Source organism: Thunnus maccoyii, chromosome 20, assembly GCF_910596095.1.
Source record: "Thunnus maccoyii chromosome 20, fThuMac1.1, whole genome shotgun sequence".
Lineage (NCBI taxonomy): Eukaryota > Metazoa > Chordata > Actinopteri > Scombriformes > Scombridae > Thunnus > Thunnus maccoyii.
In genome coordinates this window covers 3,631,699-3,920,056 of record NC_056552.1, presented here as the reverse complement: position 1 = coordinate 3,920,056, position 288,358 = coordinate 3,631,699, and the positions used below count along the sequence as shown (strand labels likewise).

The window sequence follows — 288,358 nt, the reverse complement described above, 5'->3', positions numbered from 1 at the left end:
ACGTTGTACTTTCTGCTGCATACAGAAACACAAATAGAAAAGGTCAACGAACTAGAGGACGGTCATTTCTTTTTATCAACCATATTCTCTTTGCTGTGGATAATCCACAGACCTCATTGTTATCGGAAACAGATGTTGGTGTTTCAGTTTTCGTCATTATTTGATGCTTTGAAGCACCAAAAGCAACAAAAGTACATTCAGATGTCCGGATATTTGAAAAACAACTGGGTCAGAAGGTTGTGTTAGGTTGATTTTTGTGAGATATCTTTTGATCTTTTTAAGATTGTATTATATAGTTTTGTCTTTGTTTTCGTGTGTGTGTGTGTGTGACGTAAATCTGTTTACACATGGTGAGGACTTGCCTCCCTTTTGGGGACAAAACGCAAGTCCCTGTGATGTAAATCATTAAATTTTAGGATAAAGACTTTTAGGTTAAGGTAAGGTTAGGGTAAGTTTCTGGCTAGAGTAAATTAATATACTGTAAGTCAATAAAATGTCCTCTGAGGTCCTCTGTGTGTGTGTGTTCATACTATTTGTATTGTATATTCATGCATGCATATTTGCATAGTTTTTGTATATTTTTGCAAACACTATGTGGCCAAAAGTCTGTGATGTTTTCATGGTTTGGACTAGACTCCTTTAGTTCCAATGAAGGGACATTTTAAAGCTGCACCCTCGTGCACAAAGCCAGCTCCATAAAAAAATGGTTTCCCAGTTTGGTGTGGGAGAATTTGACTGGCCTGCACAGAGTCCTGACACCTTTGGGATGAACTGGGAGGTTTTACTCTATATAAAGATGGATGTAGCGAGGTGTAACATCACCGGTTGGTTTGCTCTGGAGATGGTTTGAAGCCCAGAGTTGCCGCTTATGGTTGGCGCCATCTTTTGTGTTCGGAGACGTTTGGAACCCAAATTGTGAGCCAAATTATCCAATCAGAGCAAATCCCTCCTGCTGGAAAGCCTGAAACCAGAAGAGTGGAGGCTGTTCTAGCAGCAGATTAATGGTTTTGAAATAACAGGTTCAACAATCACATATTAGTGTAACGTTGGGCTACACACATATTATTTGGACCCTGAAATATAATTATTTTGTTTTCTTCAACTGTGAAATTTACTCTTGAAAACTTGATATTCATTTAAATCCCTTTCTTGACCAGATTTGTCTCATGCTGACACATATCTAGTAGATCTTTTCCTATTCGCTGCTTGAAACAGGACTTTTCTCCCTCCATGTACACAGGTGAAGCTGTTTTTTTCTGATTTAGTCGGGCTTCTTTCATGCTCTGTTTCTTCCTGAGGAAAGATACAGTTCTTAGAGACGCACAGTGGAGTTGGTTGAGGGAATGAAGTTGCCATCTGGAACTTTATATTAAGATTTTATCAAATAGAATAGAAAATATCTGCATGGTTACACACCACAGTCAGAGTACACACTGATGACAGCATACCTGTGTGGGTTTCTGACCTCCTCGCTTATAAGATGAAGTGAACTGTGTTTGTGTCAGGACACTTTTATTGAGCGTTTGTTTTGTTGGGACACACCTCGCTGAAATGTCTCTGATCCCATTGATCCGCAGGGTCAATATTCTCTTCTGCGGTGCTGACCAATAACTCAGTGTGACTGCTACACTCCACTGGAGGATAGCAGATTAAAAACCAAAAATCTTTCCTTTCCTGTCAGCCTCACCACTCTTAAAAAAAAAAAAACTTTGGCATGAAGAAAAGTGTAATTAATCCCATTAAAATGCCTGAACTGGGTGTTGAAGGACTCGCCTAACGAGGCTAGGAGCCTAATTGAAATTGACTTCATAAAGACCTATTCAGCTGAGGCGTCACATTTAACAGACATACATTAGCGTGGCGGATTAGCACACCAGAGTTTTGCAGACAACCTCCTAACGATGTGTGAACACTATAGCTAGTGTGTGTAACGCTGCTGCGCTGTACTGTGTGTTTAAAAAAAAGTGTTGAATCATGCTCACATTTTTAAACCTGCCGAACACAAAGCGGAAAAAAGAAAGAAACGGTATGTAGCATGACTGAGGAGGAACACCGAGCTGCAAAGTTTTTACATGTTTTATCACTGCCACTCTGTTTGTCCTCTGCTCTCCGTGTGTGCTTTTGCTTTTGTTAATATTATTTAGCAGTTGTCTTTACATCAAACATTTTTTATTCCAAGATGAGATTTCCTTTCATACAAACCTACTTACTGCTACAAAATAAATGAAGCTTAGCATAAATTCAAACTCTTCTCTCTCCGCTCCTCCTGCTTTCACGTCAGCTGTTAGTTGCTTCACTTCTAATTGACAAACCTCCACGATCCCTAAACAGCCAATCACAGCCTAGCTGTCAAACTTTAAAACTGTCGCTGTCAGCTGTCATTCCAGGCAATAATCACGTCCACCTCCACCCCATTTACCTCCTCAGCCGCGACACTGGAGCTTGCTCCTCACCTCTCCATCCCGGATCATCATTCGTCTGCCCAACCTCACGTTCCAGCAAGGCCCCGAGTCTCCAGGAGCCGATACCACGCCACCTCGATCCACGCCTCCCCATCACCGCCACCAGTGTCTAGACTCCTACTCATGGATTCATCGCTTCCTCCATATTAGGCCACATCACAATGGAGTCTAATCGCCAAAGACTTTTACATTCATTATCATGCTGTTCAATAAACACCATTCACTACATAAAACTGAGTCTCTCCTGATTGAATTGGAGACTGTTGAGAATTGGTGTATGAAAGTAAACTATAAGTAATAAGTCATCGGAAGGTATGACACCAGTGTTTTTGCAAGTTTAGGAAGTTAAACTTGATCAGGTAGAAATCTCAAAACTTTGACAAATAAAACTAGAATTATAAGGAAGACTTGAAACTTGCTTGGTAATTTAGGTGAACTGGTCCTTTAACTACAAATCATGTTCATTTACATCACTGCTCGACCACATTTACGTGCTGCTTTTTGGAGTTTTGGAGTTTTTTTTTTAAATCACAGTTTGTACACATTTGTGTGGTTATCATATCTTAAATATTATTCTGATGTCATAAGTTTTTGTTTGTAATAAAATGGGACAATCCCAGTGAAAATGGGTGTAGTCATTCATTTTGTGTCCCTGTACATTTTGGGTTTTTGCTAACATGCAGAGAGCTGCTGGTTCCCATTTATTTCTGTACAGTATGAAACTCTTGAAACGTGCTTGACTTCATCCATCATAGTGAACATCTTGTCAGCATTAATTCTAGTCTCTTATAATATTGTATGTTAATATTGAATGAAATGACTGCACAACATTACTGCTAAATGGTAGACAACAAAATTATGCTTTTTTTTGGGATAAATGATGCATTTCCTGTTGAAACAGGATGTTGGGGCATCATTTAGAAATGTAAACCAATGAGATATCAGATAAAGGGAGGGAGGCCGTTTGATTTGAAGGGAGTGGCAGAGGGGCGGGGTTTCATGCTCACACCAATCAGTGCAGGATGAGGTCACCAATAAAGATTCACAGGTTGTTTTTTTTCCAGGAAGTGAGTTAAGTGAACATTTCATGATGTCTTTAAAAAAACACACAGATGTGATGTTCATTTGTGATGGATCACATCATCTCAGGAGTGTTTCTACGTGATTTTTGATGTTGTACAGAAATGAATGGAAACCAGTGGCTGCCTGGACGGTGAGTAAATACATTTAAAAGTCACAAAGATTACAGAAAAATTGCACTACTGCAAAATAATTAGCAGGAAAAAAGAGATTTATATGAGCTGAAACATGCTAAATTACAAATGCTTTGAAGATTAAATCACACTCAGATTTTTCAAGTGGATTCTGGTGCGCATGTCAACACCTGATCCAGGTTTCTGAATATTCTCTGTTGGCAGAGAAATGAGCAGCTGAGATGCTGAAGACACAACTGCACACAGATGATCAGAAACCTGGAAACTGTTAGAATCATGTATAACCAAGATTCTCATGTTTCATGTAAATGTCATATCCAGAATATAATCAAAACCAAGATAAGACTCAAATCCAGGATACAAACACACTCAATGTATCTAAAGTCCAGATGAAACAGCATTTTGAGGGTATCTAACTTCTGTATCGTAACGTATTTCTGAGTGAAACAGGATAGAAAGGCAGGAAATAACAGAAAGAATTTGATTTGAACGTTGAATGAATCTCGGTTGAAGTTGAAGATTGATTAACGGGTGAATGTCATAATATTATTGGTTGACTGTTTGGTTCGAGCCTACGTAAGCACATGTCATATTTTGTTTTACAGGAAGAAAACATGATTGGATTTTGATATGAGAATACAAAGAAATTGATGTTTTTGTATTTTTTTCAGCATATATTGTTAAATAGGTGCACAATATGAACGCAGATGTGATCCAAACTGATTTAAAAAGGCTTTTTTCATTTAATCTCGACTTTAAATAAAACATAAATTAAATAATAATCACTTTATAGTCTTTGTTCCATGCAAAAAAAAAAAAATTCCAACGTTTATCTGAAGATAATACGAGGCTTAATCAAATGAAGTGAGTATTTTCCAGAGTTACAGTCATTTTAGTATAAAATTGAGCTACAGTGGAGGGTCGGCAACACAATGAGGGAATTTTGTACTAAAAAGCAAGAATAGTTTTGCACCTCACCTTTGTTTAAAGACGTGAAAAAACGTGAACTTATCCTTAAAGGTTTTTGCTCGCAAACTTACAGAATAAAAACTGCTTTGGTTACGTTTTTAAAGAATGTTTTAATGTCTTTGTCGGATGGAGAAACAAGCCGTGGGGCAGCCAGCGGGGAGTCTTAGCATGTAAACAAGTAAAAATGATTTTTGCAAATATAATTCAACAAAATTAACAATCTGCCGTTTCCAGAAGCAACATAAGGAGGCTGTTGTCGTCAGAGTCGCTGTGACAGACTGGTATTAAACAACTGGGACGTTATCTGTTTCCCTGCAGTCAGAGCACACTCCACAGCTCCTCTTTATCCCCCGCAGAGTTTCTTACTGTATGTCTGTGACTTAATCACTGTCTTTTCCCCGTGGACTCCGTTTCTGCCTGCAGGACTCAGAGGTAACTCCAACAGCCGTACAGATGCACACAAACAAACATTTAGACTTCCTAAATACTCTCCCCGTCTGTCCTCTAATTATTTTCTCATGCAGGAGGATTTTTGAATGAACAGTCCCAACCAGCTCTTTTCTCTCTTTTCCTCTGCAGACATATTATTGCTGAGTCTTGGCAACCAGCTTTTACCAAGTATTTCATCTTATTGTTTGATCGTGTCAGTGACTCTGATTTTTGCACCATTCGGGCCAATTTTTATATTCATGTCCTCTCTTCAGAGCAAGACTATTTTTAATTATTTGTACTCTTTGATTGGACGCTGATGAGATTCATTACTGGAAATGATCAGGGGGAAACTTGTAACTCTTTACTCTCTAATTATTTTTTCTTGTTTTTTTTAATATCATTATAAATTATAAATGGTTCTAAAGGTGAGTCAGAGAACTTGCTTTGACAAATGGAAATTCTTAAAAAAAATCTTGTTTGTAAAACATTCAGTACAAAAATTGTTTTCTTTTCTTTCTTCAGCCTTCAAGACAAGGATGCTGAGAACCATATAGCATTATAATTATCCAGAGAGTCAATATTAAAGGGGATATATTATGCTTCGTAGTATTTCCTGTTATTCATATACTGTTATAATGTTGGATATCTTTGCTAAACAAGTTCCAAAACTTTTAGAAATGCTCCCTGCAAGTCAAAAGTCAGGGCTTCAACCTGCTCTGAACGCTTCGTTTGCAGTGTTATATTTCTACCTTGCTGATGAGCTGACGCTGGTTTGTCGTGCCTACCCACAAACAGGCCATCCGTTCCATAGTCTTTATCGCTAAGGTTGTCACTAGGGTTTTTCCATGTGTTGTTCGCGTTGCCCGCTCGCATATTGCGGATCGGATTTCAGCTCAAACATGTACAGACGTTTTTAAGAAGTTTATCTTTCAAGTAAAGAACGAGAAAAGGAGTGAAATCCTACTATTGTTTGTTTACGTAGCTGCTGAAAGTTGGCTGAGACACAGCTTCTCGGAGGTGACCAATCAGAACCGAGTGGGCTTATCAGGAGGGCGGGGCCTTAAAGAGACAGGAGCTAAAACGGCCTGTTTCAGAAAGAGGCTGAACTGAGGAGCTGCATAAAGAGCCAGCATAAGATAAATCAGGAGTGTTGAACTGTGAATCATGCAAAGATATTTCAGTAGAGCCATAAATTAAGAATATAGACTTGTAAATATCCGTGATATGTCGCCTTTAATGTAGATTTGAAGTGCAGTCTATAGGCTACATTTATAGACTATATATAATTTTTCAGCAACAGCAAAGACTTGAACTTCTCCCAAATGTCAGCTTCTCAGGAAGTATTAAATGCAGCATTGTTTCTTAGATGGACCACAATGCAGTTTTAAAGTGATCCGACAAGATTCTGACAGGTTTTCACAAAGCCAAGGAATCGTAAAACGCTCCCAGTCGACAGAATAAAAGCCTGTTTCTAAGTGACATTAAGCTGTAGGAGTTACAAGCTCGGTGGAGTGGATCCAGGCTGAGCCGCCGGTTTCTTTACAAGCTCCACAGTGAAAGCGGAGAGGAGCCACATAAGCATATGCAGCTGCCCGGGTGCAGAGTGAACGGGGCTCCGGAGGGAGCTCTTAAAAAAAAAAAGCTGAGCCTGAAGCCTTCTCCGGGCCCCCCTGCTCTCCTCCCTCCTCTTCCCCTGGAGACAGCTCTGAATTGCGGGGTGAGGATGGAGATGGACAGAGTGCCCGTCGGTTAAAATACCACTGCTGTAATTCCATTTCTGCTTTCTTCTGCAGGCTACGTTCAGCATACATGATGCTCCTCTGTAGGGAAGCAGGTGTTATTAGATTTTCAGCTGATAAGAACATGAAACTACTGTGATATATTGTAGTTAAACTAAAGCTTGTCACATTTGATGTAAGATGTGAAGTGACTGGAAAGCTCAGTCGCCTCTGCTGGCTTCTCACCCCAGAAATCCATCTTATCCTCTGCTTTCTGTTTCCAGGGAAACAGCAGACATGCAACGCAATGTATCAGAGAGTCGAAGATGACATGATGAGACAGTGAAACAAGAGGAGGAGGAGGAGGAGGAGGCAGAGGAGTGGAAAAATTTAGGAGGAATATTCCTGTCAGATGAAATCAAATAGTCCAAAAATAGAAACCCGTACGTAAAACATAAACTGTGCTCTTATTCATCAAACTGCGGCTCCATTAGAGAGTAAATGGGTCTGAAGTGGAATCAAATACAGAGCTGACAAGTCGTACATCAACCCTCTCATCGGATTTCTCTGGATTCACTGTCTCTATAGACAGTGGTGGAAGCAACTAAGTACATTTACTTAAGTACAATTTTGAGGCACTTCACTACATTTATTAGACGGCTACTTTGCAGATTCATATTAATAATACAAAATATGAGCAAAATTATTACGTGTTATTACAGTTTAAGATAAAACATTATTGATCTCCACAGAGAAAAATTCACAAAATCACCCCCACTATACCAGCTGCAACATTAAAGTGACGTTCACATTAATGCATCCATAATGAAAACTCAATTCAATTTATATGCATCTGAAATGGATCAATCTGTATGAGTACTTTTACTTTTTTTTTTAATCAGGAATCTATCGTCTCTATTCTCACTGGATAAGAGGTGATAGATTCATAGGAACCCTGTGAAGCCCTCATAGGTCTCGATAGAGTCTACAGTCACTCATCATGTTGAAAATGTTTTATTTTTCTGTGATTGCAGACACCTCAACCTGAGGCTGAAGCTGAGGCTGAAGAGCAGGGCGGATGCGATTGGGACCAGAACTCATGACGAGCTCACCGCACTGGACTCGAAGCTCTGATGAAGGAATGGAGGTACTTTAGGTTTTGTGACGTCAGGAAGCAGCTCAGAAAAGAACAGTTAGATATCTAAAAAGGAACAAGATAATTGGTTTAGCCCAACAAACACTCAGACACAGATCTGGTCAAGACTGGTTCCGTATCTGGACCTCCAGCCAAAACCATCCCAGACAAAATTTAAACGTCTTAATAAAACCACTTCTGAGTGTCAGTGAGAGTCCATGATAATCTCATGAATTGATGTCTTTACACAACCACTTCTAAACTTCAGTTCAGATCAACATTCAGACGTATTTTGAAGATTACCGCACTGTGGAAAGTAACAAAGTACATTTACTAAAGTACTGTACTTAAGTGCAATTTGGAGGTACTTGTACTTTACTTGGGCATTTCCATTTCATGCTACTTCTATTCTGATGAGATCAAATGTACTTTTTATGTTACCACATTTGGTTGTTACTTTCTGGATCAAGATTTTCATACATAAATAAACAGTTCAGAAATATGATGCTGAACTGCAGAACAGCATAAGGAGTACTTAACATTGTCTTTGCCTAAATCATCCACAGTGCAAACAGTGAAATGCTGCTTACACATGAATGCTTCAGTAATTATTCAGGGCGGCTGCGGCTCAGGAGGCAGAGCAGCTCGTCCACTAATTGGAGGTTTGATCCTCGGCTCCTCCAGTCCACATGTTGAAGTGTCCTTGGGCAAGATATTGAACCCCAAGTTGCTCATTGGTGTGTGAATGATTAGATCCTCCTGATGAGCAGGTTGGCACTTTGCACAGCAACCTCTGCCAACAGTGCATGAATGTGTGTGTGAATGAGTGAATGGGCCTTTTAATGTAGAAGTGCTTTGAGAGGTCGGAAGACTAGAAAGACGCTATATAAGTGCAGTCCATTTATAAATCCATGTTTGCCTGCCTCATGAGTGCAATTTTCATAACTGTTTTCTGATAATGGGACTTTTCATGAAAAGCAAAAGTATGTTTTACATTCAGGTATTGATGCTTCTGCTTAAAGTCCTTCACTCAAAAATGTGTTTCTCTTCTTGTTACTTCAGCTGGATGTTGTTCTCTTCACTGATCTCCTGAAGGAGGAAAGTTTCTCTGAGCTCACCTTAAATCTAAGTTTAACACGCGGACCTATGAGTGTGATTTGTGACATCAGAACCATTTTGGAGCCAGTCATGGTCAAAGATGCAAGCAGTTTAAACAAGTATGATGTACAAACTTGAAGCCTCCAGTGCACAAACACTGAGGAGTGAAGTACATATTCAGAGATTCTTGATTTTTTTAGTGAAGGAGAAAGAGGAGATGTCATTTAAAGGTACATTTTTATGGAAAAACCAGACCAGGCACAAATGATTATTCAAATCTGAGTGTTTTTATGTCGTCAAACATGTCTGGAGGGGATCTTTAAATTAAAAAAAGCTGTATTCAGTGGGAAATAATGACAGCCTCACTATCAGTTGTGTTGTTGAGAACACTTCTAAATGCTGTTTATTGGTTATTAGTTAGAAAACACCTTCAGTCAGCTGGTTTAGTGGGCAAACAGGAATGAAAATACATAAATAAAAGAGAGAATTTTTGATTGCGCTTTTGCAAATATACTTTTGCTGTATGTTTCCTTGTCAGCCTCCATAAGATGCCAGAGCGACATGTTCACACAGAGTGCAGAAAATCACTGAGACTATATAATGTGTATTAATTATAAATGATACATATACTGTAACTATTCATCCATGCAACAAACAGCCTGCACGTTCTGCACTATAAGAATCTGACAAAAAAAGGATGGATTTGTGCTTCTGTGGTCAGTTTGTGACATTTCTGTGACTCTTTATGGATGAAGAATTACAATCATAGTGAGATACACAAGAAAAGTTGACTTCCTCTTCTGCCAGGAATCCAATCTGATGGGGGAGAGAGGATGAGGAGAGGGAAGCAGGAGAAGAGGAGGAGGAGGAGGGGAGGGGATTGGGAGAGGATGAATGTTGTCGGGTGGGGGAAGGGGCCTCATCCAACATGTATGAACAGTAGGATTAGAGCGGGGCGAGCCAAGTCCCGCTGTGTGCCTTTCCCCGCCGTTACATCACAGCCTGTTTATGGATTTTTAAGAGATTTTTTTTTAAAATATGTCTTCTTATCTAACTGAGGGAGTTGAAGCAGAAGAAGAGTCAGCTGCACAAATAGTAAACATCATGACAGAAACTGTGCACTTTGCAGGTGATGATGCACAAGCTTTAAAATAAAAAGAAAAAACCCAACAAAAAACAGAATAATTGTCTTGTTAACCGCAGAAAATCGATTCTTCTCCTCATGTTTTCAGCCCTACCAAGCTCTGTGTTGAATATTTCAGTCAGCTGAACATGTTCAAGCAGCTCAGTAGCCTATCCACAGCCTCTAAACCCCCCCTCCCTCCCCCTTGCAGACAAGAGCGCACAAAAAAAGCTCCATAAATTCTATTTGGGCGCATTACCGAGCAAGATGGCGCTCTTACTGTCAGCACCTCGGACAGCTCCCAGCGGCTCTGACAGAAAACTGAGCGATTGATTTTGTGTGTGTGTTTTTATTTTTTTATTTTTTATTTATTTGCAGAGGTGTCACGTGTCTAATCGGTCGGTCACAGCTTTTTTTTGTGGATGATGTGACTGCGTCCAGGTGTCGCACGGAGCTGTGCGCTGTTCGGTGCAACCAGAAAAGGGGGGGGGGGGGGGGAATAATTTGTGGATCAACTTGACTGCTATTAAACCGGACTTTGTCGCCTCCCTTCTCGTCACCCTTCTCCACTGCAGTCAATCTTAAACTAGGAGGAAAATATAAAAAGATAACAACCGGCCTCGGCCTGCGGTGACTTTATATCGGAGGAGGAGTGCGCGTCTCTCTGTCAGCATCTGTCTTAATCACGCCGGTGTGAGGAGGAATGGATGGGCGCGTTGGGAAATCACCAGGGGCCGGTTCGGAAAGGAGAAATGAAGCTGTGTGCAAGAAATAGTGTTGCCTAGTTCGTTGAAACCTCCGAGCAGTTTCTCTCTTTCGGTTCTCACAACGCCGGTTAATGAAGATGTTGGTGCTCCTGATGGTGATGTCTTCAGCCGTTTTCAGCCCCGGCTCTGCCTTCAGCTCCCATTTCAGCTCAGGTGAGCCGACATTCCGCTGCAACCATCACTGAATAATGCGCTGTTGTTGGATGTCCCGACACCAGTTGTCTCAATAAACGCCGACACATTTTTATTCTATATATTCATAATTATAATGGCCGACCGGTATACATGGTTACACCATATAGAAGTGATGTAATCTGCGAGCTCTGCGTGTCCTTGCGCGTGTGTGTGTGTGCGTGTGTATGTGTGTGTGTGGAGATCTGGGATCAAACAGGAGGAAGAGAGAAATAATGGCGCAAGTGTAGCTATAATTTGCCAATTTTTAAAGTTCAAAGACATACAGCTCCAGTAATCGTTTTCCCCTCACCCTCTTACTGCTGCTCAGGTCAGAGGGTCAGCTGAGCAGTTTAAAGGTGCAGCACGTATAAAAAGTGAAAGGCAGGAGGGAGGTTTAAAAGTGAATGAAGAATTGTGGGAGTAGAGGAGCAGAGGCTTCCTCTAATTGGAGCAGCAGGAGGATGTAGCTGGATTTATCCAATTAGTGCTGGAAAAAAAGAAGAGGATTATGAGAGACAATGAGCGGAAGAGGCAGACTGCTTCATTGTTTCTCACATCATGGTGAAAAAAAAAATAGAAAACGCTGGAATCTTCATGTAAAAAAACCCAGTATTATTATGCAGCATAAGCATCTACTGGCCTGTCATTCAGGTGGTTTCTATGGCAACCAAAAGGTGCAGCAGTATGTGGCTTTTTTCCCCCATCTCTTTCTTCCAGCAGTGGATAGAAAAAAAAAAAGGATTTTTCTCAAACAGTGCCAAAGCGTTTTCAAGAGTTGTAAAGACATCGCAGCGAGGATACTGGCTTGCTTTTTTTGGGAATAGATTGTTTCTGAGATTGCCATGCAGTGCACAGTGTGCCATAAAACACAAGCCAAATGTACATGATGCTCTTGTCTTCCACTCGATATCCTCCAAATACGCTCGCTAGGTTTCTGCTGCCTTTCCTGCAACGACTACCTTGGTTTCATAATGCCCTCCTGCCCTTTTCAAATCAAATTAATTGAATTGCATAAATCCTCTTCTCCATCCCAGCATTTTAGTCTCTGCAGCAGTTGGTTTATACCAGATGAAACCAAATGAGGAAACAAAGCTTACCATGATTCTCCTTTTGCTCCAGGAGACACAGATACAGTTTTTCTGTCTTTTCTGTTCCTGTTAGAAATGTTTAAACCAAACCACAGATTTATTTTAAATAGACAATGTTTGGATCCCAGTTGGATCTTTTAGAGGTAAAAATCCTTCTTGTTTTGAATGTTTGAATTCATGTGTAGTTTGGAGTGAGTGTGTAGGTGTTACATAGTTTTTGGTGCTGGTGTAAGTTGTCATGGAGCTGACCGAGGTGCTGAAATCACACTGTTAGGTGCTCTTGTGTGGAGTCAATGTGGAACGAACAGGATGACGGGGATCATTTTGATGGAAAATTCTGGTATTTTTCAACCCGTCATAATTGTATCCACTCCGACTGTGGTTCATGCTAACTTTTCTCTCACCGTCTTTGTTGTAGAGATTCTGGAAAAAATGACTCTGCTCACACAAAGTATATTGGGGCAAATATTACGAGCCTCTTAAAGCTTTCCAAACAAACTTCAACATTTGCATAAATAATTTCAAATGTTACTCAGTCTGAATGAACATAAACACAGAAAATAGTCCCCCAGATTAGCTATTGTTGCTAACTACATGTGGATCTTCCAAGGATGCTAATCTGCTGCTATTATTGCAGCTCTCAATACTACTATACTGGGTCTGTAGACATGTGTGTACTGTCCTAGTATGTCTTATTTATATAAGTGTTTTGCACACTGAGGCAGGAGAAACACAACTTAGTTCTGCTTTGCACCCCTCATTGTGGGGTCTTGAATGATGATAAAGCTCAGTTGTCTACCTTCTCAGTACTTTTAAAAGCAGCACTTATTCAGTATAATGTGGATTTGGCATAAAACATAAGCCTTTTCTGTGCAATTGAAATATTTCAACTGAAGTAAGTCGCACATATTTTTCCAGATAATGTGGCTCTTTCTAGTTCGACATCAAACTGTGTTGATCACAAAGCTTTTATATACTAGAACCAGCATTAAAACAGTGCATATAAGACATTGTGAGACCCTGGTAACAGACTGCTGAAGTTTTACTACAACAGGAATCAAACAATCACGGTGATCACCTCTGATAGTCTGACGCAGGCGGAGAGTTTCAGCCTCACTGTTGCTGGGATTTCTGATGCAGGATATCTGCAGCAGTGCCCCTGAGCAAGGTTTACGAGCCTGTCGCTTCCATCTTGCTCTGTTGCAGGCCTGATTAATGGAGTGAATGATGGAGAGTGACACCAGTCACTTGTTTAGATCTCCTCTGTGCTGCTGCTCCGTCCCCTAAGTCAAAAAACACCAGACTTTGAAACCTTTAAACCTTTAAACCACAAATTGTTTTCCCCTTTCTTCCCCTTAAAGTAATAATAATAAGAAAGTTTATTTGTATAGTACCTCACAATACCAACGTGCTTTACACAAACCAATCAATCAAAACAAAGATACATGAATAAAAGACATGGCAGAAAATCATAAAACATGCATAAAATGAATTTAAAAGATGTCAGTCACAAGAAATATAACAACAACCAGTAAGTTCTTGTGTGATGTCCTCAGGTGAACACAGGTTGGTAAGTAGAGAGTAATCTGGAGTCTGGCCATGAAGAGCTTTAAAAGTAATCAATAAACTCTTCAGATCAATCCTAAAACAAATAAGTAGCCGGTGTAGTGATGCTCCTGGCCCTGGTTAAAGTCAAGCAGCTGCATTTTGAATTAGTTGAAGCCTGTTGAGTGTTTTCTGGTTTTACACCTGTTAAAAGATCATCACAGTAGTGCAGCCACGAGGAAATGAGGGCGTGTATGACGTGTTCCGCATCGAATCTCAGTGATATTTCTCAGATGGTACAAACCGAAGTGGACAAGCTTGTTAATGTGATAATCAAAGTAGTTTTAAAAGTGGAAAAAAATCCTCTTATTCCTGTCTGACACCATCTTAAATATCATCTTGTTCCAGCTCTTCATTGAAGCTTTATTATGTTTAAACTGACTGAAATCTTCAAACCCAAACATCGTGTTTTCATGGCTGCGCTGCTCCATGTTCAAATGGAAATATTCTAGATGTTTTGTGCATCATTTTACACACATTTCCCCCCAAATTCAGCCTGACATATTTGGTATTTATGGATATGATCTCCACTTCTATAAGGAGAGTTTAAATTATATTTGGCTGCACAGCATGACTGTAGCTACTGATGGCACAGTGGCGTTTAAGGGGTTAAATGCAAGATGAAACCGTCTAAACAGAGTGATCAATAGACGTGCAGTCATGGGTGATCAGGTGGCTTTCTAGGATTTTCTTCAGTTTTATGGTACATTTCTGGGGATTCATATTTTCTATGAATTGCTTTTGTTTTATATATTTCCACATGTATATTTTTTATTGCGTATTATATGTATTTTTTTTTATAAAAGCCAATATAGAGACATATTTAGAGACTGTCAGAATAAACATATTTAAAATAAATTAGTTATCAGTGCTTCAGTGTTCTGCCTGCACAGAGCTACATCTTCAAGGTTTCATTTGGCCATATTTTGTTTGCCGGAGCGTCTTTTCCACAGATATGTTGTGTTGTTTACGACTCTGATCTGTTTTAATCGGTTTATTGACGATCTTAATGAAGTTGTGATGATGTGAGGACAAGAAAATGGAGGCAGAGAAGTAGCCTGACGGAGCTGAGAACTGCGAAAGAGAAAAAGATTAGAAGCAACAAGGAGAAAGAGAGAGAGAGAGACAGACAGACAGAGGGAGAGGCGGGGATGACATCACAGCCCAGTAAAGGCAGGGCTTGGTGTCAGTGGTGATGATGGTGGTGGTGGAGGGGGTGATTTTACTGGCAGTGCTGGCTGGTTTCCCAGGCCCCAGGTTATCCATTTCACATTTCTCAGTGGGCTCCTTGCTGCGCATACAGTGGCACATTCTAATTATATGGACACAAAACAGACAAGGAAACAGGACGTGGTGTGTCTGAAAAAAACCCAGTGGACCTGCCCTCTCTTTGGGCTATTGCTAAACCACCAGGTCCAGGTGCTGGAGGACACAGGCAGGGAGCTGGAGGAGCAGGTAAACCCAGGGGGAGAGGGGTGGCTGCCTTGGAGGGATGTAAGTAAAGAGCAGATATACGTAGCTGTAGAGTTGTCTGTGGGTCTTTGCCCTTCATAGAGAGAGAAACTAGGTTACAGTCAAAGCACGGAGATGGAATTTGATAGAGGAAGTGATAAAACAGTGTATTTTATTCGTACAGTGCACTCAGAGTTGCTTTACATAGATAAATGAATTGGCAAAAAAGACACAAAGAGAATAAAAGACAAAAACGACTTTAAGAAGGTGAGTTTTGAGAGCTTTTTATTTTAAATTGAGGAGGGTCGCAGAGTGTTAAATGTCAGTGGAGAGAAAGCTCCAGAGGGTGGGGTAGCGAGGGAGAAGGCTCTGTCACCTCGGGTATGGTGTTTGGTCCTTTTTTTTGGGGGGGGGGGTTAAATCAGCTGAGCGGAGGTTTCGTGCAGCGGTGTGATGAAGCTAATCTGCAAATAAAGAGATTGCATCATTCGTGATACAACAGATTTGTGATGTTTTGACTGAAAGGGAAGCTCACAGAATAAATTATGTACCGTTGGCAGGCTGCACAAGCTTCGGCTATAAATTGGATTCATGCCATTTACAGCAATTGAACAACCTCTAAAAGCTTTCTCCTCTGATCTACACCTCAAACCTTCCTGTTAGGGACAACTCCCCGACACTCGCACTGATCTGAGAAGATGAAAGGACTGTTGTGGTCTTAAGTTGTGAGTATTTGCCAGCATGAGATGTTTTGGTTTTTTTTTTCTCTTTTGGTTTCCTCTCTGCAGTGATTTTCTGTTTCTGTAGAGCGACTTGTTCAGAACATAATCATTCCCATTTTGAAAGGCCCCGAGTGTCTTAAGTGAGGCTGCTGCAGATATGCCTCTGATTGCTAATAGTGTCTGCACTCTGAGAGAGCTTCTTTGTGTGTGTGTGTGTGTGTGTGTGTGTGTGTGTGTGTGTGTATGTGTGTGCGTGTGTGTAAGAAGCCTGAAGAATAATTGCCTCTGATTGCATAAAAAACTATTTTATTTGAAGGAAACAAACAGACTCCTACTCCTGCGTCTTCACCAAGTAATTCCCAGCTGTTGTGATTCAGGTGGATTTCTGTCGCCTTAAGATGAATGAATAAGAACATAAACATCCCCACATCCTTGCATCAGAATATTAGATGCACACACACACAAACACACACTCAACTGTGACACGTCAATGGCTCGATGCAACACAGACATTATCAACGAATTGACAAACTTGTACAAGAGAGCCGTTCTGCTTTGCTGAACTTTTGAACACCATTTAAACCTGATCTGCAATCAATTCTTCTTGTTTAGAAGATAATTTTATAAAGCAGGAAATATCCAAAGAGCCTTGAAAAAAAGATAGATATACTCATGTGTTTCAAGTAGAGAGAGACAGTATCTGTGTGGCTGCACTGATTATTTTAATTATCGCCTAATCTGGTAATTACTTTTTCAGCTTTTCCAATAATTGCTGAGTGAAAAAAAGATCAAAAGTTCCCAGAAGCCGACGTGATTTCTTCCAACGCCTTGTTTTGTCTGACCAGCAGACCAGAAACCAAAGATATCCAATTAAGAATAATATCAAACAGAGAAAATCCTCACATTTGAAAAGCTGGAAGGGGAATATGTTTGGCATTAATTGATCATAAAAATAGTTTTTTCTGCTCATTGACTAATTGGTTAATCAACTAGTAGTTTCAACACTAAGCAGAAACATCACAGACCGTGTGCCTAATTTAGCGTCTTTTCCCCTCAAGTATTAATGTAAATATGAATCCGTTAGTTTAAAGCAAGACTACGTAACATCTGCTCAGCAGCTGCAACAGCAGCCTCTGCTGCCACAAGTGGTAATTACAGGACACTGATAGATGTTTGTGCTTTCAGATATTAGATATTATTGTACTGTTTCCTGATTGCTTTCAGCCATATTGGAGCTGTGTTAAGTTACTGCTGATGAAAACATTTCGGTGAGTAGCGTGCAGATGCGTCTTCAGCTAATAAGCAACAGCTGAGTTGCCTGATGAGCCCATTTGGTGAATAACAATCACTTGTTATCTCACCAATGTGTAACTGTGTCCTTATCAACAGAACTAAGATACATACTAGCAGCCACGGACAGTATTTTCTGCGGTGTGAGAAGATGATGTGGATTGTAACACAAGTCAGTCAGTATAATGCTAGATGTTAGTGACTATATTTTAGCTCATAGCTGCTGTGGGTTCAAATGTTGACGATCATGGATATAAGATCAGCCAGAAGCACAGTGAGTCACAGCAGTAAGTGTTGAAGTCTGTTCCCCTTCAAATAGTGTTCCCTCACGTTACAATAGTGCCGTACCCTCACTGCAGGGTAAAACAAGTTGTTTACTACCTGTTGGAGATGTGCTATATGCCGAAAATGCACTAAGAGCCTGTCGTCTGCATCTCTTCATCAAACATCATCATTACTGTGTCTGTTTTTGCTTGTGCTGTTCCTCTCTAGCTCCAAATATCTGCAAAGCTTGTTGTGTCGACTTGTTTTTATTGAAGAATAGCGTCGCTAATGAAGCTCCGCTAACTTAAGTTGTAAACATGTTTGTTAGTGTGTATTTTAGTGTTGTATATGATGTGGATATCGGTTTCAGAGTTTGTTTTAAATGGAAATGTAAGTTTATTTGTTTTATGTGTTGTTATATTTTGGTTTGTCTTAGTTTTTAACATCTTGGGAACAAGTTGGAAATATGTTTCCTCAACTTCTTATCCCTCATGTGATGTTATCAATGTGTTTTGTAGATCCCTGACTTTTTACTTTTGGATCTTTAGGTTAAGATCAGGTTTAAAAACTGTAGGGCTGCAACTTACAGTTACTTTCATTATCGATTAACCTGTCAATTATTTTCTCAAATAATCGATTAGTCATTTGGTCTATAAAATGTCCAAAAATGGTGAAAAATGCAGATAACTGTTTCCCAAATCCTATGACACCCATACAGTCCATAAGCCATTGATATTAGTTTACTATCATCGAGGACTAAAGAAACCAGAACATATTCACATTTGAGAAGCTGGAATCAGAGAATTTGGATATTTTTTCTTAAAAAATGACTCAAAATGATTGATATAATCAAAAATAGTTGGCAATTAATTTTCTGTCAGTTGACTTATCGATTAATCATAGCAGTTTTTAATTTGTAATAAATTCAGTTGTCTACCTTCTCAATACTTTTAAAAGCAGCACTTATTCAGTATAATGTGGATTTGGCATAAAACATAAGCCTTTTTCTGTGTAATTAAAATGTTTCAACTGAAGTAAGTCGCACATATTTTTCCAGATAATGTGGCTCTTTTTAGTTCTAGCGACATCAAACTGTGTTGATCACAAAGCTTTTATATACTAGAACCAGCATTAAAACAGTGCATATACGACTGTGTGAGACCCTGGTAACAGACTGCTGAAGTTTTACTACAGCTTTTACTACAACAGGAATCAAACCGCGGTGTTTTATCTCCTAATCCTCCCATTGATCACCTCTAATAGTCTGACGCAGGCGGAGTTTCAACCTCGCTGCTGCTGAGATTTCTCACGCAGGATATCTGCAGCAGTGCCCCTGAGCAAGGTTTATGAGCCTGCCACTTCCATCTTGCTTTGTTGCAGGCCTGACTAATGGGATGGATGATGGAGAGTGACACCAGTCACCTGTTTAGATCTCCTCTGTGCTGCTGGGCCTGGATCGCTGTCTCTGCAGCTCCTGATGAGGCTCACAAAATTTCCCAGTGAAAGTCATGTTTGATCAGAGAGATTGTTAGGTTGTTGACAGAATACATGGCAGGACTAATGGGTGTTTTGTCCTCTGAGCCGGCTGAAATAGAAGTATGTAGAATAGGAGAGATTGTGAGTGCTTTTCCGTGATAGAGTTTCAGCACCACGGACAGCTCTCACAGTGAAAACAAACTGCAGGGAGCTAAAGAAGAAAACAGAGGACATGTTAGAGATTAAAGCTAGTATGAAACTTTACATAATTTGTGTAAATAATGCATCTTGGTTATTTCAACCCCATTTATTTAACATTCATAAGCAACATTTAAAGAATTAATTCAGAAACATGGCTGGAGTCCTTATTTCCAAACAGCAAATCAAATCTTTGCATAAAGCGATAATGTTTCATTCTATCATAGTCAGAGCAGATGGCCACACTGAGCCTGATTGCATCCTGCTACACAACACAAGAGCTACAGACTCTGAACAACAACAACCATTAGCTTTCCTGCTTAAGTTTCCTTCTTATCTAACTTACAAACATGAACACACGTCTTTTCCTGCAGCTTAGCTTGTTGAACGAGTCACCAAAAGAACATTCACTGGGAAAAAGCGCATCACTAATGTCAGTTGGCAGGCTAGATAGCTAATTAGCTGCTCAGCTGCAGCACATTAAGCAGCATGTAAACATATCTGCAGATATCACCCATTAGACAGCCTGCCAGCTGCTGTCAATCAAACACAGACACCGACACGCCCTCCAGCCGGCTGAGACAAAAAGGAGTATTTATGATATTTCCCCAAAACACAAAAACACTATTAACAATAAATCTTTATATTCATGTTGACATTATATTTGACTAGCAAAGAGGGATGATTGAAGTGTACGTTAATATATTTGGTAACACCTATAACAAACATCTATAACTGATGTATAAAAAGTAAATGAATGCTTGATAACACAGTTTAACATTATGAAAAATCATATATAATGTTTTCAGTAGGTTTAAACACATGATAAAAATTGTTGCAAGCATAAAAATCCAAAAATGGATTATTGATAAACTTGTTAACCTACCAAAGATGTATTGATAGATATGTTTACAACTATTCATTAACTGTTTAAATTAATATTAACAATTGCACAACCATATAGAAGTGTATTTTAACACCATTTATTTGCGATATGTTGCAAAAGTGTATCTTTTTTTTTCTCCCATTGAGAAAAATGTCCTCAAAAATGTCCTTCCTGAGCTCTGTAGAAACCACTTGAATAAACCATATTGTTTTTAATTGGGTTTCTCATTTGCATTTTCAGAATATGTACTATACTGTAATATTTGACAATATTTACTGCCATCATGATATAACATTACATAGTGAGGACTTTATCTGTATTGCCGCCTTCCACAGTTGTAATAGTCTTGTGTAATCTCCGACACGAGAGCAGGAAGTGAGATCCCAGATATTTATTAATCACATCCGTCCTTCTCTCTTTCCTCCGGTGCTGTTCTTGAAAAGAAGAAAAAAATACAGACTGACCAGCTGACCATCTCTTCAGTGCTTTCAGTTCTAATGGCTGCTTCACACGTGACACTAATACTTTTTTATAAGATAAAATAGCAAGCTTTGAAAAAAAAAACGATTTGCTCTGCGGGTGAAATCATGCAAGCTATTATTTATTTTATTACTTTGCTTGTCCATGTAATTATGAGTGCACTAAGGGAATAATTTCATTTCCTGGCTCCTATTTTAGCCTCTTGGCATTAAGGACAAATTGATTTGCTGTGGAGTGAAACACAGTTAGAGGCATCCAGTTATCATCTTTACACTGTTTAGTCTGTTTACACAACAAGGCTGATAAACTAGACTGGAGGAGAGTCAACAGATGACTGGAAGTTCTGCACTGATGGGCTGATTCAGTCGATACAGAGTGCTGTTGATGCATTTTGCTCCTGTTTTTGTCTCCGTTCGGTTATTTATCATGAACCTTTTTTTCTGTCACTCTTCTCTCCTGTGTGTCCTCAGCTGTACTTTTTTTTATTGTTTCTCTCTTTCTAAACCTCTCTCTCTCTCTGTATCACTATCTCTATATCTATTCATCTCCATTTTCTCTACGAACTGTCCTATTGGAGGCCCTGCCAGTCCCTTCAGCATCGCAGCAGGCTGTTAAGCCGGTGATTTAGAGGGATTCGTGGCGGGCTGCGTTCCCCTGGCTGAGAAATGGATTGATTGGTTCAGACTCCAATTTTTTCCTGATGCAGATAGAGAGAGAGAGAGAAGAGAAAGAAGACTAAAAAGGGATTGTGTTGACAGAGGAATGAGAAGGAGAGGGACGGAGGAAATCAGCATGATAGTGAAAGAACTGGACATAGGTAGACAGAAGGCCTCACAGATCAGCTGATCTACATGAGCACCATCCACACATCCATTCACATTTGGTTTCATAACGTTGACAGATATCAGCAGAGTTATTTCTTGCCTTTGTTCACTCTGCAAGTACATAATGTAGAGCACGCTTCATTAAAAATTAAGTCAAAGTTTCTTCAACTGGAAACATAATCTTAAAGGGGAACTCGCCCTTCTATTTTACACATTAAAGTGTGTTTCCAGGTGTTGGGGAGTACAACTGCCTATGTGAAAAAGTATATTAAAGCCTTTTGTGTTTGCAGGGGGAGCTGCTGTGTGAAATCTGATAAATTACCTGAAGTAACGTCACTTGAGTCAGTGTCGGTCGGGGCTGATGTTTGAAAATGAAAACATCTGGGGGTGTGGCGTTAGAAAACAGTGGGACCTCTGTAGCTCCTCATCTCTGCTGGAGGCTAGCAGCTCCAGGCTACATTAGCTGCTACTAGCATAACACATCTGAATCTCCGACTGAACTTTTTGTGGTCTGGTTGCATTGTGGGTAATGTATTCGCCAGGTGTTGACAAGGAAGCAGAATGTGTGGAATAAAAAAGACGATATCTCTGGTTCTGCTGCACCGATTTTGATCCTTTTTTAAAAAAAAAACAAAAAACTGTCCATTGTGAGTTTGACCATGTTATCTGAATACTAAATTAGTGGAGCATTCTTTTAATAATACTGTGAATTCTATTTTCTGAATTTACTGAACATACATGTATTTCAATCTTGCAAAAGACCAAATATGAAGAAATTAGAAAAGCTTGTAAATTTCTTGGTAACGTAATGATCTACTTAAAATTATGTCAAGAGGTTGAGATATGTAGCACCACAAGCTAGCGAAGCATTCCCACACATGCTCAGTGGTGTCTGCCTTACACAGAACTACTCTCCAGAGACTGAAAATGTGATCACTGTTTTTAGTCTTTGGAGCCGTTTCTTAACAAACTAACACACTCATAATGAAGGAACATGTGACTCACTGACGTGTTTTTAATAGTTTTTGGACGACGACAGAGGTCTACGGCACAGAGGAATAAGATATATCACTCTTGCAAACACATATAATACTTGTTAGTAGATCAGTTCGTTGTTGGTTCGTCTCTGCACGTGAGATTTGTCGACAAAAAGAAATATATATAAAATCGCCAGACATATCCTTTAATTTCATCGACCTGCTTGGTGAATGAGGTGCTTTTTATGATGCACTATGAGTCAAAATAATACAAATCTGATTTTCAAAAGCTTTCCTGTAGTTGTATAAATCTTCTGGCCGTCAATCATTTGTGCTGAACTATCAAACCACAGACCTCACATCTGATTAGTCTAAACCACCGAGCGAGACAAGAGATGCATGTGATGTTCTTGCAGCAGATGACAACATGAAGTAATTGTTTATGTGCTTTTTGTTAAAGAGATCCACTTTGAAACATGTTAGTTCTGCCGGGTGGTTGACCTTTAAGGTCAGTGCCACTGACCACCCACACAGCTGATACGCCAGCAGATGCGTCAGAAGCGATAACGCCAAAGATACCCTCACACGGACCGTTGCCGTGGCAACACATCTCACCGAATCAGTGTTGTCATTGATTACAGGTTAATTCAGCTTTTCAGAGCTATTTGACTGATCAAGGTCTGAGCGGAGAGGGTGAAACAAGTCTCTCTCTCTCTCTTAAACAGGCTGCACGTGAGCAGACAGACGCGGCACGTGAAGTCTCTGCAGCTGGAGGAGTTTGTTTCTTCATGTTATGATGGGAACTGACAGTGAGGAGATACCCTTGAGTGTGTGTGTGTGTGTGTGTGTGTGTCATCTCCTTACGCATTCACCACAGAGTTTATAAATGACAGTGTAGTGTATCGCTACATGTTGGTATGAGATGCAGTGAGCAAGAAAAGGGAAAGAGCATCTATGTTTGTAGTTGTAGTTTGTGTACATATGTGTGTGTGTGTGTGTGTGTGTGTGTGTGTGTGTGGGTGGATTTGTGAGTGTTTGCACGTTGTGTGTGACAGCATTTGCTCCAGTTTCTGGTTTTGGCCGTTTCTTCCCGTCTCATCTCAGTCACAGATGAGCTCATCCAATATTCAGAACATCAGTCACCTCGGCTTGGATCAGTGATGCCTGTTCGCAGCCAGTCGAGTCCGGAGCTGGACGGTTACAATCCCCCAGATACACACACACACACACACACACACACACACACACACATACACACACACACACACACACACACTCTGTTTTGACAAGACATGTAAATACCACGCCCGAGCATATAGCGTGGGAAAATAATACATAAAGGGAAAAAAGAAGAGGTTATGATCTGTGTTTGAATTGCACGTGTACATCACATGTGAAATCTCTTTTATGTATGAAAATAAATTCTTAAAGCATATAACAACAGTTCAAGTGACTATTTTAATGAAATACAGTGCATTTTGTCAACTTTAATGCACAGTACCGGTATCCAGTTGTCCAGTGTGCACAAATCTGTAACTGCAAGTAGAAACCAGTAGAGATGATGTCCTTAATTGGAATCAAGATGAAATATTCATTAAGTCATTAAGAGTAATTACAATGAGAGAGGCAAGGACGTGATATTTGCAGGGGATTTGTCTCCAGCAGTGAAGGCAAATTAAATGTCGTCTTAATATATAGTAAAGGGGACTCGGTTACCGCCGTTAGTACCACGTATAGCCTTTGTGTGATTTGCATTCTAGTTATTCATTTATCTGTGCAGCCGGAAGGGAAGTCGCAGCAGCAGCAGCATGAAATCAATTTAGGTTGGATTCTTCTTTTTCTTATTCTTTTGGGTTTTTGAATCCATCTAAAAAAAAGGCAGTTTTCAGTGCTGTTTATGTTTTGGTTTTTGTTAAACCTGCATTCATTTGTTTTGCCACTTGGGTTTTGGTTAGCACAACAAGCCGGAAGACACAACTATGATGTGTTTCTTATCTTATGAAGCTGTTATTGCAGATGTATTTGAAAAGAGTCGCCTATATCCACCAGACATGGTGCAAAATCAGTGTTCATTCGGAGTCGTCTTTTTGGCCAACTGGCAAATGTTAAGTCCAATATTCACTCTTATTTTAGCTCCGTTTTGGTCTCCACCAGCTCCTGAGAAAAAATCCTGTCTCTTTAGCAAATGGATGTTGTACATTGTTCAATAGCTTGTCACTGACTATAACCAGGGATGTTACACGTCATGGTTGACGTTGTAACTTCTAAGCCATGAGGGAGCCTTAGCTAGCAGCTAACTCTGTCTGTCTGCCGTTTGGGGCTGGGAAGTAGCGTTCAGTGGGTTTTTATCAGAAAACAGCTGCCTGCTTCTGCTTGAAACCAGGTTGATGAGAGCGGCGTAGGAGCCATTTTCAGTTATATGTTTGTTATTTATGTTTACACCTTGGACTACCAGGCTGAGCTTCCTCGGTTTGGGATAATTAAAGGTTGGGCTTAAGGAGATTGAGGTTAATTAGCTTCAAGTGTTGCTGATTTGTGAGAGAGGCGTACAGTTTTCTTGTGCCGCACTGTGCCTCAGTCTTTGTTTTTACCCAATTATTTTGTGTTTGCACTTTAATAATTCATTTAAAAGGCTACAGTGGACAATACTGGATGATCAGCAAGTGGTGAGCTGAAATAATCTGTATAACAATGAAATATGAACTTTAAGCACGTTTCACCACGAAATCTAACAGTAGCAGCCCCTCAGTGGCTTTTTAAGTACAGAAAATAATATTCAACCCCTTGTTAACATAAAAACAAAGATAAGTGCAGCTTTAATGTTACAGAGAGTTGTACCAGTGTTCACCAGGAGGTAGTTGTATATTATATATATGTGGGCAGAAATCAGACTCGGTACCAGTAAGCACTGGGCCAGTTTAAGCACTAGTTATGATACGAACTGTAAATGTAAAAAAGATAATTATGAACAACATAAAAAGAATTCATAACATATTCTGTGTCTTTGAGCACTCTGTTCATTGTGTATACATCCAGTCTGTGTTTAAATATACATTCATGTCAGAAGCTCCATATAAATTATATATGTTGCTCGTATTATACACACATATTCACTAGAACAGCTTTATTATTTGCCTCAGCATGAATCCAGATGGTCACAGTTGCATAAAGCTACATTTTTACATGTTTCGTCATATAAATACATATTCCAGCTCTGAGCAGGTTGGTGCTACATTTATAGGTGCCATTTCCTGCTAAAAAACACTCTCAGATACATAATGTTCCCGGCGGTAAAGCTGTTTTACATGCAGCCTCACACTGAAATGAGGCAGCCTGATACACTAAAAGTGTCTCCATGGTAACCGTGCTGCGAAACCGGTGCACAACCGGGGGGGCACTTTAGAGAAGGACTGCTCCCTATGATCATGCATAATCACAGCGGACACATATCAGGAACCTGGCCAGCGTCTCTCATTAATACTTGAAAAGACGCTGCGCTCTGTGAAGAGATGCTCCGCAGTCTCTGTGCTCTTCATACGCCGGATTTTTAAAATGTGAATGCATTTGATTTTGTTAAAAGCTGCTTTTATGTTGTGCAAATGTCCAGGGTGAAACAGGACAAATGCCACCGCGTTTTAAACAGTTCCGATGGGTCGAAATCTGTAAAAGTCAGTCTCCCGTCGACTACGTTAATGATTATCATTATAGCTAAACTTTGAGATTCAAATGAAGTGACTTTATTCAGTAATGCAGTTGTTTACTTTCCTCAAAGAGTCATTACCCAGACAGGAAACGCTTTGTTTACAAGTTATGTTTGTGACATTTTGGTGCATGGCCTTCGAGTAGTATGAAATCTCTTCTTCTTTGGTGTTTAACATCCTTTTACACACAGCATTTGGAAACCATGTGTGTTATTCTTTTTTCTCCCATAATATTCTTTTTATTCTACAATGTTTATGTTTTTACTTTAATATCAAATAATTGAGGCCAATTGTTTTTGCTTTTTAAGTGCAGCAGATCAGTTCAAGCTGATTTTCAACTGAATTTTATGTCCTCGTGCACCTAAAAGCTTTTTTGTTTCCTGCTGCAAGAAAAAAAATAAAAGATCACCACAGTTTACAGTCAATTACATCCCGTTATGGCAAAAAAACAGAGCTCAGAATATACTTTGAGTGATACAAAATGAAAAGAAAACTTTAAATTTTCACTTTTGAAAGAAGAAATAAAACAATCCTCCTCTTACAAATGAAAACTTGAATTCAACTTGACCAGTAGCTTACAGTGGCTAATGTTAGCAAAGCTTATGTTGCATTATAACAGACATTACTGAGTCAGTTTGCTGCCTTTATGACTCTTCTCTCCTTGCGCTGTTGTTACATTGTGCTTTAGCATGATTCAGATAAACATTTCAATGGTTTTATCAAAAGAAGTAAAACAAGAAGAATCATATTATCAAGTTTGTAGCTTTGTGTTTGTCCCATTTCACTCTCAGTCAGGTCACCTGATGATGTCTAGAGAATAGGAATATCCTATGTGGGGTTTTCTATGTGTTTTGTGAAGCGCATTGCATCTTTTAGTATGAAATGTGATATATACATATATATATATATAGAGAGAGAGAGATTATTTATTATTAATATGAAGAAAAACAATTGTGAATGTGAAGAACTTTATACTGCAATTGCCACTTGTTCAGAAAATGTTACATAATCTTGCTTTAAACCTGCAATAACTGATTGTTCACCAGCTAGTCTACAGCTAACTGTGTCTGTTTGCCGTTCGGTGCTGAGCAGGTAGTGTACAGTGGCTTTTTAGAGCTTATTCTCTAAAAACAGCTGCCTGCTGTGGCTGAAAACGACACTATGAGAGCCGCTGAGAGTGAACCAGAATAGTAAAGTTGCAGCCGGACAGATAAACAATGAGCTGAAACTCACTATAAAGCTCCGTAAAGAGCTGCAGAGTCACTGATAATTCTCTGTAGGCTTTAACAATCAAGTTCATTAAAATAAAATAATGAACCCCTATATATAATTACATAGGTACACATGGCACAGTATAATTATTATTATTACACATTATTTCAGCAGCAACCTTTAAGCTACATCTTATATACCACAATTTCCTTCCTATAATGTCATTTTTTGCCTGAGTATGTTCAGTGTGTGTTTGTTATCTTTGTGTCTTGCGTGTGTCATAATGAGCTGCACTTGCTTTCTCCTGTTAGGTGTGTGTGTGTGTGTGTGTGTGTGTGTGTGTGTGTGTGTGTGTGTGTGTGTGTGTGTGTGTGTGTGTGTGTGTGTTATGTAATAGCCCCTGCATGGCATCTGTGATGTGATGTCACATCTGAGCGTGTGCTATCACCGCCAGCAGAGACGGAGGGCATGAAGAAGAGATTCTTTCTGCTCCAGCGGCCTCTCAAGATTCATCCACACACACACATAGACAGACAGACACACAGAGAGAGAAGTAGAAGGAGAAAGAAGCGAATAAAAGAATCTGTGTGCTGAAAAAGTAAACAGGGTGCAGTTCTTTGAAAAGTAGAAGAAAGCTCTCTGAGGAGCAGAACAAGAAGAAAAGAGGAAGTCAAATTAAGGACAGAGATGGAGGAATAGAAGAACACTGAAACCACAGCGTGTGATGTGTGATAGTTTGTGTTTTCTGTGCTCCATTAAGTCTCACCGACCGAGATGATTCATCCCGATAAGAACCACAAACAGCAGGGCGCGTTCATGCTCTGCTCTCATGCTCTATCAGGTGAACCATGTAATGCTCCCGCGTGTTTTTCCAGCTTTTCCCCGTGTGCCTTTGCACAATTTGTCAGACGTTTTCTCTTCACTCTAACAGTACCTGCGCGTGCATCCACAGTGGCTCCACATCTACATAAAGGCATGTTTTGTTTCACGCTTCACCGGTCACGTTTTAGCTCGGCTACATGTGAGCCGCACGCTCCAGAGACCCATAATCCCCTGCTTCTGTGCTGCTGCACTCTGCACTATGAGGACTTGATAAATGCAAGGCGTTCACTACGTATCACACTAAATAATTATCACGTTAACATCTTGACAAATTCTCTGTTCATTGAAGCTGCACATCGAATGTTTATTTAAAGGCAGAAGGAATCTTAAGTGTGGCTTTGTCTGGTTGCTCCGACACTGACGAATATTAAGATAAATGTGATGCAAAATGGAAAAAAAACTTAATAGGTTTCATTTATATTCATTACATGAAATAATACTGTAATACTTTAACCAAACACACAGTCTGGATTAAGTTTAGTCATGTATTACAAGCGAAACTATTGGTTTTAATACATTATTCACGTATATTGGCCTCTCTGCCAGCAACATAAAGCCTGTTTATATAAACCCACAACTGAGTAGATTCTTGTTTAGTTTATTGAGTTTCTTTTCTTAGTTACTCTGTGCAGCTTGTAGCTTTTGTTGATTCTTTACAGAAAGTAAATCCTGAGTTGTTACCAAGGACCCAGTATAGAACAAGTCTGAACACAATACTGTCTGCTAGAAATTATGTTCATATACAACTATGGCTGGAGATATATTTGATTTTTAAACAACCGGCCGCGTTGTGAACGTAATTGTTCACATACTTGCTTATGTACTTTGTGTGTTACTGGAGGATTCCACTAGAGGGCACACCAGAGAGCTAAGGATGTAAAAAGAACTTCCGGGTTTGCATGATGTCAAAATCTGCCAAAAAACACAAAGAAGAAGAAGAAGAAGCATGATGTACAAAATAGACATGGCGACACCAAACAGCAACCTCTGGGGCTGTAAAATGAAGCCAATGCAGAAGTGCCAAAAACTGCAGTTCCTTGAACGGCCACTTGAGGCTCCAAAAGCGAGTCAATCCCCATAGACCCCGATGTTAAAATGTCCAGCTTTACAGCAGAAATAAACGTGTTTACAGCCTGGTACAAAAAATGTTTTTTGTCTCTATAGCTAATTTCTCCTTTCCTGACAACGGTACGGGGGATGAATTTTTTTATAAGTCACTCGTTTAAATTTTATTAAGCCATAAAGTTATGCATAATGAAGGACATGGCTGCTTTGAGTGACAGGTCCGCCAGCCGCTAGGTGGCTTGTTTCAGCCATTCGGCCCGCCTCTTTGCCCATTTCTGATTGGCTGGGAGTTAGGCAGAGTCATGCACCGCCAAGATGGCGACGGCCGGAGCGGCTCACTTTGAGCTTCAAAAACACTCTTCAGAAACCAACGGGTGACGTCACGGTAACTACGTCCATATTTTTATACAGTCTATGGCCGACACTCAAGGAGGTTACGACTTTGTTAATCCAAGTATATTTTCGTCATTGTGCAGGTAATTGCAGTCTTAGTCTATTAACTTGTCTTCAAAACTTTCCGCCACTGTTGTCGCTGCTTTCATGCCTATTGACTTCTGACCCTGTCACATCCCTACACATCCCTACACTGCCCCCTACTGGAATCAGCGATCAATATTCAGGGAAATCTGTAGCACCAATTTCCCACCTCAAGACCTTGTAACATTTCCCTGAAAATGCCGGTACTGCTGTGTTGTGAATGAAAGCAGTAACATTGCAGGGACAAGCATGTAAAGGGTCACGTCTTACTGACTGGTGGAGCGAGCAAACCAATCACAAGACTCCGCTGTCAACGTATTTGAATCCGTGACTTGTTTTTTCGCAGGTGATTTGATAACTATCAAGTGATACAAGTACATTTGTTTGCAAACAAGCTCCAACTGGACGCATCTGGAGACGTCCTCCGCTGCGTACACGTACATCCAACCTTGCCCCAGCTTCTTCTTCTTCTTCTTCTCTTGAGTTTTATGGCGGTTGGCATCCATAAGTGTTACATTACCGCCATCTGCTGGACTGTCCCTCACCCCATCTATTCCAGCATCACCATAGCATGTCTGAAAAGGTGCAAGACGGAAATGTTCCTGAATGTAGCTGCATGTGTGAACAGTGAAAATCACTAGTGGTGCCTGAAAGATTATCCCAGTAATTTACTGGGATCTCTGTGTGAAAGAGGCTTTACACAAACAGAGGATCACAGATGATAGATCAATTCTTACAGAACTGAGAATGCACAGTCCATCTGAAATCCGCTGTTTGGATATTTACATCCACTGTGGCGTCCAGCTGAATGTGTGTGTGACCACATAGTGAGCAACATGTGTGTGTGTGTGATCCACTAAAGGTCATATAGCAGAGAACCAGTGGTGCAGCTGCCTCCCTCCCACTGACCTCCCATCAAAACAAAACATGAATCTTTTATTTGTCTTCATCTTTTCTGCTCTTCTCTTTCCATCTTAATACAACATCAGTGTCCCCGGGGATGATGAGGATTTGCTGTGTATGCGTGGGTTCCTCTGACTGAAAACAGCTACAGCTCAGTGCCTTTACTCTATATGGGAATAAACAACAGTTATGTTGTCCTCTGCGGGTTTTGCTTTGTCATAGAGAGGAGAAACAGGCCAACCGCTGTGAGGACTTAACTTTGAGTAAACAGAACTGTGGAGACAAGGGGGAGATTATGTTGCTGTGGCGGCTGATAACATGACACACTGATGTGAATATGAATGTAAACGTGCTCCAGATATGATGCTCTGCTGTCGCTGTGTTTGATATACATAAACTAATGGTGCATTAAGTCACATCAGTTTGGTAGGATAGTGTTTTACTTTGATTGAGGAGACACATAAAGATGTAAAGTGTATCTTGACAACACACTAATGCACTGTAAGTAACGGGGGACACAATCCACAGTCCTCCTTGTGTGCAAAAACATATTTAAAAGTTTCCGAGCTGTGTGCTGAATAAAGCAGACGAGGCTGAGGTGTTTCTGGACGGTGTGTTATCTGGGGAGGGAATAGAGAGCGGAGCCTCAGGTGGAAGCGGTCTGCAGCGGGGAAACAGACAGCCGAGGCAACACTCAGCATACTTAAGTGTTGCTCTGCAACAACAGGGCAGGACACAAAAAATAAATAAATAAATAAAAACACACTCCCGACAGCAGAAGTGCCAACGCAGGTGATCCAGAGAGCTATTCTCTTATTTGAACAAGGTTGCTGAACAGAGATTACTGTATATGGCTGCTCAAGGGAGATGTGTTTTATGGTTAGTAGCTCTGAATTACAGCTTCCTGTGTAATTAGGTTCCAGTACGTGGGCTGCCTGCATATGACGAAGGAAGGTAGACCCAACTCCCACATGAGATGAATAGCTAATCCTCGGTGTGTGATGCTTCGTAACTCCACCGGAGGATCTCACACTGTGTCTGAGGGCCGCAGGATGAATGACACTGAAGAGTTTCAGGAAGGGGAATGAAAGGTTTCAGATTTCAACACAGGAAGTTGTGATGTTTTTGAATGAATATACAGATAAGGCGAGGCGAGGTGACACCGGCGGGGTGTTTGTTCAGGGTGACATATTAGGAGCTGTTACATAATTCCACATTCACATCACATCTGCTATAAATACAAGCGGCAGAGTCAGAGACAAATAACTTCATTGTTGCAAGATCAGTATTGAATCGGTCTGATCAAAATGACTAGTTGGAAAAAAAACAGTAAAAACTGTTAAAACTGTGAAATACAATGTATTGTGAAAGAGTAAAGAGACCTTTCACGTTTTTGTGTTGACTGTAAAACTGCAAAAAAGCCATTTTCTGATTATTCTGTGACGTCCTTGTTGCTGTAAAATATGCAGTTTGCAGTGAGAATAGAGACCCTTTGGGCTTTCCGTAGAAAACCTGAACTGTAATCAACAAACCAGTGTAAAAATGGCCATAAAGCCATCATAAGCAACAGTTCAATATAAGTAAAATCCAGTATTATAGGTGCTCTGTGGAGCAAACAAAGGTTATGGTTATATTTAGTTTAGTTACTTACCAAAACTCATTGTGTGTATCCTGGGAAGGTCTGAAGAAACGTGCCCAATCCATTTCCCTCCTCATAAAACATTTGCAAAGCTTGAAAAAGTTTGAATCCTGCATTATTTACTAGCTTGCAGTCTTTGTCTTCTCTGGCTTTGCTGGCGCATTCCTGCATTTGTTGGCGCATTAACGGCGCCTGCAGATTAGTGGAATAGTGTGAAATCGTTGGCAGGAACGTGTATCACCTGAGTGCATATCCATCCTCGTGCATGAGACAAACTAAGCATGGAGACATTCATAAAAGAAACTGCTGAACGTTGCAAAAGGTGTTCAAGCTGCAATATATTCACTTCTGTTCTGGTTACTATTGATGGAAGAAAATGGCGCCTTTTCCTTTTCTTCTTTCCAAGGACTCACAACACCGTAAAATGCTCTGGTTTAAAGTCCAAATTGACTCTTCATCAGGTACAGAGGTAGCCAGTTTATGCTTGAAACATTGTACTTTTTCTAAATCTAATAAAGAAAAACTGTGTTGTGTTGTGAGCACTTGGAAAGCAGAAATCGTCCACATTTTCTTTTCTTATTTTGTTCTTTTTCTGTAACTTTTATCTGTGGATAAATAGTGAATCAAAAATCTTGCTGCTCATTCACCGTTCATCAGGTGGTAGATTTCCCACTATAGGGAAGCTGTTCTGCCATTTCCATCCAGTTGTGCACTCGCTAACAAACCTGTAATCACCTGTACGCTGGTTTGTCTGGCTATGCTTGTTTTCTCTCTTGCTAAAGAGATCTTGATCTCAGTGAGATTACCTGATTAAATAATGGTTATATATAATAGCAGCATTGACAACACATTTTAAAATTTGTGTTCATGTTAGATTTCTTTCTTTCTGCTATCAAACCCCAATGAGTGACGTAATTTGGCCACTCAGTCGCAGGAATAATTAAAACTAGAAATGTTTGTGTATGACTAAACTGCAGCAGCACGTATGTTCTGCAGGAAACGTAATGCTGCCCAAATTATGTTGAGGAAATGTGGTTAATCAGCACATTTGGCAAGTTGCAAAAATGTTGATGCTAAACGTACGAGTACAAGGTTTCTTTGCCAAAATATCCACTCGTGCTACTGACTCCAGCATCTTTTTGTGGTTATATCAAGGCGCTGGCAGCACTTGGTTAAGGTTAGGGAAAGATCATGGTCTTAGTTTAATACAGAAAAAGGTCTGTAATGACTTGAAGCATGAGACACAACATGTTAATTCACATTTAAATCACTATTCTTAACCAACAATTTAGTATTATATAAATTTCTAGGAGGCAGCGTTGGAATAATAGACCTCCCAATTATGCAGAAATGTACGCTGCATCACCTACAGCTGTTTGCAGAACTATTCACTTCTGATTATTCTTTTTTTCTCTACAAGTGTTGTTTTCCTTTCTCTCCTGTTGTAAGACTGGTGGTTTTATTTAGTCGAGTGTATGTGTGTGTGGACGCTCACTCTCCTCTCCGATGTCAGGGGCAAGTTGTTCTTTGTCTTGGCACAGAGGCTGTGAGCATTAGGAGGGTATTTGAATTAGTCTGAGTGGGATATGGGGAAAGCAGTCACCATGGAAACCAGATGAGTTTTTTTTTTTTTATTCTGGCAGCTTGTTCCTGAGTCAGAACCCCCCCAGCAGCCGTTTGGTAACATTTGGTTGCGTTTACATTCAGATTGCTGATGACGTCCATGCAGCTCTATTGTTGTCTTATCTGTCGGTCTCATCAGCATTCATTTATGAAGAAGTGACCAGAAGGATGATCGCTGCATCATTTCTTGTGCACCAGCAGATGTATGGCAGATTGGTTTTTCTTTTTGCCCCCCCCCCCTCACACAGATTGTTCATGACCAGATCATCAACTTCACGCAGTTCACATGTGTTTGGCCCATATGGGCTTGTTTAACCATCTCTAACCCTCCATCCCTCCGTCTGTTTTCCTCCCATCACCATCATCTTCTACCTCTCCTCTCTTGTTGTTCTTTTCTTTTTTTAAACTTATGAGTCTTCTTGTTGTCATCCTCTCCCCCCATCTCTCTCTCTCAGTGCCTGATAGAAGCACAGTGTCAGCAGTAGTGTTGCAGGGCAGCGGAGGACAGATGGGGGGGGAGCAATGATTTATTTTACCAGTGCCAGCATTTTTTTTTTTTTTTTGATATGGTGGCCTTTCTCTGTTGGCTGTGAGGGGAGAAGCTTTGTCTCTGTCGCTGGTACAGACACGCTCACGCATATCTTACTGTGAGAGGCTTCTATTGATTGTATCCCGTCCTTAACTCCTGACCCTAATCCTAACCCTCTGCAGCCGAGTCTCTGGTCATTTGCTTCCTTTCACTTTGCATTCAATAGGCTAAAGAAACAAAAAAATCAATGGAATGTGCATGGAATAAGTAACTGTAAGGGATAAAACCCCTTAAAGGGGACATATGCTTTTTTTGATTTTCTGTCATTTAATGTTATAATAATGTTATGATGTCGGATGTTAAACTTGGTCAAAGTTCCAAAACTTGAGGTGAACATATGTAAAAATTCTGCCTTTGAGACAAAAGTCAGGGCTTCAATCTGTTCTGAACACTTTGTTTGCAGAGTTACCTCTACTTCCTCTTTGTGATGACGTCAGATTGTTTACACACGTCCATAGACGGACGTCCGCTCTGTAGTCTTTGTTGCTCAGGTTGTTCATGCTGTCCACTCGCATGTTTCAGATCTGATTATGGCTCCAACGTGTGCAGATGTATTTGAGAAATTGAAGTAAAGAGTAAGTAAAGAACAAGAAAAAGAAGTGAAATCCAACAAGTACTTTTTGTTTACGTAGTCTCCAGAGCTGGAGGAAGCTTTCTGAAGCTGACCAATCAGAACAGAGTGGGCTCATCAGGAGGCGGGCCTTAAAGAGACAGGAGCTAAAACGTCCTGTTTCAGACAGAGGCTGAACTGAGGGGCTGCATAAAGGACCAGTATAAGATAAATAAGGAGTTTTTAACTGTAAACCATGCAAAGATATTCCAGTAGAGCCCCAGAATAAAAATATAGACCTGAAATGTGTATGTTGTGTCCACTTTAAGGCTCATTACCCAGACCAAAGTGAAGCCCTAAATGCTCATTCTCTTAAATTTGCTTTCATAATGATGATAAATGACAATAAAGGGCTTTATGACTTAATTTAAGGCCTATTTAAATAGCCCATCCCCTAATACTTCAGATTAAGGGAAATCTCAAATCAAAACTTTATTTTGTACTGGTTACAGATGATTCACAAGCTGATAATGGGACAGTAAAAATGTTAACAGGAGAATAATTTGAGACTAATGCACACGAGAGGCGTAATTTCAGGTATTTATGTGACTGTGAGTTATGGGATGATTAAGGCATTTTAGTCTCTTTCTTTAGTTTCTTTTCTTTGGCATATGTTTATCACTGAAATAACAGATTTTACCAAATATTCATGTAATGTTTTATCTCAAATGCAGCTCTTATTCTGATTTATCATGCCTCATGGTCGAAGCTCTGCAGCTACGCCTGCTGAAAGAAGAGAACGTTTACAATATAATTTTTTTTTCAAATTTAAAAGACAAATTACCCAAATATCTATGAATATATATATATATTCATATATTGTAATGTTTTCAATGTTTAAACAAGATTTTATGCATAAATGAACAAAAACAGCATCTGTTAGATGTATTGAGTACCATTTAAAATGTCAGAATCTACACTTGTGGCAGGTTTTGTCCATTTGTCTCTATACCTGTAAGTTACGATCAATATAAAGCATTTTAACTGTGACCCACAAACCCATTTTGGATGCAGAAAACTGTCCAAATAACCTCCTATTCCAAAGATGAAGCTACTTCCCACAGAGACAGAAAAACAAGATCAGATAAGGGCATCCGTCAGCACTTTACACGGGCTGTTATTTTGTCAGTGGATGTCTGTGAGTCGCAGCCATCACTCACCTGACTGTTCACGCTCTTGACACCTGACTACCAGCATTAGCTTGAAGCCTGAGACCTGAAATCATTACATCTGGTCCTGATGCAGCACACAGGAGAGATCTTGAAATTCACAGCCGTGCAGTGAATGTATTTGGCTGTGATTACAAGTGTATTTTCACAGGGATTAACATGGTTCATAAAGATTTACAGTCTGAGAAAGGCTGCAAACAAATTACTGACAGTCCACAAGGTGGAATTATTGTAATAATATTCAGAAATAGATTAGTAAGGAGCATAAAATAGATATAAATACATATACAATGAGGCATTTATTTACAACCACGCATGATGTACGTAACAGTATGAGTGTGCTCAGTTTGATGTTTGTGCCGGTGCCCTTTACAAGATGCTATAGGTCACATTTGCATCAAACACAGAATGCCCTTTATATCACGACTCTCTGGTTACCATGTTCTTATCTTGAACATTGGTATGTGTGTGTGTGTGTGTATGAAGGAGAATATTCAGGAGGGGACGGCTACTTAAATACTGGACTGTTGAATTTCAAATAGACGCAAGCGGCGACTACCTTCCTGCAACCTGCTTCTTTCAAGAAACACTAAGTCAGTCACTTTTTTCCAACAAGTCATTATAGTTTCAACCTCTAAATTCACTCTAAGTGCTGGTGGTCATTTTGGAAATAATTGCTCCGTGAATAAGATTTGAAGACTTTTAGTAGCTTTGATGTCTGCCGTGTGGGTGTTGATTGACAGCGGTGATTGACAGCCGGTTCACCTGCTGATCTCCCCGGCTCCGGGACTCACATTGAGTCTGACTATTGTCGCAATATTTCAGTAAGTTTAATGACTTGATTAGTTACTGTTGGCCTTGCAGGACAGCATTTTGTAATGTTTTTTTAATCTTTAATTGGTATCACAGTGTGAGACGTTTGTTCTGTCCAGTTTCCAGCTCTTTCACCTTTCACCTCTCCTCTGAGCTTTGATACCTGTATCGTCCCGTACATAAGATGACCCTAATTATAAGATGATCCTCCCTTTTTCATCAGCTGTTTTTTTTAAAAAAAAAAAGGCTTTGAAGACTTTGAAGATAAAAGACACTTTTATCCCGTTGAGACAGTTTCCCTGAGTTACTGTTAATCCAAAGAGAAGAGAGATCTCATCCTTGAAGCCTTTCTATTGTAAAAAAAAAGTGAAATACTTCACTAAAGCAGAATGTAAATCCCACATTTGTACGGCCTCTCTGTCAGACACATAATCACTCTCTCTTCTGTCAGCCTCTTGGAAGCGGTCAAAAGCAGCCTGTTTGAACTCGCTATCATCTGGAACAGCAGTAATTCTTGGCTGCTTGACAGACGATTCGGATCTCTTTCTGCAGCAAAGACGTCAGAAGTTTCTTTAGATTCGTTTTCACCAGTCAAGAATTTATTTCCTCATGGGCAGAAGCCTTCAGAAACTCCTGCAGGTTGAACCGAGTTAACGAAACACTTTCATTGCAGACTGACTGACTGCAACCCATAATGCAACAAACCCTGTAGGAGCCGGCGTTACAGCAGTACTTTCAAGGATATCTTGTGAACTCATAATTGTCTCGTCCTTGAATGTAAGACAACCTCCGCTTTTTAAAATGTAATATCCAGAATAGAATATTAGAGCCAATACGGTAATTTAGCCGTAGCAAGGACAGTAACCAGGGCTGATGATGGGTGAAGGTTGTCCCTTGGATACACTTCCTGCCGATCCCCCTGAGTTGGATGTGAGCAGCAGGCACAGGAACGGAGCCAGGGCAGTGACTCGGCTCGGACAGGAAAATGTGTCCCTTCTGGATCAGCTGCATCAAAAAAACTGGGCATCGCTTGCCCTGTAATTGTCTGTTTTTAATAGAGGAGGTTGAACATTAGTGACACACTGATCACTGATGGCTGGATTTGGTCTGTAATCACTATCCATGAAGCGGGTATACATACAAGCCAACATGGACATCAAAAAACATTTATTTGTTGTTTTTTGCAGCTGCGGAGTTAATGCTACAATGCAGCGCCACATCCAGGCTGATATCCAGGATATAATGTTAAAGTTTGGTCTCCGCTCAGTCTGTCAGCTCTAATCTAAATATACAACATACCAACCACACTTTTGTCTGACAGACACACCATTGCAGTGACTCATACCTGAGCTGTCAGACAGCTCAGTCACTTATTGTTTGCTCTGCCTTAAAGAAAACTACAGACTTGGCTCAGACTCACAAACTCTCAGTGACTGCAGGGAGATGATGGTCACATGACTGAGAGAGCTGGCTGAGCTAGCACCGCCACTAGCCAGCTACTCCTTTGGGTTTCAGGTCTGTGTGTCAGTAAGTCTCATACCAAAGTGGATCACAGCAGGAATTAGTTTCTTTGACTTTACATTGGTTCTTATTATCACTACTTTTTAATTGCAGCTGCTGCCAGTGCATGTGGATCAGTCTAATTATCCTTTTTCAGAGCATTTTGGACCATCCACAGGTTCCTTTCGGTTTGGGGCTCCTTTTTTTTTAATGTCTGTTTTGGATCAGTTTTTGGACCCATGAAGATCTCTAGTTGCAGCCTGGTCGCCAGAATAAAACGTTGGCAGTTTATGTTTCTGCAAACCACAGAAACGTTGAATGTCTACGTTTCAAAACGTGAAATACGTAGCATATTAACATTTCAACAAAACGTATATCAACATTTCTACAAAACGTAGCATATTAACAACTAACCCTAACCCCTAACCATAACCCTAACCCCTAACCAAAACCCTAACCCCTAACCATAACCCTAACCCTAACCCCTAACCAAAACCCTAACCATAACCCTAACCCCTAACCGAAAACCCTAACCCCTAACCGTAACCATAACCCCTAACCATAACCCTAACCCCAGCCCTAACCCTAACCCCTAACCATAACTCTAACCCCTAACCATAACCCTAACCCCTACCATAACCCTAATCACTAACCATAACCCTAACCATAACCCTAACCCATAACCAAAACCCTAACCCTAACCATAACCCCTAACCATAACCCTAACCCCTAACCATAACCCTAACCCCAGCTCTAACCCTAACCCCTAACCCTAACCCCTAACCATAACCCTAACCCCTAACCCTAACCCCAACCCTATTTTGATTTTATTTTAACCCAAACCATGATCTTTCTCTAACCCTTACCAAGTGGTCTTTGTGCCTAAACCTAACCAGACCTTAACCACTGCGTTGTCACACCATAAAACGTCATTATTCAACAGGTAGAAATGTTAATATGCTACATTTGTAGAAATGTTGATGTGATACGTAGTTCATGTGTTGAAACGTATATATATTCAACGTTTCTGTGGTTTGCAGAAATGTTCAATGCCGACGTTTTCTTCTGCCGATTTGGTTTGTAGTTACATCGTAGTGGTTCCTTATGGTTCAACATTTTGGGAAATACACTTAGGCTATTTGATTTCTTGCTGAGAGTTAGATGAGAAGATCTTTCTCATGTCTTTACACTGGGGGAGGTAGGGGGAAACAATGAGCCTGGCTTTGTCCAAAGTTTTAAATATCTGCCTACCAACAACCTCTAAATTTTGCTAATTCACACATTAAATCGAGTTTGTTTAACTTGGACAAAAACAGAAATGTAAAAAGGGAAAGTTGTGTTTTTAGGGGGGAGTTAAATGCAGAAGCAATTTCTTGGCCCGGACACAGTAACTTCTTGGAGATGTTCCAACTAATTAACATCAGGAAACTTTTCCTGAAAGCTCTGATATATCTGACAATGATAACAAACATGGACGCCCCATATCAGCCAAACCCAAATTTAATGGATCTAATGTCATTTTGATGTCAATGTGAAGTATTTTCAACCCTCAAATGACCAGCTCAGTTATTTTACAACCTTTCCCATCCAGCTCTAGCTTCATATTTAGCTTACAGACTTGACAGCAGTATCAATCTTTCCATCTAACTCTTGGCAAGAAAGCGGATAAGCATTTTTCTTAAAGTGTCAAATTATTTCTTTAATTTGCCTCTCTTGAGTGCAGCTACAGTATATCAGCTAGTCCTGCGAGGCAATTTGTATTCTAACAGCACGAGTTCACAGGCTTCGCACGCTGCTGAGAGTTTGAGTATGAAAATGTGTAAATCAGGATGAAGCTGGAACTCATTAAGCTGCAGAAATATCCGGAGTGATTTCTCAGTCAGCTCTGTCTCTGTAAAGGCAGAACAAACACATGAGGTTGTTAGATAGACTTGCACGCTTGCAGTTTCTGCTTCTGTCTGCTCTCGGTTAGACTCAGAGCTGCTGCTCTTCTTCAGCTCTGAGTGCTGAGCAGATTCTCCTGGAGGGGGGGAGGGGGGTGTGTGTGGGGGGAGGGGGGGGGGGGGGGGACGCTGTAAGATTACACAGCTCTTCAGTCTCCTTCTCCTTTCTCGGTTCCTTTTCTTCTCTCCTGTCGACTCGTCTCCTCCGAGCTCGCTCCCCTTTTCATCATTTAGTCATCAGGATGTGCTTCAGCTCGCTGCCTCAGGAGGCTAAAAATGGCTACCACCTCTGAGTAGCTGAGAGCTGTATGGTACTCAAACTGCTGCCATCACGTTGTAAAGGAGAGAAAAAATACAGCAGCTCAGAAAATGTCAGTCCACCTTCCTGTCTTCCTCAGTGTGTACTGTGTTGTTGAGTGTAGTTAATGAAGCTCTCAGGAGGGATGTGTCCTCGTGAACTGAACAACCTTTAGAGGAGACATTTATCTCTTTGGATCTGGGCTCATTATGTCCAACAAGAGGAAAGAATCCTCTATTTTTCATTTAGATTAGCAGTCAATGGAATCGACTTTACACAGCCGAGGAAGAAAACACTACAGCTGGGTGTTTTTTGTGTGTTTGTGGGGGTGTTCAATACAGTCGCTCCCCTGAGGACAAAGCACATACAGTATGAAAGCAAAAGCACAAACACACTAAAGAAAATGTGCTCCAAATACAAAAATACTGCAAAGTGTGACACACATAGAGAAGTGAAAAGATTCAGAGAAATGCAACTCACTCTCACTTTCATTGTCGTTTCCAAATTGCATGTTATTATTGATATTAACTGATAATATCATTGTATTAAATGTCAGTATGTTGTGTGTAGGCTCTGCAGCTCCTCTCGGCTTTACAGAGCTTTATAGCGAGTTTCAGCTCATCGTTTATCTGTCCAGCTGCAACTTTTACTGTTTTGATTCACTCTCGGCTCTTGCATATCAGGGAGTGGTGGAGCATTTAGCGGCTAAAGAGCCAGATACTTCCCTCAGGAGTGAATCTTGGACTTACATTCACCAGGTGGACAGAAACACGACTCCAAATGAATGATAATGTTTCTCCGTAACCGCTGGATGTGGAAATAACGACTAATATCATCTTTCGTAGTTGCTGTGGTGCTTGTTCTGTTTTGTTGACCATTTTAAGGGTCAATTCAGTTATAAATCACTTTTTTTGTCACTTTGTCATTTTTTGGCTGAATAGAAACACACTTTTTGAAACTACTAAGAATTAAACTGTCTTCCCAAGAAAAACAGCAGGATCGGTCATTAACGTGAGCAACACAAATTAACGTTCAAGCTATTATGAGAACAGCAGAGGAGGAAATCAGATGATTTTATAATAGAGAATAAAGTCTGTGTATAGAGGAGCTCAGGGTGCATGGATGGGTCAATAAAACACTGAACTTCGACGTGCAAGATCGTTAACAGTGTTGGTCAACACTGTTGTTTTTAAAAAAAAAAAAAACATGACCACGATCATCCCCTAACCTTCACTACATGGTTATTATTGTAACCATGACGACTAATGTCTCCCATCTTTAACAAAGTGCTTATTTTAACCATGATATTTTGCTAACTAAGTTGTTTTTGTGCTTAAACCTATAATCAAACCACCTTATCCGACCAATCACCACATAAAACTTCTCAACGAAGGTGTGAAACAGCTGCGAGAGGCACGAACAGATGATGTTATCCCTCCGATAGCGGCGTCAGATCAGACGTGTTTTGTTGATTAATTTGGAAGACTGGCAACAAACAACAGCAACAAATTCTAAAACGCAATGTTTGTGCTTTTTGTATGTGTTTTGTCTTCATGGCCACCGTAGTTTGACCTCATATCAGCTGGACAACAATAATAATAATAATCTTTATTGTCCACAAATGTGGAGATTTGACTTCGGCCTTCACAGGTTGGTTAAAACACATTATAGTAAATAACACATACAATAATAAGTAACACAGCATGCACAGTACAAACAACAATAACAGTCCAGTTGTTTCTGCTCTTTCCCAGTAATTTTACTGGTTTGTTTTTTGTTCTCAGCTCCCAGGTGTCCACAGCGTGTACACATATTAAAAGTTAAAACACCTTCAACAAGAATTCTGTAATCAGCCTCTAAAATGTTCTCGCTCATTTCGAAAGAATCCAATTTTTCCTGATTAGATTCGAGCGCTTGCATTGCTTTTGTGAAAAAATGTATTCTGTGTTGGCTGAAAAAAAGGTTCCTAAATATTTTAAACTCCTCTACTACTTCAACAAGACGGAGTATTAACTGCTAAATAACATGTTGGACATTTGCTGACTGGTGAAATCAGCTTCATCGTCTCCTGCTTACCGACTGCTGTACTAAGCTTTCTTTTTCTGCACCTGCCTACACGACCTCTCCGGGTTTCTTCACTGGAGAAACGGTTCAGACATAAGATTAGATATTAATTCTGTCTTTCTCATTAAAAAACAAGCTCCTCAGTGGACGTTCCTACTCTGTCTGTGAGCTCATCGGTTCATGTTGAAATTGTTAATCTGTCAAAAATGACTCACAAATAGTTTCTTTTAAAAAAAAAAAAAAAAAAGGCGAAAGCAATCTCCTAAAAAAGCTGAGCACTGCAGATTTTAGAAAGCTTTTCCCAAACAGGAAGATAATAGTGCATCTGTTGGTGACTATTTTCACCATTCTATGTCGTCTTTGGTCTTTTCCTCAGATTTATTGACAATTAGCGAAATAAAGAATATCTCCAGTCTTTAATACTTAGAAATTTTAATAGTTTGATCAGTTACTCAAAGGTTTGTGGTTATTGTGTTGGTGTATTAGTGTATTAGCTGCGCTGGAGCTGGGCAATATATCGATATTATATCGATAACATGATATGAGACTTACCTTAGATTATGGACATCGTAATCTGGTGATATGGCAGAAGTGTCGTCTTTTCCTGGTTTTAGAGGCTGTATAACAGTAAAGTGATGTCATTTTCTGAACTTATCCACAGTACAGATGATTATTTATCAAAAATCTCATTGTGTAAATATGTTGCGGAAGCATCAATAGTCATCCCTATAATATCATCGCAATATCAATATTGAGTTATTTGAAAATATTGCGATATTTGATTTTGTCCGTATCGCCCTGAGCTCGACTCCACGTGGACCGAAGTGTGTTCCTCAGATATTAACGCGGAGCTGCTTCCCGCTCTCCCACTTTGTTGGGGAAAACTGGGATTTGTCAGCCAGGGAGTTTTAAATAAACCTCAAAAAAGAGGCAGAATATTTCTCCTGCTCTCTGTTATTACCCCCGGACAAATAAAGACTAATTAAATCCGAATCATCTTAGTGTTTCAAAGCACTAAATGGTTATTGACTGATTTAGCAAGCTGGCTTTTTCCAGCTCTCCCTGCCTGTCTGCGTGATGTGGCATCATATTTGCTCTGTTTTACGGACTATTTGAGTGGAAAAATTCAGACTCTGTGTTCCAAAAAGCTGCGGGAGGCCGACTAATCCAGCATTTAACTGTTAAAGTTGCATGATTTTTGACGAATTCTGTTCTCTTCCTACATTCTGCCAGCCGGCCTCCTAAACAACAGCGTTCCCTCTCTGTCCAATTATACTAAGAGCCCCGATACTCACTGAAAGTCGCACCAGCTTTCAGAGGATCAGCACGAACTGGCAGCAGAAATGACTCTCTGAGCTCTGTTTATTATGTCTGTGTGTGTGTATGTGTGTGTGTGTGTGTGTGTGTGTGTGTGTGTGTGTGTGTGTGTGTCGTCGGAGCTGGGTGGCACCGTTTTTGGCAGGAATCAGCGTGAGAGATTTACAGCTGAAGGCAATCCTGCACGGCTGTCCGTCCAATCTGTTTCCATGGTAACCGTTGCATTTTGGGAAGCCATTGCAGAAGTGTGAAAAATAAATCATCCATCGCTTTAAAAAAAAAAAAAGAAAAAAAAAAAAGAAAACCCTCCAAAATTGGGAACAAGGTATTATTTGTGAGATTGGGCAGCGTGTGAGGCGCCACACACATGGAACCATCAGAGTTTGAAAATTGGCTTCACTGGTGCAGAATGAGGCTCAGAGCGGCGGGATGAGAGAGAGAGAGAGATAGAGCCTGAAGGAAATAACGTCTCTGCTGGGCTTTCAGAAGTGGAGTTGAAGCGTGTTAAATATTGTAAATAAACATATGTTAATGTCGTGTATCGTAATTATATTTACATCTCGATTGAATTAAATCACTAAATGTGTTGTTTTGCAGATTAATCGAACAGATAAAACAATGCGTTTAGGACACATTTAGTATTTATCATCTATCTCAGCATGTGATGCCAAAATGCTCTTTAGAGTGTCTAGTGTAATTAATTACTCATGTTTTCAGTCCTGGGTTACATCAGTTAAAAGTGTTTAATGTGGGCATCACAGAGACTGCCTTCCTCTCTCCATGTTTCCTGTCTGTCTCTACTGTTAACTACTGAAAAAAGGCAAAACACTGGAGAAATAATCCCTCATGTACATCTCCAGGTCTATATTTATATTCTGGGGCTCTACTGGAATATCTTTGCATGATTTATGGTTTAAAACTCTTTATTTATTTTGTACTGGTCCTTTACGCAGCCCCTCAGTTCAGCCGTTTTAGCTCCTGTCTCTTTAAGGCCCCCTGAATCAGATCTGAAACATGAGAGAGGACACGGCGCTAATAACCTCAGCGACAGTTAAAGTCAAGGAAACAGATGGCCGTTAGTGGGCATTTGTGAACAATATGATGTCATCACGAGGAGGAAGAAGAGGTAACATTGCAAACGGAGCGTTCAGAGCAGATTGAAGCCCTGACTTTTGACTTGCAGGGAGCATTTTTATCCGTGTTCAGATCAAGTTTTGGATCTTTGACCATGTTTAACATAAACATTTTACATTATAACAGTATATAAATGACAGAAAATCACATGGAGCATGTTTGTTCCCTTTTAAAAAACAATTTTGCTGCAGGTTACCAGTCTGAAGGTGTTGACTGGTTGTTTATTTGTCCAAATGTCTAGATGTCTAATGACGTTAATATCTGAAATGTCACCAATCAAAGCTACTGATGGTACATTATGCTCTGTGGACTTCACAAAAGTCTGCCTGGAAGATATCAGAGCTCAACTGTAAACACAAACTCACAAACTTCAATAATTATGTCATTTTGAAAATAACAAAATTAGAGTAAAACAGCACAACAGTAGCTCTCCCCATGTGAACAGTTAACAACCGATAATGGAAATATCGAGCACAATGTAAATAAATTAACAAAAGCATAACAAGTTGACATAAACACAAGTTTTGAAAGGAAAAGAATCACATCAAATCATCATAAATATGCACAATGATATGCATATACTGTATATATGTTGTATATATTGACACATCAGACTGAGGTTTTACACAAGTTTTATCTTCCACCTCTCTGGAACCTCATTATTTAAAAAAATCCCCTTATTTATTTGCAAATCACTTCCACAGTGTACACAGTGAACTGTATATATTGATGCATTTTTTCATGAAAAAGACAATTAGTGCAAAAAAAACATCTTTGGTGCTTCTGTTGCTGGATGAGGGTGATAAATGAACATTTGCATGTTTCAGTCTGGTTTTCTGTGCAGAGGTGTGATGTGGTTCAAACCCTAAAGGACTATAACGTGTATAACAGCATTTCATTTTGAGCAAAAACATGATGCCAAGCTGTAAATCAAACAGTGTCTCTGAACGGAAGATCTCCTGAGAAAACAGTCATGAACTATTCTGTAAGTTACAGCAGAATAAATCACATTCACGCTTTTATTGTTGTAATCTAATCGCTCTCTTATGTCACACATGCTTTGATCCACGTCAGGTGAATCTGTCGTTGTAACACCCGCTTGTGTCCTGCAGATGGCGCGCCGCTGAGTGGGCTGTCCTGGTCGTCCTCCCTGGCTGTGGTGGCCATCTCCTTCTCTGGTCTCTTCACCTTCGTCTTCCTCATGCTGGCCTGCCTCTGCTGCAAGAAGGGCAAAACCGGCTTCAAGGTGAGACTCTCCTCCCATCATTCCTCATCCACTTGCACATGAATAAAATATGAGGACAAAAGTGACACACCTCAGCACCCTCATGCACACACACACACACACACACTCATTGTATCATATCAAGTTTTTATGGAGTCTTGCACACTCTCTCTCTCACTCTCTCTGCCCGCCAGCGTTACTGCAAATGGCCCCAAACAGAGAACATTGCATGCAGCCTCTCATCAGACTTCCATTATATTCATGACACAAGCTCTCCAGCCATTTAAACTCAGAAAATGTTGATGGTAAGTAAACAGAAAAAGCAAGACAAAGGTGATGGAGGCTGTGTTTGTGGAGCGGCGGGAAGCCTGCAGCTTTTCAATAGCATCTTGTGTCAGTGCTGCAAGACCCGATTTCTGAGCGGCACCATGAAATGGGTCACAGCGTCGGAGAAAATAGGACAAGAGTGTGAGCAGCATACTGTGTGTGTGTGTGTGTGTGTGTGTGTGTGTGTGTGTGTGTGAATATTAGAGGAACGATGGGATTGTACAGCATAAATGTCTTGTGTGTGTCAGCTGTGTGTTTCTGCAGATTCGCCTACATGTTTCAGCTTATTTAAGGTGATGTTAAGACTTTTAAACCTGCATTGGAAACAAGATGTGGACACAAAACTGACATATCATCACCTTTTAAGTTGATATGTTGAACTTGTTAGCAAACAGTTGCTAATTTCCACATCCAGCAAGTAACGGAGCAACATTATCATTCATTTGGAGTCGTGTTTCTGTCTAATATTCGCTCTCTTTTAGCTGTTTTTGCTCTCTACCACCTCAGTATACTAACTTACTACAGTATAAAAACCCTCAACCTGACGTTACCAGCAACAGCTGTCACATCTTGTGAAACCCAGAAACATTTACATTCCTGTCCTCTGCAGTCGGAATAAATGTACGTGTCAACCATCTGCTTGTGCATGTTTATGTTCATCCTCTTCCCACAAGGGCTCGACAAAACATCCCTCCTCAGCACCACTCAGAGTCAAAAAGCACAGAGTACCTTTTAAAGGCTCATTTTTCAACTATGTCTTATACACAACAGTAGAGAGCTTTTCGTCGCTGTAATCGTTCCCCTTCAAATATGCTTTCAATGTAAGTTTATACGCTTGTTCGCTGTCTTATGTAAAATGAAATAACTCCCGTTGTCCCGAGTAGAAATTTTAATCAGCAGCCTGAAAATTAACTCTCCTGCAGCCTCCTCAGGGCTAAGCTAGAAAGAGGCGAGCTAGAAATTCCCCAGTCAGATAACCGAAGACCCACAAAATACTTCTCTGCTCCTCGTTCTCTAAAATAAACTTACACTTGAAGGGTGCAATATAGGAGCAAAGATGTGAGATGTAATATTGATATATAAAACTGTGTGGAGAGCCGCGTGATTAAACCTGTCGGATGACTTTTCTCACAGAGTCGGGGACATGTACCATTGTTTTAATAATGAAGGGTTTCATCTTCATCTTCTCTCTCTTCACCCGCAGCTTCTCTTTCCTTTTTTTCCCACTTCCTCTTTGTCGTTCTGAATGTGTCTTCAGAGCCGCTCTGATTACAGGAATATCTGCAGCCGTATTACATAACATCCTGTTCTCTCTCTCTCTCTCTCTCTCTCTCTCTCTCTCTCTCTCTTTCTGTGTGTTTATATGTTTGCATCTCGAGTTGTTGTCGACATTAGTTTAGTGTATGTACATGTATGATATCCTCATGTCTGCTTTGTGTCTTTGGCTGGTTGGACCACCCAGCTCGGACCTGGGCCGGAGTGGGAAAGGAGGGTGAGGGGTGGAGGGTTAAGGGGGCGGGGGGGAGAGGGGGGGGGCTTGGGGAGGCATGAGGGCGTGAGGAAGGGCATACCCATGAGCCCACAGTGCATCCGGCCTCAGGGCCCCATCTGGAATTAGACACAGCCTCTCCCAGAGCAGGAAGAGGGAATTTCAGGGAAAATAATGAAAAAAAAAAAAAAAAACTTCAAGAGGAGACGAGAGAGAAAAAGCTCTCTGTGTTTTACAAACAGTGACAGAAAGATGAGGTACTTCCTCCGACAGACCTCACCGCCACTTGATATGACTAACTGAGACTGATGAAGCCTCATATAAACTTCACATCGACTTTTAAACGACCGTGTGGACACACTGTGGGTTTTTGGCCTCCATCACTTCCATTGAAAACACATTTGAAGGATCTTTTAACAGCCAGTATGAACACAGCGAGGAAAAACTTCTTTCACCGCTCATACGGACACCTGACTGCTGGTTTAAGACACACTTGAAAAAAATTGTGAACCTGTCCTTTAAGTTCAGCTTTTGGCACGTATGATGAGGTTAAAGGTCGGCGTCGGAGGTCAGCGTATGTGTGGATGCGGGTGTGTGTGTTCCTGGTTCGGTCGGGGAAGGGGGGGGGGGGGACTGCCCTGCAGATGTTCTTTGGCTTTTGGGAGAGAGAGAGCGAAAGAGAGAGGAAGAGAGCAAATGATGTCACGAGTATAGTATGTGAACCCCCCTCCACCCCCCACCCCACCACCTCCTCACCACCACCACCACCACCACCTCCTCTTCCTCCCCTCCTCCCACTTGTATTTTTCTCCCTCACATATTTGTGGGGGCTCAGCTTCTCTCTCCTCTCCTCCTCTCCCTCATGAGACGACCACAGGTTTCAGCCTTCGCCTGTGAACCCGTGAGATAGGGTTCACCCCCCCCCTTCCCCCACCAACCCCACCCCCCCACCTCATTTTCTCTCCCTCCATCACTCCATCCCCAGCAGTCCCTGGAAACAGTCAGTGGTCAGCTCCTCTTCCTCCTCTTCCTCCTCTCTGGACTCTCTCTGCAGAATGATGAAGCCTTTTTCTGCAGCCGCTCCTCCTGGCGCCGCCGGCCTCCTGCTGCCCTGCACCCATCACACCGATGGGAGCCCCTGCAATGGGGCCACTGAGTGCATGTGTGTGTGTGTGTGTGTGTGTGTGTGATGGCAAGAAATTGATTGAAATGCTTTTACACATTTTGAAGGCGTTTTCTGAGTCCAGGGCGTCTGACATGTCGTCCTCACCTGTGGAGGAAAGGTAAGTGAGTGGGAGATGCTGCGGGGTCACTGGCTGCTGATGTTTTGGGGTGTTTTAAACTCTGCATGTGTTAGTTGCATAGATTAAGTGTTTTAGATTGGTCTTATTTGTTTTATTTAACTTATTTAGGCAGCTATTGGGTTGTGTTTGGGAGTCTTAAGTTGTCTTTTAGATGTTATTTTTATGATCGTATCGGAGATTTTATTCATGATTTATAGCTGCAGTGTTTCACTCTGATATTGAGACGTATTTTTATGTTATTTGTTTAATATTACTCATCGAAGTTGCTGTCCAACTTGGCCAATGCACTCTTGAAAAAGAGTTAATCTGTTTTCCTGGTTAATTTAAAAAATAATTAAAAAAAAAAAAAAAAGATGGAAAGGGGACCATGAGTATTAAATCATTGGATTTAAAAAGATGCCACTCAGCCACACCATCACTTTTTAATCACTTGTTAATGTTAAAGTCATACTTTTTAACAGAGAAGCAAAGTGTTTTTTTCTGTTGAGCATGAGTTAAATAGCGCTGTAACTGGAGCTGCGATGATTACTCGATTAATCGGCAGCTGTTTAAATAATCGTTTTTCAAGTGAAAATGCCAAACATTTGCAGGTTTAACACTCTCAGATTTGAGAATATGTTCTTTTTCTTGGTCTTGCATGATTGCAAATGTAATATTTGGGGGTTTTGGACTGTTGGTTGGACAAAATGAGACACATGAGGATGTTGCCTCAGAGTCCAGGATGTTGCGATGGTTGTTTTTCACAATTGTCTGATGCTTTATTGACTAAATGATTAAACGTGAAAGAAACTGAAAGATGAATTAATAATAAAAAATAATCGTTAGTTGCAGCTTTATCTGGAGCTATCAGACAATTCGTTGTCCTAAAATTTTATGTTTTAAGCAAAAATACTGAAGATTTTCTGGTTCCAGCTTCTCAAATGTGAAGTTTCTTACTTTTATATCATTGTTCATTCAATAACTTTGTGCATTTCTTCAATTTGTCAACATTTTTTTTATTACTTGCAGCCTTAATTCTGATACACATTACTGCAGGATGTATGGAAAGAGAGATCTCTGTGAACGCTAGTGTGTGTGTGTGTGTGTGTGTGTGTGTGTGACAGCGTGTGTGTGTGTGTGTGTGTGTCAAGAGTGAAACCACATGTTGAATGGGAGGGCGCGCAGGGCCGTGTGAAGATTTGGATCTGCGGATGAGGGAGAGTGTGCAACATACTGAAGTGTGCATGTGTGTGTGTGTGTGTGTGTACATGCAAACATTCTTAGAGGACAGGATGAAGCGAAAGATGGAGGTGTTTATGTGTGTGTGTATGTGTGTGTGTGTGTGCCTGTGCGTGTGTGTGTGTGTGTTTGAGTGGGTGTTGCAGAGGGCTGCAGCAGGTCACATTTTTCCAGTGTTGAGACCCTGCTGCTCTCCAGCTCCCAACCAAGAGACTTTCATTCTGACATCCGGTCTGTGGATGCGGCCAACTCCCCTCCCATCCCTCCTCCCCTTCCTCCTCCCCCCCCCCTCCTCCTCGTCCTCCTCCTCTTCATCCTGCGATGTGTCTCTGTGTGTTCGGCAGACAGAGGGAATCTTTCAGGGGCTCATCGCTGCTTATCCAGTGCAGGCTTTAAAGTGCTGTAACACGCTAACATGGAGAACTCATAAAAAATGGAAAAAACCCACGAGAGCCTGCAGTTCGCTTCAAAGGAGATCTTCAAGAACTAGAATGATCTAAAGTCAGTTCTGTAACTGTTAGTGGCTTATTTCTCTCAGAACTTTTAGAATGCTGTGATAATAATTAGTGTTAGTCTATAGAGTGGGACAGAAAAATGATGAATTAATGATGCATCTTTGTTTTTCATAACACATTTATTATTTGGTCTGCACATCTCACAGTCCTTGTTTTGAGTATAGAGTGATTATTTTAAATATAGCTAAATAAGAATGATATTAATGGTACCTATAATAATGAATAAAGACATTTTATTATATATATATTATCACAAAATCTCTTTTTTATGCAAAATTATAGAATATTTTTCAGTTTGTGAAAGATGCTCCATCTAATGTTTAGATCCATTACCAAAAAAACATTCATAGAAAAGAAAGAAAAAAAAAACATGAATAGTTTTATTTTTATTTCTGTGTCTAAACATCTGGCCCATCGCATGGGATTATAAGACGCCGCTATTTAACAAAAGATGCATCTTTTAGTCGTACATATACAAAGCTAATATGGAAGCATGTGCAAAAAGAAAAGAAACAAACAAACAAAAAGAAAAAAATCCCAAATTTTCATACAGTATATGAACAGTCAACCGAGTCTTTGTGCGTCATCCATCAATCAATATCTGTTTCTATCTTATTAAACGAAACATTACGCTGTTCCCAATAAAAACAACAGTAGAAAACAAAATGTAACTAATTTTCTAAATTAACGTACCGTCCAGTTTCAACAGTAAATGGTAAAAATACCAGAAATCAGCCTCAAATATAGAGATCATATTCATCTTTTATCATCCTGAATATACGCAGTTTCATCCAAATATCTCTGAACAAACAAATAACAAGCTTGCCAAACCCAAAGCTGCAGAACAATGAGGCACACATCTTTTGATCAGGAGCCAATCGTTTGTTTATACCAGATAAATATCTGTCTTGTCGACCTTCTTTCTTCCACATATCAAGTAACTGATCCCATAACTGAGCTACACATGGTTTCCATCCAATGTCGCCCACCTTGGTACATATCTGTGCATGAATACATACAAACACATATGAGTAAATAGAGCAAACTTAATTTCCATCTTTTTAACGTTTCTGCATTAGTTTGTTGAATTTTCTGTATCATTTTTCTCCATTTTGGCAGCTTTTTTTTTTGCTGCTTGTTCTCAGTCAGTTACTCATCAGTTAATACTCTTAACAGACACTTCCACGAAGTAAAACATTGCGGTTTATTAGAAGACCTCTGTTGCAACAGACTCGAGTGTGTTCAGGCTATCAAGATCTCTTCTGCAAACACTAATCTCTCTCTCTCTCAGCCACTCAAGAGTTATGAAGACTTATCGATCACTCCGCTGCCATTTGGGGGGCATGTGAAGCTGAGAGCTGAGTCAGATGTTAGCTTATACAACTGCAGTGAATCAAATCCAAATATTGTTTTGCTCCATTTTGATATATAGAAAAGATTTCTAAATATTTTTCAAAGAACGTTGAGTCACTCGCTCAAACTCTTCTTTCCCGTCTGTTCTCTCTGTGTGTTTCCAGAAAGCATCTCAGCGTTGAAAATCATCTAGCTTAATTGCAAACTTCAGGGTTAAGATACATGTAATCTCAGAGCTAATGATCTCTGAAGATACCAGACTGGCTTTGTTTACACTAAACAGTCTCACAAACAGCTCAGAGAAACACTGAGCCGAGCCAGGACAGCTTGCTTCAGTTTATGTTAGCTCTGCGTCAGTGGGCGAGCCAACATATCATCAATTTTGGATTGTGTTTTTCTCTCTCTTTCTTCATGGACTGTTGATGCAGTCGAATATTGCTAATTGTATCAGAGGGGATGTGTACGTGTCATATGATCTGCAATAAAGACAGATTTCGACGTGCTTTCGGGGATTGTTTCCATTTTTGCATCTTCTTGTCCTTGCAAAACAAGAAGCTGTTTAAGTTTATTGACGACACTCTAATATATTTTAAAATACAACATATCAGACTTTGTCGTAGAACTTGAGCTGCGACGATCAATCGATTAGTCGATCGACAAAACATTAATCAGCATTCTCATTCCAGCTTCTCATATATGAATATTTTCAGGTTTATTTGATAATATGGTGATAGTAAACTAAATATCTTCGGGTTACGGACAAAACAAGACATGTGAGGACGTCACGTTGGGCTTTGGGCATTTTCTGACACTTTGTAGACCAAACAACTAATCGATTGATCAAGAAAATAATCAACAGATTAATTGAGGATGAAAATAATCATCAGCTGCAGCCCTGGATAGAACGATAAAGTCCTGGACTTATTTCCATCCTTGTCCCTGGTGTTTCCACAGACCATAAACCAAAGCTGTTTACTAGTTTCCAACCAGCTGTCAGTCGAATTGTCCAGTAAAATCTGCCTCATCTTTCACGTCTTCATGTATTTGTGTATTTGTGCGTTTCAGGAATTCAAGAATGTGGACGGGGAGGAGTACCATGCAAACATGTCCACCTTGGCCTCGCCAACCTCCCAGGGAAGCCCGGACGTCTACATCCTGCCGCTCACCGAGGTGTCCCTGCCGGTCGCCAAGCAACCTGCCCGATCAGGTGAGTCGAAGTCCTCCTCAGTTCAGTTTAGTTTAACCTCTTAAACGGAGACGTATCATGCACATTTCTATATTTATATTCTGGGGCTCGACTGGAATATCTTTGCATGTTTTACAGTTAAAAACTCCTTATTTATCTTCTACTGGTCCTTTATGCAGCCCCTCAGTTCAGCCTCTGTCTGAAACAGGCCGTTTTAGCTCCTGTCTCTTTAAGGCCCCACCTCCCTTCTGATTGGCCAGCTGCAGGAGGCTTCCTCCTACGTAAAAAAACAGCAGTAGTAGCATTACACTTCTTTTTCTCCTTCTTTACTCAAAATGTCAACTCTTTCAATACATCCGTACATGCTCAAACCCAATATCTGACGTTGTAACTGTATAAAATTAACAGAAAATCACAAAAAGCATGTTATGTCCCCTTTAAACTGCTGGTTCCACCAGTGGCTCCATCTCTACAAACTCATAATATGCAGCCAAGCACAAGTAAAAAAAAAAAAGAAGGCTGTTTTGGGTAAATATTAACATAATGATTCACACGTCGACAAATAAACATTTTCATATTTGCAAGTTGCAGCCCTTAAGTGCAGTCTTGAGTTTCAGAGAGGCACACGAGGACATTTGAAGTGAAAATTGAGCATTCAAGAGGTTAAACGTGCTCCTTCCACTTCCATTTGCTGTTTTGCCACTCAGTAAATCATTCAAATCCCTGCGCTACATTTAGAGAGATCTATTCTTTTTTTCCCTGCTGTCAAAAGAGATTAAACATGAGATGATGTCCAAGATAAAAATGGGTGACCAAGGAATATCTAATCATGATATCACTTTTGAAGGTTGTGTCAGTACTTTGTAATCTATGTAATTTATGTCTTAAAACCTTCGCCGCAAAACTGATGCAAACCTTACGAGAGCTTTGTAAAAGTGCCAGAGCCTTACACATGCTGAGAACGTTTTTTGGGGGGATGTGAGAGTAATGTCAGAGCAGAACGGAGCCGTGTATCTGGAATTTGTCAGAGCTTTGTCCCCGGAGTGAGCACCGCCCAGACACTGGCCTCGGTCAGCTGGGCCTCCTCCTATCTCACAATCCCTCACTGCAGGTCATTACAGAGTGAACTGTGTGCTCTTTAGCTTTCACTCTCGCCCACAAACATCTGCCTGTTGCATAATAATGTCCAGGCGGCCAGCCTACACTGCTGCTTGTTGGTATGTGAGGCATGCGAGAGCACAAAACCCCAGTGAGAATATTCTCCTTTATTTCTCTCTCTCTCTCTCTCTCTCCATCTGCTTCTATGTGACAATGGCGCTTGTTGTGTGTTAATGGGCTGATGCAGCCTGATAAACTTATGACACTGCAGTGTGGTGACACTTAACGGATCATGTCATTTACCTCGAGGATCAGGCTGCATCACAGCTCAGAGGTAAATGTTTGTTATGTACAGTCTGACCCCACTTTGGCAGAGGTGGGATGTAAACAAAGCACTTTCCATTTTCTGCTACTTTGTACTTTCTACTCCGCCACATTTACGTGACAGCTTTAGTTACTCCGATTAAAAATTTTACTGTTAAAGATTAAACCACCAGTACTCAACCTTTTGGTCTTGTGAGCTCTTCGCTGTGTAGTTGTAACTCGTGTTTCAGATGTTTATTAGTTTTTAACAGTTTCACCAGAGAAACATTTCCCCTTCTAGACGTCTCATATGGTTTCATTCAAGTAACTGTTCAAGGCCAGAAAACAGTAAAAACTCCAGTATTTCCCAAACAAGCAAAGTTTAATTTCCCATTGATTATCTCGCGACCCCTCAGATTTATCTGCTGACCCTTTGCAGGGGCCCGACCCCTAGGTTGGGAACCACTGGACTAAACTAGCTAAGTGTATATAAAGTAGTTGAAACTAGCTCCACCTCCAGCAGCTACAACAGTAACATGCTGCTCTAACACTGATGCTTCACTATTAATAATCTACTTTATTAAACATATTTAAGTCACTGCGTCAGATTTATTACAAAACTAGTACTTTTTCTTTTAATACTTTAAGTAAATTTACCTGGTAATACTTCTGTACTTTTACTTAAGTAAGTATAAGTGTATAAAGGAGCAAAAGATATAAAGGAAAACCTCGCCCAAATCACAAAAAACATATTTTCTAACTTGCTTCAAGTCATGTTTCGCCATGCAGGTCATTCTGGTTTCTATCTGCTGAGGTTTGAAGATGACACACACCTCAATACAACAGAGGTGGAATGAATTTTGTTTGTGATGCTCAATGCATTAAAAAAAAAATGGCACTTGAAAAACTCAACTTGGTAGGAAACAACATCCCAGACTTCTCTGGATAGTTCACACACCTCTCAGTGGACAGTTAAGAAAATAGTTTTGGGGTGGAGAAGTTTCAAAGGCACATATGTCACATAAAATAGAAATGTATCCGCACCGTTCAATAACACCAAGAAACCATTTTCTCACTATTTTCTTCGATTTGGGTGAACTGAGACTTTAACAGATGCTTTTGTCTTCGGCGATTAATAGAAACCACATGGTATTACAGCAGCGGCAGAGGTCAGGGATTCATTACTGCACCTTCAGGACAGCCTCACCCAGTGACATCACCAGGAGAGGTATAATTAAGTTTTTAATGAGAAACGGAGTGACAGAGAGGGATCCACCTTACTGTGCTGTTTCTCTAACCTTCTCAGTTTTATTATCTTTCTTAGCTGCTATTTGTTGTCTTTTCATCCGCAGTTTGTCTTTTGCTGCTAGTTCGAGTTACTTTCTTTCTTTATTAGCACGATATTGAAGTAGAAAATGAAATATAACAAGTCAGATTTCAAAAAAAAAAAAAAAGTAACAAATTAAACCGCAAGGACGTGAATGTGCAGGCAGAGCCAAGAAGCTTATCGTGAGGCTTTCCTCACATTCCTCAACATTCATCCGCTCTTCTCTGGAAACCAGAATCTACAAAATAGAAACACATCTGGGGAGAAGTTTATAAAATTACTGGTAATTGAATTTAGATTGAGTTTATTCATTTGCACAAGTTACGATCAAACAAATACTGCAACAAGAAAAAAAAACAACATGCAGGGAGAGAAAAAAAAGGCTGTTAGGCTTATTGATTACCTAAATAATATACAGACATGAATGTACAAGAAAAACAAAATCAGACTATTAAGAAAAGCAACAAAAAAACTGATAAGATTATAAAACCCAATTTTAAATCTGCTCTAAAGGATTTTAAAGATGAAGGAATTTTAACCCACTGAGAAAAGTCATTCCATAATAGTATTTCCTGTATCTGACTGAAACTTTACCTCCAGTTGTCACGTGTTTGGGAAGAATTCCAGGTTTTAGGCCCCTATTAGAAGTTCTAAACCGGGTGTTCGAAGTTCCTGAAAATGGAGGCAAGTTTGCAAGTTTATTTGTATAGCAGCACTTTACAGAAATACAGTTCAAAGTGCTTTACAGCGCGATGAAATATTAAAAGCAAAAAGCTAAACATACAACAGCAGAATGAAGGAAAGTATAGAATAACAGAGGAGAAGAGCACTAAAACAGCACAGAGGCAAGAAAAAAATAACAAGATAAAAATATTTTTTTGAGAAACCGAATAAAAAAAGGTCTTGAGGTTGATTTTTAAGCACAACACAGTGTAGCCGCGTATACTAAAACTCCCTGAGAGCTGACGTGGAGCTAAAGTACTTTAGCAGCTATGAGAAAATGTGGTTTCTTTCAGCCAATATTCCCATCTCCTCTGTCATCCTGCCGTGCTCCTGAGGCTGTTGGAGGACTGTGTGGATAGGTGGGGCTCCTGATGAGACACCAGTACTGTAAGAGCTTGGCTCAGTCCGCCGTCCGGGTCCCCAGGATCCGCCCTGATGCAGCTGTTCTTGTGCTGCAGGCTGCACGGCTAATGGCGCTCACACCCTCTCAGAGGAGACATATGAATAGCTACACACATAAAAACAAGTCCAACTTTTATGTCCGTGCAAGAATATTATAGATTCTTCCCAGTTATGAGCACATATTCCATGCATCCTTCCATCACACGTTTTAAATCTGCCTCTCAAAATCACTCACACACATCGACCTCTAAGTCCAACCACTTATGATTGAGTTACATAAGAACGGGCAAACGTCAAAAAATAATTTGAATGATTGTTGAAGGGCAGCACCTCAGCAGAGACCAGGATGCACTGGACTGGAAGAGGATAATGGGAATTCCATTTGGCTCTGAGTGATTTAGCCGCTGTGCATCTCGCTAAAGACTTCCTGGCTAGCGATTAAGCTAGACGCATTCTTGGGAGAGATGCTCAGCAGCAGCAGCAGCAAACAGCTTAGCGAAGCCCAGACAGGGCTGTTAAATGGAAAGAGAGTTAGTGTATTGGCTCTGAAGAGATCCGAGAGCTTACCGAGGTAGTCGGGATATTTTCAGTTTGACACACTCAAAGGAAATAAAGAAAACAGAAAGCAGTAAGTGATCGTATTCTTCTAGAAAGGCTGCACTTATTACAAATTTATTATTTTAATGACAGAAAATTTCACGCTGACAGACAATAATGATACAAGTAATAATTATGAGAAAATAGTGAAAATGCCAAATATTGCAATGTTAAGAAAATCCTTAACAAATCCTCCCCAGATCCATACAAATAACCTATCAATAACCCTGACCCATGAACTTTCCATCAGTTTGGACATCCTGCTAAGACACAAACAGACGAAACAACAACAAAAACAGGACCAAAACATAATCTCTTTTTATTTAAAGGGGACATAACATGAACATTTCCAGGTCTATATTTATATTCTGGGGCTCTACTGGAATATCTTTGCATGATTTCCAGTTAAAAACTCCTTATTTTATCTTCTACTGGTCCTTTATGCAGCCCCTCAGTTCAGCCTCTGTCTGAAACAGGCCGTTTTGGCTCCTGTCTCTTTAAGGCCCCTCTCCGTTCAGCTGCAGGAAGCTTCCTCGTACGTAAACAAACAGCAGTAGTAGGATTTCACTTATTTTTCTCCTTCTTTATTCAAAACGTCAACTTCTTAAACACATTCATACATGTTCGAACCAGAATCCAATACGAAATATGCGAGTGGACAACGTGAACAACACATGGAAAAACCTTGGCAACAACCTTAGCAACCGTTAACGGGCATGTGTAAACAATCTGATGTCATCACGAGGAGGAAGTAGAGGTAACTTTGCAAATGGCACACACAGAGCAGGTTGAGGCCCTGATTTTTGACTTACAGGGAGCATTTTTACACACATTTACCTCAAGTTTTGGACCTTTGACAATGAACATTTGACATCATAACAGTATAAATATTACGGAAAATCACAAAAAGTCATGTTATGTCCCCTTTAAAGAGTAAAATCACTTGAGTACACTTTGTAAGACACCAGTCCTAAGGAAAACACAGGTTTTACAATCAGGATTTAATTAGTGAACTGTAGGCGAGTGAAAAAAGATGGTTTCTAGTTTTATATACAAATGCTCTGCCGCCAATGGACTGCTTGTTAATCTTGGGGATGGTTAGGTAGCCTGCATCCTGTGATCCTGTGATGTAGGACATTACAAGTCCACTAGGAGTTTTGTAGGTGATGAAGAGCAGCTTGTAGTTCAAGAACTGTATTGCACGTATTGTCTTCTTCTCATTGTTCCATCTGCTTTATGAATATGCGAGGTAGTTGGATAAAACATGATGGCATAGGTGGGACCCATTGCTTGCCGCTGCTATCGCCAAAACCCAGTTCATTCCTATGTCATGGAACTGGTGGATAATAGCCCCAGTGTGTGCGTGCTAACTGGTCCTAACTGGTGCCATGCTGCCCTGATCAGCCCGGACAATGGCGGTGATTCTGCTTTGCGCCGGAGAGAGCGTGAGTGGGTGTAAGGAATGACCAGTCTGGGGAAGGCAACAGGGGTGTCCAATATGGCCTCCACACAGTGACTGAACTGTGTGGCAGCATGGGGGGGGGACGGGGGACGCAGCACCACAAAGATCTGTCTTGTCTGCCTGTACGCCCAGAATCAAAGAGTCATCATGGGAGACAGAGAGAAAGAAAGGGATAGATAGTAAGGGGTGAGAGTTGGAGGGCGAGAGAGGGGAGGGGTGGGGGGAGATTACTGCTGTCAGTCCTGTTTCATTCGGGACTGAGCTGGGACTGGACGGTCGGGCGTGTTCGGCAGGCAGGAAGGACTTGGGGTCATCGGTGGACGTTGATAGCGATGCATCGGGGAGTCGGAGGACATTCAGACAGATCGGTGCCAGAGGCGGCTCAATATAGAACATATAAGACTTCAGAGCGGTGTTGGTTTTTTGTGCTTGTGGTGGATCATGGGCAACATCCACTGGCATGTTTGGATATCTCATTTCAGAGAGAGTTGATAGCAATCGATCGGACGGAAGATGGATTCTACAGGGGCCACTTAAGAACCTAGATGTGGTGCGTTCTCTCATGTTACTGTTACCAGTTATATCTAAAGGGTTGTACTGTTTTGTTTTCATTTTCTAATAGTGAAGTCTGTGATTCATCTCCATATGCATTAGGGTATAATATGTCTTATTTTGGCATTTTTATGATTATTTGATGACACAATTGGTCCCAACACAATACTGGAAATGAGTAAAATACACAAGTTTAGCCAACTTTAAATTTCTAGTAATTCTCATAACTCACTTTATTGCCTTAAAGTGATTCGGTGAATGAAATACTTTGACAAAGACACATAGTTAGCATGTTAGCATAAATTAAAGCCTGCTTTCTAAGAGGTGGATTATAAACCTTCAGAAAATTTTTTGTAGTTTGATGAAATGTTGCAGTACACATGTTGTGTGACCTGAGAACAAGAAACATTCATAACTACACAATAAACAAGGAATTGATTAAAAAAAAAACAGATAAAAGAATCATAAAAACATCAGGTAATAAAGCTTTAAAATCTCCAAGAGTTTATTCCATTTAAAAGGTGCATCGTACCTGAAACTAGTTCTGCAGATATATGAGATGTCGTGTTATTCATGTTCCCTTGTGTCATGGTTGTTTCGTCCGATATTGATGAAAACAACGCTAACAATGACAAAAGTTAGCGTCCGCTTCAGTGCCTGTGTTCCAGCCTTTTCTCCGGTACACAAATGGCTCCTAACTTTACAAAAAAAGCAGGGAGGACTGTTGAAACTGATCCTGTATGCATGAACAGGTTCTTCAGTGCTAGTTTAGCATATTTTTAAGACAGCAAAGAAACTTTTGTATTTTAAAGTTTAAGTAGTTTAAAGGACCATGGTAGTGTAAAGCGGCTTTAATCTATATTTTTTTATAATAACAATGTCTGAGCTGTCAGCGTGCGACTCTGCAGCTCTTCTCGGCTTTACGGAGCTTCATAGTGAGTTTCAGCTTGTTGTTTATCTGTCCAGCTGCAACTTTACAGTCTCATAGCGTCGTTTTAAGCCGCAGCAGGCAGCTGTTTATAAAGAAAAAAAAAACTACCTGCTCGGCACCAAACAGACACAGTTAGCTGGAGACTAGCTGGTGAACATAGTGGAGCATTTAGCAGCTAAAGAGCCAGATATTTCCCTCAGGAGTTGGTAGAGAGCAAAAACAGAACTAAAAGAGAGTGAATATTGGACTTACATTCACCAGATGGACAGAAACACGACTCCAGATGAATCATAATGTTGCTCCGTAACTGCTGGATGTGGAAATAAGCAACTGCTTGCTAACAAGTTCAACATATCACCTTAAAATGTGATTATATGTAAATGTGTGTTCACAACATATATATCCACTATTTTCAAATGCATGCTATAAAGTTGTAGCTTTTAGGTATATTTTAGTATTGTTTCAGATTTCCCTGGAGAATAATTAGCAATTAGCAAAACTCTTAAACTTTTTTGAGTTGTGTAATCGATTGTAATTATTTTTGTCATTTTCACATTATTGTTGTATGATTCTGTAATTTATCATATCATAATGATTAAACAACTCAAGCCAGTTTCAAGAGTCTGCTGTTAAATGTTCATACAGCCTAATATTTATTTAATGGAAACCAGTGGCTGCCTGCAGCGGTGGAATAAATACACAACTGTACATTTAAATTTGTTAAAATCCACTTGCATGATTTGCAAAATACGGTTTGCTTTTAATATAATGTAATGCGATTTTTGCCACTGCTTTTGTAGAAGGATTACTCATCACTGAAACACCTTTTTTCCTCTCTTCTCTTCCTCCAGTCCAACTCCTCAAGTCCACAGACCTCGGCCGCCACACTCTTCTCTACCTGAAAGAGATCGGGAATGGCTGGTTCGGGAAGGTAAGCTCACATCTGACACCTCCGTCCTCAGAACTACCCGATGGCGGCTGGAGGCCTCACATCACGGCTATTAGTCTTTTTCTCTGTGATCCTGGAATGGAGTCGGGTTAAAAATGTCCGACACGCCGTGTTACCTGTAATGTCTGAGTGTGTAATGTCATGCCTTTGATGTCGACTTGTCCCCGTAGTGATAGACTCTTAGCTCTTGAGAACAAATCCGTATGCTGGTGAAATTCTCACAGTAATGGCCGTCCTGCTTCAGGCTGAACCGTGTGGCACGGTATCGTGTTTTTACAACCAGATAACAAGTTGTTTTCATTCTCTCCCCCCCTCCTTCTGTTTCTCCTCCTTTTCCGACTCATACTCATGAATACACATCCGTCTCTTCCACCCTTGTGTACCTTGACTGGGTATGTCCATCTGTGTGTATGTGTGTGTGTTTGTGTTTATCTGCTTTTTTCTGTCTCTTTGCTAAACTCCCGCATGACTGCTTCATGTCGTTTTGTCTGTTCTGTCTTTGTGTAACCGTCACTCCCACTCCATGCTTGTTTCTGTGTAAATGTCCTTCTCTCTGTCCTCTCTGTTTGTCTGTCTGTCTTCCTTGTGCATATTCGTCTCTATCTTCACTGTTTCAGGTTCTGCTGGGGGAGGTGAATGCCGGTCTGAATACCACCCAAGTGGTGGTCAAGGAACTTAAAGCCAGTGCCAGCGTGCAGGACCAGATGCACTTCCTGGAGGAAGCACAACCTTTCCGGTACATGTTTACCTCCGTTACCTGCTGTTGGATCTATTTGTTGTATTTCTGTCTGTCAGAGGCGATGAAGTAACTGTACATTTATTGAAGTACATGATGCTGTACTTGAGTATCTCCATTTGGGAGACTTTCTACTTTTCAGAGGGAAATATTTTACTTTTTACTGCTCAACATTTATCTGATGGCTGGAGTTACTGCTTGCTTTGCATTTTCAGATTTACAGCACATTTAAAACTTGTATAAACTGTAAAAACATCACCTCTTTAGTTAGGTTTAGTTTATTTGCACAGGCAGGAAATACCAAGATATATAATACATATATCATAGGAATTGTACTGGTGAGATTAAAAACCCATGGGCTTATGAAGGTATCTCAACAAAGAAAATTAAAGAAAAAAAAGAGGAAAAATAAACAACTTTTAATAAAAGACAAAAGTAGAACACAAAATAATACCAATCAAATAAAAAAACAGGTGACTTGTGCATTATAACTGAGTAAAAAGATGATGTAAATTACATATGTGTGTAATATTTGTAACAGCTGTAACATGCTAATACACACTCAGGAAGGTTTGTAGATGTGAGGTAGTCTGCTTCAATCCTTAAGCCTGAATTTAAATATATATTATATATACTTGTTTCATAACTTAGCTCCTCTGAATCTGATGGAATAATGACTTTGTAACATTTGACTTTGTAAACTCTGAAATATTGACTGAAGTTATTCGGCGTCCTCAAAGACAGACGGCTGTGTTTGCCTTCTTTTTTCTGGCTGATAGATACACTTATAAGTAAAAATACACGTTTGATATATATTAATGTTATAAATGGAGCGAATGTTCATTTTACAGAACGGCACAGAAACTATAATCATGTAACTATAAAACAGCTCAATGACACAAATGTGTTTTTAGAACATTTTTTCACCATTTTTCATCGTTTCAGTATCTCCGATTTTGGGAAAATTCATTTTCACAAACTTCAGAGATCTTTCTACAAAATGAGTATTTTTCACTTAAGCACATTTTACTGCTACTACAGGTTTAGTTTTACTTATTTAATTTTACTTAATTTGAATTTTCTGTAGAACTTTTTTTTTTCTCAAATCAGTCGTCATGTCCTTTGATTGTCAAGTCAAGTTAAAATCTATTTATATAATCCAATATGTAAAACAATCTGTACAACATACAACATCCTCGATCCTTAGACCTTTAACTTGACTAAGAATTAAATTAGTTAAAAATAAATTTAAAAAAATGGAACAAACCTGAGGAAGAGCAACAGTGGAAGGATCCCTCTTCCAGGACGGACTGGACCAAGATAGTATTAACTAGACTTAATGGAAAAAACAGGATGACTAAATCATAGATAAATTGATGACTCATATGAAGAATACACTGGGAGGATGCAGAGCAACTTCCAGACGTCACCAAACAGAGATATCTTTCAATACGCTTTAGTCATGCGAGGCATAAATTAAACAATTCTTGAAGGAATTACGATTAACACACATGGGTGTGGATGTTATTAAATTATCTTTATCGTCAAAAATGTGTCAAATCTCACTTTCTACCTCGCTGCGTTGTGCTGTGATCTCATGCTCGTCCTCCTCCTCCTCCTCTTCCTCCGCTCTCCAGGGCCCTCCAGCACCCTGCTCTGCTGCAGTGTTTGGCCCAGTGCACTGAGGTCACTCCCTACCTGATGGTGATGGAGTTTTGCCCTCTGGTGAGTATCCGAACCCCCCCACCCCCCCTCCACAGTCTGGTGTAGAGAGAAAGGCTTACAATATGTGTAAAAGAGATTAATATAGATTTAAAAAGTTAATACACAGATCCAAAGTGCCAACAGGGGCTAAAATGTTCTTTTAATAGATAAATCTGAGAGAGACAAGCGTTCATTCAGCCATTCATTTAAAGATTTTAATATTTTAAAAATATCCCCTTGGAGTAAGTGTGCCTTCGCCGCTAAGTACATAAAATATATTAAAACCATCTATAATATGAGATATGTAGTTTCTGAAAGTGTCTGTCAAGTCTTTTGACCTTTGCTTTTCATTCAAAGTCCATAACTCATTCAAATGGATTAAATGGATTGAAAAAAAAAAAAAAAGTTGTAATATCTAGTTCATGGGATTTTTTTTTTCTTGTAATTACTTTTGGCAATGAAAACATTCTTGGCAGCTGCTGTTAAAATTTGGCTCTGGCAGCTCACACTTACCAATAAATCATGTTAGATTTGTACTTTACTCACAACTGCAGCATTAAATCCACAGGACTGATTAGTTTGTTAGATTTAACACCGATATTTGCTGTGATATCAAAGCAATAAGAACTAAGAACTGGGTCTTTGCCACTTCACGTCTATCAGTTTTGAATCCACTCTACTGAGAAAGTAATAACAGGTTGTTGAGTGGTGGTTCAGTTCTATTTTATTTCAGATTTTCTTTGTTTAAAGATCAACACAACTTTAGACGTATGAATGTATAGAAGTCAAAAAAAAGCTTAACATTACATCTACTCTATGTAAGTTGCATACTGGACCGCGATTGGCTCCAAACTAGTTGTGATGTCACAAATCGTGCAAGAGAAACTGTCCCACCTTCAGCAGATGAATGTGAAAACAAACTATTGCACATACATTATTCTGCACAGAGAAGCTCAAAGAACACATCACAGAAAAACACATTTTTAAGCAGAAGGGGAGGCTGTAACTCATGACAGACAATGCTCAGATGTACAGAACTCTCAAATGTTTTAGACACTAAAAGTAAAGTGAGGATGCTGCCATTAATTGTTTTTATTTATCAGTTAACTTCATACAAAGTCGATTCAACAGAAGAAACCGAAATGAAATGAGCAGCTTTGCCTTTAAAACAGCAGCAGTTCTCCTCAGTAAACCTGCAGACAGTGTTTCAGGTACTCGGCAGGTCGGTTGTTCCTGCGTCTTGCAGAAGTCGCCACAGTTCTTCTTCAGTGGATTTAGGCGTCTCAGCTGCTTCTGTCTCTTCATGTGATCCCAGATGTTGAGATCAGAGCTCTGTGGGAGCCAAACCATCTGTTGCAGGACTCCTTGTTCTTCTTGTTGCTGAAGTTCTTTACGACTTTGGCTTTATGTTTCGGGGTTGTTGTCATGCTGCTGAATGAATTTGGGAGGATCAGACGCCTCCCTGACTGTGTTGCATCATGGATAAGATTCAAAACATCTTATCCATGTGCCCTAAAACTTTTGCGCAATACTGCACCTGTTGTAGTTTGTGGGATGAAGCTCATTATTTAGTGTGAGCAGTCTAAACAATGTGCAGATTGAATGCTGTAAATCGAAAGAGCACAAATAACAAACCAGATTTACATGACTGAACAAGAAAAGGGCGACTCGTAGTCTATTTATTACAAAGACAAGACTGCCCTCCAGTGGTCAGAGGTTGTAACACACAGACTAAACTCCGTCCTCTCTCTCTCTCTCTCTGTGTGCTGCGTTCAGGGGGATGTGAAGAGTTACCTCCGAAGCTGCAGGACCGCAGAGACCGTGACCCCGGAGCCGCTCATCCTACAACGGATGGCCTGTGACATCGCCTCAGGACTGCTGCACTTGCACAAACACAACTTCACACACAGGTACTCGGCAACTTCTTCATGTGGTTAAATGTCAGACGTTGCACCGCTTTTCTTGCTTCCCGGTTGCTTCCTGGAACAATATCCTGGTGCTGCCTGAGTGCTCCTTACCGACTCCAGCATCAGTGATTTTGTTGCAGGCGGTGACTCTTCATCTCCAGAACTCCAGAAACTCCACAATAAAGGTTAATAATTTCATTTTGTAGCCGAGCAGAGTAATGTGTTTATTTTGTTATGTGCTTCAAGAAATATCATCCTCTTGCAATGTTCTGGTCCTATTTAGTTTGTTTATAAATAATGAAGAGATGTAACAGCTGTTTACTCCCTCCTCCTCCTCCTCCTCCTCCTCCTCCTCCTCCTCTCTGTCACCAGTGATCTGGCTTTGAGGAACTGCCTGTTGACCGCCGATGTCTCAGTGAAGATTGGAGATTATGGCCTGTCTCACGCTAAATACAAGGTAGAAAAATATGCACGCAGTAAAATATGCAAACACAGACAGCATTATTTTGTCTGCAAATCATTTAATTTGTTCCGGGAATTTGGCCAAATAGGAAAAGAATGAGATGAAGATGCTTGTTGAGTGAGTGAGTGAGTGACTCTGTAAATCCCTGAGGTGTTTTGCATCTGCTAATAGATCCGATATTTACTCCACCCAAGTGAGTTTCTTTACAGATTTTAGAGATTTAATTCATCAGAGCTCGTGTTTCAATTTAACAAAGGAAGATGATTAAAAACCCAGAAAACACAAGCAACACTTAATGAGTCAGAATTCAATGTTATTGTAATTACATTTTTTATTAAATTTTTCAATATATTAAAAAAAAAACATAATGAAACACAAGAACACATATTACAAACACAATCAGTGAAGATTAAATAACAGAAGAAAACAAAACATAATTAATCCGCGCAAATAGAATTAGCTGCAAGTACAGTAATAATAAATAAAACACTTAATGGCAGAGACAAAAATTAAAAAAATAGGGGGCACAATGTATCAGTAAATATCACTTGAATGCAACTTAAATGAGGTAACACTACAGTATTTCATTTTTTAAGTGGAAATATTTGCCTCTTGTTCGGTTTCTTCCTTTATATACAACAAAAATGTTTTTTCTGTGCAGCTGAGTCAATAATTAAAATAAAAATACATTTAAGTGTTGTGATTTTCTCCTGTCCTTGCTGTTTGCCTGTTAACATTTCACCCGTCCCTCCTACCAGGACGATTACTTCGTGACGTTAGATCAGATGTACGTGCCGCTGCGTTGGATCGCTCCGGAGCTGGTGGATGAGGTGCATGGAAACCTGCTGGTGGCTGACCAGACCCAACAGAGCAACATCTGGTAGGATGAAAACCCACAAACACACACACACACAAAGATGCATGTTTGGTTACCTATTCTTTGAAACAAAAATCTAATAGAGATCTCATAATGTACAGCATCAAATATATATAAACTACTATTGTTATTATTATTACTTTATGTCACTGTTCATAGATTAGGATATAAGATGATGCCGAGCAAATATTGATTGTTTTTGCCATTTTTTGCTCAGACAAGAAGATATTGTGCCTTTTGTTATACTACATCTCCTTCAGAAATACAACAAATTGAAAAAAACATGACAGAAAATGTTCAGATATACTTGAGGATCAGGCTGATTAGTTAGTTGGATCAATCCAAATGCTGGAAGACGAGGAGACGACTGCAGTCCAAAAACAACAAATTGAGGGATTTTATTTGGAAAATCTGCTTTTGTTTACATTGCATTTTCTTAAAATAGGACTGGAGTTGCAAAAAGCATTTTCTCATCTTCAAAAGAAACATTAATCTTGCACGACTGTACTATAACATGATAATTTGTCCTTATTTTGTGCATATGAGAAAGGTCATGACCAAAAGGAGGACACTTGGCCATAGTTGGCTCTCTGGGAAAGACACACAGACAGAAATGTATCAACCAGAAGTTTGCTTGTAAATGGAAAAATATGGAAGAGATTTTGGGTTTTGTGTCTCTCATCGGGGAACTGTCTTTGACTTGACATCCTTTAATTTCTTCAAGTTACCTCAAAAATTACAAGAGCAGAGGGAAGGCCCAGAAAAAACCTTACACTAAATCTGTCAAGACTTTAATAAGTGAGAAAAATGGCCAAAACCCAACACAGGTCCAACACCAACAAGACCAAGTAGAGTTTAAGACAATAGAGAACCTGTCTATACAGCTGTAAAGCCCTGACGGTGAATGAAAACATGAAGGAAGCAAAAAAACGAAATTATTTACAGTATGTGGTCACAGTGGGAATGACATATGCTTGTTCTGATTAATGTTTTATGTTTCATCTTCACAATGTCCATGTTTTCCTCTGTCTCAGGTCCCTGGGTGTTACTATCTGGGAGCTGTTTGAGCTGGGTAACCAACCCTACAGACACTACTCTGACAGACAAGTGCTGACCTACGCTGTGAGGGAGCAGCAGCTGCGACTCCCCAAACCGCTGCTCAAAGTGCCCCTGGCTGAGCGCTGGTGAGACACACACACACACATAGAAACACATTTAGAAACATCTTTAACATATATAACAGTCCCTGAGGAGGAGGAGGAGGAGGAGGAGGACACACAGAGCGAAACATAATTTCAAACAGAACACAAATAAATCTGTTCCAAGGACAAGTGGATTCTCATTTCTTCTGCAGATTTTTAATTACAATGCAGATCCTGCCAGTTTTGCTTCCCTAGTTTAGTTTTCAGTTCTCTTATTTTTAGTCCCGTTGTTACAATTCATTCATTAATTTGTTATTTGACAAAGATGGGGCACGTTGCATGTACTGCACCACAAATATGTAAAAGCTAATTTTCATTTTTTGGTCCTAGACAGAGACCAAAAGATGATGATGTGCTGTTCAATACAATCTGAGAGAAAACAATAGCAAACAGTAACAGTGAATTAAACAATGATAACACCATGCAAATTATTTTTTTGTTCCTTGAATTAAACATGATAACATTTCAGTAATACAAACAGGAAAATCCAATTCTGACAATGCTGTCTCCTAAAAATTATGTTTATATACAACTAAATTGTTTTCCCAATTATGTTGCATTGGCAAATGTAATCGCTGCCTGGATTATGTTCACAAGAAACTTTTTTTTTTTGATGAATGAAGCTAAATTTATATATCACTCTGAAGTCAGTAGGAGAAGGTTGGGGTGGATGGTGGGTGTACTAGATGCAGGACTCTGACACCAGAGACCAGGGTTCATAGCACGAATCCTGTGTGTTTAAGTTTAGGCAACAAAAGCACTTTGGTGAAGGTTAGTGAAAGATGGTGGTTTCACTTAAATGTTAATAAACATTGTGCTTCATGTCACTGCAGACTCTTTTCTGTATTAAACCAAGACCATGATCTTTCCCTAACCTTAACCAAGTGCTGCCAGTACCTAAACATAACCATACAAAGTTTAATGATGTAGTTACCACAAGATGAGATGTTTTGGTGGAAAAATGATAGAACTACATTGTCTCTGAACATTTCATTCATATGTTCAGTATCAACATTTTTGCAATTTGCCATTTATTAACAACATTTTTTTCATTATGCTGAGACAAAATGTATTTCAGTCAGCATTACTTTTCTAGCAAAATATATTAGCTGTTGCAATTTAGTCATATATGAACACAGTTTCTAGGAGACTGAGTTGAATCTGAACACCTCCACCTCCAGAATCCTAACAGACAAACAACAAATAAGTGATCAGCATGTATGATGTATGATGCATTTGTCAGACTTTGTAACAACTTGTATGTTTTTCTCATATCTTGTATATATGACTGTCTCTTATGCTTGGGCTCCTCAGGTATGAGGTGATGCAGTTCTGCTGGCTACAGCCTGATCAGAGACCCAACGCAGAGGAAGTCCACTTGCTGCTCAGCTACCTGTGTGCCAAGGGAGCCAGCGAGGCCGAGGAGGACTTTGAGAGGCGATGGAACTCCATGCGTCCCAATATCGGACACAGCAGCCTCCGTGGTGCCTCTGTGATGTCACGAGACCACCCTTCATTGACCTCCTCCTCCTCTTTCCCTCTCCTTGAGCAGTTTTCAGCTGGCGATGGCTACCACTCGGAGTCTGGAGATGACATACTAACAGTCACAGAGACCAGCCACGGCCTGAACTTTGAATACAAGTGGGAGCAAGCCAGGGCAGAGCAGTCGTATAGAGCCCCAGACTCCTCTAGTTCTCTGGGTCATCATTGTCAGGAGGCATTTTACCCACCAGGAGGCATTGTGGGAGGCTGCCCCATGGAGAGCCTCAGCCATGGAGTTTCTCCTCCTTACTACCAACCAAAACATCTACATGCTCCAGGTGTACTCCCCGTCCTCAGTGCCCATAGCCCCTCAGTAAGCAGTGAATACTACATCCGCATTGAAGAGCCAGTAGACTGTAACATTGATCCGGACTACACCATGTGCTCCTACAGCCCAGACTACCAGGGCAGCAGTGGGAGCTTCCTTACTGGGAGTGCCGACTCGGGTGAGTGCATGGCCTGCCCATCACAGGCTAAGAATATGGGTCCCTATTGGTCAGCAGACATCCATAAGTCAGATGTGTATGACTCAAATGAATCAAGTCCAGCTATCTCTCTAACAATGGAGCCCCTTTTAGGGCAAGTATCGGACAGCAGTCCCATACGACCCTGGGAGTCTAGTCACTATGTGTCCTATAAAGACCGAGACGGGGGCTACTACTATGAGCACTCACCGCCTTTGGGAATAGATCACTATCTGATTGGAGGTGAGCTTTCCAGTGAGCATCATCATCAGGAAAGCTGGGGGTCAAGAAGCCTTCGCCAGGCTTTGGGTGAGTTGGAGAACCCGCTGGGTATATCCCCCTCCTTAATCAGTCCGCCTCAACATGCCTACAGAGACGCATACCTAGACACAAGTCAGACCTCCATCATCGGAAAGAATGTGACAGGGGGCTACTATGACATGATGGGCTCCCTGAGGAAGACCATGCCCAGCCACACCAGGCACAACAGCCACTCTGTAAGTATCAACATGGAGACAGAGGGGGCGCTCTTCATCGGGCACAGAGACAGTGATTCAGAGGAGGAAGAAGAAGAGGACATATTTATTGAGAGACACACCTGCAACACTTGGCCTTCAAAACATCGCCACAGCGGCATAAGTCACCACAGACGGGCGAGCCACAGCTGCAGACAGGACGCTTACGTAGATTTCCACTACACAATGCCAACTACGGACATTGAAGACTCCTGGCCGGAGGAGCACAGCCTGGCCTTCCACACTCTGCCTAAACCCATTGACTATCTTGAGCCCCACCAGGCCAAAGACAACAGTGCCTGCCTTAATCTGAGTAAACACCATGCAATGGTGCCCTCAGACAACTGCAATGCCTACATTTACCTGTGCCATGAGGGCGAGACTCAGGTGCCAGCATCTGGAGAGTGTTGCCATTCGCACTTTGTTGATCCACTCACTGGCTTGCTAGTCAGAAACAACAGCTATAGTCACAGCTACAGTCACAGCAACTACATCAGAGATAAGGTCATTGACATCCCAAGCAATGAAGAGATGATCAATCTATCACCGGCTCCAGGTGGTCCCATTGTACCCAAACCCGCTGTGATAAAGACTGAGGACAGTGGAGAACAGTATGTTGACCTCACAACTGATGACACTCTATTCAAAGAGAAGAGGGAGAATGTAATCAAGGAAAATCTAATCATGCAAAAACCGCCAGAGCCTAAAATAGAGGAGGTGACCCTGACAATGACAAAAGCCACTCCGCCTCCTGATGACAACATGCATGTGATGGTGGCCCTCACAGATCCACAGTCAGAGTTGAGTCACACCGGCGATAGTGGTGTTGACCGAGGCGGCTCCAGCGTGAGCCTCGCTGACATCCTCGACTGCAGTGACGAGGAGGAGGACGATGAAATCACAGACGATATCACTGATGTTACCTCAGGCATCTTTGCTGACGAGTCCAGTGAGCTGAACGCTTCTCCTGCCTTCAAGTCGCTAAAGAAGCAGGTAGGAACCCCTGATTCCATGGATTCAATGGATCTACCATCTGCAGCCGGGTCCTGTGAAGGCTTCAGCCCTGCGTCTTCACACCCTTCCAGCTCACCTAAAGCTATGGACAGTGGCTATGACACAGAAAATAATGAGAGTCCTGAGTTTGTCCCCAAAGAGCCTCATGAACCCCGTGACCAACCTCTAGGAAAGCCTACCCTTGATACGAGCCTGGAGGAGGATGGGGTGGTGGAGGAGCATGAGGTCGAAGCCCAAGAGATGCCCACAAAGGATGAGCCATCATTGGATGAGGATTTGACTTTAGCGTCCTCACAGTCATGTGACAGCATCCTTTTACCGCTGAGTGATAAGACCCCATACAGAGATTCTGCCTACTTTTCTGACTACGAGAACGAAAGGCAGTCCAAGGATGAAGGGGAGGAACTGCCAGAGAAAGTAAGAGATGAAGAAAATGTTGAAAAGGAACAGCACATGGGAGAAAAGAAGGGTGAGAAAAGAAAGAATGAAGAGGAGGACGAACTTCAGGACGCTGTTGTGAGCAAAGACATAAAACTTGAAATGAAGCACACATTGACTCGAGGAGCAGAATCATCTTCAGAGCAATGTGACCAGGATGAGGGACTGGAGCTACGTCTGGAGCCCTCTGACACCACCTCGATAGCAGAAGGCGGATTGGACGAATGGCCATCTCAGGAGGAGAGCTCTTCTCTGGGAGACTGGGCAGCAGAAGTGGTAGGAGCCATGGAAGAGGCTCTTGGTGCCCTGAACGAAGAATGTAACTCCAACATCAGTGTAGAGGGGGAGGAAGCAGAGGACATCAAAGACTCTGTTCAAGCTTTAGAAACAGAAGAGCCAGCGATCAAGACAATTCAAAACAAGCCATCAGGGATATCTGGAGAAATCCTGCACACCTTACCCAAAGACGAGGTGGCCTTGCAGCACACGGCAAACACCAGACGGTTTTCTTCTTCTTCTCCTCCACCTCCATCCACCCCTCCCCCTCCGCTCCCTCCAACGGAGGGCCGAGGGTCTCCGGCTGATGGAGAAGAGGCCGACGAGGAGTACGGTGACACTGACGACAGCGATGAGTCGGATGAGGATCTGAGAACCTACAGTGTGCAGGAGCCGAGTGGAGGGGAGGAGAGTGAGGACGAGTGCCACCCGGTGCCCATTGTGGTGAGCGACAACAGCGACGCCCACAAACTGCGAAGCCTCCTCAAGATGCCGACCCTGCTTACGGCGGAGAACCTAGACGAGGAGCTTGAATGCAAGAAGAAGACGGTGTCGTTTTTTGATGACGTCACCGTCTATCTGTTCGATCAGGTGAGTGTCATAGAGGATATATTTAAATGTTTTCTTTCACTTATTTACTATTTAAACCTGCATTAATATATGTTTTCTAAATGGCATTTCAAGGTAGCATAATTTAGCTTAGTGTAATGTGAAAGGGGCAGCTCTTCAGAGTTTTTTTAGCCTCTTTTAATTCACTGTTTTGGTTTTATGGTACATTTATTTTATGGGACACGCTCCTTAAACCCCTGTAGGCAACTATTTATAACCCACTCAACACTGCTCACCCAATAACAAACATAGTTTTAGCATCTAGCAGCTAAAAATCCAGATATTTTCTAGTTAGTGGCGACCAAAACAGAGCCAGAGGGAGAGTGAATACTGGACTTACATTAATCAAGTGGACAGAAACATGACTCAAACTTAAAGGATAGGTTCACAAATTATCAAGTCTGTCTTAAAACAGTAGTCAGGTCCCTATATGAACATTAACACGTTTTTTCTTGCTGTAATCATTCCTCCTGTTCATACTGACCATTAGAAAATTCCTTCATAATGAACTTTTAATGTAATTGATGCTTTAAAGCTAATATGATGCTTCAGCTGTCCATATTACTCAAATCAATTCAATATCTTTCAACGTTACAGTCTTTTTAGTGCGAAATTACCTCTTTTTGTTACTATACTTCCACTTCAGCTGAGCAGGAAAAACACTGTCTGTCGAGACACAGAGAGGTAATTCTGTACTAACAAGACTGTAACTGCGGAAGCACTTTATTTGACTAATTTGAAGCTTCATATTATCTTCACATAAACTTTTTGATACATTTTTCCTCAAAACGAGGACTGTGGATTATGTCCCGCATCATTTACTATAAAAGCCTATTTGGAGAGGATCTTTTAATGGTCAAGAGGAATGATTACAGCGAGCAAAACATGTGTTCAGTTGGGCTCTGGACTGTTGTTTTACAACAGTCTTGAAAAAATGTGAACTTATCCTTTAATGCTTTATTTTGCTCTGACTGCTGGATTTGTATCTAGGCAACTGTTTGCTAATATGTTAGCGATAACAACCTTAAAAGCCACTGATACAGTCGTGGCTGTGTATCTGTGCTTATTTAGATGTTTTTCTTACATCTAAAATACTTCTTTACCTGACTCACCTGCCTACAGCTGACATCAAGTCTATCTAACAACTGCTATATACTTTTCTTCCTCTAAATTTCACTGCATACAGGAAAGCCCGACTAAAGAGCTGGCTGAACATGGCTTCTCTTTAGGAGCAGAGGGTCAGAAATCACGGAGCAAATCCCAAGAAAGGGTGAATGCCTCAGATGACTCCTCAGATGGGAACATCTCAGAGGAGAGTAAGTACGAGAGCATTATTTTTTTAGTTTAAATATAGTGCAAATCTAATTAAAGAAGAAGTGAATCGTCCGCTTGTCTCAGCATCAAGAAAAACTTTGTGAGCAAATAAGAATTAATTACTGTCTTCTCTCAGGCGCTGGGTATGAGTGGGAGGACGACTTCCCCTTGCTACCGTTACCGACATCCTCAGCGGCATCAGACTCCCCTCCTCCCCGCTCCGTCACCAAAGCCCCGGACCCTAAACCAGCCGTGCAGTACTCCCGCTTCACCGTCTCCCCCTCCAACGTGTCCCGCTTCTCCATCACTCACATCTCTGACTCTGATATGGACTCAGCAGGAGGTGGGTTACTCAGTCATACTCACAACAGACCTAATTAGTTTTTTGATTAGGATGAGATTTACTCAGTTTACACACAGATATTTTTAAATATTTTTATATTTTCCCGTTCTGAGATGCAGATCAAATATCAGATTTTCTCACAGCTGTTCAGATTTGACGATAGTTTTGACTGAAAGCTGCTAAAACTGGGAAACTGGGAGAATTTTTCCACAGTAACTGAAGAACCAGCTTATAGCTTTTATTGTCTGAATATCAAGTTACCATACCAACAAAAGATTTATGATTATTTGTACAAGATACTGAGCTGGTTTTATACATAAATGCAGGACATGCAGGCCTAATAAAAATCTCTGAAACATCTTAAATGTGTATTAACTCGTTCTTGCACCTGAAATCCGGGGCAAAGTAAATTAAGTAAAACTTAAGTAAAGATTAAATGTGTTAGTCCTCATTAATGAGTGTATTTGCTAACAGCACTGACCTGAGAGAGAATGTTTTCATCAAAATTATTGTAATCACTGATGCTTATTGTTCATGTTTGAAATTAAACTTGCCTCCTTTGAGGTTTAATTTAAGTATTGACTTTTTAAAATCAACTCTCATGTACATCCAGAGCTATTGCAAATCATTTATGACCGTGTTTCAGTTAATACGGTATTAAAAGGTTACTTTAGTCTTGCATTAGAATTAATCTCTATCTGGGAAACTGGCCCATTAAAGATGCAGTTGTTGGCTTCAACATAATTACCACAGACTGAATTACAATAAAATGTCCCACACTAATGAGATTTCGTACAAATCTGCCAACATTTTGGGAGGAAGAGGAAGACGCCTAACAGCCTGTACTTGTGTACATTAATCCCTTCTGCCTCGTTCTGTCTCTCTTGCAGGAAGCAGCGAGGACGGGGACAAAGAGTAACGAGCCGTCGGGATCTACTGCCTCTCTCTGTGATGACGACTCGGCCCGCTAGCATGACTTCTGATTCATTTTTTTTAACGTCAGGTTTTAGAAACACAAGACAGTGCCTCTTAATGCCTGTGGACACTTTACCACAACGTAGGACTGACCTAAGCTGTTTAGAAAAGAGTATGGTTAATATATAAAAAACTTACAGAATATTAATATATATGTACTGTATGATGTAAAGAATTTATTGAAAGCAGGGGTGTGTTGAATTCTGCGTATTTTTCGGATCAAAGAGACAAACTGGAAGGACAGACGTTTGGAAAAGCATCACGTTCGCCACCTCTTTCACTTTTCCTTTATGACGAGGAGTATTTATGAACCACCTGGGCTCACAAACGGGACAGTCAAACCCGCAAACTGAGTAAAGCTGAGTTAAAAGACACATTGACTTACTGGTTTTTCAACAAAGGATCAGCACTTTGAACAAGACTGTACAGCACCACAGATTTCGTACTTTTTGGGGAAACCGGTTTACTTGTCTTAATGAGTATCGATGAGAATCCTCGAGGTATCACAAGTAATATAATGTTAATATTTGGGTTCATTCAGAGACACTGAAGCGTTGCAGAAGGACGCAAAGGGAATTTTAATGGCTCCTGTCTGGTTACAGTATGTTTTTTTTTTGTGGAAACAGCTGATCGAACCTGGACAACCTGATAATTTTATGACAATTTTTTTTTTTGTTTTGTATCAGGACCACTACTGTACTGTTTTACATAAATATGTGGCTCGTTCTCTCTACCAAACTGAGTGCCAGCACCGCCATCACTACTGAACCCTTCTGTGTTGTAAACATCAGGCACAACAAATCGTCACTATTAGTGACAAGAAGTGAGAAAGATTTCACTCTTAATTAAAAGTTTGACAGGTTTTTCAAATATAGCAATGCATGGTTTCAAGTAACTAGAAAACATTATCTATAAGAATTTACTATTTAGACACAAAAGCGGACAGTTTTTTTGTTTTCTGTTCTGGAGTAGAGACACACACAAGGTCACAGAAATCCTCTTTCATGTTATTGATCCAAAAGCAATTGTCAGCAAGACGAGATATTCAGTATTTGGACTGCAACAGAAAAACACTAATTCTCTAAAACTAACGTAGGCCAATAAGGGGTGGGCGATATGATGAAATCTTCAATTATACACAGTTTATGAAAAAGAGATATGCGTCATGATGTAGTACAATCTCTGAGGCTTGCATTGAGAAACAGCTAATAAACAAAACAGGTCTGTTTTTGGTTAATCCGGCAAGTTAAATATCTGACAAATCAAGATGTTTCATCACATTGATGCAAAATCTTGTAAGTCCAATATTCACAGAAAGCAGCGGTATTTGCAACAATATTCAAATTGGCCAAGTATAACCACAGATATTACAGGAATAGATACTGCACCTTGGTAGAAACATCTTACTACAACTCTACAGGCTTAATGTATCAACAAACACTTGCACAACAGCTGCACAGAGGTTAGCCTGAACAAAAGTGCTTTTGCAAATGTAAATTAGCACATTATACATCCGATATTTCTCAGCTTCTATTCATTTCTATTTGAATCTGTTGGTGAAAGAAATGAGAATGAAACTGTCGCTGTTACTGTCACCTGCTGTACATTGGCTGCACTGAGCTCGTCTGGAGCGGTTTTTGTACTCTGATTTCGGGTATTAGAAGCTGAACTTCTCAGATTCAAAAAGAAAGTTTGTTCTGGTTCGTTATAATTTGGTTTATTTATATATAAAACAGAATAAGAGGATGAGATTTTATGGCGCTTAAAAGCTTGGTGGAAGTATTTAGAGCTGCATTGCTTTTAGGTGGGACAGTTCAGTTCAGTGTTATTTGTCTGATCAGCTGGTTGAAAGACGACAGAGGGCTGACGTCACGATCATGAATTGTTTAAAATGCTTTTCTGTGTGTATAAATGTATGGAGGAGAAAGGGGAAGGTGTGGGTGTTGAGTTGTTGGTTTGAATGCCACCATTCAAAACGGGCCTACGATCAACATGTAGTGTCTTCTAAGTGTTTGTTTGCCTTCCAAGGCTTTAATATTCTGTAACAGTTTAGCATAGAACCATCTAGACGGCTGTCCGTAATATTTTTGTATCTCGACAAGAATACTTTTAGGAGTATTGATGTACTGTACTTGTGGCGGAGGAGGAGGAGGAGGAGGAGGAGGGAAGGTTGAAAAAAAATAATAGGAGAGATCTCTCATGTTTATTGTTGCCAAAGAGATGTTGTGTCATGTTCCAGGGGTAAGTACAGTTGGTGTTGTTGTTTTTTTTTTACCCCAAAATGGAGACGGAGAGGAGGAACATGACAGCAGCTTTGGCCTGGTAATAAAGCGAGAAGGAGGAGGAATATGTGCCCCCACACTGACCTGGTCACATCATTACTTTCTGTACCTTCTATCAAATATAAATAAAGTCTGTTTTACACATCTTAAGATATATTTTTGACTTTTTGTTTATTGCCTTTTGACAAAGTTTTAGGGCTGCAACTTATTACTATTGTCATTTTCGATTAATCTGCTCAATTCATTGATTAATTTGGTCAATAAAACTTTAGAAAACTGTAAAAACAATTTCCCAGATCCCAAATGTCCTGTTTTGTCTGATCAACAGTCTAAAATGCAAAGATATTTAAAGATATTCTCACATTTGAGAAGCTGGAACCATCAAATGTTCTTAACTTATTAATAGATTATCCAAATATTTGCCATTTAATTTGACTACAGTAATTGATTAATGGACAAGGTTGCAGCCCTACAAAGTTCACATGGGGAGAGAAACTGAATTCACTCTGGCATCATTGCTTTACTTAATATAATTTTAAGAGATGAGAGCTGATGAGAAGCAATTACAAATATAAACTTGTAGAAAGTACAATTAGAAAAAAAATCTGTTTTTGTGTCTAGTCTTATCTCTGGCTCAGACAACATGATATCAGCCTGATAATGAGAGACATGGGCTGCATGTTTTATCCTGTGATTGTGTAGTGAGTTATAGTGAAAGACAACACAGCATCTGGTACTCCCTACAATGACCAAACAAAAAGATAACTTGTCAGATGCTTTTGCTAATACAAAGTTAAGATGTGCCTCTTGCCAAGTTTGACAACCTCTAAGACGTTCAGTTATGCTGACTAATGGAGCAAAACTGTAAACACAGCAAAGCAAAGAGTAATGACGCTGTCAGTGTTGTTAAGTGGAACAGTGAAGTAAGTCCCTAAAACCTTACTGATAACACTAAAGTTGATCACAAGTCGTAGACGGGAGCTATTGGTTTGTGTATATCTCTCAGCTTAGTCACAGTAGGAATTTATGAATATCGTCTTCTAATCTGACACAGTATCCACTTTGAAAGGCAAAAATGTAATGTAGTCTGATCCTGGCAACACGGTCCTGCAGTATAAAGACACATAAACACAATATGGGTAAATACTTGATTCTTTATTCAGAAAACGTAATTGAAAACAGACACTGTGTTTGCCATCAAATCACATAATGATACAATATTGACTGTCAGTCTTCACATTTGTATTGTATTAGTCCTCATGTCGTCACTTACAGTTACACCAATGTAGGTTTTATCAATGTGAATACCAATAATTTAGCACTGAATCTGCTGCTACCTGATGTTTTAAAGAGTAACTGCACACAGGCTGAAAAATCAGCTCGCACTGCCATCTAGTGGTTACATCGTTCATAACAACGCATGATTGACCTTTCATTAAACCTCTCACCCAATCATAAGGTCATCACACTGATTGTCCAAACTTAGCAACTGTAACTAGGCACAGCAGGCCTGATAAGCTTTCCTAAAAAGTTTAGATGGCAGTTATGCTTCTGTTGTGTAATTCGCTTTCTACCTGCAGTCGTAACCTGGTGCTGCTTCCAACACCAAAGAGCGAATCATTACATCACATCAGTTTGTGAAGTCAGGTTGCAGGAAGCAAAATGCCCCATACACGGCTAGCATATCCGTGTAATAATATCGACACTGTAGAAGGTGGTCATGGATGATCAGAGTTAAGGCTGATTTACGGTATGTCGCTCGACAGAAACGATGCATTTACAACAGAAAAAAGTGTCGCTCAATACTTTCCTTTCATGCACCTGGAGAATTTTGTTACGTTGCGGACACCGTCATATTTTGGGTAGTGTTACTAACGTTGTCATGGAGATTGTAGTTTTCACTTAACTTCCTTATTGATATTTTGGTCTGTAACTTTAGATAATTTGTAACATCCTTGTTTACTTAGTCACGGTCAGGATGATATAATGTAACTAAACAAGCCGGCTGTAGGATAGTTACCATGGAGACGACTGAAACCTTTCACCGAAGCATAAATTATAAACATTGTGTGACTCTTAAATTTCTGTTAAGTGACACTTCTCAAAAGTGTCGAGCAACCTACCATAAACCAGCCTTTAGCGAGATCGTGTTGCATTTTCCAAAAACTTTTCTCGTTTAACATTGATAGTGAAACATATGAACAAGTAAGCTGAGCACAAATAAGCAACTTCTTACATATTACAGGAGTTAAGTAGTTCTACACTGCAATACAAGAAGAGTGCTGATTATTTACATTCAGTATCTTCTAATCAACTGGTGCCAGCGACACACAGCTTTAGCCTCAGTCTTTTAGCGTGATGTCATATATTTTGCCATCACATCCATAATTGAGAACTCTTTTACAAGATTCACATTTTACAACGTCAACCAGATACAGTGTTTTTTCAATAAACACATGACGCCACTGTTACTTTTGTCTACCTCTGCCTGAACTCACAGACTACTTGTTTCTACTCACCATTTTCGAGTGGTAAATCTGCCAGTTATCATTGTAAACTGTATGTATCATGCAAGAAAGGAAAGCTTGACAGGCTTAGCAACAGTAACCAAGCAGGGTGAGGCTGAGTGAACAGTCTGCAACTGTACGTCACAGTTGGACGTGTCCACAAGTCCAGAAGACCACACAACTGCCAAATTTATTTTCCTAGGATGGCGAAGTCATGACATGCCCTACTCTGCCTCTGATTGGCTAGTACTCGTTGTTTTATTGGTTGGGTTGGTTAAGGTTAGGGTAAGAATATCAGGGTAAGCCAGTCAGAGACAGAGTAGGGTGGGTTATGACTTTGCCATCCTAGGGAAAAAAAAATATTGTCACCTGGCTACACCCATCTGTGGCTAATGAGTGTGGAGGTCAGTACAACAATCAATAAATAATGATCAATTACAAGATTTAAAGTGCAGTTACTCTTTAAATTATCTTCTACCTAAGGTGAATACTTATTGCATATGTGGACAAACTGATAATTATGAATTCTCTTTCACAATTCATTAAATTAACTAAGGCACATAGCCGATCACTGAACGTATGAATCTATTTTTTGTATAAGTTTTGTAACTTAAAACATGACTCTGCTAACATCGTAGGCACATCTTCTTTTTTAAATTTCCAAATCAGTTTCAAAACCATAGTTTACTATTTTAAAAGTTACTTTCAACCTTCAAATCTTTGTTTTAGGTTTATGAATTCACCTTGTATTTTAAATTCTCCGCTAAAAGTTACACTGATGAAACTCATCAGTAAGATAATAATACATATCCTCACCTCCATCACACTGACAGGAGGCAACATTTAAGAGTCCGTCCACCCAAACTGTGAATCTTAAAATCTGGATGTGGAGATAACAACAAGAGGTAAATCAGACGCTGATATTTTTGGCTCTACTCTGGCTCTACAAATGGAGGTGAATATAATTAAATTTGTGGTTCAATATCAGTGTGTCTTTCAAGAGACAATGTCCAGGTTACTCTGGATAAACCACAGACTCACTGTCAACAGGTGTTTCAGTGATTATTTCTGGAGAGTGTTGGGCTTGAGGCAGAAATCTCACCAATAGCAGCTTCGGCCCAATTAAACCTTTAACTATTTGATTTTATCAGCTCAGTAGACCTAATAACCTATATTGGTGTAACTCTGCTTCTATGTCATTCTGCATCACAGTCCATGGTTATATTAAACATGATAGAAGACTATTTGCAATCACATAAAGTTTATTTCCTCCTGTTGATTGTATCATTGAATATTTCTGTGTTGAAAACGTTGCTTTAAGAAGATCTTACAAACTGCTCGTTGTTCACTAAGAACAATATTAATCAAACATGAATCAAGTGAAATCTGAGAACCGGTACAGTGCATTATCACTGTAGGTACAAACACCTGCAGCGCTGCTTAGAGTATAACTAATATTACAGAATATAAGATTTCTTTTGAGTATACAATTAGTTGAAGATACAGTACTATGAGTAGTGTGCTTAACAGTTTTGATGCGATCACTCAGCACAAATTTTATTCCACGGATACTGCTGATTTTTCTGGCTAGTCTATTTTCTCTGGTGCATTTCAGCACTTTTTTTTTTTTTTTTAATCTCTGTCATCTGCTGAAACACATCTGACTTGTCGTGGTTTAGATTATCCACCTTGATTCAGACAGACTTTTCTGCTTTCTCGGTGTGTGTAACAGTGTTCGACGCCGCACCAGCACTCGTTTTTTTTTGTTTTTTGTTTTTTGTTTTTTTAACTCGTGAGAAGGCAGTACTGTACTAACAGGTGAGGCTACAAGGTGAAACACCTGACGAGATGTATAGCTTACCAACGTTGAAGCCCTTTTGTTGACAAGGCAGGGAGGGAGGAAGCATTTAAAAGCACAGAGACGTCTTCAGGCGACATCTCAGACTGCCTACAGATTCACATGAGGAGTCAGTCGTCAGTCTTTGGGTGGTGATACAATCTAAGAGGCAATAATTCAGGTTTTGAAAATGAACCCATGTGAGCCACCAAAGTGAACATCTATTCTTCTTATTTACCGCCACATGCATCACCATTATCCAACAATGTGAGCACATGCCTTTACAGAAATACAATTAAGTGATTTTTTTTTAATATTCTTCTTTGCTTTCAATGTGCTTTCCCATCCTAAAAGATCAAATATAAAAATCAATTCAAGCATTTATTGACATTATCTCTCAACTATTATTGTAAATGTGAATCGTTGTGGTGCGGTTCATTTGCTGGTCGTATTGAATTCTTATCGTATCGTAGCACTACGGTAATAATACTGCAGTTGAATCAGAGCTGTGCAGCTGAGGGGGAAGAAGTCGTCCACCCCGCAGCTGGTTTAAAATGGGAGGGGAAAGATCAGTAGTCCCCCGGGGGAGTTATAGCCTTCTCCACGAAGTCATAGTGAACTTCATCAAAGTGCTTGTCCTCGATCTCATCTTCATCATCAGAAATGGGCGGTTTGGCTGGAGCCTCCACGGCAGGCTCAATGGGTGGATCACAGCTGGGAAGAAGAAGGAAAACAAAAACACATTTAGTGCCAAAAATGTCAGAAATTAAAAGGTCAAAGAGCACAAGTGAATAAAAGTCTGATGAGTCATGCAAAAAAACGAGGAAGGAGAGGTGCAAATGATGCAGAAACATGCAACATGTTTCCTGAAATGTCTGATTATTACACCCAACAGTCAGCTGAAGACACCAAAATGACACATAAAAACAAAACAGTGATGGAAATAAGACAAGAACCGGTCCACAACACCCACAGACGAAGTGAACATGAAGTCATTTGTAGTGATGATGGAAAAAAAATAAAGGGAGAGAGAGAGAGAGGTCGCATGAAGACCCGGACTGAAAGTTCAGTCACTTACGATGGTTTTTTGGTCACTCAGAAGCGGGCGTAATCAGGCCCTGTACTGAAAGGCAGAGACAGTCCCCATCTGTCAACATCATATATTACAATATATTGTAATATGCAGCAGAGCTCAGTGTAACAAGTCATATATACAGCAATGTTCTTATAAGGCTTATCTATGATATAATTAATTAGTATTAACCCAAAGTTGTTGATGTTGTGCAGCATTTTCTTAAAACAGGCTGTAATAATTTGTTAAGTACTGTAAACTAATGAGACCATGACTTAGATGACTGGGAGCCTCTGTTAAAAACATCATAGTTTCCTGTCAAAAGCAGGATATCAAACCTCCACCTTCCGATTTAGGAGGCAAGTATGCACATTTACTTAAATTCTGAAGTTAATTGCACACATTTTTTCCACAAGGGAAATATCTAACTTTTTAATCCACTACATTTATGTGACGGTCGGAGTTTAAAGTTACTAAAAAGACTCAAATTTTACTTGGAGCTCAAAAAGAAACTAAAGATAAAGTACATGTATAAAAGTTGTCTGTCTCATAGCAATATGGTATCTTCAAAATGTCAACTTCTGAGGTATCACAGGTGTTTTCAGTTATCCTGGTTGAATAGACGTCTTCTTAGATTGAGTGGAGCTGTGCTGGGATGTCACTAAACTACATGTACTGACAAGAAAGTGACGGGTAAATCAATCAAGCATAACCACGCCTGCGTAAGAGGTCTAATCTGCCAAACTAAGTGAAAACACCCGTGTGGATGGACCGTGGGCTTCAACATTAACCGTTTTGTTGCGCAGTGTATTTCAGACATTATCCAAAGAATTTATAAAGAGGAAGACAGTGGAGCATGTAATCATTCATCTGAGCCAATAGTTTATGGTGGTATATGGTATACCGGTCAAGATATCAATAAAACACTCTAACTTACAAGGTGAGAGTTGCTGCTCACAATAACAAATCCACTGCAGTTTTTTTTTTTTAGCATTTTAGCATCTTTCAGCTGATTGTTTTGGTTTTACAATTAGAAACTTTAATGTTTTGGTTCACTGCTCTCATCAGCGTCTTTTTTTAGCCAAAGGAGGTGGAAAACCTCAAAGATCTACTGTACACTACCTTCTTAGCATCAGATGGAAGACTGACAAAGTTAGCAACTAACTGTTGAACATAGTGGAGTATTTAGCAGATAAAGAGCCAGATATTTCCTTCAGGAGTCAATAGAGAGTAAAAACAGAGCTAAAAGAGAGTGAATACATTCACTACGTGGACACAAACACTACACCAGATGAATGATAAATAGGCAACTGTTTGTTAACACAATCACCTTATCAACTCACAAGGTGATAAAATGTCAGTGTTTAGTTTACAGCTTGTTTCTGCTGCCACCTTGTGGCCAAAAAGTAGGTTACTGCAGGTTTAAGTTATATTTTAAATGCAGGACTTTTACATGTAATGAGTGCTTTTCCATTGTGGTTCTTTTTAAGTGCATCTTTCTTTTAATGACATACAAAAAATAAAAAATAAAACTCTGAAGAGGCTCTCAGTCAACTTAACGATGGTCTTGTTTGTTTATGTAGTTTCATGATGTATCTAAAATTATTGGGATAATTTTCTGATATCAAAATGCAACATGAATACATTCATAAACACAAACAGATTACTGCTCTACAATCTTAATTATGACCCAAATACACAATATTTACCTCAAAAAAACACAGGTGATAAAAAATAAAACAGGCACAGACACACAGACAGGCATATAAACCACAACACAGTCAACTAAAGAAACCAGTGTTACTATAAAATGAATATGCCGTGATTAGGACGCACATACACCAACACACACACAGTTGAGTTGAAAAAGGTACCTTTGCTAGCAGCAGGAGGAGCAGGCCAGTGGGTGTATGGCAGGTCAGGGCGGGTAGGATGCAGTGTAACTACTACTGTGCACTGAATACACACACATACACACACGGTACATGCAACAAGGCCGGTGGGAGGTTATGACGGGAACCGCCTCGGTTTCCCGGGAAATGTCGACATGAGAGGTGACATCAAATGTACAAGAGGAGCCGCTGGCTGATGTGTTAAAGCAAGAGGATGATCACCAGTAGGTTAGTTTTGAGAAAGGAAAGAACTTTTTTCTTTTAGGATATGTTCAACAAGCAAAACACAACCTTTCTGGAGAAATCAGAGCTCAGACATAAAGAGCTCAATTTACTGCTGCTATTTCAGGATTTTTACAAACCTGCTGAAGATTATGGGGACGCTTTAGTTTATGGGTCCTTTCATTTTTATACTAATTTCCTGGAAATTTTCGGGTCATTTACAGGTAATTAACAGTTCATTTTTAGAACATTTTAAAGCACTGGAGGTGCAATTTGGTACAATTTACAAGAAAAAACAGAAAAAAATGTTTCAGTGGTTAATATGTAGTTGTTCATTTGCAAAAATTCTTAATAAATTACACACTAACTACACACTTAAAGTATTTTCTTTCAGTTAAAGAATTGTTAGGTGTCTAGTTTATTACGAATTTTTGCAAATTACCAACAACATATGAACCCAAATATATTGAGTGGGCACTTATGAACATAACTAAATTGATACTTTTTTCAGTTTTTTCTTATAATTTGTACCAAATTGCTCCACTCTTTCTGTAAAAATCCTAAAAATTGAAGTTGAGATGAAATGAAAATTTCCTTTTTAACTCTTTTAGATCATGTCCCTGGTATATATGCTGTACCTATTTAACAATATACCCCCCCCAAAAAAATCTATTTCTTTTTATTCTTATATCAAAATCCAATCATGTTTCTTTCTGGAAAAAACAAAATATGACATGTGCTTACGTAGGCTTGAACCAACTGATTTCAACCGATAATATCATGACATCAACCAGTCTTCAACTTTTAGAGTCACAGAGCTGAGATTCATTATGACACGCCGACTTCAACGTTCAAATCAAATTCCTCTCGGCGTTATTTCCTGCCTGTCTGTCCTGTTCCACTCGGAAATATGTCACGATACGGAAGTTAAATACTCTCTAGATCTACTCTTCAACCATTAAAGGACCAGTGTGTTAAGATTTAGTGGCATCTAGTGGTGAGGTTGCAGATTGCAACTAACTGAATACTCCTCCCTACTTGGTTTGTCCGTTCTGGGCTACTGTAGAAACATGGTGGTGCAACATGGCAGGCTCTATGGAAGAGGACCTGCTCCCGCTGTAGATATAAAGGGCTCATTCTAAGGTAACGAAAACACAACTATTCTTATTTTCAGGTAATTATACACTAATAAAAACATACTTATGAATATTATATTCCATTTCTGCTGAGTCGGTTCTGCTAGATGCCACTAAATTCTACAAACTGCACCTTTAATCACCTTTCCAGGAAATCAGTATAAAATTAAGGGATCTGCAAAGTAAAGCGTTACCTAGATTATTCTAAAATAAAGATATTTGGGTTTACAGATCATAAAAGCAAACACATTTGGCTTTTGAAGACTAATTTGGAGACAAATAAAAAAAACATATCTAACACACAAAAAAAGAAATAAAAACTCAAAGCCTGACTGTCTCACAGGATATAAACTTTCTTCTGGATAAAAGATAAACAAACAGAAACAACCAAACATGTCCAGCTGAATAAATTTATTTTATACTTTTTTAAAGTAGAAATTCACCATTTGAGATCATCAAATGTTACACTTCTTTGGCGCCCCCAAAGCATGCATATCCATAAACTCTCTGTACAATATTTTTTAAAGATTCTTTTACAACGAAACCCTTCAAAATAAAATCACATCAATCGATGTAAGGAGTTATTTGGCCACAGGTGGGTGGTGTGCTATCTCTGCAGCGATGGCAGTCATACCTTGGACTTATTCTAGTGAAGAAAGAAGAAACACTGGCAGCTTCCAGTCGTTTGCACTCGACTTTTGTCTCTAAATTCATCAAAAACAGAGATGGAAAAAAAAGGGGGGGGTTGGCAAAGCTGCGGGGGTAAAAAGATGAGCGTTCAGGTCACCGACACACACAAACGAACAGAGAGGAGAGGAAGAAGAGAGCGAAGAGAGACAGCAGACATACGCAGCAAGGACAACATTACTACAGTGCAAAAAAAGTCCATCTTCAATTAAATCTGTTTCTGAAACAGATCAGATAAGTGACACTGCTAGAAAACCAGTGAAAATATCTGCTTTTTAAGCTCATTTGAAGAAAAACAAATCAATAAATCACCTTAAATAATTTGTAAAGACAGACATTTTTTTGCAGAGTAGGAGGCGTGGGAGAGGTTTTAGCTTTTCACCTCCTCTCTTTGGTCAGCATTTGTATGAGATTTAGAAGCCGACAATATGAGAAAGACCAATTGATAGTGGGCTATTGTTAGCGGACATCAGATGTCGACAGCAGGACAGTGGTTATTAGTAAAGACAGGCACTAACTGGACCGACATACAGACATACAGACACATCAGCGTCTTTATTCAGCACAGAGAGAGAATCAGACAAACAGTTCTTTTTTACCTCCAAAGAAACATGATGCCTTTTACTCACTGAGGTTGTTTTTTTTTTTTAAATCATAGCCTTTAATTGCAGAGACAACAGTACAAGAAGGCTGAATGAGGTTCCTCTCTCTCCCCCCTCTCTTCAAGGCTGCGGAGAGGCTGTGCTAGAAATGTCAACGTTGGATAAATGTGGCACAGTGACGCCAATGTTTCATTATCACGACGCTGCCGATGCTTCATTTGATCCTTTGGATCCGTAAGTTCGTCAGCATATGTGTTATTAACAATCATTTACAAGTCTTAAGTTGCCATAAAAATATGTAATTCACGTTAACATTTAATCTATTTAGTAAGAGGCACTACAATGTGTCCGAATGTTTAAAAAAACAAGAGTTAAAAGGATTGAAAATGTAAAGCGAAGTTTCGATATCATGTGCACCGAGCCAAACAGCAGTACCAGTTGTCTTTTCTTTCATGCATGAACACTAGTTAATCGAACTAGGGCTGCAACTATTGATCATTTTCATTAGCATATTAAATTTAGCGAATTAGAAATCATTTAGTCTGTAAAATGTTGTCTTGTTTTGTCTAAAGATGTTCAATTTTCAACTATATAAAACAGAGAATTTTCTTTTGAATTTGAGAAGCTGGAGTCAGCAAATGTTTGGCTTTTATTTTGGTGTAAATCGTCTGTTAATAGACGCGACTCGTAGCCTTGCGTGTCTCTCGGGGACGAGGGTTTAGTTGACCCCATTCAGCCTTGACATGATATTCACACACACACCACAACAGATAGCCAAAGGACCCCCCCCCCCCCCCCCCTCCCCGATGAGCACCTGGGTTTGTGTGTCTGAGCACAGTTTCCCTCCATAAAGAAGTTGAAGAAATTTCAAAGGCTGATACCAAAAAAATGTTACATTACGTTTGTTTACAGAAAGTCAGAAATATAGACTATTACTTTCATAAGGTGCGTTATTGTTTTTTGTTTTGTTTATGAACTGATTATAGATATACTGTATGACAAGCACTTCTGTATGGCACATATATGTACAGTAAACATTCCCGTAATATGTTCTCTCTGCTCTATAAGTTAAAACATTTACATTATTCACTACTCGTGATACATAGCCTCTTCTCTCAGAGGGATACAAAACCTCACAGCATGAAAAGGTAAAGTTACTGTTAGATACTGAAAGACCCAGTAAAAGTATTGATTGTAATGTTATTTCTTTTTTTTTTACAATATGAAAATCCTCTTTGGGATCAACATCATTAAATATTTACACCCTGACTTACAATTCCTTTTACATCGTCATTCCGATGGAGAGCGCTGACATTTGTGGAAATCAGGTTCCTTTGGGTGGGGGGGGGGATATAACCCCCAGCGATATATATGTATATATATATATATAAAAAAGAAATGTACATGCATGAAAGACAAGCAAAAGATACATTTTCCTCAAAGAAAATGTCCATCACATTGATTTTGAGCGTTTGGATGGCACGGAGTCCGTTTTGTTCGGGTTTGGCTTCGCACCGAGGCTTCACCAGTGGCCCGGTGTGGTTACCGACCAGTTAGACAGCACAGGGAGCAGTGGGGAGGAGGAGGAGGGGGAGGAGGAGGTGAGAAGGAGAGGGGAAAAGATACAGACCAAAGCCTCTTCCTCGCATTGATTGATTGGCTCGGGGGGGAGTTTATTGCCGTTAGCAGGAGGTAGGGCAGCATGGGGATAGGTGGGAGGTGGAGGTAGGGGTTTTCGTAGGGGGGGAGAGGGGGGTTGGGTTGGTTGAGGGTCAGCGAGGTGCCTGTCCTATCGCATCATCTGGCTGAGTCTGTGCCTGTTTGTCTGTCTGTCCTCACACTGTCGATATCAGTTTGCCCTCTGTGGAACTGTGGACAAAGAGAGGGAGAGGCTTCCAGGTGGGCTGGCTCAGGAACAAACAGCAGCAAACACAACCAGGACACATGTGGAAGTAGAAACCACGTCTACCCGTCCAACACACAAGAAATAAACCCCACAAGGCTGAGAGCTCCATTTGATCTGACCCTTCACTTCCTGTAATATGACGGCTGGTATATTTTTCTTATTGTCAACAAATCTCACACGTAGAGCCAAACCAACGATGAACTGATCTAGTATTGTTAGGCTGATATATCTTATTCCTTCTGTGCCGTTGTTGTCCAAAAACTATTAAAAATACATGAATGAGTCACACCGCTGCACTGGCTGACATTTCTCTTCATCATGAAGAGTTTGGAGCCGTTTCTAAACAAACAAACGTGACCAAAGACTAATAACAGCCATCACGTTTTCCAGCTTGTTGTGCTTTCTTGTGCTCACTAGTCTGTCCTGATGTACCTGCACGCATGTCTTTAATGTGTGTTGATTTATGTTCTGTATGTCTGTGCTTCTGCCTTTGTATATTTCAGTTAGTATCTGATGTCTAATAATGCAGCACTATGTTGTTTTATCCAGTCAATATTTCTATTAACATTAAGATTTCCTTTTGCTTTCATGTCTTGTATTATGTGTTTCTGTGTCCCATGTTTTAATTAGTACCTGACAATGTAGTACAATGCCTTGTATAATTTTGTTACCAACATTAATACTCTAAAACTTTTTATTATTGTTTTACATGCTTATAAATGTTCTAAATAACTTTGTATTGTTTTTTTAGTGTGACTTTGTAACATCCATCCATCATAAATAGCCTCTGTTGCATTCACAGCAATGTGTATTAATGTGCACTGTCGCTGTTAAATTAACCAATAAATAAAATAAAATAAAAACCATGTTTTTGCACATGCTCAGTAGGCGTCTGTATTACACAGAACTACTCTCTGGAGACTCAAAACGTGATCGCTGTTATTAGTCTTTGGAGCCATTTCTAAACAAACTAACGCGACCAAACTCTTCATGATGAAGGAACATGTCACCGAGTGCAGCGCTGTGACTCACTGATGTGTTTTTAATAGTTTTTGGACAAAAACGGAGGTCTATCAGGCTTTGGATACACACACAATACATGTAAGTAGATCAATTCATTGTTGGTTTGGCTCCACACATGACATTTGTTGACAATAAGACAAATATAGAAAATCAGCAGCCTGATCGTTTAACTCTACATGAGAAGGGTTTGAAGCAGGGATTGGGTGGGTGGGTGCAGTTAGCAGGTGGAAGCGCTACTGGGAGATGCATGGTGCATGGGGGGCAGTTAGCTGGGAGGTCAAAGCATGAGTGTTTTCATAAATTAAGGAACAAAAGAAAACTTAAAATCAATTTAAAACTTCAGAAACCAAATGAACCAATAGCATGCCTTAAAATGTCATCTACTTTCACTTGTTTTTAAAAAAAAACTAGAAACACTTATTTCTAAAAGGTCCTGTTTGGGTTAAAGCAGCCTTCTTCAGTAAATCATTATGCAGTACACGCTGTATGATCATAGTATCTTATCAAACAAATGCAAACAGAACAGAATGGAAACATAAAAGAGCACAAAGAAAACAACACAAAACAAAAATGTGCTGTGTGTGTGTACTGTTGGGTTGTGTGTTTGCGGGTCTGAAATTTTAGGTGTTTAGGCGCCATGAAAACGTCCCAATCCCTCAACTCTCCGTCTTCAACATGGTTTCAAGTCAGTTCTCATTAAGTTCAGTCAATTCATTTATTATGGGTTTTTTTTTTTTCTCCTAACGTGGAAAGGCCAATTATCAGCGCACTCTAGTCTTTGTCAGCGCTGCCGACTCTCCGTTCGGCTCTGACAGCTGCTGCTTCTTTTAATCTGCAGCAAAGAGATTCACTAGAAACAAGGTCACAATTCCTCACTGCCTTCCCGCCCACAAACGCTGCGGAAACACATATTTAATTTTTATGATATTACTGCTTGAACTGACTGAACTGGAACTGAGTTGATTTTGGCAACAATATAAAATAATCAACATTAAAAAAAGGGTTAAACAGGTAAAGTAGTTCTTACCTTGTGGGGAAGCGAGGCTCATACTCTTCAACTCCCTGCTGTAAAGACAAAATAAATGAGACAGGAGAGATTTAGTCTTTGTAATTTATTTTGAATTAACATATAATTAATTGTTGAAACTGTTGGTAGAAAGTTGCAATAACCAACAGGAGTCAGCAGATGGCAGCAGAGAGACGCAGTAGATGAGATACTGCAGGATCTCTTTAATTGTATGACTATAAACTTGACATGAAATTGTCAGATAACCAATATGATCTGATGTGTTTTCTAACATTATTGACACAATTCTATTAAACTGGAAGCAGAGGAACCCACCGACCCATTTAGCCCTGTTAAATGAAACAATTAATTTGTTCTGGCAACCTTTTATTGACTATTTCAACAAGTTAAGCTCATGATCTGTTGTTGAACCTCTCTCTCTGAAAAAAGTATGTTCAAGTACTTCTTTATATATAATTGTATTAATGCTTTTTGTACAACATATTGTACCAAACCCCCCCCCAAAAGTATAAAAAGATTAAAATGTCCATATGACAGAAATCTATACTGTAAAATCTCTAGTTTAATACCTTATAGCCCTTTGGTTTTTATTGTCTGGTCTGCCTGTTAATAAGCATTAATTTGGTAATTTGTGGGTCAAAAGACATTTAAATGTTATGTTAAATAATGTTAAAATATGTTAAAATAGATGTCTTTTGACCTGCAGATCATAAAATCAGTGTTTACTATGTGACTGAAGCATTTCGGACACTTTCATGTGCACATACTGTAAAAGATGTTTCCGTCCCTAAATGCTGTGAAGCAGAAAGAACAGTTTAAGTTGTTACATGACTGCTGAGCGATTAAGCGTCGCCCACATGTATCATTCCAGGTGAGGCGTAGGAGGAAGGCCGTGGCTGATGGAGAAAGGGTTCAGCGTTGTGGAAGTCTACTCTTGATTTTGCCTTTTGAAAAATTAACCCCCCCCTCCTCCATCAACCACCACCACAGCTGCCTTCTCTCTCTCCCTCCCTCTCTATTTCTTTCAGTCGGCTGGGCGAAACCTCACTCTGTTACCGACTGATGCCTGTCACAAGTGCTTCCCTCAGAGACAGAGGCAGCCAAGCGCAGAGGTAGACTCCTCCAATCTGCCACGTTTTACACTCGACCCTCTGTGAGCAGGAACATGTGAAGTGAGGGAGAACTGATCTCTGCGTTTATATAAGCTAATGTAGCAGAGCGTTCTCCCCGCGCGCTGTGGCACAGGAGAACTCCCAGTGCCGATATCGGAACAGACAGCCAGTCAAAGAGAAGCTATTCCTGTTCTGGACCTACATCTCCCTCGCATGTAGTGAAAAGCTTTCTCTAAACTTTCTGACACAGACAAACGCAGATATTTGCCAGGTTTTGCGTGACAGCTCAGCTACTGTTTCACGTGTATACCCGTGCGTGGGTAGATGCCAGTGTGTGTGTTTTTGTGTGCTTGTTTTGCAGCCCCCCCCCACCTGTGAGAAGCCTGGAACCGCTACGCTGTAGGGGCGTTGTTGTCTGCCATGCAGCGCAGCAGCGCTCTGTGCCGCCATACGTTGGTGGATGCCGTAATCAGGCATGGGGAGAGCCATGTCTTCTCTCTCTAGAAGGTTTCCCGTGCTGCTGCTTTTCCCGTGATGGAGGCTGGAAACACACGGAAAATGAGGAAACTGTAAACATGTTTTCCCACCACCGAGGCAATTCCTCCTGAGCCAATCAGGAACAAATATGTTAGTTTGTGGGTGTTTATGGGGAAGATCTGCAGGGGAGCAATCAGTGGGTTGTTGCTCATGATTGGTTTCTTAAATTCACTGTTTTCATTGTTTTCATGTATTCAAGTTTCATCAAAATCCAATCAGAGGTCAATATTCCCCCAAAACAGAATCAACAATGACAAAAAGATACTGTATATATGTTTGATTACACAAACCAATAATCAAGAGGCTAATGTGTTGTAATGTAATGACTTATTTTTTAGGACAAAAGTAAAAAAACAAACACCTACTTGTGTACTCGAAGTTGCCTCATGGAGTCGCCTTCACCGTCGGCGATCACCCTGGTGTAGGAGAAAGGAAACCAGCCACGCCTGGAAAAAGGTGAGGGAGTGGGAAACCAGATATTAAAAACTAATTAATATCACTTTTTGGGCTTATTGAAAACTTTTATGTACCAAAAAAATGAAGATTTGATGAATTCTGTAGGGGTGTTGTAATCGTAGACAATCCGTTTAGGCAGGAATGGTGAAAAAATGTGCTTTATACAAACAAAGTGGTGGCATCTGCACCATAAACTACTCACTGCTTCCTTTGCTAATGGCCTTACATTCCACTGAATGCAACTAAAATCTGTTAAACAATGTTTAAGCAAAGCTAAGTATCATACAGTCAGACTGAAAACATCTTCAAAGAAGGCGAATAAAACATTTCTTTGAATATAGAAGTTACACTTACATCCTTGTCTTCTCATTCTCTCCGTAGTGCCACCCGTCGCGGGCTTCGGGGACCAGCAGGGTTATCACGTCGCCCTCGGTGAAGCTGAGCAGAGTGCTGTTGTCGCCAGCTGCGTGGGAGAAGATGGCCTGGACACGGGTTCTCCCGTTCCTCTCCAGCCCTGCTGCCATGGAGCTGGACCGAGGCAGCGTACGGGTCTCCACTGGTAGAGATAACATGAGAACACAGACGGCTTTCAGTCTCCATCTCGCCAATAATAAACACTATTGACTGGTGTAAAAACATGTCTGGCTATACAGTGTTTTCCCTATAATTATGCAGGCCTGGTGGGCCACTGGGCCAATGAGATCCCCCACCAGTCAAATATCCATCCATTCGGAAATCAATCAATCCGAAACGTGAGTCAACCTCTGGTGTTGTTGCCCGGGAAACTCTTGATGTGATGCAAGTGCCACTGCCATCAGAGTCCCTTTATATTACTGCAGAGCGAGAGCGAGCGTGTATAAGATCAAGGTTAGCTAACATGAGTGTTGTGCATTGTTTTCATTTGATTGAGGAAAATAGGCAATTCATGTTTAGTTTGAGTTGTATGTAAAATACAGAATGCAGTATTTACAGTTATAGCATTTACAGTAAAATGTACACGTCAGGATAAACCTGGAAATGGTACTTATTCAGTGTTTATGTGGAGAATACACTATAAACGCTTGGTTTCCGGTTAAACGGAAATGCTTTTATTTTGAAGGTTTCCAGGAAATTATCTGGCCTGTTGTTGTCGCTAGTTTAGAGTGAAAAAACGCTCAAGATGTTGGGCACGAGCTTCGTCGTTTCACCGTTTTGTAAACTGCAGCATGTTGGAGGAGCATAAATATGCTCGTTTTGGCTTGCACTACACAACAGTGAGCATGGCACCACCTAAAAAGAGAAAAAGCTCTAACGTGGTTGACAGACAAACAAATATATCAATGTTTTTCTACCAAAACTCTAGAGTCAAGTAAAAATACAGATGGGGAAGAAGTGAGAGGGGCAGCTTATTAAGTCATCCTCTCCTTGTGACCACTTTGTTTTATGTCTTGAATATACCAAGCAAACAAAAAATTGAATGCAAATATAAATTGCTGACTGCAGGAATACGCCATCCCCCGTGCCTTTTCTCTTTAGGCATTTACTGGTTCCATTACAGAGCTGCTTTCTCTTTTGTAATTTTGAATGATTCACTATTTTATGAAACTTCCTCCTGTCCTACATCATGTTTCTACCACTTTCATAACACATAGCCATTAATTGTTAATATTAAATATCAAAATGAAGACTATAAAGTTGATACAATACCACTTAAAAAAAAACACTTTCATAACTGCCCCTATTAAATGTTTCTTACAGTTTGCAGCCTTCATCCTACCAATTCCCTTGAAAGAGAATAAATTTAGAGCGTAGTTGAACATTAGTGCGCAGCTTGTGATCTTACTCAGTGTGGTCTTGCTCTTGGCAGGGGCGACCTTGCGAACAGGCAGGGTGTTGGAGTAGACTTCATGCCGCTGGGTCTGCGGAGAGACTTTGCCCTGCGCCACCTTGCCCTCCATCCACTGCTGGTAGTCTTCTCCTCCGTGGGCGCCGGCCGTGCCGTTCATCACCGACATCCCTCCTTCCACGCCTCCCATCAGCCTCTGCAGAGAGGCGGCGACCACATTTGCATAAAGGCAATTAAAAACACAGAGTCTCTTTCACGTTACATAACATCCTGCAGCTCATCAATAATAATAATGAGGTGGAAAAGTGGATCTGGGTCATGAAATGCTGATTAATGAAAAGACTACATTTGAGTGCACGTTTGTTTAAAGATAAACATATGGAATGACTGCTGGGAGAACGAGAAGACTTTCAAAGTGTGTTTTTTAATCCGGGAACATAAAAACGCCACTGAGGCTGCAGCATGACTTTTAATTAGCAGCTCGGGCCAGAATGAGGCAGCGTTTCATGTAAATCTTGGATGTTTTTCCTTAGTAAGTCGGTCGGCAGGAGGATGAGGCAGGGTGTTAAAAGAGCCTGAGGAATTTACAGTAAGTGTCCTCGGTGCAACAAGCTAATTAGCATGGATCGCTAACGATTTCATTTGCATTCATGAGAGTTTTCTGAGGATGCGTTGAGGGCTCATATGACGCACCTGCTATATATCCAGAGGCAACAGCCCCCTGACACACTCCAGGGTCTTATTAAAGGTCTCGATAGCTGCTTACAACATCTTATCTGTGGGTGTCTATGTTTGAGAGGGCCCTTTTTTGAGTTTTAGAGCTTGATTGTGACAATATTTTGAGGGATTAAGACAGTTTTAGGGTTTAAAGAGGACATATTCTGCACATTTCCAGCTCTATATTTATATTCTGGGGCTCTACTGGAATACCTTTGCATGATTTACTGTTAAAAAAACTGCTTATTTTTCTTATACTGGCTCTTTAAGCAGCCCCTCAGTTCAGCCTCTGTCTGAAACAAGCCGTTTTAGTTCCTGTCTCTTTAAGGCCCGCCTTCTGATGAGCCCTCTGTTCTGATTGGCCAGCTTCAGGAAGCTTCCCCCAGCTCCGGAGGCTACGTAAACAAACAGCGGTAGTCGGATTTTGCTTTTTTTTCCTCATTCTTTAAAAAGTCAACTTTTCAAATCCATTCGTACATGTTTGAGCTGAAAAATGAACAGAAATGTGCGAGTGGACGACGCAAACAACTCCGTGGAAGAACTTTAGCAACAAAGCTAAAGAAGACAGAAGGCCATCCGTGGGCATGTGCAAACCATCTGACCTCACTTTGATGAGGAAGTAGAGATAACTTTGCAAATGAAGAGATCAGATCATGCTAAAGCCCTTGCTCTTGACTTAGTTTTCATTTTATATCTGACATTATAACGGTATAAAAATCACAAAGAGCATAATAAAAGACCCACAAACACAACACAAACCCGGAGATGATGAATAATGATTTCAGAGCAGTAGAGGAACCGACCTGCTGTCCCATGCCCCCGCTGGCTCTGAGGACTGCCAGCTCTGGAGGCACCGGCAGGGGTTTAGCACCAGGGATGGGCTCAGAAATGGGCATGCCGGGGTGATGAGCACCGGGAACCATGGCGCCTGCTGCACCGCTCATCTGCTGGGCCAGGAACATGGCACGATCCGGTAGTTTGTTGGGCTCAGCACACGCCTGCTGCCACACCGGGATCTTCTGGGATAAAAGCTCCTTCCCCTGGAAGAAATAGAGATACGAGGCGGGTTGAGGTTGCAGTACTGTTAGGTTTGGCTGATTTGCTGATATGTTGGGCACATTTAGACTCTTTTTTGTAAATTTAAGATATGTAGTTTCATCCTGATCAAAGCTACAGAAAACCTGCACCGGGATTCTTTATTTCTTATTCACATTTATCTGTTCCAAAGAAATCTGTCAGCAGAATCCTCTAAATGTGTTTTTACAGAACATGTATAGATTTATTCTAATCATGTGAATCTGCATCAATATATGGATACATTTTGTGTATTTTTTTCATTTAAAGAAAGTGTCCTAGTTCATTTTACATTCAAATGTGAAATGTTCAGAAATGCAAATTGTTCTAATTTACAAATCCTTTAGATCTGCACCAAATGAATCACATGTTCTTGGCACTAAATTACACAGACATCTGTTAACTAGTTTCTGAGACATCCTGCGAACAAGAAAAACAAAAAAAAGGATTTCAGTATACAAATCTTCCTGAGGTAATGCTTCGTTTGCATGTATAGAAGATGTTAAGTATAGATGACTGACAGTACAGCTGAAAGGGGGGGAGGGGAGAATCATACAGTAGATGTTGGCCACAAGAGGGATGAGAGGCGGTCTAGATAGAGATATATGAATCCTCTTTATGAATGCACTCAGAGAAGCCGACTTACATTTCCTCCATACATTATACAGTGCAGCAATTACATAAAGAGACGTTCTCGTTTGCATTCATCGCCAGAGAATAAAGTGAGGGGCGTCCTGAATCCATGAATATCATCAGATACACAGTGAGGAGACTCTGCTGCTCAAACAGTTTTAACTTAGCTGGCATAGAGGATCAACACAGTGTGGTTCCAAAAGGTTGTCTGGCCCCGCTGAGTGTTATGTGGGCCCGTCGGAGTGTCAGAGTGTCAGGTTGTGGGTGGGATGACCAAATAAATTAGCACATATCTGTATATGAAAGTACAGTGAAAACAAAGTCATGCTAACAGAGTGAGCATCGTGTTACTGGGGATCATGTTTAAAAAGATAATTTCTCTGCCACGTTTTTTGTTTCTCGTGGTCATGAATTTTCACAACAGGCTGTTGCGTTTAAAACATAAAATCCTAGAAAAGTCATTTAATCACGTATAAAGTGAACATGTGACAGGTAAAAACCTCTATAAATAGGGTGAGATAATTCCAGTTTCTCCCAATAAACCTTCCTTTGTTTCAGTAATCCCCATATTAAGCATTTATGAGCAGCATACAAACATTTAATAAATGCTTTATAATGTAGTTGTAGGCAGATACAAATGTTTATTTATGTTTTTGTCACCAACTACACTTCCTCCTGTGGAAATCCATAAGTGGAGGCTGCTGTATAAACAGATAATGAATGACAGTATAGTAAAACACAGTTCTAATAATATAAAATCTGTCTTCATGTGAGAAATTGAAATTGCTGACAAATGCTGTGCATGAATAAACCGTTATAAATGTGCTTATAACTACATTATCGCGTGTTATAAACCATTTAAACACCACTAGTACTTCCTTCCTGTGGATAACTGGGTTAATATATCCAATATCACCCATGTACTTCTGTGTTTGTGCAGCAGTGTCGTCCTCAGATTGTCTTTCTGCCGGTGGAAGTGATGAGTCACAACCATCTAATTTAGCTCTGTCAGGTGGCTCAGGTAGAGCATCGGTGGTCGGCGCCTTTATAGGTGTGATGTTAAAATCAACAAGCAGACATTTGTTCTTCCTGCTCGTCAACCACAGCACAGAAGAGCCGCTCTCTTACACAGCTTTTGGGGGTTTGTGAAAAGTAAGTGAAGAGAGCTTGGAGACCAAAATCAGCAACGGTTTATCATAGATTATGTTGAGAGTGAGGAGATGACCAGCACAGTCTAAAGTTCACTGTGCTTATTACTGACTTTGCAGTAGTTAGTAAAGTGTTACAGAAGGTTCTTACTTCCTAATCTGCTATTAGAAGTTTATAAAAAATTATGCTGAATACGCTTGTAGCTGTTTAACACTGCAAATACCCAAAATATACATAACAGTAACCTAGTAACACCCCAACAACCTCCCCAAATATGGTGAAAATAATAGCAGGACCATAACAGCCATGTACCTCCAACCTAGCAACACCCTGGTAACTATCTAACAACAACCTAGTGACACCCTGGTAACCATCTAACAACAACCTAATGACATCCTGGTAACCATCTAACAACAACCTAGTGACACCCTGGTAACCATCTAACAACAACCTAGCAACACCTTGGAAACCACCTAACAACAACCTAGCAACACCCTGGTAACCACATAACAACAACCTAGCAACACCCAGGTAACCACATAACAACAACCTAGCAACACCCTGGTAACCATCTATCAACAACCTAGTGACACCCTGGTCACCATCTAACAACAACCCAGTGACACCCTGATCACCATCTAAGAACAACCTAGTGACACCCTGGTAACCATCTAACAACAACCTAGTGACACCCTAGCAACCTTGACGAATATGGAGAAAATATTTAGCAGGACCATAACAGCCATGTACCTCCAAACTAGCAACACCCCGGTAACCACCTAACAACAACCTAGTGACACCCTAGCAACCTCCACGAATATGGAGAAAATATTTAGCAACATCCTGTCAGTGTGTCCACACACATGTTGCTCAGGCACCAACAACTAGAGCTGCAACGATGAATTGATCCACAGATAATTAATCAGCAACTATTAAGTAAAAATGCCAAATATTTTCTGGTTGCAGTTTCTCAAATGTCAGAATTTGAAGCTTTTCTCTGTCATACATGATAGTAAACTTAATATCTTTGGGTTTTGGACTGTTAGTTTGACAAAGTCTGACATTTTATAAACAAAACAATTAATAAAGAAAACAGTCTGCGGATTAATCAATGATGAATACGAGTGTTAGTTACAGCCGTTGCAAGAACACTTATTTTATTGTTTAGGCTTTTGTATCCAACACTTTTTATTCAAGATTAGAGCTGCAAATAATGATTATTTACATTATCAGTAAAAATGTATGGTGATGTATTCCAGTTTTATTTGACCAACATTTCAAACCCCAAAGACGACCAGTTTACCGTCATATATAACAAACAAGAGCAGAAGCTGGAGCCAGAAAGCTTTTTGCTTGAAAAAAAAATGGTTGCAGCTCTTTTCATGACTCAACTGTGCTTCATAACCGAGTTAAAGACTAATTCAATCTTTTTCTTCTGTTCATCACATCAGCAGTTTGTGTCCTGTGCTTCCTGCCTCTGTCCATCAATCACTCGCTCAGACACTTTCACTCCTACACTCACACAGTCTGAACAAAGTGTTCTTGCAGAAGTAGGTAATTCTCTCCCCTGCTGCCTCGTCTCCTCCCCTCCCCCCGCTTCACTCTCCTCCTCACCCACTCACCCTCCACCTTTTCATCATCTCTTCACCACTTCACATCTCCCAAGTGGGAGAGAAATGCTTTTTTCTTATCAGTTTCTTGGATAAAACTCCAATCGGTGAAGACTTGACATGACATGAAAGACGTGATCGCACAGCACAAGAGGTGATTTTCTGAATAAAATGGATCAATATCTGCACAAGTAGTTCATGTAGTACTTTGAAATGTGTTTGATGTACAACAGAGTTTGTTTTTTTTTGCATGTCTTGTTTATATAAGATTATAAAAAACAAGCTCTGTTAGATAACTTCATGTTGGGAAAGACAAGACTGCTCCATTTATTGATCAGATATCTTATTCTCTTCCTCTAGATAAGCCGTCATTGCAAAAAAAAGAACTGTGGACGTACTTTCTATGATTTTTGGTCATTGTTTATCTTTTATTTGGAAAATGAAAAATGCAAAAAAGAGAATAAAGAGAATATTGTTTAATGGACTTTTTGTAAAGACATCATTTTGACTTGTATACTAATGAAATGCTGTTTTTTATGGCCTGGCGTGGGAGGGATAATGGAATATATGGACTGCATTGTTTGTGGCATCTACTGTTAACATAATAATAAAAAAAATATATTACATAACTTAATGTCACATGACTAACACGTACATGTTACATACATGTATATCTGATTCTCTGCTATTGCAATAACTTATTTTATTTATAACATATTAGAAGTTTTAACTAATTTAATCACCTTTAACAAAAAGATACTGTTTTTTAAAACCTGTACAAGCCTCTATCTTTATAGCTTAAATAAAACAAGAATTGATATCCAAGAATTTCACCCAATAAGCAATTTGCAGCTCAAACTGGGTTAAATATGGTGTAAAAGTTCAAGTTTATGACTGTAATGTTCAGCTACACACACACACAGTGAAATATAGTCATTAACCCCCTCACTCCACCTCTACTTTGGAGCAAAAACTAACATGACAAACCCAAAATTAAAACAGCTGTAGCTCCCGAACCACACTGACTATATGCATAAATAAGGTCTTGCCGGAGAGGAAACCTCCCAGAGTTCCTTGTGAAAATGTCAGAAACATTCTGGGTGATACAGAAACAGAGCAGAAGGTCTTTGAATGGAGGGAAAAAAAAAAAAGTTGTCCGCTTGAAATCCTGATTTTTTTTTTTCCCCGGTCTACATATCTGTCTGTTGCTTTGTCTGTAAAGGTCGAGGACAGAACAGAGCTGTAAATGAAATACCAGTGAATACCTGCGCACAGTCTGACACTTCTATCCTGTTTTTGTCATGAAAAGGTTCAGGTGGATTTCCAAAAAAAGGACATTTGGAGACTCATTATTGTTATAAACCACCAGGTCTTCCTGATTACGGCAAAACTACAAAGGACATCACTTCTTTGCACCTGCAAATCACTTAATCAGTGCTTCACGTGTGCAGATAGTTTAGATGTCATTTCAGCATGACGACAGACGTGCAGGTAGGGAGAAATGTCGGCGACTGAGGCCGTTCCTTCTCACCTTGGTGTGGTAGGCGCCGCCGTTCTTGGCCACGGCACACTGACGGTCCACCAGGAAGCAGTACCTCCTCCTCTCCTCGGACAGAGCGTTCTTGTAGCCCTCGGCGATGTAGTTGTCCAGCTCGCTCTGCTTGTTGCTGATGGCCTCCACATACTGGGGACAGGAAGGAAGGAAGGAAGGAAGGAAGCGGGTGAAAAAACTCCTCATTGTTAAAGTTAAAAGGTGTCAAGAGTCGGATGCCACAACCTGGAGTTTAGAAGCAACTAATGAGGCAAAATGATGTCAAAGCGATCTGATTTGAAGGATTAAAGCATTAAAAAAAAAAGACATTTCAAAAAATTCAACAGCAGAAAGAAAATACTGATTTCTCTGGATAATCTAGAGATCTGTGAGCATCACAAACAAATCTAATTCAACATTTGAATCTGAATGACATTTAACAGCATAATTGCTGACATTTTGATGGATTTTTTTTATGAATTGTGCACAATTAAAACTAAAATCAGGCATCACAATCATAACATATACAAAAAAAAGCAGACGAATTGTCCTTTTATATGCCAAACTAAAAATCAAGTCACTAGAAAATGTCACAGTGCATCAGAGCTGGAAAACAAGAATTACAGCAAAAGAAGTCAAGACCCTCAGATTGTTTGATCATACAGGTGTCTATTATGTGATGATAATAATAGTCGCTGGTGTCTTTCTGCTGGATCAGAGCTTTAAAAACCAACATCAACACCTCCTTCCCTTCATCCACTCGTCCACATCTGTCGTCACCTTGACGCTCACGAAGGCAAAAGGTGTAATCTAGTGATATGAGATGAGAACTCCAGCAACACTTGTAGTATGAAGAACAGCGACACATTTCGGCTTGTGGCCTTCATCAGGGTCATCATAAAACACATTACAAACAACATTTAAATAAAGTTGGGTATGAAAAAAGGTTAAAAAAAGTTTTAAAAAAAATTTTGTAAAAGATAACCAATCATATACATCCAGACACATATCAACCAATGGGGCATCTACAAAGATGGGTTGGATATATGGTCATGTGACTTCAGGCCAATCGTTGTCCAAGAAGGGACATGGATGACGCCATATTTGGTCCATTAACTAGAAAGGTGCAACTAGGGGGTGGTACTTTGGTTTTTTGTTCATCCTATTAGATATGGCATACATTAGAAACACTTTGATTAGGACAATAACAATATAAAGCCTTTTATCTTTACTATTAGTACTATTATTATTATTAAAGTGCTGTGTATAGAGAGAGCAGAAAGATGCATAATACAACAATATATGCCTCTCTTAGTTGCCTATAGCTACATACTAACTTAAGTGATAAGCGGTAGTGACAATAGTAATATTGTTACCAGTTGTAGCATTAGTGGAAAGTCCTACCTGATGATATGAAGAACTGTAGTTCAATCAATACATTCAAAGCCAAATTAAAGACCAATCAGCTGTGTGACCATTGAGTCTAAATTCCATCTATCTTCTCATTAGCGCAGGTAGTCTTGCCTTTAATTTGACAAGTTTACATCATTAATTTCTACATTGGCATTGTGGGTGTATGTGATGTGCTGTGTGTAGCTTTGTATTTTGTATGGTGTATTCTGTGTGTTTTGTTTTGTTTGTTTTTTTTGCTTTGTATTGTTTGTTGTTGTGCTGTTGTATGTTTTTTTGTCGGGGGACTACAGATGCTAATTAGCTTCAAGCTAACTCTGGTGCAGTGCATCTTTAATGTTTCAAACTGCACACTCTCCCAGTCAATAAATCAATCAATAAATTGATAAAAAATAATAAAAAGTAATAAAGATAATAATAATACATCATGATAAAATTTCATCATAAAAAATATATCCAAAAAAAAAAAAACACTACAAAACCACATAAATGAGAGGTATTAAAAAACCAATACAGAAACTCATTAATTGAGAAATCTTCATTCATGCCCTCCGGAGATAAACTTTGGAAATAGAAAATCCAAAATGCTTCTCTTTTCTTTTTCCTAAGAAAACTAATATTACCATCTCTTGGACTTAATCACTTCTATGCCTGTGAAAAATAAAAGATGTGATGTTGCTTTTCATTGAAATGTCTTACAACAGGGCTGCTTACATCCTTTCTCTTAATAATTTATTTACATTTTTAATTATGAAAGAAAAGAAGAAGGACAAAAACAAAACAAACAAAAACAGACCTAACACCACAGCACACATACACAATACACAGTACACCAGAGGTTATAGACAATAAGCAAAGGAAATATAATATACTTGTTTAAACAGGACTACTCCATTCTACCTACAAGGATCAGGTTTCTATTTAATTGCGCTGGCTTTATTCTTAACAGTCAAAAACACTTAACTTAAAAGTCTCTTATTTATATAGTCTTTGATAAGTGTCCTATGTTTAGGGCTGTAGTCAACCAAAGAAAATCTTGGTCGACTAAAATCGTACATAATCAACTAATCAATTAGTCGCGGGACAGAGTGCACAGTGAACTCGGCAGCCACACATTTCTCTGTTCTGTATTTCTCTGTTTTGTATCTTCAGGTTAGGCTAACCCATCGTTGCTAACTTTGGAGCTAACCCTCTTCACTTTTCTAACACTTGGGGAAACAACAGACGTGACTTTTTAGCATTTATTAACTGACACACTGTAGCCTGTACTGTACATTTACTGCCAGACTGACAACTTACCGCTAACTTTTTCCTCTGCTCCGCTCGCATCAACCGTCACTCTTGCCGATCGCTCGTTCCCACGCAAACGTACTATGCAATGACGTATTATTTAACAGAGTTACACTACCAATAGTTTCCCAGGCAACGACACACAGGTAGACTCACGTACCGGAACACAGAGACTCCCAAACACTAAATATTTCCGGATGAATGGATATTTGGCGTTAATTCTGGCATGAAAAAATATGTTTTTGGCCTGGCGGGGGTTCTCGTTGTTACAATAATAGGAGAAACACTGATTCAGCAAACGTTCAGTACGTTTAGTAAACGCTCAACGTTGAGTACAATTAGACCCAGCAGTCTCCATTAGTTTGGGCAAGTTCAAAGTTATGAAAACAACCGTTTTCACCAGGTTTTCACAGGTAATTTGTTAGTCTGTCCCTCACGCCGCGGGAAATAATGGATTAATCCCGGAAAGCTGTTGATGTAGCACTTTCTCATTATGAAAGTAACACGGAGATTATTCGACCAATGAGAATTTAATCGGACGAGAGCATAATCGACCAACTAATCGACCAGTCTGTTGTCGCTATAAAGCCCCTGCAGGGCTGAGGCCGCACGTTCCATCATTATCAGTTCTATGAAGTCCTTTAGCCAGTGATTCAAACAAAAAAACAATTTAATTTCCTTACTTTCCAGTTCATAAGAATGATCCTTTTCACAGAAAGAAAAGCCAATGTTATCAAACGTTGTATTACTACAGATTTCAATCCATCTACTTTAACTCCCAGTAATAGTGATACATCTACATTTAATATTGAACATAGCATTTTATGTATTCCTACCCAGAACTGTCTTATTTCATTTTCATCTGTATAAGTTTATATCTGACACAATATATATATATATTACCACATGGACTCTGTATCATATAGACAACATTTTTCGTTTTACAGGTAATTAAGTCCTTAATGTTAATTGTCTTTCCATTGGTAGGATGATTAAATGACTTCTGGTGTAATCTAGTGTGATCCCGACATTATCCGCAACTTCACTTATATAACCGACAACACTGGAAGACCAGACAGCGCCAAGCTCCAGTGTGAGGTGTGTGTTTCTGCACCGTCATACTCGACTGACAGGCTGGTCAAACTGACACCAGAGCTGCTGCTAAAGTCTAGAAGCCAAAAAAAAAAGAAAAAGCAAAGTGGCTGTGATGAGTTATGATTTTAAATGAGGCGTTAAGTTAATGCTGCTAATGCTCTGCTATAATCACCATCACACATTAAGCGTCACCAGACGTGCTAATTAGGTAATTCATTAAGCTAATTGATACATTTATTAGCGGATATTTCTGCCTTAACAACATAATTCTCTTCATATAATAGTGGAAGCTATTAAAAGACCCAAACTGTAGTTTTCTGATCATATAAAAATCACAGATATTCTCATAACTGATAATTAAAAATGTAGGTCGGTTTTACTGCTGTGTTTACTATCGCTGCTAAAAATATCAATATCAATGACATAGTGTTAGTCTGTGTATTTAAAGACTTTATAAAACTTCTTATTCTGTGTTTTCAGTCTTAGTTAAGGGTCTGTCTCTTCGTATAAACTCAGATACTTCCTTTAATTAGGGCGGCAACTAACGATTATTTTCATTCATGATTATTTTCTCAATTCATCAATTAGTCGTTTGGTCTATAAAATGTCAGAAAATGGTGAAAAATGAAAAATGACTGTTTCCCATAAAGCCCAGAATGACATCTGCAAATGTTTTCTGTTGTTATTTGTTGTTATATATTTAGTTTACTGTCCAGAAACCAGAAAATATTCACATTTAAGAAGCTGGAAATAGAGAATTTAGGTCTTTTTTTGTCTTTGAAAGCTCTTCCTTTATTATGAAATCATTTTTTGTGGCAGGAAGAGTTAAAGTAGTTTCAACAAAATCAGCTTTTCCTTGTTGATGTGTTTGTTTCTGGAGCAAAACACTCCAAACACACACAGAGAAAACCTGTGCTATAAGTATAATAAGTCAATATGCTATAAATGAGTTTGCACCATGACTTATATATCTACCATGATGGAGGGACATGACAAGCTTCAGAGAGACAAAGAGACTAAATAAAGCCTCCCTTTGAAATGTGAACACAGCGCTCCGCAGGCTGAGAGATTTAATTAAAAGATCATCCATAGATTTAAAAAGGGAGGGAAACACAGAAATGTCACTGTTTTCAGGGTGTTACGTAACCTAATGTGTAGAAAACTGCATTAACTCCGTCGAGGGTTGGACGCTCAGCGCTCGTTAGTGGCCTTGATGATATCATTCAGTTTTTTTTTTCTCTTGTTTTGAAAGAAATCTACTTTCAGGAGTCAATAATAGATTAAAATACTGTATTTTTTATTCAGGCAAATAGAGGGAACATCATAGTAGGACTGCAGTTAACAATTATTTTCATTATCAATTATTCTTGCGATTATTTTCTCAATTAATCGATTAGTTTTTTGGTCAGAGAATGGTGAAAAATGTTTCCTGTTTTGTCCCGACCAACAGAAACTGGAGAATTTTGTGTTTTTTTCTTTAAAAAAATGACTTAAAATGATTAATCCCATTATCAAATTAGTTGTTGATTAATTTTCCTGTCAATAAATAAACTAATCATGGCAGCTCTACATCATTTAACATACTACATTTTAAATAAATCTAACACATCATGATAAAGGATCCAGTACGGCTCTGACATTAATATTCACAAGAAGTTCATAGTAAATGAGGAAGTTAGTTAAGAGCTTTAAGGGCTCTTTTTGACAATGTTTCAGGCAAAAAAGACAAAAAAAATATTAGTTTCATAATAAATACTAAATAAATAAATTGTTGCAGTGTGCTGAGAATATAGTTTTGTGTAAAAGCTGCGACTTGTTAGACTTTTATTTATTTTACATTAAATCAGGTGCTTTAGAAAAGATTAAAATAAGATAAAGAGAGGGTTTCCCCGTGCTGGAATAAAAGCCCATTTCCTGTGTTTCAAAACCTTTTGAAACAAGAAGAGACTTTCCATAAACTTTACTGAACTGCACCTCTGCATTAACCCCTCGCTGTCCTCCGTCTCTTCAGGCAGAGCGAGACGACGTCCCGCCACCCATCGACTGTCAGTCACGTCTCTGTAATGAGCCTAATTGCTCATGATTGACAAGGAAGATGAGATGAAACTTAATCTCATCTTTTCACTCCTCCACTTGTACAGACTGATTACAGAGAGATGAGGTGAAATATATATTATTTATATATGGAAGCTCGTTAAGGCTGAACACAAGGTCGATTTCTAGATAACGACTCTATAAATGTACTTTGACTAAACTCCAGTGAAGAAAACTTGATAATCATATTAGGTCAAATCAAAACTACTTCCAAGTTATTTAGATTATTTGTCAAAATTAAGAGAATGAACCGATGAATTAAAACTGCTTTTGACAAATTCTTCTATCTGATGCTTCGATTACTGAGAGCTTTTATTAATAATTTATTCCTGTGTGTAAACTCTCTCTCTTCTTTCACATTTAGCTCATTTCAACCACATTTTTAGTTGTTTTTCTTCAAACGAGTCTTTTATGAGAAATTACTCACATTTTTGGCTGAAATAAGCCTTTAAGAGGCAACATGTTTGAATATATATTTATATTATATAATAATTACAATAATAACTAATAATTACACTCTGTGAGCATTTAGGAGGAAAAAGAGCTAAAAAAATATATAGATTTTTGTTGATATTAGTTGTTGTTCTCTATGATGATCATCAGTTGGAGGTCATAGTTTATCAACTCTTATTAATCACGAATAGGGCTGCAAGTAACGATTATATTCAATATTGATTAATCTGTTGCTTATAAAGATATTCAGTTTACTGTCATAGTAGACTAAAGAAACCAGAAAATATTCACATTTAAGAGGCTTTTTGTATTTATTCTTTTAAAAAATGACTCAAAGTGATTGATTCTCAAAATAGTTGGCAATCTATTTCCTGTCAGTTGGCTAATCAGTTAATCAGCAGGTCTAATCACTGATTGATCAACCAATTGGCACTTTCCTTAATGCGTTTTCTGTTAGTTTGAAGTTTTGACCTGTGATTTAGGGCTTTTATCACATTACAGTCTCAAAGTTTCACTGGTGGGAATCGCTGTTGATTTGCTGATGTGCCAGACGGAGGAGCCGCAGCGTCACACCTCCTACAATCTTTAAAACCTGTCATCATCATCATCATTCCAGTGTTTGACCCCCTGAACCCTTATCTGGAAGGAGCAACATGCAACCAGAAGAGTGAAGGAAATCATCAGCCTGAACGTGGTCATTTAGGAGGAGAAGAACAATCTCTGAGAGGTGAAGATGGTCCTTCGAGTGGGCGAACAATGACTGCAAACGCACTGATCACCCACAGTGAAATATTATATATATATATATATATATAAACACTGTGACAAGCCAAAGTGGCAGCAGCAGAGGAAGATGAAGGCCACTTATGAGTCATAAGAAACCGTGGAGGTGGAGAGGCTTTCAGGTAGCCTATGAAAACACACAGCGAGCGACCGTGTTGATCAGGTACAGAACGTCATTATTCTGAGGTCACGGCCGCCGCGACGGAGCTGTCAATCATCTGTGACTGACAGGCAGCGATGAGAACGTGTGCATTTTACAGATAATACAGACTCTGTACACTAGAAGGAAATCAATGGCAGGTGCATTTACCTGTTTGTGTTTGACAGGTTCTAAAGTCTTCATGATTATTGGTCTTGAAACGCCCTTTGAGCTCCATCAGCGGAACAAAACACTGAACATCTAAAAAGCAGAAGCGGTCAAACCTGTATCTTTAGCCTCAAGCATTCCTGAAGTCTTCTTCCTCACCTGGAATCAGGTAGATACGACTGAGACACAGTGAATCATGATGTAATGTTTCCTCTCCTTAAATATTACAGATATTCAGGTGAAAAGCACTTCTAACGCTGCGACTAATTATCGATTCATTGTGAAATATTGTTGCGATTAATATATTTTTGAGTCTATAAAATGCATTTTAGTCCTGAGTGTTTTAAATCTCATCTTCTCAAAGGCGTCTCAGTGATGCTTCGATTGCTATATGTGTGAATTCAAGTGTGGCTGAGTGACAGATAAATGCAAGTGAAGTATGCACATTGCAACCCTCGTTTTGAAAAGTTCTGTATAAATAAATATTCTTCCATAAAACATCAAGAAACAGTGAAAAATGCCCAAAAGCAGAGTTGAAGGCGTCAACTTCAAATATTGTGTTTGTCCAACCAACAGTCCAAAACACAGAGATATTAAAACTTGTAATGATATAAACAAAGAAAAGCTGATAACTTTTTATATTTGAGAATTATTCACAGTGTTTGGTTATAAAACCCTGCAATTTAATGGCATGGAGCAAAAAAGAAATGTCAGTTTAAAGCAAGTAAAGAAGTAAACAAAGAAATGTATGTAAATAAGTGTAAGTGAGTATAAGCAGTAAGTAGTAAAAGTAATTCAAAGTAAGCATAAGTAAGTATAAATGAGTAAAACAGTGGTAAGTCGCTAGCAAAGCAACACAGTATGTAAAATAAGCTCAGCAGAAACATCACATAGGTGCGTTTAACTATATAATCTTTAAATGTTAACGTCACGGCTGAAAACGACAACAGAAATAAACAAGTCTGCTGTTTTGAACATATCTCTGTAATTCCAGTTGTCTACCAGGAAGTGGCTGTTGTTGTTGTTAGCGCGACGCAACGGTAATTCATCTATTGATTGAGTGATTCAGGACAAAACCAGTCCAGTCTGCCATCTGAGCTGGATAACTGACCAGGTTAGAGCTACAATGAACAGTCGATTACTTGATTAATCGATTAGTTGATTGAAAGAAATAAATGAGCGATTTTTAAAGATAAAATGTCAAGATTTCAAACGTATCTAATGTGAATATTTTATGTTTTCCTTAGTCTTCAATGACAGTAAACTGAATGTATTTGGGTTGCGGACAAAACAAGACATTTCAGGTATTTTTCACCATTTTCTGACACTTTATCGACCAAACAATTAAACCATTAATTGAGAAAATAATTGACAGTCATCAGACCACCAGTAGCATCAGCAGGCTTGTTATTATTACCTCATCCTGTCCTATAGAAGGGTCCTGTATCAAAACCTAGTATTAAAACCTGTATTAGTTCAGTTGATATTGTGCATAAACTTAAAAAAATGATGTTCAATCAAATTACCACAATTTATATGTAGTCTACTCTGTGCTCTAGACATGATGGTCAGCATATTACATATATAATACACAGATATTGGAAAGAATAGGGGTCAATAACCAAAACCAGGTTCATCCAGCCACGTCTATCATACAGTATCCTATAATCTGTCATGAATCCTGTTTAATTTAGTGTCTTAGTACTGGCATCGCATGCGTATAAGCAGGAAAATCTTAAAGTACAGTTTTATAAACAAATCCCTGGAGAAGGAGTCTACTTCAATATACGTTAAAGTACATTTATCCCCCACAGCTCAGTTCCTTTTTCATTATTTAAGTAGCTTGAATACATCAGGCCTGCGGTATGTGCGGTTTATGCGCGGTGATCACTCTCAGATACAGAGCCCTAATTAGATTCCAACTGGCTTTTCATGCCACTGTCAATAAGCCGCTCCTCGCCTAAAGCTCTCCCCTCTTTACACAAAATATAAAACCTGGCCAAAAGCTGCTCTCCTGGTTTCTGCTGACAACGAGCACAGTCAGCATTTGCTCGGGGGTGGGGGGGTGGGTGGGGGTCGGGCGAGTGTGCGCTTGTGTTGTCGACTTATTTGGCATTAAAGATGGACTGAACTGTTGTCTGAAATACGTCAGTCAAAACATGCACTTTAACAGGTTGATAAGAGCAAATTAGACTAGAAAGAGCGTCAAGTTTTTGAGAGGTTTCCTCTAAATTAAACTTCACAGAGGGATGTTAACAGCTCTGTGTGATGGAACTCTTTTTTTTTGTATTCAAGTGTTTTCAAGTTTCTCAGGTCAACTTTTCAAACTGACAAACTTCATCTCTCTGTGAGATGAAGGAAAGCAGAAACTTGCCAGAAGGAATGAAAGTAATAACAGACAATTGTGTTAACTGGCCTCAAAGCTCCCTGTCAGCTATAAAAAAATAAATAAAAAACAAATAAAAAGAGATCTCAGGATGGAATTGACTTTGGTGTTTCTGGTCTGATGCCAGTCATCTCTACATACAGGAAGCCTAACCCTAACCATAACCCTAACCCTAGCCCTAACCCTAGCCCTAACCCTAACCCTAGCCCTCTAACCCCTAACCATAACCCTAACCCCTAACTCTAACCCTAACCATAGCCCTAACCCCTAACTCTAACCCTAACCATAACCCTAACCCCTAACCCTACCCCCCTAACCCTAACCCTAGCCCCCTAACCCTAACCCCTAACTCTAACCCTAATCCTAACCTCCTAACCCTAACTCTAACCCTAACCATAACCCTAATCCTAACCCCTAACCCTAACCATAACCCTAGCCCCCTAACCATAACTCTAACCCCTAACCCTAATCCTAACCCCCTAACCCTAACCCCTAACTCTAACCCTAACCCCTAACCCTAATCCTAACCCCCTAACCCTAACCCCTAACCCTAATCCTAACTCCCTAACCCTAACCATAACCCTAACCCCTAACTCTAACCCCTAACCCCTAACTCTAACCCCTAACCCTAGCCCTAACCCCCTAACCCTAGCCCTAATCCTAACCCTAGCCTAACCCTAGCCCTAACCACCTTTTTGAGTTTCTCTCCATGCACAGACTCATTCAACAACATCTGCTTTTAGTAGAAGAAGAGAACCAGGTCATTTGAATACTAGAAGCGACAGACGGAGATCAGGAATCTCAGAAAATCTGGATTCAATTTCACTTCTTGTTTTCAGTAATGTTCATTCCTCTCCTCCAGCAGCACCTCATCACGGTTCGTCCTCTTCTATTCTCTCAATCACCCCTCTCTACTGTCCTCTTTGATACTTCACACACACTCACTCTCTCATGACATGCAACTGCTTCCTCTGAGCTCATCCCATTAAAAACGTGTCAGAAACCGGAACAACCGAGTAGGAAGGTGAAGAGCTTTTCACGTGTCATTCATGTATGTTTCACCCCCGAGACACCATCGTGGCTTTCTTCTCATGACGGGATGATAATTGTGTGTTTGATTGGTGTTATTACTCTACACTAACACATTCAGCTCTTATGTAAGCGTGTAATAATGAAATGTTTCCCCCCTCCCTCCCTCCCTCCGCGGAGAAAATATCCCCTAAAGACGTTTTCGCAGGCGAGGAGCTTAACGAGCTTCCTTAAGAGAAACATACAGACACAGAGAAAGATCATAATGTCTTCTTCTGTAACAAGAGAGGAGAGAACTCGGTGCTTTTGGCAACAGAAATAGTTTCCTCCTACTCAAAAGTCTGAATCCTGATGTAATGTCTCTTTTACTCTCACTTTACCTGAGGTGTCAGTTCAAGCGCCGCAGGCATGAATCACAATCATTTATCAATTAGGCTAACAGTTTAGGCTGTAAAATGTCAGAACATTTGTGAAAAAAATTGACAGCTTGTTTTTCCCAACCAGTGATCCAAAAGCAAAAATATGTTCAGTTTACAATGATGTTAAACAGAGAAAAGTAGCAAATCCTCACATTTAAGAGGCTGGAATCTGAGAATTTTTGGCATTTTTTTTTGCTCAATCAGTGATTGGTGGTTCCCAACCTCTCATCACAGGACGAATGTCTATGTGTTCTGGTTTTCATATACTGGTTTTCCCTTCTCAGGTTTAAGAGGTAAAACTATCCAGAAAGAAGCAAAGATTTGCAGGAAGATTTAACTGAAATTAGTTTTTTCTTATTTTGATATCATGCTGGGACCTCTTAGATTCATTCCTGAACCCCTTGTGGGAGCCTGACCCACATGTTGGGAACCAGTGACTTAAACAATCAGTTAATTAAAGTTGTGATGATTAATCATTTCAGCACAAACTATAATGTCAAAGTTTATGCCTTTACGTTCTTTCTTCTTATAGAAAAAAAACAAGAAAACTCTGCAGGACCTGGTGCAGTGAAAGTGTGAGGGAGGACATTTTCCCTCCATTAACATCATCTAAAAACCACAAACTATCCTTCTCCACTAATATATGCATCAGTAACAAACGCAGCAGCACATTTATCAGTCTGTATATTTTGCTCAGGCAGCAGCTCAGAACTTTATGGCCCCAGAGGATCTCTGCTGTAAACGGGTGATTTTCCATCGCCGATAGTTTTAATATTAACAATCAATCATGAGCAGGAGGAGCAAGTGGTGATTATTTTAATGTAATTTAATTTAAGTTTTTTTTTTCTCTTTTTCTCTTGCTGCTCCAAAAGGCACCAGTGAACTGTTGCATCACTTAATTAAAAGTTGGAAAGTTTAGTTGAGTTTGCACCACACAACCGCTGGGCCAGAGTTAGCTGTCAAGCTAATTTACATCTGCAGCCCCTGAGCTGCAAGATATTAAAGACAATACAGAACAAAACAAACTGTAAATTTAGCTAATTGTATAGTTTTTAATAAACAGTTGGTTCCTTACAAAGGTTTAGATCAGTCACATGATTAGTTTTTCTTGAGCCATGTTGTAAGTGTTGTTTTAAAAATACTGAAGCTTGTATATTCTCTGATATGGGAGGAAATTCTGCTGAAAACGCTGACTGTCTGAAAGCAGTTCTTCCTAAATTTAGCCGTGTAGTCACCTCTGACTGATGCCCTGCTCTCTCTAGCATTGTTCCTGCAGAATGACACACATTGTTTAAGTGTCGGTGGTGGTGCAAGATCATGAATTAGTCTATAGATCAGGCACATATCTGCAAAGCAAAGAAAACTGTCAAAGGTCGATAAATTATACTTTTAAACGTTGATGGCAGCTCCTCGGTCAACAGGCATCTACACTTTCAGGCTTACAGACACACTGTCTGCTATAAGCACCCAGACACACACACACACACACACACACACACGCAAATATATATATGCGCCATATTGTACAGTGAAAAATGAAAATCTGTCCTTTTATGTTTGGCTGTGAGCTCCACAGCGCAGAATGCTGGTGTCTCCACGCCTGCCAAGACCTGGTTCCCATGAAGGCCCATATGACGCACAGCAGGAACCTGGCTACCTAAACACACACACATGCTGCTCAGAGGGCTCACAACACACGCCATCACACACACTAACACCACTAACACACACATAAAGGTGCAGACTAGACGGATCTCAGAGTGCACACCTCTGTCAAGGCTGCATAATCCTCTAAATGTGTTATTTTAATATTAATATAAGAGTTACTGAAGTTAGAACAAGACATCAAGAACATGACCTTTAAACACATAAAATCTGAAAATTTCCCAATCTGTTGCCCCCTAGTGGTGGCATCACAAGAGACGCTTGATCTGCTTTCAAATACACGAACAGTAGCGTTAAAGGATAAGTTCACCCAAGTCTGTTAAAGCAACAGTCAGGTGTCCATATGAACATTTTAATATATAACACTGTAGTCATCCTCCTGTTCATACTGACCAATAAAACATCCGTTCTTAATGTTTTTTCAATGTAATGATGGAGGAAAAAATCCTTGTTTTCTGCAAAAATGTATTTAAAAGTTTATCTGAAGTTAATATGAAGCTCCAGCAGTCTGAGTTAGTCAAATGAAGTGATCTTATTCACTGTGTTTTATCCTATCTTAGTCTTTTTAGTATAAAATTCCCTTTTGTGTTTCCCTGTTGAGCTGCAGTGGAGGGATAGTGACATGTAGAGGGATTTTTTAACTAAAAAAAAAAGACTTTGAAAGATATCCACTTGATTTGTCCAACTAGGACTGCCGGAACCTTGTATTAACTTCAGATAAATATTTGAACACATTTCTGCACATCAGACCTTTTTAACGGCCAGTACGAACAAGAGGAAACGATAACAGCAGGAAAATACTGGTTCATGTGAGCACCTGCCTCTTGTTTTCAACACAAACCGGAGAAATTGACTGAACTCTGCTGGATTTTATTGAAATTTGTGAACAAGACGATCACAAAGACACTGTCAGATTAGTGAGGTGTTATATTTCAGACGTTCGGTTAGTGTGGAGAGAAAGGCCTGACCTCTCAGCTGAGAGCAGCAGGACTTTCATGCTCGATAAGCCGTTAAATCTCAGAGGAACCGCAGGAACTTTGAGGCTGTTGTTCCTCATGGCTCCGCGGATCGATTTTTGCAACAACAAGCCCGGCCGTCCCTTTCACGCTCCGCCGGCCATCCGTCGCAGCAACACTAACAATTACACAATAATTACCTCCCCTGTTGCTCCTGCAGAGCAGTGTGTGTGTGGAAGTGCTGCACGATTAACCCTTAACCTCTGACACCATGTTTCCTCTGCACTGCGATGATGAATTAAAACCATAAAGCGTCTGCTGCAGCTGTCTTTTACTGCGCGTACGGCTCTTTAACTATCGTGTTTAATATAAAATCTTTCTTTTGCTTGTTTGACTACCTGTCTGTAAGACTTTGTACATGCAAAATTATCTAGCTGAGATAAACTGGATAAATATAATTAAAATTCTTAAAAAAAGACATGACAGAATCCTATTGTTGACCGTCAGAAAAACACACAATATAAAGTGATTTTTTTCTCGGCTTAGTTTCTCATCAGCCGCTGTCACTCCTTCAACAGACGACAGCTGATGTGACACAATAATTAACTGCGCTGTCATTTCTGCAAAACTTGATTTTTTCCTCTGGATTACAAAGTTTTAAAGAGAAGATACTGTAAACCCATCCACAGAGGAGCTGCAGGTGAGCAGGTTTTTTTTGCTACTGTTTACAACATCATGCAGACAGGCTGTCAGTAGACGAAGCCCCATATTCCCTGTTCGATGTCGAGTTTAATTATTTGTGTCACGTTTGACGCTTTAAGCGCTGACAAGGCAGAAATATAACTTCTCAGCCAACTGATTCAGCCGATCGATGATAGCCGAAGTGTTCGTCCCGTTGCTGAAGGCGAGAAAAACTTGGACAAAATTAATAATCCGGTTCAAAAAAAAAAATCAGTTTTTAAACCAGCTTTTCTTGTCTTTGTCATTTCTCATTGTGCTGAAGTTACTTAAAGGCTAATTAACTGGACATTAAAAGCTCATTACTGTCAACCTATAAATAACCACACACGGCATACAAGCATACGACATTTATACATAAAAAAAACTCCTCATTAGGGCCGGCAATATATTGATTTTATATTGAAATTATGATATGAGACCTAAATGTTGTCTTTGTTGTTGTCTTTTCCTGGTTTTAAAGGCTGAATTACAGTAAAGTGATGTCATTTTCTGAACTTAAAAGACTGTTGTAGCTGTTCTATTAATTGCATTTACCCACTTAGTCATTATATCCACATAACTGATGATTATTTATCCAAAAAAAATCAAAAATCATGATATCGATGGCCGAAGTGCAAAACCTCCTATCTGAAAAATGCATTTTTGAGAAAACTTGTTTAAAAAAAACTTGTTTTCTTGCAGAATGCTATTTGTTAAGGATACCCAATACATAATACACTGTTTTTGGACTATTTTACTATATAATGTGGTATTGTTTACGATATGTTTGGATGATTATTATGGTATTGTAACACACAATATAGATATAGTTTTTTTTTGTTTTCTCAAAAAAAGTGCATTTTTCAGATAGGAGGTTTTGCTCTTCGGCCATCGATATTTGATTTTGTCCATATCGCCCAGCTTTACTCTTCATCACCTCTAGAGCTGCAACAAGGATTTGAAGCTTCAGTGTGTCACATGTTAAATTGTCCGGAAGTCAAATGCAAAATGTCTAAAATTTTTAAATAGGAAAAAAAAAAAAAAGTTTCTTAATATAAAGTCAGTTGCAAGAAAATGTTTGATACAATCAAGAATCTTTTGTTATCAGACTCTTGTTAAACCTGCTTGCAAACTGTACAAAACAACAATGATTCATTATATCTTTGATTATGACAAAAGAATCCATCTAAACGCAGGATGTTTTAACTCCCTACAGCGGTCAAACATTGCAAACAGGGTTCAGTATCCTGCAGTAAGTCATGTGTATTAACATGTTAATGGCTGCAGACCTTTGACTCTACTGCAGTTTATAAAAAACAGGTTTAAAAACTTTTTATTTAATAAAATGGAAAGAGAAGCGACTCGTGAATGAATTTAGTATTCAAGTAAAAATTTACAACTTGTTTAATGAGTCTTTATATATATTTGCATGTCTCAGCTTTCCAGTCAGTAATGTCGTTGTCATGACTTTATCACTAATGTTTTTAACTTTTAGTGTTTTTATCATGCTTTAGCTTTATGCACAACACTTGGTTTTGTCTTTCTTTTATGTTATGTTTATGGTTTTAACCTGTGGTTTTGTTTCTTACTGTAGTTTTCCTGGTGCAAACGTGCAAAGTGTGTTATGTGTAGGTTGTTTTTATGACTAAAAAAGAATAAAACCAAACACGTGATTGTAAATTTAATAACCTGCTTTGTCCGATCAACAATCCCAAATCCACACAAGACATTTGAAGACGTCATTTTGACCTATTCGCTATTTTCTGACATTTAACAGACAAAACGATTAACCGAGGACTAGTGATCGATAATGAAAATAACCGTTAATCACCTCTTCCTCTGTCTCCCTATTGTATTCTCTGCCTCTTTCTAAGCCTGTTATTGTGCGGAGGAGCGGCTGATTGGACAGACAGCACATCACAGCGGCGTCTCCTGTGCAGGTTGTGTAAGAGGGCCCCGCGTGTCACCGCGACGCCTACGGTCGGGGGCACAGAGTCTCGCGCTGTTTCCTCCTCACGCCTCCGCCTCCGCTCAAGCAGTTACCTGAACATGAGAGAAATATGCCTCTCAACTCATTCACCTGCCCTATATATCATAAACAAATGTTATGTAACGCTGATAAAGCTAATACAGAGCAGGAACTAATAAAGTAGATGCAAAGAGTGAAAGCTATGGGACTTCTTTGGCAGAGTTCAAGTTCAAGTAGTGAAAGTTGCGAAAGTTGCATTAAATATAAAGTATATTTATAATGTTAATTTATACACAGTTTAGTCTTTTCTCCATTTTTACAATTAAATCTCATTTTAAGTGGGTTTTTTAAAAAAAAAAAAAAGTACAATTTACAGGTTTCTGAAGAAATTTTACATTTATTTTTGATAACATCCCTCACCTGACTGCCCTCCTCAGCAATTTGTTGGGTCTAAAAACACATGACCATATGATTTATTTGTGATTGATTGATTCTTGTGCTTAGTTTCATATGACGCCGGTGAAGGCGATAAGCCAAAACACTTTTTCAAAAAAGCTTTTGCTGCAGTTTTAAACTTTTAAACTTAAAGCTTAAAGACTTTTGTCTCCCCCTTCTGGCAGTGAGAGTAATTACAAAAACACTGTTGACGTGCTTACGTCATACGCTCCGCCGTAGCCTACTCAGTTGCTAATGTTGCGGCTGTAAAACAGTGGACAAATTGTTTTGAGCATCACACAACCCCTGCGAAATGACCATAGACTGTATAAAAATATGGACGTAGTTACCGTGACGCCACCCGTTGGTTTCTGAAGAGCGGTTTTGAAGCTCAAAGTGCGCCGCTCCGGCCGTCGCCATCTTGGCAGTGTGTGACGCTGCCTAACTCCCAGCCAATCAAAAATGGGCAAAGAGGCGGGCCGAATGGCTGAAACAAGCCACCTAGCGGCTGGCGGACCTGTCACTCAAAGCAGCCATGTCCTTCATTATGCATAACTTTACGGCTTAATAAAATTTAAACGGGTGAGTTATAAACACCCCCCCCCCCCCATACAGTTGTCATGAAAGGAGAAATTAGCTATAGAGACCAAAACCGTTGTTTGTACCAGGCTGTAAACACGTTTATTTCTGTAAAGTTGGGCATTTTAACATGGGGGTCTATGGGGACTGACTCGCTTTTGGAGCCTCAAGTGGCCGTTCAAGGAACTGCAAAAAACTACTGTTTTTGGCACTTCCGCATTGGCTTCATTTTACAGCCCCGGAGGTTGCCGCTTGGAAATGACTCAATTCACTATCAGAATTTGGTCAATTCAGTCTGATAACATTTGGAAAGTCTAGAAGAGCCGCAGGATTAAATCATTTTATCCACATTCAAGTTAGCAGAGAGCTAACCGGAAGCTAGTTTCTAGTGCGCTCTGCCCATAGAGCGCGGCCAACACGGGAAAGTCAAACCCGACACCAGATTAAAAACTGCGGCATACTGTGAGATACAGAGACATTTAACTGGTGATGACAGGCTTAATCAGCATTGTGTGAACTCGTTTGGGATTTAATGTAACAGACGTTCATTTAGATGTAAAGGTTCTGCACTGCAGGTTTAAACAATCACATTTCAAATCTGTGTTTGAGCCGTTTAACCTACATGTCTTCAAGTAAAGAACAAAAAGAAACTCAACTGTTCGACACAGCGAGTTCGACTTGTAGCCTTCGCTATCTCTTATTTCTCTCACTGTGAAGAACCTCGCAAAACTGGCACCCAAACTGTGTGTTCCCAGTCGGGGGGGGTTCCAGCCCATTCAGTTCAGCGCATCCTATCCCATCAGCGCCGGCAGCAGTCACGGATTACCAGCTGCACTGAAGCTCAAATCCCCTCAGGGAGGGGGGAACAGCATCTAAAGAGCCAACTCTGCGGGACGGTAGAGTGTGTGCTACACACCGAAGAGTCAGCCTGAGTTCACTAAAAAAAAAAAATCTGCACTGGTGATTCTCATTTTGCTGAAATAAAGAAGAAATTACAAGAAACAAATCTTCACATGCTGGATTGAAGCCGACAGCATCATATTATCTTGGCACCGGTTGCTGTAGACATGCGGTGGTCTTCTAGCTGGCCTTAATGATCCTCCATGAACCACAGAGCCAATATTCCTTATTGATTGATAGAAAAAGCACTTAAACACACACATGCACACACACACTGACCTGCATCTCCTTGTCTCCATACTTGGAGGGGTGCTTGCTGCCTTGGCTCTTTCTGCGCAGTTTCTTCAGCTCTGCCTGGCACTTCTCCAAACTCTCCCCTTTGCTCTTGTGCTCCATCTGGTACTTCTTCAGCGCAGCCTGAGGAGGGCAGCACACAGTCAGCAGGGGAGGGGGGGGGGGGGGGGGCATGTGTCAGCATCCACAGACGATCCTTTACACCGACATACTGTATAATCATTTCAAACTGTCCTGACAAGTAGCGAGCTTCTGTTTTACTGCCTGACTGATGCAAAAAAAAGAGGACTGCAGAGCCGAGTGAGAGTGAAACTGTTGGATTATGATGTACTGGTTATTTCTTCCTCTCCTCTTTGTCTGGTTTTCTTTCTTCTCTATCTGTAGCAGTCTGTTTGGGAAACTAGGTTGGGTTTGTTTATAACGCACCCAAAGACTACAGTTTGGTAAAGTGTCCCAGTTAACTTTATTACAGCACTGTTTGGTATCCAGTCTGACTCTCTTTCTAAAACACAATTGCACTTGTATGACCTGTGTTTTACTGTTAGCAAGAAGATTAATTCTGCTTTTTGGACACAATCTGCTCCTCCGTCCTTAAAGCGTTGGATCAGACATATATTCTTTAGGATATGTGACAACAAAAGATATTTGGCCTATTGGAAATTAATAAATAAAGTTAGTGGCCCCCCCAAGGTTTGATATTATAGTCCCAAAATCAGGTAAAGTGCCCTCAAATCCCTAAATTCGGTACTTTAGGAGGCCACAAATGTGTAATGTGTAACTCCATCAATTTTCTCATTTGTTAAAATCCCCCAATTTGGTAACACAACCCACATAATGCACTCTTTGTTATGTCAAAATGCCAAAATTTGTTATTTTCTATGACCCAAAAATTTGTAAGTGCTCTCAGATTTTGTTATGAACCACAAAATCTATTATAGTGCCTCAAAATCCTAAAATTTATTCATTTTCTATCCCCCTTCATGGTCACAGGAGCTGGAGTCTATCCCAGCATGCATTGGGCAAGAAGCAGGGTATACTAGAGTGGACATGTAGTCTATCACAGCACCAGCACTATGTACAGTATATGTTTTGAATGTATATGTACTATAGATGTGACAAACAACAGCAGATTATTATTACGTGGCTCTAGATTGTATTTGCATTTGAATACATCATATTTTCCGACTGTAACGATCAGAGTGAGTCTTCCAAACATGCCGGTACACCTCCCCCCCAACCCCGTCTAGATTCCAAACTACTGATTACCATAAATTAATTTGTCTATTTAATTTTAAAATAAATAAATAAATAAAATAAAACAAAACTGCTCATTTTCACAGAATGAGTCATAATTCACAAGTCAGAGTGGGAAGAAAATTTATGTAACTTGCTGCAGTGGTTTGGATGAAAGCCGGCGGGGGAATTAAGAAGAGAGTTTGCATCTTGTTTCTGGCCAGTGATTTTATGAGAACATGGTTTCATATTCCCCCCATAATCTCGCTCCCCCCGGAGAGGCCGAAACTGACATGGAGTTAAAAAAAAGTGGTGTTGCATTCAAGCACACGAGTGAGTAAGGAATCTCCTTATGCTCGAGATGAAAGGTAATTCAATTAATAATTCAAGCTGGATTTGCAGTTTTTCTTTCAAGAAAGACCTAAAGGCCTAAAAAAAATACAGTTTCAGTGCCGTGTAAGGTGCAACAATTATGATTGAAGTCCCATTTCCAGGCTAGCATCTGTTCTGTTTGTTTTCATTGCTCAGTTTAGTCTCTCAGTAAACTCTGAACACCTTGTTATTTTAAGAAATATAAAGATTATTTTGTTCATAATGTGCCTGCAACAACTTCAGCTCCCTTGAGGCTTTGACAGCAGTTCTCATGAGATGTTTAGCTGTTAAATGCTAACAAAATACTCATTGTATCTTTGTTAAAGCTGCAGTCATTGATTCTTTTTTTGGCCACTAGGGGGCAGAAAAACTCCACAAGAATCTGACAGACACACAGCCTCCTCTGTGTGTGTGTGTGTGTAAATGGTGTGATGTGAGTTTCTCCTCTGTGTGTGTATGTGTAGTCTGTCCTCTCTCCAGGTCTCCATGGCGACAGAGGTCACGTGGCTCAGGTCCTGTCTGTTTTTTTGGCTGCACCTGGAAGTTGCTAGACGACCTCCTGATCAGATTGTTCAAATACTGCGTGTTTTTCCATGCTCTATTTCTGTTATTTTGAGGTTTGTCTGTCAACTTTGTCTGTCTGCTGTTTGGTGGTGGGCAGGTAGAGTTCAGTGGGTTTATCAGAGCTTGTTTGCTAAAAAAAAAAAAAACCTTCCTGTTGCTGCTGGAAACAGAGCTGATGAAAGCACTCCGAACAGTAAATCTGCTGCAAAAGCACAACTATAAGCTAAGAAAGGCTAAAAAAGTTCTGCAGATCTGAAGAGTTGGGTGAAAATTCTTTGGTTTGTCATGGTTAGCCACTCATTTCACATCACACATCGGCTCGTGAAACAGACACTAGCTTAAAAGAAAGAGGAAGTCTCACGTTCAGGTAGCGCGCATCCAGCTCCACCTTCTTCTCCAGCTCTGTCAGCAGCTCGTTGTGGAAAGACTTGAGCTGCAAGACACACACACAGGAACACAGAAACCTCAAAAAAACAATGTGACAAACACTAAACAGACCAAACCTCAAGTTGCTACATGACACAGGAAGAAATGTTTAGTGTTGCAGGGATGTATTTGCGTTTGCCATCGGAAATGTCACACCCAAAAGGAATAGGGAAGGATGTCTGGCATGTAAAACACAAGCCAAAGTCAATGTGCTGTCTGTGTGCATGTATAGTCTGTGTGTGTTTTTATACATTTAATTTAACTATACTTTTTTTAACTGTACTTCTGACAGTCAACTAAACCTACAGGACACATTTCAAATGATTAAATAGAGGCAAAACACATCTATTCTCGCACTAAGTGACCTCTTACCGTCTTTGTTCCCCCCTCTTATCATCCATACAGGAAGACATAATATTTTCTTTGACTACTATCAGCAGGATATTTGCTGAAAAAGCAAGAACCCCCTAATGATTTAGATTGCAAGACAGAGAGTTCATTGCCTAGAAATGTAGACAACAGTTTATGAGTCTCGCTGAAGAGCTGTGTTTCACTAGTTGCAATGTTTTACTTTACAACGCTGCTGCTCTAATTCTCAGTCTCCCCACATAACAGATAACCATCTGCTAAATGCCTAATTTGCAAATTGTACAAAAAACATCATGATTGCCTGAGATTTTTGACATCCATTACCCAAAAGGATGAGAGGGCATTCAAATTTAAATATCCGATCCAAATGCTCCTTATTTCCTCTCTCAGTTGACTAAATGGTCCCTGTAAATGTAGCCACAATTGGCCAATTTATGCTTTGAAAGATTCAAATAAAAGGTCTTCTGGGTAATTGAACTAAAAAATATTGTCATTCTGTATTGGCTGTAATTTACATATCAGAAGACCAGTAAACACTTCTTTCAGAAAGTACACTAGAAGCTACTCAAGTACACTGATGAGAGAGTGTCATTACTTCCTGCCTTGCTGAGTATTAAATATTAAATTTACAATCTGTTTGGCTCCAAACTCGTGGCTTAAGAAGTGCTGATTTTAGCATCACCACCGCCGCCGTCACCACCACATGCTCACCATCTCTTCAAGCTGGATCTGGATCTGTCTGTGCACTTCAGCCATCTGAAAGAGCACCTCCCCTGCAGGGAAGAAGACAAAGAAAAGAAAGACAATAAACAAAAAGGGGAAGGGGAGGGGTGGAGAGAGAGAGAGAGAGAAAAAAAAAACAGATAGATATTTAATCTTTCCAATGTCTGTGAGAGCTACATACATCGTGCAAAAAAAGAAAGACCATGCAGCCACACAGAACAGATGAGAGACAGGTGTGTGGTGTCGAGGGAGGAGGAGAAGGAGGTAATGGACAAGATGAAACATCTGTCATGATACCGACGAAGCAGACGAAACTCAAAAAAAAACATTACAGGAATATGCAGCACAGACAGAATGGATGAAAAATAAATAAAACGAGTTCTACTGAATGTTTTAAATAGTGAAAATCAGACTACTGTTTTACCAAGAGCTTACATCACTACTGCTATTAAAAACACAAGAACAGCATAATAATAAAAAAAAAAAAGTATTTCCTCTTTGCATTAACACAAATGTTGTACTACAACATAACAGGAGAAAAAAAACACCAAAAAGCAGAACCCAGAAAGAAGTCAAAAGCAAAACAAAAAAAAAAAAAAAAAAGGAAAAGAAAAATAAATAAATAAAATAAAAAAGTAAAAGGATGATTCATGCAGCCAGGGAGAGGTGCGTGTCATTTTAAGATACCTACATGCTGCCTCTTCTGAATATGCAATGCATTGTAAAAAAAGGAACAAAAAGATCTGGTTTGAGCAAAGAACAGAAGGATAGAGACCTCGATAGACAGTGACAGATCAAACTACCCCAGAAAAATGAGACACACGACAGGTTTTCACATAGAAAAACACTCAGACAGGCAGTTAGTCAGAGCCTCTACTTATTTACATACCATCTATATACTGTGTGTATCAATGAGTGCCTTAACACATACTGGATTCTTTAGGTTCTTGCTTATATTTTAGTAAGTAAACATCCAATTATTATGTTACAGTCCAACTGAAATCACATTTAATCATCCCTGGCTGTGGTCAAAAATGTTTTTTAAATGTATTGGTAATAGTTTTGTATTACTAGAATGAAAACAAAAGGTCTTTGGGGAAATATCAAAAATGCTGATATTTGGGGGGATGTGTAGGTGTCTGTGTCCATATTTGATTGACAGCAGCTGGAGGGGCATGTCTGTGTCCATGTTTGATTGACAGCAGCTGGAGAGGCGTGTCTGTGTCCATGTTTGATTGACAGCAGCTGGAGGGGCATGTCTGTGTCCATGTTTGATTGACAGCAGCTGGAGAGGCGTGTCTGTGTCCATGTTTGATTGACAGCAGCTGGAGGGGCGTGTCTGTGTCCATATTTGATTGACAGCAGCTGGAGAGGCGTGTCTGTGTCCATGTTTGATTGACAGCAGCTGGGGGGGCGTGTAGGTGTCTGTGTTTGATTGACAGCAGCTAGCCATATGAACAGAGACAAAGTAAACAAACTGCTTTGGCTACAAGTCATGGACAGCAAGAGCAACGACCAAACCGACATCTAATGGGTCTGAAGTGACATTTGCAGGTATGTTTACATGCTGTTTAATCTGCTGCAGCTAATTTACTATCTAGTCTGCTATCTGATGTTAGCGTTGCACTTTTCCCCTGTGATCATCTCTTTGGTGGCTCGTTAAGCAAACTAAACTGCAGGAAAAGATGTTTGTTATGTCTAAGTTAGATAAGAAGCAAACTTTAGCAGGAAAGCTAATGTGGATTGTTGTTAAGAGTCTGTGGTTCTTGTGCTGTGTAGCAGGATGCTATCAGGCTCAGTGTGACCATCTGCTCTGCCTATGATAGAAGGACACATTATTGCTTTGTGCAAGATTTGACTTGATGTGTTGAAATAAGGACTGCAGCTACGTAAGCAGATGGCGGAACAGTATTTTTCTCATTTTTGGTTTCTGACTATTTTTTCCTCAAAGGGGAACACAGGACAAGGGTTTTACAGATGAGATATGTTTGCTGCAGTAGACAAAAAAGGCAATTTAATTTCAGTTGGACATTAAAAATTGGATGATATTACTTTTTTAAAATTATAAACACAACCTAAATAAACATTTCGGACAATGATGCCTCAAATTTTGTTATTAAAAAGCTGTAACGAAGAGTAGGGCCTGACCGATACCTTGATATTTCAGTGGATAAGTCACAAGACACTGCAGTACAGAAATGCAAAAGACATGTTTGTAGTAACTTTAAAATGTCACGCTCGGCACATAACAAATCACAATTCTCTAAATCAGACTTAAAGGGAGCAGGAATGTGTTAATGCTAAACAAATATCAGTGAGCATAGCTTTATAAAATCTCAAATATCAGTATCAACCTCAGAAATCCAGTTGAGCTTGAGTGTGTGACTTGTTCAGTGATGAACACTTAACCATCAAATATGACTGTAACAGTTGATTTAAGTAATAAAAGTAAAATAATAGTAATAAAGCTTTACTGGAAATCAATATATTATCATAAAACAAATTAAACTAAAACTATACAACACTTAATTTGAGGAAATAAGGGTTAACATACATAAAAACACATCTTATAAAATATACTGTGTATATATATATATATATATATATATATATATATATATATATATATATATATTGCTATTTCTTTTTGTATATCTACCAACATACTGTATATGGCAACACTGAGTATATATATGGTGAGATAATATCAAGAATAAATCTATAAATTGGCAAATAAGCTTTGGTACATTCACTGAAAGTACCAACAGTAGCATATCCTACAGCTGCAGCACCACAAGAAGCACTGAGAGCTAATTTATTCTAAATGAACCCCCTAATATGCATTAATGGCACTCATCGGCCTCCTGCATAATGTATGCTGACATCAGATAATGTACAGAACGTTGCTGCAGCGCTGACATGAGCGAGGCGTGTGGGTGGGCATCGATGGACCTGTGGATGCCGGACAGTGGACTGGTAGGGGTGGGCGGGGGGGTACACTGTGAGAGTGGGCTGTCAGAAGGGGATTAATGGGCTTAATGGAAGTGCTGCGGTCATGCTGACAAGACTCAGTCGGAGAAGATGGGATTTAGGAAAGGTCGGAGCAGGAGGTGGGGGGGCACAGGTGGCATGTAGATTTACTCAAGTATAAGATTTAACCTAAGTGCAATTTTTATTTCTCCTCCAATACATTCATCTAATGGCTAAATGTACTTAGTAGACTGACATCTTACATTAAATATTAGGGGAAAAAACTTTTAAAATATGCTAGTTTTCTGAGATTTTCATGGTAAACTCAACGTCTTTGTGTTTCTGATTGAACAAAATAAGTCATCTGAATATGTTAACTTCAGGGAATAATGATTGGCATATTTCACAATTTTTGGACATTTTATACACTGAACAATCAAGTGATCATTAAAGAAAATAATTGTCAGACCTACTGATAATGAAAACAATAGTTGGTTACAGGCATAAAATACTTTTATGGATTAATACTACTTTTCCCCTTAGTTTTCTGTGTGTGCAATGTGGTAAAATACAACTTTACAACAAACAAGCTCAATATAAACTAAAATAATTAGTCTTAAAAGTAGATTTAGACACAGAGTCCTTCTTTAAGACCAGTGCCACAAATCTGCAATTAATCAAATGATGTAGACCCAAATTATATGGAGTAAACCTGGACTTTTGGGGCCCAGTTGGTAATCCACCACTGGTGTGTGAGATCATCCTGACTGCCCTTTCACTTTCCACAGAAACACAGATATATATCGAGATAAACTGCGTAGAACACAGAGAAACATAAGGCAGTTTTGTCCAGGGTCACAATAACAAAAACACTGTCGTCTTGACAGCTACGCCTCCTCTCCACCCATCCGCTTATGAACATGCAGCGACGGCTATAACACCGTGTAAGTGTTTGACTGTGGTGGGACGAGGCATTAGGAGCAGCGAGGCAGATAAATGCACAGGCGTGTACTTTCAAACTCTCCTTTGATTCCTGGAGGGCGCCCAACGCACACACGCCACCCGATATATTAACAAGCAGCCACCGGCCATCGACAGGCTACTGAACACACACACACACACACACACACACACACACAAACAGGTGTTGATCTTGTTTTTTAATATCCCTGAGGGGTATCAGAAAACAGCATTTTATAAAAAACATTCTTAACAGAGAGTGGAATTAATAGGGTATTATTTTTTACAGAAAATAAGAATATCTTGGTATTATTCCACAGAATATAACATCATCGGACTGTTTTTTCTGTGTATTTTCATTTTTGTCCCTTTTAATATCTCTGCATATTTGTCATTTCTTACTATATCTTAGCAGACTGTGTCCAAATACAATAAACCTTTGTATTTCTGAATGTTGTAGAATGCAAAAACTAATCAAACTGATACAGAAAACACATAAAAACAATTTAAAGCAAGCAAAACTATTTCCACATAGTTATTTTTATCATTATATTATTATTGCTTCCTATGCTGTTCATGCCCTGGGCGTTGCCTCTCAGGCTACATGGAGGTTTTCCTTAATTCTTAGTTACTGGAAGAGTGTGAGTGGAAAGTCTGCAGATGTTGGTCAGGGCTGAAAAAGCTACAGCAACCTCCTCTGTAGGTTATTCGGTGAAAAAACTTATTCTGGCTATGTGTGTAATAAGTATAGGGCTGCAACTAACGATTATTTTCATTATCACTTAATCTACTGATTATTTTCTAGACCAATCAATGAATAGTTTGGTCTATTGAATGTCAGAAGTTCCCAGAGTCCAAGATGATGCTTTCAAATGTCTTGTTTTTGTTTGGCCAAACAGTCCAAAACTCAAAGATATTCAGTTTCTTATCATATAATACCAGAAAACCGAAAGTATATACATCTAAGAAGCTGGAACCCCATTAATTTTTGCATTTCCTGCTTGAAATATTGCTTAAACAATTAAATAAAATTGCTGTTGATTAATTTTCTGTCCATCGACAGTACAAAGACGTTGCAACTGCAGAGAACTCAGAAAAGGGTCAGGGCACTTTTTTGTAGAAATGCAAATACAAAATTAACAACCACTGAGACTAAATGTGAGTCATTAGCCTATTAATATAGATATTTACTGACATTTAATTAAAATGTGTTATCTGCAAACTGGATACAAAAATATAAATGTAGGAATTGCATTCATACAGGTTTTTTTGTGGGGTTTAATAACCTCAACTTCATTGAAACCGACTTCTGAATCCAAACGTAAGCCCATGGTTCAAACAAACCCACACACACTAATAACCTTCATGGATTCAAGTGCCCCTACAGATCAGTTACTGTACAAAGACAAAGAGAGACAGAGGGACGTCAACTCTCATCCTCGCTCCATCTTCACTTCACTCTCTCGCTCTGCCAATATGAAGCCGTTCAGCTGGTGATGAAATATAGCCGTAGGATTAACTACACTTCACGCTATGCTCGCTTCTATAAAACAGAGCCTCTGTCATTTACTTCTGGCTTTTACAACAGATGTGCATCATCTATAGACTAATTAAGGTTCTTCTTCATTGATCCCCGCTGGGGAAACAGTCTTCTGGCTTGTTCTCCTTCTCCAGCAGGTCAGAGTTCAGCACTCATAGCTTCAGAGTCTCTCCACTTCACACTCGAGTGGAGCAGATGGTCGATAAGAGGTCACCCCGCTGCCAGCTGCTGCAGCCAATAAAATGTGCCGTTTTCAATGTTTGTCTGTTTTTCTGTTTTTTTTTAGTTTAATGCTGGTTGACTGCAGCTTGAGTTTTTTTTCATCATTTTTAATCACTTGTCAAAGTGACTGCAGAGATCTGGGAACATTGTGACATCACTACAACAGTGAGTGCACCTGAAGCACAGGCACTGATTCAAGCCTCCACAGGGAAATCATACTGTAAGGTTACTTTCTCTTTTAAACTCTCTTGGTGTCCTGACCATCCCCCTGTTGAGGTTTTGACCACTCAGTAGTTTCATAAAGTGACATAAAGTAATTTTGCATCATCTTCTGAACCCCTGCTGTCTGACGAAAACTGGCTCTAAAAAGTGCACAGTTACTTTCAAACAGGGGGAGGCTGCAAACAACAAGGTTCTTTTCAAAAACAAAAACATTTTTAATAGGACGGGGGACCCAAAATCACGTCATTATAAATCTTTCATTGGTACCTTTCTAATCCCCTTCAAAGTACTCTCCTTGAGATGCAATACACTTGTCCCAGCGCTTCTCCCATCCCTGGAAACATTTCCTGTGTTCATCTTTTATCACCGTGGCCAGAACCTCCTGCTTCCTGCGTTTCTTCCCACGGTGGCGAATATTCTCCCTTTCAGTCCTAATTTTAGTTTGACCAAGCTGTAGGCATACACTACCTATAACTACACCCTACTCCTGGCTGTGCTATCAATAACTTCCGGACATTTTTGGGTTCCTATGTGGCATCAAGACATTAACGACCACCACAGAACACCCCCACCTCCGCTAGAGGCCTGAACTGTCAGCAATAATCAGTCATTGCAAGTACAGTTGGTCAAAGTTGAACCAGAATATCAGCCAGGATAAGTTTGGCTAACGTCAAGGCCTTTCTGCTCATGTTTCTTGACCTGTTAAACTTCTTAGCGATGTCGCCATATCCGTAGATCTCAGCAATTAACCTGATTAAAGTAGTTATTATTAGCAAACTATGAAAATAAGACCAAACTTGTAATGAAGCCAAAGTACCCTTTAAAGTCCTAACTACTGAAAGAGAAACTTCCAACAGGTCTCACAGTGCACATCTATCAGTTTGTCCTAAGCCAACGACTTTGTCCTGCAGGCGTTCATCAACCAGAAGATCCCCAAATTCCTGGATGTTCTTGTTTCATTGCACTCGTTAATCTAAAAAACCTCCCACCACCTCTCACTTGTATTGTGAAATATTGGACTTCCACCCACCACAACTAAGCCGCTTACTGATAATCAGAGCAGATCACAACATCTGAGGCTTAGAAGGGAGTAAAAGCACATTGTTGTCCGCACCCACAGAGTGCACAGGTCCGGATCAATTAAATAATACACAAATGCTGCGTTTGTCTACTAAAAAGGTTCTCACAAACTGATAGTACAGCTTCCGTACAACTGTCCACTAGTCACAAAATCTTTTTTTTCCCCTCTTAATCTGACTTTCATTAGGATTTTTGGCTTTGCATGCCAGTGTGGAAACTAAAGACAGGGTTTTAACTGAGTGCAGGGCCATTTCATTTACCAAACTAGGAAAAATAGCCCAATTAAGCAAATAAAAAGGCATTTTGTTGGTTTAATACTTACAAGATCCATCATTAAGTCTGCGATTCAGAGGTTTACGGCACACATGGGGAGAAATTAGAATAACACCAGCTTCCAAAATACAGCTCACAGGATTAAATTTGAGAAATAAGGACTTGTCTATCAACCCTGATAAGCCAAACTGGGGTAAAGTTCATTCAGAAAAAAAAACTGGTCTCAACCATCAAACAACAAGCGGTCAGTATGTGTGTGTATGTATTGAGCACTTCTGCTTGCAGCACCAGAGGAGGCCCATTACTCAGTGTGGCTAACCCAAGGGCAGCACTCACATCTGAGTTTATTACCCCGGCTACTCTCCATGTGACTCCTGAGCTCAACAGAGGGTGAGAAAGAGAGAGAGAGAGAGAGAGAGAGAGAGAGCAGTTAATGGCCATACGGTGGAAGGTGTTTTATGTAGTGTGTGTCTCTGCAGGGACTGTATTATAGGAGCCTGAAAGCAAACACAAGCAGCTCTAATCCCCAGAAAGCTGCAGTGGCGGGAGTACAACGTGCTGCGGGGAGATTTGTCCTCCTCAGAGCCGAATGATTGACACCGTTATTGTTGTGCTCCTCTGGGTCTTTAATTTCTCTTAACTGCGGCTGCATGCGCGTGCACGTAAAAACACACCCGAGGACACGAATTGTAAAGCAGACACAATAGCCTTAATAGTATTTATATTTTTAGCATCTATTTGACAACAGAATGACTTGACAAGTTTTTGTTGCAGTTACAAGAACAATTTATCTACATTTTTGTGCATTTGCGGTCCAATATGATAATATAAAACCCCTCACTGTGCTGGCGGTAATATAGAGGCTAAAATGTCCTTTCTGTCCCTGTGTTCATCGTTATAAATTGAAATAACGGCACAAATCCTTACAACTTGATGACACAATCACACATAATCATGTCATAAATGTGTTTTTGAAAAGAAAAATGAATCCTTTCAAAAAAAAAAAAAAAAAAGGAATCAGGCTACAGAAGATCAATATAAATGACCAGTTATACATAATCATTCCAGGGTGGCTGATGAGGTGCAAAATGGAGACTGATTATGTGAGACAGCAGATGCAAGCTGGAAGCGAGGGATGGAGGCATGGAGGGAAAAGACAGAGATAAAAACCGGATAGCTTTTTGTGTTTTGACAAAACCACATGGACCCCAGCTGGTCAATAATAACTCTGGCATCTAAACTCATCATTTCTGGCCTCTAATTGGGTCCAACGTTGGGAAATCGGCAAGTAAAGATTTTTTTTTTTAACCATTTCCTTTAAATGATCTATCACCTGGTCACCTTGTTTGTCTAAATGGAGTTAGTACTTTGAAGGGAAAAGCTGAACATGGTCTAAATCAGACTGTACTAAGGATTTTAGAGGCTTACAAACATCACTTCTCCCAATAAAAAGAGGCATTGTTTTAAAAAGGCATGAATTCACTGACAGCTTCACGCTACAGCGTGGTGTCAATAAGCTAACGAGCTGACAAGTGTTACTATCTTTTACTTTTATAAACATTCAGAAACTGAGAAACCCAAATGGATAAACAGTTAAAAGATAAAGCTGACAATCCTCTATATTTTTCTTCTTGTCAACAAATCTCATGTGTAGAGCCAAAGCAACAATGAATTATCTACTTACAAGTATTGTGTGTGTATCCAAAGCCTGATATATTCGTTGTTGTCCAAAAACTATGAGTTTTAAACAATCATTTTCAGTCTCTGAGAGTAGTTCTGTGTAAAGCAGACTAAAGTAGATCAGTTCATTGGTTTGGCTCTACACATGAGATTTATTGACAAAATATAGAAAATCACCAGCTTCATCCTTGAACTGTTTTTTAGGTTTTTATGCCTGTTTTTCCATTTGGGATTCCCAGTTTCTAAATGTTTATAACATGCCAAACCGAACATGGTAACACTTGTCAGCTCCTCGTTAGATTTTTCTCGCTGTTGTCTCATGAATATCATACAAAATATTTGTGTGTGTGACCTGGATTGTTTGGCAGCCAGTTCATTCTGCAGTGCCTCTGGTTAGAGCCTGTGTTTCACATTATTATCAGCATCATTAAGTCACCATTTGGCTGGATCCCCACATCAAGGACAATGCGACAGCTCAAGGACATTTTATAGTACCTAACAGGTTATTAAAGCCACATTAACACGCTGTTACATCAATTTGTAAAATCAAACACTACACAAACCCTCCGTGATATCTTTTCATGACCTTACTAACACAAAAAGACATGCGGCTCACCGTTGACAAGACAGCTTGTTTGAGAGCGCTGATGAATGTGACACTCAAGATAGAAACATGCTATAGAGGCAGAGGAAAAGCTGTAGACAGGTGGTGTGGGGTGAAGTGATGGATGGCAGGTGGGGGTGATCAAAGTGCTCGGGACCGTGGTGCTCTGTTGGCAGCAAGGTTTTGATTTGACCAGAGACTGTCTGAAGGCTGCTAACGAGCCGGGAACATTGCTCTCTGGCTTGCATGCCTCTCTCTCCTTTGTCTCTTTCTTCATTATGCGTCTCTCTTTTCTTCCTACGTCTCTCTCTGTGTCACCTCCCTTTGAGTCGAGGACAAGGACTTTCTAAAAGGGCAGAAACAGCGAGGGAAAGCTAAATTTGTACAGTGAAGCTGCTCTGATGACGCGCAGACAGACGGATAGCTCCGTCTCCCATCTGTGACTGGTCACTTGGGTTTTGGCAATTAAATAGTAAGTTGACCCTGGACAGAAATTAAAATGGTTAATAATTAAAAAGGGTTGGGAAAAAAAGACCAAAAATCAAAAGTAAAAGAAAACTCCACCAAACTATGTCCATTCATTCCATAAGTTCATTGACCTGCTTAATCTTTCAGCTGGGGCCGACCCCTTAATGCATTGGGTAAACGGTTTACTACACACAGTATACAGTAATCAAAATGCCTGTTTTTATTAGTTGGTAGCCAGTTTGAGCATGATATGTCTGTGCCCTAACAAGACTCTTGCATGCTTCAGTTCTGCCCTAATGTCACATTGCTGGGGGCACTCTGATGGTTAAAATACACCTCCATTTGCCCCAACTGCCCCTGTCAGTGGCCCAACACCCCTCTGTTTGGTAAAACTACCCCTCATGTGCCCTTCTTGGCGAGTAACCCCTTTGGACCAACTACCCACCTAACCCTTACCCAAGTGCCCCTATGATTGGCCCATGTGCCACACTGGCTGGCCAAAGAACACCTACGGGTGGACCATCTGCCCCTCAATATTACCCAGATACCCTTCAGGGTGGCCCACGTGCCCCATTAGCACTTCGGCCCTTGCTGTTGGCCCGACTGCCCTTCTAATTTACTCAAGTGCCCTTATGATTGGCCCAGCATGAGCCACTCTGGCTGGCCAAAGCACACCAAACGGGTGGCCCAATCGCACCTCTAGGTGGCCCTAGTAACCCCCCTGCTTGGATTAACTGCCCCTCTAAATTGCAGATACCTTTCTAATTGGCTTATGTGCCCCATTTGTACTTGGGGCCCTTCCAGTTTGCTCAACTGCCCCTTTAGTTTACTCAAGTGCCCATACGATTGGCCCAAGCACACCTACAGTATAGGTGGCCCAACTGCCCATCTAGGTGGCTCTAGAAACCAGCTTGCTTGGACCAGGTGTCCCTCGAGTTGCCCTAACTGCCCATCTGATTGGCTTAAAAGCTCCTATGGTTCCATCATTAGCCACTCTACTGCCACCTTCAGGAAAAAACGAACTTTAACACTTAGCAGACAAAAAGTGCAGCTTTTTTCCATTTTCGTAACTGCCTCCACAGAGTTTGAGCACATCCCTGCACAGAAAGATCAACACTCACTTAACTAATTTAAAAGTTTTCCATCCATCCGACTGCCTTGAGATGAAACCTGCACATGCAGCTGAATAAAAACCTCAATCATCCTGTACTGTGACGGCGCTTCACCAGCCTCTCAGCATTGTATAACTCAATTAAGCCAATTAAACTTCAGTAATATTCAGAAAGTAGTTCCGACTTTGTTCAGACTTGTCATCAACTGATGATTAAAAATGCCACATTCAACCTGACTTTTTAAGGTCGGACACCAGCAGAAACCGTCCCCTGGTGGATAATGTGCGTAGGAGTAGAAGTTTTTACACTGCAAGATGGTGAGATGATAAGGCCGGGGGAAAAGAATAATAAAAAAAAAGAAACACTTTGAAAGAGTGCTCTTGCTGCAATTTCCCTCCACACAGAGTGAATGCTGGATGAATTCAAATTGGGGTTGAAGCTCGGGGGAAATTCAGCCTGTGCTGGCTAAGAAAAACGAGGGTCACCAGGAGGTCACCCGTTTTTCCTCAAAGTGAGTAGTGTGAGATTTCAAGCGAGTTGAAATCACAGTTGGAGGGAAAACAAGAGCCAATATTGTGGAAGAATTTCCCTATGAGATGCTCGGTGACTCAGCAATAACAACCTCGGAGTGTCACAGAGGATGTTGCTTCCCCATCCTTGTTTATGAGCTTTTATTATTGCTTTCATCTCCTGTTTTCTTTACCTCTGCTTCCAGGAGCAACTGCTCTAATTTCTCCTGCTGCCATCCAGCTGCCACGGCGACAGCTGTGATTTAAGTCACCTCTCTCCGAGACAAAAGATTATTATTTGAGAGCCAAATGAGCAGAAAATTATACAGTAAAATCCACTGATGAATTCTGAACCGCAGGAAGGAAATTTTGTCTATTTGACCCATCAGAATTACATTCTCCCCTGCTGGTGTCTAATATCTGCATCTGAGCCTTGTTCTCATTGGTGAAAGCCTGCTATCCTTTCACAGTATGTCTGATGAAGTGGAGGAAAATGCCTCGAAGGCCTGAACACTCTTCTAAATCTTGTTCCTATGAATTAATTATCCAAAGGCTAATTGTTTCCTGGACCTCAAATTTGGCCATCAGAATTAACCTTAAATTGTTTTAATGAGATGGATGTTACGCTAAAGTGTGTTCAGCCCTCGGCAATGGGAATAGACGAGAGAATGATGAGTTAGTAGAGGGCAGGGATGGAAGGAAAATTTAATTAAAGCTAAAAAATTGAGTATAAAATATGTGGACATGCTGTTAATTCACTTATGGTTACGCCTGGCAGGATGGAAGGAGTTCTGGTGAAAGTTGGTCAGGACTGATCAGGTGTCATAATTTGTGTTTTAATTTCAATTTCAATAAAATATCTGGTAATCTATGGGTATTTATTCTGTGGAGCTGCAACAATTAGTTGATCAACAGAAAACTAATCGACAATTATTTTAACATTCAATTAATCAAACATTCAATGGTTACAGGTTTTAGACTGTTGGTCGGACAAAACAAGACATTTGAAGACCTTCTTCACCTTGGAGTTTGGGAAACTGGGATATTTAGACCAAACAATTAATCAAAAGTTGCAGCCCTATTATTTTAATTTCTTTAAAAAAAAAAAAAGATCAAGACTGACAAAACAATCCAAATTAAAAGGCACCAACTTTGCAGGATCCATTTTTCAATGGACTATTTACTGATCTGTGTCATCTTGCAGCAAAAGACAGTTACATTATGGGTATGAAAATTGATTTAAATGGATCCCTTTCATTAAAAAAAATCCTGATATTTTTCTGTGAAAATCTGTAACAAACAAAAACGATGAGCCTTAGGAATGAAGAAGAAGTAGAGGACGTTGGATAACTTGATAATGGTAAAAAAATGAACAAAGAGTGGATGAGGTCATCGCAGGGAAGGTGCACAGATTGAGATATTTGTCTCCAAGGTGACACTTTAGGTTGCTCTAGGGTGTCTTATACGAGTATTTTATATATGATTTTATACATTACATTTTTTGTGACAATTTCATTTTCATTGTAAGTTTGTGTTGTCTACCTTTTCTGAGTCACTTGTTGATCGTTTTATTGATCAATGTGATTCTAAACTGCTGTTTGTGCTGTTGTTGTTGGGACCCCAGGAAGACTGGTGACAACTTCTTGGAAGCTAATTAGGATCCAAATAAAGAAAAAAAGAATTACGACAGTCTTGAAAATCTCAGTGATGCTTTTCTGACTAGATAAAGGTTTAATTACAATTTTAAAATCCACTTCCTTATATGAATAAAACCACATACATTGCTGATGTAAAACTCCATATTGTTAAACCACATACTGCACGCCTGACTGTGACACTGTTCAGACTTTTTATTTCCATTTTAAATGGTAGGAATGAGAAGCTACTGCTGTAAAGTCCAAGAACAGAGCATGTATGGAGAGATATAAAACCACATAAAATACAGGTTTGCATCTAGGATACTGAAATTCAGCCATTCACAGATTATATAAAGACAAATTCTTGTCTCCCTGCCTGTTCTTCCTCTCAGGTTTGAATGCCAGAGCACAGAACCGAGTGAGTACCACCTCTGCCCGAATTTGCATCTGAATGACTTGAACCTTATATGGTCAGAGAGGGGAACCGGAACTGCAGGAGCTTCCTTTTTTTTTCCCCCCCTCACAACTATGTCCATATTTAGTATACGGAAGAAAGATGATGTCGTTTTCAGCCGTACTGACATCACCGACGAGCCATTTTTGGTGCGCGCATCGAGCATCGTACTCAGTCTCTCCTCCTCCTCCTCCTCCTCCTCCTCCTTCATTCGGAGCGGCTCCAGTCGAGGCGTTTTCGTTTCATCTATTTTTAGAAATGTGTGCAGAGAGTTGGCGTGTTCTCCCAGGGGCTGCCTGAGCACCCACATCAATGCAGGGGCGTTCGCAGACACAGAGAGAAGCAGTAGTGAAAGAGGAGTAGGATGAGTGGGATGACACTCTCTCTGCAGTCGTAGAGCATCTCGTTTCTCTCTCTCCGCACGGGGAGTCATGCAGCATCGTGTAAATTAAGAATAACTGAATGAAACATGGCGAGGCATCATTTTCCTCCTGTGCAGAGCTCTCTCTCTCGCGGGCTGTGTGGTATCAGCTGTGCAAAGTGATAAAAATCACCGCTCTCTCTCCATAAACAAGTGTCCCCATGAGGAGATGTGAGTCAGTTTATTTTGGGCCTCAGAAGTGGATAATAATCGTGTAATGGTGTTTTTTTTTTTTTCTTTGCATGTACTAATTACTCAGTATGAGCACTCGCCTGCTCCGGCATGTGAGGGTGTGTGTATGTACAGTGAACATGCAACTATGTGTGTGTTTGTGTGTGTTTGTGTGAAGGCAGCTTAAATCTATCATTAAACTGCTGCCCTGCCTCTGCTGCAGTTTCTAAAGTTACACAGCAAACAGCCAAACTTCTAATGAAAGTAACAAGCTAGAATCACAAACACTGGAAGCAACAATACCGCAATGAACATCTGCATGTAATGACTTCTTCTTCTTCTGCAGTTTGATTCATTCAGATAACTGTATTACTGATACCTGGAGTTAAGAACCGGGTCTGAGCTGAATGAAACACTGATTTTGCTTATTTGATATCTGAGAATTACTTTAAGAGTGAAGTTTGAAACTACTGAGCTTCCATCAATGCATCGCCACGTGTCAACCGACATGTAGCTATAGCCTGGTCTTTACTAGGGCTGCAACTAATGATTGTTTTCATTATCAATTAAGCTAACCGATTAACCGAGAAAATTGTTTTTTGTCTATAAAATGTCAGAAAATAATGATAAATGTTGTTATAACTTCCCACAGTCCAAGTCTACGTCTTTAAATGCTTGTTTTTTCTGACCAACCGCCCAAAACCAAAAGATAGTCTTTAGTCTTTACAATACGATAGAGCTGATAACTGTGCCATTTTGCATCCCTTTTCACCACTGACATTTTGTCTTATCAAAAAGCAGCAAAAAGCACAGGTGTAAATAACTTTAACAATGGCTCCATTCCATCAATTATCCCATGTCAATGAGCCAGCAGACACATTACCAGAGCCCTGCAACTAACTCACCTAATGCAGCCATCATTAAATTCAACAGGTGCTTTTCCTGCGTTGACAAGTCAAAATTTTTTTTTTTTAAAAAAGGATATAATGAAATAATGTGGCCCCGGAATTATCTACAGGAATATTTTTTTAAAAAAAACAGCACAAAACGAAAGAGATATATAAATATTTATATGTCTTCATTAGATCCATCTCAGATCCTCAAGCCTCTATATGGTGACCATGATCTTTATATAATAGTCTTAACCAAGACAAATCACAAAACATCTCATCATAACAAATGATGACATTAACCTGGGTTTGACCGCCATGTTTGTTTTGTTTTCAAATAATATGACAAGAATCTGGACCAGGATTCAATTCAACCTGAGTCGGTTAATAAAACACCAAACTGTGGATCCTCAGGCTCCAGAAGCTACAGCAGGTTGCTGTACCTGTTTGTCCGCTTCACTCAGAAACAGATACCTCACATACTTGCACAGCTACGTTCACTATGTTCAATTATGCTGCAGGAAAAACTGCACATAGTTTCAATCTATTGACTCACTCACGCAGAACAGTACTTCAGTCCAAACTTCATATTTAACTCATGATTCCACCTTAACGTCAGATATATAAGGTCTTATGCTGACTTATAACTTATCAAGTAATCTATAATATCTTTCCTACATTAATAGATTTTTTGGCCACTTGGAGGCAGCAAAAAAGTCTACCACCTGGTGAATGTAAGTCCAATATTCACTCTCTTTTATCTCTGTTTTTGCTCTCTACCAACTCCTGAGGGAAAAATCTGGCTCTTTAGCTGCTAAATGCTCCACTATGTTCACCAGCTAGTCTACAGCTAACTGTGTCTGTTTGCCCTTTGGTGCTGAACAGGTAGTGTACAGTGGCTTTTTGGAGCTTTTTCTCTAAAAACAGCTACCTGCTGCGGCCCAAAACGATGCTATGAGAGCACTGAGAGTGAACCAAAACAGCAAAGTTGCAGCCGGACAGATAAACAATGAGCTGAAACTCACTATAAAGCTCCTTAAAGCCGAGAGGAGCTGCAGAGTCGCTGATAATTCTCTGTACAAGCCATGATCAACACATTACACAGCGATGATATTATCCATTCAGTCTGGATATTAGCAGTGATGCTAATGTGTAAGATCATTTATCAACAGTCCAGTGATTCCCTTTCTCAAACCAAACTTTTCGTCTTCTCCCCGTTTCACCCCGTCACGTGCAACTCCACATCCTCTGCTCATGTGCTAATGCCATTAGCTACTGTTCATCTTAATGCTCTGATTAATTGCATTGTTTCAGCGACAGGCAGAGACTTTCTGCCAGAATTCACTATGTGAGTTTAAAGTCCAGGCCCTCTTAATTCAGCCCCCCCCCCCCTCAACAAAACCCAATTATATGAACAATTACAAGTTGGCCGATTTTACAAATCTGCCTGCAGTCTTCATCAATTATGAAGTGTGAGGTAAAACCCTGGGCGAGTGATTATCCCTGACAAACACACACACACACACACACACACACACACACACACAAACACCCTCCCTTATCTGTGGCCTTAGCACTGGTCACAGCCACAGGCACGTGCTGGCTCAGGAAATGTGCAGCCACACACACACACACACGTTTTCTGCACACACACAACCAAATACACAAAATCCTTGTTATCTGCTAATTAATACATGTAGCAAGCTTGAGAATTTTTTCACTTCGTGCCACAACAACAAAGCTCAAGGCTTTCTCTGACCTCCTCTAGACAAAAATAGATGTAGAAATCCTACACAAAAGAAAAATCCTCTTATTATTATCATTATTATTATATAGTAACAGGCTGAGGGAGGCTGATTACTTCATCTCAGATCAATGAATCCACATAAGGAGATTGAAACTATCTCGTATCATATTTTAACTATCTAGTTGTTTCCAAGACATATACTATTTAATATGATTATGTTATTTTTTTTCTGCCTTTAAAAAGTCAGTTTGGGGAATACATTTGTAGAGATTTGGAGTGACTTATAGAGAGAAAATAGCTTCATGTTTCATGTGAGCTTCCCAATATCACATGATCTTACCCATAAACAAATCCTCCACCTGTCGGAAACTTTGTCACCTATGGAATAATATGAGAGTCCTGCAGATTGACCTTATATCCGGCCTGTAGTGACTATTTAAAAAATCCTCCTGAAACAACATTTCTCCTGCATTTCGCCAGGCTAAAGCATCCACAAAGCAATAAAGCGTCCCCCCCCCACCCCCCATCTCCCCTTTAGTCTGCACAGACCACAGCTGCTCTGAGCCCTACTGATATGTGGAGACGGCATCAATCCATTCTGCTCAGCCTAGTCTGTCATTTGACTGGAGGCGGTGGAGGAGGGGAGGTTTGGCTGAGTTAAAGGGCTGCTGAGTCATGCTTAGGCTGCCAGAAAAAAAAAAAAAAAGAAATCGACAAAAAAACAAAACAAAAAAAAAAAAAACACAATACAGGCAAACATGCAGACAAAAAGACAACAGAAGCTTAGAAAACAGGCTGATGGAAATGGACAGATGGATGATTGGATTTCCTATTAAAAGGAGTTTGCATACCAAGTCTAAAATTGTTTTGTATGCATTCATTGGTATGCACAAAAAACCTTGCACACGATGTCAGCGTTTTGCAGGACGCCGATGCAAAAAAAAAAAAAAAAATGCAAACAGACTCAAAACCATTAATGACAGACAGTTTTGGGGTTGTAAGCGTCTTCGGAACATGATGCTGTGTCTACTTTAACATTTTCACATGCAAATTAAGGGGGTACTGGTGTGCAAAGGCCTTTTAGTTGTACTCTGAGGTGCTGCTTAATAATTGAATGTTTTAAGATGAAGCGTAGGCGTGTGCGTTCATTAAAAAAAAAGCTGCAGGATTATTATTATGGCAAGAAGCAGAAAAACCTTCTCAGCCTTAAACATCCGTGATCTTTAAAGTGGTCGGGACGAGATCACCGTGAGAATTATGTGAGTTTAAGCTGAGCGGAGGGACGGTAATGAGCTTTTCACTATTCAAAATTAGAGCGGGCAGACAAGCTCAACTGAGTATTTACTCAAAGTGACGCAGGTGGTGGTGGTGGTGGGGGGGGGAAAATGAAATGATGAAGCTCCGGGAGAAGTGCGAGGGAGCTCCAAAAAAGGTCTTCCCATGAATAATGAATGCAGCTTTGAAATCCTCCTCACTCGCCTCATATATATCCCTGTTTTACCCCTCTTCTTCTTCTCGCCAGCTTTCCCTCCCTCCTTCCTTTCTTTCTTTCTTTCCTCTGCTGTTTCAGTCCACGCCTGCTATCTTAAGTCACATCAGGAAGTTCTTACGCGCACTACTCGTCACACTCCTCCGCATGTGACACAACTTTTGCACGAGAGCGCGACACAGAAGTCTGTCTCGCTCGCTTCGTACAGATGTTCCTACTTGTGTATCAGCTAGAAAATGGGGGCCTTCAACTCTCTCGCCTATGCAAATTAGCAAAAAAAAAAAAAAGATAATGAGCAAAACCAGAGCTGATCCAACTGAAACCAGACAACACGCCGTGTGTGTGTGTGTGTGTGTGTGTGTGTGTGTGTGTGTGTGTGTGTGTGTGTGAGAGAGCCGAGCGACACCGGAAGAATTTTCTATTAGCGCTGTAAATATGTTGAGAGCTTGTTATGAATGGAGAACAAATGTGCCTCCTGTGAATATCAAAATGCTCAATGACGAATCTGTGAATGTTTTATGTGCACACAGCGGTGCATTGTAGTAAAAAAAAAACAACAACCGGAGAGCCTGAATGTGAGAAAAGAAACAAAAGATTAAACAAATCGGCGTGCTGTGACGAACATGGCAGAATTAATTCTTCCCAAATCAGAATGTGTTCGAGTATAAGAATCGGGGGAATAGGGAGGGGGGGAGAGAGGAGGGGCAGGGGGGGTTGATAATGCAGTAAATCATCTCCAGTGTGCAGTGAGAGGCGGACTAAAGCTCCGTCTTTAAGCACTAAATTACCTGGAAAAAAGTGCCGTGTGTGTATGTGTGTGTGTGCGGTTTCAGATCGGTCATCAGCTGCTTATGCTCAACAACCCGAGCCATCCCATCCACCATCTTGCTTTGTGCAAGCCCCCCTCTTGCCCCCCCCCCCCCGACCAGGGAGGAGGGGGGGGCGCTACAGTCACTACGAGGACTCACCAAGATCCTTAGAGCCTTGACTTTCGCTGGCCATCTCGCCCATCCGCACCAGAGCGTCGAAGTAGCCCTTTGCAGCGTATGTGACACCTGGAAACATGGAAGCATTGGGCATCAGATCAGAAGGTCTTCTTCTTCAGCTCTGCAACCCTCCCCTACAGCCACCCCCAAGAGAGGTAAGGTTGGGCATGGGAAATAAAGAGCGACAGGCGGAAAAATGGAGACCAGGCAGGAAAAAGAAAAAAGCTCTATGGAGGCAACTACAGGAAACAAGTACAGAGAGAAAGCTACAGAGACTAAATCTCACAAACTACAAGTTGGAGTAAACATCTTTAAGAGATTACTGAAATTCACCCACATTTTAAAAAAGAATCGTTTTCTTACTTGCCCCTAATGGTATCAAGCCATACAGACGTATCTGAAACTTCTGCCACCACTACGATTGGGTTCTGGTCCATTTTGGATCCACTTCCAGGTTGGGAACTAGCTTATCTAAAACACCAACCAATGTTTTCTGTCCTCTTGCATTTTTATTAGCAACATACAAAAAGATTCAAGTATCAGGTTTGTTGTTTTTAGCTGGTTCAGACCATCAGTGTCATTATATAATCGGATAAATCAGCTAATTAAGGTAAAATCCGATCACAAGTAGACCGTTTGTTGGTCTTGTTCTCTAGTAGGGGTGTGCCCAAATACAAATACGTTATTCGGCAAAGCACAAATAGGGGGTTTTATACTAATATTTGTTTCATACAAATATGTTAAAAATGATTTGTTGGGGGTGTTCCCCAGAGATAAAGCTGAGCTACTGACACAAGCAAAGTGCTCTTAAAGACTCTCCATAACCTGTTGTTCCCCTTCTCCTTTCCACAAAGTTAGCTTGTAAAAAAAAAAGGCAATAAATGAAAAGTGCAAAGCAATAATCACCTTTGAAGTTCCTCCCTACACGTTACACGGTGTGCTGTCTCTGTGTCATGGGCGTACAAATAGATAAGTCTGGCTGCAATGAGGCGATGAGTAAAGTTTTAGCTCAGTAATCATAATAATATTCTATAATTAAAAGTGTCATAAAAACAAAAAACAGGATTTTTAAGCCTATTTCCACTTTTATTCAAATACAGATACAAATACAAATACTGGGATCTCTGCACATCCCTATTCTCTAGTGTGATGACTTTCTGTATATCTGAAACCTCCCATTTCATCTTTTATCTTGTCTTATTCAATTAACTTTTTTTTGCTTTTTAGTTGTTTTAGTTTGCATTAATCTAAATCTATTTTTAACATCCTATAACCGCTTGTAAAGCACTTTGAATTGCATTAGATTTGTTTGAAAGGTCCCACACGTATAAATAAAGTTTGATTGATTTAAATCATATCAATATTTTTTAGGCTTATCAACTCCAGGACCTCCTGTATGTGAAGCGAGTAAAAAGCTCAACCTAGATACTGTAGCTTTGACATAAAATTATGTGGATTCAATACTAAAATTAATGAGATTCACCATCACCCTGGAGGTGAAAGGAGATTAATTTGTGCTACTTTCAAAAACTGACATTTCCATTACTCTACCAAAAAAACTTATCTACATGGCTAGATACCACTAGGCCCCTAAAAAACAACTCCGTACCTTCCACAGCGATGACGTCAAAGCACAACGCGATTCAAACATGGCAGCCGTTATTCTCTGCTCTGCGTCGTCGTTCACACACACACACACACACAGGCCAGAGACGCCGGCTGAGACATAACAGTGACTCAGGCTTCAAAAGTGGGACAAGATGGCACTGAGCAGCAGTGAATTAAAGCAGGTCAGGGTCAGGGGGGGGTTTTAGCTACGCAGGGACTGACAAGCCATGATGACACGAGGACACATGTCCGGTCCGGGAGATACACATGGATGAGGGCTGAGTTTATTGCAGAGCCGTCATTATCGATAGTTGGTTTGAACCAACCTGGAGGACACCAAGAGAAGAGGGAGACAAAGTATTTACACCCCCAACATCCCACAAAGTTCACATCTAGTTGGGTTTTTTTGAGTCGCAGCTGAGTGAAACCCACAGAGACACCATCGCTATGCAAAGTCCTGAAAATAAAGATGGAGTCCAGCATCAGTCTGTAAACATACTTCTGAAATAACTCATGTTCTCTCCCCCTTATCAAAAAGCCGGTAAATCTCTCGACACAGAGACAGAAGACCCTCTTTCTACTGTTCCTTAATCTGACTTACAGTTAAGCTACGGGTGGGAGATGATGGCGGGGTTGGAGGTGAGAGGCGACGACGGCTGGGTGAGCACGGCTAATTTAAAATCGATGTCCGGGGGAGGTGGAGGAAGAGGAGGTGGGGGGGGGGGGGCAGGTGAGGAAGGAAGGATTAGCTTGAGGAAGATGGTTTGCTGTCTGTCAGCTGGAAAGTGACAGAGAGCAAGCAGAGAGAAGGAAGGAAGAGGAGGAGGAGGAGGAGGAGGAGGAGGAAAGGTCTGCCTGTTGTGTGAAGTGGATTAGAACAGTGATATAAAGCTGATAGAGAGCAGAGCAGCAGAGTGTCAAGTGTGAATGAAACATAAACAAGAAAAAAAGAAGCTTAAAATCAGCTCAGACCGTCTTCAAGTCTTCACTCTGAATCAAGTCGTCCAACAACATCAATCATCATCCTCCCTCCCAGCAAGCAGAAAGATCTGATTATATACGGCTCAAACACATCCAAACACTGCACTTTGAACATTTTTTTTATTCTACACATCACGTATAACTGTTTTGACAGCATTTCAATGACTGTGTTTCAAAGTTCTTGATGTAATCTTATTATCGATTAATAATTTATATCATTTAAATCATTTATCAAGCAAAAATGTCCCGGTTCCAGCTTCTCAAACGTGGGGATTTGCTGCTTTTCGCTGTTTTATATCATTGTTAATTGAATATCTTCTTTCTCTGTGTTTTGGACTGTTGGTCAAACAAAAGAAGAAATATTAGCAATGTTGGCGGACCATCCTCTAATAAAAATGATGGTTTGTTGTAGCCCTGATTGCAATTATAATTGGGATTCAGTATGAAACAGTTATGTGTAAATTAGAGCTGCAACTAACAATTATTTTCTCGATTAATTGATCAGTTTTTTTGGTCCATAAAATGTCAGAAAATGGGGAAAAGTGTTGATTATTGTTTCCCAAAAAGCCCAAGATGACGTCCTCAAGTGTCTTTGTCCACAACCCAAAATTATTCAGTTTACTTGTCTTAGAAACCAGAAAATATTCACATTTGAGCAGCTGGACTCAGAGAATTTGAACAAAGATTAATCGATTATCAAAACAGTTGGCAACAAGTCAATGAATCTATTAATTGTTGCAGCTCTGATGGAAACTAGATCACCTCCCGGCCAAACGTAACCCAGTTTTAACCTTTGCTAGATGTCTTCTGACCTTTAAATAACCACATCAGTGTTTACTGTCAAACACTTGTAGCCTCTTCTTCATCTTCACAAACACACAACCACCTCACAGCTCCAACATAAAGCCTCAATAAAAAGATTTCAGGCCAAGCATCACACATCCCACAAACCACACCGCCAGTCTTCACCTCGTCTCTGGGGAAGCAAACCTGCCTGCCGCCCCAGTTCTAGTTTTTTATTTAAAAAAAAAAAAAAAAAAACGAGGCTGCACTGGCATTTTTCCCCGACGACAATAGATGCTCCGGCCGTCTGCTCTGCTCTGCAGCGCTCCACTCTAAACCCTGCCTGTGTGCCGCTGCCTGGCATTGATGAAGTGTAATCCCCACTCAGGGAGTCGCAGGGATATTTTTAGCCTTATCTATCAAGACTTGGGAGTGAGGCCTCCTTTTATTGGTCTTGTGTGCTTGTGTGAGTCTTCCCCCCTCCTCCGAGCACACGAAGGAGAAGAGTCCGGCCGCTTTACCATCGCTGAAGATGATTACAATCCGTGTAACTTCCTCCCTGCAGAGTGACATGTAAGAACGGGAGCGGAGAGGAGATTTTCTTATCAATAAATGAGCTCAAAATGCTTGGGAGGTTTCTCTTATCTAAAAAAAGACATGGCAACGCTAAGATCGCCTCCAGTCTAATCAGGAAGCATGAAATAACTTCATCAATGTCTGTGAAACACTAAAGTCTATTTATGCTTCATCTTAAGGTCAGTTTCTCTCTTTTCCCTCCACCTGCTTTTTTATATATTTTTTTACCCCATCATCATCATCATCATGTCCTGGATACCGGCTCCGTCCGTTCTCCTTTCCTCGGCCCCGTGAGGGGGCATCGTTATTCTCACGACTCCTCCTGTTCCACTTCCCATTGGCTTATGCTCCACTTAGCTCCCCCAAGACATTTCCAACACATTTTGTCTTTAACCTTGAGTCTTTTTCTCTCTCTTTTCCTCACACGCACACACACACATACATGACCATAAAATCACACCTGTGCAAGCCACAAAAAAGGACAGAGGACATACACGTTGAGGAAGACATTTAAGATCGATGAAGGTGCTGGAGGTGAGGACATGAAGACATCATGACAGAGGACATGAAATCCAGAGTGTCATATCTGACACGCAAAGGTCTTTCAGTGAATATTTTAAAAAAAAAATAACGCAGGGCGACATCACTGCTGTCACTTTAGAGACAAGAGCATCAAACTAGCTTCTTCTGTAGCCGGAAGACGTCAGGAACGAGGATTCTGGCGTCAACAACTCTACAGAATATCTGTGTCGTCATCGCAGCTCGTCTCTAATCGAGAGGATAATAAAAGCAGCGCCGAGCGTCGGGTCAGTTGGCCCTTCGCCCGGACTACCGGACAAACAGGAAGGATGGAGGAGAAAAAAAAAAAAAACAGGACAAAGACAGAAAGAAAACAAGAGATCGGAGGTTCGGTGTACTCACTGGTGAGCGCCTTCTCGTAGCTTTTTCCCATGGCTATGAAGTTCCGCAAGCAGGGGTTGAACTGCTCCATGATGGACTGGAAAAGAGGGGAGGGGGGGGGGGGCAAAAAAAAAACAAAAAAAAACAACAGCAGGTTTGGTTAGTCAAGAAGCAGGAAAGATGCAAACACTGATATGAGCTATACTGACGGAGCACCACTCTTTACTAGGGCATGAACACACACACACACACACACACACACACACACACACACACACACAACAGAGTCAGCTGAGCCAACCGGGAGGAAGAGGAGTGCAGCAAGGATTCATTTCAAGCTCACGGCGAGGACCAGAGGAATGAAATAGAGGGAGGAAGAATGTGGAAGAGAGGGAGAGCAAGTCACTGAGGGAGGAGGGGGTGGAGGACGGGGGGGTTCATATGTTGTGTGTGTGTGTGTGTGTGTGTGTGTGTGTCCTGCTGTCGCTATTCATATGAAACCTGGTTTTGGCTGCTGACTCTTTCAGCTCAGCAGCAGATTTGGACTCATCACTGTTTTCCCTCCATCTCCTCAAACACTCACTGACCTCTGGCACTCTGCTCCTGCTAATTGCTTTTTTAAAGAAAAAAAAAAACCCCAAAAAAGTCAGTTCACCCAAATTATAAATAAACCTTTTTTCTCACTTACCTGGAGGTGTAGCTAACTATCTGCAGGGGTTACAGCATCTTTTTCATTTGGGTGAACTGACCCTTTAAAATCTCTCTGTATGTAACTGAGTTTATTAGACAATAAACACGGAGCCTCGATGTGGAGGCAGCATTGTGTGTTTTATAATTTCTCATATCGAGTTCCTTCTGTGATGAGCACAACTCAGAAAAAAAAAACCTTTTGAAGGAATTTATTTATATGATGAATAATTGATCACAAAAAAGTAAAGTATGAAGTGAAGGAGAGAAATATAGAGAAGAAGAACCAGAAATGGTTCAATCGCAAATGTTTTTTTGTTTTTTTTCCCAAAAGATTATCTGATTTTTTAACCAGAATTCTGCTTTATTGACTTATTTTAAAATCAGACTTTCGTTCTTTACAGCAGCTATAACAGATTTTTGTGCCACTATTTACACAATCAACAGACACAGAGTCATATTAGTGTCTCACTCAGTTTGTTTCAGATGTAAAGGTGGAATAAGAAAGGTGATAAAATAATATCACAGTGTTCTATAGTATTGTTGCAATAACTATATTTTTTACTACGTCAACACATCACAACTAGAACTGCAACTCACAATCAAGAAGCTGGAAACAATAAATGTTTTACTCGAAAGAATAACTTCAACAATTAAACTGTTATTCAAATAGTTGCTGATTGATTTTCTGTTGATCAACTAATCAATAAGTTGTTACAGCTTAAATCACAATACCGTAAATATCGCAATATGACCGAATCCTTTATCACATTAAAATGTATATGGGTATTAACCATAGACTGTATAAAAATATGGACGTAGTTACCGTGACGTCACCCGTTGGTGCCGCTCCGGCCGTCGCCATCTTGGCAGTGCGTGACGCTGCCTAACTCCCAGCCAATCAAAAATGGGCAAAGAGGCGGGGCCGAATGGCTGAAACAAGCCACCTAGCAGCTAGCGGACCTGTCACTCAAAGCAGCCATGTCTGTCATTATGTATGACTTTACGGCTTAATTTTGGGCATTTTAACATGGGGGTCTATTCAAAGTGGTCATTCAAGGAACTGCAGTTTTTGGCACTTCTGCATTGGCTTCATTTTACAGCCCCAGAGCTTGCTGCTTGGTATCATCATGAGCTATGGCACAGTTTTGGTCTCCACTGACTCCTGAGACAAATATCTTTAGCTCTTTAGCTGCTAAATGCTCCGCTATGTTCACCGGATAGATGTGGGACATAAAAACCAAAACAAAAAGCTGAAAGACACAACAAGAAGCCCGTAGAGCCGAAGAGATCTGCAGGTGATGATTATCAATGACTTTGTCACTATGAGCAACACCTTTCACTTTATATGTAGTCATCTTTTTTTAAATATTGACCCGTACAGGCAGTGAAGTGTTTCCACATCCAGAAAACACAACAAGCAGCAGCTTCCTCGTTAACAAGTGAAGGGAGAGAAGAGAACGTACAGTAAAACTCATTATACTGTCTCTTTGTCTCTGCGGTGACTCAGCCGCCCCCTCAGACCACGATGCCCTTTCACTTCTGCTGCACCTCCAGCAAAACCCTGTGATTTATAAAACAGCAGCTCTCTCTCTCTCTCTCTCTCTCTCTCTCTCTCTCTCTCTCTGAATTTCTTTACTAACTTTGAAACAAGCTGAACTGTCAGATGAGCAGCAAAGAACTGAGGAAGACAGAAATTAGAGGGAATGAGTTATGAGTGGGAGACGGAGGAGGACAGTCTTAAACATCATGGTAGAAATAAGTGAAATCAACAAATATTTTATCCTTAACTTGACATAAAGAGATACATTTATCATTTCAAGACAAATCGACTTCAGACGAGACGAACCAGATGTCTTCAGCTTTTCTCTTTTAGCTCTAAAGATCCAGGTTTTAATCTCAGCAGTTGTTTAAGACCAAACCAGAGATCAAATCAGTTTCTCAACACCATAATCTTTAGCTTACGCTGGCCGTTAGCAGCGCGTGTGACCGAATTATAAGCTCAGTGATTGGCTGTTTCCTGCTGAAATGCACACAGAGTTCCAGTTAACAGTCTCAGTCTTGTACCTTTAACTTTTTAACTAAAGAATAGAGATGTTAAAATGTCTCAATTCTGAGATGAATCACGATACGGACGATTCTGAATCGAGTCACAAATGTCAGAAATCAAATGTTCTAAATGTTGGTTAATAACGTGATGTTTACGGAGCGACAAAGACAGAACTCAACAGTCTACAGCGCAAACACGCTGGAGTTATCTTACAGTTCACCTTCAAATAAAAAGGCAGCAGTTGCAATTTTTTTTTTTTGATTTAATGACTAAATAATTACCTTTGCGAGACGAACCTGGAGTTTATTGTTCTACACCGTCACTCAGAGACTAACGTTAGCAGAGCAGAGCAGCAAAATCCAGCAGTAACAAATGAGACAAACACACACTGCAACACTTCAACAACTCTGAGGTGAAGAAAATAACTCTACAGAGAAACTAGAGCCAAATCAACGGTGTCAACGAGTAAAGCTAGTCGAGGAGCCAGTACATGTGTGTGTTTATGTACTGGTGTTGAAAAGATGCAGCTTTTTATATCATAGACTAGAGCTCAGATCGATCTGAAAGCTTTTATTAATTGATGAAAAAGCAGCCGTGTGCAGCAATATAAAAAACTGACGATGTGAAACATTGAGATGTTTCGTGTAATCGAACCGTTGACGAGTGAATCGTAATCTAATCGTGAGGCCTGAGAAGATTCACACATCTGCTAGAGAACCAGATGTTTTCAAACGCAGATGTTCATCTTTTGTACTGATGATTGAAACGAGAGTTTCACGTTGATCCAAGACGAAGAAGACACTGAAACTGCTTTACTTCTGGAACCAGAGGCCTTTATTTAGTTCAATTAAAAGCCAGCGAGGAAATAAATGTTTTAAGTTTAAATAGGTTAATAAATTTTACAGTGTGGGATTACATAAAAGGGGGACAGAAGAGAACAGAAGCATGAGGAAGAGGGGAGAGGACGGACACATCTTTTAACGGCTGCTCGCTACGAGGGACGCCTGCTAATGCACGCTAGCTGACAGTCACCTCGCAAACTTAACCACAACTTCAAAAAAAAAAAAAAAAAGGAGAAGAAGAGAAGGAGGAGGAAGTAGGGCAGGATGACATGAAGGTGCAGGGAAGAAAAAATAGGCTGTCAGGTGAAAAAAAAAGAAAAGCTTAGCAGGGAAGAGATACGGATTGAAACGGACTGATCATAAATACATCATCGGTGGATTATTGAGTTGTGTGAGGCTGAAGTAGATTTTTCTTTAAAACTAGAAAACTGGTTGAGATCAAAAGTACCCTGCTGTGGATTCTGGGGAACATTGCTGCACTGCCAAAAAACGTCTGATGTCATAATCAGCAAGCACACACACACACACACACACACACACACACAAGAGAAAATAAAGAGGTTAGTGGTTTCTTTGTGCATTTCAGGGGACAAACAGACCTATTTATACCCCCCCTATTCCCTTCTCGCCCCGCTCTCCCATCTCTGGGTGTATTTGTTTTGTTACGTAAGGTGTCGGCTGATGAACAAACACAGTCCGTGGAAGTGCTCCAGCAGCGGTAATCAACATCGTGACTGAACCACCGCCTAGCAGGAAGAAAGGGGATGATCAACAGAAGAATAAATATAGAAGATGGAGAGCATCCGAGTTTCTCATGTCTAAATAAACAGTTGTATCAAGGGAGCACCGGGGAATGTCTCTGAGGCTCTGTGAGTGTGAGTGTGTGTGTGTGTGTGTGTGTGTGTGTGTGTTCATGCTTGTGAATGAATGAGTGATGAGGTGAGTTATGTAATCGCCGTCGGACAGGTCCGGCTTCATGCGTCGCATTCTTGCACCGTGTGTCGGTGTGGCTGCTGTTCAAACTTTTAATGTTTCACATGTATGTAGTCGTTGTTGACACGTGTGAGCAGATTTACACAAGTCAGAGGAAGTGGAAACAAGCTTGGTGAGAAATATATGGCTCCAAATTTTTAACATTTGTCTTAAAATACTTTGCATTGTACAACTTCCTTTGTTGAGTTTAGACATTTTTATTTAACAAAAGCCAAACTTCTCAAACCAATTAATTAATTTGATAAGTATGGCTTTGGAAAATACTCATTTCTGTTAAAAATCATGTAACAGGACTCAGCGGAGGTTCTTTGTTCCTGCATTTTCCTTTATTTCCACATATTCAGGAAGCCTGTTGTGTATTAACAGTAACATAATGGAAAAGTTCTCTTGCAGAGAATTAAATACCGCTTACGGTTGGGTGATATGGCCAAAAAAAAGCTTGGGGTTGATTTGTGTTTGCCTCCAAAAAATGCAAGACTGAAACATTTTTAGGACAATTGTGCAGGAATAATAATAATAATAATAAAAAAAAAAAAACAGGTTATCTCACACAGACTGTACCAGACGCTTCAACTACAGTACAGGCTCCGGTTTAATAATCAGTCGCAGCACAGACGAAGCAGAAAAGTCAATAACAGATCTGCTGCTGCTAACAGTCTGATATCTGCAGACCGCTGCTAGTTAGCGTTAGCCACCCGGCAGGTAGACACAAACTGAACGATCCGAGCGCTTCGACTCATAACCAGAGATGATTCTTTGATATTTAACACAATCTTTCCTCGTAGATACGACCATTAAATTCACTTAACGACAGCCTCATAAACTGCAGCAGGTGAACATGTAGTTATTCACAGTTTGCAGGATTGTTATGACTCTAAACTGTTAATATATATGTTACTTTTTGACCAAAACAAAATTAATGTATATTATAAAAAACTCAATATATCTCCCAGCTGTAAAACCACTCTCATGTTTGCACACTAAATATGAAACCACAGTTAGCAGCTAGTTAGCTTAGCTTAGCATAAAGACTGAAGCAGAGGGAGATACCTGGAAGAGGCTGTTGAAAAAAAATGCACCTATAAATAGCAGCTGTTAATTTTACTTGTTTACACTCCACTCCATTTATCTCTGCCCTTCACACACAAACCGAGTCACATCTGTGATTAATTAATATCCAGAGTTGATCAACACTGAACGAGGCCACAGCTGTCAATCACCATCAGCACCGCCTCGCTAGCGAACCAATTCATGAGGTTTCCACCCTCGTCACAACGTGCTGATACGGTTTAGGGAATAATTTAATAGGATCGTTAACTTGGCTCGGCCCTGGATTAATCCGCACTCAATCAGCTGAGCTGGTTCCTTCAGCATCAGGGAGCGAGGCTGATTAGCATTCCACTGAAATAAAAAGACCATATTTGACTGGGAAATGAGAGGGATTACTGAGCAAAACACTTGCTTTGTTTCACTTTTGTCCATGTGCTTCAGTCATGTGTTTTAATTGACTCGCTAATCACCCCTCTCCAATTAAAAAAAAAAAAACGCCCCAAACTCGATAACAATACACAGATTGTGTTATCACGTTGCAGCGTTGAGGGAAATGCTCTTATGAACGTGCTGAATGTTATCTGGAAACCGAACACCAGCATAACAACAAGAGGTACATTATCAGCCGCACTGTTGAAACCAGATACAACCAATGATAAACGTCTGTTTACTGATATCAGTGTGATTCTCTCCACATATGATGATAACACTGGTTTTTTATTGATCTATTATGCAGCTTCAGTGTCACTGAGGCAGCAGTTTTAATGTCCTGGCTACCGGACAGCGGCAGACTAAATGCCACAGCAGGACGAATCACTGAGCGCTTTGAAATCCACCATGAAGCATTATCACCGCTCCCCCACAAAGATAGAAATATTATGCAAATAATTAACTGACTGAAGCCAAAAGTGACATTAACCTTTAAAAAGGGAAAGTTACATACATCATTTCAACATATCTCAATGAAGATAAAGTCATGTGTTTTCAAGGTTCGTTGTCAGCAAAATTTCAACATGACATCAATCTCATTTGGCATCTTTAAAACAATAGTATGTTTGTTTAGTTAAGTGAGAAGATTGTGCGACTCTCACAGCTAAATGTGTAGCTGGTTAGCTTAGCTTAGTACCTGGGCTGCAGCTAATGATTATTTTCATTTTCAATTAGTTAGGGTTAGGGTTAGGGTCATAGAGGACTCAAGAAAAAACAGAAAATATTCACATTTGAGTTGCTGGAATCAGAGAATTTAGACTTTTTCTTCTTTTTAAAAAAAGTACTCTGCAGCTCCTCTCGGCTTCACGGAGCTTTATAGTGAATTTCAGCTCATTGTTTATCTGTCCGGCTGCAGCTTTACTGTTTTGGTTCACTCTCAGTGCTCTCATTTGGCATCTTTACAACAATAGTATGTTTGTTTAGTTAAGTGAGAGGATTGTGCGATTTTCACAGCTAAATATGTAGCTGGTTAGCTTAGCTTAGCACCTGGGCTGCAACTAATGATTATTTTCATTAAATCCATTAGTTGTTTGGTCTATAAAATGTCAGAAAATGGTGAAAAATGTCAGAGAATTTAGACTTTTTCCTCTTTTTAAAAAAGTACAGCTCCCCTCGGCTTTACGGAGCTTTATAGTGAGTTCCAGCTCTTTGTTTAGTTGTCCGGCTGCAACTAGTGTTTTGGTTCACTCTGGGTGCTCTCATAAAGTCGTTTTGGGTCGCAGCAGGCAGCTGTTTTCAGAGGAAAAAGCTGTAAAAAGCCACTGTACACTACCTGCTCAGCACCAAACAGCAAACAGACACATTTAGCTGTAGACTAGCTGGTGAACATAGTGGAGCATTTAGCAGCTGGAGAGCCAGATATTTCCCTCAGGAGTTGGTAGAGAGCAAAAACAGAAGCTAAAAAGAGAGTGAATATTGGACTTACATTCACCAGGTGGACAGAAACACGACTCCAGATGAATGATAATGCTGTGAAACCAAACGTCTCTGTTTTACATCATCATAACATTAACATCTTTAGGCTTTAAACTGTTATTTTAAGCTAAGATGTCACTGTGGGTTCTGAGAAATTGGGATTTTTTTTTACAAATTTCACACATTTTATAGAAAATACAATAAATTATCCAACAGAGGAAGACAACAATCATTAGTTTCATCCCTACAAACAGCCAGCCCTCCTCCTGTACTGTGCTGCAGCCTTTCAGGTAATGTGGGGGGGGCGATGGGGGGGTAGGGGTGTTGGAAGCACGTGAACATCCACATGCAGTCTCACGCAGACATACACAGGACTTCAGAGAGAGGTACCATCCATCTCACGCTGACGCTGTTGCCAGTCTGGCCAGCATTTAAAATATTTATCCTCACGTGGGAAAGAAAACAAGCTTCTCTACGTCTCACCAAAAAGGATGTTGTTGCAGGTAGTCGGCGAGGCAGATCGTTCGTCCTGAGAGTGTGTGTGCGCACACAAGCGTAACTCTGGAATAAAACTGTTTGTGTCAGTTAAATGTCCACGTGTGTGTTTCCTCTGTCGTTGTTCACAGTGCTGCATGCTGGCAGGCGGAGCAGAGCTGCCATGTAGCATCAGTTTCTGCAGAGCTTATGAGGATTTGGGCCTCTGATTGTTTTTTTTTTTTTTTGGGGGGGGGGGGGGGGGGGGGGTCTGTTCTTTTGTGTTTTGTCTGTGGAAGCAGCAGCTTTTTTTTAATCAATTTTTTACTTCCTGAGTTTAACAAGCAAACCGAAGACAAACAACCAAGTACGGCTCATGTGTTATGTGTTGTTGTTTTTTGATCTGACAGCTTTATGGTTTAAAGTCTGGTTACAATTAGGCAAATTAAACTGGTTGGTTGAGAAAACAAAAGAATCAACATCGACTGTGTGTTGAAGTCACACACACATCCAACCATTCACCCAGAAATTAAGACTTTTTACAAAACACCATATTACTTTTATCTTTCCTCACAACAAAACTGTTAATATTCCCACAACCACAACAAGTCATTTATCAGGAAAACAGAAAAATTGGTTGTTTTTCTGGTGAGCATGTTACAATCTTCATGCACCAATAACATTTCAATTATCAACTTCCATTTGAAAACAGCTCTGAATCTGATGAATTAGCTATAAACTACTACTGTAAATTCCTCATCTGTAGTAGTTTTTCTTGGCTTTTCTTTTACCTTATAGCTTTATTATTGATATAATATCTTTACTGTTTATCTTATCGTTACTGTATATAATTACTTTTACCTGCAGTACTGTCCTGAGCCTCATCTTACGTATTTAATGGTAGAGATGACATGTGTTAGTCTGCCCTGATGTCCCTGAACATGCTCAGTGTGTAGTTTACCTAAATGTCTCTGAATGTGCTAACGAGCCAAGATTTTTCCACTTTGAGCTCAATGAGAGAATCAAACTCTTTCAAGTTATTGATGGTCCATCACAGTCAAGTTCCAAGTCTTTTTTTTTATTTTAATGAATCTAAAGCTACTAAATTCAAGACTGACGAGTCCAAGTCATGTGTGACTCAAACTGAGAGTCTGAGAACAAAATATAGTTTGTGTTGTTTCCATCTCAACTATGAAATTGCTAAAAGTGCAACAGTTCTGATTGAAACTTATGAAGAAGAAGAAGCTTTATAGTTGATCAAATAACTTCTACGTTTATATTTTTATCCTGTGGACGGTGATTTTATTCTCTTGTTATCCTTGTGTTTCAATTTCCTCTCAGAGGATCAACACGCTGGTTTTACATCACATCCTGGTCATGTAAGACTGAGATCTAGAGGTATTTCATTTAAAGTGGTCATCACAGACGTCTAACGTGAGCGGAGGGAGATGAACAGGTAGCGGCTACACTTCAACATCAGGGTTAATAGATCCATCAGAGCAACATGACACAACGTCACGGATGAGTGACGTAAACAGAGGTCAGAGGTTATAAAAGCCAGTAATGATGGAACGAGGAAGGGGAGAAATTTCTCTGTAGTGTTTATGACAAGCTTGTGTATTCAGACATACTTTATAGACTGAACTTTTATGTAAAACACAGCTATAAAACCTTTACTTAATTCACATTTTAAAAACATAAAACAGAAGCAGGATTTCACTTCTTTTTCTTGTTCTTTACTCAAAATATAAAACTTCTCGAATGCATCCGTACATGATAGGACAACGTGTGGAACAACCTCAGCAACGACAAAGATTACGAAACGGACGGCCGTTTGTGGGCATGTGCGAACAATCTGACATCATCACGAGGAGGAAGTGACGGTAAGTTAGCAAACGGAGCGTTCAGAGCAGGTTGAAGCCCTGACGTGACTTAAAAACAACATTTTTACATATTTTCACCTCAAGTATTGGAACTTTAACTAGTTTAACATCCGACATCATGACAGTATATAAATGACAGAAGATCACATGAAGCCTGTTACGTCCCCTTTAAGACTCCGTCAGTGTGAATCCCCTAAAAATCCCCTAAACTGAGGGAACACGTAGCTACATTTTTGGATCTCTAATTAAGGGAATTTTCCCGCTTTTGATCAGTAAAGAAAGGCGAGGAAGGAAGCGAAGAAGGAGGTAACGAAAGGAACTAAGAAAAAAAAGGAAGGAACATAACAAGAAATAAGAAAAGAAAGAAGAGAAGAAGAGGAGGAAAGAAACTAAGAAGGTAAAGATGATTATGATATCTGATGCTGATGCAAATTAAATCATAACTCCAGATGTCTACAGAGTAAAATATGCATATACTGGGCATACTGGAGTCAACCTACTATCCAGTAACAGACTCACAGCTAAACAAAAGGTGAAGAAAATAAGCAGCACTAAGAACATCGTGACCTAGCTGGCAGAGCTAAGTGAGGGCAGACTGTGTGTGTGTGTGTGTGTCAGTTGGCGGCGGTGGAAGACGAGCGTGCGTGGCGTGAGTCAGAGCCTACATAAACAGCGGCAGGTTCATATCATGTCGGGGCGTAAATTACTGTAAAGCCGAGCCAGCCATGTGGCACCATTAGATCCCCGCCGCGCCGCTCGCTGGCAAGCACATTAACCGGCGAGAAAAAGGAGCTGGCAAACCCAGAGCGAGGAAGAAGAAGGCAGAGACAGGGACGGACCAGGTGGACACAAAGACACACACGGAGAGACAAAAACAACTAAAAATAACTGGAGTAAAGGCAGCGGATTCATATTTCTATTAACCAGCCGGGCCAATATTAGCTGATCGCAGAAAACTCCAAAAATATATGTGTTAAAGGATTTGCTGAAGGTGCTGGTTTTACAGTATCTCTCTCTCTCTCTCTCTTTCTCTCCACATGTTTCCTGACTCTCAAATAAAGGCAAAAGGCCAAGTCAAAAAAAAAAAAAAAACCCTTTTTTTGTCGTAGAAGCACAAGCGGCTCTTCCTGCAGAGAAAAACTCACTTTAAAAAACACACAGACATCACTCTGGATGGGATTTAAATTACAGGAGGAGCAGCGAGTTTGCTGGAAAACAGTGGGTCATTACAGTGGGGGGGTGGGGGGGGGGGGGGGGGTCTGTTCTTCCACCTCCCTCTCCTTCATTAACACAGACCTGGTGCCTCCAACCTGAACTGAGCTCTCCATCTCTGCTTCTGTTTCCTGTCTGAATGACCAAAACTTAAGGTCACCTCCTCCTCCTCTTCCTCCTCCTCTTCCTCCTCCTCCTCATCACCGAGCATCCAACCTTGGCACTGCAGGAGGTGACAACATGTGAAGTTCAATCACTCACATATTAACCATCTCTTTCAAGAGGAAACTGGGAAAAATCACCACCGAGTCAACATCAGCGCTGATAAGTAAAGTTCACCTTTTGTTCTCCTGTGTGTGAACTGGTCGTGATATGAAGGTTAACCAGATTACACACACACACACACACACACACACACACACACACAGAGGAAACGAATGGGGAAGGTCATTTGGTCTAAGTGGTCGCCCTGGAAACGGGAAAGGGCTCGTGCAGCGCTGAGGTGTGTTTGGCTACCGGTCACTAGTCAAGGTGACCCGTTGTCATCCAATATTACAGCGTGTGTGTGTGTGTGTGTGTGTGTGTGAACATATGACATCGCCTCTCCCCGTAACCTGCCAACACGCTTCCATTTCTCACCGTGTACAAGTGTTACATGTTGTATAAACACTCATCACTCACACGCTGACACACACAACAGCAGCCGTTCGCCGTCGCCGCGTGAAGTTATCAATCAAACGGCTCCGACTGAACAAACACAAACACTGATTATAACGCAGTGATTCAGTCACGACGTCATCTGTTATAAACTAACTAGTCAACTCAGTTCATCGACTGATTGTTTGGTCAATAAAATGTCAATAAAAATGTTGTTTTGTCCGACTAACTGTCTAAAATTTAGTTTAGAGTTGCAACAATAAGTCGATTAATCGATTAGTTGCCAACTATTAAATTAACTGCCAACTATTTGGATAATTAATTGATCATTTTGAGCCATTTTTTAAGAAAAAAAGCCTACAAATTCTCTCAAAAACTTCTCAAATGTGAATATTTTCTGGTTTCTTTAGTTGTCTGCAACAGTAAACTAAATATCTTTGAGTTGTGGACAAAACAAGACACTTGAGGATCATCTTGGGCTTTGGGAAACACTGATTGACATTTTTCAACTACTACTACTAATCGATTAATAGAGAAAATAAGCGACAGATGAACCAGTTATGAAAATAATCGTTAGTTGCAGCCATACTTCAGTTTACTATCACAGAAGAGTAAAGAAACCAGAAAATACTCACATTTAAGAAGCTGGAACCAGAGAATAATGGTTGTTTTTTCTTTCAGAAATGACTATTCAATTATCTATCATATATATTAATGAACTCTATCAAAGATGTGATTGATTTTTAATCAAAAGCAGAGCTGAAAAAGCTCATTTATCTTCTTCTAGTTTAATATTCAGAGATGTTCTTTGGTACTTTAGATTATTTCAGATTTTTTAAAAAACATCCTGCATGGTGTTTTATTATTAATTATATATAATTAGAAATAAAAGCGTCGGATCCTGTGTGTGTGTGTGTGTGTAGTTTCAGTATTCAGCATTTCTTTGGTTAAAGCCACATTCCACACGTCCTTCTGTGTTTTTTCTACTGTGTGCTTTATCGCAAACGTCTACTGATAAAACGGAGAAGTTGTTTTTATTCTCACGGACTTCTCGGAAACTTTCCAAACAGTACAAACGGATTAAGAGTGGATGTTGTTGACTGTTTTCACCTCAATGGATTTATGTATATTTAATCATGTAGCCAAAAACAAACTCCAATTAAAAGTTAAAAATCCTCTAAATGAGCCAGTCAGGCGAAACGAAAGCACGTACTGTCAATATTACAACATCAGGTGAATGTTCAAATAGATTCAAATAATAAAAAAACACATGTTGAGGTTTTCCTCTCTGCTCTACCTGCTCGCTTACAGCTTACGGATGCCCTGCAGGCGGCCCTGCGGCACGAGCGCGGACAGGAACCCGCAGACGTCTCCTCCAGGAGGTGCGATCATTAAAACCATGAATTTAATACATAAATTTGAAGTGTAGTTTGGAGGACAAGCTGAAACGTTTGCTCTCATTTATTGCAACCAGGAGGCTGCAGCGAGGGATGACGATCAATAGGAATTTATTGACTTTGAATCCTTTTAAATCCCTTATTGAGTCGAATGTTTACCTTTAAATTATTCCACCGGTTTAGCTGTGTGGTCAAAAAAAAGTTTGTAATTAAAAAAAAAAAAAAAAACAACTTATTGAGAATGAGAGATGCATCATATGTTAAATGTTTGTTAAAATGTGTTCGACACATCTGAAGGTCCTGATTCAGAACTAATCAATATGTTGGATATGAATCAAAGTTTAACACTAAGTGAATTGATCAGCTGATTGTTTCTCTGGAGGAAAGTCAGTCATTGGTGTTATAAGAATACAGCAGCTGCACGTTAACCAGAGAACAGACAAACTTTTCAGTTCTTATAATCTGCTGCTTCTTATTTTAACAAGCGACATTCGGCTAAAACTAAGAAGCCTGATAGCAACAGTATCAAATCAATTTTTATTTATATAGTCCAATATCACAAATTTACCTCAGTGAGGCTTCACAATCTGTACAGTAAACAACATCCTCGATGATCTGAATAAGGAATCGAGGGTTTATGGATAGAAGAACCAAATGTTTTCACGTTAAAAACAGGAGATATAACAGGTGCAATAAAGAGCTTAATGAATTTAGGAACCAGGAACCTGAGCCAAAACAGAAAATGTTGCTTTGGGACAAAAGTGCCAAATGAATAAATGTAAATTTAAGAAAAATCATCCATCAAATGTTCAGAGAACTCAAGCTAACAGTGCAAAAAACCCCAAAATTTAAACTTACAATGACATGAAAAAGAGAAGGGGAGCAAATCCCAACGTTTGACCAGTACTTTCCACAACATACATATTATATGTTCCTTAAGATCATAAATGAACCAGAAGACACACACACACAAAACAAAAACACCCAACATCCTTGATGATCTGAATAAGGAATCGAGGGTTTAAGGATAGAAGAACACATTATAACAGGTGCGATAATGAATCTGGGTATTTTGCCGACCAGGAACCTGATCCAAAACAGAAAATGTTGCTTTGGGACAAAAGTGCCAAATGAATAAATGTAAATTTAAGAAAAATCATCCATCAAATGTTCAGAGAGCTCAAGCTAACAGTCCAAAAAACCCCAAAATTTAAACTTACAATGATATAAAAAAGAGAAAGGGAGCAAATCCCAACGTTTGACAGGCTAGAACCAGAACAAAATTCATATTTTCCACAACAATGTAGTCCACAACATACATATTATATGTTCCTCAAGATCATAAATGGACCAGAGGACACACACAGACTGATGTTGAACACCCAAAAACACACACACTCATTCATAGCTGCATTCTGCATTAAAATAAGCAGCTAAAGCTAATGTGAAGGAGGCCATTACAGATCCACGCTGCATTATATTCTGTATGTGGGATTGATAAGCCAGTGTGTATACATTATGTCCATTAGTGCTTTGCTGCTGTCGCTCATTATTCTGTTTGCCGGAAAAAAAATGGACTTTATTTGCCTCTGCTCAGCCAGTGTGACAATCACCGCGCTAAAGCTGCACTGCTTCACCGCCCTCAGGAGATGGAAATTCAGCGTCTATCTGCCGTCTCTCTCTTTGTGCGAGTGTCTAGATGTGTGTGTGTGTGTGTGTGTGTGTGTGTGTGTGTGAACTCAGCCAATTTCCCTTTCAGATGAGCTCTTATCTGCATACGGGCGAGCAGAGACAGAGTCAGCGCCCCCTATTCCACAGATGCAGCTTTAAAAAAAAAAGAGAAGAAGAAGAAGAAGAAGAAAGAAAGGAAGGAGGAAGGAGGAGGGAGGAGGAGGAGGAGGAGGAGGAGGAAGCACTTCCGCTACCATGTATGGAAGTGCTGGAATTCCCCCCCGTAACAGGACAACCCATCTTTATTCACCTCACATTCGGCTCATACCACAGGAACGCTGAAGGGGTGTTTGGAACGAGGAGGTGACGGGGAGGAAGGATGGAGGGATCGTCATCGTCTCACAGTGACGCATCAGATTCGATCCACACACACACACACACACACACACACACACACACAACCCTTTTTTTTACACACTTACACGTGAACGAACATACGCTCCTACAAAAAAAATGTTCACAAGCGCTTTCACAAATATCACAGGCGGCCAGGTCAGGATTTTTAAAATGAAAATGACGGAAAGAGATTAATTTAACACTTCCTGTGCGATGACATCGTGTACGAAGGAGTATCTGCGTGTGTGTGCAGCAAGGAGATAATTGTGTTTCAGCTGAGCACACACCTTCGTCATCCCTCCTTTTCACCTTCCGCCCCTTCAGATTACAGATTAAATGACACTCTGGAGTCTCCAGTTGAACAGCAGCAATAAAATTCCTTCTTTTTTTTTCTAGCTTATTTGTCTTTATTTCAGTCTAATTAGACTCGGAAAACAACAGTGGATCCACACTCTTCCATTTATTCCCCTTCTATCTCTGTCTCTCTCTCTCTCTCTCTCTTTAGAGATCCGTCCCAGTAACTTTCCTTTCATCCTCTGCCAACCTCCTTTTGCTCCCTGGCAGCCTCCTCCTCCTCCTCTCCTCTCTCCTCTCCTCGATCTCCCTCCAGCTCCGGTTAGATAACTTACCGATGTGCTAAAGTCTGCTGACGTGCTGCACACACACACACACACACACACACACACGCAGCAGCAGATGCCAACAGTTATGTTGTATGACAGCTATGAGAGTTGAGTTGTAACAGAGCAGTTGGTGAATCCTAAAAAAAAAAAAAAAAAAGAAAAGCTGCATACACACTTCCTGCACCTGCACCGAGCTGATGCCTCCTCGGATGCTGATCTCGGGTCCAGCTGTCTGCGCTCAAAGACAAATATTCATTTCATATGTAAAGACGGAAACTATAGAGGATGATAACTCTAGACGCAGATGTATTTCTATGATGCAGTTTGGAGTCTGGTGAGTGTTTAAAAAAGGGCTAAACAACAGTTGGTGCGTTTCCATCCACCTGTTTTTATTTGCATTTTCAATTTGCGCACAAAAAAAACCTTCAGTGCTTTTCCATTTGGTTGAGGTGGAAAGATTTCTGTATTGATAAAAAAAAAAAGTGCAATGGAACAGATTCATTGATTAAATGATGACGTGCATGAAGCAAATGACTCAAACGTCACTCAATCTTCCCCTGAAGAGATGAAAACATCAGATCAGAGACTCTAACGTTCCTCAAATTAATACATGAAACACACGGAAATGTCGTGTTTTCTACGTTATTTTTCCACCGTTTGAGGTTTGACTGCCGCTCGCTTCTGAAATGGTTTAACGGCGCAAAAAGCAAAACTTTCCACTTCTTCTTACATCTTCTTTAGTCGACCAACTTTCATTGTTTCATGCAGACGTAGCATACAGTTAGCTTATTTGAGCCTGTTTTTTAGTAAGTTAATCAATTAGTATGTATCAACAGAAAATTAATCTGCAATTAATATGATAAAATTGATAAAATGCCCAACATTTTCTGGTTCCAGCTTCTCAAATGTGATGATTTGCTGTTTTTCTTTGTCATATATGACAGAAAATTGAATATCTGAAGACTAAAAACGATGATGCTGAGCTGCAGAGTTGGTGGTAACGCTCAATAAGACCAACAATACAAGTAATTTCATTCGACCTTAATATAAAAATTAATACTTATTGCAGGTTACAATACCAAGGGCTGCAACTAATGGAAATAAAATGGTGAAAAATGTCGATCACTGTGTCTCAAAGCCCAAGGTGACGTCCTCAAATGTCTGGTTTGGTCCACAAGTTCCCAAAGACATTCAGTTTACTGTCATAAAGGACTAAAGAAACCAGAAAGTATTCAAATTTGAGAAGCTGGAATCAGAGAAATTGCAATTTTCTTTTTAAAATTTACTCAAAACGATCAATCGAGTATCAAAATAGTTGCCAATTCATTTAATAGTTGCAGCTGTAACTGTACCCCTTATGTCTGCAGTTCTTGCACTGTTCCCCTCTTACATAACAATCATAATCATCACAAACACTGCTGCCGCCCAAAGATCAGTAACGAGACACAAAGCTAGAGCGAGGCCTGCAGCTGGAAGGAGGAGGAGGAGGAGGAGGAGGAGCGGTATTCTGCTGGGACCGAAGCACAAAGCCGGCGATGAAGATGCTCCGAACAGAGACGACAACTGTGGTGATTGGTGTGAGAGCGGCTGAGCCTAATCAGAGAAGAAGAAAAATCACTGGTTTGAAACAATCACACTGTGGAGGAATCTGGACTTAGTGGAGCATTTGGATTCAATATGTTTCTTTCCACATGAGCGCAGAGGCTGGAGGCTCGGTTTCACCTCAAACGACCTCGAACATGAACAAAGGGGAGCGAAGCGGAGCGGCTCAATCTGCCTGATGGGTACCGAGGTCGGACGTGACACCGAGAGGCATCGTTTCAGGAGGAGGAGGAGGAGGAGGAGGAGGAGGAAGGAAAATATACTGACGGTGCTTAAAAAAAAACTCTCATCCTCAGTCCATCCACTGCTGCACTTTATCTTCTCCCAGCAGACGCCCTGCCTCTCACCTGCGGCGCTCTGCCTGCAGCAACAGCTGTGTGGAGAGAGCTCAACCAACAGGCACAAAAGACAGCATAACAGATCACAGTTTAATGAAATCTAATGAAACAACTAGCTGTAGCCGTGGTTCAAACTACATAAATGAGTCACCGGTTAAATACCGTTGTGGTATGTTTGAGGAAACAGCTAGAAAACCACTCATGTTGACAGAAATTCACAGGGTTTTTTTTGTCCACTGAGCTAAGAAATGAAAAGGCTCTAGAGGGTGAACAGATTGTACTCGTGCGACTGTGTGGGGATAAAGTGTTCAGTAGCACACACACACACACACGCACACACACACACACACACGTTGGACTAGAATCTCTCCCTCGACAACAAATAGTTTTGGCTTCATGAGAGCGATGCCGTCCGCATAGCTTCGTGTCTTGCGGAGTTTGGACTTGAAAATATGACAATATTTATTTGCGGAGGGATTAGTGGCGGGTCCGATCATTAGAGGACTCCCTGGTGACAGTCAGGCGACACAAATACTAAACACAGCACTGCTGTCCTGTTAAGACGGGATTGATACACCTTTTATAAAGCTGCAGAGACACTTAGAGTAACAGCTTCTGTCTATGATAAACAATCGGGGAAAGTGATTTAGATGGTTTCTAGTAGAGCTGCAATGATTAGGACTATTAACTGATTAGTATATCAACAGATATCTGCAAATATTTTGATCTATCAATCATTTAGGGTCAAGAAAAATGACAAAATTCTCTGGTTCTAGCTGCTCTTCTGTGGTAGTAAACTGATTATCTTTGGGTTTTCAGACAAAAACAAGACATTTTGGGAAACAGTGATTAACATTTTTCACCATTTCCTGATATTTTACAGACCAGACAACTGATGAATTAATCAAGAAAACAGTCGACAGATTGATCGATTGGTTTCTTTCACCTGAATGTCCATCAGGAACACAGAATAACTTCCACCCAGAGAACCAGCCGAGTCTACCTTCCAACCACGTCTCCTCAAAATTAACCTAATCTGCGTTGTTAAATAGCCTATGTTTTATTTAATGTAAAGCCTCCCAGATTATGTTTTTTTATCAACATAATGAGGAAATGTTTATATTGATTGTATGTAGGGCTGTAACTAACATCTGTTTTCTTCAGTTACTCACTGATTCTTTAGTCTACCAAGGTGCTTACATTTCTTGCTTTGTTCCACCAACAGTCCGAAACCCAAAGACGTTCAACCGAGAACAACAGAAAAAAATCACATTTGAGACGCTGTAACAAACAAATACCAACACTTTTTCCAATTTCTGCTGATGGACCGAACGATTTATTATCAATGAAAAGTAAAATGTGAAAAATGTTCATTCAAAGTTCCCAAAGCACCATTGATACTCTTCAAAATGTTTTGTCCAACTACAATCCAAAACCCAAAGATAATTGGTTTATCATCATAGAGGAGGATGAAAACCAGAAAATATTCACATTTGAGAAGTTGGAACCAGTGAATCTTAGTAGTTGCCGATTAATCGACTAATCGATCAATCATTGCAGCTCTAGACCAATCATATTACAAGTCAACGTTGCACATCAATGAGAGGGACTGGGATTTGATGCCACCTGCCTTTGTTTCCAGTATTTAATTCACTCAATTAACCAAAAACACACTTTCCCCCTCTGGTGATTTCATTTGTAGTTTCACAATTGAATTTTCAGAAAATGTACTATATGTGTAACGCCATCGTGACATATATTGATAGACAGTTTCATTAATATGACCCACACCTGTTCCCATCAGACCTCGGAACATCTCGAGATCCTCCATGAGGAGCTGGAGGACTCGGCTGAGGAGAAGACTTGGATACATGAGCGGCATAAAATGGCTGAAAGTGTGCGCGCGTGGGTGTGTGTGTGTACACAAACACACAAAAACATACACAGTACAAAGAAAGACAAAAAAAGTCAATCAATTGACAAGCTGATCTCTCTATAATCCACCGCTGCCATCCAAACATATCAAACAATCTCCAACCAGCCTCGCCCCTACACCACTCCAGCTTCACTCAACACACACGCCGGCAGCGCTGCGGGGATTACGACGCTTGGCTGAATCTACTCCTGAACAAACATACAGATGGTGTTTGCTCAACAACCACAACAACCTGAGGAAACACAGTTTGCCATTGTCATTGGAGGGTAACAAACAACAACAACAACTCCGAGCAGCATCTCAACCCTCAAAAAAACAAAAAAAACTAACTTAACTTCATGTTTCTGTCCACCTCTGACCTTCTTTCCTGCCTTAATTTGCATTTTATGATGTGAGATTTCATATCACTACAGAGGCAGATACAGTGCCAGCCATTCTACAGTACAGTACACACACACACACACATACAGTCGTGAAACACTGCCCACACACACACACACACACTGTGAGTCATGCACAAAAATCACGTTCAGCATCTCTGGTTTCAGCAGCAGAGCGGTGAGGTGAAGGCTTCGGTCCTCCACTGGTTGAGTCATTTTATTCTGGCAGCGAATCGTCTAACAAACAAAAGAAAAACAAACAGCATACGGAGCTGCTGGAAAACAAGCCAGAGACTGTTTATCCAGGGAAAGGGGTCATCGTGTTCAGTTTGTATAGTTAGAACCACGTTTATTCATAGCAGCTGCTCGGGGAAGACGGTTATTCAACACGTGAAAAAAAAACAACCTCCATGTCAATCAGAACCTGTAAACGCTGCAGACTCGCCGTCTCCATTGGCGGCACAACGATTAGTCGATTGACGGAGGAAGATTGATCGCTGACTATTCTGATAACTGAATGATTCATTTAAGTAAAAAAGCAAAAAAAATTTGCAGGTCGCAGCTTCTCAAATGTGAGAATTTTAAGGTTTTCTGTGTGTAATATGAATATCTTTTGATTTTTTTTTGTGAAACATTTTATAGACGTTGATAATTTAAAAAAGAATCGTTGGTTGCAGTTCTAGCATAGTTGTCCTGTTTGTTTGTCTGAAAAGTAGCTTCACAGATTTTGGTGAAATTTGGTCGAAAGTTAGGCCACGCTACCAGGAAGAGCTGAGAAACGCGCCACCATGCCGCCAATTATGAGTTCAAGGAAAATTAGACATGGAAGCATCTTTTTTGTTGTGGATTCTTTGATTCAAGTGAACTCCAGGACGCTGTGACATCACTGCTGGGCATGGTTACGGGTACAACAAAGCACATTTAAGACGACATCCGACCACAGAGACATGTTGAAGGTTAAACCAGCTTTCAGCCAAACGGGGCAGTGAAACGCTGCTTTCAGCCTTTCAAAAACAAATTTCAATCAAAATTTTTTTACCAGATTTGATACATAAAATAATTCAATAAGCCCCCAAGAAACGTTAATTTGCTTTTTTTTTGATAGATCACCACTTTTCAATAATTGGTTGCCATGTTCATCTAGGTGTGACACATATTTTACCAAACCTGTCATTACTCTTAAATCTATTTTGCAAAGTTATAAGAAACATTCACACAACAACAGTTCTGAGTGATCCTGCAATTACGATGGCAGCAGGTGGCGCTACAGCAGGATTTAGAGCTGCAACGATGAGTCAGTTAATCGATTAGTTGCCAACTGTTAAACTAATCGCCAACTATTTTGATAATAGATTCATCATTCCAGGTTCCAGCTCCTAAAATGTGAATATTTTCTGGGTTTTTTTGTCTTTTATGACAGTAAACTGAACATCTTTGGGTTATGAACTGTTGGTCGGGACAAAACAAGACATTTGATATGATATAATTGATATGTTTCATCATTTTCTGACATTTTATGAACCAAACTACTAATCAGTTAATCAAGAATGACAATTAGCTGCAGCCTTAATTTAGATTTTTTGACCTACAATAGATGCAGATTACAAATTTTTTTAGCATTAAAGCATAAAAGTATCAAAATTGGAGGACTGAGCAGACTTGGTGGAGGTCTGCGCTTTTTGACAGTGATATAATGTTCTGTCACTGAGGTTCCTGATCTTTCTCTTGATGCTGCACATTTTAAATCACTGACATTTTCCATCTCTACCTTTGCGTCCTCAGTACAGAAACAGACCTGAGGTGTTATCTAATGGAAGCTGGCACCTCTGGGCCTCTTCATCTTCCACACCTTTAATGAATTAATAAAGACTTGTTTAGTTTCTCTAAACACATCCCAACACAAAGCTCTCACTGGCCCTCAAAACGCCTCCAGGCCCCACAGCTGCAGCCACACCAGCGAGCGTCAGTCTCCTACAATCAGCACCCAGCGGCGGGTCAAACTGGCAGCGGCGCTCTGCTTCTCCTCCCTCCTGCTGACTCTGTAATGATGCAGCCTTGCTGATGAGAGGAAGAAACCCCCCCCCCCCCCCCCCCCGGCTCCGCCGCTGCTGCTGCTTTTCTGCACGACGGCCTTTTCATTCTCGACCCTTTAGCACGACCGACACCTTCTTAACCGCTCGCCTTTACCCCTCTTAACAGAGAGAGTTTAGAGTCTATGAAATGTCAGGAAAGTGGAGAGCGGCAATTATTAGTCGACAGAAAATGATTCGGCGACTATTCTGATCGTTTAAGACACGTTTCAAGCAAAAATGCAGAACATTCGCTCCTTCATGGCTCTCAGATGTGAGGATTTGTTGCTTATCTTGGTCTTGCATAACTGTAAATGTAATATTTTGGGGTTTTAGGCCGTCAGTTGGACAAAATAAGACACTTTAAGACATCACCGTGGGCGCCAGGATGATGTGAGGGGCATTTTTTCACCCTTGACAGATGTTTTATTGACCAAATGATCAACCTAGGGCTGCAACTAAGAATAATTTCCTTTTTTATCAACTGTTCTGTCTATAATATGTCAGAAAATGATGAAAAATCCATCCATGAACAGCCCAAAAATACAAAGATATTCCATTTATAAAGATATAAAACTGAGAAAAGCAGCACATCTTCACATTTGAGAGGCTGGAAAATCGATACTGTCAATCAACTAATCACTACAAAAACTGCCTCCTTATCCATTATCCATGTCATCTTCCTCTCCTCCTCCTCCTCCTCCTCCTCCTCCTCCTTCTTAGTGGAATCTATTAACGATCCTCAGAAACCTCCCACAACATCAGGCGCCTGCTGCTGGCGCACCATTGATCCCTCATTAGAGACTCTGCAGGGAGCGAGGGAGCGTTTTTTTTCCCATGTAGCTTCAGGTCAGCAGGAAGCCACATCGTGTCCTTGGTAACCCTTAACTCTCATGACGTGTTACACACCATCCTGCCTCCTGCCAGACAAATGCTTCTCCTCCAGCACCTGCATCCACCAGCACCTCCCCTGTTCGCTTTTAGGCTCTCTCTCTCTCTCTCTCTTTCTTTCTCTGAGCGTTTCAGCGGAGGCGTGTGGAACTGTGACAAGTCTCCTCACATAAAAAGGAAAACCCTTGTCATGTTTCTGGTGCTGAAATCTATCCTGAATGCAGTGAAACTCCACCACCACCACCACCACCATCGTCCCCCGCCCACCCCGGCCCCGAAGAGGAGCTTTGTTATGGGAATAACAATGGAGGACCCTGGCGTTTGTCACCTTTTTGCTGATCAGGTTACAACGAGTGCAATCGAGACTTCCCTAGAATACCTGCGTCTCACCTGAGCTCCTGTATCTGCCTGTGACTGTATCTCAGATTGGTGTCGGCAGCAAAATAACAGTTCGCTTTTCACTATTTCCTTGTCAATCCAGTTGTTTGGTCTATAAAACGTCAGAAAATGGTTTAACATGTCGATCACTGTCTCCAAAAGCCCCAGGTGACGTCCGCAAATGTCTTGTTTTGTCCACAACTCAGAAAATATTCAGTTTACTGTCATAGAAACCAGAAAATATTCACATTTGAGAAGCTGGAAACAGAATTTGGGTATTTTTTTCCTTCAAAAACAAACAATTAATCGATTATCTAAATTGTTGGCGATTCATTAACAGTTGGCAACTAACTGACTAATGGTTGCAGCTCTAAACTATGTGGATCAGAAGTTGCTCCTTTCCTGCTCCAGGTATCAATAAATCAACACAGACAGCTAAAAAAAGACCCTAAATGAAGGTTGCTGGGTCCAATTTTGGGCACATTTTGGGACACAACCGCTCATGAATCTGAGCTCAGTTGCTTCCAGCAGGATTTCCCCTTCTGATGGTGTCAGTTTCTCCTCTGCAGTGAGTGTTGAGCAGCTTGAGCTGAATTGAAGCCCCTGAAGCCAAACTGTCAACATGGAGTGACTGACTCACATCGTTATTGACAATACAAGATTGTAAGCAGGTGATGGAGGTGATCAGTTGGTGCATAAACAGCCACTCGACCTTATTATAGCTCAGTTAATTGATCACATGCGTTACTTCTCCATTTCTTAGAGATGTAATGTGATGGTTTGATGGAGATTTGACAAGTTGTGACACGTTTTCTTATCATTTTTTGACATTTATAAGACTAAAATGATCAATAGTTTTGCCTTTAGAGAAAATAATCAGCTGCATTTGACTAAAATCATAAGTTATCCAGCATTTTTTCGGGGAAAAAACGCGAATAAACGCCTTCCCGATGTATGGAGGTGACTGGAGATCATTTCTTTTTTCTTTTTTTTAAATCATTAAATAACCTCATAAAGAAACAGGCAGGTGTGTTACCAAAGTTGGCAGACTTGAGACACCTTGGAGATGTGTCCTCTATCACCGTCCTTTAATCTACCAGCCGTCCCCCCGGTGCAGCAGGTGTCTCTCCGCGGCATCAAGACGCGCGGTCAGCGGCATTAGGGACGCGCGGTCAGCGGCATCAAGACGCGCGGTCAGCGGCATCAGGACGCGCGGTCAGCGGTGGAGAAACAGAAAAAAAAAACTACCAAACAGCTGCCTGTCTTACCTTGTAGACATTCTCCGTTATACGGTGCACCTCGTCGGTCCGGGACATCCTTGTTGGCACGTCAGTAATAACCATAGACTAAGATTTCCTTTTGGATGAGGTTGAGATGATTTTCCTTTCCGAACTGTGTGTTGCGAGAAAAAAAAAATCGCAGCTGTTCGCGGGGAATCGTGGCTCCTGTCTGCCGGTAGACGAGCTCGTCTGGCGGTGGGATCCCTGCTTTTATAGGAAAGTCCTCCGCTGCGCCCACACCGGCTCCCCACGCAGCCAGTCAGGCCGTCGGTGCCTCTCGGTTGGAGCGCAGAGGTGGACTCACTCCAAGAGGGGCGGTGCTGCATTCAGGGGCGGTGGGAAACCAAAATCGCAAACGGAGGATCCAGAACAGGATGTTAGAAATTTAAATGTTTTATACAGTGAACATGGCTTTTTCATAGATGCCTCCCCGAGGACCTGAGATGTTCTTAGGCTCTCATTTCGATTACAAATGGTCTTAAAACATTTATTTTCTCTGTTGCTTTTCAATAATGTGCAATTCATCCTCTGTAGGCCTATTGAACTATCTAGTATTATTCAGTAGGTTACTGCAATCTTTTACTTAAGTGAAAGTGGCAATAATAAAGCAGAAAAGTACTCCATTACAAGCAAAAGTCCTGCATTAAAAATATCATAGCATATTATAACATATATATAGTTAATTCTCGGTGTTTGTGCAGTGGAGGCTTCAAGTTTCCACATCACACTTGATATTGAATATCAGTTGAATATTGGACCAGGATTGGCTTCCAAACTAGTTGTGATAATATCACAAATCAAATGAAACTTCAGTGAAGAAAAGTAAAGTATATCTTGATGTTGAAATATGGAATTTGACACAGAGATCCTGTTCAAGACAAGGCCTCAAGATCAGGTGAAGAAGAATGCAATATAAGGTCCCTGTTATGTCAGTTGCTATCATGCTTTAGTGGTGCATATTTCCAAACAACTTCTCAATTAAAGTAGCACAAACATGTTGACATACAGTAGGACTGGAGCTTAGTGAGGCTGGATATCTGGAGGGCTTTATTTACAGTAATTAGCCTTGACCACAGAAACCCAAACGTCTCTCCGTTTCCAACTGATCACCTCAGCAGGTGAAATCACTGATGGGTACTTCCCGTCAAGGAAAAGTGCTAATCAGCAGGTGGAGTCTTTGATTGGAAGAAAGACTTGCAGACTCTTCACTTTCCACGAAAGGTGATTTGACACCCCTAATGTGGTAAAACATTGATAATACGACCTCTAGATAAATAATAGAAATTTTAATTGGACATTTTTACTTGTTCAAATTTTAAAACAACTGAGTCACTGCATGGATTTTTATTTAGGTTATTTATGATGTTTAGTTCTACTCCACCTTCACATGGTGCCTGACTGAAACCTGGTAAATAAACATATACTTGTATATCAGCATTAAGTAAGACGAAGATGAAGATGAAGAAGCTGTTGCATATTCAAGTGTACAAGTCACGGACAGACAGAATGTTGCTAACCTGGATTCTGAAGAGCAATGACCAAACCAGCATCTAACAGGTCTGAAGTGACATCTGCAGGTATGTTTATATGCTGTTAAATGTGCTACAGCTGAGAAGATGACGTTAGCGGTGCACTTTTCCCCCATGAATGTTTGTTTGGTGGCTCATTCAACAAGCTAAGCTGCAGGACAAGACGTGTGTTCATGTTTGTAAGTTAGATGAGAAGGAGACTTTAGCAGGAGAACTAAGGTGGGTTGTAGTTCAGAGTCTGTAGCTCTTGTGTCGTGTTGCAGGATGCAATCAGGCTCAGTGTGACCGTTCACGTTGTCCTCTCATGTTTCGGATCAGATTTCGGCTCGAACATATACGGATGTATTTCAGAAGGTGACATTTAAAGTAAAGAATGAGAAAAAGTAGTGACATCTTGCTACTATAGTTTGTTTTAATGGTTTGTTGACAGAGGTTGAGCTGAGGGGCTACATAAAGAGCCAGTATAAGATAGCCTTGACCACAGAAAGGAGTTGTTTTTCACATTAAAACATGCAAAGATATTCCAGTAGAGCCCCAGATTGAAAACATAGACCTGTGAATGTGCATGATATATCTCCTTTAATTGGAATATTGTAATACTAGGGCGCACAATCAAGAATTAAAAGTAAAATTTCTCCATTTTGGTTTCTGATTTTTTTTCTCTCTAGTCCACTGCTTCGCTGGTCCTTTTAATTTTTTTTAGTTTTAACCAAAAGCAAGTGTGACACTGGGATCTACGAGCTTCACAGTGAGTCCGTGAATGCAGCATAGCATTTAAACAAGCCACGCCTCCTCCGCTGTGTCACGCGCTGCCCACGCCGCCGCACGCCGCCTCTGCTACACCCATTCAGAAGACCTGACTGAGCATCTCCATACAGAAACTGGGCCAGTTTCAACCCATTTATACAACACACTTATATATATATATATATATATAATAACGTCAAAACACTTTAACATTTGTATGATATTCCTACAATATTCATATAAGCTCTTATACTATGTCTCTGTTGTATCTTATAGTGAGTTTTTGCTGAATAATTTTTATTTTTTAACTTATATAATTCTGTATCTGACATTTTATACCCCTATTGGAGTGTTTTTTGGGTTTTTTTGACAATGCATCATTCAATAAAGCTGGAGAAAATCTGTTTACTCTGCTCTATATTTGTGTGGCTCCACTCCTTTTGGCTGAGTGGGCTCTGGTGTTTCTGAGTGGGATGCAGCCACATTTTCTTGGATTTCAAAGCCTTGTAAGGTGGGTTAGGGAATCCTACACATTTCTGCACGTCACGATCTGAAGGCCTTTGAATGAGAATTTATGAGAAAGAGACGAAGCGAGCAGAAGAAAGAAACAGCAGACCAGCGAGAAAACACAGAGAGATTAAATCAGAGGTGGAAGATGTACTCAGATCCTTTATTTAAGTAAAAGTAATAATACAGCAATGCAGCTTTATATACAGTTAGCTAGTTTAGTCCAGTGGTTCCCAACCAAAGGATCGTGCCCCTCCAAAGGGTCAGCAGATAAATCTGAGGGGTCGTGAGATGATTAATGGGAGAGGAAAGAAGAAAAAACAAAGTTCTGATACACAAATCTGTTTTCAGTTTTCGGACTTTTTCTCTAATCTTTGATTTTTGCTGAAATATTGGATCATTTGAACATTTATTGAAATGAAAGCATGTGAGAAGTTTAGAGGGAAAAATCACTATTTGGTGGAGCTGTTAACAACTCATAGACATGTGAAATGTGACCCCGACTACACACTGCTTTTTGTAAGACGTCAAAAGACAAAAAGGTTGGAAACCACTGGTTTCATCTTTAACAATGTGTTGTATTTTAAAAGCTTGTTATATTATCCATAGTGTCAAATCGTCATCTGAAAAGTAACTAAAGCTGTCAAATAAATGTAGTGGAGTAGAAAGTATAAAGTAGCATCACATAGAAATACTCAAGTAAAGTACAAGTACCTCAAAATTGTATTTAAGTACAGAGTAAATGTACTCAGTTACTTTCCACCAGTGGATAAAATAGACAGGATATTTCATGGCTGCTGGCAGATCGGATAATAAAGTGGAAAATAAGCTGTGTTGATTGTCACATCTGATTAAAGCACGTCCCCAAGACACCAAACTGCTGACATTTAATGAAAATCAATCAGGCATGTTTGATCTTTGCCGGAGCAAACACTAACATTCACAGTGTCAGCGGGCTATTGATTTACTCCTCTGAGACTATTCAGTCCCCGCTATTATTGCCTATAATTGAATGCAGGCTTCCATTATGTCTGTTGAATTCAAATCCGTCTTATAGCCTAATTATACACACAATGAATACTGTATGTAGCTATTAGGTCTTTGTGATGAAATGTCTCAGTAATGTAAAAAAAAAAATACACAATTAAATACAGTTTAAAATTAAAAAAAAGATGAAACGCTGTGTCATTTTCAGCAGTCAGAGACGTGTCAGACTTTCAAATGAACTGTAATATGCTGATGAAGACTTGAGACTGATGTGGACGTCCCCTCAAAGGACTTAAGACTTGAACCATAATCATTCCTCCTGTTCATACTGACCCTTCATAATGCATTTACAATGGAAGTGACGGAGGACAAAATCCACAAAAATCCTCCTTCTGTGCAAAAAAAAAAGTATTTAAAAGTTTATCTGAAGCTAATATGAAGCTTCAGCGTCCAGATGAGTCAAATCAATTAGATATCTTTCAACGTTACAGTCTTTTTAGTGCCAAAGTCCCTCTTTTTGTTACTATACTTCCACCGCAGCTCAACAGGGAAACACTGTCCGAGGAAACACAAAGAGGGAATTTGATGCTAAAAAGACACTGTGGATTTTGGCCTCCATCACTTACATTGAAAGCACATTTGAAGGAGATCCTCAAAGCAAGAAAAACATGTTTAATGTTCATATGGACACCTGACTGTTGTTTTAAGACACACTTGAAAAATGGTGGACTTATCCTTCATAAATACATCATCACATCAACCCTGCATCCTTATCCATGTGAGATTTCTCAAGTTTATATTTATTTTTCTGAATAAATGAGGACATACATTATTTAAAATAATCAGAAATGAACTAGAATCTGAGACAAACATCCTCTTGAATGAGGAAGTGAGACAAAAGAGACAAAAACGAGAAAATTATTTGTGACGTCAAAACTAGTTTGGAAGCAAATCCTGGTCCAGTATTGAACTTACACAAGTGTGATGTGGAAACCTGAAGCCTCCAGTTCACAAACACTGAAAACAGACTTTACAGTGAAGTAAGAGACATCTTGACACAGCAGTTCAACTTCTGAAATGAACAATATTTACACAGATTCAGAATATTTAATGAGGGAGAAGGAGAAAATGTAATTTTAAGGATTTTTAACGAGTCATTCAAGATAAAGTTCATTATCTTAAAACGTGTCTTGAGGGAACTTTAAACATGACAGCGTGTTTATAATGAAATCACTTGACAGCAGTGGAGGTGTAGTCAGGTAGGCAGAACTCAGGTGGGCAGCACACACACACACACACACACACACACACACACACACACACACACCTACACCTGAAGCGTCCATTCAGCAGCTCCTCTTCACGTCCGTCCCACTCACCATCGTCCTCTCAGGCTTCAGATCCACGTCTGTGATTCATCAGCGCGGTGCTCTGACATTCAGGTTTCTTGTCTGTGCGTCGCCTACACTCCCACTCACACACACACACACACACACACACACACAGCACCTGTACTGTGTTGCTGCTGCAGCTGCAGGATGGAGCCAGTTCATTCAAGAAGAGAACATCACTGTGAAGTGGATTTCTGTAAGTCAACAATGTCAAATTGAAGCTATTTCAGGCTCGCAGTATACCCGAGCGATGAATCATCCATATAAAGGCTTTGTTTGAGGAGGTTAGTCCAAGGCCACAGTGTACACTGGAACATTTAATAACAATATAATGATAATAAGTTTATTTATATAGCACCATATAGCACAAACAACAAAGTGCTTCACCAGCAAGGACAAATAAAAGAAAGTAGGAAGACAATCAAACACAATAAAATAACACAAAATATATAAATAACATAGAACAGCTGTTTAATGTCTGTAGAAATGTAGATTTGTATTATATCTTAAATAATATATAATAAAGATTGTGTGTTTCAACCTTCCAGTATCTTCATATGTAGATTAAATCTATACATAACATACACACTATTAATTAATTAAAGCATAGTTATTAATCTGCTGGTTTAACAGAATCTACTCTACTGGTTTCACCTACTGGTTTTGGAACTGGGCTGCAGAGATTTCCTCCCATTCACACCAACTCTGCAGCATCTTTAACTGTCTTTTGTACTTTTTAATTCTTCTTGTAATTATTTATTTTACTATTTTTTACCATTTTTTTTGGGGGGGGGGTTCTTTGCATTAGTCTCCTGATCCATATTTACCTATTTATTTTCTGTTTGTTTGTCGATCGCTTATTAAGCACTTTGAGTTGCACTTGACTTGTATGAAAAGTGCTTTATAAATAAAGTTTGAGATTGATTAATTAATTGACGTGTTAGTTCTTTGTGCAGCTGGCTATGTGCGCTGGAGTGTTGTCATGTTGAAACAGAAACATTAAGAACATTGTTGTCAAAAATATAAATGGACGCTGCAGAAGCTTTAAAGGTGGACTATGTAAGAACTGTTCTACACTCCAGACCAGTTGGGGGCAGCACATCACCAGGAAGTTGTGGTGTCTGTAGGACTTGCTTAAGTTTCATAGCAACATCAATCCAGTGCTAATGCTAAGCTAACATTTGCTTAAATAAATCTAACCTAGAAGAAGAAGTGCAACCTCTTCATCCTCTCATATTAGACTCACTGTTGCCTCTTGAGGCACGTAGCGGTATTACAAGACAGGTCTAAACATAAAACGTCTCTGACATCACATCGAAACTGTTATCTCGTCAAATAATTTTAGTTCATTTCTGAATGTTTTAAACTAAAATTCTCACATATTGCACCTTTAAGATTCCCCCTTCATGGCAACTAAGAAGACTCCAAACCATGAAAAACAGAAGACAGAAGTTTGTCTCTTGCTGCCACCTTGTGTTCAATCATAGAAAAATAACCTCAATAAACTGTAAACATAAAAGAAGACAACAGAAGAGATATGACAATAAAAAAAACACTTTTTATTGTAAAAAGAATGTACACAGAGAGGAACAACTTCCAAATCAATTTCAAGACGACGCGTTCGATGAAAGGAGCAGCCTGCCGACGCTATCGGTCATCAAGTGTTTTCATGTCTGCCAGATTAACTGATTTACAGATTACAGTCAGATGGATCTTCAACAGATACGCCAGCTTAAAGCTCGACGAGCGCAGGCCGCCGTTTCTACACGAGTGAACCTGAACGTGATATGAACGGTAAAATAATTAACAGGATATCACTCAGCAGGTAAAGATCCAACTTCTGTCAGGTTATTATTAGCTTGAAGAGATTAACAACTGTTGTCCGGGGGGGGGGGGGGGGGGGGGGGGGCCTCTGACGATATGATTAGCCCTTTCTCCAATGACACTGAACTAATCCACAAGGAGACCAGAGAATTAGATTAGTTAAGCTGCTTGGAAAGGGGTCAGACTGAGAATATCGTGTGCGCGTGTGTGTGTGTGTGTCGGCGGAACGGACTCTTATGCAAATGTTTTCCGCGCTTTAGAGAAAGTTCCAGGGCGGGTCGAATAACTCGGTATGAAAGCTCGCGGACAAGGCCCGCACTGTGAGCAGATTATGACACACACACACGCCTTAAAGGGTCAGTGCACCCAAATTACAAGAAAAACATTCAATCTTTTTGCTTTCTGCTACGGCAGCAAATTACCGATGTAGCTCCAATATATCGTCTCTTTAGGCGGTGACTGGATCTCCTTTTAACGAGTTTAACAGCTCAACACCTTGTTTTAACGAGATAAGTTCTGCCATATAACGAGATAAAGCGGGATAGTGACGCTGAGAAAAGCATCCTGACATCTTCTAAGGATCGTTAAAACAAGAAAAGTTTCTCATTATAACAAGAAACTGAGCCGATCTTGTTTTTTTCACGGTGGCAGCAATACTTATTTTGGATCTCTTACTGTTTTCAAAGGGAATATTTCTTCAGTCCTCCCAACGAAAACTTTTGATAACGAGGTCTGCTAGTTTTATAAATGTAACTGACGTGGAGGCAGAAGTCTCAGAGTTGGATTAAGATGCAATAAATGATTTTTTCATTATAAAACAATCTGTCAATTATTTTCTCGATTAGTCAGTTAGTCGTTTAGTCTATAAAATGTCTTGTTTTCTCCCGACTTACAGCTTACAACTCAAAGATGTTCAGTTTCCTGCCATAAACACTAAATAAACCAGGATATGTGCAACTTTAAGCTACAATTTTAGCATTTTCCCTTAAAAAAAATGACTCAAAATGATTCATCAGTCGTCAAAATAGTCGACAGTTTTCTGTAAATTGACTAAGCAACAAGATAAAACTAGATGTAAGAGGTTAAATATATCTTTCTGTGATTTGAGTAAAAATGACCCTTTAAAAACTTGAAGATAGAAATCATATCCATCAGGAGGAGACGATGTTACGTTGAGTAAATACATACGTGCATTTCAGTTTAATTAAAAATGATTTAGTAGTGAACACAGTAGAGAAATAACACTAATGAAACAAATGTTAGGCACAGTTATCTGATCTCACAGGTCTTCATGGTTCAAATCAGCATTTTTTTTTCTTTCCGCTGCGGTGAACCGGTCCTCCACGACGAAAACAGCGGCCGGATGTGATGAAGGAAGCCCAGAACCTGACTGAGAGCGTCTGCTGCTGCTGCTGCTGCTGTCGTCACAGGCCTCTGAAGGACAGAAGAGTTCTGCAGCAAAATGTTTGTGTGTGTGTGTGTGTGAATGTTTGTGTGTGTGAATGTTTGTGTGTGTGTGTGTGTGTGTGTGTGTGTGGTGGAGAAAAAAAAAAAGTCCAGCAGCCTGCGGGTCAGCTGAAGGAGGTCAAGAGGTCAAGTCAGTGTTCCTACGCGGCCAGCAGCTCCGGCTCTGCCTTCTTCTTCGGACGTTCCCTCTCTGAAACAAACACAGATTTATGAAAGGGCAGCAGAGGTCAGACGTCGACGACGAGCATCACTCTCTAAAACCAACCAGCATCATTTACCAAAATATAAAATCTGAACAACAACCTCCTCATCGGGATCATTCTTAAAGTTCATATAAGGCTGAAACTGTAACACACGACCTGACAGGCAACATAAAACTTGTCTAATACATATAAAACACACACACGCTTAGTGCTGCAGGACTTAATTAATACTTAATCAATTGATTTCTCTTATTCACTTTTATTTCTTTTGTTGCATGTTGGACAACTTATGTCTGAATTTATTTCAGTTCTTAATCTTTTCATTTCTAGTCAGAAAACAGTTTTCTATTGTTTTAATTGGCGTTTTAATGTTTTTATGTTGTTTTTCCTGCATTCTGTAAAGTACTTTGACTTGCTTGTGTATGTTATGAGCTGTTATAAAACACTTGTGTTGCCTTTTGTGCAGTTTTTTGAACAGACTTGACAAACAGCTGTGCGCTGCTGTGATAAACGATGTTTCTGCAGATTATTAATTATGTTTCTGCAGCTCTTCTTCTGACTAATTCACACGTTTGTTGCTTCGTCCTCACAAACTAAAAACTGACCTGTTAAACTAATGTTGCGTGACTCCTCCAGACCGCAACGTTTTTATCTACACTTCCATTTGTTTTTCACTTTTAACCACAAAGGATCATAAAATATCTGATTTACTACAAATGTTTATGGTGTTTTCTTTTCTCAGAGTCATAATTTCACAACAACCAGGATCAATACATGAAACTAGAGTCCCGCCTGAGCTGCTCCAGACGTTACAGATCAGTGAGATCAGATATGATAAAGAAGGACAAAGTTCAGGACGCATGAAGGAAAAAGATAAAGAGAGAAACAAACCCGGCTTCTTCTCCTCTGTGGCTTCGGGGACGTCTGGCAGCTCGTCTGAGGGAACTTCAGGAAGCTCGACGTCTCCCTGAGACAGTTTATTACAGATCAGAGACGACACGCCGTCAGCAGAAAGATACGAGCGTCGCTTCGGGTTATGGATTATTACGGATGTGTGATCTGATCAGATCTGAGTTTTTAAACATAAACACGGTGACAGTGATGGAACTAACCTGAGTTATGGCCTCCAGCTCAGCCAGAACAGCGTCTTCATCTTCCTGTGATAAAGATCCGGCCAACATGTCGTCGATTTGCTGCCAGAAAACACAAAACTGTCAGATTTCTGTTCAATCAGTCAAACTTTCTTCAGACAAAAAAACCTTTCAGACGAAGTGGAATCCAAACTGCTGCACATGTGATCGATGAACACACAGGACGGTAAATACGGATCGAGAGATTAACGCACAAGACACAAGTAAAATATTAAAATAAATAATAAAACATAACAATAGATTAGAAAGAAAAGGATTTAATAAAAGCTACTTTAAAAGAATGAATTGAATAAGATGACAATAAAATAAGTAAATGATAAGAGAACAGTTACAGAGCAATAAAAGACTCAAAATAAAATTATAAAATTATAAAACACTTCACAAAATAAATAGATTACAATAAAACAGTTAAAGCAACATTTTAAGTCCGAGCTAAACAGATGATTAGAAATATCAATAAAATATAGAAAATATTTATATTTTTATGAAGTGTAAAAAGACGATATGTTCATGTTTATTAGTTCTACTTTCAACTACTTTATATACAGTTAGCTAGTTTAGTCCAGTGGTTCCCAACCTAGGGGTCGGGCCCCTCCAAAGGGTCAGCAGATAAATCTGAGGGGTCATGAGATGATTAATTGGAGAGGAAAGAAGAAAAAACAAAGTTCTGAGGGTTAAGAGTTACATTGTTCTGTATTTCTGACATTAATGGGAGACTTACTCTCTGGTACTCGATGGCGTCTTGAGTTTCATCCATAATCCGTTCCACTTCTTCAATAGACATCACCTGCAGCGTGAAAAGAGAGTAAAGAATCATCAGACACGAAACGACGACGTCGTTTCTGAAGGACGTTTCCAGGACGTTTAACGCCGTTTACCTCGTGCATTTTCTTCAGACAATCGTTTCCGACTTTCAACCCTTCGATGACTTTCCTTTCAATCTGGACAAACTCCAGGTCTTGAACCTGAAACGAGCAGGAAATAGATGAACTGTCAGTTTCACTTTAGCTGCTGCTAAGCGTCAGTCCAGTCCTCCCATCACTCCCATCACTCCCATCACTCACCATGCGCTCCAGGTTGCTGATCTGGTTCTCCGTCTTGTCTAGAAGCTGGTCCTGGTAGCGCTTCTTCTTCAGCAAGAGGAGAGCTTTCCTGTTTGAATCCAAGCGAGAGTACAGTTAAAATCTCTCTGCATGAAAGAACTATTAAAATACAATTTAAAAAAAAGATTTCTGGATAAAACATTCCCAAGAAAAAATAAATCATCACCAAAATACATATAAACCTACAATCTCCCATCAAAACTATCTAATAGTAAAGTTATATTTTAAAAAACATCCTCTTCTTGTTCTGCTGCTGAAATTCTCAAAGAAAAAATGTGTTAATGATCCGTTCTGTTGTCATTTCTAGTAAAAATGGATCATTAACGTATCAGGATGTTTTATCGTTGGAATATTTTTCATTCTCACTCTTTTTTGCCATTTTTCAGCAGCTGTTTGGCTAAAAGTCTCTCCTTCTCCAGCTGCAGGTTGATCCTCTTCTGATACTGTCGCAGTTTATCTCTTTGCTGTTTCAGTTGCTGCGGTGACGGAAACACAAGCAGGTTTAAGCAGCACGTACGAGGAATTAGCTTCAGTGTTGTGGTTCATAACAGTCAAAATATGCACAGGATTATGTAACTGTAAATAGTATAAAAAAATGAAATTTACAATAAAAAAACATGTAAAATATATTCTAAGAGAGAAGAGCTGCTGCAAGTTTAATGAATAAACATTATAACTACATAAACCTGCAATATACACTTCAAACTGATTCTTTAATAACATACAGCTGCTGCTTTTAGGTGAATTCATTTATATTTTATGTCATTTTAGTTTGTTTTAATCTCTTTGTGTTTTATAATGTGTGTCAACAGTATTTTATGACCCCTAAAGTGACTTAAAGTGGACCACAGACCCCCATTTAATAAGATTTCTGCAGTATCACTTTACAGGTACTGGTTTTGGGGCTGGTATTATCATTTTTTTAAACAACACCCAGCCCTAATTATACCCCTCCTTACCGGGGACCCCCTGGAACCCCCTAAACGACCCCTGGGGGTCCCCGGACCCCACTTACAGAACCACTGGTTTATAGTATTTTAGTCGTTTTAATCTCTGTGTGTCTCATAATGTGTTTCTGTTTTTATTATAAAGCACTTTGTGTTTTGAAAAAAAGGTTTTTATTATGATAATATTATTATCACCAGCAGAGTTTGCTGCTCTGTCAAAAACAGCAGCTATAATACAGCTGTCAAATATTTACAGTCAAACACACACCCAGTAACACACCAGTAACATACCAGTAATACACCAGTAAGGCAAAACCTACATTATGCTCCTCGGGACAATTCTGCATACATGTAGTTAAAGAACCACTTTGTAAAATTAGTTAAATTCTGACCTTTTAAAATGTGATTTATGGTATTTGCTACGTGCATTTTAAAGGCAGCTGAAGTTAATCAACATACAAACATCTTAAAGTTTATATATTTTTAGATACATTAAAGCCGAATTGAAGAGTTTCTCCTACAGACAGCTAATCTATTAACATTATATTGTATTAATAAGGTTATTATCATTACTGACACGCGCTATTATTAAATTAACACATTTTTTAAAGCGGTCTGGCGTGACGAAGCTAACGTTAGCTCGCCGTGACTCTCACCAAAATCGCTTTGTCTTGTTCTGTGACTCGCGTCTGTTTCTTCTTTCCAAAAATATTTCCCATCCTGACAAAGCATCCCAGCTACAGTCCGCAACCAGGAACGGGTCTGAGTGTGGGACTGGAATCCGATTTTAAACTGGTTTTCTAACTTGTAAGAAGCAGCCTAGTGAAGCTTCTCCTCCATTATTTGTGTCCACACCCACAAGCAGGAAGGACGGAGAGCGGTTAGGGACAAAAAGGGCCAAATGATAACCCTAGATTTGCGGAAAATCTCGCGAGAGTGAGAGATTTTAACCCAAAACATGATCTTTCTCCAACTCTAAACAAGTGTTTTTTGTGCCTTAACATAACCAGACCTTAACCACAACGTTGTCACATTATAAAACTTAATTATATTCTACAATGGCAAACAACACGTACAAATCTCACAAGAGTTTCGTAAATCTAGGGTTACCACATAAACACGACCCAAAAACTGTAGGAACGAGATCACATTAAATAATAATAATAATAATAATCTTTATTATAGATCACTTTTCAAATCCACGTTACAAAGTGCTTCACAAATAAAACAGACAAATCGTAAAATCATTAGGTTTAAAAAGAAACAACATAAAAAAAACAACTTTTGTTTAAAACAAGAAATTTTAAAATTAATAAAAACAGAAATAAAAGACAGTTCAAAGAAAATAAAAACTCAAGTGAAATCGGGAAAGACTCTGATAAAAAAAAGCATTTTATAACAAGAGACTTTAAAAGAAATCACTGACTCAGCCGACTGACGTCCAACGTTAAAGGTGCAGTTTGTGGAACTTAGCAGCATCGAGCAGAACGGACTGGACAGGAATAGAATATAATATTCCATTGATAAGTATGTTTTTATTAGTATATAATCACCTGACAATAAGAATCATTGTGTTTTCGTTACTTTAGAATGAGCCCTTTATATCTACAGAGGGAGCAGGTCCTCCTCCATGTTGCACCGCCATGTTTCTACAGTAGCCCAGAATGGACAAACCAAACACTGGCTCTAGAGGGGGGGGGGGGGGGGGGGGGGGTTGTTTGTTTGCTCAGATATCTCCCTTCATGCTCGTGTCCCACAGTATTTTTTAATTTAATGTAATTATGTTTATCTTGTCTTCAAGATTTCAAGAGGTTTTATTGTCACTTGCACACAGCAACACAGCAGACAGGAACACTGAAGGCAGTGAAATCTGACTTCTTCAAGCTCTACTTCCAATTAGAGTTTAAATTAAAATATTTACAATTATATAAAAAAAATTCAAAAAGGAGAGGAAAATAAGAGAGAGGAATATATATATATATATATAAATATACATTATATTGCACATAAATGATGGCTGATAAATACTTGTGATAAAAATATAAATCTTGAGTTTTTAGGAGGTTTTTATAGAAGCTTTTAGCTTCCTGTCTCCTTTAAATTCACATATAGCTGAGTAGATGCAGGTAAAAGTGTGTTTACTGTATATATTACAATGTTTTTGGGTCCATATCAAATCTTTAAATCTTTCATCAAAAAATATTTTTTTTAAATTTGCAAATAAACAAACAAATAAATAAGCTTTCTGTGCCCTCCAGTGGTCACAATGTGTAACTACGTCTATTTCAATTTATTATTTTCAAAGTGTTCATCAGAATAAGTTTCAGTATTTATGAATTAACGCTGAGCATCTATAAATATTCTCTTTTGTAACAATTTTATTTTGAAATTTGTAACCAGACATCTAGTAAAACTACTATATTTGTGTCAACTTTGACTGTGATCACTTCTGTAAAACACTTTGGTCAACATTTGTTTTGAAATGTTCTCTATAAATAAATTGACTTGACTATAAAAAATAATGACATGAAATATTGTTGTTTCAGGACCAGGATGTAAAAACAAAAAAAAATGGCAAATGAATAATTTGTATTAACATTTATTCATGAAAAGGTGGTGTAGAGACCACAAAGTGTCCATCCAGACATGAGGAGGCGATACAGGAGGAAATACATCACACAGCTAAACCACAGTCTTTAAAAAGTAAAATCAGTGCACAGATAATCTTACAAAGATTGCATAATATAAAGAAAGGTTATAAAACTTCCCAGAAATAGTGCAATTTTACCACCACCAGGAACAAAAAAACAACAAAAACCTGCTCCGCTGTTAATAACAATGAAATGCTCTTCTTTCCACAGAGAATTCCAATATTTTGGTTTTCTTTATGTGAAATAATTCAAACTGGATGTGATGTTTTGTGTTTTGGAAGCAGGAGTAAAGAGAAGTGCAAAAAAAACCCCAAAAAAAGCTGATGTTATTTGAGCTACATGTTACCGAAACTGACGGCTGAACACATGAACGTTGGTGTAAGTTTGCTTTGTGAACACAAACCCTTCATTGCACTTGGGAAAACAAATATAAAAAGAAATATAGATTTATATATATTTATATATATATATATATGACATCAAGAAACCCATCCATGCTGTTCACACATGTTCACCTTAACGCAGAGCCAGTGTTTTTCATTTGTCCCCCGATCTGAGAGGAACGAGGCTACATGTGTGCAAAAAAAAAAAAAAAATGCAGACAAGGTTTAAATAGTTTTCATATTTAAAAAACACAACATAGCATGAACTCTCACTCACTTCCTCAAGTCATTTGAAGCTTTAAGTTTCTGTAAAATAGACGAATGTTTGCGGTTTTATATCTTTAGAATCTTTCAAAACATGATTCAGCAAATAAACTCTGTTAAAGATGAAATGAAGCTTCTGCGTGAACACATGAAAGTAACAGACACCTTGTGTGAGACGTCTGAATCTGTCAGTCGGACACATGACGCAGTTCGTGGGGACAGAAAATGTATTCAGGATGGATATTTTTTATTCAAATCTTCATCAGTCATATCAAAAAAAACCTTTACTTGGTTGTCTTTTTTAAAAAAAAATGGGGACTTTCAAGCTTCTAGATGAAAACTCCCCAAGTTCATTCTGTTCTACGGAGGTGGATAAAACAAACACACCTGACAGCATGATTCACTTCCTCTATGAAGCTTATGTTGAGTTTTGAGGCCAGAGTTCATGTTGTGGTCGCACTGAGTCACATCCTATTATTTTGTCCACCCTCTAGCCAGCAGCCCTGAGGCTCGTTCTTGAAAGTAAAGGAAGCTGCTCAGTCTGTAGGTAAATATCTCCCTCCCACGTCTATTTATCATCAGCAACAATATAAAAAAACCCGACAAATCACTTTTTTTTTTTCCTCAAGTCTGTTCAACAAAGTGTCTTAAAATTCCCTTTAACCAGGTCGTCTTCTCACCTGAATGTCATGAAAAAAATTACAATTTATCGATTCGCTGACGGGTATCTGCACCAGCGACATACCTGCTTGTACAAATACTAGATTATGCAGCTACACACATTTTACACAACACCACAAAAACAAACAAACAACACACACACACACCAAAAAAAAACCAAACAGGCTAGATAGTGTTAACAGAGACACGGTTTGCGTGTAAAAGTGGCACCAAAGTGAAAAAAAAGTGACGACAGGAGCCGTTTACGAGCCCTCCTCTCACTGGAGGTACATTCAGAAAAATATCAAAAAAAAAAAAATCAACAGCTGAGAGAACGCTGAACGCAACCTCAAGCTTTTAAACACCTCTTTCCTTGCGTTTTGAGGTTGTCGCCTCCTCCTCCCTCCTCATCCTCCCTCCTCCTCCTCATCCTTCGGCTAATGACGTGTGACGAGGGCGGTGTGCTACATGTACTGGTGTGCATATTCTACACTACATTCCCAAAGCTATGGGCTCTAGTTCAAAAGCTTAACCTGTAGAGAGGAAGGCCACAGGGGAAAAAGATCTGGAAAAAAAACCAAAAACTCTCTTCCTGAACATCCGTGCGCCACATTTCAAAATAAAACAAAGCCTCCTCGTTAGCGTGCATGCTGAAAAACACTCAGTCCATGGAAGAGTTTTAAACGTGGGGTCTGGATGTTAGAAGATGTGCATGCGTGTGCTGGTGTAAAACGAGGAGAAGGGGACTCTTCTTCTTCTTCTTCTTCAACCTCGCAGAAAATAAAAAGTAAGTAGGAGGCTTGTAGCATCTTGTGTAGCATCTCTCTTCTCCAGTGTTAGTAAAGTAGGCGTTATGACCTTATTCCATTGAGCCACATCAATAATAGAACTATTATGCAAACTATTTATGCACATGCTACTGACACTTTAAAAAAAAAAAAAAAAAAAGTACTTGTCAGTGTCGATGTGTGAGGAGGTGTGTGTGTGTGGTTCAGAGATGTGCTGCTTTGGTACGATCGTGGATGGATCCCAGTTCTGGTAGTGTTTAAAAAAAAACCAAAAAAAAACACACTTCCACAAACACAACATCTGGAGAGACGAGCAAACACGCTTACAGTAACGCCTCTCACAGAGGAGGACAGACAGAAAGGTTTACAAAGCATAAATATTATATATTATATAGATTTTTTTTTTGTCCATTTTCTGACTCCCTGTGAAGATTAAAAAAAAAAAAAAAAAACACCGTTAGAAAGAGGAGAAGGTGTCGCGTCAGTGTGTGTCGAGAGGAAAAACAAAAAACAAAAAGACTGCAGGCCCCCTCGGTCAGTGCGATTCAGAAAAACACGGAGCACCAGTGGACGAGGGTCACGCATGCACGCCTCAGAGCCACAGAGAGGGGACGTAAACAGCCCCCCCTGAGCCCGGACACACACACACACACACACACACACACACACACACACAGAGCCCCAGTGTATGTGGAGGGCCCCCCCCCCCCCCCCTCCGGGTCTGTCCCGTTCATTTAAAGGTGGCGGGCGTCGTTTGCGTGGAGCAGGGGGGCGAGTGCTTGGCGTGAACCCCTCAGGCGCCGAGGTCCAGCAGGCAGGCGGGAGAGGGGGATTGGTTAAGTCCAGGTAAAGTCCCGCCCGCCCCCCCCCCCCCCCCCCTACAAAGGCCTGCTCCCCTCTCAAGTGGGAGTTTAAAGCTGGTGCACGATGCTGTCCGTGTGGTTGACTGAAACGGCGCCGCCGTCCTGACGCAGCCGCTGCCACTGGAACGTCGTGCTGAGGGAACCCAGCTCGTCCTCCTCGTTCTCCTGCTCCTTCGCAAACTCCATGAACACCTGGAGGACGAAGACGCAGAGGAGGAGGAGATGACGGACGTTAATATTATTTGAGAAAAAAAAAAGAAATAAAGTTCAAATAAACAATGACAATACATATAAACAATATCGTTCATTCTGCAGATTGATTTTCCAATTAATCAATTAATCATTTCAGTCTGACTGGTTAATTTAAAATAGTGATAATTAAAGCTGGTAATTATTGATCATTTTTAAATGATCTATTTTTAATAAAGTCCAGGAAGAAAAAAAAATGTTGAATTTAACCACTTTACTTTTTATTATTTATTTATTTTTTATTTTATCCGTCTTCACTTTATCAACGATATTCTTGCCGTCTGCTACTCATCTTCTCACTCTGCGCTGTTTCTGTTTTTGTGTCACATGTCGATGGTTCTGTTCAATGATTGGCTGTTTGCGCTCCATCATCAACAGATGTTAACAGGCGTCACTTATTACTGACACTCTCCTCTGTTTATTCATATACACATATTTGTCCTTTGTGTTAAAAACCAAAAGGACATTCAGACAAAAATATCAAATTTCAATCACAAGGCCTCACGTACCAGCGATAAGACACTTTGTCAATAGCGATAAAGAAAATTGCTCGATACAAACCCAACACATGCTCCTTGGTTCATAAACATCCATAAAAAATACTGATCATCATATTATTATTCTTTGTTCCTTGTCTTTGTTTTTAAAGGATAATCTAAGTGTTGGAACTACAGTTCCCACAATGATTTGGAGGAGATATATATATATATATATATATAACAGGAAGTATAATGTTGCCATGGATTCAGTGAGTCAGCTGTGGGCTACATGTTGGGTTTTCTTTTCGCTTATATTTGTTTACATTTTGGCAAACTGGTGGCATTAAGAAGTATGCTGACTCAGCGATTAGCAGATCCTGTTTGCACTGGATCACTTTCATACTGAAGTTTAGCGTCTTTGCTTAGAAATGATTAACTGACTTTTCATTCACTTGATAGTTTCAACACTACATTTTACTTTAGTACTTGTTAACTGTACTTAATTATAATCAGAATAACATCTGTTTGAACGTGTGGAGTGTCTTCTAACCGTCATACCTGCTCTAACGTCGACTGGGAGAAGTTGTACTCCTCAAAGTTGAAGGTTTGCTTGGCTGCAAATAAACAAAAGAAGATAAATTGCAAGAAGAATTTATTGAATGACTCAGTAAATATGTTCCAGATGTGTATAAGTGTGTGTGTGTGTGTGAGATCAGGTGTGACTCACCACTCTCTAACTGGGAGAAAGACTTGGCCAGTGATTTGACATCCTCCATGGGAATCTTATAAACCATCAGAGTAGCAAAACTGCACAGAAAGTGAACAGAATAAGATGCAATGAATAATGAACGAGGAATTACACGTTACAAAAATGATTCATCGCAATTAATCACAGCAAACTGTTTGATTAATTAGTTGTTTTTTTTTAACTGGTTGACAGCCCGAATGCTTATACAGGAGTCAGGTGGTGTGATCTTCGTCCTCTAAACGACACAGAGCAGACGATACCGTCGGGTCGTGTCTCACCTCTCCTGTCTGGCGGCGTGAGGGAAGATTCGGAGGATCTCTTTATGCAGCAGCGCCACCTGCTGGAGCCCCGTCAACTCCTCCCTGAGCTTCACCTCCAAACTGTAACCTCGACCGTATTTCCCTTTTAAATGCTGGATGGATCCGATACATCTGACGGAGGAAACAGACGGATGATTAACGGTATTAACAGACGTCTGTTCTTTCAGAATAAAAGCACAGCTGCGAGCGCAAACCTCAGCTGGCCGGACACCATGATAGCGACGCGGTCGCACACGGCCTCGGCCTCCTCCATGTAGTGCGTGGTGAGGACGGCGCCCCGCTGACGGTTCTTGAAGGCGGCGCGTATGGCTCTCCTGAAGAGGAGACAGCGACGTCACAGAGAGTTTTGATAAAAGGACAAAAAACGAACTTTAACAGAAAGAACCTGTCAGAAATAATGTTAATATTAATATTATTAATCAAAAAGTCAGTGAGGTCGTGGATTATGTTGTGATTTATTTGTAATTATTTGATTTTTTTTAATCTTATTGTGTTTTAACTGCTTTAGAAAGAGCTGATGAAGTAGAGTTTATTATCCATTTCAGAACTATAACGACATTTTATCTTAACAATTGTTGAAAAGTGAAAAGACTAAAAGATGAAGGACCTTTTGTTTGAGCTTAACAGTTTAATTCACACATTAAAACACATTAGAATCTAAAACTATAAAAGGTGTTTAATCTCACCACATGCGTTGTTTAGATTTGGGGTCCATCCCCGACGACGGCTCATCCAGTAGAACAATCTGAGGATTCCCGATCATACTCAACGCAAAACACAACTGTAAAGAAACAACAACAACAGTGACGTCAAACCATATAAAACATATAACAAGGTAGAAAGAATCAAGGAACAAGAGACAAAAGAAGATTTAAATGCGTTTTCGTTGGAAAAAACTTGAATAAAGACTCCATGTAGACATGTGGACAGTTTAAATTTCCTTTACATCATATTTTCCTGGACTGTATTCTAATGAAGCCGTTGTTAGTGGGCGGATATATCAGGATATTTGGTAAATTGGGGTTCTGTTTTAATACAGAAGCTCTCACATCTGTTAAATGTGAAATACACTTCGAATTGGAGAGTTATAAACCAAAATGTTACTGTCAGGAGGGGAAACTTAAGGGCCAGTTGACGTATACAGACAGAGAGTATACATCAGATGTGTGAGTGAATAAAAGGTTTACATACAATTTAAAAAAAGAGTAAACGTGTTCTCACCTTCCTCTTCAGTCCTGCTGACAGACTCTTTGCTTGTTTGTTCAGATGATCCTTCAGCTCCAGAGCGTTCACCACACTGACGATAAAAACATGTCAGCAGCTGTTACATGAAGCATTTTACTCTGATAAATAATCATTACAAAAGGAAAGATATCCTGTTATATTTTAAAGAGGTTGGATGAAGGTAAAACTTTTAGAATATACAGTATAAACATAATTAGGACGATTATTTTGACTGACATTGCAATTGTGATATGATTTGTGATATTAGAGGGAATTATTAGTTAATTATTATCATAGTAATTTCTACATCATTATTCTCATTTTCATTGAAAAACATTAAAATGACTCTGATGTGATTTTTGCAGGAATCTGTAACAAACAAAGATGTTTTCTTAAGTCTGTAGAAGAGACAATATTTCATTTTAAAAGCTATTTTAACACATTTCACCTTCAACAAATATTACATCAGGCCATATTGCGATTTCGATAACATTTTGATTAATTGTTCAACCCTAAAAATAATATAATAATTTGTCACATGACACCTACAACAACAACAACAAAGCTTTGCTCTTTGTGCTGACTGTGTGTAAACAATAAAATACTGTGAATTTAACAACTTTCAAGGAAAAACATGGTCGTCTGTTCACGTTCCTGCTTTCATCCAATCACACGCTGAATATTTTACCTCCACTGGATGTCGTATTTTACTTCATATATGTGAAAAAGCTCCTGGCTCATCTGACGGGTGAACGGTGTGTGACTCAGACGTACCGTTTGATGATACCCGGTACGTCCTGTCCTCTCAGGCCCTTGATGGCGGCGTAGATCTCCAGGTGTTCCTGCAGAGTGATCCGGGGCCACAGAGGGTTCACCTGCGGACAGTAGCCAACGTGCTCCAGCGGGTTGTCTGTCGATCGAAACTCTGTGCTGTAATCTCCCATCAGCACCTGGACAGAGAAAAACAGCTGATCAGTCAACTACAGTGATGACAAAGTTATGTTCCCCATTCATCAATGTTACTGGTTATTTCTACAATGTATGGATATTAGGTTGAACTTTGACTTTTACAGTTAACAATCAAAAACAGAAGATTAACTGGCAACTAATCTGATGATCAATTAATCTTTCATCAAGTGTTTTTTCTAATAAAAAATGACAAAAACTAGGTTTGCATTGTATTGTTTCAGACAATTAAAATGCAAAAAAATGTTAGTTGCAGCCTTAAAGTGAAGGAAAAATCATAAATAAGTAGTGAGAGAACAATCCTAAATATAAAGCTGCAACGATTAGTCAATCGACGTAAAAAATCGTCAACTATTTTGATGATCAAATAATCATTTTAGTAATTTTTTAAGCAAAAACACCAAATATTTTCTGGTTCCAGATTCTCAAATATGACAATTTGCTGTTTTTCTTCGTCATATATGACAGTGAATTGAATATCTGAAGGTTTTGGACCAAAACAAGACATCTGAAGACGGAAATTATAACATTTTATAACAACATTTTTCACTATTTTCTCACATTTTATATTTCACGATTCAGTTATTAATCGAGAAAATAACTGGCAGATTAATCAGTAATGAAATACCAATTAATCTGTATATATAAATATATAGGATATATATGTCATCTGGTTTCTCTATTACATCAGTTCAAAGCAGAATCATTCATCTTTCAGTTGATTCTCTCTGCTAGTAAAACCTGAAATATCAGTGTAATAACTTCTGCCATGACACTGTAATAAGTAATAAAATACACTTAAATAAATACTTTTTAGCTGAAGATAAATTCATCCTCAAAGTTAAATGAGTGAAAGTGCTGATTGAGGATCAATATTTCACAGCTTCGTTCTGATCCATACTGTACCTGTCCTGCAGTGGGGTCAGTGTCACCTGACAGCATGTGCATGATGGTGCTCTTTCCTGCTCCGTTGGGCCCCAACAGTCCGAGAACCTCACCTGAAGACACAACAGCTGAGTTTTTACTAAAAACTATTGAGTTCTCAGTTCAAACATATTTACGTCATTTAATGAGCATTACTTGACAAAAAACAAAAAGGTACCTTTACGAACACAGAAAGAGATGTTCTTTGTGGCCACTTTCCTCGTCTTGTTGAGAGAAAAACCTTCTCTTCTGCCTTTGTACTGTTTCCTCAGGTTACTCACGACCACCATCGGCTTCTAAAAGGACAGAAAAACATGAAGAAGATAAAAAAACATAACCAAGTACTCCATAAAATAGTTTTCAGTCATAAATCGCCTCATATGTGGATCACAGACTGAGTCCTCCGCTGAAACATCACTGACCTCCTCACAGGACTGGCAGCTGAGAGCCTCCTTCACTCTGGCCTTCTCCATCTGTACATCCTCATCCTCGTTCAGTCCTTCCTCTGGGTTCCTCTCCACTTTAGGCTTCGACTTGGATGAGATCCTGTGAAGGTTTAAAAAGAAAACATCGAGGTTGGCTCCCATCTGTAACATTTGACTTTAAGTCCCCTTATTTCACATTTATAAGCAGTATAAATGTTTGATAAACATTTATAACACACTATAATGTAGTTATAAGCTGATATGAGGACATTTTAAGCGTTTGTCAGCAATTATAACGTCTCCTATGAAGACATATTTTATATTTTTACAACTGTGTTTTACTATATTTTCCATTTATTATCTGTTTATGCAGCAGCAAACACTTATGGAGTTACAGTTGTTGAAAAAAACATTAATAAACACTTATATCTGCTTATAAATACATTATAGTGTCTTATAAACCACTTAACTGTTCATATTCTGCTTATAAATGCTAAATAGGAAAACTTAACGTGTTGCCTCTTCCATCATTATCACATGAACTTTCTCAATTCAGACTAAAAAGCTGCACTGTTCATGTGAAACACAACCAATAAACCTCAATGTTCAAAGACTAAATTCCAGTAATCTGATCATCACCTGCAGAACTGATCGTTTTTCATCGTCCTCCCTCCGTAACGGATCTCCAGCCAGCGGAGCAGGAAGAGCAGCACGATGCACTGGAGATAAGGCTGAGCACAGAAACACACATGTATATTATAACTGAACACACACAGGTCTCTATATTCTGTAAGTTTCAATGTTTTAGACACTTTATTTTAAATCAGATACATACAGCTACGACTGCAATGAGCAGGTTCTTCCACAAGAAGTTCTCCTCATACAGAGACGGGAGAAACGTCGCCTGGAGCAAAGAACAAATATAAGTGAGGTTATTCCTGTTTCTTGTCTTCCAAAATTTACCTGAAGAGTCCAAAGAAAACATCCTGAAACATTTAAATTCTGTCCACACAACAGGCTCCCTCATCTGCCACATGTTTGTTATTGTTTACTTGCAAAAAGCACATCAAGGTAACTCTATGCTGAATTGTGGGAATCGGAGCGTGGACAGCCGACCAAAATATCTCACAAGCCAGAAATAGAACTGATTGCCTGAGAGCCAAATCAAGTGTAGTGACCTCAAACTGCATGTGAAATATCTAGGGCTGTAGTCTCTAGACTGGTCGATTAGTTGGTCATATGCTCTCGTCCGACCAAATTCTCATTGGTCGAATAATCTCCGTGTTACTTTCATTAGGAGAAAAGTGCGACATCAATAGCTTTCCAGGAGTAATCCATTATTTCCTGCGGCGGGAGGGACAGACTAACACATCACCTGTGAAAACGGGGGTATTCAAAACACCCCCGTTGTTTTCACAACTTTGAACTCGCCCGACCTAATGGAGACTGCTGGGTCTAACTGTACTCAACGTTTACTGAACGTTTACTGAATCAGTGTTTCTCCTATAATTATAACAACAAGAACTCCCAACAGGCCAAAACATTTTTTTAATGTCAAAAACAACGCCAAATATCCATTCATTCGGAAATCAGTAGTGTTTGGGAGTCTCTGTGCAGCGCTGCTCCGGTACCTCCGTGTCGTTGCCTGGGAAACTATTGGTAGAGTAGGAATACGTCATTGCGTAGTACGTTTGCTTAGCGAGCGGGAACGAATGAGCGGCAGGAAAGTGACGGTGGATGCGAGCGGAGAAGAGGAAAAGGTTAGCGGTAAGTTGTCAGTCTAGCAGTAAATGTACAGTACAGACTCCAGTGTAACAGTTTATAAATGCTAAAAAGTCAAGTCTGTTGTTTCCCCAAGTGCTGGAGAAGTGAAGGGGGTTAGCTCCAAAGTTAGCAACAATGGGTTAGCCTAACCGACGCGGAGAAATGTGTGACTGCAGAGTTCACTGTGCACTCTGTCCCGTTACATCCAACCGCCCCGCGACTGATCGGTTAGTAGAAGATAATGTACGATTTCAGTCAACCAAGATTGTCTTTGGTTGACTACAGCCCTAGAAATAACAACTGATCTGGCAGAAATCTGGGGTTAAAAATCGGGTTAAATCAGGCGTACAGTGTACAAAAAGGTAACCCCCGGTTGAGCTCCTACCTTGGTGATGCAGTTGAGGCAGCCCATGAGAGGGTACAGAGGGTTGAAGAAACACAAGGCGTTGTGCAGGTTTCTGGTCAGTCCGGGGTTGTCGTTCACAAACGACAGCTGGACCACCGACGCCGACACCACGCACACCTGAGATATGAGTCAAAACCATTTAACGTGGCTCTGATAACGAGCAGCTGGAGCTCTTTCAGGATCACATGTGCGCGCACGTATGACATTAGATACATATAATTACAGTTTAAAAAATGTATTTTCTTTTAGATATCGTGATCATAGCGTCCTGTCTCACCATCATGGAGATGACAGAGAAGAAATCCCTGTTGCTCTGGACTCGAGCGAAGCCGAAAGAGAACACGTAAGTGAAGAGGATCATAGCTGGACCGAAACCAACAGTACACAGCACCTAAGAGAGGAAGAGGAGACGTCTTACAAAAGGTTTACAATACATTAAGTATTATGTATTTGATATTACCATGTTTTTTTAAGGCTAATTTGGGTGTTTTGCCCCATATCTGTTGCCTTAAAAGTTAAATCTAAATATGTGAAAAAAGGTGGAACGGTGGTCACATCAAGTATGGAAACATTCAGGACATCTACTTCTCACCCTTCATTATGTATGCATACAAGGAGAGGAAGGAACGGCTATATTCTTCGTCTTATTTCAGTTCTATCTACGTTTGTGTGTATGTGTTTGTAAAGCATTAAATATAATAAAGCAGCGGTACGGACCACAGCAGTGAGGTTACTGGAGTTGAGCAGGTTTCCAGTGTGGAAAGAGAAGAGGATGATGTTCATACAGGACAGGATGAGGTAGTAAAAGGGGATGTCCACTGCCGCCTGACCGCACCAGTACGCTGACGGCACCAGACCAGAGATACGCAGCGTAGAGCGACACTTGATCTGAAGAGAGAATTACGACAAAAAACAAGCAAAAATACAAGTCAACATATACGGTAAGTTAATGTATCTGACATCTATTATCACAATGCCTTGCTTGACAGATGAAATAATCGCTTAAATCATAATCAGTGGGAGAAAGTGATTACCTCTCTGTCCCGGGTGTGGTCCATGGCGAAATAGGCCGGCATCCCAGCTGCCAGCATCCCCAGTATGATGGCCTCTATGTAGACCAGCGCGTACGACGTGGCGTCCGGGATTTGCTGAAGGATTATCACCGTGGAAACGTTTAATATCTTTAAATGGCAGGAAGGAAACAGGGAAGAAGGAAACAAATACTCACATAATCAAAGGGTTTGGTCCACGTTCGGATGTGTCCGGAACCGTTCAGACCTCTTAGAAGAGCGTTGCTTAGTATGTTGACAGCCATAGGTAAGGAGTGGACCGTGGTGCTGTTGAACGCAACGCTGTATCTGAAACCCTGTTAACGAGACAGAAAGGTGAACTCCACTCCATTGAAATTAAAAAAAAAAAAAAAAGCTCTCAGTTAAGAGGACTCAGCAGCCCTCAAACAAAGAGCTCTTCATCTGCAACAGTAGGTGGAGGTGATGCCCACATCTGATGCTCATCATCAAAATACCCAATATCAAAAAAAGTACAAATTCAATCTGTCCCGATATGAAAAATGACCTTGCTGGATCCTGTTACGTTGATGGCAGCGCTGTGAGGAGCTGCGGCCATGTAGTCGCCCTGTTTCATCATTTCCACCTTGATGTCCTGAGACTCCAGGTTGTGGATGAAGTCGGAAATATCAGAGCCTGTCGGGAGAAAGGAGAACATTCAGAGGATAAATCATCGAGGAAGAGGAGGAGGGTTAGAGTTTCACCCGTGGGACACTTTGTTGTAATTTACAAGTTGTGCAGCAGTCACAATATTTACAGCATGCAGCACTTCCTGACGGAGAGGTAATCTGAGGTCTCGCCGAGAGAACAACCTGCAACATCATTTAATACAACGTCTACGTTTCTGTTTTGCTGCCAACATCCGGATGCAAAAATATCAGCTTGTTTCCTCTGGTCATGAAATCGTACACTTAAGAAAATCTCCCGTGGACTCACCTGACGAGTTCTGGACCAGGAGGCTGGTGGTGTATCTCCGGGGTGCCTGGTTCCTTTTGAGGAGGTAAATGGGCAGGAACTGACGGTCCGGCGAGTGAATCTGGATGTTTCCCGTTGCCAGAGACAGGACGAGCACGGCGGCGACAAACACCAGGAACAAGGCCAGACTGCGAGAGAAGGTGACGGGATGTTCAGATCAGATCAAAAACACAAAACCGTGAACACAATAAAAACACAGCAAGACTTTTATACTGTGAAAGAAAACATGTCGGTGAAGAAATCCTGCTCCTAGACTAGTTGAACTCTTGAAACTGTTTCTATCTGAAGGCTGCTTGCTGACCTCTGGGGTTAGCTAGAGATATCTTTGTCTTAAGCCTACTGTTTCAGAGACTGTGTGGATCATGAGGTACCTAGACGAGCTAAAGTCGAAGGATGTCCATGTTTGAAGTTATTGATTGACCATGAGGTCTCTGTTAGTGTCCGTTTAGGGACCAGACTGGTTTTAGCTTTGCTTCTGGAGAGGTATAAAGCTGTCTAGTTTGGGTTCACAATCTTTAGAGAAAGGGCCAGCTAAACAACATGCTTTCTCTCCAAAAATACAAGATGATTGTATTTTTATTTGGACATTTGTATAATTATTACTGATGGTGTGATGGACTGTACAGTGTCTACAACTGCTTCAACAAAGTTTAATGCTTTCTTTATGTGCCTCTTTCTGAAGACAGTTCATAAAGTCTCACTGTTCAAATCAAAGCTAGTTTCTTATCAATGCAAGGTACTCTTGCTCTCTACAATCTCTACGTCTTGTCCTCTAACAGTACTTTGGGGAGATGGAAATACTGTTTTCCAGGAATCAATGACCTAACTTTGGTTTTTGGGAATGTTCAATCTGAGAAAGACATCATCAGGCCGATGTGATGACTCATTTCTATGAAGCAGGCTGACAACAACTGTGTCATCTGTCCTTGAGCTGACTCCTACAATGGTGTAGAGGATGAACCGTAGCGGGGACTGCCTCTTTTTTTTTTTTTTTTTTTCCTCTGAACACTCACGTATAAATGAAGGCCTTCCTCTCCCTGCGCATGTTGAGCATGTGCAGCCAGGCCACGGCGCTGAACTGCTGTCGCCACAGAGCGTGACCCGACACCACATCTGACTTGCTGTCCGAGAACGTCAGCAGCCGCTGGTCCGTGTCGTCCTGAGAGAAGTTGTCGGATTCATCCTCCGTCTGCTCCCGATTGAACACGCTGTAGTCTGCAGACATGAGACGAACACAGAAAATACTCGTTTAGACGAATGCAATGAAAGAAATGTAACAATTAGCATTAATTGCTGCTCTCACCAGCTTGGTCCACTTCAGCTTCTGCCTCCAAACGGAGAAAAACATCCTCCAGTGTCGTCATGGAAACCCCATAGTTGATAATTCCCAGATTAGGTTGACAGTCGAGCTCAGAGAACAAGCCTAGGAAAGGAAAATTAGTCATTACCTGCTGCTGTTCCACTGCTGTTGCAGCCAAAGCTGAGTCAGAATTGACTTGCAGTAATTATTTTAGCATTTGTCTGGGTTTGCTTCACTATGTGGGGACGATACAGACGGTAACAAGGACGGAAATCAGAGGAAACTATGCAAATGAATCTTTTTTTTTCTGGGCAGTTGTCTGTGTGGAACAATAAAACAAACTGAGATGGGAAATATTCTCTGTGATCTGACCTGAAAAAGTGTCCATGCTCTCAAAGGGCAGAGTGAAGGTCAACTCTGCCTCGTGTTGCCGAGCCAACTTCGCTTTGGGAACGTGCCTCTCAACCAATGACGTGATCTGCTCAGCTTCACATTCCTCATTGATAGACATTCTGTGAGGGAGGAAAACATCTAGTTAAATTAAGAGCTTTATGTGGTTAAGGCACAGGTTGTAAGGATGCAGGCAGCTATCATACATCAGACTATCTATATCTATAAAAAACATCCACTAGGGGGCCACGAAGGTTGCAGCAATAAAATGCAGCAGAAAAGCAGAATCTACTGGCCTGAGATGATATCCGACACCACACTTGATCTTGAGATACAAGGAAGAGCCGACACATTTCAGCTGTCCTTGAGAAATCACAGCTTTGCGATCTGGAGATAAGGAGATAAAATACAACTTTATCTGTCTTTAACCGGAACAACAGATCCAGCACAGATTCTGTAACTGCAGCTAAAAATAAACCCAAGTCTTCATAGTGCAACTATGAGTAGTTAAAAGTCTAACTTTCCTCAGATGCTGACATGCAGCAAACAGCAGAATTTAAAAGATGAGGACTTTAGTGAAACTTGCATCTCTTACAAACATTGTATGTAATTCTAATCAATTATTTACACAATTTAAGTCTAATTAATTCTGACTTTTAAAAAGGGATTAAAAGAGAGAGACTCTTAGTTTCCAAACTGGGATGATATGTGTCTAATGGTTTTGGTGCCTGTGGGTCTGTGCGTGTTATGTAAGAGGAAGCGTTGGTACCAGCGAGGATGTCGGCTTCGTCCATGTAGTGTGTGCTGAGCACAGTGACCCTGCCGGCTCTGCGGTTCTTCAGCAGCGACCAGACCTGATGTCTGGAGCAGGGGTCCATGCCTGCCGTGGGCTCGTCCAAGAGCAGGATCTAACACAACAACCACCAACATGTGACCCGGTATACCCACACAAACTATATGAGAACTGGTCTGTCAGAAGCTGCGGGTACCTTGGGATCTCCTAGAATGGCGATGCCCACGGACAGCTTCCTCTTCTGGCCTCCGCTCAGATTCTTGGCCTGAGCAGTCATGATCTTCTCCAAGTCCAGATCCTTCAGCACTTTGGAAACCTATCAGAGAGTCAAACATCAGACTGATAACTCAAGAAGACGCCTGCTCAACAAGTACTTACATACTTTTATTCAAAACGCTTAACAAAATAGGCCTTTAAACTGGAGTAAAATAATGTAATTAATGTTTGATTATGTTGTTGAATGAGCTTCTGTTATATCTGATCATATAAAATTCCTGTTTTCCAAGTTGTATTCACTGCTTTGAACTTGTAATTAACCAGTTGACATCCATTTCTCCGATATCAGTCAACGAGAAACGTGGTTTCCATAATTGGGTTAGAGGATCAGGTAGATTTCTCTTGGGGAGCGGCTATTTCTCTGCCATGTATATGTGTAACCGGGTTTCTAATTGGTTTTTTATGACTACACAGATGCATAACAGTCGACTGCAAACTGAGAAAGCACAGCAGAGCAGCTGGATGATAAATAAATCCTCTGAAAGTTCGACTGAAACCAAAACTAAACACAAAGCAGCATCTAGAAGTTTAAACAAATCTGCTTCCACCAGTGAACACTGACTATTTGTTTAATGCACACACTTTCATGCTGTGAAAAAAAGAAAGCTCTGCTCTGTCACAAATGCAGTTTAAACCAGTTGGCACACTTACAAAATAAAGATGGCGGTAGGAGAGACATCTGGTTACTGATCTGTTGCATGTATACGCAGATTTACAGTATCAAAGGGCCTCATTTATAAAACCGTGTGTAGTATCCGAACCGAAAGTATACGTGCAAACGAAAAGCCAAAAATAGCGTGGCCAAGAGATAATCTAATAACACATGAATGCATGGATTTTTCCCTTTATAAATCCAACTTGAAAATGTGCAAACATGGATGAACCTCATATCCCACCTCCTATGCTACCACAATTAACCTTAAATGATCAATAAAAAAGCTCTCATCAATACTGATGTCATACATGTCGTTCCTGCAGAGAACAGCAGCGTCTGAGAGGCTCACAGCTGCAGCAGCTGTTGATGCAGTCGGTGCAACAAATGAAACAATGACACAGAGACATGGAGGAAGATGCCAAGAAGAGCATTGCTGCACACGTGCACATTTAAAATATGTTAGCGCTCTGTTCTGCAATTCTTAAAGTTATCTGATGTCATCTTGGAGTTCTACAACTGATAGTTTCATCAGTTCGTTAAAGTAGTTGAGGTGAGAAGGAATCGGTATATTCACACGGAAAATTGGGGAAAGACGAGCCAGACTTTACAGAATCCCTCCATCTTCCGCATCCTGACTGCATCCTGCCCGCATCCTGACATCATCCCGCCACTATCCTGACCGCATCCTGCCACCATCCTGACCGCATCCTGACATCATCCCGCCACTATCCCGACCGCATCCTGCCACCATCCTGACCGCATCCTGACATCATCCTGCCACCATTCTGACCGCTTCCTGACATCATGCCGCCACTATCCTGACCGCATCCTGACATCATCCCACCACTATCCTGACCGCATCCTGCCACCATCCTGCCACCATCCTGACATCATCCTGACATCATCCTGACATCATCCTGACCTCTCAGCATCACTATACACCACACAGCCTGGCCGTCTACTCTGCGCTCTGGGGGTTGGGGATGTGATGGTGAGACGGCGCATTGCACTCAATATTTAATTAATTGTTCAATAATAAATCACAGATGCAATAAGTTAAGATTTCAGTCGGCTTATATCTTTTTAAAATTGAAAGGGTTCACCACAAACACAAGCACTAGTAAAACTGCTGACTTGAAAGTTTATGATAAGGTGGATCTATGGATATAACTTTTATATTAAGTGAAATTAAATGTGTGAGAGGATTATTATACAATCGGGCTTCAATTCACCACCTCACCATCTGCGTCGCCCCCTCGCCTGTCCCCCAAACACTCGTACGCACGAGTCAGAGCTTCGGTACAGGCATGACGTGACGTATATATCTTTCAATCCTTGTTTTGTGCATAGCAACAGTTACAAATGAGGCCCCTGGTTACATAAGTGCATGTAAACACGTTCCCCCATTACCCACATAACCCGGTTTCCCTGAGTAACCTGGTTACATAAGTGCATGTAAACACGTTCCCCCATTACCCACATAACCCGGTTTCCCTGAGTAACCTGGTTACATAAGTGCATGTAAACACGCTGAATGTTTCTAACATTATGTGAAAGTGAAAAAAAAAACTTCATATCAGACACAAATCCTCCCGGACGAATCCCACCAGACGCTCTTTTGCAGGCGTTTAGAGCAGCGCCGCCGTCACATTACCTCAGCATCGATGTCTGCCGGCGGGATCCCTTTGATGGCGGCAAATATCTTCAGGTGCTCCTCCACGGTGAGCACATCAAAGATGATGTTGAACTGGGGGCAAATTCCCACCAGCTGTTTCATTTCCGACCCGTCTGCAATCTCTGCCACAGGGGAGCCGTAGATGGTAGCCGAGCCGTTGGTGGGCGGGCAGATGCCGCACAGGATGTTCATGAGAGTGGATTTTCCCGCCCCGCTGTGTCCCAGCAGAGCCGTGATCTGACCCTCGTAGATGTCAAACGTCAAGCCTGGAAGAGGGGAGGTAAAGACAGATGAGGGACAACATCATGAAGAGCAAATCTGAGGATCACAGCGTTACAGTGCAGATCATTCGGGCTTCAACTGACAATTATTTCCATTATTGATTAATCTGTAATATAAAATAATAATATAAAATGCCAGAAAATAGTGAAAAATGTTGAACACTGTTTCCCAAAACCCAAGATGCAACCGAAAATGTACTACAGCTTTAACAAATGACTATGAAATGTTGAAAAAATAGTGAAAATGGCAACGTTTTGACTGACTAACAGTCTAACATGTTAATATATTAAATACATGAGAAGGAAAAACAAGCAAATCTTTACATTTGAGGACCTGGAACCATCAGATACTTGGCATTTTTACTTGAAAAAAAAAGATTAAACAATTAACAAAATAGTTTCCGATTAATTAAGATGTTTTTTAAGAAGCTGGAACCAGAGAATTGAGCATTTTTTCCTAATCAGATGACTCAAAACGATGAATTGATCATCAAAATAGTTGCTGCAGCTCTATGTATCACCATACCTCACACAGAATATTTATCTGTTACTCAGAAAATGAAGATTAACATTAGAACACAGACACAGTCAGCCTGAAGAATATATTGTTTCAGCAATGACATGCTAATGTAGGCATGTGCAAATTACCACCTGCCATAGGTTTCTATAGAAACCATTTAGATGCTTAATAAACCCCAATAAGCAGTCTATTTTCTCTTATAACTATCATGCTGTAGTCTGATTATATTACATTTGTATTATGTTTTTTTGCCTGAATAAATGGAGCAACAGATGTTAAAAGCTGCACATGTGAACTGATGTTATTAAAGCAGAACTTGTGTGAAGTGTTATTTTTTCAGCTCTACTTCAGTCGCTGGACACATTGTGAAGAGCAGCAGGTTCACATTATACAATACATATCTGAGACGCCTCTGACCCTGAAATGAGCCGATCCAGTTGAAGTGTTCAATGACTCACCTCTCAGAGCCTCCACCACGTTGTCCTTCTCTTTGTACACTTTGCAGATGTTGTTGATGCTGCCAGAGATGGATAAATAAAAAACTGAAATGAGAGAGGTGTAAACACAGAAGCAGCTCTCAGGTTATAGCCTGGTCCCGCTGGCTCTCCTCAACCAATCAGACAGCAGTGTTTGGCGGCAAACCAGGATCAGATCTAGGCTGCGTTTCTAACCGAGTCTGACACTGATTTCCTCAATCAAAGGGCTCATCCTCTGAATGCATACTTTAAATTTAGATCATTTATGCTAAAACTGCATTAAAATGTGAATTGAACACCCTGAGCGATGCTGCTGCATTAGATCAAACTGTAGCGACCCAAACAACACAAAACAGAACTCTTCATCCAGCTGACACTCAGATGCAAGTTCAGACTTTTACCGGATGGCCTCTTTCCCTCTGAACTCGGGTGAGACGGGCTCGACGGACTCGTCCCCGCCGGGTGTGCCGTTCACCTCCGTGTCGTACACCGAGCTCACTTCAACGTAGCGCTTTCTGCGTTTGGACCAATAGGACGGCTTCAGGAAGTACAACAAGGACCTCCTCATTCCAAACTCACCTGCGAGTCAGACAAAATGGAATTGGCATTAGACATAACAACAACAACAACAATAATAATAATAACAATAATAATAAGTGAAAATTAAAGTGATTCCACAGGGAAACTGCTGCAGAAATCAGCTAATCTATTGATTATTTTGTCATTTTTCTCAATAAAATTACTCAAAACAAATAAAAATACTTGCAAATTAATTTCCTATCAACCGACTAATTGATTAATTGACAAATCATCGCAGCTTTCAATTATATTCAGCTATACTGTGTGTTTGCGTGTGTGTGTGTGTACATACCTGGCAGCACCTGGTCCAGGTAGACAGCCAACAGAAGGTAGAGGATGCAGTCCACAACCAGCATGAGCAGGGGCACGTAGAGAGGATGAGGGCCGTTAGCCAGAGAGGAGAACACAGCACCGTCTCCCTGAGCCTCCAGGTAAACCACCTGAAATATGTATGAACACACATTTACAGCCGCGGTTATAAACCTCCACTCTCTGTGTTATTATCTGGTAACTGCATGGCTCCTAATAGATCAATCTTAGCTTATTATTGTTAAACCTGCAGTTATTTATTTCCCATCACCTTGTAAAGCTGATGTAACATGTTAGTTGTTTATTTACACACATATAGACAGAGAGCAACATTAGGATTAATCTGGAGTTGTAGCTCCGGTCTTCACATACATGTGAAGGAAAAAGCAGCTTGATGTTTCTTCACCAGCTGGTGGCTAATTCTGTCTGTCTGCTGCTGGGCAGGTGATGTACAGTGAGTTTATTAGAGCAGAAAACAGCTGCCTGCTGCATCAGGAAACTAGTATGAAAGCAGTGAGACTGAAACCAAAAGAGTACACTAGTGGGCCGTAAAAAAAAACAAAAAACAAAACAGTGACATGAATTTTTAACTTCATTGGTTTTCACAACATCTAGCTAAAGGACTGCAGCTGAAAGCCAGCTGGCTAAAACTGGCACATTTACAGAAATGTTCATTGCAGTGTCTTTATAAATTAATAAATAAAAAAGGAATGACGACCCAGCAAATGACTTGGGCTTTGTCGACTTTCTGGGGAAAACCTGTTCGGTGGATTAGGAGAGATGATGCAGCTCTCACATCTAGGAATATATGGCTGAGTTTATTAAACCAAAATCATGACAGCCAGGAGGCAGAGCTGCACAACTACGCACTTCTCTTCACTTCCATCAGAGCAGTTATCCACCTAAAACCACATAGAAACCGCGTCTGCCTCCTGGAGGATTTCTCTCTGTGCTTGTCTTGTTAGACACCGTTGACCATCACATCCTTTTACAGAGACCGGAACATTTAATTAGCATTAAAGGAAGTGCATTAAGCTGGTTTAAATCCCATTTACCAGATCGATCTCAGTTTGTACACGTTAATGATGAATCCTCCATGCACACAAAAGTTAGACACGCAGTTCCAATTTACGTTGCTATGCAGATGATACCCAATTATATTTAATCAATGAAGCCAATCAGTTAACTAAACTCCAAGCATACCTTAAGGACATAAAGACCTGGATAACCTGCAATTTTCTACCACTAAACTCAGACAAAACTTAAGTTATCGTGTTTGGCCCTAAACACATTAGAAACTCTTTATCTAACGATAAAGCTACTCTGGATGGCATCACCCTGGCCTCCAGCTCCACCATAAGGCATCTGGGAGTTATCTTTGATCAGGAGATGTCCTTTAACTCACACATAAAACAAATCTCAAGGACTGCCTTTATTCACTTACTTAATATTGCAAAAATCAGACACATCCTGTCTCAAAAAGATGCAGAAAAACTAGTCCATGCATGTGTTTCCTCTAGGCTGGATTACTGCAATTCTTCATTATCAGGCTTCACCAACAAGTCTCTAAAGACTCTCCAGTTGGTCCAGAATGCAGCTGCATGTGTACTGACAAAAACTAGGAAAAGAGATCATATTTCTCCCATTTTAGCTTCTCTGAACTGGCTTCCTGTAAAATCCAGAATAGAATTTAAAATCCTTCTCCTCATCTACAACGCCCTTAATGGTCAGGCACCATCATAACTTTATGAGCTCATAGTACCCCATTATCCCACTAGAACACTGCGCTCCCAGAACACAGGTTTACTGGTGGTTCCTAGAGTTTCCTAAAGTAGAACCTTTAGCTATCAGGCTCCTCTCCTGTGGGAACCATCTTCCATTTTAATAGTAGGCTTAAAACTTTGCTTTTGGGTAAAGCTTATAGTTAGGGCCAGCTCAGGCTTGCCTTGGACCAGCCCCTAGTTATGCTGGTCCTCCTCTCCCTCTCCATCTGTACACATTCAAGTCCCATTAATACATGTTACTAACTTGGCTTCTCTCTTTCTCTCCGTCTTTCTCTCTCACTCCTTCCCTCCCCCCCAACCGGTCCAGGCAGATGGCCGCCCACCTAGAGTCCGGTTCTGCTCAAGCTTTCTTCCCGTTAATGGGGGAGTTTTTCCTTGCCGCTGTCGCCATATGCTTGCTCATGGGGGGGAATGCTGGGTCTCTGTAAATTGAAGATTATGGTCTTGACCTGCTCTACATGAAAAGTGTCATGAGATAACTGTTGTTGTGATGTACATGTAGTCATTTGATTCCTTGTTAATATGAAAAAAAAAGATTATGCGGCATTGGACTAGTGGAACTTGGTGCTTGTGTATTTGTCACCTGTGCAATCCCGATTGAGAAGGCGCTGGGGGAGAGCAGACAGAGGAGCCAGACCAGTGGCTGCGGGAAGTCCTTCATCAGCACGGTGAACAGCGACAGGCAGCCGAACACCACCGTCAGCATGGAGCCCACCGTGCTGGCAAACTTGGGCTTCTTAAATAACGGAGTCAGCATGAAGGAGAAAAAGATCTGAGAAGCAAAGATGGAAAGAAGGCAGAAAGAAAGACAGGAAGAAGGGAAAGAAATCAGGATTTTGACTCAACAATGGTGTTAAAATATTACTGGTTTATTTTGCTGTTTCCATGGCAATCACTGGAAAGCTAATGTATTCCCATGTGGCACAGGAATTATGAATGATGCAGCGTAGAACAAACAAAGCTTATCCTGCTTTTTAAAATCGCCTTACGAGAACACAAATGTTTCTTCAGTAGAAAGCAGCTTAAATGAAAAAAAACTGTTCACAGTGAGGTCTGAGGATTATCCAGAATAACAGATATATTGTTTCTGGAAATACATGTTGATGTTGAAATGATAAAATAGTCATTTTGAGCGTCACAAACAAAATCATATTCGTCTGCAGAGACAGAAATATCTGCATGAATAGATACGACTAGACATGTTTATTTCCCCTCTGCAGCAGATCTACTCACAGATGATATTCCATAGAGGAAGATGAGGAAAAAGATGACAAAGAAGTCGCTGTTAGGGAACAGGGCCGTGTACGTAGCGATGATGGACATCAGGATGGACATGGTGGTCACCAGAGCGGCATACAGGAGGCCCCACGACAACCTGTTGCATAAAACGCAATCATATAAACACAGAAAGCAGGATTTCACAGGTTATCTTCATAGAAACGAAACCTTCTTCCCCCCCCCTCACCAGAAGGAGGTGTCGTAGAGCCCCATCATGGTCATGGTGTCTTTGAGGCGGTGTTCCTTCTCAGCTGCCACGTTGACGATGAGGAAAGTGACGAAGGGTGTGAAAGCCAGAACCAGGTAGATGGAGATGAGGGCGTGCGGGAATTTCTGCACCTCCACGGAGCCCGGCTGACCCATCATCACCACCTTCAGGTCCATCTCGCTCCACACCGAGCGCTTCGTCTGCATCTGCACGCAACGGATGGACCATTTTTCAACACTTTAAGCTGCGTCACAGATATATTTTCTTTGTTATATAATAAGTGATCCTGAACAACACACTCAGTGCATCCCTTCTTTAGGGTCAAGTAGGCTTCACCCCTGTTGAAAATCCTTCACATCTCTGGCTTTTCTCACCTGGATGATGGCGGCATCGATCAGAGACTGGAGGCGGATGAAGCCGGAGTACCAGTAATTAGCCGCTCTGCAGTTCACCGAGCTGGCGAAGCAGTTGGCTGGAAGAGAACAAGCAGCACGACGACAAGATGAGAAACACTTCACATGTCAGCTCTAGTTGGTGAATCCATTTACATCTAAAATAAAAGTACGGTACAACTTAACCCAAACTCACTAACACCTGATTCAGACTGATTTGGACTTTATTCCTTACAAGATCCTCTTAAGAAATATCAGCATGAATAAAATGCAACCTCCGGGATATCATATGATTCCACAAATTTACAGGAACAACGAGTTTCCAGTCCAGTTTTTTAGATTAGCTACTTAAGAACATTAACAGACTTGTCTTGGAGCATCTCCAGCATTGTCATGGTTGTGTACCTACTTCGTCAGGAGCGATTACTAACCTCTCTATCAAAAGCCTGATAGCATTGTGCACAGAAGGCTTTATCTTTATTTATAGATCCTGGTGGTCTACGTGAAAAAGGCTCTTGTCGACTGCTTACTGAGGACAATACGGAAGGCCGGCTCCAGTCTCAGCGATTATAAACCTTTTTCTTTTCCACAATAACAAAGACTAACTGGACTTCCTGATTTGGTAGAAACAGTGATTCATGAATCCATCATTAAATGTGTGTGAAATGTCTTAACTGTGTTTTTACAGACTATTTTCAATCTAGCACTAAACTACTTTCAAAAAGGAAGTATGTAGCACATGTGGTTTCGCTGGTGGCAAAAAAAAAACCCAAAACCATTTCAAATTTAATCTTTAAAAATATAGAAAATATTAGTATACATAAAAGAGGCACAGTTAATGAAATAGAATAAAAAATCACCGATGGATTCTGTGTAATCGCTGGGAAGGGGCAGCTGGTTGTACGGGAAGCGCAGCCTATAAGACGTGGCAGAGCTGTCCATGAACACAACGCCGACGTAGCTGGACGGCTCGTACAGGCTGGCGTTCTCCAGGTCCTCCTCGCTGGCAAACATCTCCAGATGATCCTGCATGTCTGAAAACATGAGGAGGAGGATAAAAGTGCTATAAATAACCATTTCTCACAGATCAACAACAGGGATGTCTTGTGCTGTAGGTGTGAATTTAATGTACGAGATGTTCTCAGGCACTTACGCATCTCTTGGGCCACCTCCTCCATGATGTGGTTGGTGATGTTAGTGATTGGTGTGTATCCCAGGCCTTTGAAGAAGTGGTCGTCCCGCTCCAGCTCCATGGTGCTGATGCCTCCATAATAAACGTGAGGGTTCAGGGTGCTGATGAGTATCAGCAGACCCAGCAGCAGCAGAGGTAAGATCAGTTCCTGTACACACAAACACACATGATCTACCATAGCTCAAATCTTGCTCTAGGTTATTCCCACAAAACACAGTTAATAAAAACTATTTATGCTACTTTTTCATTCATCTTTTTCCACTCGCTTAATTCTGTTTGGACTCTTTTGGTATCTAATCAAAGCTTGTGGCCTTATCTGAGGGGCTAGATCATGAATCATCTCTTATTTTACTTCCTACTGATAAAATTTCAGTACTGTCAAACCTCAGGACAAACCACAGCAACCATTCTTTCTCCCTTCCCTCCAAAACATAAACAACATGTTACTGAGCTTGACCTTGAGCAGCACGGTAAATTGAAACCATAAATTGGGAGCCAATGCCATGTCAGGAGCTAATCTCAGAGCCGATCTGTCTTTAAAAACAGCTTCAGAGCAAGAAATATGTCAGGACTTGTGTTTGACACAGTTGCACCAGGAAAACCTGATCAGGGACTGTAAGACAAGATCCACGCCTACAGATATTTGGATTAGCTGAACTAAAATCTAATTTAGTAAATATTTTGTCCCTCAAACAAATGATTTGAGGTTTTCCTTAAAATGGTATTCTTTCCAGGTCCTCCAGCACACTGAATAAAAGGATTCATTTGATTCCTGGTAAATGGGGGGGAATGGTTATCCTGGGCTTAAGCAACCAGTTGGCATCTCTGGTATGAAGTAAACAAGCTGTATTATTCACACTGCAGCTCAGGGAAACCCTGAACTTTCCTTACTGCTGGTAAGAAAGCTGCAGGAAGTCCCCCAGAGCTACCCTTCCGACGAAAAGTTGATACATGGAGACATTAAAAATGCATCGGTGCAACTTAAAGCCAAATAAAAAATGCATGGTCCAACAAAGAAGAAATGGAAAAGGGGGACACGGTGCGAGCTATCTTGTTTGTTTAATCCCTAAAAAATCTAATTTTTTACGCTGCATGTGAATTAAAGATTACTTCACCAAGGACAAAAGGTTTGGTGTTGTTCGTTTTTTTTGGTTGCACCGGAGCAGCTTCAGGTTTACTGACTCGCAGCACACAGGCGTGACAACACGACCACATTAGAAGACTTATTCACTGCAGCTGAAACTCTGCAGCAACCACAGAGAACGCTCTCTCACACAGAAACACACAGATCGTGGACCATGACGGTCTTGAGAAGAAATATGCATGTGAGCGTGTGCTCGGTCATGGTGCATCACTAGCAAAACAAAACTTTATAAATAGACACTGATTCAGTTGTCAGTTGTTGAAATATAACCAGCAGAGTGTGCAGATGTTTAACTCATCATCTATCATCTATGAATAACCTACATTAAGTTGCACACTGCACACTTGCACTGTGCACAAGGTATGTTATTGCTCCATATTTCAAACTAATTATTGACTCGGCTGCATGATAATTTGGGGAATAGAAAGGACAAATTGTCAAACACAGCAAAAGAACGAGAGGCACGAGAGATAAACCCAAACACAGCACAACTATCTTGCACCCCGAACAGATTCACTGCTGAATGTTAATCACCTGCAAACTCTGTTGCTTGGTCCTCCATTTGATAAGCAGATTCTTGTAAAGAAGACTTCTTGTTTGGTGCCAGACTCCAGCATCTCTTCTGTACACGGGCTGCATACTTCCAGCATGCCTCATCTGGATGATGTACGGACGAGAAGTCGTCTCCCTTATGCTGGCCTCAGCTGCAGGTCAAAGACAAGCCAGAGGAAATAAGACACTTCCAACCTGGACATTACTTAGTAAAGCTGCGATTATTAATCGATTGTCAGAAAAACTATTTTTTATAATTGATTAATCGTTTAGAGTCGTTTTTTAAAGAAAAAATACTAAAATTCTCTGGTTCCAGCTTCTTAGATGTGAATATTTTCTGGTTTCTTTAGTCTTCTGTGATAATAAACTGAATATCTTTGGGTCGTGGACTGTTGACATGTCTGACATTGCTGACATTTCATAGACCAAACAACTAACTGAGAAAATAATTTTACCCTCATTTTGATAGAAATAGCAACAGAAATGTGATCGTGAATCATAGACAGAGTGACAAATTACGCCATAATATATAGTATAAACTAAACTAGCTAACTGTGTATAAAGTAGTTGAAACAAGCTCCACCTCCAGCAGCTACAACAGTAACATGCTGCTCTAACACTGATGCTTCACTATTAATAATCTAATTATGTCATATATAATAATATATCAGTCAGAGGGACCAAACCACTACTTTTACTGCAATACTTTAACTACATCAAGCTCATAATACTTGTGTACTTTTACTGTACGAGGATTTTTCCTGCAGGATTTCACTTGTAATGGAGTATTTTTACACTGCTGTATTGATATTTTAACTTAAGTAAAGGATCTGAATACTTCTTCCACCACTTGTAGTTAACTGATAAGGTCTTTCGTTTCCATGCATGTCTAAAAAGGTGGAAAATGATGATTTAAAACTACCTCAGTTAGAGAGGCAGCATGGTTTGGTTTTTCTCATCTTCTCAGTGAGTCATCGGCTGCTTCAGAGCAGCTCACACCGGAGCGAGGCTGCGCTTCACCGGCTGCAGTGTTGACACCTGGCTGCATTATCACCATAACCGTAAAGCGGCTTTTAGTCAAATGTACCACAAACAAAAACCTACCTGTCACATCAGCATTTAACCAGTTATCAAACAGCTAGCTGACCTTAGCCTCCGTAATAACGCGAACCTGGTATGTTGGCAAGATTAACAAAATTGTTGGTTTTAATGCGAAAAGCGTAGTCTGACACTTACTGGAAATTAGAGAAAAATGTAGCCATTTAACACACAAAAAAGGGAGACTGGAAAGTGTAACCGCCTGAAATAAGACGCTAACCGCCAGCGCGAGTCAAGCTAGCAAGCTGCAGCAACACAGCCGATATCTCTGAGGGAAAAAACACACATGCATTGAAAAAAGCATTCCTTTAACATACTCACGTATGAAATACATTAAGGCATATCTTTCCACAAATTGTGAATTAGCGGCCTTACATTACAGATGTTATTTTATGTCATGTAACCTCCCGAGAAAGGAGCTCCCTTGTTTCCTAGAACGTCGCTACTTCCTCCTGTCAAATGCATGTCCCACAAAAATGTGACGTCGACCAATCAGATCTGGCCCACGTGTTAATGACAACGGTTTGCACCAATCAGAGAGTCTCTAAATAATTTTTATTGACCTATTACAAACAGAGAATATCAATATGCAGCATAAACTGAACACACGCCACTTTCTGGATGATTTAACTTAAATTATAAAATTAAATTTAAAGATCCCCTCCAGACATGTTTTAAGACACATTAAAATACGCTGCTTTGAATAATAATTTGTGTCTGATGGGTTTTTTTTCCCACAAACTAGTACCTAATTAGAAATTCTTAAAATTACATCGACTCCTTCTCCCTCATTAAAAACGCAGAATCTATGAATATGTAAATATTTGCATTTTCAAACGTTCAGCTGCTGGACACAAGATGTCTTTCACTGAAAAGTCCATTCTGTGGTTGTGCACTGGAGGCTTCAGGTTTCAACATCACACTTGTGTAAGTTACATACTGGACCAGGATTAGCTTCCAACTTATGTCACAAATCCTGCTCCTTACACTCAGATTTAAAGTGAGCTCAGAGAAACTTTCCTCCTTCAGCAGATGAATGTGAAAACAGTCCTCTAGTGTCTACCTTTGCGGTTGGACTGAGTATGTCTGACTGGGAGGATGCAGGTCTAGGTCGCTCCTTGTCACCTGTGGTGTTCCCCAAGAATCGGTTCTCGGCCCCATCCTGTTTACCTTCTAAACGCTCCCCCTTGAACTTGTCATCAGCAGACATAGGATGTCTTTTCAATGCTATGCTGATCATACCCATCAAAACCACCCCAAGCCCTTTTGCAGCCATGTCACACCTCAGCACCTGTCTTTTGGAGATAAAAGCCTGGATAAGCACAAATTTCCTCCAGTTAAACAGCAGCAAAACTAAAGATCCCCTTATTTGTACTCCACACCAGATTCAGTCATACCTCATCTCACCTTTGACAGCCAGGACATCCCCTGTTAAAAAAATTTCTTCTTAATGACCATTAAACAATAGAGACCGGAGCCGAAGTATCAAAATTTAACAGAATTTATTTTCTTGTATGAGAAGGAGCGTTTCGCAGTGCAACACGCAGGATGAGTTTACAAAGAAAAAGTCTCCCAGTGGAGCACTTATAACAGGGTTTTATACACCTTAAGTGGGCGTTACAGTTTTCTTAATCTATCAAAATACAGACTTATAGATAACATCATGTCTGTTTTCAGTTCTCCTGTCCAGATGACATGTCTCATCCTTCTCCAACGAATTTTAATTTCTACATCTTCCTCTTTAAAAATATAATGCTGAACTTCCTTTAACCTTAGCTGATAAGTCTGCTGCAGAGTTGCAGTACAAGACAGGAACAATTCATCATGATCTAGATAAAATAGCAACACTCGTACACAGTGTAAACATAATTTTTTATAACATCCCCCTGTCCTCCCCAGGCACAAATCTGGGTTTGACCCTCAGCTGACTTTTGATGACTATATAAGACATCTATGCAAAACCTCTCAAAAACATCTCTAAACTCTGCCTCTCTGTGACCCTGTCAGATGCAGAGAAACTCGTCCGTGCCTTTATCTCTTGAAGACTGTTCTACTGCAATGCGCTCTTCACAGGGATCCCTGGCAAGAGCATCCAGAAGCTCCAGTACGTTCATAACAGCGCTGCCAGGATCCTGCTGAGACTGCGAAAACACCAACATATTACACCAGTTCTGTTTTCATTGCACTGGCTTCTCGTCTCCTTCAGGTTCGACTACAAAGTTCTGCTTCTCACATACAAATCAATCAACTGACATGCGCCTCCCTACGTGCAGGAACGGATCACACCACAAACCTCCACCCACACCATCAGATCTGACAACAGTTTGCTCCTCCAGTACTAAGCTCCGCACCACGGGGGATCGAGCCTTCTGCTCTGCTGCAGCACACTTATAGAACAGCCTTTATAACCATCTGAGGGCAGCACAGACCCTGATCTCTCTTAAAAAAAGGCCTAAAAACATTTATATTCAGTAAAGCTTTTTTAACTCTTGTTACTGTTTTCTTTATGTCCTGTGCTCTATGTTATTAATACTGTAGCACTCTGAGTTTCACTATGAATGAAAACTGCAATACAAATTAAATGTATTGTTATTTTTTTATTATTAAACTCTTCACATACATCATGATGTATTCACAGCCAACTGAAGAAACAAGAAGAAAACAGCCCAGTGACAAATGTGAATACTTGCAGCAGGAGTTTATTACAACACATAAATAAGTGAAATGATATTCGGAAAGCAACAGGTGAAGTATCGTTTGGTCGTTTTTTAAAGTGCCTGTTAATCTTTTTGAACCTCATTTTAAATTCTAGTGATCCAAAAGTTTTCAATGGTACAAAATATGCAGAATTTTGATGAAATGTGTCCAAAAAAAAAACAAGTGAAAAAATATTTCCATTTGATGGTCATAAAAACATGAATTCTTGCACTCAATGTAAACATCATATAACTTCCCGAGGTGCTGAAACAAGCTGATACAGAATAAATATGTGAAACTGTGATTTAAGATGATTTTAAGCACCTCAAAGCAACATAAAGGGAAAACTGGATATTGAGGAGTCATCAAACATGTCTCTGTTGTTGTTTTCCTGTATTCAACTCAAACGCGGTGATGGCGACGAGTGTGTGAAGGAAGCTTCCTGGATGTCTCTGAATTGGATGAAGCCATGAAGTGGTGAGGGCACAGGGAGCTGCTGGACCACATCGGTCCTCGTCAGTAGATCCGGTCCCAACACTGTCCTCACCTGCAGCCGACAGATGTGGGAGAGACTTGGAACGGAGTCTAGAAGGGGGGAAGAAAAACAGTTATTATTCAAAGTTTACTGCAGATCAGTAGAAGCGTATCTAAAGTGTATATTTTATTTCATTTTACCAAAATGCGGACATGGTTTCCAGGTCTTCTCCGTCCGTCTTCGACACAGAATTTGTTTCAAAGGGGCAGAAAGAGTCGCCCAGTTTACGAACTCCAGCAGATAATTCAACACTTCACCGTCTGCTTGTTCCAACCTAGAAAGCATCGAGAACAGAAAGAAATTGATCAATTTATTGCTATTTGAAGGCCTTTTTCTGGGTTGTTATTTAAACCGAAAATGAACTGAGCTGAACTTAATTTTCTTTTTTTATGTAGGAAATGTAATTGAACCGGAGTATTTCTTGGTTTTGTGGACTGTTCTTTATAGACTGTGGGATTTTGGGGGGTTGTGAAAATGTGTTCACGTACATGAATATTTTTTGCTCTTAGATTTTGTGTTTGTGTTGTTCTTGTTGGGTTCGTATGAGTTATGTTCAATCAGTGTGTAGGGTTTTACATTTAAGTAGTGTTGCTTATCTTGCATCCTTTGTGAGGGTTGACTGAACCATTTAAAATATACAAAATAACCCAAAAACCTGACAGACAAAATCTTAAATTCCAGGAGAGACACCTCGCTGGCACCTAATAAAAGTCAAGTCAAACCGTCACACTAAAATCATCTGATCTTTGACCAAAGCATGAAAAAGTGAGAGAAGAGACGTACATGACGGGCTGAAGCAGCAAAGATGGTTCCAGTCCGGCCTTTAGCAGCAGAGGAAGCCAGCAGGCGGCAAAATGCGCCTGGTTTAGTGCCACACTGAGCAGCTCTCTCAGTTCCTGCAGCTTTAAAGCCGTTTTCCCTTCATGACTCGGTAGAGAAGAGTCCCCGATTAAACGCTCCTGTCGAGGGACCCATCTGTGCTCGAGTATCAGCTGCAGCAGGTCTGTTTTGTCAATGGCCAAGGCGTGAATCCAGTCCTCCTCCATCAAACTCGCTCCCGCAGCTATCAGCAACCTCGCTGATTCACTGGAAGAGATTTTAACCATATTTAGGAACAAACATTTCTGTTGCGTGAGTGCCTGAGGCGCTTAAATCGGCTTTTTTTTTTTTACATACCTATACGGTTTGTTGGATGAACAACACAAGGCGAATGAGAGCGGTGATCGGAGGCCCAAGATGTGTGTGCAATCCTGGGCGTCTGGGCTGTAACCTTCCTTTAAGAGCAGCTTGACGCTGTTGCTCTGATGGCCATGGACAGCGACGTAGAGCGGACTCACCCTGCCGTCGCCGCGGTCACACACACGATCTGTAACGGCTATCAGCCTCCTCAGGACACTGGGTTTATACAATCACAGAGGGTTGAGGTAAAATAATGGTACAATGTATTTGTAATCAGATTATGATGATTATTAGATTAGTGGATGACGATTAGGTGATAAACAGTAAATTAATGGACAGTTCTTGTGGTTGATTAATTTCAGTCATTTAGATGCACTTATTTTCTCTGTTCTGAACATCTTTCTTTTAGGTTAGAAAAGAAAAATGAGAGAAAAAGAAAAGACAAAAAACATTTCTGCCCACAGAATTGTATATTTTGTCAGACTACTGTACCTCTAATCTTTCTTTTTATTGTTCCTAGAGATGGTATTTTATGTCTTCAATTATTAGAATGAAATAATCTGTGAAAGTACAAACACTCTTCTCAACAGTTCATGAATCACTGCAACATGTGATGAGCAAGCAGATTTGGCTGCAACTAACGATTATTGTCTCCATGAATCGTTTAGTCTATGAAATGTTTAACAAATAGTGAAAAAAATGTATTTAAAATTTCTTAGAGGACGAGGTGATTTCTTCAGTTTGCTTCAGATATTTGATTCAATGTTAATTATGACAATGAAAAACAGCAAATTGTCACATTTGAGAAGCTGAAACCAGAACATATCAACCGTTTTTGCTTGAAAAATGATTAGAACTGCAACAATTAATTGATTAATCGATTAGTCGATTGACAGAAAATGAATAAACTACAAATTTAACAAGCAGTTCATTGTTTTGAGTCTTTTTCTTTCTTTTTTTTTTTTAGAAAAAAATGAGAAAAAATGTCCAAGTTCTCTGATTCCAGCTTCTCAAATATGAATATTTTCTGGTTTCTTTAGTCTGGTTTGTGGACTGTTGGTCGGGACAAAGGAAGACATTTGAGGACGTCACTTTGGGAAACAATAATCAACATTTTTCACCATCCTCTGACATTTCATAGACCAACTGACTAATCCATTAGTCAAGAAAATAATCAACAAATTAAACGATAATGAAAATAATAATTAATTGCAGCCCTAAAAATGATTAAAGCAACTTCAAAATAGTTGCCAATGAATTTTATGTCGATCGAATTGTTGCAGCTCTACAAATAGATATTTCTTCTTCTTAAAGGGTAACAGCCTTTACAAAACTATCAATAAAGACGAGTTATGAGTCAGTACCCGCTATGGCCGAACTCAGCAGCTGCATGGATGGGCAGCTGGGGCCATTCTTGGCTACAGGTTATGTTAGGATCTGCACCATGATCCAACAAAAAATCCACACAAGCCTGGTGGCCTTCCTGAGACGCAATCAGCAGCGGTGTGGCCAGGTCAGCTGCCTGGGTGTTCACGTCGGCACCTAAAGTCAAAAACCAAATCAAACATCTCATTATGCTTGTCGTTTGACTTGATTAGTGGTTTAAGAGAGGTGTGTTATCAATGGAAAAGGAAGCACAGACACAAGAAAATCAATGTATGGGATATCAACCGAGTCGCTAATCAATGCACACACACACATATATGGAAAAAAAAAATATTCACCAGCATGAACAAGGATCTCCAGACATTCCTGCTGTCCATACTGTGAAGCCACAAACAGAGGGGAGATCTTGTGGTCGTCAACTGCCTCCAGGTTGCACACGTTAACCAGCATGCGCACGATTTCACTGTGACCCTTAGGGAGTAAAAGACTGTGTTGGTTACTGGTTCGGATACACCTCACAGAGTCGTGTATGTTAGGGATGTGCAGAGAGCCCAGTATTTGTATTTGTATCTGTATTTGTTGAGGCAGTAAAATTATTTGTATTTGTATTCAAATAAAAGTGGAAAGAGGCTTAAAAATCCTGTTTTTGTTTTATTACACTTTTAATTTCAGAAAATTAAAGTGTTACAATAAGTGTTAGTGAAGCGTGTGTCAGTAGCTCAGCTTTATCTCTGGGGAACACTCCCCCAGATGTCCAAATTACGAAATGTGCGTCATGTAGCAGGTGGATGTGACTCCCCTCACTGAGACCTGCTGATAGACGTCACAGCGGAGCAGAGGAGAGACACTGAGATAGCGATGTAACCGACCTGCATTTGACATGTTTTATTTTTCTTCCTGAAAACAAATAATTTTTGAAATATGTGTATGAAACAAATATTCACTATTTGTGCTTTGCCGAATAATGTATTTGTATTTGGGCACACCCCTAGTGTATGTGTGTGTGTGTTTGTGAGTTTCAATGATCACCTTATAAACAGCTTGATGAAGGCAGGTCCAGCAGGATGCAGTGTGTGTTCTGTTGACCTCTGCACCTTTACCGACCAGCAGCTCTACAACCTCTTTGTGCCCGCCGTCTACAGCTGTTGGAAAACAATAAGTAGCTGATAAATATTGCAGACAGAACTGTTGAGTGTTGTGTTTTGTGTGTGTGCGTGTGTGTGTTATACCTGCATAGAGAGGACAGGACAGGTCGTTGGTTAGCTGGTTGATGTTGGCATGTGCTTTCAGGAGGAGACGGACTACTGCCAGGTTTCCACGCTGTGCTGCCAGGTAACAGGCAGACTCCCCCTCATGTGTCAAAGAGTTCACATACGCTCGGCAGCCGGAGGAGGAACCCGCTGCTAACAGTCAGGAAGATAAAAGAACAACAATGGTTATGTTTAGAGAAGCTGAATCTCATATTTGATGGAAAAGAAAACTTGATTAACTTCTCCTGATGAAATGATTAGTTGATTAATTGATTAGGAAACTAATCAACAACTATTTTCATAATTGTTTAAATCATTCATCAAGAAAAAAATGCATATCATTTTCACAAATGCAAGAATTATCTGCTTCTCTCTGTTTTATACCACTATAATTTAAAATGTTTGGATGCATTTTGGACTGTTGTTCCCATTTAGTGCTGAATCTATTATTATGAATTAGTTGATTGGCAGAAAATTAGTTGTTTATGTCCTCAACTTATTTAGGAAAATTGCAAAACATTTTCTGCTTACATCTTCTAAAAAATGAGAATTTGCTGATTTTTTTTACATAATTTTACATCAGATCACTTCACTTCTGTCCTTTCATTTTATAGACTTAAAGATGAATCTATAGAGAAACAACCATTAATTGTAGCCCCAGTCCATTTTGAAGATGTCACCTTGGACTTTGCCACCATCATCTAACATCTTAAAGATGAAATAATCAATGCATCCTTATGATAAACTTTAGACTTTGAGGTCAACAGTCCTGGAAACTGTATAATGAAATATATCACAGTTATAGAGCTGCAACGATGAGTCGATTAATCAATTAGTTAATCCACAGAAAATTAACCTGCAACTATTTGGAAAATGAATTAATCGTTTTGAGTTGTTTTAAAAGAAAAAAAAAAGTTCTCTGATTCCAGCTTCTCAAATGTGAATATTTTCTGGTTTCTTTAGTCTTCTATGACCATAAACTGAATATATTTGGGTTGTGGACTGTTGGGACGAAACAAGACACTTGAATACGTCACCTTGAGCTTTAGGAACAAAGAATCAAAAATATGATCATTCATAAATTTATTTTCATTTTTTTAATTTATAAAGAAGCCAAACTACAACTCTGAGTTGTTTGAGACACTTTCTTACCGACAGCTGAGAGAATTTCCTGCACACAACCCTGACTGCCAGCGGCTGCCGCCTCATGCAGGGCGTTCCAGCCGCGGTTGTCTCGACAGTCTGCACTGAAGCCTCTCTTCATCAGCCTCCTCACCCTCTTCCTACAGCCTGAACGAGCTGCAGCAGCAACACTGGAGACAGTGTCCCCGTAGCACTCTGTAAAGTCCATTTCCTCCTGCAGGAAAAAAAAAAAGAGTTAGAGCCTTGAATTATGCCAGTATTTGTCTACCAAGCTGTAGAGGTTTATACACAGTTTTCAAGGGATACAGTGAACACAGAGCTGTGATTCTGCCTTCATTAGCAGTAGGAAGGCACTTTCAACTGGTCAAACAGAGACAGAATGACCACAGCACGGAGGACCAGGCTCCTGTCTCCTGTCAACATTAGCCATCAACCCCTGAAGTGTGGCTAACTTACAGGTGTTTAGTTGTAAAGTTCACTGAGAGAGAGACAGCTGACTCCCTGCGTCAAGATCACACACAGCTTTGCTGCTGTTTCAGAGCTGGTGGCCTGTAGGAGCCCAGTATAACTGTCGTTATGTATCTGCCTTTTAAAATTAACATCCAGCAGATAACACACTCTTTAACGTTCTTGCACTCCAGAAATCGATTTCATCAGGAAAAATTCATGAATCTTGGAGACACTGAGCTACATTTAATGAGATCTCCAGTTAACTGTCTTCAACGTTGAACAGCCTGCTTTAGTTTAAACTGGTTTTGATGTTATTTGTTATGCAGAGTCCAACAAAGCTGCAACATACAGACCAGTGTTCAGTGAATAACATCCAAAGTGGTCGTTGTGTGAAGTCTTTTAACTGTATTTTAGCACTATTAGTACGATTTTAGGACACCCTAATGATTATCGTCATAATATTGTTTACCGTGATGTTGATTAACAGAAACATAAAAAGAAACAAGACATAAAAACACAACAACGCTGTTCATTGACGACGTAGCAAGTCACACTTACACACGTAGAAAACGTCATGTACTTTTACGTAATACGGAATACAATTATTATATAAAAAAATGTCTGCTTTTTGGGGGGTTTAACTCAAATAAAATGCTTATTTACCCAAATGATGTCAAGTCTCACCAGGCGCTGTTTAATGACGTCGAACCACCACAAACACCCGCGTCGCGTGCTGCTGCCGTTGATGACGTCATGGCAGCTGTAGTTCGATGCTGCGGCTAAATCGAGTCAGAAATTCAGTTTTATTTTCATTTATAGCCGCGAATCAAGTTCAGACATCGTTTTATTAAACACGCCCGAAGAAATGCGAAGACGCAAATTCAGAAACCCGAGGAAGACGAGCTAAATAACGGTTTCAGCCGAAGGGATTTGAAGGTAATTTAAATCTGAGCAGCAACGTTATGTTAGCAAGCTGCAGTTACTGCTGTTGTAGCAAATACATGTTGTTTTACGTCAAACGTTAAAAATAATATTCTTCATCCATCTCTACATGAAGCAATAGTAGTCAAAACATCCCCACGTCACACAGCTGTCTAATGCTTTCTTTCATTCACTATACATGAGTGTTGGAAAGTAATTAAGTTACGTTACAATTTTGAGGTACTTGTACTTTACTTGAGTATTTCCATTTGATGCTACTTTATACTTCCACTCCACTACATTTCAGTGGGAAATATTGTACTTTCTATGAAACCAGTGGTTTCCAACCTTTTTGGCTTTTGACGTCTTACAAAAAGCAGTGTGTAGTCGGGGTCACATTTCACATGTCTATGAGTTGTTAACAGCTCCACCAAATAGTGATTTTTCCCTCTAAACTTCTCACATGCTTTCATTTCAATAAATGTTCAAATGATTCAATATTTCTGCAAAAATCAAAGATTAGAGAAAAAGTCCAAAATCTGAAAACAGATTTGTGTATCAGAACTTTGTTTTTTCTTCTTTCCTCTCCCATTAATCATCTCACGACCCCTCAGATTTATCTGCTGACCCTTTGGAGGGGCCTGACCCCTAGGTTGGGAACCACTGGACTAAACTAGCTAACTGTATATAAAGTAGTGTAAACTAGCTCCACCTCCAGCAGCTACAACAGTAACATGCTGCTCTAACACTGATGCTTCACTATTAATAATCTAATGATGTCATATATAATAATATATCAGTCAGAGGGACCAAACCACTACTTTTACTGCAATACTTTAACTACATCAAGCTCATAATACTTATGTACTTTTACTGCAATACTTTAACTACATCCAGCTCATAATACATTGCTGTATTGGTCCTGATTTGTTTAGTTTTTTTTTCCAAACATGTCTTCTAACTTGATACTTTCCCCTAAATTGTCTCCAGTCGTATCTCCTACATCGTCCCCTAACTTATCTTTTATTTATCTTCATTCAGCCTGGTCTTTCTTCTAACTCGTTCTCATTCATTCTCCTAAATTGTTTCCTACCTTGTGTCCTAACTTGTAGGTTACCGTCCCTCAGCAGCATCATGGTGGACATTTCTGTGAAGAGCGGAGCTGCTTGGGTCTGTCAGGCTCCGGGACGTCACCTGGCTGACGTTCTGCTCCCTGTTAACATCAGTAACAAAGACGATGATGAAGAGGAACTCAGTCAGCCAGAGGGAGACGAGACACATCGGTATGAAGCTTTATGTTGATAGTTTTTGTAAAGCTTTACATGGAAGCGCTGATCACAGATCTACTGTTAGTGATCGACACCTTTAACACTAATCTCTTTCTCTCTCTCTCTCAGAGGAGACCCAGTGCTGTTGGAGCAGACGGAGGAAGGGTCTCCCTGTGTCCTGATGCTCCACTGCAGACCCGGCTCCCCCGCAGCCATCCGCCGCCTGCTGCTCGTCAGCGAAGCTCGAACCATGGAAGTGTACAACCAGACCGGAGAATACTGTGGAACGGTACGGGGCGAGAAGGACAACAGCGTCCAGCCAGACGGGTACATACGCACAAACACTTATCATCACTTGGGCTGCATGTTCTGCAAGCTTTTACTTCATTTGTTTTGTGAAATTTATCAGGACTCAGAAAATTATTGATGGCATTCTTGCTTTTTTTAGGCATGACTTGGCACTAACTGGTTTCACTAAATTAGCTTGTGATGTCTCCAGTTAGGATTATACAGGTTGACATATGCGCAAGGATTACACATTTTAAACAATTAATAGAAGAAAATACTACAAAAAGAAGCCTCTGTGGCGTTCATGGGGACAGGAAAAGAGCTGATAATGCAGCTTTTTTGAAAATTTCAAGTATCTACTGAACAATAGAGCGTCCGCCCACTAGCTGGAGCCAATCCCAGCTGACATCGGGTTGCCAGTCAATCATAAGGCTGATACATAGAGAAATACCAGTCACACTCACATTCACACACACATTTTAGAGTCACCAGTTAATGGATCTTTGTTCTCATATCAACCCCATCATGTGTTTCTTAACTTGCCATAAAAGCTATGTCAAAAGAACAGAGGATCTATGGATAGAAGGTGTCATATGGTCTAAAAACTTCAGCAAATTTGTGGCTTTGGCCTGTATAAATGTTATGGACATTATGGAGTTGACACTGATAAAGTTTTGATTAATATTTGATGGGATGTTGATGTTGTCTCCTCTCTTTTCTGCTCACAGCGCAGACAGAGGGCCTTTCTACAGGAAACAGCTGATCCTCGAGGATCCATCCTCAGCCTGTGAAGTGAAGGTGAGCTTATTCAGGTTCAGTCCTTGCACAAAGCAGCTGTATTGTTGTCATATATCTTAGCTTTTGACATCTATCAGAGTTAGTTTAATCAGCTGCTTCTGTCTTCCGTCTCCCAGCTGCTCTCCCTGGCCGGTAGAAGCAGTGTTTCTGTGTGTCGGATTCTCGTGGGCCTTCAGCCGCTGCAGCCCTGCGCGGCCCGCTGCCCCGGCATCGACATGCGGCAGGTGCAGAGTCTGGTCGACGAGATGGGGACGAGCCTCTCGCCCGGAGCCCAGAACCTCATGGAGATGGTGCACTTCCAGCAGAAGGTGGGAGCAAAGGAGCTGCAAGTTATCAGCTTTATCGCCCCCTGCAGGTGATGGGGGGTGACTACAACAACAATGACATGACTTAAAGGACTATATTGATGAATTACATGTTGTAACTCCATAAACTGCTACTTCCTTGCATTTGATTAGTTTTTCAAAGTGTGCCGTAAAGTTTTAGATTGCTTATCCATCTTCAGTACTTGAAACATGGACTGTTTTAAAACTGTCTTAAAATATTCATGCATACATTTGAGATGTGGGAGCTGCCTGCTGAACAGCAACCTTTTAGGATAAGAGGAACAACCATGAGCATGTTTCCTCAGTGTTTGTCTTCATTAATGTCATGCTTTTTGACATCCTGAGTATCCAAAATGTCCTTTAAAACAAGAACTGCTCCATTCAGTGTTTAACTCACAAAGATGAACCCAAACAGGAAGCTGCACAAGAAATGTCATCTATCGGTGTGTGTTTCTCTTTCTTATTCAGAACCAGACGGGCTCTCTGGACGGCCTCCTACCTCTCCTGATGGGCGGTGGAGCTTTTTCCGCCCTGGCTCGAGGAGCCAACATCTCCCCAGCAGCTCTCAGGAACGAGCCTGCAGACTCCAGGGTAGCAGTATTATCTGGGCTGTTTTTTTTTTACTTTAGCAGCATCCACTTTTGATTTTATCAGTAGGTTCTGTGGGTTTACAGTGAATCCTATGGACTGAAAAATGCTTTCAGTCCACAGTTACAATCACTGACAGATGATTCCAAATCCCTCGTTTTAACTTTAACATGATAAAAGTTAAATTAAACGGACTAACGGGCACTGGCTCAGCTCACTTTGTCTTCTGTCAACTTGATGCCAGTGAGAGATTTGTGTTTCTGTGTCAGCAGCCTCCAGTTTCACCGGCTCAAAACGGAGGGACGTCCAACGGCTCTACCTCGTCTTCCTCCCCCTCAGACATGTCCATGTCCAGTGTCAACGCCAGGAACTCAAGTAAGGATTGGTAAAAATTGGTGCAGATTCAGGAAAAAAATACTTAATCAGGCATTTGTGCTGACGCATGAAAAATCCCAACATGGAGGAGAAATGTCTTTAACATTATGTAATAAGAGAACTTGCAATTTGTCATAATCGTGTGTCAGTATTTTGGATATTTAATCAGAAAAAAATGTCTAAGTTGTCCTTTTTTTAGGCAACTCTGAGTCTAAATTTTTTGAGACTGACCTGAATTTTGAAAACAGATTTTATCTGAACCACAAGTGTCTCCTGCAGACTGTTATTATCCATCTCGCTCGTCATATGAAGGTTTAAAACATTAGTCATGCACCATAGAAAGCTCAAAATCTTCAAATAAATAACCAGAATAATACCAAATGTCTCCTGTCTCTAGCGGGCGGTGAGAGCGGAGGCCCGGTGAGCCACGCCCAGCTGGCGGAGATGATGTCACACTTCCTTAACGGGCAGGAACACGGCCAGGCGTTGAGCACACACGGCCCCGAGCTTCTGCCCATGCTCCAGAGCGTTTGCGGTCAGGTGACTCAGCTGAGACTGGATGACGCCGCAGCGGCGGCAGAGAAGGAGAAAACGCTGAGAAATGGCTCGTGGTGAGTTGAGTTCAGTGTGTGGTAGTGATGTCGTTTCAATAACGACTCGCCGCCAGCTGCTCGGAGAAATTATAACCCGAATTCAGTCGATTCTTCTGGTGGATGAAATCACTCCGACCGCTCGTATGCGTGTTTAACATCTGATCCCATCACTCTACATCAACAAGTAGCTTCATGCTGTTTATTTGTTATCAGTGGCTCCACCTTGTGTCAGAAAGAAGCTACTGCAGACAAACTCTAAACTAAAACATGGAAGATTTCAATCATGTATACAAATACTATTACTTCTATGCTAAAGTATATTTAATTAATACTAATACTATATAATAATGATAATATTATTAATGTCACTATTAATAGAGATAGTGTTAGTATTATCCTGTAATAATCATCTGTTAAGGGTTTTAAATGATGAATTGTTTAGAGAGAAGAGAAAAAGATGATTTCTTTCTCCCGTACGGAGCAACAGTTTGTTTTTCAAGCTGTTTTAATCTTAATCTCTCACTTACAACACTGAACTAAACTTCAAATTGCTGCTTTAGCCGACAACATACTTCAAATGTCATACTTCTTTCATTGCCTCGCTAGTACAGAGTCGCCTCCAGTACAAGAGATGTCATGCGATAGGTTTCAGCTTCTTAAAATGTGAATATTTTCCAGTTTATTTAATCTCGGGGAAACAGTGATCAACATTTTTCACCGTTTTCTGACATTTTAGGCCAAACGACTCATCGATTCAAGCAAGAAAATAATCTGCAGCTTAATCGATAATGGAAAATAATTGAATGATTGTAAATTGCAGCAATTAAACAGACCTGCAGCCACAGAGAGAGAATATGAACTTGATGCAAGAGCAACAATTTCTCCTGATGAACACTGTCTGATGTCTTTTCTTCAAAAAAAAATACTTAATGTGTAGATTTATGTCCCTAAACTGAATATTTGAGCTTGTTAAGTCCTAATTAAATATAAATGGTGTAGCAGAAACAGTGAGCATTCTTAAACATTGTTTTTGCTGCCACATTATTGTCTCAAGGTCACGTTGTTGAGGAACAGAGCGCGTGGATGAAACAGAGACTCATTGATTTGATAGAACAATAGTTGTGGTTGTCTGAGGTCGCAGCAAGAGACATTTTTGTTGAAAGTCCGCAGACGCCCCAAACACTTCCTACTGCTTCATGGTACAGTATTCACTCAGCTATAGAAGGATTATGGGGGTTTTGGTTGTTAACAGTCCAGCGAGGAGGCTGGAACGGAGACAAGAGAGTTCATTCATCAACATCGTTGTTCGCTTGTGTGAATCATTAAAACGTTGGCAAACTACACCAGAACTGATCATTTTGATAAATGAAATCTTCTGGCCGACACCGATGCAGAGAGACGGTATCAGCTGACTTAATCTACAGCTGACATTTGTTTCGCTCCGTGATTGAAAAATGTCTCCGTGAGTCGGCGCCAAAACCGCCGTTTTGATAAATGAGGCTCTTTGTCAAGAGGAGAGATGCACAGAGGGAACGTCAGCTGAGTCTGACTCCACATCGAGGAGAGGACGGCAGCTCAGCGGTACGTCTGCACCACAACACGTCAGTGTTCTTGCCACAGGATGAAATATCTGACTTTAAAGTGAAAAACTCTGAATTAGATCCTAGAAAACAAAAAGATATCTTTAAACTGATGTTATATAGTTGTTATTGGAGTGTTTTATGCTTAGTGTTGTACTTTTTAGTTGTTTTGTTGTTGTTGTTGTTCGTCTCGTATCCTACAACTCCCAGAATGCTTTTCAAATGCTTTCATCTGTACAATACGCCGCCATGTTGGAGCGGGGATCTGTCCGCTTTGCACAATAGAGAACGTCAGACTTTAATGCTGCGTTTTGATTTGCTACCGAGAGAAATGCCAAGAAAAGTTCTTTATCTGTCTCGCACACAAACATGCATCATCTTCATTTTACACTTTACACATCAGTCAGTAGAGTGTGTGTGTGTGTGTGTGAACCCAAACTGCTGAAATGTCGATTGATAATTCAGTGAGTTACGACAGCTGTAAGAGCCCACAGACCTCCTCCCAGAACATACCGGTACCCTATGTGCTCCGTTCCAATATGGCGGCCACGTTGACACATGGATATGACGACTAGCAGTGCCTGGTGCGGTCCCTGTGTGTATATCTATTGTAGTTGCATTGCATTCTGGGGTATTGAGGCAGCTGCACTGCATTGTGATATTCTGCTCCTGTGCGTGTGTTTCTTTTCATGCTGACACTCTGATACTAAAAAGTCTGACATTTTACCAAATCCTGACAAGTTGCATAACAACAAAATAGAAAAAAAAAGACATCCAAGGTAGAAGGCCAACTGCTGTTTTAATAACAGGGTGATTTCCACTTTTATGCTTTTACCGGAGTTGCCAGCTCAGTAGGATCAGCTCGGGGAGAAACAACAGAAAAGGTGGTTTGAAGATGCTTCAAGATCCTTGAGGGTAAACATTAATGCTGTTGGAATCTGCTGAGAAAAAACTCCCCGAAATTCAGAGACACAGCTGGAAAAAAAAGAGGAAATGTTGTGTAAAGCATCTCGGTTTTGTAATTTTCCTCCATGTGGTTCGGATGAAACGAACCAAAAGTTTCACACAGAAGGAAATGTGTGTTTGAGTCAGATGGACGCAGCGGGATTTTGAGGTCGGGAAGAAGACGATGGTGGACTCTGACTCTGTTTAGATTTAGTGTCGGTGTTTATTTTTGAGGTTTTTGTCTCTGATGTGGCTTCGTGTTCAAGAATCAAGTCACAGCTCGCTTTCATCCTTCTTCCCTAAGATCTAAATAGGCCTTTCTGTTCACATAATACTCTTATTATTACATTTAAGTCTCAACTAGTATTAACACGTCCTGCTCACGACACGCAGCAACAAATATTCCTGTTCAGTTTTACTGCGAGTATCAAACTGATTCATGTAGATCATGTAAAGGTTTTTCGCTTGATCGGGTCATTTTTTTTTATTAGCGGCTGTAATGTTAGTGTGCTGGTGATGCTTAAGAGGAAGAAACAGCGATGACAGGTTGAGTCTTTAAATTTAATGTCCAAGAGGGAAACACTATAAATGCTTTGTAGCTGCTGGTGTTACAAAAGGAAAAATCTTTAATCCCAGTACCTGTGAGAAGGCCAACTGTGATAAAAACACAGTCAGTCTTCACATGAAATGATAATAAAAAAAAAAAAACGGGGATAAGAAAGCTTTTTTCTCACACTTTTTTAATGTTTATTTCAACCTGATTTCTACATATTTGAATTTATGATTTCTGCCATTTTGATATTTGAAACTGTAATATATTATTACATAAAGGCAATAGAAGAGTCGGCCCGTCCTTTTACAGAAGCTGTGTAGAAAAGATCTTTGATGTCTGACTTTGTACTTTTACCTCAGCTGGCAAAACAAAGCGCTAACACTGCAGGGATTTGGGGGTTAAGTTCCCACTGAGGTCACGCACGCAGAGAAAAGACTGAATAGAAAGTCTTTTTTCTCAGTGTGGCTATTTTAGAAAGACAAGTCTGAATCCTAATGTCTAGTGTCTTTAATTCTGAAAGTATAATAATATAAGAAATACTGAACAAAGAATGCAACTTTCCCTCTGCAGGCAAATTTCTTATTATCCTCCGCTTTACTCTTTCAGGGAGTTGGACGCAGCCATGGAACGCCGTCTGGAGGAGATGGAGAAGAGGTTGAAGGAGCATGTGGACCGTCGCCTGGACGCTCTGGAGCAGAAGTTGGAGAAGGCCCTGCTGAGCGCCCTGCCACTGGTCGCCCTCAACCAGGGAGCCGTGAGCAGCTCAGTGGGAGGATCTGCACCCACCGGGCTGGCGGAGCAGGCCGCGCCGACGCCGGCTACGCACTGAGTTCAGCAGAAGCTCTAAACCATTAATGTAACATGTAACCTGAAGGCTTTACTGCTCCTGATCCTCCTCAAACTAGACCTCAGTGTCGGGGTGGATGCTGAACAGGGCGCAGACACTAACAGAAACACACGGAAAGGAAAAAAAAAAGCAGAACTGAGAGATGTGGACATCTGCTAAAACATTAAATAGTTTTAAATTTATAAGTGTCTCAAACCATCACCAACGCTTGAGTTCTCCCATCTGTCAAAGATTCAGCCTCTGTTAACGGTTTCTGTTTTTTTATCTCGGGGAAAACAGCGAGCGAATGTGGCATTTGTTGTGACAGCTGAAGCGAACGTCACATGGATGTAGGGCCTCTGTATCGTCAACTCGAGAACACGCTGTTATAGTTTCACCGAAAGAAACTATGAGAGAAATCCAAGACCACAAATCAGATTTTTTTATTTCTCTTATATAAAAAGACAACATGTCCTGTGGCTGAACTGCATTCTGAGAAAAAGATGGGCCACATGAAAAGTACCCAGAAACAGGAAAAAGGCCATTTAAAACCGCACTGTTTTGAAAAACAGGTTTAACATGAGCACTCAATTACAGCCGAGGCACTGAGAAACATAAAAAAAGAGCTTTAAATGATTAGTGTGATGTGATCTTATCCTGTTTATTGGCAGGTTTTAACTTAATAATAATAATTAAATGCAACACCAGAAGAATTACATAGAAACTGTAAAACACTCCCGGGTCTCCACATCCAGATGATCCTGCAGTTGTATCTTGACTTAACAGTTAGTTTTATTCACACTAAGTTCTGTAACTGCACTGATCTGGTGTTTCGGTCAATCAGGCCTTAACTGTGTGGCTCAAAATGTCAGAATGAACACACACACTTGTGTTCCAGGAGTGTGAAATACAAGGAGAAACTGCTGTGTTTTAATATGGCACTGTAATGTTTAAATAATGTACATGTCTGTAACATAAAGCTTATCTGCCAATGTAAACTGTTAAAATGACTTGTTTTGGCCTGTGATGTTGATGGTTTTAATAACTGTAATGACAGAAATAGCAAATTAAAATATATTTATACAGATGAATGTTTTCCTTTTTTTGGGGAGATGGGAGGAAGTTGGAGGGTTAATGAACCATTGTATGAGCTCTATGTTGAACAAAGCACTAAGTGGAAGAATCGGAGGCTCAATTCCCAAATTAGGAAGCTGTTGGATACCGAGGCACATTAGAGGTTGAGGGACAGACAAATGGACGATGTGGGATTGCAAAGAAAAACACAAATGTTATGCAAAAAGTCTTTTTCAATGTTTTAAAAGCATTTAACGGAAATACTGTGAGCAAATTTGGCAACTATCACGAGCAGAACGGTTTGGCGTTAGGGTTGGTATCTTTGGTTGGGCTCAGGCTCTGCAGTCAAAACATATGAGTCAGAAAATACTTTTAAGAGCTGACAATGCTGATTTATGGATACTTAATGTGGACAAAAACGGCAGTTAGAGGAAAATGTTGCTCAAAATTTTCCCGAAAGGTACAATCAACTTGGACAATGTTTCCTGCCAGGTCTTCCAGTAACACTGACTCATAAATGGGTCAGAAATGGACCATCAAGGTCACCGAAAGTCAACCTCAGCAGTGCGTACAGTACAGGAGACATGTAAAGTGAATCCTGCTGTATCAATGGCCTATTTCCTAAAACATACAGTGAAGCAGAGGGGAGGGCAGATGCCAATGTGCTGAACGCCGAACCAACTAACAGCTGTGAGCCGAGTCATCAGAAATGAAATGGGTCAGAGGCTACGCAGGGAGGACACCAAATTATAAAACGATGTGCGGATGTTTTGTTAGGCATGTGGTGGACAGACACTGAGTCAGCAGAGGAGAGTTCTGGGAGAAAATCTGCTCCGATAATCAGGACAAACTCACTGCTTCCTTTCACAACTGGTCCCACTGGAGTCGAAATGAAAGGAAAACTCCCTGCTGGTCAATCTGTCTGCATTCAGGGAGGTATTTAGTGATGTAAAGCTGCAATTCATGTTTAAATAATGAACCAGCTCGACCCTCTAAATCTAAATCTTTAAAATCTAAACTCCTCAACTTCAAAAACTAATGATACTTATTAGAGCAAAAGTTTGGGGACACAAAGTAATGATTTAAGGGAACAGATTAATTCAAGGGTAAAAATAATTGTTAATCCCACTAGAACGTCCACTCATTGTCTGTTCTGGAGCTTTCAATCATATCACGCCATCTTCCTCAGCAGATGGGAGTTGGCCAAGGACTTTTCGACCATGCTGGTGTAAAAGTTGACACTGGAAGTTCTTTCTTGCATTTGACAAAACAATCTACAAATAAAATGAAAATAATTGATTTGAGTCAGTCAGACTGTGCGAGTTACTGAACTGAGTGTACAAATGAGTCATTTGAGGGACATGCCATGTGAAATGGCAACGTTGTTTTGGATTGCATTGTTGTTTGGAGCCAAACCGACAATGAACTGATCTACTAACAAGTATCGTGTGTTTATCCAAAGCCTGATATATCGTATTCCTTTGTGCTGTGGACCTCCGTTGTTGTCCAGAAACTATTAAAAACACATCAGTGAGCCACGCTACTGCTCTGGGTGACATGTTCCTCATTATGAAGAGTTCTGTCATGTTAGTTTGTTTAGAAATGGCTCCAAAGACTAATAAAAACGATCATGTTTTCAGTCTCAGGAGAGTAGTTCTGTGTGAGCATGTGCGTGAATGCGGTTCCATTTACAGTCTCGCTAGCTTGTTGTGCTGCATATCATGACCTCTTGACTTGTACTACATTGTAAATTTCTCAAAGAACTTCAGCACAAACTCAAGAGGTCGTGATATGTAGCATAACAAGCTAGCGAAGCTGTCAACAGAACCACACATGGTCTTCTGCTTACACAGAACTACTCTCTGGAGAACTGAAAACGTGTTTTCTGTTATTAATCTTTGCAGCTGTTTCTAAACAAACTAACGTGACCAAACTCTTCATAACAAAGAAACATGTCACCTAGAGCAGCTGTGTGACTGATGTGTTTTTAATAGTTTTTGGACAACAATGGAGGTCTATAGCACAGAGGAATAAGATCTATCGGGCTCTGGATACACACACAATACTCACTTTACTGCTGGTTTGGCTCTGCACAAGAGATTTGTTGACCCGAAGAAAAATACAGAAAATCTCCAGCTATGTCATTTAATGCGTACCAACAGCAGAAATAACATTTAGCTTGGAATATGGACACACGACTGCTGAACCAGAAATACGTTCAGGGCAAGTTGTCATTTGTCACCAAGAAAAACTTTGTTAGTGTTCAACTACATTTCCCCTGAGTCAACCAGCACACTGTAAAACACTCTGGAACTGTCATTTTTGAATGCTAAAAAAAATTGATAGCTGTTTTATCTTTGACATGCTGAAATCTTAATACCCAGTGCAGTAATAGATACACATTTATCTCATGACTTTCGCTTACATCATCCGACCTCCTGAATGAACCTGCGCCGAGCACGCATCACTAATTTTACTGTGTTAACTGTGTCAAGTGTTGCATAACGCCCTCACTCCTCTTGGCCCACACACACAAACACACACACACATACACACACACACACACACACACACACACACACACACACACACACACAGAGTCCAGCAAATTGTGTCATGCTGTTGTGTTGCATGTGTGTTGCATATGTTGCTGTGGAACATGGCACAGAGGGAGGACACGCCATAGTTACAGAGCAGAGAACAAGATGTTTGAGGGATGATGATGGAGTTCTTTCTCAACTTGTTTTCTCAGTCTCCTTGTGAACAGAGTTTGGCTGCCGGGGTTGTGCTGGAGTTAAATTTCTTCTCTATTTACTTTCATACACATACTGTATGTGATCACATATCTTTCATGAAGGTTATTTGTCTGTGGTGACATTTTTAGGGATGGTCCACCCCAATGGTTTCCAGACTGAAATATCTCAAATCTCAACAAATATCGGATACACAATCACACAATTCTGTACAGACGTTTATGGTTCCCACACAATGCATCCTCAAGCCCCACCATGAGGTTGACATTTAAGGTTTTGAGTGAAATATTTGAACAACTATTGGATGTGTAATCATTAAATATGGCTCACACATTCATTTCCTTCCCAAAGTTATATCAATTTTCTTTTCTTATTATCAGTTGTTTTTTTGTTATTAAAAGGAAGAAAAAAGGTCTAAATAAATGACAGGAGGGACATACAGGTGTCAGGTTGACCTTGAAGAATTAGTAAATAAATCTGCGCTGTATCTTACAGGCCACAGGCAGACATTGTGTTGTGAAGCAGTGTGATTGAAAAGTAAGAACCACACCAGCATCTAAACTGACTGAAGTGATATTTGCAGGTAAATTTACATGCTGTTTAATGTGCTGCAGCTTACCAGCTAATTAACCTTCAAGTTGATGTTAGCGGTGCACTTTTCCCCAGTGAATGTTTGTTCCGTGGCTCGTTCAACAAGCTAATTTGCAGGACAAGACGTGTGTTCATGTTTGTAAGTTACATAAGACAGAGACTTTAGCAGGAAAGCTAATGTGGGTTGTGTGGCTCTTGTGTTGTGTAGCAGGATGCTATCAGGCTCAGTGTGACCTTCTGCTCTGCCTATGATAGAATATATGATTTAAAATAAAGTGATTTAATTGGCTGTATGGAAACAAGTTCTCCATCTCAGTAGATGGAAAATTAAAGGTAGTTCAACAAATTAATGTAAAAATAGGGGATATTTGTAACTATTGTCAGATGAAAATTTGTAGTGCTCAGAAAAATGGATATTCTAACTTCTACAATTCCATGACAAGTGGGCAACTCCACCCACTGAGGAAGATTGTGTGATACAGTCAAGTTAAACCTTGTGGTGCTTTAATTTCAGTTTCATGTACAGTACCAGCTGGACCAACAGTCTGTTTTGGGTTGTTTGTTGGATCACCTGTTGTCGTTGACAGGGAGCGAAGCCTAAGTGCACCACTGAAAACATTAGCTGTTGGTTGAAAGATGAACTCTGGAGAGGAAAGAAGATGCGTATCTTAGCTGAACCCAACCTCAAGGAGAGATTCCCAAATTTTCCTTGTGTTAAAAACAAATAGGATTACAAAAAATTAGATACAAGGTGTAAGTAGGTGATTTTTTTTTTTTTTTAACTTTGGAGAGTCAGCTAGCTGTTTTCCCCTGCTCCAAATTGGATGCTAAGCTAGGCTAACCATCTCTGTACTCTGCACAGACATGAACCTGGTATCCATCTTCTTCTAACTTCCAGCAAGAAAGCAAATAAGCAATTATCTTAAATATTTGCTCACCAAAAAATGTTACTATGGAAATGGAAAAGAACAGTTGTGTCAAATATTTTAAGCTAGCACTTGCGGGAAACTCTTGACGGACAACAATGACCTGCAAGGAGAAGATCACATGACTGACATGGGTAGCCAAGCAAGCACTTCTGCTACTGAGCTAATGACAATATGCAAGCCAATATATTATCTTACAGACCGCACTAACTATGGGTTTGCCAATGTTTTTTAAAAACAAAACATTTGTTGTATTTTTTTGTTTGTCCTCTTTAATATCTGATATTTCTTGCTGGGCGACAGATCCACACATTAAAGAATTTAACAGAAAATTTTGTTGGTATAACTATGATAGTTGAATTGTAAAGTAATACTGAAAGGATCCTAAAATGTGGTTTTCAAAATCTGATAAATTTGATGTCTTCTTTGCATGAATATTCATAATGAATGTCATATTTTGGAGGGAGATGCTACAAGTGTTTGGTTTGTTTCTCATCATTTGAACATTTGTACATTTTGCTCCAATCCAATCGATCCAAACTAAACAGAGCTGAAAGAATTAAGAAATACAGCTGGTTGTTTATCAAACTTAACTGTTTTTGTCTTTGTTGTAGAGAGTTTTACCCATTTTCCATCAGCAGTTGTGTTTTATTCTTTTTCACTACTACTTTACCTCATGTAACAGTGCAACTAGTACAACCGTGTGCTTATTGTTAGTTCCTTTTGGCTGTTTGAGCTCAAACCACCAGTTATTACATCAACACGTTAAATAAAAACAACACTTTTAAAAATAATTTTATTCCCTTTTTTGAAAAATTGTCATCAAACTCATAGAGACAAAAATACAATTAAAAAAATATTCCATCAAGGACATAAACAATGAAACAGAACTATGGTAACCTTAAGTAACCGCTTTGTAGGGACAGATGGCATTAGTAGAATATAAAACATCTGTGATGATGGAAAGTTAATGGGGACTAGAAGAAAAACTAAAACTACTAGAAGTGTGATGACAGGGTTGAAGCTTCAGTTCCCAGGGTAACGAAGTTGGACTTTGAAGGTGTGTGTGAGCATAATATCATGGAAGAGTAGAAGTAGTACTAATAATTACAAGTTCTTAAACGCAGTAGGTGTGGCCCCAGACACACACGCACCCCTATTGGTTGCTTGGTTTTTCAAAAGCGTTCATGATTGGTTGAAAAACACTTGAGAGCCAGCTCGGGATTGGTTGACTGGTTATGTTGTTGAGTTGACAGTTTGCTCAGTCAGCTGAGAGGTCAAGGGTCAATCTCCTCGGGGGTGATGGTGAGGATGACGTCCTCGTTGCCTCGCCTCACCACCGTTCGCAACGTCTCGTCCCGCTTGATGGCGGAGCTGACGTCGCTGGCCGAGGTAACTCGCTCTCCGTTGATGCTGATGATGACATCGCTCTCCTTCAGGCCAGCTCTGTCATGAAGAAAGGAGAGCAAACGTACAAAAAACATATTAGTTGTTGGCATTTTGTAGTAGATTTCCATGATGTTGCATTAAAGGGATACTAAATTTTTTTAAAGTTACCATAATATATATGGTAGTTTGGTAGGTCGATAAGGTTATTGATAACTGCTGACAATGGTAGTTGGAGATGGGTGGAGAGGTGACAGTTTTATTAGTGTTGTTGCATTTCCTTCTAGTTACCAAGAGGTGTGGCTAAAGGTTATGAATTATAGAAACACACTTTATTGTAATTTAAAGGTACACTTCCCAATTTTGCTGCAGAATCCTTCAAGTTCAAAGAAGGTGATTTATTCTTAAAACCACTTTATAGTAAAAGGATCAAGAAATTGATATTGTGACATAATATCACCTTAATCAATTATGTCCAATTTTGCCTGTTAGTTAACAAGATATGAAGTTATATCTCTGATTTTATATCCTTTCCTTGAAAATATGTTTAGCACATTGTTCAACTTTGACATTAAAGGTCCTGAAAACCTGTTTTCTCAAGCTGCCCCTCGGCAGACTTCGGCAAGCTCCGGAGGCCACGTAAACAAACAGATGGATTTCGCTTCTTTTTCTTGTTCTTTACTTGAAATGGAAACTTCTCAAATATATCTGTTCATTTTTGAGCCAAAATCAGATTGAAATATGAGAGTGGACAACACAAACAACCTGTGGAACAACCTTAGCAACAAATTCTACGAAATGGACGTCATCACGAGGAGGAAGTAGAGATAACTTTGCAAACGGAGCGTTCGGAGCAGGCTGAAGCCCTGACTTTTGTCTTTGAAGGAGCCTTTTTACGTAAGTTCACCTCACGTTTTGGAACTTTGACCATGTTTAACATAGACATCCAACATTACAACTGTATAAAACTGACAGCAAATCACAGAAAGCATGTTATGTCCCCTTTAAATCTTGAGGATCCACTTCCAGAACTGATGGAAACGATGCCAAAGAGAAATCTGAATCTGTTCAGCTATAACTGAAACAGTTTGTCCTCCCTGCCAGCGGTAGTTGGACAGTCTGGGTGGGAAACATTCATGATTCTGCTTTCACTGCCAGCTTTCAGCCTGCTTCCAAAAACAAAACAGCAGCTTTAAAAAACCAGAGGTGAACTCTCTATATCCTGCAGTCTTCACGCACAGAGAGTTCAACTCTTATGAATGTCCTTTCAGCAAGATCAGATCCTCATCCTGACTCCTGTCTGTGTTCCACATAAACCCACCAGACAACAAGAAAACAAACTCTACCTGCTATTTTCTCAGGTGAGACACCGCGGTTTGCTTTTAACAAGCTTTTCATGTGGATGCAAAAAAAAAACTTTCCAGAGACAAAATATATTCTGCAGGAGTGCGTCTGGAACAAATCAGCATACACTTTTTTTTTTAATCTATTTCAACATATGAAAGTAAAACTCGCTACAGATGATTAATGCAGAATTACATATCCGAAAATCTTTTTACCTGCTCGTGAATATACGACTCGTTGATTTGACATATTGGGCAGTGAACACCAGATAACTGTGGGAATAAAAAGTAACACTGAGAGAGAAACTCACGACTCAGCTGGAGTCCGGTTGATGACCTCGATGACGTACGCCCCCGAAGTGACATCTGGGAAGTCTGACTGCCTCTCCTTCAGCTCCTTAGCCAGCCTGAGGTGGGAAAAGAAGGGAAAAAAGCCAAAACATCAACATTCGTACTAACTGTACCCGACACACCAGTTTGATTTTAATTAAACATGACGGGATGATAAATCGTGACTCATTTTGAATTCCAACACTTTTACTTTGCTCTGGAAAAAAACTGCAGATTTCAAACTTTGAAAAGCTGCAACTTCAACAACACAGATCTGATTGTCATGCATCAGGCTTCTGCAGTGTTCAATCACCGTGTTTACTTGTTTAATTAGATTCTTCCGAACACTGGCTGACATCCTCAACATGCACACAGGAAGCTAATATTAGACAATATGATACATTTTCTAAAACTACTGACCACATCCAACCTTCAGTGTGGATCAGCCTGTGTTTAACATCTCTTGTGTTACATTATTTCTGGCAGTTTTTAAAAGCACAATTTAAACAGTTTTTGAATTGAATTTCTACCTTCCAGGCAAACCCTGGTTTCAGTCTATTTCAATTTACTATGAAAATCAGCTTAAAACTTTAGATTAGGTTTAGTTAGGTGCTTTTGGAACGACCTGCCCGAGGAGATCAGGCTCACAGAATCATTAACTTTTAGATCACTTCTTAAAAATCGTTTCTACAGGCTTGCTTTTATGTGATGTCATCTTTTTATTGTCTTTTAATCTTTTTATCATCTTTTTGTCTTCTACTGTTGTCTTCTTAATGTCGGCCTTGTTATTACCTTCTGTGTCATGTGTCTTTACTTTTGTATTGTACTGCCTTTGCTTTGTCTGTCAAAGCGCTTTCTAAACTCTGTTTTTAAAGGTGCTATATAAATAAAGTTATTATTATTATTATTATTATTATTATTATTATTATTATTATTATTATTATTATTATTATTCAGATTTAGTCATCTTTACTGTCTGTGTAAATTTCACTTTTGTTGTGTGGTAATGCAGTTGAAAGGAGGGACTGTTATGGAAAAAAAACATGCTTGTTGATATGTTTAAAGAAGCTCAAAATTTGAAATTTAGATGCTAGAAAGCGTTACACTGCTGAGTTTTGTTGTCAGTCAAATCCAGAAGACAAAAAACTCTTTCAGTTTTTCTTTTTTCCTTCTAAAGATAGAGGATGCTGTGTGCTTTACAGATTGTAAAACCCTCTGAGGCAAATTGGTGATTTGTGATTTGGGCTGTACAAATAATAACTGACTTGACTTTTAAAAAGCCTCCTTGTTGCTACATTAAAGGAGCCTTTGACATCTAAGAATTGAGAGTCAGCGGGCAAGAAGCGCTGCATTCAAGAGCTAAGGTGTCAAAAAAATGAAATCCTGAAGACAAACAAATGTAGAAATCAAGATAAGAAGTAAAGTAAAATTAGGCCTTTTTTAAAATTAAAAAGGTTGCCGTTCAGCAGCTCATTCTTAAGTGTTGGAAAGTCTTTAAATGTAGCAGTAAATTGACCGAAATGAATGGTATGATTTGGAAAAATAGTCATTAGTAATGTAATATATGGGCATTAATGGGCTGCAATGGTTCAAGTTTATGAGCTTCTATAAAATTAAGCTTGTTTTGATGTTTTGGAGCGTTTCCCACTGTGACCCACTCTGGAGAAGCAGACTGGGCGTCATTCTGACCCGTAGGCGGTGGGCGTGGATTGAGCTGACTGACATTCCTGTTCAAAGGCATCATTTGGCAGCACGCATCTAAAGCTGAGGTCACATTTTTCATTAAGATCACCGCCCTTGTTACATATGATGATCAAGATTGAAAAACATCAGTCTGCCTCCTGTCACTGCAGAAGTTCTAGGATTTTATTGGCATTTTTTACACCTCAGAACAGTATTTTCTCACAGAAATTCTAATATTTATTCCATTTTATTATCACAACATGCATATAAAATGAGGAGTGTGTGGGTTTAGTCAGTGTTTTATTACAGTAAAATAATTGAAACCTGACCAACACCATGCTAGACATATACAAGCCTGTTTTTCTAAAATATCTTTTTCTAATATTACCCAAAATCACTAAACACAACCCCCAAAAAACTGAGGAAAAACTAAACAAGTGTTGCAGCAGTTTCATTGTAATTCAATTAAAATACAAAATGGTAGTATATTCAAGTACTGCCATGCCATTTCCATTTTCACTTGTGTGAACGTGAAAATTTAATGTCCTAAGTATGACGTCATCAGAGACAAGAACTTACGTTGGAGTGAGAGTCATCATTCTGACGCCGATGTACTTCTTCTTCGAGTATGCTTTACCTGGAAAACAAAAGGAAACAGAAATAGTTGACTTTGAAAATCGTTACCTGGTATGTTCATGTAATGTTTATCTTCTTTGTCCTTTACTGTACTTATATTTTTATAAACCAGACAAACACGAGTCTTCGGTAAAGTGCTGAAAAACATTACAAAACACAACTTGAGACATTCTTCCTCCTGAAAACAAGACAATATTTGTAATATTCGGAAACTGCTTTGAGATTGAGACAGTGACATACACAAGAGCTTACAGGTAGAAACCTCTAGACTGTGTGTAATGGTTGAGAGGAAATAGACATCAATAAAACACACATGTTTTTAATATAATGTTGGCTAAGTAGATGACATTTGATTTAATACTCTGGTTATAAATGGACCTTTTTACAGGCTGCTGAAGCAGGCAACAGTTCACTGCTTCAGTAACACGTCTCTGTCTTACTGTTAACTTTAACATTGGTTATTTCCTATTTCTGCATCATGCCAATTATTTGGTCCATCCCATATGGGGAGCAATTAATCAATTAGTTGGTCAGCAGAAAATGAATAAGGAAGTATCTTGATAATTGTTTGAGCAAAAAAGCTTTGTTTGGTTCTCGTACCTCAAATGTGAAGATTTGATGGTTTCCTTTGTAATATATGATAGTAAATTGAATATCTGACATTTTACAGACAAAATCAATTAATTGAGAAAATAATCGTTAGTTTAATTGATAATGGAAATACTCCTTAGTCTCAGGCCTAATATCAAACATCAGACATACTGTAAATAAAACATCTTATAATGTTAATTTCTAAAACTTGAAACAGGCTGCACATCAAATAGCAGGAGAAAGGAAATAAATGGTACATTTAAGGGCTCATTCCTCATCTCCAAGGCTTTCTACAGGCTAACTGGCTAACTTAAATATTTCATATAAGAATAGCCAACTCAGTCTTTGTGCATCACCCATGCTTCCTACTTTAAAACACTAATCACAAATACATAGTTTCATGTTTAAAAAAAGGCTCAGTAATTTCCTAAAGTGGTTGGCCACTGCAGTTTTTTGGAAACAAACAGGAGGAAATAGTGCATTTATTGGGAACTATTTTCAGCGGCGGATCAATCCACATGTGGTGCTCTGGTGAGTATTTACAGCACTGATGGAAGTGACATTTTCTTTCTCCACTAGAGGGCAGAAGAACTGTATATCAACAGACACACAGAGCTACATGATCATCCCACTGATTGTATCAATAATTAGTTGTGGGGTTCCTCAGGGTTCTGTTCTTGGTCCTTTATATTTTCAGTTTTCCTACTTACAACAAATTGTCAGTGTCTTCAAAAACAACACCAATGTCCAAAACATATCTTATATAAAAAGTTTTTATCCTAATAAACATTTATTTAGTTCTCTTAATAAAGAACAATAGAAAACAAACCTGTATTAGACTGTTGAGGTAAAACATAAAGTTCAATCTGTTTACGAATGTTATAAATTGTGGTTAATGTCATTCAAGACCTTCATCAGTATGTTGTTCTCCTGTCCTGTTGGTCCAGTCTCTGATATGAACTGATAAGTGAAAAAACTGCAGGAACTAAAGTGTGAAACTGTTGCGAACCTTTGGCTTGTCTGTCGTGTGACTCTGCCAGGAACTGTCTGATCTTGTCTGAGGGGATGGCGAAGGAGATTCCTGCTGTGACCTTCAGGGTGTTGATGCCGATCACTTCCCCATCCTGCACGCAATAACACAAAACACACATTCATTTCCCATCATTCCTAAAATGTCCCACAGTAAAAGTCAAATTTCCACACGATGCTTGTTAAACAGCATTTCTGACGCCACATTGTTCATCGTTTGGCATCACGGCTGAAAACAAAGTAATCAGAGTCAGCTGTGAGCTGGGACTGTTTGCCAAGCATTACCTTAACTCTTTATTTACCTTTCCTAATAAGGACTTTACTGGCCTTGGTATTTGTTTATATGAGGTTACGTATATCTCTGTTTCACAACCTGGATCCTTCCCAGTAATAAGAAGTTCTGTTCCTATTTTTGTCCCGCAGATAGACATATAAAGTAACAACTAAATTAACTTTAATATCAGGGTGAGACAAACAATACATTATATTGCTTTTCCCCAAAACGTTAAATTTCAGCTCCCCAAGAAAGAAGGAAAAATACATAAAAATAATCTTTTATTATCAATCGCCTTTTCTACTTAACGTGTTGTTTATGCCAAAACAGTAGAACATTTTAATAAGCATTATTACACGTGGTTTCTGACAAGGTTAAAGCTTAATTTACAAAGTAATTTACTAAAATCTGAGTGCTTAACATGCTATAAGATGTAATAAATCATACAAATTTAATAATTGTAATTGTATAATTACAATTGTAACTAAAAATTCAGAGTAGCAGATAGTAAAATGACAGTAAAAAGAAAAATAGGATAAAGTTAAATAGAAAAGTAAAGCTAGTAGCCAGTAAAATGAATAAATGTTATGTAGAAATGCAAGATTAAAGCATTAAGCGAGTGTTCAATATGTTATATATTTAGTATAGTATGGAAAGAATGTGAGAATATGAGGATCGTTTCTCCTCCTGCAGAGTTTCCTTCACTTACCAGATTGACTAGTGGTCCTCCTGAGTTGCCGTACTGCAAGAAAACACACAGAATGTAAAAACAAAGAAAAATGTTATGTCTTCTTTTTTCTTAAGAATCATAATTAGTTTGATTCAGACAGATTCCTGGAGCAAGAGACATTTGATAAACTATTTCTGTTTCAGATTCTCTCTCTGTCACTTTCAATATCCAGACAATCAACAGATCTATGCAGAGGATCTTTGGCTGATTAAGGAACACTGGAATCAACACTGAATTGGCTCAAGAAACAGGCATCAAACATCCATTTATACAAAGTCAAACACACACATGGTTATCATAACATAACCATGCAAACAATTTGGGTCATGTCATGCTCAGTTTTGCAGAATTTGGAGACTTTTTGCTGAACCTCACGAAAAGCCACATAGCAAAGTTTTTTTGTTTATTCCCACGGTATTTTTCTGTCTCTTCACTCACGTTGATGATAGCGTCGGTCTGGATGTAGTCCATGTCGGAGTTTCGGAGACCCAGCTCTTTGCCTCCTCTCTGGGTGGTGCTGACGATGCCGGTGGTGACGGTGTTCTGCAGGGAGAACGGGCTGCCGATGGCGACCACGAACTCGCCAGGCCGCAGGTCCGCCGACCGGCCGAGCAGCAGCACCGGCAGCTTCATCTGCTCCAAACACACAGAGAAGGGAGACAGAGAGACACATATGGTTAAAGACAGGATGCAGTTTAAAACACAATCACCACAAAGTGCGGAACATTTTGTTTAGTTTGTCTTCAAGCGCAGCTGACGATAAAAAGTTAATAGACTGTATTATCTGTTATTATTGGACATTTTATCAACAGAGTTTCAATTGTTCTTTGTTACTTGTAACTTTTAGCTGTCAAGCTTTTTACTCTATAAAGTCGAAATTAAAGAACATTGTGCTCCACCACAAACAAAAAGGGGGACCGAGGTTTGTGCAGCCAAAGTCATAGTAAAAACATCCAAATCAGTTTAATTATTCCTTTGATTTAGTTTAATCTGTCAAACATGAGCACATGGGAAAAAATGCACAGATGTTTCAGCTATGAAGAGCGGGTGTGTAAACACGTTTGTTTTGCTGCACAAAACGTCTCTGTGCTGCTTAATTTCTAAAATGAAGCAAACAACACAATAAAATTAGGTGAAAAAAACAAAATAAGTTTAATTTTTAAAAAAAATCATAATGAAAAACATTTTATTGAAGATAAAAATAATTAAATTAAATATATACTGTATTTGCACTGGTCCAGTTATTATTATTTTTTAAACAGAAAAAAAGGCAGAATACTGTGATAATTATCAAATAGTTAATTATTGCTAGTGTTGTCATTAAAGCAGCATATTAATGGTTTTACATTAGATAAAGTTCCCCTCAAACATTTTTTAAGACACATAGAAACTTTAAATAATAACTTGAATTTTTCCACAAAAAAGGTAAATTACCTTGTAATTCTTAAAATTACATCTACTGCTTCATTTTAAAAATCCTGACTCTATGAATATGTAAATGTTGTTCATTTCCAAAGTTGAACTACTTGATACAAGATGTCTCCTCCTTCACTGTAAAGTCTCAGTGTTTGTGCACTAGAGGCTTCAAGTCTCCACATCACACTTGTGTAAATTGAATACTGGACCGCGATTGGCTCCAAACTAGTTGTGATGTCACAAATCCTGCACAGTTTAAACATCATACATAATTCTGCACAGAGAGGAGAAGAACGTCGGGAGGTGGACTTTAATACTCAATATGAAAATGTTGAAAATGAAGGTGTTTTTAATCTGAATTAGATGGACTCAAAGGTGTACAAACGTTGAGCGGTTGACAGGAAACACACACACACACACACTCTGAACCACGCAGAGGTAAACAGCAGTTTATTCTCTTTAAGCTTTGGGAGACAGACGTGGATTTCCTGTGGAGCGCTGAGTCAGCTCGCAGTCTGGACGAAGCCTCTCTTCATTCACAACCCAGTCACCGAACTGTAAACTGTAAATCACCATCGACGACGGCTCATTTCAGTCCCGCAGCGTTGTTCCCGCCACGACTCACCAACGTGTCAGTCAGGCTCGCTGCTCTGTGTTTGTTGGACTCAAAAACTCTACTGAATTCATTTTTTTTTGTCTAATTCTGTTTCGCATCAGGTTTTTATTCTGTGAGATGAGTCCAACATGCCACTCAGTTCATCAGTGTGAGTGTGTGTGTGTGTGTCCTCATCCAAAATCACACTCACACACTGGTTCACTCAGTTCATTACAAGTATTTTCACAAAAACACTCATTATACTCATGTGAGCCATTAATAGGATGTTAAATTTTAAAGGTTTACACCTCCAGTCACCCACTAAAACTTCTTCTAGGTTTAGTAACTGAAAACCAGTGAAATCTGTCTAATAAAAGCTTTGTATCTCTGCCAGTAACAATATAATCTACAATACAGAGAGGCTACAAATAAATTGAATGGCTATTGTTGAAAAATGCAGGCCGTTAGTATCAAAAAAAGGGTAAAATTAGGATCAAATGCACATCTTATGAGTAAGATCTTATAATAACAGAAGGATGCTATCCATCTTCTACCCCAACTGTAATTTTTTTCATTTTTTCCCCTTGATATCGATCGATTCTCACCAACATGTGGTCAGTTGGCAGTTCTCTCCAGTTTAATGCAGCCTTGGCGGTTTCTTCAGCACTTTCCTGCTCCCTCCGTGCCCCTCTGTCTACATGTGAAATCTACAAAACTGGAGTTAAAACACGTTGCCAAAGGAAATAATCGCACCCACGTGTCATTACAGCATGAGTGTGATTGTGATTTCGTGGTCCAAACTAAAAGTTGCTAAGACGGGAAGAGAAGTGCAGAACAAGTCCAGCTGGATACGTTTGTGAAAATCCAACAGATTTCTATTCCTGCTGGAGTTTGTGTAGCTGCAGGTCGCAGCTCCGTCTGCATCTTTGACTAACTGGCTTGTAAATATTCGCTTTTCCATCCCTGCCATCGCACTTTCCAATGCTGCCATATAAAAGCTGAGTATGACTTACCGCTAGTGCAAACACACACACACACACACAAGTTTATGTTGCCACTGAACGTGAACAGCCCAGTTAAGACTTTTATAAGTAATAATCTGTTAAAATAGACTTAAATAGTATTTTACTACTCTCCATCTCGCACTGTGTACTTCTGTACCAATGTTTTACATTCTCTCACTCTCTGTACACTTTATTAAAGCCATTAAACACTGAGCCTGCAGACTGCTGTTTTTCTCTGCTACTGCTAATTACCTTCAGCCAGCAGGCACACACACACGTGCCAGAAATAATGCTGCAAATTAAACGTTTCTTTTGTATTTACCTTGATTTTACAAAATAAAATAAAGCAGGAGCTCCTCAGAGTTTGGTGCACACAGTCAACCTGACAACCATCACCATTTACTGTGGTGATGGAGGCAGTGAAGGCATGTCGGGCCCTTAATTAAGTCCTTAATTGATTCATTATGACTTTTGTTGCCTGCACAGAAGTTTTCTCCTCTGTACTTAAGATATCTTTGTGGCTATTAACGTTCATCTTTAGGTGTTCTGCTTTGTAACATTGATAACTAGTTAAAGCTCGATGATTAGTGCATTTATATACCGTCATACATGCTAAAGCTAAGGAACTAGTGTTTCACTAACATCTGGATGCATAACAGCCAGCTAGTTATAGTTGAACTTAATCATGTGATTTTGTTCTCTCTGATAGGAGCTCTGTGCTGGTCAATAGTAATTATCAGCACCGGGCGATATGGTGAATTAATTCAAATTTTTGTTTTTGCATGATGTGTAAAATGTCTAAATTGTGAAAATCAAGTTATTTCAATATGCACAAAATGTACATTTTTAGTCAAAAAGTAACATAGATGGTAGCCGCTACTTTTGCTGTTTTGAGTCACGATAATCCCATAAACTGTGATGTGATTAGTTTCACTACATGTTCACCTGCTGCAGTTTGCAGGACTGTGGTGATTCCTGGTGGAAAACTGTCTCTGACTATCTGGTAGTGAATTTAATGGTCGCATCTACCAGAAATACAGACTGAAAATGACTCTGACACTGATCTGTGCTCCCTGTTTGAGTCTGTTCACGAGGAATCATCTCTAGTTACGAGAGTTGAAGCGCTTGGAGTCGACTGAACAGTTTCTACTTTGTTCAGTTTGTCTCTACCTGCAGGGCGGCTAACGCTAGCTAGCAGCAGTCTTTTCCAAAAACAGAAACAGCAGCAGACCCATTAGTGAGCGGATGTTTCTGTACTACTATATATAATAATATTACACTGCCTGTGCTCTAGTTGAAGCATCTGGTACTGACCTGTAATTTATGTGTAATGATGACAACCTGCAGGTGGTTCAGCTCTTTCATTATTCTTGCACAACTGTCCAAAAAACACTTTGATGTTTCAATCTTGCAATTTGCAGAAAAACAAAAATCGATTTATGGCACCAATAATTATTCAGCTAGTCACAAGGTAAATAATCAAACAAGGCAACTGCTTCTTCATATGTCTGAGCTACGTCAAACCCAACAGTCCAGTGCAACCTTCTAAGCAATTGGCCATGCTGGTCCATAGTGGTCGAATGGACTCCCCCGTTGAAGTCAAGACACTGGAGACAACTTTTCAGACTAAACCTCGACACTGAACACTTGTACTAATGTCTCATTTCTTGAAAAAACAGTTGCAGATGTACTAAGAGTGAGTGTGCTGGTATCAGTACTTGCTACATTTAAGGTATCAACTGAAATAACCCAGTATGATACCTGCGTTTGATCCTTTTTGTACCTAGATCTAGAAAAAAAATGACTATTTGTATAATTTTGCTCGCAGCCGATCACAGCAAACCTTCGATTTAATGCGACGTGTGATTGGCCCACTACCACAACAGCTACAACCCTTATAGTCTCTGGTGGTTGATGTATTTCTTGAATATATCATACATGTTACAGATAGTGTTTTAAGTTCAGTTTAGTGTTAGTTGTGTCTATTCTAAACTTAGTTCTTTGCTGTGTAAGATGAGGCAGTTGTGTGTTTAAGTGTTGTACTTTTATCTGAGCCAGTGATAAGATAAACTATAGTTATGTAGATGTTTATGTCTAAATCTGATAAGCTTTTAGAGGATAGTGTGTTTTGTCCTTAATTAATACAGTAGTAATGTTATTTAGTGATGTAACTTGGTGTATGCTTATGTACTGTCATATATGGTCGTGAAGAGAGACTGTTCCTAGGTTAGTTAAACTTTTGACTTGTGTTTCTATCTGATGGTTGGTTGCTGACCTGTAAGGTTAGTAAACGGATGTTTTAGATTCTGTACAAGTAGTATTTAAGGGACTGGTTAACTTTTCAGACAAAGAAAAGATAGCTAGGCGGGTTGTATCTTTGTCTCCAGAACTATGATGCATTATACTTCTGATTGTATTATTTGATTACATTATTTCATAACCTAACAATCCTCTCTTTGTGTGTATATTCAGCAATTCCCCATCACATATATTAAACGGAGTAGACAGTTCAGCGTGCTGAAATACCACCAAAATGTTTGAAAGTATGGCTATACTACATGCGTCAGATAAAAATACATAAAGTGCAGGATTATTTCAGGAGCAACTGGGAATATGAGTAACATGATAAAGTACCTCATAAATCTTTTAGAAAACTTCAGGGTGGACAGCTGCACTGTGTTCGCGAGGCCAAGGACTTCTTCGAGGTCATGTCATCTTCTCCTCAAGAGGACACGCTGCAACTGTCGATGACTTCAGGCAGCTAAAGGATACCTAGCGCTGGATGTGGCCAACAACTGTACAGGCATCAAAATGCTTTCTGGTCCACAGGAGACCAAACTGGCAGAACGGATGATTCACGGTGCCGTATCAATTCTTTCAATATGTCTATGATCTTCGGGAACTCCAGCGATCAAACACAGCTGTTTTCTGATTGGCTGACCTTCCGTGAACTGTGCGCTGGCTCTCCGCGTGTTGTCCTACTAACCTACTTCAGCCACAGATGTGACACAGAGCAGAAAAACTGAGACATAAAGCAGCTGTGATGTTAGCACTCAGCTTTCATCAAAGCCAGTCTCCAGCAGGCGTAACAAGCGTCCGTTTGTCTGTCAGCGCGAGCGTGTGTGTGTATATGTGTGTGCATCTTGTTTCCCTGCTGATGACAGACACATGTGTTGCCCATTTCCTCTGTTAAGTAACAATCCTGAAGACTCTGACCCAGTTTTGGAAGTTTTGGAGAGAGAGGAGAGGTGGAAAAAGTATGTATATGTACAGTATGTGAAGAGAAGGAGAGGAAAAAGGAACGAAGGGTTGATGAAATGAACAAAGAAAGAGATAAATTTAGATAACACAGAGAAAAACAGGCAGGTGTGACGTGTTTTACATCTCAGGGCATTTCTAAACAACCAATAAAGACAACAATCACGGAAAAATGCACTTCCTTTCCCTTTCTCTCCCTCATGTTTATTTGTTTCTTTTCTGATTGACACGCAGGTCTGAAACCACAGGTATGCTCAGCACACCTGTACAAGATCAACAGCCTGGTCTACGTGTGTGTCCGGCGGTTTGGATGAGTCATTGCATAGAACCAAGCTAATTCAAATGCGGAGGCTAAAACAGAAGCTAAGAAGACGTTGTGTTTGCTATCATATGTAGCTTCACTGTACCTCTCTCATATGTGTGATTATGTGAACACCAACATCCAAACCAATGAATACTTCCCTCTCAAACGATCATTAAAAGTTTCTAAATAAAATATAATTTACACTTTTGCACAAAAAGCAGAAATATACACATAAATGCTGCTCGACGTCATGTAAAAGAACTTCTGCTTTTCATAAATTGCTCATTAATTTAATGAAATTTTGCTTTGTTTTAAAGCCTCTTGAAACATAAAAATGATATGTATTCATTAATATCCGAGGGCTCTTAGTGTATTAATTAGAGACTAACCAATAACGAGGTTTTGTGGAGTTTGTTTCTTGACTACATTTATGTTTGTATTCAGTGTCTCAGGTACCAAAATTAAGTGTGTGTGTCCCCAACAAACATGTTAAATGCATTTCTTTCCTCGTAAAACATTAGCAAAAATGATTTTTGAAGTATTTTAAATTCTGCATTGTTTACATTCATATTTGCTAGCTGGTAGTCTTCTTCTACGGCAGCATTTGTTGGCACGTGACTTCTACCAACTGTTGATCAGTGCAACCGGTGAATAGTGACAGGAAAGTGTAAGTTGCACAAGATACAAACAAATGCTGGAAAACGGTGAAAAACGTCAATCAGTGTTTCCCAAAAGCCCAAGATAATCTGACCAACAGTCCACAACCAAAAGATATTCAGTTTACTGTCATAGAGGACTAAAAAAAAAGCAGAAAATATTCAGTAATCAGAGAATTTGGACAAAAAATGTTGAAATCAAAATGGTTAATCCATTATCAAAAAAAGTTTGTGACTAATTTAATAGTTGGCAACTAATCGATTAATCGACTAATTGTTGCAGCTTGTCTGTAGCATTAGTGATAAAAAAAAAGCTCATGACTAAGGTAAAATATGAACTACGCTGGACTATCAGCCAACTCACAACTGCCCACTGTGACGATATGATCATATCATGTTATTGATATATGACATCATGTTGTAAAAATCAATTATTCTAAGCCAATCATAATTAAGAAGCAACAAAATAATAAAAACGTTGACATTGCTGTTTTGCAAAATTATTCAAAATTCAGTTAATTGTATTGAACATCAGTTTGATTATTTTAATGTGATTTTCCAATGATATATATTGATATTGGTATAAATATTCTTACTGATGTTGTGTTTTTTTCAGTTTCCCAGCCTTATAAAACACAAAAGTAACTTATTTTTGACCAAAAGAGCCTTTTTTTTTGGTTACTATATAATAAAGATTATGATTTATTTTAGTACAAACAGTCAGTTTGTACTAAAATAAATTTAAATATAAATCACTTTCTCGCCTACGAAACAAGAAACAAGAAAAGAAAGTTTTAACTTGGTGGGAAATGGCTTAATTTATGTTAGTGAGGTCAATGCCCACATCACCAGCATCCCGTACAAACACACACGCACACACACACACACACACACAAACAAGCTAACTCCCTCCTAAATCACCATCAAGCTTACAGTACACAGACATAAACAACGTGAGCCGTGTTATGAATGGATTCATTCAGCTGTTCTAATCAAAGCTTTACTCCATTAGTTAAACATAACGCTCCTCTGTTCGCCTGTTCTGAGCCACAAACAGAACTCCAACCATCTGAAGCCAGCCGAACACACCCACCGGGGAAAATGACCACGTTTCCCGCTCGGTGGTTTCCAGGATGACAGCGCTTTGTCCGGAGTGAGATTACAAAGCAGAGGGGCCGAGTTCAGTAGTAATTTAAGAGACGGCGACTAAGCGGAGTGCAACAAAGCGACCGAACACAAAGACCACAACAAGAAACATAACAGTGGGTTTGTTGAGGCCTCCTGTCTTCATCTCTCATCTCTGCCTCCTTCTCATTATCTCTCTCTCAGCTTCCTCCTGCCTGTCATTTCTTCAACGTAGTTAAAAAAAGATGTTTTTGAGGGTTTTTTTATGATGAAATTCAGGAACTAGAGGTTGCTGCTGTGGGTCACATCATGCAGAAAATCTCAAGTACAGTCAGCGTGTTACAGGGTCAGTAACCATGCAGATAGTTTTGCTTTTATGTGACCTTGTTTTGAGATCTTCATCTATGCTGCCACCACAGCACGATGCAGGTAAATAGAATTTAGCTTTTAGCACTTGAAAGTCTGAAAAATTACATTTCAAAACTTCCCATGACGTTGATGTGATTCTGAGTTTGAGCCACAAATCTGCTGCCAAAAAGCAGATTGTGTGTTTTTGTTTCTGTCTTACAGTCAGTTTATACAATGATGATATGAGTAAATAACTTTAAAAAATTGTTTGTTGATGCCAATTTTTTGATTGGTTCACTCCAACAGCATTTCAGTTATAATTATCTCTTAGCTTCAGAAACTTCTCTCTAGAAACACTAAGTCAATCATTGTTTTCATCGAGTCATTATGGTCTCAATCTCTAAATTCAGGCCCTCTAATAAGTGTGCTGGAAATTATTGCTCCATTAATAAGATTTGAAGATGTATAGTAGCTTTGCTGTCTGCTGTGTGGGTGTTGATTGACAGCTGTGATTGACAGTTGGCTCACCTGCTGATCTCCCCGGCTCCGGGACTCACACTGAGTCGGACAATCGTTTCAATATTTCACTAAGTTTAATGTGACTTGATTACGATACCTGCCCTGTTAGCACAATTTAGCTAAAGTAGCTAACGTTAGCCCAAGTGTGCAGCACTTGGTGTTCCCAGGAAGCTAGCTTTAGCTTTGGTCCAAGGTAGCGAGGCGCGTTACCAGAGCCTGAAAGATAACACCCCATACTCTAACCCTAACCCTAACCCTACCTATCTGGAAGGTCTCAAACAGAAAAGATGGTGCCGACCATAAGCTGCAACTCTGGGCTTCAAACTGGCTCCAATGAAACCAACGGGTGATGTCACACCTCACTACGTCCATCTTTATATACATCCTATGGATGCGCCAGAAACAGACGTGGTTCTGAGACGTCGATCTTCAGAACTACGTCAAACACTCGGTTTTGCACCAAAACAGCAACAACTAGCTTTGCACTGCCTCATTTCAATGAATTTACCACCTGTGCACCCTGTGTAGAAGAATATAACACCAATGGGTGAAGAAAAATTCAAAATTCAAGGTCAAGAAAATACCAAAATTGTCGTTTTTGCCTTGTGGCCAGAAACACGACTCTGAACGAATACTGTAAACAGGCAACTGTCTGCTAACATCTAAACTACATCTAATAGCTAAGATCTGAACAAGGTGATAATGTGTCACTGTTTAAGTTTTTCCTATTTAAAGTATGCCTGTTTTTCATTGTATGTAGTTTGTTTAGTATTTTTTTTTAATTTTGGCAACTTATTGTCTTTCTGCATGCATTCTTGTGCTTTTTTTAAATGTTCATTCTGAGTTAATCAAACATCAGATACTTCGCTCCCTGGTGCAAAGTATCTGCACTCTGACTCTTGATTTAACACAAAAAATGTGCAAAGGAAATGAAATGCTGTATTTTCCTGATCTTTCTTTTTTTTGACTCCCTCATTCTCCTCTCTTTCCTGCTTCTCCCTCTCTCATAGAAACCAAAGCCTTCAGCCGCCTGGTTACACAAACAGGAAGATTTGCCAACTCTCTGAGGAATTCACAGAGGGGATAAAACCTGTGAAGTGAAAAATAAGTCCAGAATATTCACTCTCTGTGCAAGCAGTATTAATTACCAGATATGTATTTCCTCCAAATCTCTATATTTGAATCCCTAAAATGATCTTTCTCACTCTTTGGGAGGCCGTAGCTGTATGGCTTGATTCACTTTAAATAGTGAGTTGAAAGTGTCTGCAGCAGTGCTACCAGCTGTATGATTCAGACGCTGCCATTGGCCTTCAGACGGGCCCTCAGGGTGCAAAATGAACCTTTTTTGTCCACCAGTTGAATCGCTAGTGAATGTTCAAATCATTGTTTTCTGGCTGGTGAGTGAAGCAAACCTACTTGCATATTTTACCAGCATTTGGCTGTTGGCTGGTGCTAATTTTGTGCCCTATGTGCTCTGTTAAGTCCTCTGAGCTGATCAGATCAGCTGAGAGCAGATTTCATAAGCTGCTCATAGACACGTGTCATGGAAAATAATCAATCCTGGATCGAGGTGGAATATCGCCAAAAGGCTTTACTGGATGAGTCAATATTCAAAACAACACCTACCAACTCCTGTCTGCACATGCTCAGAGGATGCCTTTTATAACAAGTTATGATATAAAAAAAAAAAAGATGTTACATCAATCAGATGCTTTAGCCAGAATACAAATTCTTGTCTCTCTATTGCTGTTCACCACACAGAGCTGCTGGAATTTTCCAGTTTCTGTTGTCTCCATCATCTCACTCTGATATTTTTCCGATCATTGTAAAACAGCAAAAAAAGATGCCAAGTGGTATCAGAGCTCTGAACCATCTTGTCAGCTGGTTTTAATATGTGCAGAATCCAAATCCTCAACTATGAAGGGTGTTAAATAAAATAATAATCCTCCTCCTCTTACATGTTATAAGCACCTATTTCCATCTTTTATATAATTCAAAAAAAAAGATTCCAGACCTGGTAAAACTTTCCTTTGATATCATTTAACCCAGCTATCATCAATTCAAAGGAGGCATTATCAATCATCAGATTAACCGGGTCAGTAAATTCCGGTCCAGCGGCAAAGAATAATTCTAGCTGCCTGTCAGTAATAAACCGTGTTCTGGTTTTGATATTCTTGTTTGTAACTCCCAGTAGTTGTATTTTCTATCTTGTAAAGTTTGTATATACTCTGATTATAGTTTAAATTTTCATAGTTTTATATTTCTCATCTCTGTTTGGTTATCTTTGGCCGCCAAAAGGGAGCACAAAGTAAGAAATTTATGCTCTCAATTTAGTAATTTGTCCTCTTTTTCCCCTCTTTGGCCCCCGTAGATCTGTGCATATGACAATAAACATTTGATTTGATAGTTTTTTTTTTTTTTTAAATCTCTACACAACCCAAACAGCCTTTCTCCTGCTCATTAGATAAAAGTTAGACGACTCTGATCATCTACTTATCAGACATCAATCAATCGCTGCCAGTTACGTCAGTAGAAAAGAGTGCTTATTTATATAAAGCTACTGTCCTACATACTGAGACTTTTCTGTGTCAGACTCTTTTTTTTTCAAAAATCACAAGAAGGCAGTTTGGGTCATGTTAGATTACAATCATTATTCAAAGTAAACAGACGAGAACTGGGCTAAATGTTGAGTGGATAATCAGAAGCGAGCATGAAAACAGCGGTGTGAACAAAACCTCTCTTTCTGTTTCTCTGCCCCACTTTCACAAAAACCTCCTCTGATAGTTTTGAGGCAGAAGCTTATCTGTCCTTAACACGCAGCTACATGTCCGACCGCTCCGTCTGCAAACACTTAACTGCTGAAATGACACTAAAAGCTGTTAAACACTGACCTGCTCTGTGCGCACACGTCTCGAAACTGCTTTCAGGCGATTCATAGGTGATTCATGGATGAGTAGCTTACTGTCTCCATCATTAAAGAAAACACCGATGTAAAAACCTCTAATTAAGACTAAGATTATCTTAAAAAATGACTAATATTCAAAAACTTTTACCGCAACTATGTATGTATTTAGTAAATGTCCATTAGTTTGAAAATTTGAATTTGCATTTTCTGCATCATTGAACATCTGCACTTTGCAATTTTGCACACACTTGTGCACTTTTTCTCTGCAGCAATTAGCGGCAATCAAGTCACTGAATAAAATGTCGTCCCAACTGAATGAAAGAAATGATGCCCAAAACTATGAAATTATGCTGCGTTCATGTCATATTAGGACTGATGGTAAAAATGTTTATGTCTTGCAAGCACTCATCAGACAACTCAAAGGTTGGTCGTGTGATGGTTACAAATGTTGGGGACATATCCTGCTGTTTACTTTTTGGGATTTTCTGTTATTTTTATACTGTTATGATGCGAGATGTTAAACATGGTCAAAGGTCCAAAACTTGAGGTGAACGTATGTAAAAATGCACCCTGCGAGTCAAAAGTCAGGACTTCAATCTGCTCTACAAAGTTACCTCTACTTCCTCCTCATGATGACATCATGTTGTTCACACATGCCCATAAATGGTTGCTAAGGTTTTTCCATGTGTTATTTACGTTGTCCATTCGCATATTTCGTATCTGATTCAGTTCCAACACGTACGGATGTATTTGACAAGTTTATATTTGGAGTACAGAAGGAGAGAAAGAAGTGAAATCCTGCTACTATAGTTTGTTTACTTAGCCTCCGGAACCGGAGACAGAAAGAGACAGGAGCTAAAACTGCCTGTTTCAGACAGAGGCTGAACTGAGGGGCTGCATAAAGGGCCAGTACAAGATAAATGAGGAGTTTTTAACTATGAATCATGCAAAGATATTCCAATAGAGCCCCAGATTATAAATAAAAACCTAGAAATATGCAGAAAATCCTCCTTCAAATTTGGGTTTAATCACCATGAAGGATGGACTGCGGCTGATGTGAGGCATCCGTGTTTGCTACATTTTCAAGTACTTTATGAAGTGCCGAGTTTATGATGAATAAAGTGACAGATGATGATTGATAATGTGAAACTACATCAGGTAGCTGTGCTTATTTCATGACACTTCATCAGAGCAGACAAGCAGAACAGAAATCAAACAGCTGAGACAAACTTTCATAATGTGTGTGTGTGTGTGTTAGGATGGGTGTTGTGTCAGGATGGGTGTGTGGGAGGGTGGAGGGCTATAAGTCATTAGAGCAGAGAGTCGTGGTTTTTGTGTGCATGTAAACCACAACCGCAAATGCTGAGCAGTTTGTGGACCTCTGCAGAAATTCATCTCCCGAAGCTCCAGTTATGCCCCGCTGCCCCGCCCAAACATGCCGAGAAAACCATGATCGTCTCTGTCTGGCCGCAAACATGAACTCACATCCTGCAGTGTGTGTGTGTCAGTGGGTTTATTCCATACGTATTTGTCTGGGGCTGTTCTCAGTCTGCACAACAAACATAATTTCTAAATCTGAGACACACCTGAGTTTAATTAAACTCAAGTGCTGAAAACAACAACAACAGAAGCTTGTTTGTTTGGAGAAAATGTACAAACCTTCGCTGAGTGTCTGTCAAATCTGTAAAGTAGTGGAGTTATGTGTGATCTAATGGGAAATTCATTGCACACACTTACTGTATATACTGTATATAGTATATGAGCTGGACTAGAGCCTGTTATTTGGCAAATGTACAGTTTTGCAGCAAAAAAATAGAACTGTTACTTCTCAACAGATGACATTTCTTTATCCTTCCAGTTTCTATCAAAACCAGGTCTGCCTGGATCAAAATTAAAACCCTAACCTTGCATTACCGCACTCGTTACACCAATAAGTGACATTTTTTGAAATGGCCACAGTAATTACTCGCTGTAAGTAGAGAACTGCTTAGTGAAGAGTTTTTGATGGTCTAATTACACAGTTACCACAATCATGCCTGTGTGTCTGGAAGCGTCTTATCCCTCATGACCCCAAAAAACTTGTTTTATGCTGATGGCATTTCAAGATGGCAGGAAGGATGTTTGTGTGTAGATGGCATTAACAGGTCTGAACCTGCCCTCCTGACAGACCAGAGAGGGCAAAGAAAAACCTTCCACAAATCTTACTGTGAGATAAAATGTACTTGTCTTACTTTAGATTGACACTCTGTTGTATACGTCTTTTATATCTTGTTTATTGAGTGTTTTAATAGACAATCATTTCTTGAGGATGGAAACTAAACTGCAAACGTCTTTAATATCTACATTTTAAGGTGTGAAAACATCTCATTAAAGCTTCTCAAATCTTGTATTTTCAGTATCGTGAAAACAGAGTTCAGATCAGAGTTGTGTAATGCATCCTGTCTGCTTTCATAAGTAGCAGACGGGCTTCATTTCCCCTTATTCTGCCTATTTTCCGCAGCTACGTTTTATAACCTGTTCTAAGGTACGTTCAGTCACAAACAGACTTCTTTTGAATACTTTGGTTCTTTATTTTGGTTGTTTAACTGGGGGGAATATGAGATCTCAAACCTTTTAAAGCACATTTAAATACACTTCAGTTGGATTGGAGCTGTTTGCTCTGGTGAGTGAAGCTGGCATCAAAATTTCTCCATGAATTTTACTCATGAAAATGGGACATTCGTCTTTATTTGTCTGACCTTGTGCAGGGGTGTCTGTATATATATATATAAAAAAAAGACACACCGACCTTCTTATGTTGAAAGTGTTTTTCCATTACGCCAAATTTGTGGAAAACCTTACTGAACTCAACTGAACTCGGCCGTCCAGTCATCCCTGGACCAAAACAAAGTAAAAAGTGCTGACCCACATGAAAATTTTCCCAGCGTCTCTTGACCTGCTCCATAGCTATCCACTTTCATGAGTCATGATATTATTTGGCTTAAAAGGTCCCAGTGAGCTAAAATTAAAACCAGGCTTTTCATACAGGGAATGTTCACCAATGGCATATTTTCCTAACCCAGATCCTGGTCTTCACTGACTATATCGAACTCCGTCTGGGTACTTTGATACCAGTAAGGACTATCAGAACATACCCAAACTCAAAACCGTGGATCATCCCTTCAAATAAAACATATTTTCAACAAGAAAAAGCATGCCTTTAGGCTTAAAAATGAAATTCTCAAGGCCAAAAAGAGCTATAAAAATAAACTGGAACAGGAATGTGCAAACATGAACACCGAACAAGCCTTTCAGTGAGTCAAGACTCTCACTGGACAAGCTACCAAGCATACCACCTGTGCACCAGACTCTATCACCTTTGCCAATAATCTCAACAATTTCTACGCCCGATTTGATACCTTTGATTCCTCAGCAGACTGTGAGAGCCTATTGAACCCTTTGCCCTTCCATGAGTTGGATTATGAGTCCCCTCCTAGCCAGGCAGGATGTCTACCTCCGACTTTTTTGGTGCAAACCAAATAAGGCTCTTGAACTAACACCCATCCTTCACTCGCTCTTCCTCAGACCGCTCAGTACTTCAACAGTCCCTGTTATATGAAAGACATAAATTTGCCATCTCTGCTCCTAAAGAAACAGACCTTTCAGAGCTAAACCATTACAGGCCTCAATGAAATGCTTCAAGAAACTGGTCCAAAACATCATCCTTCCATATGTTTTACCATTCTTGGATCTCCTCCAATTTGCATACAAGCAAAGGAAAGGCACAGATGATGCAGTGGCCTGTCTGCTGCACTGTCTGCTGCAATGCTTGGACACCCCCCCCCCCCCCCCCCCCCCAGAAACTATGCCAGACTTCTTTTCATTGATTTTAGCTCCGCCTTTAGCACAATCCAGCGCCATCGGGTAAATCAAGGAACTACAGTACATACAAATTCCATCGCCATGAATCCATTGGATCCATAACTAGCGATATGTCAAGCAGTAAGGTCACCCATCATTATTATTCTCAATACTAGGGTCCATTTCTCTACACCTTCTATACGAACGACTATCAAAGTCCACCCACCATTAACCCTCTACGTCTCTCTCTGCCTAGCAACACTCCATATCCCATTTTAGCACATGGTACACATACCCTAACATCTCAAAAACTAAAGAACTGCTCTTTAACCCCCCCAAAACACCGGTCCATCCCCCAGTCTCACCATTAAAAGAGGGAATGTAGAGGTGTTGGAGTCTTTCAGATACGTTGGCATCACATCGGACAATAACCTCAGCTTCAATCAGCATAACATGGACATTTACAAGCGTTGTCAACAGAGACTCATAGCCATCCGTAAACTAAAACCACCTGTCTGTCCAACCCCATCTTCTTCTTCTCTGGTACCGTAGCATTTTTGAGCCAATTCCTCTGTATGGTGCCATCTGTTTTGTTCATACACTGACAGTCACCGATAAGAATAAACTCTTAAAGATAACTCATTTCACTAACAAACTCATTGGTATTCCCACCTCAAACTTATTTAATTGTGTCTCCTCATCCCTGATCCACAAAGCACTCAAAATCACCTGATCCACCAGCACTTAACCCCCCTTCTCTTCTTCTCTGTGTCCCTAGCTGCCATTCTTCACAGGTCCTCCAGAGGCCCTCAGACATTTTCTTTGGACTGGACTGAATGTATCTTTGAAGACTTCTGTTTCTGGTTTTTTGGTTTTCTGTTTGCTGTGTGCTTTTCCTCCTGTGTCCCCAGACCGCTTTTCCCTCCACACCTGCCCTGCGTTCAACCTCATTAGCGCTGCCTTTTTCTCAGTGTTTTCCCAAGCTTATCAGCTTCTTTCCCATTCTCCCATTTCATCTCCTCACTCCCCTCACAACCCATCTCCCCACTTGCACCTCATCTCCTCGTTAGTTCAGTTAGTATTTTAGTCCTGGTTTTCAGTTCAGTGTTGTTGGATCCTTCGTTTAGTCTGCTCTTTTTCTCTGCCTGCACTGGAGCCTAAATAAAGATATTCCTCAGTTCATACTTCCTGCATCCTGCAATTGGGTCTATCTCCTACTGCTCCCTTGACAGTACAGACTACCCACGTGCAGAAAGGCCTGTTTTAGCAAGAGCTTTGTTCCTACTGTACAGCTATACGAGCCTTAAATAAGTAACCTCCTCTTAAGTTACATGAAATCCAGTCTGTGGTGTGTAGAGTGTCAATCCATGTCTGTTTGTGTTGTGTGACCCCTGTAATCAAATGTCCCTGTGAATCCTGTATTTTGTATAACTCTGTATAATCTGTGTGTCTTGCTTGTTTGTGTTATGTGTTATGAATTGTGGCAAAGAATTTCCTCCTTGAGGACAAGTAAACTTGTCTAAAAGGGATAAATACTTCAGTTTAGCAACTTGTTTTGGAAGAAGAGAAGGAGAATTTAAAAGAAGTTTCTAGTGAGCGGCATCCTAAAATATAACCAGACAGTTTACAGACACGAAATGGAGAAACAGAAAGAAAGAGGTGCAAAAAAAAAAGAACGTATGAAATTATAAAACACAAAGTGACATCAGGTTTCTTGCTAATTGATTAAATACACAAATATTGCCTTGTTTTATGCTCCATTTTTCTCTTGATTGAGATGCATCACTTCCTCAAGTTTTGCCAAAATCAAATCAGCGTTTTCTCTGATTTTTTGGCGGACACACGAATGAGCAAATAAATGATGTTGTACGCAGGTGAGATTGGTGATACGTTTTCACAAAATCAAATCACAAAAAAACAAACCAATTCTGGGATGAAGCAAGGACATGAATCACTCCCAGTCAACACCTGATTGTTTCTCTACAAACGCTCCACTTTCGCAACTACAAAAACATCTGCAGACTTGGAAGAAGCAGAACAAACATCGGGGGGTGGTAAGAGATCAGCCAGAGTCCAATACATCGAAAGTCTGATGCTACTCTGCAGGTTTTTAACTTGAAGGGAAGATAAAACACAAATAAGAACGATCCCATTCATTCATACAACCATCTCTCTCTCTCTCTCTCTCTCTCTCTCACTGCTCACCGGTGTGTCGATCTTGATCAGAGCGATGTCGGCCTTCTCGTCCACGTCTTTGATCTTGGCGTCGAATGTGGCTCCGCTCTTCAGCTCCACCTGGAGGAAGAGGAGAAAACGTTATCCTGCTATCCTTGCTCCTGATAAACTGCAGTTTCATTTGATTCTGAAATTCATCACACTTTCAATTTATGTCACAAAATCCTGATTTGGACACATCACATTCTGCAGCTGATATTGTCAGTATGTTTCCCATGACGCGTGTTGCTTTCCGTACCTTTACTCGATGCTTATTCGCCACCACGTGAGCGTTGGTGACAATGAGTCCGTCCTCTGACACAACGAACCCAGAGCCGCTGGCGACTGCCACCTCCCGCTTAGAAAATATCATCCTGAGCAGAAAGAGGAAGACAACAATATGAAGACACCACTAACTGCTTCCAACTCAATCCCAGAAACTAACATTAACAAAAAACTAAATATACAGTCCTTCTACGCTGTTGCAGCACTAAGCTCCAGGTTTAACTTTGAAAGATTTAACTGCAGGTGTGTTAAGAGGTACCAAGTCGTAATTTTAAAGGTTGTAAACATGGACAATGTGCTGATTCTTAGTGGTCTGTTGCCATTGAACTACTGACATATTCCACTTATAATGTTGTGCAAATTAACCGAATTTCCAGAAAATTGGTAAAAGACAAATGCAAATTAATGTGTGTTTCCATCCACTGTAGGAGTCTGAGATAAACATGTGTTGATACTAATACTCGAATGTTCGTACAGGTTATTCAAAGTGCTTTACAGATGACTGAGAAGCTGATGATAAGACAGAACAAATGCAAAAAATGTTATAAAACCAATAAAATAGGTTAAATAAATTAAAATGAAGTAAGAACTAGTTAAAACAAGTCCGGTGCCATTAAACTACTGCAGAAGAAAAGGACATAACGAGATGACGTCATTAAAAAACCACCAGTCAAATGATGGAAAACCACATTGAAACCATGATGGAAATATGGGATTTATGTTTGTTTCATGTATTAATTTGAGGAAAGTTACAGTCTCCTCTTTGTCGCTCTGCACAGATCCGATGTTTTCGTCTGTTGCCATTTCTTCTTCGTCTTGAGTGACGTTTAAGTCACATGCTGCAAGTACGTCATGTTTCCATTGCACTTAATTGATTGATTTGACTTTTTTCTCTATTTTCCATTCAGGTTTTTTAAAGTGCAAATTGAAAATGTGCATAAAATTAAGTGGATGGAAACACACTTAGCAGTACCATACCTGCATGTATTAGATTTACAGACATGGTACATTAGCCACTTTTTGATCTTGGCGCTGCTGGACTCCCGTCTGAACCCAGTAAAGTAGAAAGAGGGTTTCTTATATGTGTGTGTGTGTATATGATCAGATAGTTTTTCTTACTTGCGGTAAAGTTCAATATGAACGACAGCAGGTGCAATCTTCTCCACCACGTCAGCGATGAAGTTGTACTTGTAACGAAGACTGTTTGGGTTCTGCTGACCTGAAGGAGGGAAAACACAGTGTCAGTGAAGAGTATCACACACACACATACAAACAGCAGTCCCATCCCGGCTGACCACTTCATACACACAATCAGATGGGTTTTGCTCGCTGGCGGCACAGTTACTGATCCAACGAGGTCACATGTGTGATCCTGTGGGCAGCATTTAGGAAGGCTTTGAAGAAGAGAAGTGTAAAATTGTGGGATTGTGTTGCCAGATTGGACAAAAAAACCAACATGTGAATATTGCTAACTCATGAAAGCAGTCTGAGTTTCATTTGAAGTGTGACGACTGTGAGCGGTGCATGGTGGTGTGATGGAACCCAAACTGTAGCTGCTGTGTTAAACTAAATCCAGATGTGGAGTTGCGGTATATGAAGTGTAGGGTCTGAGAGCAGCAGCTGCAGACTGTCTGCAGCTCCCACTGATGCTTATAAAACCAAGGAAATGACTCAGAGCCTTGAAAGATACGGAGCGATAGCTGGGGACAGATGTCAAGATGTCTTTTTACAAAATATAACAGTCCATGCATAACTGTCGCTGTCACCTCACATACCCCCCCCCCCCCCCCCCCACCCTTATTGGTTTCACTCCAGCTTTGCCGCAATATCTGTCACGGCTGCAGATCCTTTTTTTTCTCATTTCGCTGGTCGTTTGTTAGTCGGCCCCTCCCTCTCTGACCTGCTGGGACCGGTTAGTTACACTTTCCTCCATCTGTTAGTGTCAAAAACATGTTTTCTTAAAGCAGGGTGACGTAAAAAGCAGCCCATGGGACGAGAAGTTAATGTACTGTTAAACAAAAGCCCAAGTATCGGCTCGTCCAGCTGATAGAGGCGTCAGATCAGGAAACGTGATGAAATGTGATGTTTGGATACGGCAGCCTAGTGCAGCCACCATGACAAAAATACAAAAACAAGATGCTCGTTCAGTGTAACATGTTAGCGAGGTAATCTGACTCTGAATATACTGGAGCTATTTTAATTTTTGGGATGTCATCTGTCAGTTTTTAAAATAATAAGGCTCGAGTTCAAGTGAAATCACCAGTTGTTAATGTTCGTGTCAAGTTGAGTCTTTTTATTTTGTCAAATTAAGCCGTCATCTAATTCTCTGGTCATGTGACAGTGATGACTTCTCGTGAGGAGCTCCTCCGGTACTGCTGTACAGTTTCTGACTAAGCAGCTGTTTGTTGTGAATGTTCACTTCAGCCTGGACTGCAGCTGACTGCCTGGAAGACACTGATGTGTTTATGTGTGCGCGTGTTTATGTGTGTGTGTGTGTGTGTGTGTGTGTGTGTGTGTGTGTGTGGTGTGTGTTTGGCTGAAGGATTAGTGGCGTGCCAGCTGCTGCAGCTTTGAAGTGAGCTGAATGAAGCTAGTCAGACGGACGTAGAAACATCCTGACCTCAAACACACTGCAGGTGTCAGTAACAGCACCGCAAATATGGAGGTCAAATGAGGGCAATGCTGCACTGACAGCAGGTACATTTCAAATAATAATGATAAATAATATAATAGTATAAAAAAATAATTCCTCAGATGCTAGTGTCCTTAAGCACATAGAAGGGGTACAATTATATGCACAATTTGGAGATGTAGGGTTATTAAAAGACAGCACCAATAAAAAAAGAGTAATGTCCGCACGCTTCGTCCAAAACCACAAGTTAAATTTAAGTTAACGTTGTCCGTTTGAATTCAAATTGAAATTGTGGTTTTGGAGTAAATGTGCGAGTGTCCTTGAACGCACCAACAAGGACAGTTTTCAAAACAATTTCTGCTCGCGTAACCACAAGATCATAATGACATTTTAATGAATGAGGCTGGCAGTCGTCCATATTTACTTTATCGTCAAAATCTCATGAAAAGACCAAATTCAACAACACATTTATCTACTAAAATGTATTGTGTGTGTCTCCAAAGCCTGATATATCTTCTCCGTTGTTGTCCAAAAACTATTAAAAACATATGAATGTACCATACTATACTTTTTACACTGTAGTTTGTTTTGACCCAGAACTGCTGCCAGAAATACATCAAATGTGGATTAATCCGCCGCTGAAAATAGTCCCCAATAAATGTACTATTTCATCCTGTTTGAGTAACATTTGCTAAAAACTATGATAACCAGCTATCAGGAAATTACTGAGTTTTTTTAAAATATGAAACTATATATTTGTGCATGGTTTTAAGTCGATTAATTGTTGACTGTGACTATAAATCTGCAGCTCTCAGCAATGAATCAACGGACGCCTGTAAGGACAGAAAACAACAAAAAACTGATGGTTATATGGAACGTACACGTGACTTGTAGTTGCACCAAATGTGTTTTTTAATCAGTTGCACACTTACATCTTGGCAAAGTATTTTTGGGGGGTTTTGAACACATCTCTTGAACGCAACTCAAAAATCAAATATGTGGCGCTTTATTTGAACTCCTGAGCTGGACGAGCCTGAACTGGGACAAATTCCTCCGGTTCCTGAAAGAGTTGAGTCACCGTGCAACTGTGTTTTGTTGACGCTGTATCTAAGCTTGTCAATCTCACAGTGAGCTCTCAAGTCTGTACAGGAAGCCGAACAAATAAAAAGAAAGAAAAAAATATATATATATATAAAAGGAAAACACATTTTGATCCCTTCAAAAAAAAGGGGTTAAATAACTGTTTGACCTAGATCTGGGTCCGTTTAGGAAGTTACACAATCGGCCAATCAGCTCCAAGAAATGAATCATCACAAAAGACTTAGCGTGTGTGTGTGTGTGTGTGTGTGTGTGTGTGTGTGTGTGCGTGTGTGAGGGTCACTGACATCTTCCAGATTTCTTTCCTCAGCTCAAAAAGAGCAAAAATCCTCAGAGAGAAGCTTGTTGGTTGAGCAGATCAAAGATGGGAGGAGAGGAGAGGAAATTAGGAGGGAAAGTGCAGGAGGATAAGACGTGGAGGGAAAGAAGAGGAGATGGACAGAAATAGAAAGTGACAGAAGTGTGGAGAGAGGGAAGTAAGAATAGATGGAAAGAGAGAGAGAGAGAGGAGAAGACATGAAGAGAAGAAGAAGAGAGGCGAGGAGGAGCAGCAGAGGAAGGATCGAGAGAGAGAGAAGTAGAAGCCGAACAAAGACAAGAAGAATGAGAACGATGATAGACGGGAGGAGAGAAAGGATGCAGGAGAAGAAGGGAGGGAAGGAAATGGGAGGAGGAGAGAAAGCTGCTGGGGGAAGCAAGGAAGAGCAGATGAGTGAAGGAGAAGAAGGAGAACGTGGGAAAGAGGAGGAGGTAAAGAGTGAGTAAACAAGAAAATCACTAAAAAAATGGGAGGAGATGAGGGACGAAAATAAGGAAAGATAAGAGCGGAGGAGACGCAAATTCCCTCTCTACTCGTCTTCCTCCATCATTCCATTCCTGGAGAGATGAAGAGATTATATACCGTACATTAGGGAGGAAGAGTAAAGAAAGATGAGAAGAGATGAGAAAAAGGAGAGCGAAAGGGTGCACAGAAAAGAAGTAGAAGAAGAAGAAAGACTTTGACCTTGTTAAACTCAACTAAGTTTCTGACTCAAACTGCACTCAGCAGATTGGTGTGTTCACAGCTGCAGCTTCACAGACTGTGTGTGTGTGTGTGCATGAGTGTGTGTGTGTGTGTGTGCATGCATGCGTGTGTGTGTGTGTGTGTGTGTGCATGAGTGTGTGTGTGTGTGTGTGTGTGTGCATGCATGTGTGTGTGTGTGTGTGTGTGAGCTCCTTCATATGCTTTCATTACTCTCTCTCTCACACTCACACCCTCATAGAGGAACACTGTTTGTTTTTGCAGCACAGGGCAGGCACTCAGGACATCCTGGCTTAATTTCAAGACATTATGACCTTGTTAAGATAACATAAAGAGAGAGAGCGAGAGTGAGAGAGTGAGAGAGTGAGTGAGTGTATGTGTGTGTGTGTGTGTAAGAGTGGAAAACAACCCCTTTTTTAGAGTTTGGTGCAGTGCAAGGCGCCGACACAAATCTGAACGATCAGCAGATGGAGAGATGCCAGAGAGACGGACAAAGACGGAGCATCAGGATGAGTCGAGATGAAACAAGAAACTAAACGGCTTCTGATGATATAAATGTCCATTTTAACTGTGCAAGTTTTAAAATATCCTCATAAACTGTCATTTACACTTATTCACAGGGCAATTTACACTTATAAACTGTAAAAAAAAAAAAAAAAAAAAAAAAAATACACAGCTTCATCATCTGTGACATCATCCACCAGCTGGTCTTCAACTGGTACCGGCTCCTTATTGGTCAGAACTACAGATGTTCACAAATCGTTAACCCTGAATCTTTAAACCTGCATTAAGTGATTTAATTATAAATGTTTCTGTCCACCTGGTGAATTTAAATCCAATATTCACTCTCTTTTAGCTCTGTTTTTGCTCTCTAGCAGCTCCTGAGGGGGAATATCTGGCTCTGTAGCTGCTAAATGCTCCGCTAGTGAACAGTGGCTTTTTTAGAGGTTTTTCTCTGGAAACAGCTGCCTGCTGCGGCCAAAAACGACACTATGAGAGCTCTGAGAGTGAACCAAAACAGTAAAATTTGCGGCCGGACAGATAAAGAATGAGGTGAAACTCCCTGTAAAGCTCTGAGGAGCTGCGGAGTCGCTGATGATTCTCTGAAGGTTCGTGTTTCACTAAAGCTGCTTTAAACTGGACTGAATCATTGTCACTGAACAAATCAGCAGTGAAGCTCCTCACTGGTGGCTGAGAGCAGGGACGCCGCATTCATTTCAGAAGCGAGAGGGGGCCAAAAAGTGTGTGTGTGTGTGTGTGTGTGCAGAGACTCTCGCTAAACTTTTGCAGAGTATTTATAGCTTGCTTGCACCACAGGGTGGCGGAATAATTCCAAACACAACGCAGCTAACTAGTGCTTGTGGGATATACCAGCCTTTTTTTGTTCAATTACCCAAAACTATGAGTTTAAAGGACAGTAACACTTGTGCAGCTGAGTAGCAGTTTTGGGCTGTTATATCCCACAAGCACTAGTTAGCTGCGTTGTGTTTGGAAACACAACGCAGCTAACTAGTGCTAAATAAACTTGCAACAGCCTAAATAAAGTTTGAGAACACCAACCACCAAAGTTAGAGTGGACGGGAGTGATTGAAATTTAATGCAAGTGTTGCACTATTGGGGCATTTGAGGATACAGTGATTCAGGACTTCAAAAGAATGTGGGAGGAGGGTAAACTGGGCGGCTAATGGCGCCTTGGACCCCCTTCTTCACTGTCAAATTGATGTATATGTTGAGTTTTGTACTGAACTGAACATAACAGCTTTAACTATCAAAAAACTGAACTGTACTAACGAACTGAAGACAGCTGAGCGACACGGCAGGAAGAACGGTAAGACCTTCACTCTCTGATGGAGGAACTGAAGTGTGTTTGAACATTGATGCGAATCGCTTAGCTTAGAAAAAAAGTGAAAGAATCTTTGAGCTGAACTGACGATTCGATTGAGCAAAGTGATTCGTAATTCACCTCAATCGATAAGCTCCTGCAGCAGTCAACATCATTCATTTAATTAACACTCAACTGCTTCAGTTCGCCTAATGTGAAAATAACTTTTTTTCCAATATGCAGCTGGTCGTGTTACATTCTGTGGCCTGTATACTGGATAAAATGCTTTAGAAGTGGGCAAACTGCAGCCAACCCAAAGAACACACAGTTAAAGTTATATGGCCCATTTTTTTAATACTATTCTACGACATTTAGTCGATCAAATCTGTGACAAAACCCAACCGTCGGTCGCTGCTGCAATGGAAAAAAATCTGTTGATTAGCAAACCATTTAATAACAGGTTTACATGCCGAGATGATGAGGATGGAGATTTGGTTACTTGGCTCGCTGCAGAGATCAGAACCACAAATCAGATTCATGGTTTACTGGATGAATGTAAAAATGTGAAAATATTTTCAAAATGCATTCTTTGGGAGATTTGAGTTGGCTTGAGAAGGAGAAAGTTAAGTCTGTGTGTGGACTGCTGTTGAGGTCATTAAGTTCAGATCCAAAAGATGTGTGTCTTTTGGACAAAAAGACACACACACACACACACATAAACGCACGCACGCACGCACACACACGCGTTACTGTCTTATCACACTTCAGGCTGTGTGAGATCATTCCCAAAGTCCTGCTGTCTCTTCACTTTTCCTGTTAATTTCTTAATAAATCACGCGCACAAATACACACGCACGCACACACACACACACACACACACACACACACACACACACACACGCACACACACACACACACACAGCTCTCACCTTTCCCGCAGGCTCCTCTCTGGATGAAAATCACCGGCGGCTGCTGCAGCTTCATGGCGCGGTTGCTGACGCGCTTCAGCTCGCAGATGTTCCGGTAGGAGACGCCGTCGCTGCCGCACACTGGCTCGGTGCTCTTGCACACGCACACGCCGGCTTTGCCCCTCCGCCTGACCGTTGCGGACACCTCCACGCCTTCGCTCACCACGCACTCCATCCCTTCGGCGCACTCGCGGTCTCCGGTGCCGCCGCACTGCTCGCCCTCGCCGGACGCGCACACCGGGCAGCAGTCGCAGCGGTCCAGCACGTCACCGGCCAGGCAGTCAGCAGGTATCGGCGCGCACTGAGACTTGTCGCACTTCTCCGGACAGCCGATGGCGAAGCGTTTGGCTATCCGCGCCTCGGTGACCAGACAAGAGGAGGCGAGCAGGCTCATTACGCACAGGACGAACTGGAGACGCATCATGGACCAGCGCGAAAGAAACTCAAGAAGAAACTGGGTGATGGAACTTTAAGTTGAACTGAAGTAAAATACTATGCTCTAGTGCAGAAGTTTAAAAGTGGGAGAAAGCATGAGAAACTGATGCAGTCTGCAGCTTCTGTCTCCGGCTGTCCCGGTTTATAAAAGCTGCAGGATAAACACAACAGGCGATTGGTGGGCGTGTGTGACGTCTGTCAGGGGGAAGGAGGGGATGATGGTGAAGGTGCGTGCAACTGATTAAAACTGTGCAGGGTGAATAGGTGGAAATACTCAAGTACTGTAGGCTACCTAAATGTAATTTTGAGGTACTTTTACCTTTAGAGTATTCTAGTTTTGTGCTACTTTTATTCCAAAGTTAAAGTTTATTTCAAGGGAAAAATACTGTAGAATTTCTTATTTTATATTTTTCTGACACCATATGATCAACTTAAAAACAGGACGCAATGTCTATTAATTATATCCACTAGTAAAAAGTAGTGAAAATTAGCTCAAGCTGCAACATAAGATGCTGCCTACATCTTGAAATAATGAACAATAAAAACCAAAAGTGAGATAAATTGTTGTTGTTTTTGCACATTTGTACTAGAACAGCATACTGTATAATCTGCATCAACAAGTTATAACTAAGCTGAAAGAGCTTAGTTATAACTTGGGATCATTTTCTGTAGGTTTTGTTATGTTGACATCATATGTTCGGTTTTGGGATGTTATAATTGGATAGAATAGAAACATATTATCATAACATAATGAGCTATTACAGGCGAAGAAACACAATTTATTAGTTGTTAGAAAGATTGAGATAATTAATAATGATGCTATAAAATGTTATCATCTCGCCGCTTTTGTCTTCCATTTATGAAACTTCTCTGAGAACATGAATATGTATATTGTAGGTAACGCTTTAAATTAAGGTCCTTGTAATAAGCGTCAATTAATACTTATAATATATAAGATTCTTATTAACATAATCATGTGTTAATAAGACTATATACGTGTTAATAATAGCATCATAAACACATTTATTGTTAGATTATAAGACATTTATAAGCACTTACCTGATAACAGTTTATATGCTGCTTAAAAAAAGCCTCATGAGTTTCTTATAATTGTTTATAATAGCATTAAAAACACATTTATTGAGTTTATGTCATTATTATGTCATTATTGAACCTTTACTAAGCTTTTTTGTTGCTTTATTAAGATTAAAACATACTTTATTATGCATTTATTAACAGTTAACTATGCTTTTTTGCAGTTCTAAAGCGAGAAGAATCACTCATTAAGGTTAATAAATCCTTTATTATACACTTATTAACAGTAAACAAGAGCCTTATTATCTATTAACTAATGCTTATTACAAAGACCTTTAATATAAACTGTTACCACATCATATATTGAGGGAGATACCTTATTTAAACACCAGACATCGTTATTTTTGAGGCGACACAGTGAGACTTCAAAATGAAACACAACATGTCAGAGTCCAGGCTGCTCTCCATGTCACATTTGTTTCTTTCACCTAGTTAATTCAGATAATTTACAAGATTGATAAAACATCTGTAAAGTTGTTATGGCTCCTTATGTTTCTTCAAGAAGAGAAAAATCTACCTCAGAGCTCAGAACGACTTCAAATTGGAGACTTATCACTGGAAAAACCCCTAATAACAGGTCAGATTCAGGTGCAGAGTTGTGATTTTGTGTATCTTTAAGCATATAAAGCAGAGCTTTCCCTCATTGTTAGTCAGCTTAATCTGGACGTTTGCTATTATTAATTTGAACTACTTCTGATTCTGTTTGGTCTTTAGGATGTTAACGAGGCTCTCTGTGTAATTTCCACGTTTCTTCTTCAGTCCGACTGTTTCGTGATACTCGGCGCTGCTGCTGGCTGTGCTTTCCCGCTGACCTCCAGTCGTTCAGTGCTGGTGTACAACAATTGATTTTTCCAATGAGAGAAACAATTCAGTACAGTCATTGAAAAGTTCAACTCGTTTTTAGGACTCATCTGTTTCGAACACGTCTGTAGAAGCTGAGTTGTTCTACATTTTTCATGTTTTACAATTAAATACTTCTTTTTACAGATCCTAAAGATAAATTAAGTGTGTTCACTGACTATGTTCTTTATGTGTTCAGCTTCGTGTTGTTTGCTTCCTTTAAAGTGGATGCCACCATCTAGTTTTCAACCAACTCAATACAATATCTAGAAATTAAATTTATTAACTATAATTGTTTCATGATTTTATTATGAAACTCACAATTTCATCTGAATACCACACTTACACCAGGAAGTTATGCAACTCATTTTCATGTTATTGTGAACATTGTGACAAAAAAAGCCGAAGAAGCCCTGAAGATGCCAAAAGAATCAATTTATTTCACATGCAAAAAGTGACACAAAAAATGTGGCCATCGTCGGCACAACTCCGAGTCCAAGCTGTGTCAAATCTTTTCTCTGTGTGCTGAAAATCTTTTTATGAACTGAAACGTGTGTAAACACCCTGCAGAGTGAGAGGTCATTCATCTCGTTTATCTTCTCTCATAACGAGCCATCTTGCCTTTTATCAAACGATTAAAAAGGTAAAAAGTATTGTTGTTTCAGCTGTGTTTCTGCCTCTCATAATGCTCACAGTTCTCTAAATGTTCAGTCTCGTTTACGACTCACAAACACGCAAATTGTGGTGAATCGTTCGAAATGACCGAATCGTCCGTGAGTCTCACACTCAGTCGTCACCTCAATAAACTTAATGTAGCGGAAAGCAGAGTTACATCATTAGTAGGATGATGCAAAAACTCTGTTTTGGAAACTATCAATTGTTCTGAACCCTTGTCACATTTTAATGATATCATATGATTATTATGTCATTATTTAAGTAATTTGTCTCCCTGTCGTGGAAAAGCTTTTAGTTTGTTTTTTTTAACAAGAATCTTGTAACAGGAAAACACATTTGTCATAACTAGAAACAATTCATCACTTTAACGGTTATTTATTTAGAGTTATTTTTAATGTCCTCAATAAAATTTTGCATTTATTTCCTAATAAATTTTGTTCTCCAAACTTTTGGCAACACAGCTTCACTGTCAGACCGTTCACTCTGACTGTAAACTTGACTTCTCAGCTCTCTGTTTCTAGTCTGTTGGTAAATATTTACATACGATTAACAAACAACCAGCTCTTCCTCCTCGCTGTGTTATATGTGTTCAGCCTCTGCTGGGCTCATTTCCTTCCCGTCCAGCTTGACTCACCACAGATCTGCTGCTGCTGCTGTTGTGTTTGGGTCAGACGGCTGCAGAGTTTTAAGGGTTATTGATGCAGGAGGAAGCCGAGGAAAACCACCCAGTCTGATTCCTGAAGGGTGTGTGTGTGTGTTCCAGTGTGCATTAGTGTGGGTCTGAAATAGTAGAGACATAAATCTGAGTAAGACTGAGAGCTAGAGTCGTTATTTTCACCTGCAAATGTGACAAAGTGAAGGATTTTAATGTTGAAACCCACAACAGAGAGGTTGTAATTTTAACGACTGTGGATGTGTTCGTATGTGTTTACTGTACATGCATCTAAAGATGACAAGTTCCAGGTGACTGTGTGTTCATGTTGTGTCAGAAATATTTTCATGTTGTCCCGATGACTGAATGCTTAAGATGAGTGCCATATAACGCAATGTCCCTGGTTTGATTCCAGCCGGGAGCCTCTGTTGCATTTCATACCGCTCTCTCCCACCTCATCTCTCAACTATTAACTGGGAAAGGGGGGAAAAAATATATTAAATTTCATTACTAGATTTGCCGAATTGGTAACGTCTCGTAAAATTCTTGGCTGTAACAACTCTTACTATTGAAGAGTTTGCCTCATGTAGATATAAAAGTTCTTCATTTGTAAAGAATGAGGAATATTTCTATAACTCTGATGACCCTGATGAAAGCCACAAGCCGAAACACGTTGGTCTGACGATAAAGTTGTTCTATATACTACAATAAAGTTGTTCTGTATACTATATATTACTTCTCAGTGCACTTTGGAAGTAGGTGAAGCTGTGCCAGAAAGCCCTACTCTGCTTTTACATACTGGTTTTCACACAGCCAAACCAGAGTTACTATAAAATGCAAAATACTCTGGTGGCATTAGATTTGTGACTTCTTACATTGCTGTGTCAAAATATGCCACCGTCCGGTTTCCCATCATCTTTGCTCCAGATTAGCAGTAGTTTTATTACATTCACTCACTGGATTTGCACATATCAGCCACCCTGACTACTTGATTTGTCTGCACAGAGCATGTGTCAAATAACACAAGTCAAATCTATCATTATTTACTTGTAACTCATTTAAAAAGTTTCTATTTCTACCACTGTACAAAAAATGTTTGTCATATGTGTGTTCATTTCCAATGTAAAGACATTTTTATGTATTTAACCTTTATTTATACAGGATAAGTTGGCTGAGCATACATTACAGCAGCACGAAATGTTCACGTTTTGTCACATTTTTCTACTGTGTCACTTTTTTTGACATGAAATAAATCAATTCTTTTGCATCTTAAGAGCTTCTTCTTCTACTTTTTTGTCAAAGGCAATGATTTTATGAAGTGAGACACTTGAGTGGTTCCTTCCATTAGCAGTGAGCAAAATCAAGCACAAGAATTAAAAATTATGAAGGCACTCACAATTAATTTGTACAGTGTGTCAGGAGTTCAGTTAATGAATCGCTTGACTGCTGATAAAATGATGAAATGAATCGCAGTAAAATTATAACTACTTACAAGTTACTAAGGGAAAAAGCTTTCCTCTGAGAGAGAAAGGGGGAGAAATTACTTTTTTAACATGATCATCTAACAACCTTTTGATGCACTTTGTTGACGTGATGTGATGATGTATGAGGATACGGCCATGCTATCTTTTGCATCCTACAACTTCCAATGCTCCAATGGTTCCGGTCACAAGATGTTCAACAAATGTTTGATGAAAGGACATCCCAACGCTTCTAATGAAAAAAAAGTAGAGCTCGCATGTGCTTTGTCATGCAAGTACACATAGGAAATGTGGTTCATAACTGTAGTTCCAAAGGTCAGAATACATAGGAAAATACAAAATATCAGAGGATGAATCAATACAGAGAGCAATCAGGAAATGAAAACAATGGAAATATATATCAGAAGTAATAAAATGGAAAGAAATATTGTACAGACATTGAGAAAAATGTCATAAAGTGCAGTACAACCGTCAAACACATGAGTAACCCCCATCTAAAGCTTAATGCTTATGCCAGAATCTTCACATTTCCAATCACCCATCCACAAATAAACTTTACAGCTTATGAAACTGTAAATTTGACTTTACCAGGTGAGGAGAAGGTTAAATTGGTTATCTTCAGTATAATGAAGAGCATAGAGTTTGAGAACACTGGTCTCCAAAGCACACTGGTCAGTCAAACACCTCGGTACAGTTTGGTGTAAGGAGTGGCTCGGCCTCTGGAGGCCACTTGTCAGGCTTTTAGACCCTCAGTCGGGTTTTATAAATGTACTGTCAGATGATCTGATGACTGTGCACCCTCAGGGCCACTCAGCGGCCCCCGCTGCTTCCCATAAGTCCAAGAGAAGACGTGATGCAGTACGGATTTTCATCCATCTTTCTGTCTCTCTGTTTGTGTGTTTTGCCTTTGCCACCCCCATCACCATAGAGATGTACTCGAGAGGATCTGAGGGGGCGCGAACTGCGTCAATGATCTCAGGACTTGCTGACCTAAAAAAAGGGGAAAATATGTATGTGCATTGTAGCTTCTCAGGGTTTTTGAAAAGTTTCCAATGTTCTTTAAAGTGGCCTTTGAGGGGATTCAAATAGAGAGCCTTGAAAATATCCTAATGAGACTTAAATGTGATCCAGTGGTCCTTGAAGAGGTCTTGAGGGGATCTTTGAAGGGGTTGAAGTGATCCTTCGAGGGGTTCTGCTGCTTACTGAAGACTTTCCAGGATGTTTCAGACACCCTGGAAGTGGTACTTCCATGGATCCTTGCAGGGGTTGGCACCTCAAGGGGCTCCACTGGTCTTTGGAGAGGTCCACTGATCTTTAAAGAGTTCCATGGTCACTGAAGGAGGAGACTATAAAGGGACACTACCATTGAATAAGTTCTATGGATCCTCACTGAAGGGGTTTCATTGGATCAATCATGTGTTCAAGGCATTTTGAAGAAGTTACAAAGACCCTTGAAGGTGTTCCAACAGCAACAGAAGAGGTCTTGAATGGGTTTTATGGATAATTTAAGTGTTTTCAGTGGTCCTTGAAGGAGTTCACATGACCATATAAGGGGTTCCAGGGTTCATTGAAGATGTTCTACTGGCTCTTGAAGGGCTTCGACTGGAATTTGATGAGTTCAAGAGGTCCTGGAGGAGTTTCATAAATAATTTAATTGTTTTCAGTCATCCTTGAAGGAGTTCAGTTGACCATTTAAGGAGTTGCAGGGTTCCTTGAAGATCTACTGTCTCTTGAATGGCTTTCACCGGTAATAAAAGGACTTCAAGGGGTCTTGGAGGAGTTTCATGGATAATTCAAATGTTTTTACAGAGGTCCTTGAAGGGGTTCTAGCACTCCATGAAGGAGTTAAGTTGACCACTTCAGGAGTTCCAGGGGTCCTTGAAGACTACTGACTCTTGAAGGGCTATGACTGGCTTTTGAATGACTTCAAGGGGTCTTGAAGGAGTCCCATGGATCACTGAAGTTTTCACAGGGATCCCCAGCAACATAACATTTACATTTACATTTTGTCATTTGGCAGATGCTTTTATCCAAAGCGACGTACAAATGAGGCAAGACAATCAAGCGTTAGAGGACAGTGACTCCGAAAGAACTGTGGCACAAACTGACCAGGTACAATGCAATGAGAGAGAGCGCTAGACAGAAGGGTTTTAAAAAAAAAAAAATTTTAATGTAAGAAATAGCAGGAAGTAGGCATGTGCATAAGAAATACCCTAAGCAACAAGAGCAGAATGGAACAATCAACAAAGTGCCAAAAAGGTGTTCACCAAATGTGTTGAGGTGTTCATGGAAGAGCTGAATTAGGCTCTTACGGAACTTAAGGAACAATTATCGAGCGCAGACCTTTCCAAGAGTGCATGTGGTCTAATGTTCTGAAAAAACATGATTTAGATCTGTTATATAATAATAAATGCACTGGGGAAATGAGTATGATGTGATTCTTCTCCTCACACACTGGATGTTTAATTTCCTGTCACATGATACTGTACTGTGGTGTAAAAGTAAAGAACATTTATTGGAGAAAGTCTGGCTGCGTGAATCAAAAACCATTCCAGTTTGTTTAACTAAATTAAGAGCATTTGTGAAGAACAATCAGTTTTTTATGCAGGTCTCACAGGGAGCTGAGTAATAGAACAAAAAGAAAATGACTTTTCGCCTTGTTCGCCAGTTTCCCATGTTATCATTTGTGGTTATTTAACAGCATTTGCAATACATTTTATGTCCTTGTATTTTTAAATCAAATTCTTGTGAAACAGTGTCTCAAAATGTGCAAACGTCTGTCTTGTGTTATCCACAGTGATGGATTGAAATTGATATTGAGTTCATTGTTGACCTTGGAAACAGTATTTGACAGAATAATCATACAGTGTCAAGGTCAATGTAATAGCTGTTCTGAAGCATTCAATCTTTCTTAGCAGAAGGATTTTCAATGTTGGCTTTAAATCTGATATTTCCAAAACGTTTATTGTGAGTCATGCAAGTAAAATGCATCAGAATTAACATTACACAGATATAAGATGTAAAAAATGAGCAAAAGCTCCAGTCCCGGTGGATATGTCCTCTGCCTGCCTCTCCACGGCTCCAGTCTCAGTTGGACAGCTCATCATTCCTGTTTATGATGTGAAGACTGCTGGATCCCAGTCAAACACTCTGCTCTGCTTTTCCTGGAAACCCAAAGAGCGTATGCGTGTGAAATATCAATCAAATTCCACTCATGTTGAGTCAGTCAGCAATATTGATTTGATTTATGCACATGCGTGAGTTGGAGTGCGAGAGCTTAAAAAGACAAAAGAGAGGGCAAGCAACAAAATGAGAGTTGGCGTATGATAACGTGCAGCTGTCAGGCCTGTACTGAGTGTGCTTGTGTATACGTCTGAGTGTGTTTGTATATATGTGTGTGTTTGTCTCTCAGATTACTCAGGCCTCCTCCCATCCGTCCAAACTGTCCAGTGAATTTCTCATGTCAGAGTCACTTGGCAACATTTATTTTCCTGCTGCATTATGTTTGTAGATTCAGATATTGGCTGCGAGTGAGTAATCACAACATCAGATCTTTGATCCTCCTGTTGGCCAAAATTAAGGTAAACAATGATGAATCTTATGTTTCCAGATCGGACAATAAAATCAGGATAAAATCTACAATCTGAAACCGATTAACAAAAGAAACTGTTTATCTAAAATGTTGGTTATCAGTAGCAAAAACGCTGGTTCTGTTCTGTCAGGTTGTTGCATGTTTTTGACTGATTAAACCGCTGAAAATTAAGAATAACAATTAAGAGCAACAAATGAGGAATGTTATTGTTTTAGATAGTGAAAGTTTTAATCTTCCTCATGTCTTTTCCTGTTTTGTGATGTTAGATGGGATTTTGGTTAATTAATGACCTCATCATAATAGAGGCCGTGCCTTTCGGATTGTTTCTTTCAAAACAATGAACTTTGGCCAAGAGGCAGCAACTGCTGTTTATTGAATTTTCTCCTGATATCCACAATATCAGACAAAAATGACCCAATCTGACAGATGTGGAGCATCTGGGAACAAAATTGAGGATTGAGCATGAAGTTTTGTTCTTTCATTCCATGGAGGGATCCCAAGAGGAAAATATGCTGTCTACATTATTTCACCTTTGCTTTGGACAACATGGTCATTGACATTCCTGATCCAATCCCTCATGCCCAATGTTGTGAAAGCTGTTGGTGTGTTTATCATATGATGTGTCTTGGCAAAGTCAAAGCATAGTTATAGTCACAGCTACAAACAAACATGATATGCTGTCAAATGTGACTTTGACTTCATTCGGCTTTGTGTCCAGTTGTTTTCGGGTCCGATCAGATTCAGGTCAGTGTTGTACACACATTTTCCAGGTTTTCCAGGTGTCCTTCCATGGAGGAAGTTTTCAGGCTTCTCTCTTGAGCAGCTCTGCAACAAACAGCAGATACCATGTCTTGAGGCTGAAGTACCTTGAAGTGCCAATGATGACCGCTAGATGCTCCAACTGACTCCCACTCAAAAAGCATCAACTTCTCTCTAGAAATACTGAGTCAATCATTGTTTTCAACGAGTCATTCTGGTCTCAATCTCTAAATTCAGGCCCTCTAATATGAGTGCTGGTGGTCGTTTTGGAAATAATTGCTCTGTTAATAAGATTTGAAGACCTATGGTGGCTTTGATGTCTGCTGTGCGGGCGTTTGACAGCTGTGATTGACAGTCGGCTCACCTGCTGCTCCGGGACTCACACTGAGTCGGACTATTGACCACACAGTATGTAATTTCTGCTGCTAGGGATCTCTCAATCAAAACAATAACAAAAGACAGAGTTTTATGATGTTGTGAACTAGCGTGGGATCATGGGAGTTGTTGTCTTCGTTGTTAAATAACCACAATTGTCCATGAAAATCAATCTGGCGTGACTGAGACAGAAGAAGAAAAGAAGAGAGGCGAAATCATGTTCACGGATGAGATAATTTATTAAAGTTATATTCACATTATGTCATTTCACTTTAATGAAATAGCCACAAGCAACATTAGCTAATGTTTGCTTCACGGGGACAGCTTCGCAATGAAGCAATGAATAATTATGCTCAATCATGAGTAAGCAATACAAACAATAGTAAACAATAGATTGGCTAGTTAGCTAGCTCGTCAGGTTCCCTCCTCACTCTCTGATGTATCATCTGGTCTCTCCTGTGTTTCCTTGGAAGTTATAGCAACTAAAGGCGGTAAAGGGGATATGACGCCATTGACAGGCGACCAAATGAAACGGACCATTACTTTGATTAAAATTACAGATTTCTCTGGGTTTGAACATTGATGGAAACATTTAGCATAATGTAAGTACACAACTCAACAAAATATATAAAATAGGTCTAGTCATTTTAATGTAGAAAACTTACATATTATGTCTTTAATGCAATATTTCAAAAAGTTTAATGTTACATGATTTCAATAGGCCTACCTGCTGTGTTAGCATAATTTAGCGGGCTGTGTTTTCAGAACGTGAAAGGCAGCACCCTGCACTCCTTTTTTGGAAGGTCCTGGCTCCAAACGGAAAAGATGTCGCCAACCATAAGCTGCAAATCTCGGCTTCAAACCAGCAAACGGGTGACATCACACCTCGCTACATTCAGCTTTATATAAAGTCTGTGGTCTGCATCCTTCAGACAGAGTAAACTCTCGCTGAGAAGATCTGTTACTGCAGATAAAAGCAACTAGAGCCCTTGTTTTGTTCTTATGTTATTCTTCCTGGCAGCATCACGGCTCGTTTTAAAGTCCTTAGCTGGCAGCACTGGTTGGTTTCTGTCTCTCTCTCTCTAAAGGAACACTTGGTCCTCTCCTCTGAAGTTTATTATCAGGAGCCCATTTAAAATATGAACTCAGAGCCAGCTCCTTCCTTACTCCCATTTGTCTTGCTAGGTACTGAGTGGTGGTGGCTTCATCAGATTGATGAAAGGCGTTTGAGTCCAGTACTGATAAAGCCTATTGTTGAATGTAAATCACAGGGTGGAGATGGCAGGTTATGTAACAGGAGAAAAAGCAGCTTTCTTGTGTTTCAGCAGCAGTGTGTTTGGTTAAAACTGAGATCAAGACGATCTGACTGGAAGACTCATATGAGATAGAACCTGTAAGGAAAGACAGGCGCTGCCAAGACAAGGTGTTTTAGTTTAGTGTCACTCATAAATAAATTAACATTTTATTTGCTGAAACAGAATTCTTTAGTTTGAGCTGCATCACAATTCTTAGCCTGTCTTCCTGTTTGTCTTTGTTTGTTTGTCTGGCTATGTTTGTTTCTTACTTTGTTGTACTTGGGTCTCTCTCGTACAAGAGATCTTGATCTCAATGAAAACATATAAATAAAGAAGTTGTACCCCCAGAGCAGGAACTTTTTTGGGAACTATGAGCTACTGCCAAGGGACTAAATGTATCCTCTGGTTCTGCAGGTGAAGTTCCTGAGTTCAGAAAAAATGATTCCTGGAAAGGTTTGATGAGATAATGAGATATAACATGTTAATTAGTGAGCTTCAGAGTTGCTTGTAGTCGGACTTTTTTTGGACTGAGCCAGGTAAGCTGTTTCCCCCTGTTTCCAGTCTTTGTGCTAAGCTAACTTAGCCGGCTGCTGATGGTAGCTTCATATATTAACGTGCATACATAAGGGTGGTAATGATCTTCTCATCTATCTCTCGATAAGCGAGCTGATTTTCCTGTTGAACCATTCCATTAAAGTGGACGTATTCTGCACATTTCCAGGTCTATATTTATATTCTGTGGCTCTACTGGAATATCTATGTATGATTTCCAGTTAAAAACTCCTTATTTATCTTCTACTGGCCCTTTATAAAGCCCCTCAGTTCAGCTTCAGGAGGCTTCCTCCAGCTCAGGAGGCTACGTAAACAAACTATAGTTGTAGGATTTCTCTTCTTTTTCTTGTTCTTTACTTGAAATGGAAACTTCTCAAATACATCTATACATTTTAGAGCCCGCAGCCTGAATCCGATCTGGATCATGTGAGTGGAACGTTAACCATCTGTGGAACAACTTCAGCAACGAAGGCTAACGATGGCTGTTTATGGGCATGTAAGAACGACATGATGACATAACAAGGAGGAAGTAGAGGTAACTTTACAAACGAAGCATTCAGAGCAGGTTGAAGCCCCCACTTTGACTTTCAGGGAGAATTTTTACATACGTTCACGGTTTCAGAACTTTGACTATGTTTAACATCCGACATCGTAACAGTACTAAAATAACAGAAAGTCACAAAAAGCATGATATGTCCCCTTTAACAATGACTGATAACAGCTGGTGAGAAGTCTGGCTGCGAGTTCACACGTACTAAATGCAGCGACTGCAGTTTCAGTGTTTTGACTGAATGATTGACATAAAAAAAATACACAGCTGACTTCATTTTATTCTGCTAAAGACATGCTGTTCTTGAGTTCTTGTTCCTTTATTAAAAGCTTGAACTACAGTTTGCTCCATATCGGCTCATGTTATGTTCATGTAGTCCTTTATTTTTGGAACATATGAACACCTTGACACGTATTATTGCTAAATTAGAAAATATTCAGAAATGACTGATGTATATGTACTGAGAATAAAATAAAAGCTTATTTACAGCTTGTCCTGCTTGCTGATGAAAGATCACAACAGATAACGTGCGTGCTTTGTAAGTGTCCATAGTCAGCTAAATGCTAAACAGGCTCATGTAAATTTTCTTTGACAAAAACTGACAAGTTCACATCCAAAACCTTTATCTTTGGGGGGGAAACTTTCTGAGCCTTTATTAAAAAGGAGAAACAGGTGAAAAACCATCTGATTGTTCCAAAAGAGCCATTAACGGTGCTGCTCTGTGGTTTTGGATCGATTGGAGAGGCTGACCTGATGTGAACCTCGGTCACATTAACCTTTGAACAGATTTGGTCTTAAAAACATCTATACGTCATTTGAGAAAGTCACATCCACCCTCACAAAACAGCATTAAATCGTTACAGAGCATGAAAAAGTTAGTCTTCAGCTAAATTTAGAGCTTTCGTCTGCAGCTGTTGGCTTATAAAACGGGAGATAAACATTTCCTTTCTTAGGATTTGTTGATATGGCTCTCACAGTGGAAACAGAAGGGTGATTCGCAGAAGTCAGTCAGATGATGTGATGTCGGTGTTGCCTTTCCACTGTGTTTTTTACATGCACTCAACTTATTTTGAACTGCAGATATTCTGTATTTCAGCAGCAAAAACGAAAGGTGGAAAGATGGAGTTTTATTTTACAGGTACCCTAATTTTATACTATTTCCATATAATTTGGAGGTATGAAACAGCCAATTTCCAGGATATTTGCAAAACCTTTTGGTGCAATTTGGTACAAATGTATTTTTGGATTTATATGTAGTTCTTAATTTCTCAAATTTCTTCCAGAAATTCTTGATTTCCATGAAAAGGTTATGTAATTTGGTAGTAAAGGAGAAATGTGCTCATTATATCTAATATGCTGATATTTAATTTGACACACAAACTTAACTACACACTAAAAGTGTTTCCTGTCAGTTAAGGAATATTGTCAAAAGTCTAATTTATTAAGTTTTTTTTGCAAATTAACAACCCAAATATAATGAGTCAGCACTTATCAAATAAACCAACATAAAACTTTTTTTTCCTTTCTGCAAAATGTCTCTAAAATTGACCATCACTTACTGGCAAATTACACAGAAACTTTCTGGGAAATTGGTATAAAATGAAAGGATCTGTTAAATAAAGTGTTATTGTTAATTTTCCAAATCCTACAACAAATTATGTCTGCAAACACACACAGACCCAACAAACAGATTATATGTTTGCTAGACATAAAAGTGAATATTGTGTTTTTCCAGGAACAATAAATATCAGGAGAATTACCTTAAATTTAAAACAGATTTATTTCAGTTTGATTGTTCAGCGCAATATGACAGCTTTAAAGAGGAGCCAGCACTCTTTGATCCCGAGGAACTGACGTTTACTGCTGATGTCACATTTTCTGATATCAAACTCTGATGTAGCTGCTGGAAACATCTGGATGTGACGTCACTTTATCTACATTTTTGGTCAGTTACCATCACAAATAAATCGCAGAGGGTCATTTAGGGGATTTCTCTTCAAGGCCTCAGCAGTCAACGTAAACCGAACCTGATTTGGAAACATTTTTGTAACAGCTGGCGTAGAACAGATGTTACGTAAGGAAGTGAAGGCAGTGTTTAGACGTATGCATCCTGGTTACACACACACATGCAGAGAAATTACTGTAACA

At 40.0% G+C, this 288,358-nt stretch overlaps 7 protein-coding genes and 1 long non-coding RNA gene across 27 annotated transcripts; 3 read left to right on the top strand and 5 right to left on the bottom strand.

The window, feature by feature from the left end:
* Positions 1–29,561: 29,561 nt before the first annotated feature.
* On the top strand, positions 29,562–79,065 carry aatkb (apoptosis-associated tyrosine kinase b). 4 transcript variants are annotated; one of them, XM_042397900.1, is made up of 14 exons: positions 29,562–29,599; positions 46,406–46,539; positions 53,790–53,931; positions 62,157–62,236; positions 62,872–62,990; positions 64,628–64,715; positions 66,471–66,604; positions 66,974–67,058; positions 67,823–67,944; positions 68,976–69,125; positions 70,458–73,983; positions 75,188–75,317; positions 75,452–75,658; positions 76,549–79,065. In XM_042397900.1, the coding sequence occupies exons 2-14, from the start codon at positions 46,495–46,497 to the stop codon at positions 76,575–76,577; spliced, it is 4,857 nt and encodes a 1,618-aa protein (XP_042253834.1). In that variant the 5' UTR covers positions 29,562–29,599; positions 46,406–46,494; the 3' UTR covers positions 76,578–79,065. The 4 variants fall into 4 exon arrangements, with proteins under 4 accessions (XP_042253834.1, XP_042253835.1, XP_042253837.1 ...); XM_042397901.1 differs by lacking the exon at positions 29,562–29,599 and adding an exon at positions 46,226–46,278; XM_042397903.1 differs by lacking the exons at positions 29,562–29,599; positions 46,406–46,539 and adding an exon at positions 49,348–49,617.
* A 2,716-nt stretch (positions 79,066–81,781) lies between these two features.
* On the bottom strand, positions 81,782–175,286 carry baiap2b (BAR/IMD domain containing adaptor protein 2b). 8 transcript variants are annotated; one of them, XM_042397876.1, is made up of 14 exons: positions 174,927–175,286; positions 150,246–150,321; positions 145,359–145,445; positions 125,930–125,991; positions 124,785–124,856; positions 122,240–122,377; positions 103,471–103,623; positions 98,277–98,513; positions 96,754–96,952; positions 95,286–95,487; positions 94,841–94,921; positions 94,311–94,479; positions 92,827–92,864; positions 81,782–83,973 (listed from the first exon to the last, which is right to left on the bottom strand). In XM_042397876.1, exons 1-14 carry the CDS (start codon positions 174,999–175,001, stop codon positions 83,829–83,831), a joined length of 1,734 nt encoding a protein of 577 aa, XP_042253810.1. In that variant the 5' UTR covers positions 175,002–175,286; the 3' UTR covers positions 81,782–83,828. The 8 variants fall into 8 exon arrangements, with proteins under 8 accessions (XP_042253810.1, XP_042253811.1, XP_042253812.1 ...); XM_042397877.1 differs by having other exon boundaries at positions 92,827–92,861; XM_042397878.1 differs by lacking the exon at positions 174,927–175,286 and adding an exon at positions 161,405–161,477.
* Positions 175,287–176,071: 785 nt separating this feature from the next.
* Positions 176,072–177,381, top strand: LOC121887221. The gene is made up of 3 exons (XR_006092942.1): positions 176,072–176,159; positions 176,374–176,515; positions 177,136–177,381. It is a non-coding gene; the product is annotated as an uncharacterized LOC121887221 (long non-coding RNA).
* A 5,709-nt stretch (positions 177,382–183,090) lies between these two features.
* Positions 183,091–187,671, bottom strand: chmp6b (charged multivesicular body protein 6b). Its single transcript, XM_042398576.1, has 8 exons — positions 187,451–187,671; positions 186,214–186,323; positions 185,809–185,896; positions 185,623–185,709; positions 185,466–185,531; positions 184,706–184,786; positions 184,485–184,560; positions 183,091–183,580 (listed from the first exon to the last, which is right to left on the bottom strand). The coding sequence occupies exons 1-8, from the start codon at positions 187,511–187,513 to the stop codon at positions 183,531–183,533; spliced, it is 621 nt and encodes a 206-aa protein (XP_042254510.1). The 5' UTR covers positions 187,514–187,671; the 3' UTR covers positions 183,091–183,530.
* Positions 187,672–192,422: 4,751 nt separating this feature from the next.
* Positions 192,423–217,541, bottom strand: abca5 (ATP-binding cassette, sub-family A (ABC1), member 5). 5 transcript variants are annotated; one of them, XM_042396636.1, is made up of 39 exons: positions 217,228–217,541; positions 216,677–217,120; positions 215,737–215,906; positions 214,020–214,206; positions 213,727–213,900; positions 212,849–212,946; positions 212,454–212,680; positions 212,222–212,363; positions 211,572–211,760; positions 209,188–209,335; positions 208,718–208,895; positions 208,299–208,357; positions 207,019–207,305; positions 204,630–204,749; positions 204,410–204,548; positions 203,937–204,027; positions 203,623–203,762; positions 203,254–203,373; positions 202,964–203,165; positions 201,912–202,078; positions 201,484–201,611; positions 201,137–201,274; positions 200,943–201,056; positions 200,626–200,796; positions 200,186–200,299; positions 199,888–200,025; positions 198,574–198,642; positions 198,378–198,469; positions 197,736–197,859; positions 197,492–197,609; positions 197,296–197,387; positions 196,198–196,373; positions 195,421–195,496; positions 194,886–194,980; positions 194,394–194,513; positions 194,158–194,310; positions 193,859–193,938; positions 193,690–193,745; positions 192,423–192,595 (listed from the first exon to the last, which is right to left on the bottom strand). In XM_042396636.1, exons 3-39 carry the CDS (start codon positions 215,857–215,859, stop codon positions 192,452–192,454), a joined length of 4,989 nt encoding a protein of 1,662 aa, XP_042252570.1. In that variant the 5' UTR covers positions 215,860–215,906; positions 216,677–217,120; positions 217,228–217,541; the 3' UTR covers positions 192,423–192,451. The 5 variants fall into 5 exon arrangements, with proteins under 5 accessions (XP_042252570.1, XP_042252568.1, XP_042252569.1 ...); XM_042396634.1 differs by having other exon boundaries at positions 216,677–217,541; XM_042396635.1 differs by having other exon boundaries at positions 216,991–217,541.
* A 1,888-nt stretch (positions 217,542–219,429) lies between these two features.
* Positions 219,430–226,237, bottom strand: asb3 (ankyrin repeat and SOCS box containing 3). 3 transcript variants are annotated; one of them, XM_042396784.1, is made up of 10 exons: positions 226,156–226,237; positions 225,052–225,256; positions 223,879–224,052; positions 223,679–223,791; positions 222,988–223,120; positions 222,628–222,805; positions 221,261–221,479; positions 220,868–221,170; positions 220,225–220,358; positions 219,430–220,134 (listed from the first exon to the last, which is right to left on the bottom strand). In XM_042396784.1, the coding sequence occupies exons 2-10, from the start codon at positions 225,248–225,250 to the stop codon at positions 219,947–219,949; spliced, it is 1,641 nt and encodes a 546-aa protein (XP_042252718.1). In that variant the 5' UTR covers positions 225,251–225,256; positions 226,156–226,237; the 3' UTR covers positions 219,430–219,946. The 3 variants fall into 3 exon arrangements, with proteins under 3 accessions (XP_042252718.1, XP_042252716.1, XP_042252717.1); XM_042396782.1 differs by lacking the exon at positions 226,156–226,237 and adding an exon at positions 226,051–226,139; XM_042396783.1 differs by lacking the exon at positions 226,156–226,237 and adding an exon at positions 226,051–226,139 and having other exon boundaries at positions 223,879–224,049.
* Positions 226,238–226,341: 104 nt separating this feature from the next.
* Positions 226,342–258,339, top strand: c20h10orf88 (chromosome 20 C10orf88 homolog). 3 transcript variants are annotated; one of them, XM_042396788.1, is made up of 9 exons: positions 226,342–226,428; positions 227,526–227,696; positions 227,811–228,008; positions 228,698–228,767; positions 228,884–229,075; positions 229,562–229,684; positions 229,951–230,056; positions 230,454–230,667; positions 258,135–258,339. In XM_042396788.1, coding segments are annotated over exons 2-9 (1,053 nt in total). In that variant the 5' UTR covers positions 226,342–226,428; positions 227,526–227,547; the 3' UTR covers positions 258,136–258,339. The 3 variants fall into 3 exon arrangements, with proteins under 3 accessions (XP_042252722.1, XP_042252721.1, XP_042252720.1); XM_042396787.1 differs by lacking the exon at positions 258,135–258,339 and adding an exon at positions 234,334–235,640 and having other exon boundaries at positions 229,954–230,056; XM_042396786.1 differs by lacking the exon at positions 258,135–258,339 and adding an exon at positions 234,334–235,640.
* htra1b (HtrA serine peptidase 1b) lies at positions 236,540–274,625 on the bottom strand. Of its 2 annotated transcripts, XR_006092796.1 has the most exons (11): positions 273,871–274,625; positions 267,488–267,587; positions 266,343–266,457; positions 266,075–266,164; positions 248,338–248,532; positions 247,879–247,911; positions 246,876–246,990; positions 245,219–245,276; positions 242,938–243,033; positions 239,910–241,343; positions 236,540–236,901 (listed from the first exon to the last, which is right to left on the bottom strand). XR_006092796.1 is itself a non-coding variant. In XM_042396785.1 (10 exons), exons 1-10 carry the CDS (start codon positions 274,331–274,333, stop codon positions 241,175–241,177), a joined length of 1,434 nt encoding a protein of 477 aa, XP_042252719.1. In that variant the 5' UTR covers positions 274,334–274,625; the 3' UTR covers positions 239,574–241,174. The 2 variants fall into 2 exon arrangements, 1 of the variants encoding a protein (XP_042252719.1); XM_042396785.1 differs by lacking the exon at positions 236,540–236,901 and having other exon boundaries at positions 239,574–241,343.
* Positions 274,626–288,358: the final 13,733 nt, after the last annotated feature.

Coding starts and splice junctions, on each gene's coding strand:
- aatkb (XM_042397900.1), top strand. CDS start 46,495: ATGCTGGCCTGCCTCTGCTGCAAGAAGGGCAAAACCGGCTTCAAG. Junction 53,932..62,156: donor CAAGCAACCTGCCCGATCAG/GTGAGTCGAAGT, acceptor CTCTTCCTCCAG/TCCAACTCCTCAAGTCCACA. Junction 66,605..66,973: donor AAACACAACTTCACACACAG/GTACTCGGCAAC, acceptor CTCTGTCACCAG/TGATCTGGCTTTGAGGAACT.
- baiap2b (XM_042397876.1), bottom strand. CDS start 175,001: ATGGTTATTACTGACGTGCCAACAAGGATGTCCCGGACCGACGAGGTG. Junction 122,378..124,784: donor TGGATGCGCGCTACCTGAAC/GTGAGACTTCCT, acceptor TGCCCTCCTCAG/GCTGCGCTGAAGAAGTACCA. Junction 83,974..92,826: donor GAGCCTCGCTTCCCCACAAG/GTAAGAACTACT, acceptor TCTTCTTCCCAG/CTGTGATCCACCCATTGAGC.
- chmp6b (XM_042398576.1), bottom strand. CDS start 187,513: ATGGGAAATATTTTTGGAAAGAAGAAACAGACGCGAGTCACAGAACAA. Junction 185,897..186,213: donor CTGAAAAATGGCAAAAAAGA/GTGAGAATGAAA, acceptor GGATTCAAACAG/GAAAGCTCTCCTCTTGCTGA. Junction 183,581..184,484: donor CACAGAGGAGAAGAAGCCGG/GTTTGTTTCTCT, acceptor TGTTTGTTTCAG/AGAGGGAACGTCCGAAGAAG.
- abca5 (XM_042396632.1), bottom strand. Junction 202,079..202,963: donor AGGAAGGCCTTCATTTATAC/GTGAGTGTTCAG, acceptor CTTCTCTCGCAG/TCTGGCCTTGTTCCTGGTGT. Junction 192,596..193,689: donor CCCAGTCGACGTTAGAGCAG/GTATGACGGTTA, acceptor TTCGTCCTCCAG/GTGTTCATGGAGTTTGCGAA.
- asb3 (XM_042396782.1), bottom strand. Junction 223,792..223,878: donor GTCCTGTCCTCTCTATGCAG/GTATAACACACA, acceptor GTTTTCCAACAG/CTGTAGACGGCGGGCACAAA. Junction 220,359..220,867: donor TTGCTGCTTCAGCCCGTCAT/GTACGTCTCTTC, acceptor GATGCTTTCTAG/GTTGGAACAAGCAGACGGTG.
- c20h10orf88 (XM_042396786.1), top strand. CDS start 227,548: ATGGTGGACATTTCTGTGAAGAGCGGAGCTGCTTGGGTCTGTCAGGCT. Junction 228,009..228,697: donor AACAGCGTCCAGCCAGACGG/GTACATACGCAC, acceptor TTCTGCTCACAG/CGCAGACAGAGGGCCTTTCT. Junction 229,685..229,950: donor ACGAGCCTGCAGACTCCAGG/GTAGCAGTATTA, acceptor TTTCTGTGTCAG/CAGCCTCCAGTTTCACCGGC.
- htra1b (XM_042396785.1), bottom strand. CDS start 274,333: ATGATGCGTCTCCAGTTCGTCCTGTGCGTAATGAGCCTGCTCGCCTCC. Junction 266,165..266,342: donor CGAATAAGCATCGAGTAAAG/GTACGGAAAGCA, acceptor CTCTTCCTCCAG/GTGGAGCTGAAGAGCGGAGC. Junction 246,991..247,878: donor GAGGACCACTAGTCAATCTG/GTAAGTGAAGGA, acceptor TATTGCGTGCAG/GATGGGGAAGTGATCGGCAT.